The 288358-nt window shown below is 41.7% G+C and overlaps 1 long non-coding RNA gene across 1 annotated transcript; it reads left to right on the top strand.

Moving 5' to 3' along the window:
• Positions 1–67316: 67316 nt before the first annotated feature.
• LOC134343509 (uncharacterized) lies at positions 67317–208685 on the top strand. The gene is made up of 3 exons (XR_010017244.1): positions 67317–67377; positions 68227–68320; positions 208578–208685. It is a non-coding gene; the product is annotated as an uncharacterized LOC134343509 (long non-coding RNA).
• Positions 208686–288358: the final 79673 nt, after the last annotated feature.

Raw genomic sequence — 288358 nt, 5'->3', positions numbered from 1 at the left:
GTTTTTTTAATTTCTAATTATGTACTTTCTTGTAAGGATCACATATAATTTATGTTCTTCTTGTGAATGCTGCTTATTTGATGCTACATGTTTGTGATGCTGCTGCACATAAGTTTTTCATTGCACCTCTGCATACATGTACTTGTGGATATCACAATAAATCAACATCGATTTCACTTTCTTTCAATCACCCTCCACAACTTCTGAGAGCTCCTCACACAATTGTGTGGCCAAACAGTCAGCAATTTCAGATGATGTTTCTGTTGCTCCATTTGCATTTCCAAACCAAATGTTTGTTTTTTCATTATACCCATGGTCTTTTTGCTTCAACCCATCATCCCTCTGTTACTTATAAAATCCTGAATTATGTCTTACAAAAAAGCATTAACTAAGTGACAGAGTCAACTTAACAAAACCGTTGATTAGTATAAGATAGACTCTTGATCTCACAGTTTACCTTGTTATGAACATTTTGTGCCAAAATGTCAACTGTTCTCTTTTCCATAGATACTGCCTGGCCTGCTGAGTTCCTCCAGCAGTTTGTGTGTATGTGTGTTGCTTAGGTTCCCAGCTTCTGCAGATTTTCTCTTGTTTGTGACATGAATATGTTAACTGTATATGGTGCTGATGAATGATCATTGAATTGAGGCAATTACTCTCTGTCTCCCTTTCCATGAAAATTGCCTTAGCTGATCTGAATCTCCAGCTTTTTCTGTTTGTAAATCCAGCTTTGCAGCACCTACATTTTTTTTTGTAATCATCCCAAATAATTAGATGATCAAGTTCTTTCATCAAACAGCCAACTGATATCCTAATGCTCATTAATAGCTCATCAGCCAGCCTATTGCACACTTTTTTCAGGTGCATGTGGCCTGCAAGTCCATAAAGCTTTGCTTCAGAACCTTCTAGCCTTCTAATAGGATTGAAGGCAAATAACTTGCTTTCTTGTGTTGAACATGGATCTTGGCTTCTGTTGCTTTTCAAGATGCGGGCTGTCTGCTGGTATTTGGCAGAGATAATCAAACCTACCTGTGGTGGAGACTATCCTGTGTGCAGATGTATCACTGCCACAATCAGTCCTCTGAGATTTCACTGCTTCTTGAAGAAGCACCTGTTCTTCCTTTGTGCAGGTACAAGATTCTTGCTGGTGTGAGTCCTCACTAGCTGTCATGTGGTATTCTAATTTGCTGGAAGCCATCTCATTATGATAAACTCTGAGTAACTATGAGGTATTAAATGCAATCTATCGTGGCTCCCTGTGATTTTTGCAGTTATTTAAAGTTGGCATATGGCATTATTGTTTTATAGTAGACATAGAAACAATATTAAGAAATGCTTCTAATTTTTTGTTACTAATTGGACTTGTCAATCATTGAAAAGGTTAGAATTTATTCTTCTTAATCGCTTTTCAGGAAGTGGTAATGAGCTGTCTTCTTGAAGTACTGTAGTTCTGTTTGTTATTGAGTGGGGATGTTGTTTCGACACAACACTGAGGGCTGAAGGGGGTGGTTGCTGTTCTATTTTAATTTCTATCTTAAGCTTCCAGATGGCACTACTGAAGATGGGCAACAGCTTACTGGTGGTTCATAAACCAAGAAATATGATGAAGTATTTTATTAATAAACTCCTTTTTTGTGTGGAAAGCTGCCACCACAAACAATGAAGAGTTACTGACTTGAAGTTCAAGGTGTGCAGGTGCGATGCAAGTTCAGAGCGAGGTTAAGCATGTTCAAGACTGAGTTCGGCTGGAGTGAGTGGAGCAGAGGAAATTCAGAAATGATGAGTTTTGGAGCCTGTGAGGTTGGATTGATCTAAGTGCCAGGCCAATTTGGAAGGTTCAGATGCAGGCCAGAACATAGCAGTGAGCTCCTGGCCCAGAGTGTAACGATGTGGCAGGGCCTGGGCCCTAGGCCTAGTGCAAGGGAGGACAATTTAAATTCTGGGCCACATGGACTAAGAAGGCAGGGTGTCAGGCCTGTACTGCTCCACAGTGCAGAAACAATGTCCTGCTCGAGCTGCTCCAGGCTTCGTGTCTGCAAACTTCGCTATGATTTGCCCTGCTGGGTGATAAAGTGAGGCTAAGGATTGGGCCTTCTCCAGGCTTTGGGTCTATGGGCTCACTCCAGTTCTGAATGTTGTTGCTTGTTTTTATTTACATGATTTGCTTTTTTTTCTTTCTGCACATTGGGTGTCGGTCTTTTTTAATTGGGTTCTCTTGGGTTTCTTATTTCATGGCTGCCCGTAAGCAAATCTCAAGGTTATATAATTAATACGTACTTTGATAATAAATGTGCTTTGAATTTAATTATTTTCTAAGTTAAAACGTTACAAGGAAGAATCAAAATGAAGTCACAGAAATCCTGACCTGTACTTGGAGGGAAGTCTAAATTGGTTTATTATTGTCAGATGTGATGAGGTACACTGAAAAATATCTTGTTTTACATTTTGATCATAGATCAATTTACTACAATAGTGCATTATAATTTTTGCGCCAGTCTTCATTGTGGAAGACACTAGCAGTATGCCTGATCTGGTAACGTGTGAAGGTGAGAAGTGGATGCAGTTACTGTTACAAGAGAGAAATTGCTGAAAATGCTGAAAAACCAAAAGGTGCATAAGTCAGCCAGACCAGAGGAACTGCACCCTAACGTTCTGAAGGAGGTAGTGTTGGAGATCGTGGTGGCATTAGAAATGATTATTGGACTCTGGCATGGTGCCAGAGGACTGGAAAATTGCAGATGTCACTCCACTCTTTAAGAAAGGAGGAATGCAGCAGAAAGGAAATTATAGACCAGTTAGCCTGACCTCAGTGGTTGGGAAGATGTTAGAGTCAATTTTTAAGGAAGAGATAATAGATTACTTGGTGACACATGACAAGATAGTACAAAGTCATTCAGGAAAAATCCTGCCTGACAAACCTGATTGAATTCTTTGAGTAAATTACCTATAGGATAGATAAAAGGGATGCAGTGGATGTTGTATATTTGGACTTTCAGACGGCCTTTGACAAGGTGCCACACATGAGGCTACTTACCAAGTTAAGAGCCGATGGAATTACAGGAAAGTTACTAACGTGGTTAGAGCATAAAAGGAATAAAAAGATCCTTTTCAGGTTGGCTGCCAGTGACTAGTGGTTTTCCGTAGGGGTCTGTGTTGGGACCACTTCTTTTTATGCTGTATATAAACAAGTTAGATGATGGAATAGATGGCTTTGTTGCCAAGTTTGCAGATGATGCGAAGATTGGTGGAGGGGCAGGTAGTGTTGAGGAAATCGGTAGGATGCAGAAGGACTTAGACAAATTAGGAGAATGAGCAAGGAAGTGGCAAATGAAATACAATGTTGGAAAATGCATGGCCATGCACTGTGGTAGCAGAAATAAATGTGTGGACTACTTTCTAAACCGGGAGAAAATCCAAAAATCTGAGATGCAAAGGGACTTGGAAGTCCCTGCGCAGAACATCCTAAAGGTTAACTTGTAGGTTCATTCGGTGGTGAGGAAGGCGAATGCCATGTTAGCATTCATTTCAAGAGGTCTAGAATACTCGAGCAAGGATGTAATGCTGAGGCTTTATGAGGCACTGGTGAGGCCTCACCTTGAGTATTGTGAACAGTTTAAGGCCCATCATTCTTAGAAAATATGTGCTGGCATTGGAGAGGGTCCAGAGGAGGTTCACAAGGATGATACCAGGATTGAAAGGGTTATCATGCGAGGAACGTTTGAAGGCTCTGGGACTGTACTTGCTGGAATTCAGAAGTACGTGGGGGGAGCAAAATCTCATTGAAACCTTTTGAATGTTGAAAAGCATAGACAGTAGATGTGGAAAGGATGTCTCCCATGGTGGTCTAAGACAAGAGGGCACAGCCTCAGGATAGAGGGGCGCCCTTTCAAAACAGATGCGGAGAAATTTCTTTAGCCAGATGGTGGTGAATTTGTTGCTATATGCAGCTATGGAGGCCAGATCGTTGGGTGTATTTAAGACAGAGATTGATAGGTTCTTGACTGGATATGGCATCAAAGGTTATGGGGAGAAGGCCAGGACCTGGGGTTGAAAAGGAGAAGAAAAAAGGATCAGCCATGATTGAATGGCAGAGCAGACTTGATGGGCCAGATGGCCTAATTATGCTCCTATGTATTGTGGTCTTACTGAGGTAGTAAAAGGCAAAGTAATAACACTGCAGAGGAAAGTGTTACAGAGAGTGCAGATAATAATATGCAAAAATATATCCAAGTAGATTGTAAGGTCATGAGTCAATCTTGCTGTGCTGGAGAACCATTGAATTGTCTTAAATCAGTGGGATAGAAGTTGAGCCTGGTGGTATGTGCTTTCAGGCTGCTGTATCTCCTACCCGATGGCAGTATTATGTTGCCTGTTTTACCAAGATATCGAGGTGTGAACAGAGTCCACAGAAGGGAAGCTGATTTTCATGATGTGCTGAGCCATGTCCACAACTCCTTGCAGCTTCTATGGTCATGCACAATGCATGAAGCCACGGTGCATGCAGGACGGATGCATTGATAAAAATCTAAGTTAAAACGTTAGAAGGAACAACAAAATTAAGTACAGGTCAGGATTTTTCTGACTTGGAGGGAATCCTAAATTGGTTTATTGCTGTCAGATGTAAAAATGATTTGTCTTGCATTTTGATCACACAGATCAATTTATTACAATAGTGCAATGAGGTAGACAAAAGGGACATACCGAATTTCTTTAATTTCCTCAGGTAGTGTACGCACGGGTGAAAACACACACCTCTCCTCATTAAGGGATCAGCAGTGGAAAGAATGAATGGTTTCAATTCCTGGGTATCAACATCTTGAAGGATTTATCCTGGGCGCTGTATTGATGCAATCATGTAAAAAGGCATTCTAGTGATTTGGTTAGGAGCTTAAAGTGTCACCAGTGATCTCTTTTTCCAGATATCTATAGCTGTACAGTGGCAAGCATTCTGTTTGCGTAACAGCTTGATATGGAGGCGCTAATACACAGGATCACAAGAGGCTGCAGCAGGTTGTAGACCTGGCCAGGTGCATCACAGGCACAACTTTGCTCACCGTCGAGGACATCTTCAAGAGGAGGTGGCTCAAGAAGGCGATCTATCACAAAGGATTTCAGAATATGGGACATCCTCCTGTTCCTACCATCAGGGAGGAGATAGAGCAGCCTGAGTACTCATGGTAGATTTGTGCGATGTTATTACAGCTCGGGGCATTTCAGAGTTTAAAGTTCAATTCCAGCATCATTCTGTAAGGAGTGTCTAAACATCCTTCCCTTAGAATATGTAGGGTGATCCAGTTTCCTCCCCAGAGTCCAGCAATGGCTGTTTTACCAAGGTAACGAGAAGTGTGAACAGAGTCCACAGAAGGGAAGCTGATCACCAATAGTTAATTGGTGATTATAAGTTGTTTTGGGATTGGGTTAGGGTTAATCAGGAAGGTGAGTTGCTTGGGGCAGCGTGGTTCGAAGGGCTGGTCGGTCCTACTCTGTACTGTATCACAGAATAAATAAATAAAACAATGATTTAGGAAGAACTCCTGGGGCATTAGATTTCTGAATGGTCTCTGAACACAACTTGGTTATTTTGCTCTATTTGTTTTGTGATCTATAGCAATATTTCGTAGCATTGCACTGCTGCCACAAAACAACAAATTGCACAACGTATTAGTCGGCGACAATAAATTTGATTCTGATTCTGCTGTTTGCAAGCAGGCTGTTAAAGTGCAGGAAATAGACTGTGTTCCTGCTCCGTTCCTAACCTGCAGCCCTGGCATCAGAACCATGGAATATTTCTCTGAAACTAAGTGCTCATATTCATATTATCAGTTCAGAACTGAAAGTTTCTTTAAAAGCTATAACTGTTTTGCGCGACAACATATCTACCAAAACCTTGTATCTGGAATTCTTAAAGCTGATTTTTTTTCCCTCAATTGCTTATTTTTAGGAGGATTGATGTCATAAAAAACTCTTCTAATTTTAGGCACAGCTGTAATTTGCAAGGCATTTTGGAAAAAATTTCTTTAGTTGAACTTCTAATTTACAAGAGTGATACTTTTCCTATGTTGGTACTACTAATCTGGGTGGAAATTTGTCTTCTGTCTCTTGCTTCAAATGGACAAATGGAGTCTGTTTGTATTCTGCTTCCAAAATTCTGCTTTTCTCCAGTGGAATTGAATTATGGAAGTCGAGCTGAATGTCCAATAACTTTGTACCTAGCGTAGGCAATGTAGAATAATTTCAAATCCTCTGATGTTCAGATAGCCCTAATTTTGGAGACAGAAGAAAGGTGACCATCGGTTTAAGGACAGGAACATCAAATAGTCATAAAGGTTTTTCATGTGGGGATTGAGTAATTTTAAATCTGGCATGAAAATGGTATAGACAAATTTGTAATAGAGACAAGGTACTGAAATACTACTTGGACTTAATTAGACAAGTTATCAGGTCCAAATGATCTATTCTGAGGGTTTTAAAGGAAGCAGCAGGAGAAGTCCTAAAGGCTTTGAGATTTTTCAAAGTGCTTTTGATTTCTGAGGAAGTACTAGCAGACAGAAAGCAACAAATGTGACAAATGTTCAAGAAAGGAGACAAGAAGAGCATTGCTATAGGCCTGTTAATCGAACATCTCTCGTTGGCAAGATGCTGGAGCCTGTAATTGGTCATTGATTTAAGCAAGTCAAGGAAGAAATAACTTGTCATTTAGAGAAGCTTAAAGTAATGGAACTAAGTGAAAACATGGTTTTACGAAAGATACACTGTGTTTGACAAATTTGCTAGAGCTGATCAAGAATGTAACAAGCAAAATCCACTGGGAGGAATGTGTAGATTCATTGCATTTGGATTTTCAAATCGGTTTTCACAAAGTTCTGTACAAGAGTTTGAAGTACAAAATAAGATCGAGAGGCTTTGAGACTTTTACCGTGTTGTGGTCTGTTCTTATCAAATTACGGTATTGCTTTGCACTATTGTAACTATATGTTATAATTATGTGGTCTTTGTTATTTTTTAAGTTGGTTTGTCATGTGTTTCTGTGATATCATTCTGGAAAAACGTTGTATCATTTCTTAATGCATGCAGTACTAAATGACAATAAAAGAGGACTGCTTGTCCTCTAATCTAATCTAAAGATCTCATACTGAAAGAAATGTTAGCCTGGATTGAAGATCAATTATTGCATAGAGATAAAACAATTGGACTTTTTCAGGCTAGCAGAGTGTAAATTATACCTTAATTATTTATTATAGATAAAGCCTGGCCTTGCGTGCAAAGTCAGCTCTGGCAGACTGGATGGTGAGGCCTGCAGAGAGAGCCAACGACCAGGAGGATGGTATGGTAACACTTCGTGGAGAGCAAAGGGCATGACAAGGCACAGAGGCAGTCGTGGTCATCCACTGCAACCAAGGAAGACCCTAGATTTTGACAGTTGTTCATACCACTGGACACGGACTTCTGAGTTGAGAGAGTGGAACTGCTCCAGAGCAATGGCTTTTCCACTTTTTTAAAACTTGCCTGCACAGTTTTCCCGTCATCGTCAGACATGATGGATATCCGCCATAGGTTATTGTACATTACAACAGTGAAGAAGATTATTATAGATTACATGGAGACTTTGATCAATTAAGGAAGTTGGCTGAGGAGTGGCAAATGGATTTTAATCCAGATTAGTATGAAGTAATGCATTTTTTTGAAAGTCAAATCAGTGTAGAACTTGCGAATGATGGGGCCACAAGGGAGTGTAGCAGAACAGGGAGATTTGGTACAGGTGTATAGTTAATTGAAAGTGGAGTCACAGGTAGACAGGGTGGTGAAAAAGGCATTTGGCATGTTGGCTGCCATCAGTCAAACCATTGAGTATGCGAGTTGGAATATTAGTTTACAGTTCTACACGTCACTGGTGAGGCCACACTTGGCATACTGTGTGTCGTTTTGATCACCCAGTTGAAGGAAAGATGTGGTTAAACTGGAAAGAGTGCATAGAAGATTTGAGAATGTTGCCAGGACTAAAGGGTGTGGGTTAGAGAGAAGTTGGCCACACTAGGTCTTTATATTTTGGAGCATACGAAAATAAGCGATTACCTTAGAAATGTTTAAAATTATAGGAGGCATCTACAAGGCAGGTGGTAAGTCGTTTCCTCAAAGTAAAGGATCCAAAATGGGGGGAGAGAGTAGATTTAGGGTAAGAGGGGAAATATTTAAGAAGGACTTGAGGGGTAACATTTTCCTGTAGATGATGGTTAGTAGATGGAATTAGCTGCCAGAGGAAGTAGTTTAGGAAAATGCTTAAGGAACAAGTAGATAAGTTCATACAGAAGTGGAGCTTAGAGGAATATAGGCCAATCGTAGGAAGTTGGTAATGACTGCAAGGACACACGGTTGGCCTCGACTCAGTGGGGCAAAGGGCCTTGTACTGCTCTGACCCTATGAATGATATGGATAAAGGAGAAAAATAAAAGACACTAAGGTTGCCAATGTCCCAAAAGTAGGAGGCTGTGCATGTTGTGATTAGGATATCAGGGCTCTGTATATAGATAGTGCCTAATTACTCCCCATTGCACTGCTGGCATTTAAAGCAACAATGAAGGTCTTCCATCTAGCATTGTGCAGGGCTTCCTTCATCTTGTCACCAGCTTCTTCTGTTTTCATTAGTCAGTCAAGTAGCTCCCAGGAGCACTGCTGTTTACATAACAATTTTGTTTTACTAGTCAGGGTTGTTAGTCCAGAGCTGAATGCACCCCCCACCCCCCACCGGTCCCCAAACCTGCAGGACTGGTGGATCACTCTTAATCTGTCCTCTACTCTTTGACCTGTTTAGCAAGGGTGACCCTACCAAGAGCCAAAGCACGAAGCTGTGACTCTAGCCAACCTGGCTGTCTGTCATTGAGGCACGCAAGTCTCCTAACCCAATGATAAGGTTGTGGTCCTCTTGGAGGAGGTTATAGATAGGTTTGACAATAAACTTGTGGGGCAGGATGATTAAAAACTTTGCAAGTGGGGTGTGATGTGGGATGAAGAGGTTGGGCTCTTTGGTATGAGGGATCTAAAGGGATACCAATATCTAAAAGAAAGATGGTAAAGGAACAAAGTAGAACATAACAGCAGAGTACAGGCTCTTTGGCCCCTCATGTTGTTCGGACCTTTTAACCTACTCAAGATTAAGCTAACCTTTTCCAGGTACAGAGCTCAATTTTAGTTCTAAACCTTTGCATTTAGCTCTATTATCTCAGTCTATCTAATATGTTGCAATTTGTGCACAAATTGCAAAAAGTTAGCAGGCATGAACAACAAGTGGTCAGGAAGGCAAATAGTGCTTTGGTCTGCATTGCAAGATGTCTGGAGCTTAGGAATGAGGAGATAGCGTTACAATTGTACGGGAGTCTGGTAAGGTCACATGTGGAGTAGTGTCCAGTTTTAGTTCCCTTGTTTAAGAAAGAATATGCCTTCCAGGTATTAAAGATAATCACTACACCAATTCTTGAGATGCTTTCTACTATTACGAGTGGTCAAATATTAGATCAATATTACTTGAATTCTAGAGGGGTGTATGAGGTGGTTTGTCCTGACTAAATATCAGAAAATGCCAGTAGTGATTATATAGCTTCTCCCACCAAGACAACACCGCCTTCATGTAGGACTTGGGTCCGGGTGCACCCTGTCTCGCTGAAGGAGCTCTATGGCGAGTGTTTGGCACCAGAAAAATAACCAGACCAATGGTGGTGGTGACACCTAAAATCACTGAAGTCTCCGGCAGCAGGGAGATGGATTCCGAGCTTTGGTGGAGGATTGTCTTTGAACAACAGCAGCAAAGGTTGGGCGATGTCTAGTGTAGGATTCCCAATTGGGAACACTAGTAGATGTCAAATGCTCTAGTTAGATGAGCACTGCGACAACATAAGGCAATGGCAAACCAGTTGAAATTTCTGCCGAGTCAATCATGGAAGTAACAAAAGAAGGAAACCAGACAACAGCGTGAATGGGGTTGATTCTAATCAGCAGAACGACACTTGCTCGGTAGGGGTAGTCATGTGCTGCAGGTGACACCAGACTGTCACCCAGAGACTGTAAGCAATACCGAAAGGCCAAGGGTAGCAGCAAGGAATATCCGTACACTTTACCAGAAAGGAAAGTTGGACAACATATTAAATGAAAAGGTTGGAAGTTCATATCTTAGGCCTGTGAGAAATTAGATGGACTGACAGTAGCAAATTCACTAAGAATAGTTCTCTGATAATGTATTCTGGAGGTCAACAGCATAGGTATGGAGTTGGACTTATTTTAAACAAACAAGTATCAAAATGTCTAATGGGATTTTGGGTGATATCCGACCGGCTGCTTTTAGTTAAATTAAGGGGTAACTCTGTTAACATTAGCGTAATCCAAGCCTATGAGCCAACAAATGATGCAGATGAAGATGATATCAACAAGTTTCATAAAGATCTCGACAGTGCTTATGAGCAATGTAAATCTCAGGATATAAAACTAGTCATAGGAGATTTTAACTCCAAAGTTGGACAGGAAAGAGTTAATAACATCATAGGACCTTTCGGATTAGGGGAGAAGAATGAAAATGGAGAAAGGTTTACTGATTGGTGTGTCAGAAACAACCAAGTGATCACCAATACTTGGTATAAAAACCATCCACGAAGATTGCGTACTTGGATTAGCCCTGGAGATTGAACAAGGAACCAAATAGATTTCATTACTATCAATGAACATTTTAGAAATAATATCACAAATTCTAAAGCCTACCCAGGAGCAGACTGTAGTTCAGATCACCATCCAGTAATTGCTACCATCAAAACAAAATTAAAGAAACAAAACAAAAGACGTGGAAAAAAGAGAAAGGAGTATATGTTGGGAGAAGTTAAAAATGATAGCATACTTAAGTAACAATTCAAAACAGCTGTAGAAGAACACCTCAACTAAATGAAACAACACCTATATGGGACAGATTTAAATATGCTATACAGCAATCAGCAGAGGAGATAATCCCAGTGCAAGAAATCCAACACACCGACAAGGGGTGGATAACCAAAGAAATTCTAGATCTGATGGAACAATGGTGAGTGAAGAATAATGAAGGGCAATACAGAGCTAGACTGACAATTGTGCAATATTGCAAAGGAAGAATAGCTGAATCAAAAATGTAACTAAGTCAAAGGCCATATTAACAACAGCAAAGAAATGCACAAGAAAATTAAGGAAATTACTGGAATTAAAACCTCCTGTACGGGATGCATAAGATCAGCAGATGGATCCATACTAACAGATCCAGATAAAGTATGTGAGAGGTGGATTCAGTATATAGAGCAGCTTTTTGAAGTTAATAGAGGGAACCCCCAAATATTAATCACCCTAATTCTGGCCCACCTATTACCAAAGAAGAAATAACTAAAGCAATGAAAAACATAAAACATGGTAAAGCCACTGGACCTGATGAAATTTCAGTGGAAAAGACACAAGCCCTAGAAGATCTGGGCATAGATATTTTTTTTGAACTGATTAATGGCATATATGAGCCTGGTGTATTGACTGATGATCTGTTGAAATCAGTATTTATAGCTCTGCCAAAAATTCCTAGAACTATTGACTGCGAAAATTATAGAACAATCAGTCTTATGAGTCACATAATAAAGATTTTGTGGAGAATTGTTCTGAGTCAAATTTAAAAACAAGACCAGAAACTTCTAAAATGCAATATGGGTTTATTGAGGATAGAGGAACTAGGAATGCAATTTTCATACTACGAATGCTTTCAGAAAGGGCAATTGAATATCAAAATGATGTCTTTTTATATTTTATTGATTTCACTAAAGCATTTGACAAAGTGTAACATGAAAAATTATTTCAAATTCTTGCTAAACTAAACATTGACAGAAGGGACCAACAACTGCTTCAAAATTTATATTGGAATCAAACTGTGGTGGTAAAAATTGATGATAATATAAGCAGTTGGACTAAAATTCAAAGAGGAGTTAGACAGGGATGTGTCACCTCACCGGAATAATTTAATATCTATAGTGAAATGATTCTCAGAGAAATAGAAGACCTAGATGGGATAAAAATTGGAGTTGTTAATATCAACAATACAAGATATGCAGACGATACCTCCCTAAGAGCAAGTGCTGCAGAGGACCTACAAATCCTCCTAGACAAAGTAGTACAAACAAGTGCAGATTTTGGTCTAAACACCAACTGTATTAAAAAAAAATGTATGGTAATATCAAAACAGCAGGATACTCCCAACTGCCAATTGTATATTAGTAACCAAGAGATTGAGCAAAAGACCAGCTTTAATTACCTTCATAGCTTTATATCACAAGATGCTAGAAGTAAATGGCAAATGACACTTAAAGGATTGACGGTGGATATGCAATGGCAAGCATTTAAAGGTTGCATGGATGAACTACAACAATTGTTCATCCCAGTTTGGCAAAAGAATAAATCAGGGAAGGTAGTGCACCCGTGGCTGACAAGGGAAATTAGGGATAGTATCAATTCCAAAGAAGAAACATACAAATTAGCCAGAAAAAGCAGCTCACCTGAGGACTGGGAGAAATTCAGAGTTCAGCAGAGGAGGACAAAGGGCTTAATTAGGAAGGGGGAGAAAATATTATGAGAGAAAACTGGCAAAGAACATAAAAATGGACTGTAAAAGCTTTTATAGATATGTAAAAAGGAAAAGACTGGTAAAGACAAATGTAGGTCCCTTGCAGACAGAAACAGGTGAATTGATTATGGGGAGCAAGGACATGGCAGACCAATTGAATAATTACTTTGGTTCTGTCTTCACTAAGGAGGACATAAATAATCTTCCAGAAATAGTAGGGGACAGAGGGTCCAGTAAGCTGGAGGAACTGAGTGAAATACATGTTAGTAGGGAAGTGGTGTTAGGTAAATTGAAGGGATTGAAGGCAGATAAATCCCCAGGGCCAGATGGTCTGCATCCTAGAGTGCTTAAGGAAGTAGCCCAAGAAATAGTGGATGCATTAGTGATAATTTTTCAAAACTCGTTAGATTCTGGACTAGTTCCTGAGGATTGGAGGGTGGCTAATGTAACCCCACTTTTTAAAAAAGGAGGGAGAGAGAAACCGGGGAATTATAGACTGGTTAGCCTAACGTCGGTGGTGGGGAAACTGCTGGAGTCAGTTATCAAGGATGTGATAACAGCACATTTGGAAAGCGGTGAAATCATCGGACAAAGTCAGCATGGATTTGTGAAAGGAAAATCATGTCTGACGAATCTCATAGAATTTTTTGAGGATGTAACTAGTAGAGTGGATAGGGGAGAACCAGTGGATGTGGTATATTTGGATTTTCAAAAGGCTTTTGACAAGGTCCCACACAGGAGATTAGGGTGCAAACTTAAAGCACACGGTATTGGGGGTAAGGTATTGGTGTGGGTGGAGAATTGGTTAGCAGACAGGAAGCAAAGAGTGGGAATAAACGGGACCTTTTCAGAATGGCAGGCAGTGACTAGTGGGGTACCGCAAGGCTCAGTGCTGGGACCCCAGTTGTTTACAATATATATTAATGACTTGGATGAGGGAATTAAATGCAGCATCTCCAAGTTTGCGGATGACACGAAGCTGGGTGGCAGTGTTAGCAGTGAGGAGGATGCTAAGAGGATGCAGGGTGACTTGGATAGGTTGGGTGAGTGGGCAAATTCATGGCAGATGCAATTTAATGTGGATAAATGTGAAGTTATCCACTTTGGTGGCAAAAATAGGAAAACAGATTATTATCTGAATGGTGGCCGATTAGGAAAAGGGGAGGTGCAACGAGACCTGGGTGTGATTATACACCAGTCATTGAAAGTGGGTATGCAGGTACAGCAGGCGGTGAAAAAGGCGAATGGTATACTGGCATTTATAGCGAGAGGATTCGAGTACAGGAGCAGGGAGGTACTACTGCAGTTGTACAAGGCCTTGGTGAGACCACACCTGGAGTATTGTGTGCAGTTTTGGTCCCCTAATCTGAGGAAAGACATCTTTGCCATAGAGGGAGTACAAAGAAGGTTTACCAGATTGATTCCTGGGATGGCAGGACTTTCATGTGAAGAAAGACTGGATGAACTGGGCTTGTACTCGTTGGAATTTAGAAGATTGAGGGGGGATCTGATTGAAACATATAAGATCCTAAAGGGATTGGACAGGCTAGATGCAGGAAGATTGTTCCCAATGTTGGGGAAGTCCAGAACGAGCGACCACAGTTTGAGGATAGAGGGGAAGCCTTTTAGGACCGAGATTAGGAAAAACTTCTTCACACAGAGAGTGGTGAATCTGTGGAATTCTCTGCCACAGGAAACAGTTGAGGCCAGTTCATTGGCTATATTTAAGAGGGAGTTAGATATGGCCCTTGTGGCTACGGGGGTCAGGGGGTATGGAGGGAAGGCTGGGGCGGGGTTCTGAGTTGGATGATCAGCCATGATCATAATAAATGGCGGTGCAGGCTCGAAGGGCCGAATGGCCTACTCCTGCACCTATTTTCTATGTTTCTATGTTTCTAAAGTAGAATTAAAAAGAAGTGCCATTGCCAAAATCAACTTCCAAAAAATGAAACCCAGTTTTACCAACAGACACATTTCTATGACAACGAGGCTTAGGCTACTAAAATGTTACATCTGGTCAATCTTGCTGTATGCTTTCGAAAGATGGACTATAACACCAGAACTCCAAAGAAACTTAGAAGCAACAGAAATGTGGTTTCTCAGAATGCTGAAAATACCATATCAAGATAGGGTAACTAATAAGAGAGTACTCCAACGTGTCCATACAAAAAGATCTTTAATGAGAACATTAAATGAGAGGAAACTTAAATTCCTGGGCTATGTCATCAGAAAGGGAGAAATAGAATGCCTTACATTGCAAGGCCGTATGCCTGGGAAACGTGGAAGAGGAAGGCAAAGAAGAAAATATATGGACACTGTGAAAGAATTAACCAATCTAAGTGTGTGAGATGGTGGAGGAGGAGGACCTCATTGACATGTAAAAGATCACTTGGATCATCACAGGGTAGATATCAATATGTTTCCAATAGTGTGTAAACTATTCACAAAAGAACACAGTTACAAGATTAGTGGGTGGCCATTCAAGACTGAATTGCTAATAAACTTGTACTCTCAAAGGAAGTGGATCTACAATATTCTCCACCTCAGAAGATTGCAATTGCTAAGATTATTGGACTATTTAAAAAATGACAGGTAGTTTTGAAAGTTTAGAGAATTGGGGGCTATGTAGAACTGACTGAGGTGAGACAAATCAGTCATGGTCATTGAATGGTGCAGAAGATTTGAGGGGCTGAATGGCCTATTTCTTGGATTTGATGTTCACATGTTTATTTAATATTCCAGTTATATTTGAGTAATCTTGTTTGTATGTATATGTGTGTATATGTAAACATTGATTAAGCATTTTTAAGTAATTCATTATGGGTTATATGTATAAATACATGAATAGCATACCTTATCTCACTATCATGTAATACATGCAGCATGCCTCGCTTAAAGTAAATCTGAAATTAGACCAGCATTTCAGACTCCTGCATCTTCATTTGAATTTAATGTTTTGAAATTACAAAACATAACAGTATGCACTAATGAACATGTTCGTGTCATGGTAGGAACCACCCAGGCAGCTATTTTAAGCACAAACAAGAGAACCTCTGCAGATGCTGGAAATCCAAGCAACGCATACAAAATGCTGGAGGAACTCAGTCTGGGGACATAGGAGGGTGTCTTCAAAAGGCCGTGTTTCAAGAAAGTGCCATTTATTATTACAGACCCTCATCATATGGAACACGCCTGCTTCTTGTAACTACCATCACTGAGTAATGACTGGAGACTGAAGACCCATATTCAATAATTGAGAAACAGCTTCTTCCCCTCTGCCATTCAAATTCTGAACAGTACACAAGCCATGAACCTAATTTCTTTGTTGCGCTAGTTATTTATTTTGTAAATCATAATAATTTTGTTTTTTCACTCTACTGCCACTGCAAAACAGCTAATTTTAAGTCATATCAGTGATGACAAACCTGATTCTGACTTATTTTCAATTTGAAATGGGAGGCTATGGGAAGGAATAGTCTATTAGCTGGAATCTAGTAAATGTCTGCTTTTCTTCCCTCTTCGCTTCCTGAAGTGATTGTTTATATCCAGAAACCCATCAAGAAATGATTTGCAGGTGGCAGCTTCAATCAATTTTTTATCCAGAAGCTGTATATTGAGAGGAGAATTTTAACACTGGTGCATTTCTGGGAGATTTTAACTACTCTAGTGTTGCCAATGTTCTAAAGTAATCCCGGAATATTAAAGTGGGTGCCATTGCATTTAACAGTGTGAAAACTAATTAGAAAATCAATCCATCACACAATAAATAAAACATTTTATACCACCAATGCCTTGTACAGTAATATTTAAAATGTCATGGTAATCAAGATTCTCAACAGTTGGGCCAAGATTCAGGGCTTCTGTACATTTAATAAAAAGCAAAAGTACAATTAATTGCATTCATAAATCATTCATTAAATGAGTTGGAACCATTTTCAAAGAACACTACTTTCTGTTACTTCTCATCAAAGATTGAGAACATATTGAGAATTGTCATGTCGGAAATTTATGTGATATTGTAATTCACTGCCATATGTGATATTTCTGAGTGTACTGTACAGAAGTTTCATAAGAGATGTATTTCTATATATCTCTGGTGCTTCCAGCTCCCTCCCCTCTCCCTTCTCCATTTCCAAATCATGATTCCCCTCTCCCTGCCCCCTTCCCACTCTCCCTCCACAGTACAATCCCATATCAGAATTATCACTCCCATATCCCATGAATTATTCCCCCTTTGCGGCAGCAGTAAAATGCAATACATAAAATTATTACAGTACTATGGAAATATCTTAAGCACCATAGCTATATATAAGCCCTAAGACTTTTGCACACTTTGTTGTTGTTCAGTCATTAAGTAGAGTCTGACTCTTTGTGACCACATGAACTCCTGCACACCAAGCCTTCTTGTCGGAAGCTACCCAACTAAGATCGCCCAAGGTCGTATGCATTGTCTGTGTTATATTGTCTATGATATATATTTGCACACTACTGTGCTACATGATCCTGAAGACACACTCAACGTTTTAGAAACAGATTCTTCCGCTCCATCAGGTTTCTGAATGGACCATTAACTCTGTCACTATTTTTCTTTTTGCACAATTTGATTGTTGCATTATTTTAACATACAATATAGTTTTTTAAAATCTGTTGCACTGTATTGCTGTCACAAAGCAACAAATTTCATGACTTGTCAGTGACAATAAGCCTGATTCTGATATTTTCATTATTGACTCTTTAAAGCACAACTTAAAGATAATTTCAAAATTTGTTTTCCATTTCAGAATTAACATGGGCTACCTTCCAAAAGCCTGTGAAAATCAGTAACCATTTTTTTTTCTCTCACTACAGGATTGAGCAATGCGTTAAACTAGTCATTTGGTGATTCTGGAGTGCTCTGTTTGCTGCATTATAGAGAAGATATTGCGGATTTGTAGAGGGTGCAGAATAGATTTACAAGGATGCTGTCCAGGTTAGAGAACATGGAAGTAGTGTAGGCAAAAAGGATTAGTGTAGATGAAGATTTGATTGCTAATTTAATTAATCTGGCATATAGATCTATGTCTGTGCTGTTCTATGTTCTGCAGTGCTGCGCTACTGTGCAAAAAGACTGATGTGGAATTGGCCCACTTCTCCACACCACTTCCAAATATCAGTGCTGATTTGTTTAGATGCTTACCAAATGGCTCTTGTGATGGTCAAAGATTGAAGGATTCAGAAGATTCAAAGTACATTTATTGTCAAAGTGTGTGTACAGTACTGTGCAGAAGCCTCAGGCTCTGTAAGTCATACTATATATGTAGCTAGTGTCTAAGACTTTTGCACAGTACTGTAGCAATTTTATGTATTGTACCATACTTCTGCTTAAAGAAACCTAATTTCATGACATATATGGGTGATGCTAAAACTGATTCTGATACTGTTACATGTCCACAGTTTTGTTTTCCTGGGAGTCCATAGTTTTGTTTACTGTGGGCGTCACGTGTCCCCAGATTCATTTTACTGGGGGTCCACAGTTTTGTTTCTGTGAGCGTTACCTTATGATGTATGCCATCGGTATAAAATAAGTGTGGGCATAGTGCTGAGGAGGAGTCAAAGGAAAGAGCGAAAGAGAGTGAAGATCGCAGGCTTCAAGCTATCCGGGAACAGCTCATGATCGAGAAGGGTAAAGTCTAATGCTTATCCATACCCAAAGAATAGGGTTAATCAGCGGCACACTGTGCATTGTGGAGACGTCACTGTCCTTCGTATGTTCCACGGGTGTGAATTTCGTGACAGTCACTTTGTGACATCGCTCTTTGTGGACTTTGGAACAGTATTCCTCAGCTGGGATCTTCGGTATCCGTTTCTTCGTTCGCTAGCCGTGGGATCTTTGGAATTCGTCGTGATCGCCTCGTCGCTGCATTGTGAATCCACAAGTCTCTCCTCTCACCTATTTGGTGAATTACTGGAACTCCCTGAACTGCCATTTTAAGACTGTGCTTGAGTAAGATTTGTTAAGAATGGATTCTAAGTTTGACTGTAAGGGAGCTATAGATGCATAACACTGTTAAGTTCTGTTTAAGAAAGGAGTTTATTTAATTTTCTATATTTTTCAGTGGATGTAAATAAGTAGTGGTTTTAATATTAAAACCCAACTCAATTTGTCATCTCTTGCCGCTGGTACGCTACGAAATCATAACAGTACAATTCTCCATTGTGGGCTGAGTGGGAAGGGGGCAGGAAGAGGGGAAAAGTGGGAAGGAGTAGGAAACACCATAGAGACATTCTTTCAAGATCAATTGGAATCAAATGACCATGCCTGGTGTGTCTGCTCCCGTGCCATACTCCACTCCGACACTCCTCCTCTGCTGCCTATTCCATACCCATCCTGCAGTGCTCCATCCTCACCATTCCCTACATCATTTGCTCCCACCAGATTTATGAACTCACTCTCCACTCCATGTTGACAAATACAGTACAGTGCAATAGTCTTGGACATCCTAGTTATATATATATATATATATGTGTGCCTAAGACTGTACAATTCTGAGAATGCAATTCCCTCTGCAGGCAGCCACTGAGCAAAGACACACCATCGAACCCACTCAAAGAAAAGCATCAAACACCAAAGCACGATAAAAAGAACAAATTGCACACCTGGCAAAATGGAGTGAATGGCACACAGAATATTAAACATTAAGAACAGCATCCTTGAAACTGTCCTGGTCTGTTCAGTTTCGTTTATTTCAGAATAGCGCTGTGTTGTTCGTTGACTGCAGAGGGCAGTGCTAGTCCGTGCCAAAGTGCCCTGATCAAATCATGCAAAATAACAAACCAAACAGAATCAAAAAACACATGTCACATGAACTGCAGAGCCTTTCCTCCAAACACAAGTCCACAACCATGAGCTGCACCTGTCACACCTTCCAGCGTGGGTCCTAAGACTCCTGCATCTTCCTCTGGCAGCAGAGAGAGACTGGTCAAATGCAGACACTGAACGCCCATTCACTTTCCACTCTCCTCCTCATCTATTTCAATCTTGCTTGGCGCTTCAGTGGACGAGAGGTATTGGAGCTGATCATAGGCTTGTGATCCACATTTAGTGCTCTACTTCTATGGGGGGAGCTGACATTGCTAGTCTTCAAAACTTGGAGTCAAGCCACAAAGTTTCCGTGAGAAGGCCTCAGGCAGCCCAGTCCTGAAACTCTGTCTTCTGTCGAAGATATAAAATTTAGCATTAAGATCTCCCTGACAATAAGGCACATTTTAACAAAAACTAACTCTGAAAAGAATCTTTGAAGAAAGGTACATTAAATTTGGTTTAAAAAAAAGTTAAGTTAATTTTAATGGTTAAACTACATTTTATTTTCCTTTCATTTTTTTTCTACTCCCTATCTCTTTCATCTTTGAATCTATAGGCTGGGAATCCTATTGAAACCTGTGCCAGAATCTCTGTCTTCAAGATTGACCTCACCATTGTGCACCTCGTTTCTCAAAATTAGTGAGAGTAAATTGTGCTCAGTCCCTAAGAGGAAGAATATAGAACAGAAACTCAAAGTTGGCAGCATGGGTTGCAAAACGAGGACTGGGTTGTGAGAGGAAGGGTTGGGTGAATGTCCAGCAGGTAGACAATGCAGATAGCGCAAGTAATTAGTGTGAGAGGTGTTGTCGTTAGGCACATAGACACAGAATATTAGAAACTGCAATGACAAACTCATGAATTGCACTATATCTATTTAAGTACTGGAGGTTCTGAGGCATCCTGCCCTAGATGTTGAGGCCTGCCTGGGTGTAAGAGAAGATGGTGGGAGGGATGGGGAAGAGGGTTGTTTTGCTCTCATTCCTTGTGTTGTTCGGCTGTACGTTAGGAGCACGTTATTCTAGTGCGAGAATATGCGGCAACACCAACTGGCTGCACATCCGTGGTTGTTAATGCAATTGACAGATTTCACTATGTTTTGAAGTACATGTGATAAATAAGTCTAAATCTGCCTAGTGTCATCTTTTGTTTCTGGAATCAATTGCACAATGAAACAAATGGGGAAAAGACTTCTGGAAAATGAAGGTAATTAACCAAATATCGTTCCCATCTTGAGAATGATAACACAGATATTTTTGACACATTACTGATGGGCCTTATGGTTTTCAAAACATCTCCCCACTAACTTCTTAACTACATTCTACAGAGACGTGGTTGAGAGTGTGCTGACCTTTTGCATCACAACCTGGTACTCCAGCTGCAGTGCTGTTGACAAAAAAGCCTTGCAGAGGGTGGTTAGGGGAGCAGAGAAGGTTATCGGGGTCTCCCTACCTTCTGTCTCAGACCTCTTTCAGAGTTGATGCCTCCAGAAGACATAATACATCATTAAAGACCCCTCACACCCTCTCCATGAACTGTTTGTTCTTCTGCCATCAGGCAAACTTTACAGGAGCATCAAAACTAAAAGCACAAGGCTACTAAACAGCTTCCTCCCACAGGCAGTCAGACTGCTAAATAGCTGCTCTACCTGACTCTGCTTTGGACACTTTTAACTTGCACTGGACACTTATAACTTGATTTTAACTGACATGTGGCTGTTGTGTTTTACTATTTATTGTTATACTTATTATTTAGTGTTGCGTTTGTTATGTTATGATTGCACTGCTCCTGGGAAACACTGTCTCATTCTGCCCTGCAGAGCTGATGTACGGTTAGAATGACAATAAAGTTTTTTGAATCTTGTATCTTGAATCTTGAAGAACATATTTAGACTAATGCCCATATACAGTATTCCGACAACAATGAATTTAGTAGACCCATGCCTCACAGCACCATAGACCTTGGTTCGGTCTAGAGCAGCCTGTGTTCAGTTCATATATTTTCCCTGTGGTGGCATAGGTTTTGCTATAGGTCCTCAGTAAGAAGAGATTAGGAATAATAAATTAAAATTCGGGGGAAGACACTGGGAAGGCATTATCAGTGAAGCCATTTTGAAAGCAAATTGAATTTTTTTATTTTGAGTGACTGCAGAGATGGGAAAATCTTACAAAGAAAATATTCTGTGATCTTTATAAGACATTTCTATCAATTGTCGCAGTTCCCTTGAAAGTTCCCATGATGCAAAGCACTGCAGACGACCAATTGTCCAAGTTCTCAAATCTTTGTTAATTATCACGTGTGGTCTAGAATGTCACTTTATATCTCACAAACAAATTTATGGCAAAGTGTTGGAAAGTTTAGTTTGGTTTGGTTTGATATAGTTTGGCTTTCTTTGCTTCAGTAGGGCCTGGTAGGTATATTTGTAGTTGTGGACAGGTAACTGCATCCTTTGTTAACTAGTTGCCACCCATGACCTGAGTGTTTTTGATTTACTTTTCAGCTGGATTGACACAACATTGTGGGCTGAATGGCCTGTTCCCATTCTATGCTCTTCGTTAAAGTTTAATTGATTTGGTGGTTTTAATATCCTGCAGTTGTTAGAATAATAGCAAATGTAACTTCATTTACATACACTTAACACTAGGTGTAATATTTCTGTTCTATTGAAACTACTGAATTTTACTGAGAGTACTTGGATTGATTGCCGTTAAAAAAAGACGTGTTCATGAAATCAGTGCAGCAAATACTGGACTTATTCAGCATATCAGGTTGCATCTGTGGAGAGAAACAGTTTTAACAGCTGAGGACTTGAGGAAAGCTGAGAGTTCCATATTCCAACCACATTTCCCTGAAGATGGCTCAGCTTGTCTTTGAAGCATCATTTATAATCGATGCCTGTACCCGGCTGGAAGACCGAGAAGAGTTTATTTTTCATATATGCTGGGAAAGCAGCAGATCGTTTGTCACTTTTCCCTGTAGTTTTCAGAAAGTTCCAATATAAACATGAGCGTCTCAGACCACCTGCCACCTGATAGGAATTTCCCAACTGTGCTTCAAGTATGGACTCCTCAGTGCGCCCAGCCATGGAGCGTGACTTCCTGTTGCTGACTAATATCTATGGGGGTGAGGGACAGTTGGTGCAGCACACATAGTGACTTTCCAACCATGCAGAGTATAATGAAGAGTTGGCAATGTGTGTGTTGTAATAGTATTGGCAAGATATTGAAGTCACTTTAACCCCAACTGAGCCTATGGCATCCTAGGCTGCTTCTATGAATTCTGAAGAGGAATACCTGCACTCCTCTTCAGAAATAAATACAAGGTCATTCATTTTAATGAGTTGAGTTAGCTTAAATACATTTGACTCAGTGCTTTCTTATCTTTAATGTTTTACTTTATTTTCAAATGTTTGTATTAATCCTTGAGGTTAGAAAATTCCGATTAATATGTATTACATTTTTAATGTTAGCTTTGACAGCAAGTTGAGCCATGCAGGAATGTGATTTAACCAGCTTTCAAAGTATTTCTGAGACCTGAGCTTACCAATGGTAGCCAAAAGGCCGAGTGCAGAACACAACGTTGTCAGAATCGGGCTTAATTTCACCAGTTTTTGTTGTGAAATTTGTTATGCAGCAACAGTACATTGCAGTACCTAACTCAAACTATGAATTACAGTAAGAAGTAATTATTAAAAGGTTAAATTAAATTAGTGCAAAAAAAAAGTAGTGAGGTCGTGTTGATGGGTTCACTGTCCATTAAGAAATCTGATGGCAGAGGGGAAGAAGCTGTTCCTGAATCACTGAGTGTGTGTCTTCAGGCTCCTGTACCTCTTCCCTGATGGTAGCAATGAGAAGAGGGCATGTTCTGGGGGATGGGAATCCTTAATACTTTTTGAGTCATCACTCCTTGAAGATGTCCTGGATGCTGGGGAGTCTGTTTCTCACGATGGGGGGAGCAGACTGAGTTTACAACTTTCTGCAGCTTATTTCAATCCTGTGCAGTGTCATCTGCCCCCTCCTCACCATACTAGAAAGTGATGCAGCTAGTTAGAATGCTCTCCACTGTACCCAAGTTAGCACTGGTTCCATTCAAACCACAGCCTCCGCGTAGTCAACTCTATGGCCCCAGCAGACAGTGTTATTTCAGCCAGAGCATTACGGACCATTGTTTAAGGTTGATGATCTATCATTGGAACAGTCTGATCAGGAGTTGTTGATCTGACACACTAACCTTTCTGCTTCTAATAGATCCTTGTTCTACTCAGTGTTATGTATTTTTTAGACTTACATGGTCCACAACTTTGACATTGCTAATCTGTCCAGCTAAAGCTACTTCTCTAAAATGAGGCTTTCTTTACAACTTGTTATAGGATTCCTATTCATGGGAGAAATAACACACAAGTTCAGCGTATAATGCACAGTGGATTAAAAGTGCAAGGGCATTTACTAACAACTTGAACAAGTCTGGGTGAACTGGGACTGGACCATCTCTAATCTCACTTTTTCCTTCGATTATATATCAGAATAATGTCTGTCTTCACCTGCTTTTGAAGTGGAATTGATAAAGTTTATCGGGGTTTAAAGACTCCCAGGCCTATTATGTTATTCTCACCCATTGGGAAAACTAATAAATTGAAAGTAATTGCCTTTGTTGCTAATAGTTCAGAATTAGAATCAGATTTAATATAACTACATTGCAATATATAATAAAAACTGAATTACAGTAAATGTATGTATAATATATTAAATGTTAAATTAGTAGTACAAAATAAAATAAAACGGTGAGGTAATGTTCATGGGTTCAATGTCCATTCAATCCGATGGCAGAGGGGAAGAAGCTGTTCCTGAATCATTGTGTGTGTGTGTGTCCCATTAAGCTTCTCTACCACCCTACCATCCTTGATGGTAGCAATAAGAAAAGGGCATGTCCTTGATGGATGTCCTTAATGATAGATGCTGCCTTTTTGTCAATTCATATCCCCAGGTATTTGTAATCCTCCACCATGTCCTGGATTCTAGGCAGGCTAGAAACTGATGAAGTTGACTGATTTTACAACTTTTTTGCAGCTTATTTTGATCCTGTGCATGCCGCCTCCCACCACCCCCCATTCCAGATAGTGATGCAACCACTCAGCCGATTAGAATGCTCTCCATGGTACATCTGCAGAAATTTGTGAGTGTGTTTGGTGACATACCTAATCTCCTCAGACTCCTGATGAAATATAGCCAATGTTGTGCCTTGTTTGTAACTGCATCGATATGTTGGGACCAGGATAGGTCCTCAGATGTTGACATATAGGTGTCTGGAGTGTTGAGGGATGGTGTTTGAAAACTATATGTAATTCAAAGGAAGCATTGTGGATACGTTGTAGCTATAGAATTTCCCTGCTGTTAACTTTGATCTTTAGCATATAAAATGTCATGTAATATTGGGTCAGGTCAGCCTCCTCTTCCTCAAGTGTCTCGAGTATGATGCTTGCTGCTTGTTTTACTGAATAAAAATTTCTATATCTTCTAGTTTCAGTGTCTCTCTGGTGACTTTGCTCACAGTCACAATAGCACAATATTTAAAGAATTAATTTGCACTAGCAGTTTAGTTTAGAAACATACTGCAAACAAATGCCTTTTCAGCTCACTTTGTCTAAGTTGAATGTGATGCCTGTTGATGCTACTCCCACTTGCCTGCCCTTTGCTATTATCCACCTACTACTTCCCTGTCCAAGCACCTGTCCGAATAGCTTCTAAAACATTATAATTGTATCCACCTCCACCACCTCCTCTGCAGTTCATTTCAGGTAATCTCTGCTCTGTAAAAGCGGGCTTCCCAAATCTCCTTTCATTTTCTCTCCTCACACCCCAAACCTCTTTCTCCTACTGCTAGACAACCCTGCCCTGGGGAAAAACACCATTTCATCACACTCTCACAGAAGACTATAATACATAGGAGCAAATTTAGGCCATTCAGTCGATCAAGTCTGCCCTAAGTCTGATTATCCCTCTCAACCTCATTCTCCTGCCTTCTACAAGAAATCTTTGAACCCTTACTAATCAAGAACTTATCAACCTCCACGTTAAATATACCTGATGACTTGGCCTCCACAGATGTATGTGGCAATGAATTCCACAGATCCACACCTTCTGGCTAGGTAAATTTTATATTGTAAAATGACTGACTTTCTATGCTCCTCATACAGTGCTCCAAGTTCACCCTCAGCCTCAAAGTTAAAATTAAAAACATTGAAGACACTAGAAAACTGAAGAACAGAAATTGCTGGAACACTCAACAGATCAGACACCAGGAAAGTTAGTTACAGGAGAAATTTGAATTAGTTGAGCTAATTAAAGGGCATGAATAACCATTACCAGCGTTCTTATTACAGGCAAAAGATATTAAAAGAATAAATAATCATCATTTTAGCTGCTTTGTAATAAAGCTATTTTGTTTCCATTAAAACATAGAAAACCTACAGCACAATACAGGCCCTTCGGCCCACAAAGCTGTGCTGAACATATGCCTACCTTAGAACTACCAAGGCTTTACCGATAGCCCTCTAATTTTCTAAGCTCCAGGTAGCCATTCAGGAGACTCTCAAAAAGACCCTGTCCTTTCCACATCCACCACCATTGCTGGCAGCCCATTTCATGCACTCACCACTCTGCATGAAAAAACTTACCCCTGACATCTCCTCTGTACCAGCTTCCAAGCACCTTAAAGCTATGCCCTCTCGTGCTAGCCATTTCAACCCTGGGAAAAAGCCTCTGACAATGAGAGGCATTGATCGTGTTACACCACGATCAGGTCACCTCTCCTCCTCCGTCTCTCTAAGGAGAAAAGGCCGAGTTCACTTTACCTATTCTCATAAGACATACTCCCCAATCCAGGCAACATCCTTGTAAATCTCCTCTGCACCCTTTCTATGATTTCCACGTCCTTCCTGTAGTGAGGCGACCAGAATTGAGCACAGTACTCCAAGTAGGATCTGACCAGGGTCCTATATAGCTACAACATTAACTCTCAGCTCTTAAACTCAATCCCACAATTGATGAAGGTAAATGCACTCTATGCCTTCTTAACCACAGAGTCAACCTGCACAGCTGCTTTGAGTGTCCTATGGACTCGGACCCCAAGATCTCTCTGATCCTTCACACTGCCAAGGGTCTCACCATTAATGCTATATACTGTCATTATATTTGACCTACCAAAATGAACTACCTCACACTTATCTGGGTTGAACTCCATTTGCCACTTCTCAGCCCAGTTTTGCATCCTATCAATGTCCTGTTGTAACCTCTGACATCCCTCCACACTATCCACAACACCCCCAAACTTTGTATCATCAGAAAATTTACTAACCCATTCCTCCACTTCCTCATCCAGATCATTTATAAAGATCACAAAGAGTAGGGGTCCCAGAACAGATCCTTGAGGCACACCACTGGTCACTGGCCTCCATGCAGAATATGACATGTCTACAACCAGTTTTTGCCTTCTGTGGACAAGCCAGTTCAGGATCCACAAAGCAATGTCCCCTTGGATCCCATGCCTCTTTACTTTCTCAATAAGCCTTGCATGGTGTACCTTGTGAAATTGCTTTGTGAAAAACTCAGTTCTGCCAAATAAATTTGCTGACAACACAACTGTCATTCACAGAATTTCAGATGATGAGGAGAAGGCATATTGGAGCGAGATCACAGCGAGAACTTTGCACTCAACATTAGTAATATAGAGAATAGACTGTGGACTTCAGCAAGGGTAAGACAGGAAGACACTCCAGTGCTCATAGAAGGATCAAAAGTGGAAAGTGGAAAGTCAGCACTTTCATGTTCCTATATGTCAAACTAAAGAAACTAACTAAAGATTAAAAACTATTAAAATTGGAGTCAGTAGTCAGTACCTTTACCCCACTTACTGGAAATCCTCAGGACGAAACCCCTGGAGGAAAGACTATATCAATAAAAGATTTATTGAAGCTACGGGTTTAATGAGCAGCTATACTGAGACGCTATTGGCACAGTGTGGTGACCAAGATCTCTACTGCGTAACTGGGAATTAGCTTTGTTAAATCATATCAAGGGATTTGGTCAGGTTTTTTTGGTATAAGTTTTGTGAATCAACTTTCCATGGATACTCACTATTTCATCCAAGAAACACAATGGTGAGCCACTCGGCGATCGAAGAACCAGCGCAGGAACAGAAATTTATATATTTATATTTATTTGTTTTATAGAATATCTATTTATTTTTCGGGGGTGTTGAATTTGAATTTGTAGACATACTGACGTGAACTGAAACTGAAGTTAACCATATACCTGAAAATAGGAATTCAATTAGTTTTCTAACTAACTAGGGATAACTAGAAAGGCAAATACTAGTCTGTAAACCTTTAAATAGAGTATAAGACTAGATCTAATCAGAGAAATTGGAATAATAAAGGATATTTGAATAAATTTTACTGATTCTAACCAAAAGGGAACTTGGTTTTCATTTGATATCTGAGACTTGAAACCAAAGACAGAATGTTGGAAGTTTGAATTGTTCTTACTCATGTAAATATTTTGTATATATTGCTATTTTTTATAAACAAAACTTGCCTGACAAAGTGTGTTTTCCATTCAATGCCTCCTTCCAATACTTAGAGCTTCTGATGGCCTACTAGCACCTAGTGTAATACTGTTTAAGTAGATTGTGACACACATCAAAGTTGCTGGTGAACGCAGCAGGTCAGGCAGCATCTATAGGAAGAGGTACAGTCGACGTTTCAGGTCGAGACCCTTCGTCAGGACTAACTGAAAGAAGAGCTAGTAAGAGATTTGAAAGTGGGAGGGGGAGGGGGAGATCCAAAATGATAGGAGAAGACAGGAGGGGGAGGGATGGAGCCAAGAGCTGGACAGTTGATTGGCAAAAGGGATATGAGAGGATCATGGGACAGGAGGCCCAGAGAGAAAGAAAAGGGGGAGCGGGGAAGCCCGAGGATGGGCAAGGGGTATAGTGAGAGGGACAGAGGGAGAAACAGGAGAGAGGGAAATTTATTTATATATTTATATACACAAAATAATATTTATTTATTTATTTATTTATACACACACATTCTTTTCCTCTCTCTCTCCTTTTTCACCCTCTGTCCTTCTCACTATACCCCTTGCCCATCTTCTGGACTTCCCCCCTCAAATATGCAGTTGCCTTCCTCAGATCCAAGAACATTTCCAGACAATCAATTATGAAACCAGTCATTACAGCAGTGCCTATGTTTTGGCCTTAAAACATGTTGCATGGGATATGATGTGACAGCGTTTTTGTGCATAATTTATTCTTTTCACAAGCACAAGAAATTCTGCGGAAATTCAGATCAACAGACACAATCTTCTCCCTTCCTTTCCAGAAGACTCTTGGACTAAAACATCAACTGTTTATTCCTTTCCACTGATGCTGCCCACCTGCTGAGTTCTGTGTTGTGCTGATTCCCTTGTTTTGTTTTCCAACAGGATTTGCTGTACGTTTCATCCGGATGCTTAGAAATGCTGACGTATATTTAACACAATTGATAAATCTATTGCCTCAGGCAGCTGTAGAGGCCATGTCATTTCGTATATTTAAGGCAGAGGTTATGGATTCTTGTTTAGTCAGGGCATGAAGGCAGAAGTGGGACTGAGAAGAAAAATGGATCATCCATGTGAAGTGGCCTAATTCTGCTCCTATATCCTATAACACAGGAAACATTGGAAATCTTTTTGTTACCTAGGCCCATTGTCCCCTTTAAGCAAGTATTTTAACAGTTCCAAGATGATAGACAGTATTCCTTTTCGTCTTATGCCAGATCCAATCTGTGCTCTATTGTTTCTCTGTACAACAGACTGCAAATTGAAGGGCTGTAGGACAGACTGAAGATTTCTATTGGTTTCTCTTACAAGAAAATCGAACGACAAGATCATCTACCTTATTTCTTATACTCCATACATTGAGATATAACACTTTGAGTACTGTGTTTGCTACCCTTTATGAATTTGCATCTGCACCAGCTTCTCAGCCACACATTTATCTGCCAAGTCATCCTGTCTTGTCTCCACAGACGTTCATGGCAAAATTTCCACAGATTTATCACCCTCTGACTTACATAATTTCTCTGCATCTCAGTTCTAAAAGGATGTCCTTTAATCCTGAAGTTGTGCCCTCTTTTCCTAGAATCCTCTATCATAGGAAATAACTTTGCCATATATAATCTGTTCAGGCCTTTTAACATTTGGAATGTTTCTATGAGATCCCCCCTCATTCTCCTGAACTCCAGGGAATACAGCCCAAGAGCTAACAGATGTTCCTCATACGGTCACCCTCTCATTCCTGGAAACATTCTCGTGAATCTTCTCTAAACCCTCTCCAATGTCAGTGTATCCTTTCTAAAATAAGGAGCCCAAAACTGCACGCAATACTCCAAGTGTGGTCTCACGAGTCCCTTATAGAACCTCAACATCACATCCTGGCTCTTGTATTCTATACCTCTAGAAATGAATGCCAACATTGCATTCACCTTCTTCACAATTGACTCGACCTGCAGGTTAACCTTTAGGGTATCTTGCACAAAGGCTCCCAAGTCTCTTTCCATCTCTGCATTTCGAATTCTCTCCCCATATAAATAATACTCTGCCCGTTTATTTCTTCCACCAAAGTGTATGACCATACACTTTCCAACCTTGTATTTCATTTGCCACTACTTTGTCCATTCCCCTAAATTGTCTAAGTCTCTCTGCAGGCTTTCTGGTTCCTCAACACTACCAACTCCTCCACCTAATTTACCCACAAATCCATTAATACCATAGTCCAAATCATTGACATACATCGTAAAAAGTAACGGTCCCAACACCAACCCCTGTGGAACTCTACTGGAAACAGACAGCCAACCAGAATAGGATCTCTTTATTCCCACTCTCTGTTTTCTGCCGACCAGCCAATGCTCCCCCCACGCTAGTAATTTCCCTATAATTCCATGGACTCTTATCTTGCTCAGCAGCCTCATGTGTGGCTGCATTTCCTTTGTCTACCCTGCTTGTAACTTCCTCAAAGAATAGCGGTAGGTTTGTCAGGTAGGATCTTCCTTTCAGGAAACCATGCTGGCTTTGGGCTTTAGCCTTTGACCCTGGAGGTCTTGATTTTCAACTTCCTGTCTAGTTCTCTAAATTTTCTTTTCAGGATCTCTTTGCTTTTCCTTCATATGTCATTGGTACCAATATGTACCAAGACATCTGGCTGCTCCCCCTCCCCCTCCAAAACACTGTGGATGCGATCTGAGACATCCCCGACCCTGGCACCTGGGAGGCAACATACCATTCGGGTACCTGCAAGAAAATTCATCACTGTGGCCTGTTCTTGCTAGTGATAAGCCCGCCAGATTGTCGAGTATGATGTGGCAATCACTGAATCGTGGCTGAAGGATGGTTGCCGCATGGAGCTGAATGTCCAAGGTTATATGTTGTATCTGAGTGATAGGAAGGTTGGCAGAGGGGATGGAGTGTCTCTCCTGGTAAAGAATGGCATCAAATCATTAGTAAGATGTGACGTAGGATCAAAAGGTGTTGAATCCTTATGTAACACACATCAAAGTTGCTGGTGAACGCAGCAGGCCAGGCAGCATCTCTAGGAAGAGGTACAGACAACGTTTCAGGCCGAGACCCTTCGTCAGGACTTACTGAAGGAAGAGTTGGTAAGAGATTTGAAAGTGGGAGGGGGAGGGGGAGATCCAAAATGATAGGAGAAGACAGGAGGGGGAGGGATGGAGCCAAGAGCTGGACAGGTGATTGGCAAAGGGGATATGAGAGGATCATGGGACAGGAGGCCTAGGGAGAAAGACAGTGGGGGGGAACCCAGAGGATGGGCAAAGGGTATAGTCAGAGGGTCAGAGGGAGAAAAAGGAGAGAGAGAGAGAGAGAGAGAGAGAATGTGTGTATATAAATAAATAACGGATGGGGTACGAGGGGGAAGCATTAGCGGAAGTTGGAGAAGTCAGTGTTCATGCCATCAGGTTGGAGGCTACCCAGATGGAATATAAGGTGTTGTTCCTCCAACCTGGATGTGGCTTCATCTTTACAGTAGAGGAGGCTGTGGATAGACATATCAGAATGGGAATGGGATGTGGAATTAAAATGTGTGGCCACTGGGAGATCCTGCTTTCTCTGGTGGACAGAGCGTAGGTGTTCAGCAAAGCAGTCTCCCAGTCTGCGTCGGGTCTCGCCAATATATAAAAGGCCACATCGGGAGCACCGGACGCAGTATATCACCCCAGCCGACTCACAGGTAAAGTGTCGCCTCACCTGAAGGACTGTCTGGGGCCCTGAATGGTGGTAAGGGAGGAAGTGTAAGGGCATGTGTAGCACTTGTTCCGCTTACAAGGATAAGTGCCAGGAGGGAGATCAGTGGGGAGGGATGGGGGGACGAATGGACAATGGAGTCACATACGGAGCGATCCCTGCGGAAAGCAGAATCCTTATGTGTTGATTTAAGAAAATGCAAGGGTAAAAGGACCCTGATGGCAGTTATATACAGGCCTCCCAAAAGTAGCTGGGATATGGACCAGAGATTACAATAGGAAATAGAAAAGGCATAGCAAAAGGGCAATGGTATGATAGTCATGGGAGATTTCAACATGCAGCTCAATTGGAAAAATCAGGTGAGTGAGCTTGTTGAATGCCTACGAAATGGATTTTTAGAGCAGTTTGTTGTTGAACCCCCCAGGGATCAGCTATACTGGATTGGAATTTAAGTAATGAACTGGAGGTGATTAGGGAGCTTATTGGTAAAAGAACCCTTTGGAGGCAGTGATCATAATATGACTAAGTTCAACTTGAAATTTGATGGGGAGGAAGTAGTATGATGTAGCAGTATTTCAGAGGAGAAAAGAAAATTACAATGGTTTGAGAAAGGAGTTGACCAAAGTAAGCTGGAAGGAGATGATGGCAGGGATGACAGCAGAGAAGCAATGGCATGAATTTCTGGGAACGATGGGAAAGGTGCAGGGAAGATATTTTCCAAAAATGAAGAATTATTCAAGTGACAAAGTAGTACAACTGTGGCTGACAAGGGAAGTCAAAGCTAATGTAAAAGCAAAAGAGAGGGCATACAACAAAGTGGGAATATAGAGGATTGGGAAGTTGTTTTTTAAAAAAAAACCTGCAGAGAACAACTAAAAGAATCATTAGGATGGAAAAGATGAAATATGAAAGCAAGCTAGCAAACAATATCAAAGTGGATAGTAAAATCTTTTTCAACTAGGCAAAAAATAAAAGAGACGAGAGTGGACGTAGGACTGCTAGAAAATGAGGCCGGAGGAAATAATAATGGGGACAAGGAGATGGCAGATGAACTAAATGAGCATTTTTAATCATTCTTCACTGTGGAAGACACTAGCAGTGTGCTAGATATTGAGGAGTGTGAGGGAAGAGATGTGAGTGCAGTTACTATTACAAGGAAGAAGATGCTAATAGCAGAAAGATCTAAGGGTACATACGTCACCCAGACCAGATCAACTGTATCCTAGGGTTCTGAAAGAGATAGTGGTAGAGATTGTACAGGCATTAGTAATGATCTTCCAAAAACCATTGGACTCTGGCATGTTGCCAGAGAACTGGAAAACTGCACATCTCATTCCACTCTTTAAGAAAGGAAGAAGGCAGCAGAAAGGGTAGATAAAGGGGATGTAGTAGATGCTGTATATTGGAGGTTCAGAAGGCATTTGACAAGGTGCCACATATGAGGCTGCTTACCAAGTTAGGAGCCCATGGTATTATAGGAAAGATGCTGGCATGGTTGGAGCATTGGCTGATTGTAGGAGGCAGTGAGTAGGAATAAAAGATTGCCAGTGTCTGGTTGTGTTCCACAGGGGTCAGTGGTGGGACTACTTTTTATGCTGTATATCAATAATTTTTGATGATGGAATAGATGGCTTTGTTGCCAGGTTTGCTGATGATGCAAGATTGCCGGAGGGTCAGGTAGCATTGTGAAAACAGATAGGCTGCAGAAGGACATCGACAGATTAGGAGAATGCGCAATAAATTAGTAAATGAAATACAATATTGGAAAAAGCATGGTCATGCACCTTGGTGGTAGAAATAAATGTACAGACTATTTTGTAAACAGAGAGAAAATCCAAATACCTGAGATACAAAGGGACTTTGGGAGTCCTTGTGCAGGACACCCTGAAGGTTAACTTGCTATAGAGTCAGTGGTGAGGAAGGCAAATGCAACGTTAGCATTCTTGTCAAGAAGTCTAGAATACAAGAGCAGGGGTGTGATGCTGAGACTTTATAAGGCACTGGTGAGGCCTCACCTTGAGTATTGTGACAGTTTTGGGCTCGTCTTAGAAAAGATTTGCTGGCATTGCAGCAGGTTCAGAGGAGGTTCACAAGGATGATTCCAGGAATGAAAGGGTTAATGCACGAGGAACGTTTGCTAGCCCTGGGTTTGTACTTACTGGAATTTAGAAGGATGGGAGGGGATATCATTGAAACTTTCAAATGTTGAAAGGCCTAGAGAGAGTGGATGTGGAAAGGATGTCTCCCATGGTGGGTGTGTCTAGGGCAAGAGGGCACAGCCTCAGGATAGAGGAAACCATAGAAACTACAGCACAGAAACAGGCCTTTTGGCCCTTCTTGGCTGTGCCGACCCATTTTCTGCCTAGTCCCACTGACCTGCACACGGACCATATCCCTCCATACACCTCCCATCCATGTATCTGTCCAATTTATTCTTAAATGTTAAAAAAGAACCCACATTTACCACTTCGTCTGGCAGCTCATTCCATACTCCCACCACTCTGGTTTTTTTCTCCCCTTGCCTCAGTGGAAAAAGCCTGCTTGCATTCACTCTATCTATACCCATCATAATTTTATATACCTCTGTCTAAGAGTGCAGAGAAATTTCTTCAGCCACCTGGTGGTGAATTTGTGGAATCCGGTACCACAAGCAGCTGTGGAGGCTAGGTCATTGGGTGTACTTAAGGCAGAACCGGACAGGTTCTTGATTGGACACAACATTAAATGTTAAAAGGAGAAGGTTGGGGTGTGGGGCTGAGGAGGAGGAAAGTGGATCAGCCATGATCGAATGGCAGAGCAGACTCGATGAACCAAATGACCTAATTCTGCTCTTATGTCTTCTGGTCTATAGTCTAAGAAAATGAATCTTGAGGTAGAATATGGTAACATACATAGTTTGGTAATAATATTCAAGGTTGAAGTTCACAATAAATATATGATCAAAATATGTACACTAAGTAGGCATTTTATTAGGTACCTTGTGTATCTGATAAACTGGCCACCGAATGCATGCTTTTGGTCTTCTGCTGTGCCCATTCACTTCCAGTTACAACATGTGTTCAGAGGTGCTCCTGCACATCACTGACGTACCCGGAAATGATCACTAACATGCCTTGGGTCCTTTAAGCAGGTTCTTTAACTGTTCTCTGGTGTTTGTCGGCATTTCCATTTGCCCTGTGCCAGATACAGTATGTGCACTATTGTTTCCTCTGTACAACAGACTGCAGTTCGAGGGGCTGTATGACAGACTGCTAATTTCTATTGGTTTCTCTTATTCCAGCACTTTGAATGGGATTTGCTCGCACATGGTACAATAATTAACAAGCAAACAAAAAGCCTGTTAATAGTGGTGTTAAAATATACAGTTTAGGAATATCACTAAATTGTGTTAGCACTGCACATTATAAAATGAGGTTATTTATCAACAGTACAATAGGAATGGCTTTCTGCCCCTTGAGTTTTCCATTACTGAACTTTAAAATGCCATCTCTCTTTGAGTGGTTACTACTAAATGTTACTTTTACTTATTAACTGTGCAAATTGTTCATGTGAAACCTTTGTGTTTATATTTTCTGACAGAACAATGAAATTATTTAGTATTATATGCAATTCAGGCTGCTCTGATTCTGACAATACTGGAAATGTATTTCCTTACAAAATAAAAATGCTGCACAAAACATTTATAAACTTTAAGATTAAATTAATTATATAGCGTTGTAATCACAAATAATGTGTTATGTGATAGTTCTCCCTTATGAAATTTTTGATGAAAACAAAATATACCATGTAATTGCTACAAATTAGTCATCCCTTTCCAAAAGAAGATTTATATTTCAGTGAAATAGTATTTGTAACAGTCATGGTCTTGGGTAAGTTCCACTGGCAATTGTGATAATTTAATTGAAATTCAAAAACTCAGAGGTCACGAATGGTATTACAACAATGACTGAAGACTGCATTTAAGTCACCGAGTACCTAAAAATATTAATAAATACAAGCGGATAATTCCATGTTTGATTATGCATTTTGAATGATAAGGATACAGATTTAACACAAAGAATAGTTGCTACATAGCTCTAATTCTGCAAATACTTGTAGATCTCAGCCCTATCAACTTCAGCACTTGATATAAACAGAAGCATGGGCACTGCCCACTTAACAGAAGTCGATGACCGCCTCTTTGGTTTTGCTGATTTTGATGTAAATTTTGTTGTTATGACACCATGTCACTGGGCTCTCTATCTCCTTGCTGCACTCTGACTAATCGTTACTTAAGATGCAGCTCACTACAGTATTATTATCTACAAACTTGCAGATGGAGTGTACAAGTTTAAAGGAAACCTATGTATATGTCACCATATATTACCCTACAACACATTTTCTTGCAGCAGTCACAGTTGAACAAAGAAATCAATGAAAATACAATTGAATCTAGAGTAAAAGTCTGTGGATGTAACCTTGAGTACCAATGTTGAGAATAATTGTCACAAACGTATTGCTGCACTCAAGAAAATTATTCGGCTCTGAAGTATAAATAATTAAAAACACAGTTTGCCATCATTTTACTCAAATCAGGACCAAAAAAAAACTAAACAACAAAGTAACATTTTTCATCACTAAAAGCTATACCAATAAATTCTGACTTAAGAACTATTTCTTGCTTGTTCTATTCATGCTTCTAGTAAATAAAAATATAAAATCATTTACACTTGGCAGATCTTTCTCCCCTTAATTCTTGAATTTGAATTCTGGTTCTGTTCCTTTGACTTATCCTGATAGATTTTGGCAGCAATTTTTATTAACTCGCTGTGGAACTGTGTGAGGTAGAATGCCACAGTAGGATCCTGAGGATCCTTGTTTCAGAAATAATTCTTCAGATCCCTTTCCTCAGAGTCGAGCCAATGTACTGCAAAGTGGTGGAAACTACAATCCTAGCATCAGACAAATGTAAGTCACCCTAACAAGCTCTTTCTGCCACAATTTCTATTTTAGTCTTAATATACCACATTCAGATTCCTACATTTTTCCTATATCAGGGTCCCATAGATTGTTTCATTAAAACAATAGGTTCTCAGGTCCCAATATTCTCTCCATTACAAAGACCACTCCTGAATTTCAGCAACTCCATCCCTATTTCAGTCCATCTGCAGATGGAACTTTAATGGGAAAGGTGTGCCACCTGCTTAGCCCCATGATCAAGGTCACCTGAAGCCATGGGAGCAGGTGGAGCATATCAAAATCCCTGGCACCAGGAAAACCATTTCTGAAGAGTATTGATAATAGCTGGGGTCACTTGTCTTGTAAAGATGCTGCCTAGTAAAAGGCAATAGCAAACCACTTCTGCAGAAAAAAAATTCTGCACTCTTTCAATCTTTTTGTTCTTTCCTGTAGGTAGGTGACCAAAGCTGAACACACTACTTCAAATTAGGCCTCAACAACATCTTATACAATTTCAGCCTAACATCCCAACTCCTGTAGTTAGTACTTTGATTTATTAAGGCCATGGAGGCTGTAAAAATAGGGGACAAGCTCTCCTCTACAATCACTCTGAGCACCGGTGCCCCACAAGGCTGTGTACTCAGCCCCCTGCTGTACTCACTGTACATCCATGATTGTGTAGCCAAGTTTCCATCGAACTCAATATATAAGTTTGCTGATGACACCACAATTGTAGGCTGTATCTCGGGTAATGATGAGTTTGAGTACAGAGAGGAAATTAAGAACCTGGTGGCATGGTGCGAAGACAATAACCTATCCCTCAACGTCAGCAAGATGAAGGAATTGGTTTTTGACTTCAGAAGGAGTAGTGGACCGCACGATCCCATTTACATCAGTGGTGCGCAAGTGGAACAGGCCAAAAGCTTTAAGTTCCTCGGGGTCAACATCACAAATGACCTGACTTGGTCCAAACAAGCAGAGTCCACTGCCAAGAAGGCCCACCAGCGCCTTTACTTCCTGAGGAAGCTAAGGAAATTTGACCTGTCCCCTAAAATCCTCACTAATTTTTATAGATGCACCGTAGAAAGCATTCTTCTGGGGTGCGTCACATCCTGGTATGGAAGTTGTCCTGTCCAAGACTGGAAGTAGCTGCAGAAGATCGTGAACGCAGCCCAGCACATCACACAAACCAATCTTCCATCCTTGGACTCACTTTACACCACACGCTGTCGGAGCAGCGCTGCCAGGATAATCAAGGACACGACCCACCCAGCCAACACACTTTTCGTCTCTCTTCCCTCTGGGAGAAGGCTCAGGAGCTTGAAGATTTGTACGGCCAGATTTGGGAACAGCTTCTTTCCAACTGTGATAAGACTGCTGAACGGATCCTGACCCGGATCTGGGCCGTATCCTCCAAATATCCGGACCTGCCTCTTGGTTTTTTTGCACTACTTTACTTTCCATTTTTCTATTTTCTATTTATGATTTATAATTTAAATTTTTAATGTTTACTATCGATTTGTACTCCAGGGAGCACGAAGAGCAGGATCAAATGTCGCTGTGATGATTGTACGCTCTAGAATCAATTGTTTGGCGACAATAAAGTATAAGGTATAAAAGTGCCAAAAGCTTTCTATATAATCCTACTTACATGTGACATCACTTACAAGGAATTGTGGATCTGTATTCCCAGATCCCTCTTTTCTACTCAGCTCCTCAGAGTCCTACCATTTACTGTGTAAGACCTACCCTGGTTGGCCCTCCCAAAGGCAATTTCACACTTTTCTGCATTAAATTCCATAATATGCCATTTTTACAGCTGTTCCCAGATCCTGCTGCAAGCTTTGATAGTCAACTACACCCTCAAACTTGGTGTCATCTGCAAATTTGGTGACCCAGTTTACTACATTCTAATGCCTCAGATGACCTCCTCCTTTCTTTGGCCCTCCATAAAGTGAAATTGAACATGTGTGAAAATCTGCATGAGCTTCATTGATAATATGATTTATCATATAATCAGAGACCATCTGCATGACATTTTATCTAAAATGTGCCATTCGTGTTAACAACCACCTCAACCTATGGATGTGCTCTACGTGTTGCCACAATTCCAACGTCAACAGAGCATGCTCACAATGTTCAACAGAATAACAACAACAAAACTTCAAGAGCAAAGGGAGCCCCATTCCCACCTGAAGCATACACACAGACAGTCCCCAGAAGACCGAGAATAGGTAGTCTTCAGCCTCTAGTCTTCAGTGGGCTTATGAATTTGGGCCTCTTCCTTCCAGATTGGACTTGTGGACACATCAATTCAGGTTCTCATCTTGTATATTGTCTGTTTGGTATTATCTTACTCTTAGTTATTAATGGACATTGCTGTCTAAATCACCATTAACAGTCCCAAGTCACCAAACTACTTGCAGATTTGGTATTCCTCCAAATCTGACTTTTGCTCTCCCAACTCTTTTCTACCTCCTCATCAGCCACCAAGCCTAAAGCCAGAATCAGAATCAGGTTTATTATCACCGGCATATGTTGTGAGATTTGTTAATTTTGTGACAGCAGTACAATGCAATACATAATAATAGGGAGAAAACTGTGAATTACAGTATGAATAGATGTATTAAATAGTTAAATTAAATAAGTAGGGCAAAAATGGAAGTTAAGAAGTAGTGAGGTAGTGTTTGTGGGTTCAAGGTCCATTCAGAAATTGGATGGCAGGGGGGAGAAGCTGTTTCTGAACTGTTAAATGTGTGCCTACAGGTTTCTGTACCTCCTTTCTGATGGTAGCAATCAGACGAGGGCGTGTCCTGGGTGGTGGAGGTGCTTGATGATGGTGGCCAGCTTTCTGAGGCATTGCTCCTTGAACTTGACATGGATGCTGTGGAGGATGGTGCCTATGATGGAGATGGCTAATTTTACAACTCTCTGCAGCTTGCTTCTATCCTGTACAGTAGAGCCCACCCACCCCCCATGCCAGATGGTGATGCAGCCAATTAAAATGTTCTCCAAGGTATGTCTGTAGAAATTTGCGAGTGTTTTAGGTGACATACAAAATCTCCTCAAACTCCTGTTGAAATATAGCATATAGAATATAGCTATGAAATATAATTTCAAAAATGATGTATGTCTTTGCCTCCTCCGAGGTTTTCCTCAAAACTTATTTGGTCATGTTTTCCATTTGATAATATTTGGACTGGTGGTAATATTTAACTAATTTTGCTTCTATTATGTACCTTGAGATGTCTGTCTCGGACAAAATTGTTATAGAAACATACTTTAGACCATTGGTTGTTATAGTAACAGTAGCTGTCAGGGTACAGCACTCCTTTGGATATGAGGTTTCTGATTCTCATAGTCCTGAAAAATATGCATCAGTACAAAGCGTGTACAGATTCAACAAAGTAGATGTTCATCCAATTTTCCTTCTCATTTCACCCTGTTTACTTCTATATATTGCATGCAATGAATGATCATTCCCGATGCTTGTTATCATCTTTTGAAATGAGTGGATGGTGATTATAGGCTGAAACTGTTCAATCCCTAATATCTCTGCAGCAAATTATTGTTAAACAACAAGGTTTCACTTTATACAGCCAACAACATGGAAAATTGATGATGTATTTAATTAAAGATCTATGGCAGCTGACAACCTGCTGAAAAAGGCATGATTTAAGCAGGTTTGAAGAAAATAAAGAGCCGAGGTGACAATGGTCTTTATGGAGAAGATCCATTGCATGGACCCTGGTGGTTTAGAACATGAAGCTGGTCGATAAAAGTGAAGGGGAGATTAATGATTATCCAAATTAGATGAATGGAAGAGAAAATGGGATAGGCCATAATGTTGATGGATTTGAATATGAATTGGGTGTGAATGGGAATGGATGAATACTTGAATACTTAAACCATAAAAGAAAACTAAAAATATCACCTTTTGTACATTAGTTGTTTGTCAGTCTTTGTGTGCAGTTTTTTTATTGCTAATGTGTTTCTTTGTTCTACATGAATGCCTGCATGAAAATGAATCTCAGAGTAGGATATGGTGACATATATCTACTTTGATAAAAGTTTACTTCACTTTGAACTTTGAAGTCTGAAGCACAGGAATGATTCAGCAAAATTCCAATATTAATTCTGTTTATTATATTTAATCACTTCCCTTATCTGCAGCAGCATACCCGAATAAATGTAATTATTTAAACAAATATTATTTCTAAACGCTGGGTTTCCTTTCTGCAGACTACCACTCTGTTACAGTCTGTTGGGTAATAAAAATTAGGGATAGTATCAATTCCAAAGAAGAAGCATACAAATTAGCCAGAGAAAGTGGCTCACCTGAGGACTGGGAGAAATTCAGAGTTCAGCAGAGGAGGACAAAGGGCTTAATTAGGAAGGGGAAAAGAGATTATGAGAGAAAACTGGCAGGGAACATAAAAACGGACTGTAAAAGCTTTTATAGATATGTAAAAAGGAAAAGACTGATAAAGACAAATGTAGGTCCCCTATAGACAGAAACAGGTGAATTGGTTATGGGGAGCATGGACAAGGCAGACTGATTGAATAATTACTTTGGTTCTGTCTTCACTAAGGAGGACATAAATAATCTTCCAGAAATAGTAGGGGACAGAGGGTCCAGTGAGATGGAGGAACTGAGCGAAATACTTGTTAGTAGGGAAGTGGTGTTAGGTAAATTGAAGGGATTGAAGGCAGATAAATCCCCAGGGCCAGATGGTCTGCATCCTAGAGTGCTTAAGGAAGTAGCCCAAGAAATAGTGGATGCATTAGTGATAATTTTTCAAAACTCGTTAGATTCTGGACTAGTTCCTGAGGATTGGAGGGTGGCTAATGTAACCCCATTTTTTAAAAAAGGTGGGAGAGAGAAACCAGGGAATTATAGACCGGTTAGCCTAACGTCGGTGGTGGGGATACTGTTGGAGCCAGTTATCAAAGATGTGATAACAGCACATTTGGAAAGCGGTGAAATCATCGGACAAAGTCAGCATGGATTTGTGAAAGGAAAATCATGTCTGACGAATCTCATAGAATTTTTTGAGAATGTAACCAGTAGAGTGGATAGGGGAGAACCAGTGGATGTGGTATATTTGGATTTTCAAAAGGCTTTTGACAAGGTCCCACACAGGAGATTAGTGTGCAAACTTAAAGCACACGGTATTGGGGGTAAGGTATTGATGTGGTTAGCAGACAGGAAGCAAAGAGTGGGAAAAAACGGTACCTTTTCAGAATGGCAGGCGGTGACTAGTGGGGTACCGCAAGGCTCAGTGCTGGGACCCCAGTTGTTTACAATATATATTAATGACTTGGATGAGGGAATTAAATGCAGCATCTCCAAGTTTGCGGATGACACGAAGCTGGGTGGCAGTGTTAGCTGTGAGGAGGATGCTAAGAGGATGCAGAGTGACTTGGATAGGTTGAGTGAGTGGGCAAATTCATGGCAGATGCAATTTAATGTGGATAAATGTGAAGTTATCCACTTTGGTGGCAAAAATAGGAAAACAGATTATTATCTGAATGGTGGCCGATTAGGAAAAGGGGAGGTGCAACGAGACCTGGGTGTCATTATACACCAGTCATTGAAAGTGGGCATGCAGGTACAGCAGGCGGTGAAAAAGGCGAATGGTATGCTGGCATTTATAGCGAGAGGATTCGAGTACAGGAGCAGGGAGGTACTACTGCAGTTGTACAAGGCCTTGGTGGGACCACACCTGGAGTATTGTGTGCAGTTTTGGTCCCCTAATCTGAGGAAAGGCATCCTTGCCATAGAGGGAGTACAAAGAAGGTTCACCAGATTGACTCCTGGGATGGCAGGACTTTCATATGAAGAAAGACTGGATGAACTGGGCTTGTACTCGTTGGAATTTAGAGATTGAGGGGGGATCTGATTGAAACGTATAAAATCCTAAAGGGATTGGACAGGCTAGATGCAGGAAGATTGTTCCCGATGTTGGGGAAGTCCAGAACAAGGGGTCACAGTTTGGGGATAAAGGGGAAGCCTTTTAGGACCGAGATTAGGAAAAACTTCTTCACACAGAGAGTGGTGAATCTGTGGAATTCTCTGCCACAGGAAACAGTTGAGGCCAGTTCATTGGCTATATTTAAGAGGGAGTTAGATATGGCCCTTGTGGTTACGGGGATCAGGGGGTATGGAGGGAAGGCTGGGGCGGGGTTCTGAGTTGGATGATCAGCCATGATCATAATAAATGGCGGTGTAGGCTCGAAGGGCCGAATGGCCTACTCCTGCACCTATTTTCTATGTTTCCTCTATGCCTTGGTCTAAATTTGACTCCGAGAGGGTGTTCTGGGCATGGTGGAGTGTGGGGAGTGAACGGGGAGGGCATGCAAGGGAATGGGTAAAAATAATGTTTCTGCAATCAGAAACATCCCTAACTGTGACAGAGATTTTAAACAAGTATGACCTTATTTGGATTAAATGAATTGACTTTGGATATTTTTAAGTAAAGGGTGCAGAGAATGTGTTTAGTTGGGAATCTCTTGTACAGTTTAATTCTATTATCTTCCTATAATGGAACATAAATGACATCCAGTTGAGTAACGGGATTCTGACTGCTGTTAAGGTGTCATATTTGTCACATTTATGGCCCTTCATTCAGACTCATGACACAAAACCACTGCCGTTCTCATAATTTTTTTTGAAAATAAGTAGGCATGCAACGAGGTGGGAGTGTGTCTTCTAATCTTAGATTCATAGAGATTTAGAAGACTACAGCACAGAACAAGGCCCTACGGCACATCTTATCCATGCCAACCATTAATCTGCCTAGTCCAATTGACCGGAACCTAGATCATAGCCCTCCATCCATGTACCTATTGAAATTTCTCTTAAATGTTGAAATTGACCCTGAATCTACCACTTGCGTTGGCGGCTTATTCCACACTCTCATCACCCTCTGCGTGAAGAAATTCCCCTTCATGTTCCTAATCTTAATGAATGCACTCAGCTCTAAATGATCACTTTGAATTTTACAGTGAGCCATTTCAATTTTGTACAAAGTTCATTAAGGCAAATCAGGATGAAAATCCTAGTTAAAATGAACAGAAATTGGTACAAATATCAGGCTTGAGGAAAGCACACAAAACATGCCATTGTCCTTTTTTGAATCATTCTTTATGCTGGTCATCAAAATTCAATTTGACACAAACTATTTGTTATAATTATTGAGCAAAGTGGGTTTGAAATTGGTGATGTTTCATTTTCATGACCACCCGAGTGCATATCTCACTTGCCTCTGAAACTTGGTTGCATTGAAGTAAGTGAAAAAGAATTTTGGAAGTGGATTTCAATATGCAGATATTAGTAGACTACAGAACCAACAGAGAAAAACTTTTAATATATTTAAGCATCGAGAGATTTTTTCTTTAAAATGGCATATTCTAATGTTATACAAAGCACAGTATCGAAAGTTGCAAAATGTTATTGTCAGAGAAAGTAAAACTATGTAGCAAATTATTGTGTTTACTCCATTTGCAAAACTGGTGTCAGCACAGGAAACTAACATATTCAAACTTCAAAATAAGTTATTATCAAAGTACACATACAGCACTGTGCAAAAGGGGATGAGAGAGAAGAGGTAAGATGTTGTTCGCATGCATGGAACATCCAGACTGAAGAAGACACAAATGTCAGTTCACCAGAGCTTGAAATGGAAGATGTGTAGACCTTGAATCATAAGGCTACTGTAGCAGAGAGGCTTCATTTATTTTCTCTTTTACTTTCTGTTGCACTTCCTGTTCTGACTCGAAGTTAAAAATAAATTTATTGTCGAAGTACAGTACTGTGCAAGTCTTCAGCACATGTAAAAAAAATTCTGTAAAGCGAAAATACTTCCAAAAATGATGAAATGATAAGTTTTAAATATTTAAAAAATACTATAAAGTGCAATAAGCAGTAAAACAACTAAATCAGATCAATAATTAGATGACCAGATTTTGCCTTTAAAACTGCATCAATTCTCTTTGGTACATTCTGATCAAGGCACGACTGTGCAGGCGTGTGGATGTCAGTGATTTAAATCGGCAGAAAGAATTTAGAAGGAGATAATCTTTTCTTCAGCGGTTTGATCGAGGCACGACTGCGCAGGCGAATGGACATCAGTGAGTTAGACCGGCAGAAAGAATTTAACAAGTAGACAGCTTTATGGAGCGGGCACCAGTGTAGAGGGAGTCAGAGTAGGAGGGCTTTGGCTCAATGGGGCTTCGACAATAACACGTCGAGGTGAGCTAAGTTACTTGTGAAAAATAGGAATAGGAAGTATGTCTGCAAGGCCGGTGTTCTGTATTGGCTGTCGGATGTGGGATGTTTCTACATTAGGCTGTCTTAGAAACACACTTAGACAACTGGCTTGTCTTAGGTTGTGCAGTTTAATAAGAAAATTGGCTGGTGAGTTCCAAGCATCTTGGAGAACTTGCCACAGTTCTGCTGCAGACGTTGGCTGTCTCACTTGCTTCCAAACAGCATTGATGATATTGAGATCAGGGCTGTGTGGAGACCATACCATCTTAAACCATATAAAAAATCTATTTTGCCGAAGACTTTTGTAGGTTACATATACCATGTACTACCTTGAGTTGATTCTTGTTTCTTGCAGGCATTCATGGTAGAACAAAGAAATATAGAAACATAGAAAACCTACAGCACAATACAGGCCCTTTGGCCCACATTGCTGTGCTGAACATGTACTTACTTTAGAAATTACCTAGGGTTACCCATAGCACTCAATTTTTCTAAGCTCCATGTACGTATCCATGAGTCTCTTAATAGTCCCTATTGTATCCACTCTACCACCATCGATGGCAACCCGTTCCACACATTCATCACTCTCTGTGTACAAAAGAAAAACTTACTCCTGACATCTCCTCTGTACCTACTTCCAAACACCTTAAGACTGTGCCCTCTCACGTTAGCCATTTCAGCCTTGGAAAAAGCCTATGACTATCCACACAATCAATGCCTCTCATCATCTTATACACCTCTATCAGGTCATCTCTCATCTTCCGTTGCTCATTCTCATAAGGCATCCTCCCCAATTCAGGCAACATCCTTGTAAATCTCCTCTGCATCTTTTCTATATTTCCCACATCCTTCCTGCAGTGAGGTGACCAGAACTGAGCACAGTCCTCCAAGTGCAGTCTGACCAGGATCTTATATAGCTTTAACATTACCTCTTGGCTCTTGAATCCAGCGGATGAAGGACAATACACCGTATGACTTCTTAACATCACAGTCAACCTGCGTAGCAGCTTTGTGTGTCCTATGTACTCAGACCCCAAGATCCCTCTGATCCTCCACACTGCCAAGAGTCTTACCATTAATACTATATTCTGCCATCATATTTGACCTACCAAAATGAACCACTTCACACTTATCTGGGTTGAACTCGATCTGCCACTTCTCAGCCCAGTATTGCATCCTATCGATGTCCCGCTGTAACCTCTGACAGCCCTCCACACTATCTACAACACCCCCAACTTTGTGTCATCAGCATATTTACTAACCCATCCCTCCACTTCCTCATCCAAGTCATTTATAAAAATCATGAAGAGAAGATGTCCCAGAACAGACCTCTGAGTCACACCACTGGTCACTGATCTCCATGCAGAATATGACCTGCCTACAACCACACTTTGCCTTCTGTGAACAAACCAATTCTGTATCCACAACGCAAGGTCTTCTTGGATCCCATGCCTCCTTACTTTCTCAATAAGCCTTGCATGGGGTACCTTATCAAATGCCTTGCTGAAATCCATGTACACTACATCTACTGCTCTTCCTTCATCAATGAGTTTAGTCACATCCTCAAAGAATTCATCAGGCTCGTAAAGCATGACCTGCCTTTGACAAAGCCAATCTGACTATTCCTAATCATATTATGCCTTCCAAATGTTCAACTTACCAACCACTGAAGTAAAACTCATTGGTCTATAATTTCCTGGGCTATCACTACTCTCTTTCTGGAATACGGGAACAACATCTGCAGCCTTCCGATCCTCCAGAACCTCCCTTGTCCCCATTGATCATACAAAGATTACTGCTGGAGGCTCAGCAATCTCCTCCCTCACCTCCCACAGTAGCCTGGGGCATATCTTGTCCGGTCCCGGTCACTTATCCAACTCGATGCTTTCCAAAAGCTCCAGCACATCCTCTTTCTTAATGTCTATATGCTCAAGCTTTTCAATCCGCTTAAGTCAACCTTACAATCGCCAAGGTCCTTTTCCATAGTGAATACTGAAGCAAAATATTCATTAAGTTCCTCCGCTACCTCCTGCGGTTCCATACACACTTTTCCACTGTCACACTTGATTGTTTCTATTCTCTCACATCTTATCACCTTGCTCTTCACATACTTGTAGAATGCCTTGAGGTTTTCCTTAATCCTGTTTGCCAAAGCCTTCTCATGTCCCCTTCTGTCTCTCCTAATTTCATTCTTAAGTTCCTTCCTTCTAGCCTTATCATTTTCTAGATCTCTATCATTACCTAGTTTTTTGAACCTTTAATAAGCTTTTCTTCTTGACTAGATTTTCTACAGCCTTTGTACACCATGGTTCCTGTACCCTACCATCCTTTCCCTGTCTCATTGGAACGTACCTATGCAGAGCACATAGAGAACATCCCCTGAACATTTGCCACATTTCTGCCATACATTTCCCTGAGAACATCTGCTCCCAATTTATGCTTCCAAGTTCCTGTCTGATAGCTTCATATTTCCCCTTACTCCAATTAAACATTTTCCTAACTTGTCTGCTCCTATCCCTCGCCAATGCTATTGAATACTATAAAATATAATAAAATCCATGAAAAACTACGCACAAAAGAAAACTGACAAGCAACCAGTGTGCAAATGACAAATTATGCAAATACAAACAAAAACAAGTGATAATAAAATAATATTTTAATGATAACATATAAATAAATAATACTGAGAACATGAGTCCTTGAAAGTGAGTCCATAGGTTGCATTTAGTGATCAGTTTGCTGTTGAGATGGGGTAAGGTTATTCACGCTGTTTAAGACAAGTCAAGTCAAGTTTATTGTCACTTCAACCATAAGCTGCTGGTACAGGACACAGTAAAAACAAAACAACGTTCCTCCAGGACCATGGTGCTGCATGAAACAACACAAAACTACACTAGACTATGTGAGACAGCACAAGGCTACACTAGACTATGTAAAACAACATAAAAATTGCACTAGACTACAGAGCTGCACAGGACTACATAAAGTGCACAAAACAGTGCAGGGCAGTCCAATAATTAATAAACAAGACAGTAGGCACAGTAGAGGACAAATTACAATATAATAATAAATGATGTAGATGTTAGTCTAGTCTCTGGGTATTAAGGAGTCTGATGGCTTGGGGGAAGAAACTGTTGCACAGTCTGGTCATGAGAGCCCGAATGCTTTAGTACCTTTTGCCAGATGGCAGGAGGGAGAAGAGTTTATGTGAGGGGTGTGTGGGGTACTTCACAATACTGTTAGCTTTGCGGGTGCAGCTTGTGGTGTAAATGTCTGTAATGGCGGGAAGAGAGACCCCGATGATCTTCTCAGCTGACCTCACTATCTGCTGCAGGGTCTTGCGATCCGAGACGGTGCAATTTCTGAACCAGGCCGTGATGCAGTTGCTCAGGATGCTCTCGATACATCCTCTGTAGAATGTGGTGAGGATGGGGGGGTGGGAGATGGACTTTGCTCAGCCTTCGCAGAAAGTAGAGACACTGCTGGGCTTTCTTGGCTATGGAGCTGGTGTTGAGGGACCAGGTGAGATTCTCTGCCAGGTGAACACCAAGAAATGTGGTGCTCTTAATGATCTCAATGGAGGAGCCATCAATGTTCAGTGGAGAGTGGTCGCTCCGTGCTGTCCTGAAGCCAACAATGATCTCTTTTGTTTTGTTCACATTCAGAGACAGGTTGTTGGCTCTGCACCAGTCCGTTAGCAGCTGCACCTCCTCTCTGTATGCTGACTCATCGTTCTTGCTGATGAGATCCACCACGGTCGTGTCATCGGCAACCTTGATGATGTGATTCGAGCTGTGTATTGCTGCACAGTTGTGGGTCAGCAGGGTGAACAGCAGTGGACTGAGCACACAGCCCTGGGGGGCCCCCATGCTCAGTGTGATGGTGTTGGAGATGCTGCTTCCGATCCGGACTGACTGAGGTCTCCCAGTCAGGAAGTCTAGGATCCAGCTGCAGAGGGAGGTGTTCAGACCCAGTAGGGGCTTTCCAATCAGGTGCTGAGGAATGATTGTGTTGAATGCTGAACTGAAATCTATGAACAGCATTCGAACATACGTGTCTTTTTTGATCAGGTGGGCAAGGGCCAGGTGGAGGGTGATGGCAATGGCGCCATCTGTTGAACGGTTGGGACGGTATGCGAACTGCAGGTGCTCCAGTGCGGGGGGCAGCAGGGTCTTGATGTGCCTCTTGACGAGCCTCTCGAAACACTTCATGATGATGGATGTGAGAGCAATGGGACAGTAGTCATTGAGACAGGACACTGAAGACTTCTTCAGCACAGGGACGATGGTGATGGCCTTGAAGCACGCAGGAACAACGGCGCTGCTCAGAGAGATTTTGAAGATGCTAGTGAGAACATCTGCCAGTTCATCTGCACATCCTCTGAGCACTCTGCCAGGAATATTGTCCGGTCCAGCAGCCTTCCGTGGGTTGACCCTGCATAGAGTTTTCCTCACATCGGCCATGGTAAGACACAGCACCTGGTCATTGGGAGGAGGAATCGTCTTCCTCGCCACCACGTCATTTTCCACCTCGCAACAAGCGTCGAAGTTGTTCAACGCATCTGGGAGGGAGGCATCGCCAGCACAGGCAGGTGATGTTGTCCTGTAGTTGGTGATGTCCTGAATGCCCTTCCACATGTGCCGTGTGTCGCCGCTGTCCTGGAAGTGGCTGTGGATTCACGGGCATGTGCACGCTTTGCCTCTCTGATGGCCCGGGACAGTTTGGCCCTCGCTGTTGTTAGGGCTCCCTTGTCGCCTGCTCTGAAGGGAGAGTCACGGGACTTCAGCAGTGCACGCACCTCCGCGGTCATCCATGGCTTCTGGTTAGCGTGTGTGGTGATGGTCTTGGCCACAGTGACATCATCAATGCACTTGCTGATGTAGCTAGTCACTGATGCTGTGTACTCCTCTAAGTTGGTAGAGTCGCCATCGGTTGCAGCCTCCCTGAACTTGTGCCAGTCAGTGTGCTCAAAGAAGTCTTGAAGAGCAGAGATGGCTCCTGCTGGCCAGGTTTTCACCTGCTTCAAACTGGTCTGGAGCACATGACGAGCGGTCTGTATGCTGGGACTCCGCCTGGTATGTGTCGGGGATGTTTGTGTAAACAAGGTCCAACACGTTCGCCCCTCTCATTGCAAGGTCCACATACTGATGGAATTTGGGGAACACTGACTTGAGGTTTGCTTGGTTAAAATCCCCGGCGACAATAAACAGTCCATCAAGGTGAGCATTCTGCAGTTTGCTAATAGCCCCGTACGCAGTCCATTCACAGAGCGCCTCCTTAGCATTAGTGCTGGGGGGAATGTACACACCGACTACAAGGACAGCAGGAGCTTATGGTTGATGGATAATTACTGTATCTTGATCTGGTGGTGTGAGACCTAAGGCTCCTGTATCTCCTTCCTGATGGCAGCAAGGAGAAGAGAGAATGGCCAGGATAGTGAGGGCCCTTGATTAAGGAGGCAGTTTTATTTCTGGAAACAATCCTTGTAGATGTGCTCAAAGATTGGAAGGGCTTTCCCTATGATGGACTAGGTGATATCCACCAAATTATTTGTTGTCTTTTCCATTTTTGGGCATTATTGATTCCATACCAGTCCGTGATTCAACCTGTGAGGATACTCGCCACACAACAGGAATTCTGCAGATGCTGGAAATTCAAGCAACACACATCAAAGTTGCTGGTGAACGCAGCAGGCCAGGCAGCATCTCTAGGAAGAGGTACAGTCGACGTTTCAGGCCGAGACCCTTCGTCAGGAGGTCTCGGCCTGAAACGTCGACTGTACCTCTTCCTGAGGATACTCACCACTGTGCATCTAAAAAATGTTTGCCAAATCTGTGTATGCCAACATCCCAAATCTATACAAACTTTGAAAAGAGCAGAGGCACTTCCGTGTCTTCTTTGTAACGGCCCATACATGTTTGTCCCAGGACAAATCCTCTGATCTGATAATGCTGAGGAATTTAAAGTTACTGAATGTCTCCACCTCTGATCCCCTAATGAACCCCTGATTTCTTCCCCCTGTGGTCAATCATCTTCTGGTTGGTTTTGCTGACATTGAGTGAGAAGTTGTTGCTGTGGCATCATTCAACAAAATTTACAATCTCCACACAACAAAACAATGTTCCAAATGGGTTTGGAATCCCATGACATGTCATGGTTCAAACAGTTGTGGAAAAGTGCAATCCTGAAATAAGACAGTATAAGCCACCCAAAGAAAGTAAAATATTCAGAGGCCCAGTTGTGTAGAAGCTAGCGTTACGATTTACAGAGCCAGCTGTCAGATTGGGTTCAATTCCTGCTGATGTTGGAAAAGGGTTTTAAGTTCTTCCTGGGACTATGTTTAACAAAAAGTGACTGATTTTAGATTAGTTATTAATTTTTTTACATTTTTCTTCAAAGGTGGTATTAACCATATTGCTATTGACATAAACTAATCTATTGGATAAGGAAATAGATAAAACCAGAAAATCTTACAGTTTCAAAATCAAAAGGCAGAATATTTATAGCATATAGACTACTCCGAACATGTTGGAGTAGGCAAATTTGAACAGTTCAGAGCAATAAAATTGATCCATGTTCTTCTTGCGTGCAGGTCACAAACCACTCCACAATATAGCTTTACATTTAGAGTTATTTATGAGCAGATGTGATTACAGCTTGTGTTTTCATGTTGTATATTGATGGCCTGAGTGAAATAAAGATTCACTAAACTGTCTGCAGGAGGAAACTAGGATGACCTGAAGATAAAACCAATCTGTTATTTGACATCGTAAGTCAACTATTGAATCCAGAACAACGTACGAGGTGAAACAAGGTGAAAATCAGTGCTTGAAACTCTTACTTGATAAAGGCAGCTCACTCAAAAGACAAAATAGTATCTAGATTTCGACTGATGTATAAAGGTTGTTAAGGTTAATGGTCAAGTGTAAGGAAATCAGTACTGAGTAGTGACAAACAAGAGCAACAGGTGAGAGAAATCACAGCTACAACTGTGGAACAGACACAGTGACCTTATTTGCTTTCATTTAACATGAGTCACGTTCTTAAATCACATTAATTAGGGTTCATTACAGGCACATTTCTTTGACTCTTAAACAATTACATGTAATTATTGCAATCTCACATTGTTTGCTAGTGGCTCGGCTTCGCTGTCATTAAGTTCAATTTCACCTTTGCATGTGTTTTGATTTTTATTGAAAACCGTTTTAGCACCTACAGAGATAAATATTGGTAAATGTCACATGCATTGTAATGCAAGCATCATTGAGCCTCATTCTCAGAAGCCTGACAGCCACTGAGAACAGGCGTTGGACTATAAATACACGCTGGGTTCCAATATCTGTATAAAGTGTATTCTCTGTGAATTTCTCCAAGGACCCTTATCATGGTGGACAGGCTTATGAGTTATTGGGATTCTGAGAGTGATGCCATCTGGAGTTAGTCATCTTGTACCTAGCTCCTGGTAGGGTCACCCAATGCAGTAAGATCAAGGGGAAAGTTCCAGACAAAGAGTGACCCAACCAAGACTTCACTGGCAGAGCTGATGGAAGACGATGACACATCACATTGGCAGTGAAGGTGGAAGAGGATTGCAGTGGTGAATGTTCCTCTATCATCTTGCATTCCATGCCACTGGACCCTGATCTTGACCTGTGTGATGGCTGCCCATCCATCAGCCACCCTACATTAAACAAAGTCCTGCACAAATGTTCTCCATTAAGGGAACCCAGCCTAACATCCCAGTTAAAGTATGTGGATCCCAGATTGGCCTCTACTTGAGGATCCATCAATAGAAAACCCCCTTGAAGAGCATAATATTCGATTTCAGTGATTGCAGTACTACTTAATCTCTGTGAAAGTGGTTTTTGCAAGTAAGGTAAAAGTTACAGCAGTTGTAGCCTTAACTGTGCAAATAACCAGTGTACTGCCGTAGGGATTGGAGGAGCATAAGTTCCTCTATTATCCCTCCTGTAACTGGTTCTAACCCTGTTTTGAATTGTTGATGGCCTTCAAAGTTCTAAGCAAAGTTATTATCAAAGACCATAAGACCATTACATGGGGGCATAACTAGGCCATCCGAACCTTCGAGTTTGTTCTGCCATTTAATCACAGCTGATTTATTTTCCACCTCAACCCCATTCTACTGCCTTGTCCATGTAACCACCCTGTCCTTATTAACCAAGAAATTATCATCCTCTGCTGTAAATGTATACAATGATTTAGGCTGTCTGTGGCAATGAATTCCACAGATCCAGCACCCACTGGTTAAAGAAATTCCTCCTCATCCCTGTTCTAAAGGGATCTCCTCGTACTCTGAGGCCATCCCCTGTGGTCCTAGACTTCCCACTGAAGGAAACATCCTCTCTACATCCACTCTATCTGAATCTTTCAATATTCAATAGGTTTCAATGAGACCCCTCCCCCTCATTTTTCTGAACTCCAGCGAGTACAGGCTTAGAGCCATCAACATAATCCATTTCATTCCCAGGATTATACTCACACACCTCCTCTGGAGCTTCTCCAATGCTGGCACATCTTTTTCTCAGGTAAGGGGCCCAAAACTGCTCACAATATTCCAAGTGTGATCTAGCCATCTCCTAATAAAGTCACAACATTACATCAAAGTTCATATATGTTACCATAATCTGCCTTGAGATACATTTTCTTGGAGGAAAAAGAAATGCAATAGAATTTTATGTAAAGCTATACATAAACAAAAATTAACGAACAACCACTGTGTAAAATATTGCACATTGATTGCATTATAGATTCCTATGAAGCTCACACATTCTTCAAACTTTCTGAGTTACAATCAACAAAGCCGCATTTCTCCAGTGCTGATAATTAAACTGTGCCGAGAACTCGCTCTACTTCTGTGTTAATGGTTCCTTTCTTATTAGGCTTCAGGCAAATCTTGGCAGTAGGCTGTATTTAGCTGTTTTATTCGCTATGTTTTTATTAGTTTTGTCATGTAAGCTACTGTAGGTATATTTTATGTTCGGTTGCTGTAACTTATGCTTGTAATGTACTGTGCTGCTGCAACAAAATAAGCTAATTTACCTGGCATTTAGATCCTGATTATGTATGCCAACGACAATAAAGTAGAACTGGAACTTGAACTTGATCCTAATCTTACCTGCTCCATGAACTCTTCCCAAAGGAACATTGGACATGTGTATGATGGATCTAGGGGAAATTAGACTTACTGTACACTTGCATAACACAGAACTACAAGGGATATTCAAAAGACCAACCAGCACATGCAGGATTTATGCTCCATATCCCTCCTTCCATCCTATTTCAATTTCTATGATCTACTGCAGTTGTACAAGGCCTTGGTGAGACCACACCTGGAGTATTGTGTGCAGTTTTGGTCCCCTAATCTGAGGAAAGACATCTTTGCCATAGAGGGAGTACAAAGAAGGTTCACCAGATTGATTCCTGGGATGGCAGGACTTTCATATGAAGAAAGATTGGATGAACTGAGCTTGTACTCGTTGGAATTTAGAAGATTGAGGGGGGATCTGATTGAAACGTATAAGATCCTAAAGGGATTGGACAGGCTAGATGCAGGAAGATTTTTCCCGATGTTGGGGAAGTCCAGAACGAGGGGTCACAGTTTGAGGATAGAGGGGAAGCCTTTTAGGACCGAGATTAGGAAAAACTTCTTCACACAGAGAGTGGTGAATCTGTGGAATTCTCTGCCACAGGAAACAGTTGAGGCCAGTTCATTGGCTATGTTTAAGAGGGAGTTAGATATGGCCCTTGTGGCTACGGGGATCAGGGGGTATGGAGGGAAGGCTGGGGCGGGGTTCTGAGTTGGATGATCAGCCATGATCATAATAAATGGCGGTGCAGGCTCGAAGGGCCGAATGGCCTACTCCTGCACCTATTTTCTATGTTTCTATATACTGAGCTTGCTTTTGACTAGCGGACAGATATTGTTGAGTCTTTACTTAAGATGTACAGTGGGGTAAGGCAGGGGGCTGAAGGCCCATGAGCATTTCATCAGTGAGTTATTCTTAAGGGACTCTAGAGACTGAATATATTTGCATTTGGAAAGGCCAGGACTGATTTAAGGATAGTCTGGTTTGGGAAATCACTTCTCATGATTTTGATTGAGTTTTTTGAAGTAGTGATTAAAAACCATAAGAGCATATGACATAGGAGCAGAATTAGGCCTTTCAGCCCATTGAGTCTTCTCCACCATTCCATCATGACTAATTTATTATCCCTCTCAACCCCATTCTTCTGCCTTCTCCCAGTAACATTTGATGGCCTGACTAATCAAGAAGCTATCAGACTCTGATTTCAATATACACAATGAATTAGCCTCCACAGCTGCCTGTGGCAAAGAATTCCACAGATTCACCACCTTCTGGCTAAAGAAATTCCTCATCATCTCCATTCTAAATGGATATCTCTCTACTCCAGGGGTTTCTGACATGGGGTCCATGGACCCCTTGCTTAATGGTATTGATCCATGCATAAAAAAGGTTGGGAACCGCTGTTCAATTCTGAGGCTGTAACCTCCAGTGCTAGATCCATCCACAACAGGAAACACACTTCCCACATCCTCTTTATCCAACCCTGTCAATGTTCAATATGTTTTAATGAGATTCCCCCTCATTCTTCTAAACGCCAGCTGGTACAGGTCCAGAGCCATCAAACACTCCTCCTTATAATCCTAGAATCATTTGCATGAACTTTCTCTAGACCCTCTCCAATGCTAGCATATGTTTCTTAGATAAGGGGCCCAAAACTACTCACAATATCTCAAGTGCATTCTGACCAATGCTTTATAAAGCCTTAGCTTTACATGCTTGCTCGACCTGTTGAAATAACATTGAATATGCCTTCCTTATCACTGACTCAACCTGAAAATTAGCCTTTAGGGAATCCTGCACAAAGACTCCCAACTTCCTCTGCACCTCTGATTTTTAAATTTCCTTCCATTAGACAACAGTCTATGCCTTTAATCCTTCTACCATTGTACAGGACCATACACTTTCCTACTCTACATTCAATCTGCCACATCTTTGCCCATTCTCCAAATCTGTTTTGGTCCTTCTGCAGACTCACTACTTTCTCATGCTATCTGCCTCCCTCCTATCTTTGCATAATCTGCAAACTTGGCCTCAAAGCCATCAATTCTGTCATCCAAATCATTAACATATAATGTGGAAATAAATGCTTCCAACACCAGCTCCCGCGGAACAGCACTAGTCACGGGCAGCCAACCAGAACAGGCCCACTTTATTCCCACTTTTGGCCTCCTAATGGTCAGCCAATCTTCCTTTCATACTTGGATCTTTCCTGTAATAGCATAGGCAGCCTTGATAAGCAGCCTCACATGTGGCACCTTGTCAAAAGCCGTCTGAAATTCCAAATAAACATTATCTACTGATGCACCTTTGCCTATGTTACTTGTTTTTCAAAGAATTCCAACAGACTTTTCAACAAGATTTTTCTTTAAGGAAACCATGCTGAATTTGGCCTATTTTATCATGTGCTTCTAAGTACCCCAAACCCTCATCCTTACCAATGGACTCCAACATCTTATCAACCACTGAAGTCAGGCTACTGACCTACCATTTCCTTTCTTCTGCCTCTCTTCCTTCTAGAAGAATGGAGTGACATATGCAATTTTCCAGTCCTCCAGAACCATTCCAGACAGTGATGCTTGAAAAATCATTACTAGTGCCTTCATAATCTCCTGAGCTACCTCTTTTAGCAACTTGGGATGTAGTCCATCTGGTCCAGGTGAATTTATCTACTTATAGACCTTTCAGCTCTCCAAGCACCTTCTCCTTAGTAATAGCAATTGCATTCACTTCTCCCTCCTGACAAACTCAAACTTCTGGCATTCTGCTACTGTCTTCCATAGTGAAGACTGACACACAAAGCATATTAAGTATAAAAGCAGGGTGGTAGATCAACACACAAAAATGCTGAAGGAACTCAGCAGGTCCGGCAGCATTGATGGAAAGGAATAAATGGTCGATTTTTTTTTTGGCCGAGACCTTTCTTCCACACTTGAAAGGAAGAGGGAGGAAGAGAGAAGAAGAAGGTGGGGATGTGGGAAAGTGTACAAGCTGGCAAAACCATAGAAACCATAGAAAATACAGCATAGAAACAGGCCTTTTGGCCCTTCTTGGCTGTGCCGAACCATTTTCTGCCTAGTCCCACTGACCTGCACACGGACCATATCCCTCCATACACCTCCCATCCATGTATCTGTCTAATTTATTCTTAAATGTTAAAAAAGAACCCGCATTTACCACCTCGTTTGGCAGCTCATTCCATACTCCCACCACTCTCTGTGTGAAGAAGACCCTCTAATGTTCCCTTTAAACTTTTCCCCCCTCACCCTTAACCCATGTCCTCTGTTTTTTTTTCTCCCCTTGCCTCAGTGGAAAAAGCCTGCTTGCATTCACTCTATCTATACCCATCATAATTTTATATACTTCTATCAAATCTCCCCTCATTCTTCTACACTCCAGGGAATAAAGTCCTAACCTATTCAACCTTTCTCTGTAACTGAGTTTCTCAAGTCCTGGCAACATCCTTGTAAACCTTCTTGGCACTCTTTCAACCTTATTTATATCCTTCCTGTAATTTGGTGACCAAAACTGAACACAATACTCCAGATTCGGCCTCACCAATGCCTTATACAACCTCATCATAACATTCCAACTCTTATACTCAATACTTTGATTAATAAAGGCCAATGTACCAAAAGCTCTCTTTACGACCCTATCTACCTGTGACGACACTTTTAGGGAATTTTCTATCTGTATTCCCAGATTCCTCTGATCTACTACACTCCTCAGTGCCTTACCATTAACCCTGTATGTTCTACCTTGGTTTATTCTTCCAAAGTGCAATACCTCACACTTGTCTGTATTAAACTCCATCTGCCATTTTTCAGCCCATTTTTCCAGTTGGTCCAAGTCCCTCTGCAGGCTCTGAAAACCTTCCTCACTGTCTACTACACCTCCAATCTTTGTATCACCAGCAAATTTGCTGATCCAATTTACCACATTATCATCCAGATCATTGATATAGATGACAAATAACAATGGACCCAGCACTGATCCCTGTGGCACACCACTAGTCACAGGCCTCCACTCGGAGAAGCAACTCTCTACTACCATTCTTTGGCTTCTTCTATTGAGCCAATGTCTAATCCAATTTACCACCTCTCCATGTATACCTAGCGACTGAATTTTCCTAACTAACCTCCCATGCGGGACCTTGTCAAAGGCCTTACTGAAGTCCATGTAGACAATATCCACTGCCTTCCCTTCATCCACTTTCCTGGTAACCTCCTCGAAAAACTCCAATAAATTGGTCAAACATGACCTACCACACACAAAGCCATGTTGGCTCTCCCTAATAAGTCCCTGTCTATCCAAATGCTTGTAGATTCTGTCTCTTAGTACTCCCTCCAATAACTTACCTACTACCGACGTTAAACTTACTGGCCTATAATTTCCCGGATTACTTTTCGATCCTTTTTTAAACAACGGAACAACATGAGCCACTCTCCAATCCTCTGGCACCTCACCTGTAGACAGCGACATATTAAATATTTCTGCCAGGGTCCCTGCAATTTCAACACTAGTCTTCTTCAAGGTCTGAGGGAACACCCTGTCAGGTCCCGGGGATTTATCCACTTTAATTTTCCTCAAGACAGCAAGGATCTCCTCCTTTTCGAGCTGTACAGTTTCCATGATCTCACTAATTGTTTCCCTTAATTCCATAGACTTCATGCCAGTTTCCTTAGTAAATACAGACGCAAAAAACCTATTTAAGATCTCCTCCATTTCCTATGGTTCCGCATATAGCCGACCACTCTGATCTTCAAGAGGACCAATTTTATCCCTTACAATCCTTTTGCTCTTAATATACCTGTAAAAGCTCTTTGGATTATCCTTCACTTTGACTGCCAAGGCAACCTCATGTCTTCTTTTAGCCCTCCTGATTTCTTTCTTAAGTATTTTCTTGCACTTCTTATACTCCTCAAGCACCTTATTTACTCCCTGCTTCCTATACATGTCATACAACTCCCTCTTTTTTCTTATCAGAGTTGTAATATCCCTTGAGAACCAAGGTTCCTTATTCCTATTCACTTTGCCTTTAATCCCGACAGGAACATACAAATTCTGCACTCTCAAAATTTCTCCTTTGAAGGCTTCCCACCTACCAATCACATCTTTGTCAGTGAACAACCTGTCCCAATCCACGCTTTTTAGATCCTTTCTCATTTCTTCAAATTTGGCCTTCTTCCAGTTCAGAACCTCAACCCTAGGACCAGATCTATCCTTGTCCATGATCAAGTTGAAACTAAAGGTGTTATGATCACTGGAACCAAAATGCTCCCCTACACACACCTCCGTCACTTGTCCAAACTCGTTTCCTAACAGGAGATCCAATATTGCATCCCCTCTAGTTGGTCCCTCTATATATTGATTTAGAAAACTTTCCTGAACACATTTTACAAACTCTAAACCATCTAGACCCCTAACAGTATGGGAGTCCCAATCAATATATGGAAAATTAAAATCCCCTACCACCACAAGTTTATGTTTCCTGCAGTTGCTTGCTATCTCTCTGCAGATTTGTTCTTCCAATTCTCGTTGACTATTGGGTGGTCTGTAATACAATCCCACTAATGTGGCCATACCTTTCCTGTTTCTCAGCTCCACCCATAAGGACTCAGTAGACAAGCCCTCTGATCTGTCCGGCCTGAGCACTGCTGTAATATTTTCACTAACAAGCAATGCTACTCCCCCACCTTTCATTCCTCTGCCTCGATCACATCTGAAACATCGGAACCCTGGAATAGTAAGCTGCCAGTCCTGCCCCTCCTGTAGCCAAGTTTCACTAATTGCTATAACGGCAAACGATGGGTGATGCCGAGAAAAAATTCTGGATGACTAGTGGAATTCAAAATAAGTGTCCGTAGCTCTGGGAGAAAGTAAAATTGTTTTTAATTGGATTTTCCACCTCTTATCTAGTTGAATGTGGTTTTAGTCAAATTCCTCACCTGTTATCAAAAGCTCATAACCATCTTGAGTTGTGATAGGAGGTGATCTGCAATTATCGTTAGCCAAGCTGCAACCAGATATTCAAAAACTCGCTAGTTTGCATCAGTTGTGAGGATCTCACTAAATACCCAGGGTAACAATATTAAGTGCTTTTTCGTTACTACTTGGAATGATATTATTTATATTATAATTAAATTATCACATTCAGAGCTGTGAAATAGTTTTATTTTTCAAAATATTGTGACGCTTGACAAGCCCGCCCCTGCATTTCTAATGACCAGTACTGTTTATTGTTCTTGTGTTAAAGTGCTTTTGTGGGATTATGGTGGGACGTTCCAGATCATTTATTGTTACATTTTAGCTTGGGTTATACAGTTATTTGCTTGTGTATTTGTGGGTCACCCTGACTGTAACCAGGGTGTGTGATGGTCACCTCCCCTGTCTGCGTGAGACTGGCTGGGTTCACTCTCCGGGTCATGGTGCCTGGTGTGTTTTATGTTTATCACAATAAAACGGTTGTTGAGGTCAATGAGCTTCCTCATCTGTCATTATGGACCAAATGCTTGCCACAATATTACATTACACAGGTACCAAGTGATGCATTTTTGTAAGTTAATTCAGGGCAGGACATGCATTGTGAACAACAGGACCCTGGAGAGTATAGTGGAACTACATAGTTCCCTGAAAATGGTCTCACAGATAGAAAGGATGGTGAGGAAGGCATATAGCACAACATATAAATGCAAGAGATTCTGCAAATGCTGGTAACCCACCATAATAGATACAAGAGACTGGAGGAACTCATCAGGTTAGGCAGCGTCTAAGGAGAGAAATGACCGCTCGACATACCAGGCAGAGACCCTTCATCTGCACTGGAAGAGAAGGGGAAAGAAGACGGAGAGTGGAGGGGAAGGAGTACAAGCTACAGTACTGAGGAGGAGCAGTGAGAGAGGGTGGAGCAGAAAGGGTCTCAGTGAGCTCACACTGAAGAGAAGATTTAAGCATTTTCTTGGTATGCGCACATTGTTAGACTTCACATTGGAGCAGAACTGGGGATTCTGAGGATGCTGGAAATCTTGAGTGTTACATGCCTCAAGGAGATCTGTGATTTTTTTTTGTAAGAATGATGTAATGGTCTTTTGGAGGTCACCTGATGTAATTTCCCCGCCGATGTGAGGTCACGCGATGACATGTGCACCACGGGTATATAAGGGGGAACCCCAGAGGACGCAGTTAGTTTTTAGTTTTTAGATTTCCAGCTAGAACGTACTGTGTCTCCGTTTCTGTTGCGTATTTGTTTTTATGACGCAGTTCCATTTTTTAAACAGTTGTTATATTCTGTTGCAAGGAATAATATTGCTGGTCCGAAATTTTTGCTAGATGTGTTGATGTACCTTATTCTAGCAGTAGTACGGGAGAGTAAAGACGTTATCGAAGTACAAGACTCGAAGGATTGAGAGGAGTCGGTTTCGTTCGGCAGTTTAACAAAGGATGGACCTTATTGAGTCTTCGTTGAAGGAGTAGTGACCTGCATCGAGATAACTCTTGCCAAAAGAAAAAAGAGTTCATGCAAGGTTTGATCTTTAAAAGAAATTAAGGTCAGTTGTTTTAAACTGTTTATTTACTGCATCGTGAATCCTTCGGACAGAACCAGCAGGAAAGTCGCGTCTATGAAGAAAATCCTTCTCCAGAGAAGTCTCACCCAATTGGACATATAAATCTGTTGGACTTTTGAATTTACCATTTTAAGAACTATGTCTGACTTTACTGTTTTAAGAACTGTTTTCTCATTTAACGCTTTCAGAACCAGTGCCGAGTGACGATTTGTTGAACGGCTGCATAGCGGTTAACTTCCGGTTAAGGTTTTCGTTTTTTTAATTGTTTATCCATGTTTACTAAATGTTTGGTTGTTTTTATATAACCTGTCTCGATTGATATTCATGGTTGCAACACATATTGAAGGAATTCAACATGTTAGGTAGCACCTATGGAGCAGAATAAACAGTCAACATTTTGAGCAAGACACAAAAGGCATACAGCATGTAATTTGTCACTGGCCAAGGAATTAATTCCAGGAGATGTGACGTCATGTTACATTTCTACAAGGTGTCGGTTAGGTTACACTCGAAGCTTTATACATATTTCTAGTTGCTGCGCAAGAAATGCAGTACTCTGCAAAAATCTGAGGCACTTATATATGAAATAACTAGGGTGCCTAAGACTTTAGCACAGTGTTGTATTTGTCAATATGGAGCGGAGAAGGAGTTTGTAAATATGGTTGGAGCAAAGGGTGTTGGGAATGTTGAGGGTGGAGCACTGCTGGAGGGGTGTGGGACAGGTGGCAGAAAAGGAGTGCTAGAGGCGGGGGTAGGGTGTGTGTGCAGACGCACCTAGCTCTGAGATGCCAGGAAAGGTCACCCTTTATTGATCATTACCGAATGTCACCCTCATGCTTCCCGCTCCCACCCCTCTTCCTTCCCCTTTTCCTTCCCCTTTTCCCAACCTTGATTCCCCTCTCTCAGTCCACAGCAGCCACCCATATCAGAATCAGGTTTATTGTCACTCACGTAAGTAATGTAATGCTTTTTTTGTGGCAGCAGTACAGTGCAATATGTAAAATTACTGCAATACTGTGCAAAAGTCTTAGGCACCCTAAGATTATGTTAATACACTGGAGAAAGTGCAGAATATATTCACAAGGATGTTACTTAATTTGAAAATCTTGAGCTAGAAGGAGAGATTGGATATGCACTGTCTGCTTTTGCTGGAACAAAGGAACCTGCATCAGAGGCATAGATAGCCAGAGTCTGTTTCTCATGGTCGGAGTAACCTACTGAACAGTGAAAGGCCTTGAGAGAGGTGATGTGGAGAGAATGTTTCCTGTAATGGGAGAGTCTAAGACCAGAGGACACAGCCTCAGAATCAAGGAGAGTCCTTTTAGAACGGAGATGAGGAGGAATTTCTTTAGCCAGAGAGTGGTGAATCCGTGGAATTCCTTTCCACAGGCAGCTGTGGAGGCCAAATCTTTCTTGATTGGTCAGGGCATGAAGGGATACAGGGAGAAGTCAGGAGATTGGCTCTGATTTTTGCTCCTATATTTTATGGTCTTACGGGTTTCTAAAACTAGGAAGTAGTTGGTATGTTGAAGGAGGATTAAGAGTAGTTTGTGTGTGAATGAGCTGTCAAAGGAGATGTTGGAAGTAGGAAAAGGTACTGTATTTAAGAGATTCCAGCTAGCCTCTTTCCCCTACCCCTCACCTTTTAATTCAGGTATCTAGCCTCTTCCCTCTCAGTCCTAAAGAAGGGTCCTAGCCCGAAACGTAGACTGTGTACTATTTTCCATAGACGCTGAGTTCCCACAGCATTTTGTGTGTGTTGATTTGGATTTCCAGCATTTGCAAACATCCCCATGTCTGCATGTAAGAGACATCTGGACAGGTACATGAATGAGAAAGACACAGAGGATATAGAACAAATGCAGGCAGTTGAGATTAATATGTGTACATAGGATAGTTGACCGAGATATTATGGGCCAAAGGGCTTATTTCTATGATGTACTACTCTATAACTCTATGCCATTTACCTCAGCCGCTTCCAGGAGTTTTTTCTTGTTCTTATTGCTAAATTCCCGGCTTTTGTGCCTACTATGTCTTACAAGTGACACTACTAAATGGTACAACCTATCTCAAATTTGGTCAAAATCAGATTCAATGAAGTTATCACGTAGAATACAAAAAAGTTGAAATATGTACCTTCCTTTCTCTTCACAGAAAAAGAGAAATACAGGTGGGCACTGGAAATCTGAAAGAGATGCAGAGTTAAAATTTCACATTGAGGACCCTTCATTGAAATGGTAAAATTTAGAAATAAGCAGGTTTTAAAATGGGAAGTAAACGGGGAAAAGGGAACTAAAAAGCAAGGTTTAAGATGGGCAAAAAGATTAAATGACAGTGCCAGGCAAAAGAATTTCAGAAAAAAAATCAGGGAAAAGAAACTAAAACTTGAAGAAGTGATATAACAGATATAAAAGAGTAAAACAAAGGTTTTCTGAAATTGTTGAACTCACTAATTAATGGGTCATAAAGGCTGAATGCTTATGATTTCCAATTCTATTCTTTGAGAAACACACACAACCATTTGGTTTAAGACACAAAATGCTGGAGGAAATCTGCTGGTCAGGCAGTATCCATGGAAGCTAATATACAGTCAATGTTTCAGGCCAAGGCACTACTTCCATTTCGTTTGCATTTATTAACATCCATTTTGATACAGGACTCCCAAATCTCCCATTCCTCTTCACCTCACCTGCCCATCAACTCGTTCTAATGCCCCTCGTCCTTCCCTTTCTCCCATGGTCCACTCCCCTCTCCTAACAGCTTCCTTCTTCTACTTCTTCCTCCCCCCCCCAACCTGCCCCCTCATCTGGTCACTTGCCAGCTTGTACTCCTTTCCTCCTCCACCTTCCTATTCTGGCTTCTTCCCCCTTCCTTTCCAGTCCTGGTGAAGGATCTCAGCCCAAAACATCAGCTCGTTATTCCTTTCCATAAATGTTGAGTTCATCCAGCATTTTGTTTGAGTCTCACTTTGGATTTCCAGCATCTGCAGAATCCCTTGTGTTTATCCCATTCAGATTCTTATTTTCAAGAAGGATTTGCCTGATTATTGATGGTAACAATATGTATTCATCTGTCTCAGGGGATCCCATGGGCCCCCACTATAAACCAATGAGTCCTTGGACAGCAGACTGGGAACCCCTGATCTGTCAGGATCAGGTTTAACATCACCAGTGTATGCTGTGAAATTTGTTAACTTTGTGGCAGCAGTACAATGAAATACATGATAAATAAATATAGAGAAAAACTGAATTGCAGTAAATATATGTATATAGTTATTACAATAAGTAGTGCAAAGAAACAGAAATAAAAAGTAGTGAGGTAGTGTTCATGGGCTCAATGTCCATTTAGAAATTGGAATGCAGAGGGGAAGAGTCTGTTCCTGAGTCACTGAGTGTGTCTTTTCAAGCTTCTGTACTTTCTTCCTAATGTAACAATGAGAAGAGAGCATGTCCTGGGTGGTGGGGTCTTTAATAATGGACGCCACCTTTCCAAGGCATTGCTTCTTGAAGATGTCTTGGAGGCTAATGCCCATAATGGACCTGACAAATTTTACAAGTTTCTGCAAGTTAGTTCGATCTTATGCAGTAGTTCCCCTGATAGCAGGCAGTGAGGCAGCCAGTCAGATTGCTCTCCACGAAACAATTGTAGAAGTTTTCAAGTGTTTTAGTTGACATGCCAAATTTCTTCAAACTCCAAATGAAATGTATCTGCTATCCTGACTTGTTTATAACTGCATCAATATGTTGCATCCAGATTAGGTCCTCAGAGATACTGATATCCAGGAACTTGAAATGGCGCATTCTCTCCACTTCTTCATATGGATTGGTTGTGTTCCCTCATCTTATCCTTCCTGAAATCCACAATCATCTCTTTGATCTTGCTGATTGTTAAATGCATTAGACATTTAAATGCTCATTTTGCAAATTTATGAATGCCTTCATGTGACATTCCTTCTCAGTTTAGCTATTCCCTCCAATTTGATGTCAGGTTCAGAATTGGAGTCACGAAACACAGCACAGAAAAGGCCCTTTGGCCCAACTTAACTTTAAATCAAGTCAAGTCAGGTTTATTGTCATTTAACTACTGTACATAGAAATAAGACAATGTTCTTTTGAACCCGGATGTAAAGCGCAGTAGTACACATAACATACTATAATTTATGAAGGTAAGGATAAAGAATCTACAGATGAATCACACATAAGTAACAAATTAAAGGCATCAATAATTAATGAGCAGATTAACCAGTGACACTTTGAATATGGTGTGGTAGGGAGTTCAGAAGCCTAATGACCAGGGGAAAGAAACTGTTTCCCGATCTGCCCATTCTTGTTTTTATGCATCGTAGTCTCCTGCCTGTTGTAGAGTCAAAGAGGACACTGGATGGATGTTTGAGATCCTTCATCATATTATGGGCATGGCATATGCAAGTTATTTGTATATTGATTCTAATGTCTAAAACAATGTAATGGGCTGGGTTGATCAGACCCAAAGGACCCAACCCATTTCAAGTGTCCAGGAGATGTGGTGATAAGCATACAAGCACAACAAAGTAACTGAAGCAAATTTATTATCAGAAAACAGAAAACTCAAATAAACCACACTAAATACTACACAGTAAGTTACAAAGTTTTCAGGGTTCACATTTCATAGTCTCCACTTGATTGTTGCTGTCATCGGGGGACTTGATTGTCACTTTTGTTGAGGGTATCTCCAAGTTCCAACTCATGAATTTGTCCTAGGCACTGATCGATCACGATTCCTTCGCCTAGAAGCCCCAAGAACTGAGCATAAAGTGCTTCAATACCTTAAGGGTTCAATCCACAAGCACACAAGCATTGAGAGACACACAGGAATAGATAAGCTCTTTGGTCTTTATATACCTGTAATGTCACAGCTATATAAGACCTTAGTTGGACCCCACTTGGAGTACGGTGTTCAGTTCTGATCACCTCATTACAGGAAGGATGTAGATACCTTAAAGAGAGTGTAGAGGAGATTTACAAGGATGTTGCCCGGATTGGAGAGTATGCCATGAACATAGATTGAGTGAACTTGGTCTTTTCTCCTTGGAGCAATAGAGGATGAGAGGTGACCTGATAGAGGTGTATAAGATGAGAGGCATTAATTGTGTAGATAACCAGAGGCTTTCTCCCAGGGCTGAAATGGTTAACACGAGGGGGCATAGTTTTAAGGTGCTTGGAAGTAGATACAAGGGGGATGTCAGAGGTAAGTTTATCACACAGAGTGGTGGGTGCATGAAGCGCACTACCAGCAAAGGTGGTAGAGGGGTCTTTTAAGAGACTCTTAGATAATGAATGTCACATTAGATAAGTACATTTAGAGAAAGAGATGGCTATGCAGTAGGGAAATTCTAGGCAGTTTCTAGAGTAGGTTACATCGTTGGTACAATATTGTGGGCCAAAGGGCCTATAATGTACTGTAAATATCTATGCTTTTTCTATGTTTCTTTTGTTTTCATGCCACTAGTGCCTGAGGCGATACAGAATTCAGCCACTATTAGCAAACATTTAACAAACCTGCAGTGTTTAACTGTGCTGCCATAAGTCAGTTATTTTATTTGTCATTTAGCACCCTTTGCTAGTAGTTTTGTATAGCAGTCATTTAGGTCATGTGATCTGTGTCTCTAGCTGATGACATCATCAGTTGGCGTCGAGACAGTTCCCCATGTAGAGTTGAGGGAGAGCTTGTGCCTTTTCATTCGACATCATCCGGACGTTCAGGTCTTTGACAGCATCGTCAGTAAGTAAAAGTAATCTTTAGTTTTATTATTTATTGATGTATATGCATATTTCCACAAACCAGAGATGTTTGAATGGTTTGTGTGCAGATAAAATACAGATGGACTATTCATATGGGCCACATGTTCTGGCTAACCCGTAGTGAGAAAACGTGCATAAGATACATTGTATGTAGCAACATCTATATGTATTATGATATATTTGGAACTTATTTGTATGCAGTATCTTGTGTATTATTTTGTACCATTTGTGGTATATTTAATGCTTGCCTTGTACTTAACCATAATGGGAATTTGGACACCTTTTGATTGTATGTTTTTCTTTCTGTCAGTTTTACCTTACCACCAGTTGCTACTTTAAAGAAAGTCAACTTGGAACGTCTTTGTCAGTGTGGTAACTGGGGATGGAGTTTATCTGCCTGTTAATTCATGCAAGGCGTGTGAAGAGGACAGGACATTAACTTCTACAGATAACTAACATGCTGCCTTCACAAAGAGTTAAAGTGTCACTCAGAATTGTTCAGACTTTCAGCTACTGTTTTTATAAAACTTAATACACCACAGCACAAACACTAATATACATAGTAAAAAAAAATGTCCACTCTACTGGAACCAGATTTCCCACCTTATGCAACAGCTAACCTTTGCTCCTACTCACTTCAGACAAGAAGCTGTGTGGTGGGGTCTGGATTCATAGGCTCTATCTTAATTAGTCTATGATGTAGAATCTTAAGAATGACTTTGTTCATCTAGATAAATTAGTTTCATCAACTTTCTAATTTCTTGATTATGTTGAATTCAGTGACGTTGATCAAGAAAGATTCCCTTTTAATACCCCTTCTTTTCTATAGACACTGCCTGACCTGCTGAGTTCCTCCAGCATTTTGTCTGCTGCTTTGCATTTACAGCATCTGCAGATTTTCTTCTGTTTGTCATTATTAATTGGTTGGTATCTATTTTTTCAATCTCTTTTTCAATAAAATTATATGAAATTACATTTTCTGTTGATTTTAATCTTCCTTTCAAATTTCTTCTCATCCTCCCTTTTTGTAGCTCTTGCTGTCTGATTTGTCCCAGTAATCAGAAGCCTGGAGGTTCTTCCTTTATAAAGTTATTTGTTTTAGTTTTATGTTATCCCACATACCTTTGATCATCTTTGACCTTTCTTTGGCAAATATTTTTCTTATATCCTCAAAGATATTAATTTGTACTGTATCATCAAATGACAGAAGATGTAATATTTCACCCAGTGGCCCTTTTCAGCAGTTTACTGCCTTATCACACTGAAGTCCGACTTAACTGAATTTAGAATCTCAGTAGCTATTTTATCTTATTTTTTTGCAAGCTGTATGTTGAACTTCAAAATTCAAGATTCAAGGTTATTGTTATTATTCAGTGCACCAATATAAAGGAGAACAATATTCTCTGATTATTACTCCAGGTGCAATGCAGTGTAAAGAACATAATAAGCATAAAGAACACATTAAGAAGCACAACAAGTATAAATCATAAAAGCAATCCTATAAAACAGAATGTGCACATGGCTGAGTGTGGCCATATATATATATAGGATTAGCTTATGTACGTAGACTGGTTATATGTCAATAAAGTGATGCTATGTGCCTTGGGAGATGAAGGGTGCTGAAAGGCGGTGGAGAGGAGTGGTTGTTGGGTATGAAGTAGTGATGGGGTTATAGTAGGGTGGGTTAATGGGTTGAGGACCTAAAGGCAAGAAGCTGTATCGGAGGGGAAACGAGGGATTGCTGTGTTCTGTGTCTCATGGACACATGGCTCACCTCAGACAGTCTGGATACGTTGGTAAGACCCGACCGCTTCTCTGTTCACCTGATGAACTGGACTGCTGATTCAAGAGGGCAGAAGGTGGGGGTCTGTGTTTCATGATAAACTCTTTGTGGTGCTCGGACATAGCGGTCTATTCGCACTCTTGTTCCGCTGACCTGGAACATCACATGATTAAGTGCCAAACATTCTAATCACTAAGTGAGTTCCTCTCTATTATCATAACTGCTATTTACATACCATAAAAGGACAATGCTAAGCAACATTTGAAGTATTGAGTCAAGCGATTAGCAAACAAGAAACAGCCAGCCCAATGCCTTTTAAATCATTATTGTGGACTAAGTTAGTCTTGTTTAAAGAAATCTTTACCCAATTATCAACATATTACCTGCAGCACAAGGGCACAAGGGATCCCAACACACTTGAACAGCGTTCTAGAAACATATAAACATAGAAAACCTACAGCACAATACAGGCCCTTCGGCCCACAAAGCTGTGCTGAACATGTCCTTACCTTAGAACTACCTAGGCTTATCCACAGTACTCTATTTTTCCAAGCTCCATGTACCTATCCAGGAGTCTCTTAAAAGACCCTATCATTTCCACCTCCACCACCACCGCCGGCAGCCCGTTCCATGCATTCACCAGCCTCTGTGTAAAAAAACTTACCCCTGGCATCTCCTCTGTACCTACTTCCAAGCACGTTAAAACTATGCCCTCTTGTGCTGCCATTTCAATCCTGGGAAAAAGCCTCTTACTATCTACATGATCAATGTCTCTCCATCGCTCCAAGGAAAAAAGGCTGAGTTCACTCAACCTATTCTCATAAGGCACGCTCCCCACTCCAGACAACATCCTTGTAAATCTCCTCTGTACCCTTTTTATGGTTTCCTATGATTAGGAAATACATAGTTAGACTATGATTAGGAATGTTTACCGTTCCATCCCTAGACCACATTTCAGATAATCTGAACATTTGGCTGTACTACAAGTAGAGGCTAAAAAGCAACACTCCAGAGATAAGGGCCACAAAGGAGAAATGTCTCTGGGATTGCTTCGAGTCAGTGGATTGGGGCACGATCAAAGACTCATCAGAGAACCTGAACGAATACGCACAGTTGTCACTGACTTTTCAAAAACAGTCGTAGACGAGTGTGTCGGCACAAAATCATTCAGTCTTTCCCAACTAGAAGCCCTGAATGAATCAAGAGAACTGAATTCTGCTGAGGGCCAGATCAGTGGCATTCAGGTCTGGTGACCAAGTTAAATACAAGAGGTTGAGCTATGACCTCCAAAAAGCCATCTCACGTCAGACCAGACCTGAATCTCTGAAGAATACTCAACAGCTGGGGCAGGGCTTGACTGCCATCAACTCCTACAAAGTGAAAACGAGTGACCTACTGTAGGTGACAACAAAGTTTCCCACTCGGATGAGCTCAATGCCTTTTATACTTGCCCTGACCATCAAAACATGGAGGAACTTTATAAACCCCCACAGCCCCTGGTGACCCTGTGATTTCGGTCTCTGAGGCTGGTGTGAAAGCATTCTCCAGCTCAGTAAATCCATGGAAAGCATCTGGGCTAGATGGGATATCTGACTGAGCATTAAAGACTTGTGCTGATCAACTGGCTGGAGTGTTCACTGATATCTTTAACCTATCGCTTCGGCAGTCTGAAGTACCCAACGGCTTCGAGCAGGCTTCAGTCGAAAACATGGTAAGCTACCTCAATGAGGATCATCCAGTTGCACTTATATCCACAGTGAGAGACTGTTTTGAGAGGTTGGTGATGAAACATATTAACTTCTGCCTGAGGAGCAACTTAAATCCACTCCAGTTTGCCTCCTGTCACAACAGGTCAGTAGTAGATGCCATTTCATCTGTTCTTCACTCAAATTTGTAACACCTGGACAGTGAAAATGCGTACATCAGGATGCTCTACATTGACTACAGCTCTGCATTCAATATGAGGGGTGATTGATAAATTTGTGGCCTAAGGTAGTAGGAGTCAATTTTAGAAAACGTAGCTCATTTATTTTTCAACATGGTCCCCTCCTACATTTACACACTTTTAGTCCAGCGGTCGTGGAGCATACGGATCCCTTCTTTGTAGAAGTCGGTGTCCTGGACCTCCAGAAAGTGGTCCACAGCAGGGGTGATTGATAAGTTTGTGGCCTAAGGTAGAAGGCGATGAGTTACACGGCTCTCGTTACATGCACATGCAGTTCAACTCTTTGAGTGATTATGCAGAAAAGTTGAAATTAATAACTCATCTCCACTACAATAGCTACAGATACGGACACACAGACCCCCGGGTGGCTCCACCAACATCTTCCCCACTCACACAGAGGGGTCACCCTGGAAACATTTCCTACAGCCATAGTCTCTTCACTGATGAAAGGGACGACAGGTTTTTCAAAACCTCCGGTTTCGCCGTACACACTGCAACGCCCAACCGGTGTTTTCAGATTTAAACACTCTGGAGAATGTTTTAGAAAATATCCGTTTTTGGGGGAGGAAAACGCCATTTCAATGTGGACGGAGGGTCAAAACGAAGAGAAAAAGCTTCGGTTATGGATTTATCCGGTCTAGTGTGGATGTTGCCTATGTTTCTACCTTAGGCCACGAACTTATCAATCACCCCTCATACTATCATTCCCTTAACACTAATCAATAACTTCCTAGACCTTGACCTCAATTCCTCCTTGAGCAAGGGTATCCTTAATTTCCTCACGCAGTCTCCAGCCAGTTTAGTTTGACACCAACATATCCTCCAAGATCTCCAGCAGTACATGTGCACCACAAGGCTGTGTGCTTAGCCCCTGCTCTACTTGCTTTATACTTATGACTGTGAGGTTAAGCACTGCTCCAATGCCATATTTATGTTTGCTGATGACATCACCGTCATTGGCCAAATCAAAGGTGGTAACGAATCAGCACATAAAGCGAGATTAAAAATCTGGCCACAACAACAACCACTCACTCAATGTCAGTAAAACCAATTGACTTCAGCAGGAGGAAACCTGAAGTCCATGAGCCAAAGGATTGGAGGTGGAGAAGATCCGCAACTTTAAATTTCATTGTATTATCATTTCAGAGATCATCTATCCTGACATATGTTGCTGTTTGCTGTTGTGTGCTGGGGCAGCAGGCTGAGGGTAGCAGACACCAACAGAATTAACAAGCTCATTTGTAAGGCCAGTGATGTTGTGGGGATGGAACTGGACTCTCTCACGGTGGTGTCTGAAAAGAGGATGCTGTCTAAGTTGCATGCCATCTTGGTCAATGTCTCCCATCCACTACATAATGTACTGGTTGGGCACAGGAGTACATTCAGCCAGAGACTCATTCCACCGAGATGCAGCACTGAGCGTCATAGGAAGTCATTCCTGCCTGTGGCCATCAAACTTTACAACTCCTCCCTTGGAGGGTCAGACACCCTGAGCCAATAGGCTGGTCCTGGACTTATTTCCTGGCATAATTTACATATTACTATTTAACTATTTATGGTTCTATTACTATTTATTATTTATGGTGCAACTGTAATGAAAACCAATTTCCCCCCGGATCAATAAAGTATGACTATGACTATGACTACGACACACAAAAAAAGTGTGGTAGTTGCCTCTACTTTCTGGGAATTTTCTAAAGAAAATTCAACTGAATTGTCAACTTTGACAAACTTCTATTGATGTGTGGTGGACAGTATATTGACTGGTTGCATCTGGGCCTGGTATGAAAACACCATTGCTCTTGAATGGAAAAAAATTACAAAATCTAATGGATACAGCCCAGCCTGACATGGGTAAAGCCCTCTCAGCATTGAGCAGATCTTCATGGTGCACTGCCACAGAACCATCATCCATCATCAAGGACCCACAACATCCAGGCCATGCTCTCTTCTCACTGCTACCATCAGAAAGGACATACAGGAGCCTCAGACCCACATTACCAGGTTCAGGAATAGTTATTTCCCCTCAGTCATCAGGCTCTTCAATCAGTTATGATAATTTCACAACTTTACTTGCCCCAACATTGAACTGTTCTCACAACCCAGGGACTAACTTTCAAAAATTCTTCATCTCATGTTCTCAATAGTTATTGCTTATTTTTTTTTGTATTTGTACAGTTTGTTGTCTTTTGCACATTGGTTATTTGTCCATTTTTTGTGTCCTATCTTTTGCTGATTCTATTGTATTTCTTTGTATTTTCTGTGAATGCCCACAAGAAAATGAATCTTGGGGTTGTATATGGTGACATATGTGTCGTTTGATAATACATTTACTTTAATAGTGATGTAGGAGCTGACCTTGATTCTGGCGGTAGATGTAATCAAACTTTTGTATCTTCTTCCTGATTGGAGATAGAAGAAAGAATGTTTATTGTGGGAGGGGACTTTGATTATACTGGTTACTTTACCAAAGCAATGAGACGTGTAGGCAGAATCCATGGACAGGAGACTGAGCTCTGTCAACAACTCTCTGCAGTCTCTTGCAAGATGAACTGCCTCCTTGTCGGCTATGGCATCTATAACTGGAGTAAGCAATCAGAAAGCATTCACATACTTAATTATTTTTTTTCTGGTCAACTGCTCTGATTGTCAAAATTTTGGTTTTTACTGCCACTAGCAGTTATGCCACTAGCAGTTAGGGCAGCAATGAAGGTCCTCCATCTCCAGCAGTGTTCATGGCCTCCCTCATTGGGTCAGTAGCTTCATCTCAGTTTTCACTACTGTCAGTCATGCAAGTCCCGAGTGAAGACTCAGTAATACCATCGCATTTGGATATACGATTCCTGATTGCCCTTTCGGTAACAACTTTATTTGACCAGTCATGGTTGTTAGCACTAAACTGAACCCTCCAAACTTGGAGGACAGTTGGACCGCTCTCAGTCTAGTCTCTACCCATGTGACCTCACCAAAAGCCAAAGCAAAAAGCCCTGTCTCCAGCGATATAGCTCTCTGAGTTACTGAGGCATGCATGTCTCCAAACTGTAACAAGGTTGTGCTCCTCTTGGAGGATTATCCAAATCTATATGCAAGTCCCCATTAAAAAATATTTCTGTTTTGCAGCATACTTGTTTAATCTGTACAATTACACAATCTATCACATCATAGTTACTTGCCATTGGTCTTTTATGCAACTCCCACAAATGTTGCATTCCTTCTCTATATCTTAATTCATCCCGTACTGGCTCCACTGCATGATCACATCAATATATTCACATATCACCAAATTGACTGAATTCATCATCACCAAGATTAGGTTTTCCCCTGTTATGTTATGATTGCACTGCCCCTGAGAAACGCTGTCTCATTCTGCCCTGCAGAGCTGATGTATGGTTAGAATGACAGTAAAGTTTTTTGAATCTTTGGATCTTTGAATCTTGAATCTTTACCATTTATCCAATCTTGATTAAGAACTACATAAAATGATGTTCGTAACTGCTCCTCCTGATAGCCTTAAGTTTAGATAATGGTTGCCATATTATCGACTCTAAATTAAATTTGCATCTGGAATGCATTCACACTCTTTTCAGTTACATAATGTGGATATTGTCAATCCCAAACTGCTCCTTTTCATTTTCAATATTTTTATTAATTTCTTACATAAAAAAATACAGAGTACAGCAGGATATATAATATATATTGATTACAATATATTGAAATCATAGATAAAGTGTAATTACCCCATATCCATATAAATTAAATTTAAACATAATAATTGAAAAGAGATAATTTTATTATACAAAAAATCTAAATCCTCTACCAGAAAAAAAACAGCTGTTAGGTTAAAAAAAAAGAAAAGGAAAAAATCCTTCTCATGTAGTAAAACATATTATTAGCCAATATCTGGCTTAACAGCAAATCAAATGTTTTGAAAAAAATTCAAAAACGGGCCCCACAATGTTAAAAAAAATCTTGTCCAGGTTCAGAAATTGAACAGCGAATCTTCTCCAAATTTAAGCAAGACATAACATCCTGTAATCAATGAGTATGATTAGGCAGAGTGGCATCCTTCCGCTTAAGCAACAATTCTCTCCTGGCTATAACAGAAATAAAGGCCAAAATATGCAGATCACGTGTCTCCAAAATAATATAATTTCCTCCAACAATACCAAATAAGGCAGTCAAAGGATTAGGTTTAAAATTTACTTTAAAAAGCACCAAAAAAGTTTGAAATACTTCCTTCCAATATTTTTCAAGACTCGGACAAGTCCAAAACATATGGATTAATGAAGCTTCTCCATTATTACATCTATCACAAAAGGGAGATATATCTGAATAAAAATGAGACAGCTTATCTTTAGACATATGGGCTTTATGAACCACTTTAAATTGTAGAAGGGAATGACGGGCACATAACGATGAGATATTAACCAATTTAAAAATTTCATTCCAAGTGTCCTCAGAAATTGAAATCTGTAAATCTTGTTCCCAAAGATTTTTAATTTTATCTAAAGGAATACTTCTCATTCCCAACAACATACCATAAATATTAGATATAGATGCATTATGGAAAGCTTTCAAATTAAAAATGATATCAAGTAACTTTTTATCTGGACTTTTAGGAAATGTATGTACTTGAGAACGCAAAAAGTCTCTAATTTGTAAATATCGAAAAAAGTGAGTTCTAGGTAGGCTATACTTAACTGACAGTTGTTCAAATGAAGAGAGACTATCTCCAACAAACAAATCATTAAAATATTTAATACCCAATCTATTCCACTCTTTAAAAACTACATCAGACATAGAAGGTTTAAAAAATAGTTAGAAAAAAATGGGACTGGAAAGTGAAAAACTCAATAAACCAAAATATTTTCTGAATTGTACCCAAAACCTCAAAGTGTGTTTAACTACAAAAACTATCAGTTAAATTGCTTAAGGATAAAGGAATTGAGGATCTGAGAAGAGAAATGATAGAGAATTTATTAACAGAGTTAGCTTCCAAAGAAACCCAGACTGGACAGTCCTCTCGATTAATATAATATAACCAAAATGTAAGATTCCGTATATTGACTGCCCAGTAATAAAACCTAAAATTGGGTAAGGCTAAACCTCCATTCTTTTTAGCTTCTTGAAGGTGAACTTTATTTGATCGAGAAATTTTATTTTTCCATATATATGAAGATATAATAGAATCCAAAGAATCAAAAAACGATTTAGGAATAAAAACAGGTATGGCCTGAAATAAATATAATAATTTGGTCAAAATATTCATTTTAATGGAATTGGTTCAGCCAAACAACAATAAAGAGAGGGGTAACCAATTTGAAAGTGCCTTCTTAACATAATTCAGAAGTGTAAACAAAACCTTTAAAATGGAATTTATAATTCCTAGTAATTGTTACGCTCAAATAAGTAAACTGATTTCTCACAATTTTAAAAGATAGGTTAGTATTAACTAATACCAAATTATTCAAAGGAAAATATGAAAGAAGATTATATCCAGAAAACTGACTAAAGCAGGAAATTAAAGAAAGCAGAGAAGGTAAAGAAGACTTCACATTAGACTGCTCCTAACTGGTCAAATGGTCAATATTTGGCTAGATTGACCTCCCACTTTCAAATCTCTTACTAGCTCTTCTTTCAGTTAGTCCTGACAGAGGGTCTTGGCCCGAAACGTTGACTGTACCTCTTCCTAGAGATGCTGCCTGGCCTGCTGCGTTCACCAGCAACTTTAATGTATGTTGCTTGAATTTCCAGCATCTGCAGATTTCCTCGTGTTTGCGAAAATAAAATCCAGATTTATTTGATTGCTTGAATTTCAATTTCCAACTGCCATGGTGGGATTCCAACTCCCCGTGACTGCGTGGGTTTCCTCCGAGTACTCCAAATTTACTCCCACATCCCAAAGGCATACACGCTAGGGTGAATACGTTGTGGACATGCCACTATATGTTGGCACTAGAAACATGGTGATACTTGCAGGCTGTCCCTAGCACATCCTGACATTTTGTTAGCTGTTGATGCGAATGATATATTTCACTGTATTTTCAATGTTTCAATGTACGTGTGTGGGTCAGACAATGCTCATCTTGTCTCTAGATCAATGGCTTAGAACTCTGCAGTGTTATCTTCCATTTTGAGTTGGTCCTTCCTCTCGAGGCATTTGTGTAAATTAATTGATTCTCATATTCATTTTCTCTAACATTTTATTCGCACAATTCTTATTTTGGTCTACCAGTTTAATTATTTCATAGTTTTAGATTCCCTGTTGTCTGCAGTACTTAAAGCACATTTTTTTGGATACTTTGCTCTGTTTTTGGAGGAGAATTTGGAGAAAGTTTCCCAGAAATCCATATTTACTTCTCTGTTCTGATGACAGGATTTGATCTGTAACATCAGCTGATTATTCATTTCCGTTGATGCTGCCTCATCTGCTGAGTTCCTCCAGCATTTTGTTTGGGTTACTTTGAAATTCCAGCTTCTGCAGAATCTCTTGCCTCCAAATTTACAAAGAATCTTGAGGAGTCATTTTCATTTCCTTAATTTTAGACCAAAGATTCACTGGAATCATAAAGTTTGGTGCAACTTGATCTGGTGCTGATTCACTCCCAGATGCGTTCAGTGCCTTTGATTCACACTTTGAATGGGATTATAAAGCAACGCCTGTGTGCATCCCTGCAGCATCTGGTGACCCTGTGATCTCTGTCTCAGAGGCCGAGACATCTAACTGGCGAGAGTGTTCAAGGACCTTCACTCTCTCACTGTTCAGTCAGTGGTTCCCACCTCCTTCAAAAGGACAGCCATCATACCAGTGCCCAAGAAGAGCAAGGTGAACTGCTTTAACGACCATCGCCAATGGCACATGCATCTGCTGTGATGAAGTGCTCTCATCTACTCTCATCTGCTGATCTGGAATACCTTAATAAATCAATGCTTCAAAAAGGCCACATCCATCATTAAGGACTCCTATCACCCAGGACGTAGTCACAGTCATACTTCATTGATCCCGGGGGACATATGCTCTTCTGATTGCTACCATCAAGGAAGAGGTTCAGGAGCCTGAATGCACACACTCAGTGTATCTGTCATTAGATTTCTGAATGGACAATGAACCCATGAACACTACCCCAGTGCTTTTTAAAATGCAAACAACAGGAATTCTGCAGATGCTGGAAATTCAAGCAACACACATCAAAGTTGCTGGTGAACGCAGCAGGCCAGGCAACATCTCTAGGAAGAAGTGCAGTCGACGTTTCAGGCCGAGACCCTTCGTCAGGACTTCATCAAGTCAGTCCTGACGAAGGGTCTCGGCCTGAAACGTCGACTGTACCTCTTCCTAGAGATGCTGCCTGGCCTGCTGCGTTCACCAGCAACTTTGATGTGTGTTGTTCCAGTATTTTTTCTCTCGTTTTGCTCAATTTATATAATTTAATTATATAAACAGTGCTGTGCAAAAGTCTTCGGCCCATACAGTATATACAATATAGCTCGAGTGCCTAGGTCTTTTGCACAGTACTGTTTTTGTCAAAGTGGCGTGGAGAGTAAATTTGTAAATCTGGTGGGAGCAAAAGAGTTAGAACATAGAACATTGAAAATCTACAGCACATTACAGGCCCTTCGGCCCACAATGTGTTGACTATGTAACCTACTCTAGAAACTGCCTAGAATTTCCCTATCACGAAGCCCTCTATTTTCTACGCTCCATGTACCTACCTAAGAGTCTCTGAAAAGACCCTATTGTATCTACCTTCACCACCTTTGCTGGCAGTGCATTCCATACACCTATCACTGTGTGAAAAACCTACCTCTGACATCCCCCTTGTATGCACTTCCAAGCACCTTAAAACTATGCCTCCTCATGGTAGCCATTTCAGCCCTTGGAGAAAGTCTCTGGCTATCCATACAATCAATGCCTCTTATCATCTTGTACACCTCTATCAGTTGGGAATGGTGAGAGTGGAGCACAGTGGAAGTGATGTGGGACAGCTGGCAGAGAAGAAGTACCAGGGGCCGGGGTGGCTCTGATGCTTACATCAGGCAAGATCACTTGTTTTCAAACAATGGACTTACTGATCATCACAAAAGCTCAAAGTTCAAAGTGAATTTATCATCAAGTATGTATGATGATGATGATGATGATGATGATGATGATGATGACGTCGACTCAGGCCTGGCAGGCCAGCGTCAGGCATTTTCATGCGTTACAAGGCGCGGAACGAGAAACTGTGTGGTGCGCCACTCCTCACACAGCCATTTCGCAGTACAGTATTTTCTTTATTTTACGAGGTCGAGTTGCGAGCTCAATACTCAACTCGGCACGGATGGAAAGCGTACTCAGGAACGGCCCTACTGGATTTGAACCCGGGAACCTCCGTTTCGGAGTCTGGCGCTGATGTCACTGCGCCAACAGCCAAGTATGTATATAATTATCCAACTTTGAGATTCGTCCCCTTACAGGCAGCTGTAAAATAAAGAAACCCAAAAGAACTCATGAAAAACAGATCATCAAACACATAACGTGCAGCAAAAAAAAAACAAATCACTCAAACAATAAAAGTAAGCAAATAGCGTTCAGAACTGAGGATTTATGAAGCCAGGCATCATTGCAGCAGGAGTAGGACACAACCTCAGTACAGCGCAGAGCTGAGTAAACATCGTGGAGCAGTGAACAGAACTGGCCTGTCCCTCACCTCTGGTCCTGACACCCTGACCTTCTCAATCTGACCCAGCGCTTAAGTTGTCAAAACATTGGGTCATTCCTTTCTCTCAAACTGCTACCACAACTCAGCCCATACCCAATCTGTCCAATTTGGCCCAACACTTAAGTCAATCAAACTTTGGGACTTAGCACACTCTCATGGATAGGCGCAGGCTCTGCTTCGAATCTGCTCCACCTTCACACGCCTTGACTCTGCCCGCCTGTCCATGTTTTGAAGTGATCCATTATCAGAAAAGGTATTATTATTAAAGCAGTTGGTTCATTTTTTGTTTGCCACCAATAAGTAATGGCTGGGCTTCATCAGCGGCATCTTAAACTGGATATTTCTCTGACGCTTCCCAGTCCCTCACTCTCCCTTCTCCTATTGCTATCTATGATTCCTCTCTCCCTGCCCCTTCCTCCCCTCAGTCCACACACACACACATATATGTGCACATATCTATCTATCTATATATAAATATATATATATGTGTGTGTGTGTGTGTGTGTGTGTGTGTGTGTGTATATATGTGTGTGTGTGTGTGTACTTACTACAAGTTATACTTTTTATTATTTTGCATTGCACTGTACTGCTGCCAAAAAGCAACAAATTTCATGACATATGCCAAAGGTATTAAACCTGATTCTGAAGCACTTCTGTCAACTTCCCGTTCTACATAGTCTCTTTTCATTCTTCTGAGTATTCTTAGCTTTCAAAAAAAGTTCCACCAGAATGTTTAAACTTGGATGCAGATTGTTTAAAAATATTCCATGCTCCATAAAGTTACTAAAACAAAAGCCAGATTAGGACTTGTAAAGTACTCAAACTTCAGTAAGGTGCATGAAATCTCCACATACATAGAATTTTAAGAGCAGCCAAAATGAATAATGCAGCAACAAATCTGTAGTATACAGAGATCATTTTAAAGAGTGCTGATGGAAGGAATCCCTTGTTAAATTTACTGCCATGTGCTCCTGTGTAAGATTAATAGGGGGCATTTCCTGGGGCTTGCAGTTTAAAAGTGCTTATTAGGTAGACTTCATTCCTGTTTATCATGGATGACCTGTGTACCGTGCATCAAAAATGTACACATATACCTGAGACAGGATTTAAAATCTTTGTATGGGCATGTAATTCCTGAAGTCTGCACACTGCAAAGGCTAACTTAGCTTCCAATAATGAAACACTCTTTCATTATACCACTCACAAAACGCTGGAGGAGCTCAGCAGGTGAGGCAGCATCTATAGAGAGGAATAAACAGTTGACGTTTTAGTCTGCGATGCCTCATCAGGATGAAGGATCAGTTCTGATGAAGGGTCTCGGCCTAAAATGTCCACTGTTTATTCGTCTGCATAGATGCTGCCTCAGCTGCTGAGTATCTCCAGCATTGTTCATGTCTCGCAGCAGATTTGCAGCATCTGCTGAATCTCTTGTGTTCTGAATACCATAGCACAGAAGTCTTGCAATTGAACCAACAAACTTCCATCCAAGAGTTAAGATGCAATCAACATAACCAAGCTGACAATTTATTTTTTTACATGTACTATATATTATCTGTCAGAACATTGATTTATTTGTCTTTTGATCAAGAGATCTCCTCAAAGGTAATGCAGGAATTTGGAAAAAAAAACACCTACATTAATAATTGTTAATCATTAAACAGATTTCTATTGAAGTTAAGGTCATGGCTGTTTGAACAAGTAAAACCAACATTTGTAAGCTATATTCAATTCAATAAATGGAGAAAGGTTACAAAAAGTATGGTTTCACTACAGCTTCTATGTCTATTATGCCATTTCATATTGACCAGTTTTTAAATGTCTTATCTCAAGTTTTTGAGTTGGTTCCTTTTCTTATGGGATGGGAGCTCAATGTCCAAAGATACACATTGTATTTAAAGGACAGGCAGGTAGGCAGAGGAGGCGGGGTGGCTCTGTTGGTATAAAAATTGAAGTCAAATCATTAGAAAGAGGTGACATGGGATCGGTAGATTTAGAATTTTTGTGGTGGGAACTGAAGACTTGGAAGTGCAGGACAGTTGCAGTGTGATGCGTACAAACTGAACTGAGATGGCGTGATCCAGGCCGGAGAGTGGGGAATGAGCCAATATTTGGCTGCTGTAGGCTTAGAAACCATTTGATTAGGCAGAACTGAGGTGAGGAGAAAGGAGGGGATGTAAAGTCAAGGTGGTGGGGCCCGGACCTGCACCTGAGCGTGAAGATCAAGGAAGGGTTTGATCAATTTAAGTGCTTAGCCAAATTGGAAAAGTTGAGTACAGGCCGAATTGAGGTGGTAGTGGTGACCAGCTTGAGAGTGTATTGAAGCAGCGTGGTTCATGTCCGAGAGCAAGGTCTGGATTTTTTAAGCGCCAGGCCAGATTGAAAAGGATACGGTCGGGGCTGGAGGCAAGGGACAGGCCGGTTCAAATTGCTGCTCCACGAGGTTTACTCATGTCTGCACCAAACTGTGGCTGTGGCCTGTAACTATCACAGTGTGGACACACTTCCGTGAAATTCAGTTCTGAGTGCTATTTGCTTATATTGTTTGCATGTTTTCTTTTTTCTGCACATTGGGTGTTTCATAGTCTTCTATTGTTTTAATGGGTTCTATTGGGTTTCTTTGTTTTGTGGCTGCCCGTAAGAAGATGAATCTCAAGGCTGTATACAGTACAGTTACATTCATAATAAATGTAAATATACTTTGAATCATTGTGGGTGGAGGTAAAAAATTGCAAGGGTAAAAAGACCCAGATGGGGGTTATTTACTGAGCTCTGAACAGTAGCAAAGGTCTATCAATTACAATGGAAGATAGCAAATACATGTCAAAAGGAAAATGTTATGTAGTCATGGGGGACTTCAGTATGCAGTTGGATTGGGAAATTCAGGGGGAATTTGAAGAATGCTTACAAGGTGGCTTTTTAGAGCAGCTCATGGTTGAGTTCACCAGGGGATCAGCTACTCTGCATTGGGTGTTGTGCAAAGAACTGGAATTGATTAGAGAGCTGAAGGTGAAAGAACCTTCACAGGGAGTGATTATCGTATGATAGAATTCACCCTGAACTTGGAGTCAGAGAAGCTACAGTCAGAAGTATCAGTAGAGAAAAGAGAATTACAGAGGCATGAAAGAGGAACTGGCTAAAACTGATTAGAAAGATTAGAAAGGAACAGTAGCAGGGATGACAGCTGAGCAAAAATGGCTAAAGTTTCCGCGAAGGGGGAGGACTTCCGGATCATCAAGGGAATGGCGGCGTAAGGAAAAGGTCTCTCGACAAAAAAGAAGGTAAACTGCCCCAAAATCGAATTTAGACAAATACTTAATATTGCATAACTATATTAATAAAAGGGGCAAGGATGATGTCTAAGAACAAGAATAAAAAGTCCGCTTCGAAGGCTGATAAACGTAAAGAGACGCAGCAAGGCGACGGGCCTAGCTCCCCCACGGCAAGCCAGGACGGAGATAATGAGGGGGAATCGGTGACTCTGTCTTTGATTCTCGGAGAGATTCGCGAGTTCCGACAAGATAACAGCAAACAGCTGGGAGATGTTAAAGGAGAAATAGTAAAAACTAACTCGCGGATAGATGAAGCCGAAGCGAGGATTGTTGGAATTGAAGAGAAGCTACAAAACGTCGAGGAAGTGATAGCAGAAATGCTGAAGCTACAAGACCAGCTCCAGTGGAAGCTAATAGATCAAGAAGGCCGCTCGAGAAGGGAAAATGTGAGGATTTACGGAGTTCCCGAAGGAAGCGAAGGTAAACCCGGATTGATGATTCCCTTCGTGGAGAAGCTGCTTAGAGAGAACCTTGCTATACCGGCCGCAAAAGACCTACAGATAGAAAGGGCTCACCGCGCGTTGGCACCACAGCCTCCGGCAGGTGCCCAGCCCAGATCGATTCTGATCAGATTTCTCAGTTACAGAACGAAGGAAGAGGTGCTTAAAAGAGCATGGCAAAAGAAAGGTTTCATGTGGAACAACTGCAAAATCAGTTTAGACCACGACTACACACCGGGGATTCTTGCCAGATGGAAGGAATATACCGAAACACGGAGGGTCCTGAAGGAAAACAACATCAGATTCCAGACCCTGTATCCAGCTCGGCTGAGAGTCTTTTACGACGAAGGGACAAAAACTTACGCTACGGTGGAGGAGGCAACGTTGGACCTGGCGGACCGGGGACTACCTATTAAAGTTATCACCCAACCGGAGTCGCTACTGGAGAGGATTCGGCAGAAGTTGTGGCAGAAGTCGTGGCAGCCAGTGTGGCGAAGACGCTCCACTCGAACCAGAGTGTCAAACTACAAGGAAAAGCTGCAAATATTCAGACGCGAATGTACAGAGAATACAGATTAATTAAGAGAAATGACTGAAAAGAGTAAATCGGACTTAAAAGTAAAATGAAAACTGGTAACTGAAAATAAACTAGGCGGAATAACTTGAATGATAGCAATATGGTCGAGACATAAATAGGAGAAAATTCTCTATGATTATTCAAACTGCTGAGGGCCCTCTAACACAGGGTGAAGATAGAGGTTATCCCTCTGAACTGAGGCGGGTCGGTGCTCAGGCCTCACTGTGGGAAGTCGGGAAAAATTTTCAAATGTTAAACCTTCAGAAATGTCTAGGGTGTGGTTATATGTCTTGGTTTACTGTTGAGAAGGGATTGCTTACTGTTTGGTTAGAAAAGGAGAGTGCTTTTTTTCTACTAGAGAAAAATGCAAACTGAATTGGTAAAAATAATTTCCTATAATGTTAATGGGGTTTTGAATCCAATTAAAAGAAATAAGATTATGTCTAAATTGAAAAAAGAGGGGGCACAAATAGCTTTCCTCCAAGAAACACATATGAGCCAATCTGAACATGGAAAATTAAAAAGAATGGGCTTTAAGCATGTATTTTATTCATCATATAAATTGAGTCACAAAAGAGGGGTAGCTACTTTAATATCAAGTACACTTAATTATGAACATATTTCAGAGACTAAAGACAAAGACGGACGGTTTGTAAAAATCACAGGATGAATAGAAGGTACAGAAATAACATTGCTGAATGTTTATGCTCCTCCAGGTTGTGAATGGTCATTTTATCGACACATTTTTGACCTAATGGTCAGTTCTCGAGGGGTAGTAATTTGTGGAGGGGATTTTAATATTAGATTAAATCCTATATTAGATTCTTCAAGAATAGTTACTCAGAATAAACCTCTGACTCGGAAAGTGAATTCATTGATGGAGGAGTTGGGAATTATAGATGTCTGGAGGGAATTACACCCTACTAGTAAAGATTATACATATTACTCTTTCCCTCATTCAGCCTATTCAAGGATAGACTATTTCTTTATCTTTAATACAGATAGACTCAGGATAAAAAACTGTAATATTGCAACAATTGATCTGTCGGATCATAGCCCAGTCTCTATGTCTCTAATCCTGGAAAGGAAAATGAGGAAAACACTATGGAGGCTAAACTCACATATACTCAATAACCCGAAAGTAATGGAGAGATTAAGGGGAGAAATCAAAGAATATCTAGACCTTAATGACACGGGAGAAACATCACCAGTGATATTATGGGATACATTGAAAGCTGTACTGAGAGGGAAAATTATTTCCATTACTACTCACATGAAAAAAATCAATGCACAAAAATTAGCAGACCTTCAAGGAAAATTAAAACAACTTCAAGTTGTAGATAGCAACTAAAGTAATTCAAATCGAAAACAGGAAATTAGGAAATTGCAAAGTGAAATTGATGATATTTATACGTTGGAAACTCAAAGAAATTTTCTTTACCTGAGACAAAAGAATTATGAAGTAGGAGGTAAATCAGCTAGATTATTAGCATATAAATTACGAAAACAACAAGCAGACAATACAATTCATAAAATAAAGAATCCAAAGACAAAGCTTGTGGAGAGTACAATAGGGAAAATTCAAGAGAGTTTTGAAACATATTATCGAGAGCTTTACTCCCAACCCCGGGCCCCCAATGAGCCCTATATAGACAGTGTATTGAATTTTTTAGATCTACCTAAACTTACAGATTTACAAAATGAAAGTTTATTAGAACCAGTAACTGTCAAAGAACTGAACGTGGCCATCTCTAGGTTAAAGGCTGGAAAGTCCCCGGGTTCTGATGGGTTTACCTCAGAGTGGTACAAGTCCCTGAAGACACAGTTAGCCCCATTACTACTTAACACCTTTAATTGGATCTTGCAGAGAGGAGAAACTCCACCTTCCTGGAGAGAAGCGATTATTTCAGTTATTCCTAAAGAGGGTAAAGATAAACTAGAATGTGGCAATTATCGGCCAATTAGTGTTCTTAATTTAGATTACAAACTATTTACATCTATATTAGCGCGCAGATTGGAAAAGCTTTTACCTGGCCTAATCCATTTAGACCAGACTGGATTTATTCAACAAAGACAAACACAGGACAACATAAGGAGAACTCTGCACATATTAGAACAGGTTAATAAGAACGAGACAGAGACAATGGTAGTAGGATTGGACGCTGAGGAAGCTTTTGATTCGGTTAGTTGGGCATTCCTATACAGAGTGTTAGGAAGATTCGGCTTTCAGGAAAGGTTTATTAAAGTAATTCAGACTCTATATGACAGCCCTACAGCCCGAATTAAGATAAATGGGGACCTCTCTGACTCCTTCATTTTAGAGAGAGGCACTAGACAGGGATGCCCAATTTCTCCTCTCCTTTTTGCGCTATATATTGAACCACTTGCCCAACTAATAAGACAGAGCGAAATCGTAAAAGGTATCAAGGTGGCAGGGATTGAACAGAAAGTGGCGTTATTCGCAGATGATGTTTTGGTCTATCTGAGTGAACCAGAAAAATCATTTATAGGATTGTTTACACTGTTGGATGACTTTGGAAAAATATCAGGTTATAAAATAAATGTAAAGAAAACGCAGGTTATGTCCCTAAATTATACACCATCCAAAAAATTGCAGGATACATACGATCTTAAGTGGGAAGCTAAATCATTAAAATATTTAGGAATAACCCTGCCGAAGGATCTTTCAACACTGTCACAGGTAAATTATGGGCCATTAATCTCAGAGATAAAAGCAGATACACATAGATGGAATCTTATCCCCTTTTTAAGTTTAAATTCAAGGATAAATACTATAAAAATGAATATTCTTCCTCGGTTATTATATCTTTTCCGTACTTTACCAGTGGAGGTGGATGATAATCAATTCAGGGAATGGGACAAATGGATTTCCCGCTTCATTTGGCAAGGAAGGAAACCTAGAATTCGATATAACACCTTACAGTTAGGGAAGGAAGGAGGAGGTATGGTTCTTCCTTGCCTGAGAAATTATTTTTATGCCTCACAGATAACCCCTCTGCTATATTGGTGTAATAGGGAATATAAGGCTAGATGGAAGGAAATAGAATTTGGATTAGTTGACAGTTTTCCTCTTCAGGCCTCAATAGCTGACAAAGGATTGATGGCCCAGTTGGAAAAATTTAATAATGCTTGGATAAATCTTACATTAAAAGTATGGCAGAAGGTGGTTAATTCATGTGGAATTAATAACATGTTAAAACTCTTTAGATGGTGTGCATATGATACCGAATTCCTTCCCAACAGAGGAGATAAAAGATTTGAGCTATGGATAAAGAAAGGTCTTACAACCTACCTCTCATTTATAGATAAAAGGGTATTATATCCTGCAGGACATACATAGCCTAGAACATAATGACTTTTTTAGGTACCTTCAAATATGAAACTATGTTAACCAGAGTTGTAGGTATACAGACCTATCAAAAGTAGAATTAGAATTTTTCAAGATTCTGAATTCGGCTTGCAGTTCAATACCTAGTAAATCAGTTTCTCGCCTATATAATGCACTCTCCCATGCTAAAAATGTAAATACACTGTATATTAAAGAGAAGTGGGAGAAAGAAGCGGGGTTGGTACTTTCAGAGGAGGCTTGGGGGAAAATCTGCAGCTTTCAATGGTCCTCGACTAATTCTTTGACTTGGAGAGAACATTGTTGGAAAAACATTATAAGATACTTCAAGACCCCATATCAGGAAAAATATAAAGATACAAATGTGATGTGTTGGAGAAGGTGCGGCTCCAAGGAGGCAAATCATTTTCATATTTTCTGGGATTGCCCTAAATTAAGTCTATTTTGGGAAGGTATTCATAGAACATTAGTTAAGGTACTTAGGTCCCAGATACCTCTGAACTTTGAGACGCTCTATTTGGGGCATGTATTGTTCCTTGAACAGAAGGAAGATATAAAGTTGCTGCAGACCCTCTTAGCAGCAAGTAAGAAATCAATCACTAGAAAATGGCTAAATCCAATACCACCTACATTAGAAGATTGGTACGAAATTATCTTGGAAATATTTAAAATGGAAAAGTTGACTTACTCCCTGAGAACTCAAAAAGAAACATTTTATCAAATCTGGAATAAATGGATTGAATATATAACCCCAATGCGAGCAGACTTTAGATGACTCTCCTAATGATTTATATTGCTCTTCTCATCAACACAGTAATATTGCTAACGTAAACACCCCTAGTCTAAATGTTTGTTTTTTTTTTGGAAAATAGAGAATTAACACAAGTAAAGGGAAAGATTTGGGAAAGGGATAAAAAAAATGAAAAAATTAAGTAAGTAAGTACATAGGGATTGGATAATTATGTCTGCGGGCAGGAACAAGCATGAACAAATTGGGATATAAACACCTACAATGGTTGGTATATAGGCTTGTATGCAACATTTTGGACCAGTGGAAATGGTCCAGAAGGGTTGTATGGAAACTACTATTACCATTTTTCTTAACAACTAATTTCATTACTTAGCCTAATAGGTTAGATTTACCACAGTACATAATTATCTATTTAAATGTTTATTTTCCTTTTATATCATCTCAATGTGTACTTAAGAATGTATAAATAATTGTAGTTTTATACATATAAAAAAATGGAAAAGGTTATATGTGTGAAAAAAGTACATGATAATTGTGAATTCCTTATCCAAATAAAAATAAAATTAAAAAAAAAAAGTTTCTGCGAAGACACAGGATAGATACATCCTGTGAATACTTCATCCAAAGAAGAAGTATTCTAAAGGCAGGATGATGAAACAGCGGCTGACAAGAGAAATCAAAACCAACATAAAAGTCAAAGGAGGAGAGCATATAATAGAGCAAAGATTAGTGTGGAGCTAGAGATTGGGAAGCTTTTAAATACCAACAGAATAGAGCTAGAAAGTCATAAAGAAGGGAAAGATGGAATACAAAAGACAAGCTAGCCAATAATATTAAAGAGGATACTAAAAGTTAATTCAGACATATGAAGTGTAAAAGAGAGGAAAGAGTACATATCAGACTGCTGAAAAATGGTGCTGGTGAGGTAGTAGTGAGGGACAAGGAAATGGTGGATGAACTCAACAAGTATTTTGCATCAGTCTTCACTTTGGAAGACACTAGCAGTATGCTGGATGTTCGTGAGTGTCAGGGAGCAGAAGTGAGTGAAGTTGCCATTATTAGGGAGAAGCTGCTTGGGAAACTGAAAGGTTTGAAGGCAGATAAGTCACTTGGATCAGATGCTGTACACCCCAGGGTTCTGAAAGAGGTGGCTGAAGAGATTATGGAGGTATCAGTAATGATCGTTCAAGAATCAATAAATCCTGGCATGGTTCTGAAGGACTGGGAAATTGCAAATGTCGCTCCACTCTTCAAGAAGGGAGACAACCAGAATGAAGAAATTTATAGGTCACCTCAGTGGTTGGAAAATGATTGTTAAGGATGTGGTTTCTGGGTACTTGGAGGCACATGAAAATGTAAGCCAAAGTCCGCATGGTTATTTAAGGGAATGTCTTGCTGACGAATCTGTTGAAATGTTTTGAAGAAATAACAACCAGGATATACAAAGGAGAATCAATGTATATTGTGTATTTGGATTTTCAGAAGGCTTTTAACAAGGTGCCACGTATGAGGCTGCTTAACAGGTTAAGAGGTCATAGTATTACAGGAAAGATACTTGCATAGATAGGGCATAGGGTGACTGGCAGGAGGCAATGAGTGAGAATTAAGGGAGGCTTTTCTGTTTGGCTGCCAATGACTAGTGGTGTTCCACAGGGGTATGCGTTGGGACCACTTCTTAATACGTTATATGTCATTGATTTAGATGATCGAATTGATGACTTTGTGGGCAAGTTTGCAGATGATACAAAGACGGGTGGAGTGGCAGGTCGGGTTGGAGAAGCGAAGAGGCTACCAAAGGACTTATGCAGATTAGGGGAATAGGTAAAGTCATGGCAGATAGAATACAGTATCCGGAAGTGTATGGTCATGCACTTTGGTAGAAGGAATAAAAGGAGAGTAAATTCAAAAATCTGAAGTGCAAAGGGACTTAGTCCTCATGTAGGATTCCCTACAGTTTCTTTACAGGTTAGGATGATGGTGTGAAAGGCAAATGCAATGTTAGCATTCATTTGAAAAGGACAGTAATATTAAAAGAGGCCATGTAATTCTAAGGCTTTATAAGGCACTGATGAGGCTTCATTTTTGAGCAATTTTGGGTCCCTTATCTAAGAAGGGTTGTGTTGACATTAGGAAAATTTCAAAGGAGGTTCACAAAAATGATTCCGGGATTGAAAGGCTTATCATATGAGAAGTGTTTGATGGCTCTTGGCCTGTACTCACCGGAATTCAGAAGAATGAGAGGGTATCTCATGGAATTCTATTGAATGTTGAAAGGATCAATAGAGTGGATGTGGAGAGGATGTTTCCTATGGTGCGAGAGTCTAAGATGAGAGGACACAGCCACATACGGTTGTGCTGGTCAAGTCATTGGGCATATTTAAGGCAGAGGTTGATAGATTCTTGGTTAGTCATGGCATGAAGTGATATGGGTAGAAGGCAGGGGATTGGGGCTGAGAGTGGAACGGATCAGCCATGATGAAATGGTGGAGCAGACTTGATGAGCCAAATGGCCAAATTCTGCTCTGATATCTTATGTTCTTATATAAATGACCTTGATTAGCAAAGTAATTCAAAACCCAGAGAAAAGAATAATTCTGCATCACCAAGTGATAATGGAAAACATAGTTAGAAATTGAGTTACAACGTGCAAATTGTCATTCTACTGTGTGTCTGAGTCATATAGCTCATTAAAATAATTAAACTAATTAGATTTGCCACTGTTTAGCAATATTAATTTGAACTTTTACAAAATGGCCTCAGTTTTAATAATGCATTTTAAATTATTTTACATATAGTCAGCATTCAATTACATACAGTATGGCCATCTTGGAACACAGACAATGTTTGAAATGTATTATGAAAATGGGAAATGCTGGAAATGTGCATTAGATTTATCTCCATGTGAGGAGAATTTATAAATGAACATCTTGTGGAAAATGAGTGTTGAAATTGAGTTTTTGTCATTTTTATGAGGCTTTAGAAACAGGGTTTTTAATGTTTCCTTACTACATCGGACTTAAAATTGTGGTGGCATGGTAGTGTAGCAGTTAGCATAACATTTGGGATCAATGCCTGCTGGAGTCTTTATGTTTTACCATGACTGCATAACCATGAGGTTTTCCTCTGGGTGCTCCAGTTTCCTTCTACATCACAAAGAAGTACGGGTGAGTAGTCAAATTCAGCATAGTTTCTGTGAAGGGAAATCTTGCCTGACAAATCTGTTAGAGTTCTTCGAGGAAGTAACAAGCAGGGTGGACAAAGAAAATACAGTAGATGTTATTTTCTTAGATTTTCAGAAGGCATTTGATAAGCTACCACGCATGAGGCTGCTTAACAAGATAAAATCCGATGGCATTACAGGATAGATACTGGCATGAATAGACAAATGGCTGACAGGCAGGAGGCAGTGGGTGGGAATAAATGGGGCCTTTTCTAGTTGGATACTAGTGACTAGTGTTGTTCCTCAGGGAGTATTGGGACGCTACTATTCACATTGTTTGTCAATTATTTAGATAATGGAATTGATGACTTTGTGGGGAAGTCTTTTTTTAGATTATGAGGACACGCAGTCCTCTTTTGTTGAAATTTAGTAATGCATGCATTAAGAAATGATACAATGTTCCTCCAGAATGGTATCACAGAAACACAAGACAAACCAAGACTAAAAAAACTGACAAAAACCACATAATTATAACATATAGTTACAACAGTGCAAAACAATACCATACTTTGATAAAGAACAGACCATGGGCACAGTAAAAAAAAGTCTCAAAGTCTCTCGAAAGTCCCATCATCTCATGCAGATAGTAGAAGGAAGAGAAACTCTCTTCCAGCCATAAGCTTCCAGCACCACAAACTTGCCAATGCAGCACCTGACCACAGCCGACTCTTGAGTCCGTCTGAAAACTTCAAGCCTCCGACCGGTCCTCCGACACCGAGCACCAAGCACCATCTCTGCGCTTCGACCCCGACCCCAGCAATAGGCAATAGGCAAAGCCGAGGATTTGAGGCCTTCCCCTCTGGAGATTCTTGATCGCACAATAGCAACAGCAGCGAAGCAGGCATTTCAGAAGTTTCTCCAGATCTTCCTCCGTGCTTCTCATGTCTGTCTCCATCAAATCAAGTTTGCAGATGATACGAAAATCGGTGGGTGGGTAGTTGTTGCTGAGGAAGAAGTGCAATTACAGCAGGACTTAGACAAATTGAAAGAATGGACAAAAAGGTGGCAGACAGAATATAGAGTTGGGAAATGTATGATAATGCATTTTGGTGAAAGAAACAATAGTACGGACTATTATCTAAATGGGGAGAAGATTCAAACATCAGTGGTGCAGAGGAACTTAGGAGTCCCCGTGCAAGAATCCCAGAACGTTAACTTACAGGTTGAATCTGTGGTAGAGAAGGCAAGTGCAATGTTGGCATTCATTTCAAAGGGGGTGCAAAAGCAAGAAGATAATGCTGAGGCTTTATAAGATACTAGTCAGACAACACTTGGAGTATTGTCAATAGTTTTTGGTCCAATGTTTCAGAAAGGATGTGTTGTCATTGGAGATAGTCCAGAGGAGGCTCATGAGGATGGTTCTGGGAATGAAGTGGTTAACACATGAGGAGTGTTTGGCAGCTTTGGGCCTGTACTCACTGGAATTTAAAGAATGCAGAGGGATCTCATCGAATTAGAATCAGAATCAGGTTTAATATCACTTGCATATGTTGTGAAATATATAATAATAAGAAAGTGTAAAATACGGTAAGAAGTATATGTATACTGTGTGTGTATGTGTGTGTGTATATATATATAGTTATATTAAATCACTAGTACGAAAAGAGAAAAAAAAAGTAGTAAGATAGTGTTCCAGGGTTCAATGTCCATCCAGAAATCTGATGGCAGAGGAGATGAAGCTGTTCCTGAATTATTGAGTGTGTGCCCTCAGACTCCTGTATTGGAATGAAACATTGGCATTTCCTGAGTGATATGGGTCCTTAATGATAGACGCCGCATTCCTGAGGTATTGAAGATGCATTCAGCGTCCTTCACTAGCACCATAATCAAAACTGAAATGAATGGACAGATTCATTTTTTGGGTTTACATTTAGTTTTTTTGCCTGAACTTCTGGCTAATGTCCTTTTAAATATATTTTCTTGTAGCAAAATGTACATATTTGTGGAATAATTCTGTCAGTACACAATATTATTGCATTATTGCATATTTAGCAGCTTTTTAGACATTTTATGAAATCAAGATTGTTCAAGTATTTGGGGGAAGAAATTCAAAGCATATATTTCATGATAGATGACTGAAATATTTTATTTAACTATTCACTGTGAAAAACTTTCAAATAGCTCAGCAAGACATTGATTAGTAGAAATTCCCATCATTGTTTTGCTATAAATGTGAGTAGTTGTCATATTTGTACCAAATAATTTTAGTTTGTAATATTGGGCACTTGGTCCTTTGCAGAGTAGTGTATTAAATGATCACAAGTGATGAACAAGCAATGTCTTCTATTAAAGTTAGAGCTTTTTGAGAAGGTACAATGCAGCAAGGCTTTACATACCCACATTGTGGATCACCTATGTTACATACCTTGTGGGTATCTTGTGACTGTCTTATGAGGATGATGTAATGGTTTTGTGGATGTCACATGATGTAGTTTTTCCGCCAATGTGAGGTCACATGTGGACATGTTCACGACAGGTATAAAAGGGAGACCCCTGGTGTGACACAGTTAGTTTCAGCTGAGTTGTCGTTTGATACTCTGTTATGCTGCGTATTCGTCTTATGACACAGTTCATTTTTAAACCGGAGTTTTACTTGCTATTTTAAGGAAGAACCTTTGTGCTGGCAGTTTCGACAATATCTGCCAGGTTTTTGTTTTAGTTTTACCTTTGCAGTTCAGTATAGAAGAGTGAAGACTTTTATCAAAGTACGGGACCCAAAGGATTGAGAAAAGTTAGTGTCGTTGGGCAGTTTCATAAAGGATCAACCTTATTGAGTCTTTGGTCAAGAAACAGTGACCTGCATCTGAGATAACTCCTGCCAAAAGAGCAAGAAATTTCATGCAGGGTTCGATTGCCAGGAAAAGGTCAGTTCCTTTTAAGCCGTGTATTTCCTTCGTCGTGAATCCTTTGGACAGAACCAGCAGAAGCGTCGCGTCTATGAAGAAATCCTTCTCCAGAGAAGTCTCTCCTAATTGACTGTGTAAATCACTTGGACTTTTGAATTTACCACTTTAAGAACTGTTTTTGAATTTACCCTTTTAAGAACTGTTCCAGAGTTGCCATATAGCAGTTAACTTCCAGTTAAGTTAGTCGTTTGAATATATTTTTTTGCTATTGTTGAGCAGGGTTTAATAAATGTTTATGTTTGTTTAATATAACCTGTTTCAATTTGATATTTATTGTTGCTGGTCACATGACACATAGGACATGAATTACAGTAAAAGATTCTTCATGCCAGCCTGTAAACTCCACTTAAGCCTTCTTCCATTTTACCTCAGGCAAATTTATCAATGAGACCCTTCCCTTCTCCATCATCTGCTTGTCCAGCTTAACCTCAAATGCATTTGTGCCATTGGCTGGAAACACTTCCAACGGGAGGAGATTCCAGCTTCTTCCCACTCTTTCGATGAAGACAGTTATTCTGAATTGCCTATGTCCATGCTATATTAATTGCCTCAAGTTATGCTCTTATGCACAGCTGGAAATGTTTTTCTTGCATCTAATTAATCAAAATCCTTCATAATTCTAAAGACCTCCATTAGGTCATACTTCAACCTTCTTAGGTCAGAAGAAAGTATTTCTAGTTTGTTTATCCTTTATTGTGCTTTCCACTCCTTCCTCTCTCCCTTCCCATTTCTCCAACCATGATTCCCCTTTCCCTACCCCCTTCCCACTCTCAGTCAATTCAATTCAATTCAGTCCACAATAGAGACCCATATCAAAAGTTTATCATCATTCACATATATCATGAAATTTGTTTTATTTTGTGGCAGCAGTACAATACAATACATAAAATTACAAAGAACTGCAAAAGTCTTAGGCACGCATGCTATATTATATACCTAGGACTTTTGCATAGCATATTATATACTTAGGACTTTTGCATAGTACTGTATTTAATGTATCCCATTTTTAAAATGCTTAGCTACATGCATCATTAATCGCAATTCAATGTCTTGTCCTCTTATTCTGCCTAACGGGGAAATATTCAAGTGAAATAGTGATGAATATTTCTGTCTTCTCCTTATCATTACCCATAGCATTTGTCATGTTTATTCATTGATTCTCTATTTCCATCTCAATCTTTTTTTATATTGATATTTCTGTAAAATTGTTCTTTCTTAATCCCTTTTCCTCCTTAGGCAGTATATGCGACCAAGGGTGAATTTAATCCACTTTGATATCATGAGTTCTCTGTTGCCAATGAGACCTATAGACTCTGCCTCAGATGGGACAGGAGATGACCGATGGGACACCGAGTAATTTATGACTTTATCCACTGCCTTTGCAGGGATCCTGTGTGCTCCAAATAAATGAATTTAAGGTTCTCAACAACCCAAATGCTCCTTTACTTAAGTGGCCAAGGATCACCTGATCATGCAGCTCATTGTCATGCACAGCCAAGTTTCGCTACCATTCAATTATGAATTAAATGCTAGAAATACTCAGTAGGTCAGGTAGCATCTATAGAGAAAGATGTATCAGAATAATTAAAAGTTAGAAACTGAACATATTTAAGATTTAGAGAAAGAGAGAGGGAGAGATGGAACAAAACAGGAGGTCTGTGATAGAGCTAGACATGGAAGGGTTAGGTCATGATGCTGTAAAGAAAAATCATTAAAAGGCCAGTGAACAATGTGTCTGGAGGGACTAAGAATCAGAGCAGATGAATGAAATCTGTTAGACCTAGAAGCAGACAATGGACCAATTGTTGTTACGAGAGAGCTATAGATGGTGATGAACACAAGTGCAGAGTAAGGTCCAGAATGAACTCAGACTCAGAATAAACAAGACAACACAAACCAATTCCAAAGGCAAAAATCACAAACTGTAGTACGAGAAGTGGAACTCCTGTGATTGAGCACAGAGTGCTCAGCACAAGGATTTTAAGTACAGACTTTCCATGAAGGAATGTGGCAGGCAATCAGTCTTAAAAGGACAGCAGCAGCTGGACATACTCTGGGGAGTTGGAGTGCAGAAACTTGGATGCCTGCCTCTGTTTAGTCGGGACCATGACTATTATCTTTTGTACTCATATCTACCATTCATATTCAACGTATCATGACTAAGCTTTTACATCATTACATTAACCCCAATTCATTAAAATCTAAATGCAGTTGTTGATCTCTTTTATGAAAATACTCCATCACTAAATTTCTTCAGCCTTGTTGGGGATTGAGTAAAATCTCCTGGTGAATAAATTCCTTTATGTTTCTGTCCTAAATATCTGCCCCCTTATTGAGGTTGTAACAGTTATTTAAGATTCCTATACCATAAGAAACATTAATTGTGCTGTTCCAAACTTCTTAAGAATTGCATACGTTTCAGCATGATTACTTCTCCTTCTAAATTCAAGAGAGTCAAGCCTTGTCCATTCATCTTTCCTCATACAACAAGCCTGCTATCCAGTGATGTTTTCTACCCATATCCACTGAAACTTCTATACACCCCCTTTGTCATCCTTCTTCATTAAGGCACAGCATCCATGCCCACATGTTGTCTCACCAGAAGTCTGGACAATTGGAGCAAATTATCCCTCCTCTTCGACTAAAATCCTTTTGCAATAATGGCGAGCAAGCCAAGTGTCCTCCTAATTGCTTGCAGAGACAGCCTGTTAATCTTCAGTGATTCCAGCACAAGTCTTCCAACACACTAACATCTTTTACATTCTTAACATTTAACAGACACTATGCCTTTCTTCTTTTCTACCAAATCAGACAACCTCACAATTTTCCACATTATGTTCTACCAGCCATGTTCACTCATACTTTATAGCCCACACAATGGATCTTAGGAAGAAATAGAGATGGTCTGAAAATGATTGTGGTGGAAGGCTATAAAGGGAAAAACGGCCAAGTGTAGTGAGGTCAATGGGATCTTGGGAGACAAAGACACGATATTGGATATGGATATTTTAGAGGGAAGCATAACGAGCTGCTAAAGGATTGGCATACAGGCTCTGCAAGTTTACCAAATACAGAAATTTTAAGATTGTATTTCTCAGCAGATTTATTGACAAAGTTGGACTTCAGTTTTAGTGAGTAGGTAGGCTTCAATTCCACTGTGGTAAAGTCTTTTAAGTAGAGAATGGAAAAAAAAACACATTCATTTGTTGATGATTCTTTTAAGACTATTAATATTTTAACATTTTTAACTCTTAAACAGTGCTGCAATCAATTATCTTTAAAATGAAATAATAATTTCACAGCAAAGTTGATATCACATTGTCCTATTACCTAGCTTATCAAAGAAGGAATCTTGTTCCTATTGTCTTCTCCAATCTGCGAAATATGATATTGGTGCAAAAAGTAAAATAATTTCCCATCCATGACTAATGTAAACTGTGAAATAACTCAAGAATGTTTTGAAGAATTAAAATGATTTATATAGTATTTTTGTTTGGGCCAGGTGCATTATATCAGTATCACAAAAGAGGAACATCTGGCAAGGCGGACAGGAAGGTTCACAGCAGCAAGCAGACAGATGGCAGAGGAGTTAAAATAGGTTATGCCTCAAAATTTGTGAGAACACTTTATTCACTGGCTTCATTTAATCAAATTGGCAACAAGTACTCATCAAATCCCTTGACAATTAAAATGTCATTACAACTGGAGTTGTATGAAAAGAGATATCTCACTGCATTCAAAATCTTTTGACATCTGCCTGAGCAATTAAGTTCACAGATTTATAAGCTGCTAAACCTATCTGTTGGAACAGAAGAGTACAAAATTAGTTTGAATCTAAGTTATTTTCCCTCCAGGCAGAATATTTGTTGGAGCTTAAAGGACATTTTTTAAAAAACACAATTTCTTCCATACAGATATCAACACAGGTAATTAAGGAAAAATTCATTTTGACAATGCAGGTGTTAAATTTTACAGCAGCAGAGAGGGCTGTTAAGACATGTGCAAGTATCTTGGGGAATTTTTGTAGGAGGCTCATTATATTAATGTGCAAAGATAGAGAAATAATATTGCCACTGAAAGAAGCATAATCCAATTAGGATACACTGAGAATCTCTTGAAACTCCAATATTACATTCACTAAGGTCCGAGCCCATTATTATTATAAAGTGTGCTAACTGGAATGCCAGTTCTTACTGGTGTTCTAACCTTTACTCCTCTGTACGCTGAGTGACATCTTCCTTTGACTCGATCTGGACTATTAATCAACTATTAAACATTACACAGAGGACTGAGGAAGGCTCTCGGCCTGAAAAGTCAACAGCTTATTCATTTCAAGAGATGCTGCCTGACCTGCTGAGCTCCCCCAGCATTTTGAGTGTGTTGCTCTGGATTTCCAGCATCTCTTGTATTCAGTTGATTTAAATTCTCTTTTTATAGAAACATTGGCCCAGAAGGAAGTGATCTGATCCCCAGTCCATTCTCCTTTCACTGTTTCATCTGTTCTGATGTGCAGGAACCATATCCAATCTATTTCCTCTTCTCTAAGTGTCCTTCTGGAGCAAGGATAAGGATATTTGCATCAATTAGCCTCCATGTTTAACTGCACAGGTTTGGGAAAAGCTGCAAAGCTTCCTAAACTAATCCAGCTCTATCATGGGCACTAATCTCCCCGCCATTGAGGACATTTTCAAAAGGCAATGCCTCGAAAAGGCAACATCCATCGTTAAGAACCCCCACCACCCAGGACATGCCCTCTTCATGTTACCACCATCGGAGAAGAGGTACAGGAGCCAAAAGATAGGCATTGAACATTTTAGGAACAGCTTCTTCTCTGCTGTTAGATTTCTGATTGGGCAATGAACCCATGAACACAACTCCACTACTTTTGCTTTCTCTTTGGACTATTTTTAATGTATATTTTGTATTGTAATTTATGATATACTTGATGTATTGCATTGTACTGCTGCTGCAAAACAATTAATTTCACAACAAATGCCTGTAATAGTAAACCAGATCCTGATTCTGATCCTGATAACATATCTCCACCAAATACTTCAGATACTTCGCCTGTAGCACCATCACCAAATGTATCTTCCCCTGTCCTCTCCTTTGAACTTTCTCCAGTCACCCTGATCCCTTCTCAGTGATCAACAGATTCCCCCCACTTTAAAAGACAGCTTTAATATGTGAGATGCAATATATTCACCCTGTTACCCTTCCCCCCTTCTACTGGCCAGGGTGTCGAGCATTCTCTTGGGGGCAATAAGCATTCTCTGCATTGAACACCAAACACAAATTTGAACTATCACTCCTTGGATCAATTGCTTCAGTCTGAAATTGCAATAATCAGTAGATCTCAAACTCTTTTGCTCTCCCTCTTTCTCCTCTATATTCGCTGCCTTTAAACCTGATTCTGTGAAGGTCAAAATGGTTGTTGTGTGTAGGTCTAGTGTGGTAGTGTAGTGGATAATGTTAATGCTCTCACTTTCACCTTCCACCACTGGTTAGCAAGCTTGCAAAAAGGAAAGCTAAATGTGTAAGCCTCTCCCTGCCAGTACATTGCCTCTCCAAAAGCAAGCCTCATGTAGTGCCTCCTCACTGGTAACACTCTGAACTCCTTTTGGACTCAGGCTGAACTACAGAGGACGGGGAAGAGGTCTGGCCCCTGCACACGTTAATACGCAGGCCCACTGGAGGCTGTGGAAGTGAGCGAGGTCCTCAGTGAATACACGAGGAATTCTGCAGATGCTGGAAATTCAGGCAACACACATCAAAGTTGCTGGTGAACGCAGCAGGCCAGGCAGCATCTCAAGGAAGAGGTACAGTCGACGTTTCGGGCCGAGACCCTTCGTCAGGACTAACTGAAAGAAGAGCTAGTAAGAGATTTGAAAGTGGGAGGGGGAGGGGGAGGGGGAGATCCGAAATGATAGGAGAAGACAGGAGGAGGAGGGATGGAGCCAAGAGCTGGACAGGTGATTGGCAAAAGGGATACGAGAGGATCATGGGACAGGAGGTCTAGGGAGAAAGAAAAGAGGAGGGCAAGGGGTATAATGAGGGGGACAGAGGAAGGAAAAGGAGAGAGAGAAAAAGAATGTGTATATATAAATAAATAAAGGATGGGGTTCGAGGGAGAGTGGGGCATTAGCGGAAGTTTGAGAAGTCAATGTTCATGCCATCAGGTTGGAGGCTACCCAGACAGAATACAAGGTTTGTTCCTCCAACCTGAGTGTGGCTTCATCTTTACAGCAGAGACCATATAAGAATGGGAATGGGACATGGAATTAAAATGTGTGACCACTGGGAGATCCCACCTATGTTTGTGACACTTCTCACGCTCTGAAACTTTTTGATGATTTTAAGTTCCCTGGCCCCCATCGCTTTATTTTCACCATGGATGTCCAGTCCCTATATATTTCCATCCCCCATCAGGAAGGTCTCAAAGCTCTCTGTTTCTTTTTGGATTCCAGACCTAACCAGTTCCCATCTACCACCACTCTGCTCCGTCTAGCGGAATTAGTCCTTACTCTTAATAATTTCTCCTTTGACTCCTTCCACTTCCTCCAAACTAAAGGTGTAGCCATGGGCACCCATATGGGTCCTACCTATGCCTGCCTTTTTGTTGGCTTTGTGCAACAATCTATGTTCCCAACCTATTCTGGTATCTGTCCCTCACTTTTCCTTCACTACATCGACGACTGCATTAGTGCTGCTTCCTGCACGCATGCTGAGCTCGTTGACTTCATTAACTTTGCCTCCAACTTTCACCCTGCCCTCAAGTTTACCTGGTCCATTTCCAACACCTTCCTCCCCTTTCTAGATCTTTCTGTCTCTATCTTTGGAGACAGCTTATCCACTGATGTCTACTATATGCCTACCGGCTCTCACAGCTATCTGGACTATTCCTCTTCTCACCCTGTCTCTTGCAAAAATGCCATCCCCTTCTCACAATTCCTCCGTTTCCACCGCATCTGCTCTCAGGATGAGGCTTTTCTTTCCAGGACGAAGGGGATGTCCTCTTTTTTTAAAGAAAGGGGCTTCCCTTCCTCCACCATCAACTCTGCTCTCAAATGCATCTCCCCCATTTCATGCACATCTGCTCTCACTCCATCCTCCCACCACCCCACTAGGAATAGGGTTCCCCTTGTCCTCACCTATCACCCCACCAGCCTCTGAGTCCAACATATAATCCTCCGTAACTTCCGCCACCTCCAACGGGATCCCACCACTAAGCACATCTTTCCCTCCCCCACTCTCTCTGGTTTCCGCAGGGATCACTCCCTACGCAACTCCCTTGTCCATTCTTCCCCCCCATCCCTCCCCACCGATCTCCCTCCTGGCACTTATCCTTGTAAGCGGAACAAGTGCTACACATGCCCTTACACTTCCTCCCTCACTACCATTCAGGGCCCCAGACAGTCCTTCCAGGTGAGGCGACACTTCACCCGTGAGTTGGCTGGGGTGATTTACTGCGTCTGGTGCTCCCGATGTGGCCTTCTATATATTGGCGAGACCTGACGCAGACTGGGAGATCATTTCACTGAACACCTACGCTCTGTCCACCAGAGAAAGCAGGATCTCCCAGTGGCCACACATTTTAATTCCACATCCCATTCCCATTCTGATATGTCTATCCATGGCCTCCTCTACTGTAAAGATGAAGCCACACTGAGGTTGGAGAAGCAACACCTTATATTCCGTCTGGGTAGCCTCCAACCTGATGGCATGAACATTGACTTCTCAAACTTCCACTAATGCCCCATTTCCCCCTCATACCCCATTCTTTATTTATTTATATATACACATTCTTTTTCTCTCTATCCTTTTTCTCCCTCTGTCCCCCTCACTATACCCCTTGCCCATCCTCTGGGTTCCCTCCCCCCACACTTTTCTTTCTCCCTAGGCCTTCTGTCCCATGATCCTCTTATATCCCTTTTGCCAATCAACTATCCAGCTCTTGGCTCCATCCCTCCTCCTCCTGTCTTCTCCTATCATTTCAGATCTCCTCCTCCCCCTCCCCTTTCAAATCTCTTACTAGCTCTTCTTTCAGTTAGTCCTGACAAAGGGTCTCGGCCCAAAACATCGACTGTACCTCTTCCTGGAGATGCTGCCTGGCCTGCTGTATTCATCAGCAACTTTTATGTTTGTTGCTTGAAATTCCAGCATCTGCAGATTTCCTCATGACAGCGCAGAAATAGTCTCTCTGGCCCATCTAGTCCATGCCAAACTATTAATCTGCCTAGCTGCATTAACTTGCACCCAGACCATAGGCCTCCATACCACTCCCATCCATGTGCTGTACTTATCCGAATTTCCCTTAAATGTTGAAACTGAACCTGTATCCATCACTTATTTATCATGAGTACATCAAAACGTACAACTGACACGCCCGAGAGAGTGCTGGGGGCAGCCTGCAGTTGGCACCACATATTCTAGCACAAAATGCAAACAATGCTTGTCAGAACGACACAGAACACAGTATTTTTATATCAATACATACAAAATGCTGAAGGACCTCAGCAGGTCAGGCAGCATCTGTGGAAATCAACAAACAGTCGATGTTTCGGGCCGAGACATCTCATAAAAACTGGAAAGGAAGTGGGAAGATGCCAGAATAAGAAATCCAAAATGTTGACTGTTCATTCTTTTAGATAGATTGCTTCCTGACCTGCTAAATTCCTCCAGCATTTTATATATATTGCTCTGGATTTCCAGCATCTGCAGAATCTCCCATGTTTACAATATTTTTATATATCTTTATTTTATATTTCATATAAGTTCATAATAAATGAGTTTGAGATTCCCCAGAGATTCATGGGAGCTTTGCTATGATTTATTGTTGTTGAGGATGTGAGCTCAAACAAATCACTTTGTTCATTTGAGCAATCTGTTTTTCTAACCAGAGTCAAAGGAAAGGCTTTGTGTTTTCAGCAGAGCCTTGGGAAATAGAGGACGTGGCTTCCATTATACAGGATGAAATTACCCAACACTTAGAAAAGCTTGTGGTAATTAGAAGCAGTCAACATTTGGCTTGCAAGGTGTAGGTTGTGCTGGGCCAATTGATTTATTTCAAGAAGTTAAAGAGCATATAAATGAAAAAAAAATACAGTTGATGATGTACTAATGAATATTTACAATGATTTTGACAAGGTACGAGAAAAGGATCGTGTCTTAGGCAGTTGGGAACATGGTATTAAAGACCATGTAGCCACACAGAAGTATGTTTGGGGTCAGAGAATGAATAGTATGATATTTTCTAGGTTGGTAGGGTTCAGTTAGTATGATGTCTAACAGACCTGTGTCAAATCTCATGATTTCTGCCGATATAAATAATTTAGAAATGGATAGTTTGCTGGCAATGTTAAGTTGGAAAATAAAAGAGACCATGATGAAGTAGTACAAAAGTCTATAAAAAGTAATGGATGCAGACTAGTCCATCACAGGTAAAGCCCTGCCCACCATTGAGCACATCTACAAGGAATGCTTTCACAAGAAAGTAGCTTCCATTGTCAAGGACTTCCTCCATCCAGGCCATGCGCTGTTCTCACTGATGCTATTGAAAAGGAGGTACAAAAGCCTTAGTTCTCACACCACCATGATTAGGAAGAGTTATTGCCCTTCAATCATCAGGCTCTTGAACCAGCGTGGATAACTGCACTCACCTCAACACTGAATTGATTTCACAACCTGTGGACTAGTCTCTGTAAGTCCAGATACCTAAGCCTCCTGCAGAGATCTATTGCTTCATATTACTTTCGTTGTGTGTGCTCACCTTGTGTCTACTGTAATCTCAGCATATACTATCCCTGAATTTCTGCAGTTGTATTAGCAATGGTTGAAACCCAAAATGTAATGTTAAGAACTAAGCTAGACTGTTCATTACCTGTTCTGATTTTGCTGATTGTCCCTTCCTTTCCATGATTATACAGAACATTTGCCATTTTAAAAAGGACGTAAAACATTTTAATAAGCACTGCTTTTCTTTCATGGAGTCATAGAGAATGTCAGACCCTTCAGCCCATGTAGTCAGTTCCAAACAATTTAAACTGTCTACTCCCATCTACCTGCACCAGGACCATCGCTCTCCATACCCTTACCATCCATGTACTTATCCAAACTTCTGTCAAATGTTGAAATCAAGCTCATATGCATCACTTGAGCTGACAGCTCATTCTACACTCTCACGGCACTCTGAATGCAGAAGCTTCCCTTCATATTCCTTTTGAACTTTTCACCTTTCACCCTTAATCCATGACCTCTACCCAACCATAGTTGAAAATAGCCTTCTTGCATTTATCCTATCCTCGTAATTTTGTATCCCTCTAACAAATCTCCTCTCAATCTTCAACATTTCAAGGAATAAAGTCCTACCCTATTCAATCTTTCCTTATAACTCAGGTCCTTCAGTCCCAGCAACATCCTTGTAAATTTTCTTTGTACTCCTTCAACCTTATTTATATCTTGCCCGTACGTAGGTGACTAAAACTGTACTAAATTGCTTGCAATGACTAACTTTCACAAGTAGAATTCTGCATTATGGAAAAAAAAGATAGAAGTTCTGACCCCATGTTCAGAATCACAAGATCACAAGACAAAGGAGCAGAAGTAGGCCATTCGGCCCATCGAGTCGGCTCCACAGCTCCCCCATGAGCTAAACTATTCACCCATCTAGTTCCAATTTCATACCACATGTTTACAGAGTTCTGCTTTCCAATCACTCATTTCAAATTTTTTGATAATTGTTTAAGGTAATAACCTTCTGTAAAAATTGGAAGTCTTACATTTCGAGTTGATAGTCTCAAAAGCCATTTAGAAACATAGAAACATAGAAAATAGGTGCAGGAGTAGGCCATTCGGCCCTTCAAGCCTGCACCGCCATTTATTATGATCAAGGCTGATCATCCAACTCAGAACCCAGCCTTCACTGCCATCAATAAAAGTAGTGTGGCTTTCCCTGAACTATTATTCCTGCATACTCACCACACTGTTGCACCTCCGATAACAAGTCTCCAGGTTGGAGTTCATCCAACAAGCCAGATAAATGGTGGCAGCTTCAAATACATCACCAATTCAGCTGCTCTCAGCATGAAACTTGTTGTTGGAGGAACCAGGAACTGGCAAAAATCACATTTCCCAGGTGCTTCTCTTTCATTATGTGCCACACTTAACAACACCTACTCAAACGGATACACAGTGCAAGAGTCTTGGGCACTTGTATGTAGATAGGGTGCCTATGACTTTTGCACAGTAGTATAGTAATTTTATGCATTGCACAGTACTGCTGCTGCAAAAGAAGAACAAATTTCATGACATATGCGAGTGCTGATAACCTGATTTTGATACGGGTTTGTACTGTGAACTGAGAGGGGGAGAAGATTTGGAAGAGGGAAGGGGAGGGGGAGGGAGCAGGAAGCACCTTGTAATGATCAATAAACCAATTGGTTGGAGACAAACAACCTTGCCTGGTGTCTCAGGGCTGGTTCCCATGGCACCCCTGCCCCGGCACTCTTTGTCTGTCTCCTGCCCCACACTCCTTCTGCAGCATTTCACCCCCAACATTCCCGTCAGATTTACAAACTCAGTCTCCAATTCACGTTGACCAATTTAAAAGTATTATGTACCCTAGCCAGAGAGAGAGATATTTATACATATTATACCTAAACTTTGGCACAGCACTGTAATGAAGGTAAGCATAGGGATTAAGAAAGATCAGTTATGAAAACTGTAACATTAGACATGAGAGCATAAGCCATAGGAGCAGAATTAGACCATTTGTCCCATCTGCCATTTCATCATGGCTGATCCATTTTTCCTGTTAGACCCAATCTTCTGCCTTCCCCCCCCCCCATATCCCTTCATGCCCTGACTAATCAAGCATCTATCTACATCTGCCTTAAATATACCAAATGACTTGGCCTCCACAGCTGCCTATGACAACAAATTCCACAGTTCCACCACTCTCTGGCTAAAGAAATTCCTCTTCATCTCCGTTCTAAAAGGATGTCCCTCTATTCTGACGTTGTGTCCTATGGTCTTAGACTCTCCCACCATAAGAAACATCCTCTCCACATCCACTTTAGCCACAGACCAGTTAATTTCCCGTTTTCATTGATACCAATTGAATCAACTGATGGGCGGATGCACTTGTGGATATTGCAACAAAGCAAGGGGTAAAATATGTGCCAACAGAACAGAGATAAGGCCTTCCTATGTGTGAAACTTCATTAAGGCAACAGTCAAGATGACAAGCTGACAGAGACCGTGTGAAGACATAGTGTAGTCACTGAGGTTGAACATGACCCTTAAATGCCGAACTCATGTACAGCCTTACTGTTCAAACCTGGGAACCAAGGTCATCGAGCATATAAGGTAAAGATACAAATAAAGGATTCTAGGCCAATACTTATGGTTGAACAGTTATTTTACTAATTTTCAAGTATTACTGGCTTTTAATGCACAGATTTAATTGGTTATTAATGTTTGTAACTCCAAAAACTTATTGAAGAAAAGATATAGCATCCCAGGGATACTCATGCTCTCTTAATTTTACTTTTAATGAGGTGCTTACATATGACATGGTGACATAATAATGTATGCCATTCACATACTTTTACATAAAACTCATAATAAATTATGTAAATAAACATAGAATGCCTAATTAAACAATATATTTATAATATTACTCAAATATTACTGAAATGTTAAATGCACTACAATTAACACCTGAAGTATATGTTATATAATTGTGCCAGAAAATTATACATATATAATTTTTGTATATATGTATTGCTTTAAAAAACTATCCTGCACACATTGTACAAACTCCAAACCATCCAGCCCTTTTACAGAATGGGCTTCCCAGTCTATGTGTGGAAAATTAAAATCTCCCACGATCACAACCTTGTGCTTACTACAAATATCTGCTATCTCCTTACAAGTTTACTCCTCCAGTTCTCGGTCCCCATTAGGGGTCCTATAATATACCCCTATAAGCATCACAACACCTCTCCTATTCCTCAATTCCACCAAAATAGCCTCCCTAGATGAGTCCACTCTTCTATCCTGCCAGAGCACAGCTGTTATATAATCTCTGACAAGCAATGCAACACCTCTCCCTCTTGCCCCACAGACTAGAAGGGCTGAGATGGCCTGTTTCCGTGCTGTAATTGTTACATAGTTATATGGAGAATTTTCTCTATTTCTGCATAAATATGACCAAAAATGTGATCAGATCTTCATGTAAGTCCTAAAACTAGATGTAGAGAACCCAGTTAAATAAATAACACAGAAAAATTATACTTGTTCATTTATTTATTGTGAACAATGATCCAATATTACATGGAAAAAGTATGTGCGCCTCTGGGGTGATGCCTTCTACAAAAATTATTTGGAGTCAGGTGTTCCAATCAATGAGATGAGATTGGAGGTGTGGGTTGTAGAGCTGACCTGCCCTGTAAAAAAAGACACATAAGGTCAGGTCACTGACAAAGCCTTCTCTTCTCAAGAAAGATTTGTTTATATGCACCATGCTTCAATCAAAGCAATGGTCAGAAGATCTTAGAAGAAAAATTGTAGAGCTGCATGAAGCTGAAAAAGGATACAAAAGTAATTTGAAAGACCTGAGTGTTCATCTATCCACAGTAAGAGAAATCGTCTACAAATGAAGGAAACTCAGTACTGTTGCTACTCTCCCTAGGAGTGGGCATCCTGCAAAGATCACACCAAAAGCACAATGTGGAATGCTGAAGGAGGTGAAAAAGAACCCAAGGGTAGCAGCAAAAGAGACCTAATCACAAACAAAAGGAAATCTGCAGGTGCTGAAAATCCGAGCAACACACCCAAACTGCTGGAGGAACTCTGCAGGCCAGGCAGGATCTAGGAAGAGTACAGTCAACATTTTGGGGTGAAATCCTTTGGCAGGACAGCAAGAGGCCTGCATAAACCTCTTGAACTTTCTAAGTCTCTGTTCATGTGTCCACTATAAGAAGAACAAGAAGGGTGTTCAAAGAAGGACACCACAGAAGATCAGAAGATACCACTGCTCTTCAAATGAAAACATTGCTGCACGTCTCAAGTTTGTAAAAGACCACCTGGATGTCCTATAATGCTTCTGGGACAATGGTTTCTGGACAGATAAGACAAAAGTTGAACTTTTTAGCATAAATGCACATTGCTATGTTTGGAGGAAAAACATTCATAAGTGCACATCTACACCAAAACTTCATCCCAACTGTAAAGCATGGTGGAAGGAACATCATGTTTTGGGACTGCTTTGCTCCCTCAGGGTCTGGACAGCTTGCAGTCATTGAGGACACAATTAATTCAAAATTGTATCAAGATATTTTATAGGAGAACGCCAGGGTAGCAGTCCATCATCTGCAGCTCAATAGAAGTTGGATAATACAACAAGACAATGACCTGCAAGACAAAAGACAATCAACAACAAAATGGTTTAAAAAAAAATTGTGCTTTGGAATAGCCGAGTCAAAGTCCTAACCTTAATGCTATAGAGTTGTTGTGGAAGGACCTGAAGCAGGCAATTTATACAAGGAAGCCCACCAACATCCCAGAGTTGAAATATTTTGTAAGGAGGAATGGCTTAAAATTCCTCCTAGCTGATGTGCAGGACTGATCAACAGTTACTGGAAGCATCTGGTTGAAGTTATTGCTGTACAAGGGGGTCACACCAGTTACTGAAAGCAAAGGTTCATATACTTTTTCCAACAAATGCACGTATAATTGGACAGTTTTTCTCAATAAATGAATGAACAAGTATAATGTTTTTGGGTTATTTATTTAATTGGCTTCTCTTTATCTAGTTTTATGACTTACATGAAGATCTGTTCATATTTTAGGTCACATTTATGCAGAAATAGAGAAAATCCTACAGGGTTCACAAACTTTCTAGGACCACTGTACAACTATACAAAAGATTCAGAAGTGCACAAAATTTCTATTGGATCAATATTTGTATACTACAGGTCAACTTCTGTATAAAAAGTCATTTCTTTGTTCAAACCTCAGAGCCGTGTTTTAACAGGGGCCTTGATGTTCGTGTGCATAAAGTGTGATTGTGGAATGAGTGGAAGTTGTCAGCATCTAGTTAATCGGCAATGACACAGCATGTAAGGATCTTTGCCAAAGTTGAATGCTACCTACAGAGTTAGACAGAGAGATCTACAGATAGAGAGGGTCTAGTCTGGAGGTACATGGGTGTGTTACTGGAAAGCAATTCACTGATGAGACGCAGCATTAATTGAGACCTATCTACCTTAACTTGAAATACTTTATTCATTTCTTATTAATTGATAACACAATTAATAAGAAGGGCCTGAGTTCTTTTTCAAAATCCATAACCAATACATTTGAAGTATTATTTTGTAACATGCTGTTGGAAATCACTGTTTTGTTTTAATAATACCTTTTTTTGTAAGATTTGTACTTTTAACCCACTCACGTATTTTTCACACTCACTGGTAGAAAGCGGTATCAATTTATCACCTTTCTCATTTTTCATCGGCTAAGTATTAGCACATTACCCACGTGATGCCACAAACAAGAGAAAATCTGTAGATGCTGAAAATCCAAGGCAAAACACACAAAATGCTGGAAGAACTCAGCAGTCCAGGCAGCATCTATGGAAATAAATAAAGAGCATTTTGTGTATTTTACCCATGTGATGTAATTGTTTTTACTATGTACCCTATTAACTAATTTATCTCTATCTAAGGAATTTCTCTTCTATAAAAGTGATAGATTTTTCAGAACTGCCATCTTTATTCTTTTGCCTTTATTCCTTAGCATTGGTTCCCCTCTTAGCACCGTTTCTCAGCTGTCTATTTAGTTTGTTCTTTATTTGTATGTTTGTTTGACTCTAAAGTAAATTGAAATCTTGGAATTAAGACTGCTCATCATTCCTAACTCCCAAAAGAACCCAAGGATCAGAAAATAAACAGAGATTCAAAAATGCAAACATACTTTTTTCAGTATTTACCATAATCAGTCCAGACAAATATGATATGAGACAGTTTCCATTTTCTTACCTGAAGCTAAAGCACAGTAAAACAAATCATTTTTATAGTAAATCTTATCTCATAAACTGTAATAACATTTACTTGAATTGAATATTTCATATCATTAATACTATAAACATCAGACTAATCTCTATTCCTTGTCTTAGCATGTAACTTTACACAAAATGAGTTGACACTTTGCCATAGAGTATATATTTTGTACCCTGGATTTTTATGGTCAGCCGTGAATTTTTAAAAATGGGACACAAAATCTTGATGATGATGATTATTATAAAAATGCATAGTATTCTGAAATTATTCTCTTTGGAAATGACAATGCATACAAATTGAACTGATTTTTAGGGCCAGAGAGGTTGTTAAGCAGAATTATGGATTAGAATCTCAGTAAAAATCCAATTATTCTTCATGCATTAGAGCATACCAATTCCTTTATGTCTGGAGTTATTGCCAGCTAGCTGGTTGCTACAAATCATTTTGAAGAAGGTTGCAAATCAAGTGTGTAATGTGTCATGGAGCTATAGACTGATGGAGCACAGAAACAGGTCACTTGGCCAAGCCTGCCCACACTGGCCATCACATGAATTATACTGCTCTCAGTTAACAGCACTTGGTTCATAGCCTTCTATGCCTTGGTAGATCAAAATACAGCAATGGGAGGTGTGAGTATTGTCATCATCAAGAAACTGCTGAGCACGTACTGGTGAGAAGTCTAAGATATAACCAAGAGAAGGGTAGTTGAATAAAGTACAATTTAACATTAACAATATTTTGCAGAAAATTTCACAGGATCATTGCTTTAAATACATAGTTCACACAACCAACAGGAATTCTGCAGATGCTGGAAATTCAAGCAACGTACATCAAAGTTGCTGGTGAATGCAGCAGGCCAGGCAGCATCTCTAGGAAGAGGTACAGTCGACGTTTCAGGCCGAGACACTTCGTTAGGACCTGACAAAGGGTCTCGGCCTGAAACATCTACTGTACCTCTTCCTAGAGATGCTGCCTGGCCGCTGCGTTCACCAGCAACTTTGAAATGCATAGTTCAGTTCAGTTTCTGTTTTATAGAATTTGATACAAATATAGGATTTAGATATCCTGACCCATGCTCCTGTTCAGGAAGTGGCAGTAACACACCCTAAGCTGTTTGCCAACCGCCATAAGAGCTCAGATGAAGTTCTTGTCTAGATGCATTCAGAACATTATGCTGTGAGAATATCTGCTTTCATTAAACTTCAGAGAAAAAGATTTTCTGATGTCTCTATTTGTAGAGAGGTAACAAGCGCGTATGTGTGTTTGCGGATGGAGGTAGATGGTGGGATTATGGGAAGATTAAAACTGGATTAGTGGAATTAATGATTCAAGATTCAAGATTCCGGTTTAATTACCACATACACATTGAGACATGCAGTGAAATGCATCGTTGGCATTGTTGTGTGCTGGGGCAGCAGGCTGAGGGTAGCAGACGCCAACAGAATCAACAAATTCATTTGTATGGCCAGTGATGTTGTGGGGATGGAACTGGACTCTCTGACAGTGGTGTCTGAAAGGAGGATGCTGTCCAAGTTGCATGCCATCTTGGACAATGTCTCCCATCCACTACATAATGTACTGGTTGGTCACAGGAGCACATTCAGCCAGAGACTCACTCCACCGAGATACAACACAGAGCGTCATAGGAAGTCATTCCTGCCTGTGGCCATCAAACTTTACAGCTCCTCCCTTGGAGGGTCAGACACCCTGAGCCAATAGGCTGGTCCTGGACTTATTTCCTGGCATAATTTACATATTACTGTTGAACTATTTATGGTTTTATTACTATTTAATTACTTATGGTGCAACTATAACGGAAACCAATTTCCCCCGGGATCAATAAAGTATGACTATGACTATAATCAACACACCTAAGGGAGTGCTGGGGGTAGCCTACAAGTGTTGCCACACACAGTGTAGGTGGGTGCTTGCTGATTAGCACAGATTCTGAAGCAAAGGGTTTTTCTCTAGATCAGGGGATCCCAATCTGGGGTCCACTGACCCCCGGTTAATGGTCCATGGCATAAAAAAGTTTGGGAACCCCTGCTCTAGATTGTATAACCCTGTGGTGTATCGGCTGGTATCAGTTTCACAGGGTTGAGAGAGAGAGGCAAAAGGGAAATGTCAGAAAAAAAAAGATCAGAGGGGGAAAAGGGTAGGCAAGAAGCATTAGAAGATTCTTGGGTCCCAAACAACTAGTTTAAGGAATGTTGGAGCAATCCGCAGAAATCCTTCGCAAAACTGGTAATCAGTACTCTTAGATTAAATGGAAACAGTCCACAACAGATACATCAATGTGTCAAAACTGCAACAAGCTTCTAATGCCTTGCCAAGGCCTTCGATAGGGAAGGGAGCTATCAGGATCTCAGCGGCCCTGTTTGTATATCATATGTTACAGTGTTGTCTTGGCCACAGCCACAGGGTTAAAGACAGAATTTGTCCAGAGTCATTGAGATCAGGTGTAGCTGATCTTCTTGGAGAAAACTCAGTATTCAGGCAGATAGAGAAATGACTTTACGTACAGATCCCTTTAAGTCTGCAATTTTTGGCGATCACTCAGTCTTTGGCACACAGATAAATGAAAGCCCTTCACGCTCAGAAGCAGCAGCAGGTTTCCATGGTGAGCTTTGAGTGGTACAGGAGTTCAATCGATAGTTTCTGGAACTACTGAGAAGCTGGTCATGTAATGCCTCTTGTCTTCTGTCGGGCATTGGTCATGCTCTCAGCATTTTCCCTTCCTGAACTCCATTCATTTCCCATAGCCCAGAGATCCATAGCAAAACTCTTACCCTTAAGTTCTAAGTACTTAATAGAATAGCTTCCTGGAAATCCATAGGCAATTGGAAAATGCGTTTGCTGTCTAAGAATAATGACTTATTTCAAAGTTCTCAGCTAAAGCATTAAGTGAAACTCACTTGATACCTCATGAGTTGTTAATGTCTTAACAAAACTATAAAACCAATACTGTAGAAAGAATAAGTATTTCAGCATTCACCTTCTCATACCAGTCACATTTACTTTTTGGATAATATGTGGCAGCTGTACAAAACAGTTGGTCCACACTTGGGGTTTTGTGCACAGTTCTGATCACCACACTACAGAAAGGTTGTGGTAGCAACAGACAGAGTGCATAAGATGACAACCGAGCCTTTGTCTGGAATGAAGACCATAAGACCATAAGACAAAGGAGCAGAAGTCGGCCATTCGGCCCATCGCGCCTGCTCCGCCATTTTATCATGAGCTGATCCATTTTCTCTTATTTAGTCCCACTCCCCTGCCTTCTCACCATAACTTTTGATGCCCTGGCTACTCAGATACCTATCAATCTCTGCTTTAAATACACCCAATGACTTGGCCTCCACTGCTGCCCGTGGCAACAAATTCCATAGATTCACCACCCTCTGACTAAAAAAATTTCTTTGCATTTCTGTTCTGAAAGGGCGCCCTTCAATCCTTAAGTCATGCCCTCTCGTACTAGACTCCCCCATCATGTGAAACAACTTTGCCACATCCACTCTGTCCATGCCTTTTAACATTCAAAATGTTTCTATGAGGTCTCCCCTCATTCTTCTCAACTCCAAGGAATACAGTCCAAGAGTGGACAAACGTTCCTCATATGTTAACCCTCTCATTCCCGGAGTCATTCTAGTGAATCTTCTCTGTACCCTCTCCAACGGCAGCACATCCTTTCTTAAATAAGGAGACCAAAACTGCCCACAGTACTCCAAGTGAGGTCTCACCAGCGCCTTATAGAGCCTCAACATCACATCCCTGCTCTTATACTCTATTCCTCTAGAAATGAATGCCAACATTGCATTCGCCTTCTTCACTACTGACTCAACCTGGAGGTTAACTTTAAGGGAATCCTGTACGAGGACTCCCAAGTCCCATTGCAGCTCAGAACTTTGAATTCTTTCCCCATTTAAATAATAGTCTGCCCGTTTATTTTTTCTGCCAAAGTGCATAACCATACACTTTCCAACATTGTATTTCATTTGCCACTTCTTTGCCCATTCTTCCAATCTATCCAAGTCTCTCTGCAGACTCTCCGTTTCCTCAGCACTACCGGCCCCTCCACCTATCTTCATATCGTCAGCAAATTTAGCCACAAAGCCATCTATTCCATAATCTATATCGTTGATGTACAATGTAAAAAGAAGCGGCCCCAACACTGATCCCTGCGGAACACCACTGGTAACTGGCAGCCAACCAGAATAGGATCCCTTTATTCCCACTCTCTGTTTCCTGCCAATCAGCCAACGCTCTATCCAAGTATGTAACTTTCCCGTAATTCCATGGGCTCTTATCTTGTTAAGTAGCCTCATGTGTGGCACCTTGTCAAAGGCCTTCTGAAAATCCAAATATACAACATCCACTGCATCTCCCTTGTCTAGCCTACTGGTAATTTCCTCAAAAAATTGTAATAGGTTTGTCAGGCAGGATTTTCCTTTAAGGAATCCATGCTGAGTTCTGCCTATCTTGTCATATGCCTCCAGGTACTCTGTAAACTCATCCTGATAATCGACTCCAACAACTTCCCAACCACGGATGTCAAGCTAATAGGTCTATAATTTCCTTTTTGCTTCCTTGCCCCCTTCTTAAATAGCGGAGTCACATTTGCAATCTTCCAGTCCTCCGGAACCATGCCAGAATCTATCGACTTTTGAAAGATCATCGATAATGCCTCCGCAATCTCCACTGCTACTTCCTTCAGAACATGAGGGTGCATTCCATCTGGTCCAAGAGATTTATCTACCTTTAGCCTATTCAGCTTCCTGAGTACTTTCTCTGTCGTAATTGTGACTGCGCACACTTCTCTTCCCTGCCACCCTTGAGTGTCCGGTATACTGCTGTCTTCCTCAGTGAAGACTGATGCAAAATACTTGTTCAGTTCCTCTGCCATCTCCTCATCTCCCATTACAATTTCTCCAGCATCATTTTCTATCGGTCCTATATCTACTGTCACCTGTCTTTTACTCTTTATATACTTGAAAAAGCTTTTAGTATCCTCTTCGATATTATTTGCTAGCTTCCTTTCATAGTTAATCTTTTCTCTCTTAATGACCTTCTTGGTTTCCTTTTGTAAGGTTTTAAATACTTCCCAATCCTCTCTCTTCCCACTAATTTTTGCTTCCTTGTATGCCCTCTCTTTTGCTTTAACTTTGGCTTTGACTTCTCTTGTCAACCACGGTTGCATCCTTTATCCACTCGAAAATTTCTTCTTTTTTGGAACATACCTGTCTTGCACATTCCTCATTTCTCGCATAAACTCCAGCCACTGCTGCTCTGCTGTCTTTCCCACCAGTGTCTCTTTCCAGTCAACTTTGGCCAGTTCCTCTCTCATGCCACTGTAATTTCCTTTACTCCACTGAAATACCGACACATCAGATTTCGGCTTCTCGTTTTCTAATTTCACAGTGAACTCAATCATGTTATGATCACTGTCTCCTGAGGGTTCCTTCACCTCAATCTCTCCAATCACCTCCGGTTCATTACACAATACCCAATCCAGTACAGCTGATCCCCTAGTGGGCTCAACAACAAGCTGTTCTAAAAAGCCATCTCACAGACATTCTACAAATTCTCTCTCTTGAGATCCAGTGCTGACCTGATTTTCCCAATCTACTCGCATGTTAAAATCCCCCACAATTAATTCTATTTCCAGTTGTAATTTGTAGTCCACATCCCTGCAGCTGTTTGGAGGCCTATAAATAACTGCCATCAGGGTCCTTTTACCCCTGCTATTTCTTAGCTCAACCCATAAAGATTCTGCACCTTCTGATCCTATATCACCTCTTTCTAATGATTTAATATCATTTCTTACCAATAAAGCCACGCCTCCCCCTCTGCCTACCTTCCTATCCTTCCTATACACCGTGTATCCTTGGACGTTCAGCTCCCAGAGACATGCATCCTTTAGCCAGGTCTCATTATGGGCTATCATTATGAGGAGAGATAAGGGCACAGCTCAATCAGTGGTAAGTCAGAGACTGAGAAGTGCCCTTATTAACTTTTATAAAATTATGAGGGGTATACATAAGATAGGGTGGCAGGGTGGAGATACGTCCCTACCAAAGGAGGTATAAGGTGCATCTTCCCTCCATTAGCCTGCAGGTCACCCTTGGTAAGATCTAGCACCTGCTTAGCTCCCCCCCTCCCCGATCAAGGTCATGGGAAGCCATGGAAACAGGTGGTGGATGGTTGTATGAGCATCTCACAAGTCCTAGTTATGCGAACATTGATGCCAGCAGACAATCTCTGAAGAGTATTGATAATGGCTGTCTCACCCATCTTGTCAAGGCACTGCCCAGAAGAAGGCAATAGCAAACCACTTCTGAAGAAAAATTTGGGAAGAACAGTCATGGTCATGGGCAGATGGAAGACCATGATCGCCAATGTCAAATGACGCAGCACATATGATAACGATGATGACATAGGATAGACAGGCTAGAGCAAAGGAGTTTATTGCACAGATTTAAGGTGATAAGGGGAAAATTTAAAGGAAATTGGAGGGATAAGCTTTTTCACACAGATATGGTGCATATCTGGAATGAGCTACCAGGAGGTGGGGGAAGGCAGGTACAATTACAATAGTTATAAGCCATTTGCACAGACTCTTGGATAGGAAAACCATTGAGGCTATCAGCCTGAATGAAGCAAAAGGGGTGAGCACAGACTGATATCAAAGATTGTGTAGATGGGGTAAGCTGTGCAGTTAAATGAATTTGTGAAGATGTTCATGGTATTTCTGAAGATGACTAGTGAGGTATTGCAGAAAAAGTAATTGTATTTGAACCCCCAAGAAGACATGATTAGGAATCAGGTCGATCAATCCATCGCTGTCACTATTCCTGAAGCTTCCTTTTACAGCTTTAACTTGTGGCCATTCAGTTGTATATTCATTACCTTCTCTCCAAGCTTGGTGCAATCATGGGTCAAGCATCTCATCTTGGCTGCCCACAATATTAGCACAGAGTAATGAGGTAATTATTTATTTAATCACTTTGGTTTTGAAGTTAACACCATCAGTGTTCTGAAGTTCCAAAAACTTGTCAGTAAAATGTTGTTGTCAAGGCTTTTAATGCATCCTATTTGTAATCTTAAAAATTGCTTCCTTTGCAAGAATTTCACACAGACAGCATGTAGATTTTTGCATCTTTTCAATCAAACAGTGCTTTGGTGATATTCCGGCATTGCAGAGAATTCAAAAACAATTCAGAACATGTTTTTGGGAGAAGTGCATTGGAAAGTGATGTACAAGAAAGAGGTGCACTTGAAGGGAATTACATTGTGATGAGATTCATGAAGAACTAGACATCGATCCATAAGAAGGAAGTACAGGGAACCAGTCAGGAGAACAGTGGCAATGAATGGAGAGAAAAGCAGCAGAGAGCCTGAGAGTGCAGGAGGAATTTTCTACATGAGATGGTCTACAAACAGAAAATCGACTTTTTCTACCTATCTGATAAACACTGTTCTGGTGATACCGATTAATTGGTGAAGTCACAATAGACTGCAGATGAGCGAAACAATCAAACTGTAGGAGGAACTCAACAAGTCAAGCAGCACTTGTGAGGCAATTTATTATACAGTACAGTGGAAAAGTCTTAGGCACATTATATATACAGCAGCTAGAGTGCCTAAGACTGTATTTGTCAACGTAGAGCAGAGAGCCAGTTTGTAAATCTGGTGGTAGCAAAGGATATTGGGAGTGCCAAAGAAGGATTGTGGGACAGATGGAAAGGAATGCTAGGGAGCAGGTTGGAGGGGGCAGTGCGCATCTAGACACACCCAGCCTGAGACATGAGGCAAGGTCATTTGATTCCGAACGGTTGGTTTATTCGTCATTACAGAATGACACTCTGGTGCTTCCCACACCCTCCTTTCTCCATTCACCTTTTCCCAACCATGATTGCCCTCTCCCCGTCCCTTTTCCTAAATCATGATTCCCCTCTCCCTGCACCCTCCCTACTCTCAGTCCACAACAGAGACCCATATCAGAATCAGGTTTATCATCACTTGCATATGCCATGACATTTGTTTTTATTGTGGCAGCCATACAGTTCAGTACATAAAATTACTACAGTACTGTGCAGAAGTTTTAGACACCTTAGCTATATATAAACATGAGAGAGTCTGCGGATGCTGGAAATCCAAAGCAGCACACACAGAATGTTGGAGGAACTCGGTAGGTCAGACCGCATCTATGGAAATGAATGAACAATCAACCTTTCGGTCTGAGACCCTTCCTTAGGACTGAAAAGGAAGGGGGAAAACGCCAGAATAAGCAGGTGGGTGGAGGGGAAGGAGGCTAGCTTGAAGGTGATAGGTGAAGCATATGTCTAAGATGTTTGTAGCGTAGTGTACATAATAATAAATCTGTGTTGTTTCCTCCACTAAAACCATTGAATCAAACCTAGTCTTATTCAAAATTGAAAATGGTACCTTGGATAATGTCAGATGTGAGCATAACTTTCTTGATTTGCTACTTCAAATTCTTTTGGGATGAAGGCCAACATTCCATTAGCGATTTTGGTTAATTTTACATCTCGGGACAAACTGATGTTGATACAAGATTCAAAATTATCTGTTGTGATTCTTCAGTACATAAGTGTAAAGGAGAACAAAATGATCATTACTTCAGATCTGATGCAGCATTAAAAAAACCACAACGAATATAAAAACACAAAATGAACACATGTATGGGGGAGATGAGGAGTGGCTGATGCACATGTAGTGGTGGCTGGGTTAACGGGTGGAGCTGTTGATCAGTCTGACAGCCTGGGAGAAGTAACTATTTTTGGGTCGAGTGGACCTAGCATGGATCCTGTGTAATCTCTTCCCTAATGGGAGCAGTTCAAACAGTTAATAAAAAGAGTGATACACAAAGAAATAAGGATATTCATTACTATTCAGCTACTATTCTCTCGCTGTTGAGGAAATATTCCACCTTATCAGATTGTCTTTGCCAGGTCCACACTGGTATCTGAAGCATATTAACCTGGTCTCAAAAAACTCCTCAGGGAGAATGCAGAAGCATTTCAAGAAATGGAAAAGTGCCAAGAGCATTAGGGACAGTAATAACATTACAACTCACTGATTGGACTGTTTGGAGAAGTGCTATCAAGGGGAAGGTGGTGGTATAAATCCTACTGCATTGAGGAAAGAAATGTTAGTAAAAATATTGAAAGTTCAATTCATTTTATTTATGGGTTTTTCATAAAGGATTACATTTCCCTTGCATTTTCTGCAGTATTCCTTTAGTGCCACCCACTGCCTATGGCAAGTTAAGCTCACCTATGTGTTAATCCTCAGAGCCGAAGTTCAATATAGGGTCTCAAAATTGACAAGAATGTCCTCAATTCCATGTGGAATTTTGGGGATTTTCATAGTAGCTGCCACAAAATTCAAGCTCCATCATACATATACATCCCTCTCCCTCTCCCTCTCCTTCCTGTAACACTCCTGACATCTAGGGCAGCAATGAAGATCCTCCATCTCTGGTAGTGCTCCTGGCTTCTTTCACTGCCTCAGTAGCTCAGTTTTCGCTACTGTCAGCCATGCAAGTTCCGGGTGGTGGCTCAGGAATACTGCCACACTCAGATGTAGAAGGATTCTTCATTGCTTGCTCCATAACAATTTTGTTTTATCAGTCAGGGTTGTTAGTCTTGAGTTGAACCCCCAAACCTGGAAGACCAGTGGACCCTTTCTGTCCGGCCTCTGTCCTTTGCCCTGTTTGGCCTGGTGACCTTACCAAAAGCCAAAACATAAAGCCCTAACTCCAGTCAGCATAGCTGTCCAGACCACTGAGGCACACAAGCCTCCAAACCACAACAAGGCTGTGGTCCTCTTGGAGGATGCACGTGCATGCAACTACATTATTATGAGACTTACAGCTGTTCATCACAATTTTTGACCCATAGAGGTATGAGACATGTGAGAAAAAGATGCTTCATCCCTCTACCTCCACGCTGGCCTTTCTGCTACCTACCTTCTGCTCGTTTGCCTGCATTCGGCCCATATGCCTTGCCTATACTAACACCTTCTGAAATATCTCCTAATTATAATGTTTGCACCTCACTCCACCACATAACCTAACAGTGGGTTCCAGATATCATAGAACGTGGAACAGACCAGCACAGGAAGAGGCCATTCAGCCCGCAAAACCTGTGCTAATCATGTAACCAACTTAACCTGCTCATCTACTTGCATGTTATCTATATCCCTCAATTCCTTGCTCACTCATATGTCTCTCAAAACATCTCTTAAACTTTGCTGTCGAACCTGCTTCTCTCACATCTTCTGCTAACGTGTTCATGTGCCTTTCACCTTCTGTCAAAAAATGCACACTCAGATTCTCTTGAAAGGGGATAACTACACTCATCTGAGCCATTATTGAAACGTTACCGCGATCAATAATCTCAGTAAAAGCACTCGATCTCATTATCTCATGTTCTTATTATTTATTTCTATTTATTTATATTTGTATTTGCACAGGTTTGTTGTCTTCTGCACTTTGGTTGGTGTTTCATTGATCCTGCTATACTTAGAATTTTATTGATTTGCCCACTGGAAAGTGAATCTCAGGGTTGTACATGGTGACATATATGAACTTTGATAATAAAATTTACTTAGAACTTTGAACTTTGAATGTAAAACTGCTCCCTCTCACCTTAGAGCATAAGACCGTAAGGTGACCTGATAGAGGTGTATAAGATGATGAGAGGCATTGATCATGTGCGTAGTCAGAGGCTTGTTCCCAGGGCTGAAATGGCTAACACAAGAGGGCACAGTTTTAAGGTGCTTGGAAGTAGGTGCAGAGAAGATGTCAGGGGTAAGTTTTTTTTTACACCGAGTGGTAAGTACGTAGAATGGGCTGTTGGCGATGGTGGTGGAGGCGGATACGATAGGGTCTTTTAAGAGACTCCTGGATAGGTACATGGAGCTTAGAAAAATAGAGGGCTATGGGTAACCCTAAGTAATTTCTAAAGTAAGGACATGTTCAGCACAGCATTGTGAGCCAAAGGGCCTGTATTGTGCTGTAGGTTTTCTATGTTTCTATATAGGAGCAAAATTAGCCCATCAAACCTGCTCAGCCATTTAATTACGGCTAACCCATTTTCCCTCTCAGCCTCAATCCCCTGCCTTCTCCCCATATTGCTTCATACTCTGACCAATCTGTCAACCTCTACCTTAAATATACCTAGAGACTCAGCCTCCACAGGCACCTCTGGCAACAAATTCCACAGATTCACCACTCTCTGGCTAAAGAAATTCCTCCTCATCCGTGTTCTAAAAAGACGTCCCTCTATTCTGAGGCTGTGTCCTCTAGTCCTAGACCCTCCAACCATTGGAAACATCCTCTCCACATCCACTCTATTGAGGCCTTACAACATTTCACAGGATTCAATGAGATCGCCCGTCATTTTTCTGAATTCCAGTGGATACAGGCCCAGCGACATTAAACACTCTTCATGTGACAAAGCATTCAATCCTGGAATCATTTTCGTTACCCTCCTTTGAACCCTTGACAGGTTGAGTATATCCTTTCTAAGATACCTGTTGACAATGCTCCAAATGAGGCCTCACCAGTACATTTTACATCATTGCTATTACAGGTTTCCCCCGCCATCCGAAGGTAGAGCGTTCCCATGAAATGTTTCGTAAGCCGGAATGTTGTAAAGCGAAGAAGCAATTACCATTTATTTATATGGGAAAAATTTGTGAGCGTTTGCAGACCCAAAAATAACCTACCAAATCATGCCAAATAACACATAAACCCTAAAATAACAGTAACATATAGTAAAAGCAGGAATGATATGATAAATACACAGCCTATTTAAGTAGAAATACTTTTCCACAATCATTGCCTGCACTGTCCTCCGTAGTGAAAATCTCACGCAAGCGGTCTCCAGTAACCTTTAAGCTATGAGCTGCCAAATCATACCAAATAACACATAAAAATACACAGCCTATATAAAGTAGAAATAATGTATGTACAGTGTAATATCACTTACTGGAATTGGGACAGCGCCGAGCACACTGATGATGGTATGTTAGGCTGAGTCGTCGGAGGTTGGGGTGGTGCAGTGGCCCCCACCCTCCAGGCCGCGGACCGATACCGATCCGCGAAGAATGCAGTGGTAGCCGGGACGCACCAAGCACACCTTTAAGAAAAAAGCCGAAATAAACAATCTAATTAATTAGGTGCCACCCGGCACGTAAACATCGGTCCAGATCAGAGGCGACGCAATCGGCAATCGCCACTGATCTGGGCTGACAAGATGTGCCTCCCGGCTACCGTTGCATTCTCCGCAAATCGGTATCTGTCCGTGGCCTGGGGGTTGGGGTGGTGGGACATGGGGGTGTCATCTTATCGTCGATCAGGGCAGGCAGCTCATCTTCTCCTCTGACTGCCTGCCTCGATGTCGAAGGTCGAGGTTCGTCGTCTGCTGTGGCTGATGTGGAAGGCTTGAAAAACGACGGTATGCTTGACTGCTGAGCCTCGTGCATTTTTCTATCATACAGTTCTTTGTAAGCACTCAAACCATCCTGCAAATATGCCCTAAACCGACGTACCCTTTCAAAATTAAAGTCGTACCTTATCATTGCAGCGAAAATCTCACGCAGTTGCTTCACGTTCAGTTCCTAGACGACTTCACCTTCAGTCTGTTCGCTACTGCATCTGGTTTTGATTGTTATCCTTTCCTCTTCCAAATGTATCAGCTCTTCATCTATCAGTTCTTGGTCGCGGAATGCCAAAACCTCTTCAACATCATCTTCGTCAACCTGGAGTATTGTGTGCAGTTTTGGTCCCCTAATCTGAGGAAAGACGTCTTTGCCATAGAGGGAGTACAAAGAAGGTTCACCAGATTGATTCCTGGGATGGCAGGTCTTTCATATGAAGAAAGACTGGATGAACTGGGCTTGTACTCATTGGAATTTAGAAGATTGAGGGGGGATCTGATTGAAACGTATAAGATCCTAAAGGGATTGGACAGGCTAGATGCGGGAAGATTGTTCCCGATGTTGGGGAGGTCTAGAACGAGGGGTCACAGTTTGAGGATAGAGGGGAAGCCTTTTAGGACTGAGGTTAGGAAAAACTTCTTCACACAGAGAGTGGTGAATCTGTGGAATTCTCTGCCACAGCAAACTGTTGAGGCCAGTTCATTAGCTATGTTTAAAAGGAAGTTAGATATGGCCCTTGTGGCTACAGGGGTCAGGGGGTATGGAGGGAAGGCTGGGTTCTGAGTTGGATGATCAGCCATGATCATAATAAATGGCGGTGCAGGCTCGAAGGGCAGAATGGCCTACTCCTGCACCTATTTTCTATGTTTCTATGTTTCCACAAGCCAAACTCACTTTGTCCTTACTTCATTCACCATGATCAAAACGCTTAATTTTAGTTTTAGCTTAATCTAGTTTTACGCTAAGTGTAACACCCTTACGAGCTCTTTTAGGCTTTTCCGATACCTTAGAACACATCTTGCAAACGGATGCTCAAAATACATCGACATAAAGCACAGATGCTAGCAGGCACGTGTTTAAGCACTGCCGGCGAGAATGCAGTTTCGAATCCGGGGGAGAGCGGCTGCTTGGGGCGCGCGTTGACTTTTATCGCGCGCTGATTTCTTTTTCGCAGGCTGCTTTTTTTCGCGCGCTGCCTTTTTTCGTAACAGTGAAAACACCTTCTGTTAGCGAAAATAGGTAACTAATGTAGGTCTTTCGTAACAGCGAGGTTTCGTAAAGCGAACGTTCGAAAAGCGGGAGGCACCTGTATATAATAATCCTCTTGAAAAGAATGATAACATTGCATTTGCCTTCTTCACCACAGGCTCAACCTGCAAATCAATTTTTAATGAATCTTGCACAAGCACTCCCAAGTCCATTTGCACCTCAGTTTTTGTATTTTCTCTTCATTTAGAAAATTGTCAGTCCTTTCATTTCTTCTACCAATGTGCATGATCATACAATTACTGACACTGTATTCCATCTGTCGTTTCTATGCCCAGTCTCTAAATCTGTCTGTCCATAAGACCATAAGACATAGGAGCATTATAAGGCCATTTGGTCCATCGAGTCTGCTCCATCAGTCAATCATGGCTGATCCTTTATTCCCCTCCTCAGCCCCACTCCCCAGCCTTCTCCTTTGATGCCATGTCCAATCTAAAATGTATCAAGCTCTGCCTTAAATACACCCAACAACCTGGCCTCCACAGCTGCCTGTGGTAATAAATTCCACAAATTTGCCATGCTTTGGCCAAAGAAATTTCTCAGCAGTTCTGTTTTAAATGGACGCCTCTCTATCCTGAGGCTATGCCCTCTTGCCCAGAATCCCCCACCATGGGAAACATCCTTTCCACATCTACTCTGTCTAGGTCTTTCAATATTCAAAAGGTTTCAAAGAGAACTCCCCTCATCCTCCTAAATTCCAGCGAGTACAGACCCAGAGTTATCAAACATTCTTTGTGTAACAACCCTTTCATTCCTGGAATCATACTTATGAACGTCCTCTGAAGCCTCTCTAATGCCAGCACATCTTTTCTGAGATGAGGAGTCCAAAACTGTTCACAATGCTCAAAGTGAGGCCTCACTAATGCCTTATAAAGCCTCAGCGTCTCAACCCAGCTCTTGTACTCTAGAACTCTTGAAATGAATACTAACATTGCATTTGCCTTCCTCACCACCGACTCAAACTGCAAGTTAACCTTTAGTGTCTTCTGCACAAGGACTCCCAAGTCCCTTTGCATCTCAGGTTTTAGGATTTTCTCCTGAGTTAGAGAATAGTCTATACATTTATTTCTCCCAGCAAAATGCATGTCCATGCATTTTCCAACACTATTTAATTTGCCATTCCTTTGCCCATTCTCTTAAACTGTCTTAAATCCTTCTGCAGACTTCCTGGTTCCTCAACACTACCTGCACCATCCACCACTATTTCTATCATCTTCAAACATTGATATACAACATAAAGAGAAGCAGTCCCAACACCAGCCCGTGTGGAATATCATTAGTCACTGGCAGCCAAGCAGAAAGGGATCCTTTTATTCCCAATTACTGCCTCCGGCCAATCAGCCAACGCTCTAACCAGGCCAGTAACTTTCCTGTAATGCCATGGGCTCTTAATGTGGTAAGCAGCCTCATGTGTGGCACCTTGTCAAAGGTCTTCTGAAAGTCCAAATGTACAATATCCACTGCATTCCCTTTATCTATCCTACTATCCCAATAGTAACAGGGACATTGAGGAGTAGATTGGGAGACAGATCTTGGAAAGGTGTAATAATAACAGAGTTATCATGGTGGGAGATTTTAATTTCCCAAATATTGATTGGCATCTCCCTAGAGCCAGGGGTTTAGATTAGCTGGAGTTTGTTAGGTGTGTTCAGGAAGGTGTCCTGACACAATATGAAGATAAGCTTACAAGAGGAGAGGCTGTACTTGATCTCGTATTGGGAAATGAACCTGGTCAGGTGTCAGTTCTCTCAGCGGGAGAGCATTTTGGAGATAGTGGTCACAATTCTACCTCCTTTACCATAGCATTAGAGAGGAATAGGAACAGTCCAGTTAGGAAAGCGTTTAATTAGAGTAAGGGGAAATATGAAGCTATCAGGTAGGAACTTGGTAGCATCAACTGGGAACAGATGTTCTCAGGGAAATGAACGGCAGAAATGTGGCAAATGTTCAGGGGATATTTGTGTGGTGTTTTGCATAGGTGCTTTCCAACAAGACAGGGAAAGGATGGTAGGGTACAGGAACCATGGTGTACAAAGGCTCAGTTAGTCCTGACGAAGGGACTCGGCCCGAAACATCGACTGTACCTCTTCCTAGAGATGCTGCCTGGCCTGCTATGTTCACCAGTAACTTTGATGTGTGTTGCTTGAATTTCCAGCATCTGCAGAATTCCTCATGTTTACAAGAAGAAAAGAAAAGCTTACAAAAGCTTCATAAAACTAGATAATGATAGAGATCTAGAAGATTATAAGGCTAGCAGAAAGGAGCTTAAGAATGAAATTAGGAGAGCCAGAAGGGGCCATGAGAAGGCCTTCGCAAGCAGGATTAAGAAAACCCCAAGGCATTCTACAAGTATGTGAAGAGCAAGAGGATAAGACATGAGATAATAAGACCAATCAAGTGTGACAGTGGAAAAGTATGTATGGAACAGGAGGAGATAGCAGAGATACTTAATGAAATACCTTGAATCAATATTTGCTGAGGAAAAGGATTTTGGCAATTGTAGGGATGACTTAGAGCAGATTGAAAAGATTGTGCATATAGACATAAAGAAAGAGAATTTTCTGGAGGTTCTGGAAAACGTCAATTTTGATAAGTCTCTGGGACCGGATGAGATGTACCCCAGGCTACAGTGGGAGGCGAGAGAGGAGATTGCTGAGCCTCTAACAATGATCTTTGCATCATCAATGGAAACGGGAGAGGTTCTGGAGGATTGAAGAGTTGGGATGTTGATCCCTTATTCAAGAAAGGGAGTAGAGATAGCCCAGGAAATTATAGACCAGTGAGTCTTACCTCAGTGGTTGGTAAGTTGTTGGAAAAGATCCTGAGAGGCAGGATTTATGCACATTTGGAGAGGAATAATAGGATTAGGAATAGTCAGCATAGCTTTGTGAAAGGCAGGTCATGCCTTACAAGTCTGATTGAATTTTCTGAGGATGTGACTAAACATATTGATGAAGGTAGAGCAGTAGATGTAGTGTATATGGATTTCAGCAAGGCATTTGATAAGGTAAGCAAGGCTTACTGAGAAAGTAAGGAAGTATGGGATCCAAGTGGACCTTGCTTTGTGGATTCAGGATTAACTTGCTCACAGAAGGCAAAGAGTGGTTGTAGACGGGACATATTCCACATAGATGTCAGTGACCAGTGGTGTGCCTCAGGATTTGTTCTGGGACCCCTTCTCTTGGGGATTTTTATAAATGATCTCGATGAGGAAGTGGAGGGATGGGTTAGTAAATTGCTGATGACACAAAGGTTGGGGGTGTTGTGGATAGTGTGGAGGGCCGTCAGAGGTTACAGCAGGACATTGATAGGATACAAAACTGGGCTAAGAAGTGGCAAATGGAATTCAACCCAGATAAGTGTGAAGTGGTTCATTTTTGTAGGTCAAATATGATGGCAGAATATAGTATTAATTGTAAGACTCTTGGCAGTGTGGAGGATCAGAGGGATCTTGGGGTCTGTGGTTAAGAAGGAATACGGTGCAATGGCCTTCATCAACCGTGGGATCGAGTCCAAGAGCCGAGAGGTAATGTTACAGCTGTATAGGACCCTGGTCAAACCCCACTTGGAGTACTGTGCTCAGTTTTGGTCACCTCACTGCAGGAAGGATATGGAAACTATCGAAAGGGTGCAGAGGAGATTTACAAGGATGCTGCCTGGATTGGGGAGCATCCCTTATGAGAGTAGGTTGGGTGAACTTGGCCTTTTCTCCTTGGAGCGACGGAGGATGAGAGGTGACCTGATAGAGGTATATAAGATGATGAGAGGCATTGATCATGTGGATAGTCAGAGGCTTTTTTCCCAGGGCTGAAATGGCTAACATGAGAGGGCACAGTTTTAAGGTGTTTGGCAGTATGTACAGAGGAGATGCCAGGGGTAAGTTTTTTACGCAGAGTGGTGAAGGCGTGGAATGCACTACCGGTGATGTTGGTGGAGGCGGTTACGATAGGATCTTTTAAGAGACTCCTGGATAAGTACATGGAAATTCGAAAAATAGAGGGCAATGAGTAACCTTAGGTAAATTGTAAGTAAGTACACGTTCAGCACAGCATTGTCGGCCGAGGGGCCTGTATCGTGCTATAGGTTTTCTATGTTTTTATGTTTAGAATAATACCTTTACTGTTAAAACAGAAATAGTCCATCAATTTTAGTGGACCTGGTGATAAACAGTGCTTCACCAAAATTTACCAATTTGTTGTTCGCCTCACATAAATGGCACCTCTCCCTTAGCCTCCAGGTTTTTTTGCTAATGGACTGTTGGATTAGGACATTGATTCCTCATTAAATGGCACAGGATTTTCTGCCTCAATAGTCTATTGTAATTGAAACGCTCGCTGACCAAATCTTTACAGGTGATTTTTCAAATAGTAAATTCAGATCTAGTCTGGGCTGAAAAAATAAAAGCAATTTATTGACCCAAAAAACAAGTAAATTGGGTTTATCAATCAATGCACATTTGCTCACAGGATACTTAGAGGAGGAAAGCTCGTTGACTCATTTGAATATACCTATGCAAAATCGAACCCAGAGTTTTACTTGCATTGACTTCCTGTGCTGAACTTTTTGATATCATTCTTTTAAAACTTTGAAGCTGTGTTCTTTTGTCTTAACTTCTGTGCCTTAATGTAGAATAGTTTTTGTAATTAATGTGATGAAAACATTTTCAATATTATATATTGTTTATTGTCATTCTTCAGCACACACGTGTAAAGGAGAACAATATAATTTTTACTCCAGTTCAGATACAGCATTAAAAAATCACAAAAAGCATAAATAACTAAAAAAAAACCCAAAGGTAATAGATATAAATATATGAGCAATCCTGGTGCCCTAAGATTGACATAGTCAGAGGATGTAGTAGGCATAAACTCCCTCTAGGTATTAAATGATTCCAATGGTATGTCTCAAATAGCCTCTGATAACCAAGTCCAACTCTGGCTATTACATGTGGCTTAACTGCTAAGCCTGGCAAAACTATTTTTACAGGCAAGGGAAAAGTATACAGATGGGTTGCTGATACCTTAAAAGCAGTCATTTTGTGCTGATGGGGCTTGTCGGCTGTGGTAGGCAGCACATGCAGGAGAAGTAAAACTCTAATCTCAGGCCTTCTCGGCCTTGCAGCAATACTCCACGCCTCAAGGCTTTGGTGGTAAACCGCGGGGGAAAATGTGGATCTGGAGCCCTTAAGGCAGACCCACACTGAGTTCAATGCTGACTAGCAGCTCTTGTGACACTGCTGGTGCTGAACTGTATCAGCCTTCGCCCTTCCTTTGTATTCATCTGCCGCGTGCACAGGGAGACTCTGCTACATGGGCAGCAGCTTGCTCTCCGTACTGTAGTACCCTGGCTTGCGTACTGGCTCGCATATCATGTAGACAACTAGAACCAATTGGTCAAGTAGACCAATGGAAAGACTCATGATAAGCAATCCTTTGAAACACAATGTGTAAGTTACTGTTACACATAGACTGATTGTGTATGCATAGAGTGATGCCAGGCGATATGCATGTAGTGGTGGTTGGGTGGGCTAATGATCTGTGGTGTTGAGTAGACAGGCAGCTTGGGGGAAGTAACAGTTTCATAGAAACATAGAAAATAGGTGCAGGAGTAGGCCATTCGGCCCTTCGAGCCTGCACCGCCATTTATTATGATCATGGCTGATCATCCAACTCAGAACCCTGCCCCAGCCTTCCCTCCATACCCCCTGACCCCTGTAGCCACAAGGGCCATATCCAACTCCCTCTTAAACATAGCCAATGAACTGGCCTCAACAGTTTCCTGTGGCAGAGAATTCCACAGATTCACCACTCTCTGTGTGAAGAAGTTTTTCCTCATCTCGGTCCTAAAAGGCTTCCCCTTTATCCTCAAACTGTGACCCCTTGTTCTGGACTTCCCCAACATCGGGAACAATCTTCCTGCATCTAACCTGTCCAATCCCTTTAGGATTTTATACGTTTCAATCTTCTAAATTCCAACGAGTACAAGCCCAGTTCATCCAGTCTTTCTTCATATGAAAGTCCTGCCATCCCAGGAATCAATCTGGTGAACCTTCTTTGTACTCCCTCTATGGCAAGGATGTCTTTCCTCAGATTAGGGGACCAAAACTGCACACAATACTCCAGGTGTGGTCTCACCAAGGCCTTGTACAACTGCAGTAGTACCTCCCTGCTCCTGTACTCGAATCCTCTCGCTATAAATGCCAGCATACCATTCGCCTTTTTCACCGCCTGTTGTACCTGCATGCCCACTTTCAATGACTGGTGTATAATGACACCCAGGTCTCGTTGCTCCTCCCCTTTTTCTAATCGGCCACCATTCAGATAATAATCTGTTTTCCTATTTTTGCCACCAAAGTGGATAACTTCACATTTATCCACATTAAATTGCATCTGCCATGAATTTGCCCACTCACCCAACCTATCCAAGTCACTCTGCATCCTCTTAGCATCCTCCTCACAGCTAACACTGCCACCCAGCTTTGTGTCATCCGCAGCCTTGGAGATGCTGCATTTAATTCCCTCATCCAAGTCATTAATATATATTGTAAACAACTGGGGTCCCAGCACTGAGCCTTGCGGTACCCCACTAGTCACTGCCTGCAATTCTGAAAAGGTCCCGTTTATTCCCACTCTTTGCTTCCTGTCTGCTAACCAATTCTCCATCCACATCAATACCTTACCCCCAATACCGTGTGCTTTAAGTTTGCACACTAATTTCCTGTGTGGGACCTGGTCAAAAGCCTTTTGAAAATCCAAATATACCACATCCACTGGTTCTCCCCTATCCACTGTACTAGTTACATCCTCAAAAAATTCTATGAGATTCGTCAGACATGATTTTCCTTTCACAAATCCATGCTAAGTCTATGGTCCTCGCCTGGATGTTGTTTACCTTCCTCCCTGATGGGGATGGGACAAACCATCCATAAGCAGGGTAGATGGGATCATTTCCGATATTTCTGGTCCTTTTCTGGCTTTGTGCCTTATTTATGTCTATCATATCATCTCCCAGTTGCCCCCTGCCTAAACCGGAAATTTCACCTCTCTTATTATACCTTAAATTTTCAGTTTCCCACCACAGGGCTGGAAATCGCGTGATCTTGTTTTGACTTGGAAGCCAGCTGAATTTCTATTGGGTGAGGCCTGAGAATTCTCAGTATCTGGACCCCTCCTAAAGTATTACTCCCTCCGGGTACCTCCGCATTCAGGTCTGGACATTGCACTTAAGCTAAGGCCTGCTGATTTTGATTAAAACCCCTGAAGTGAATTAGTCACAAAAACATAGGTCTAGAAGCACTAACAGATCAAACTGCATGTGTGGAGGAAAATGGATGGTCAACGTTTTGGGTTGAAACCCTTCATCACTCCAGATATAGAACTTTACAGCACAGTTCTAGCCTTTTGGCTGATGGCATCTGTTAGTCTTGTGAGACCATGGATCTGTGCCTGGAAAGTCTTCACTCTCCAGGGCGCAGGCCTGGGCAAGGTTGTATGGAAAACCGGCTGCAAATCTTCCCTCTCCACGACACTGATGTTGTCCAAGGGAAGAGCATTAGGATCCATACAGCTTGGCACCAGTGTCGTCGCAGAGCAATGTGTGATTAAGTGCCTTGCTCAACAACACAACACGCTGCCTCGGCTGGGGCTCGAACTCATGACCTTCAGATCGCTAGTCCAACACCTTAACCACTTGGCCACGTGCCCACGTGCTGATGATGGCTGACTTCTTAACCTGCTCTACTTACTTACTGCCTGTACACCACCAGAAGACCACAAGGACCATGACTGTTTCATAGGGTTTGGAGGACTGTGTGCCTCAATGACTGAGAGAGCTGTTAGCCGGAGTCAGGGACTTCTGCTTTGGTTCTTGCTAGGGTTATCCATGCCAATTAGGTCAAAAGGTAGGGGCCAGACTAAGTGTCGTCCATTGATTCTCTAGTTTTGAAGGTTCTGCTCAGGGCTATCAACCCTGACTGGTTAAAAAAATTGCAATAGAAAGAGCAATGAACAATGAAGAAACCTACTCTAAGACCAATCGAACTCTTCCCTCCCACGTAGCCTTCCACTCTTCTATCTGTTCTTCTGGCAGTTTTATTCTGCTCCAGGTTCAAACATCAGCAATCGCTTGTCTCTCCATTAGAGATAGACCAAAAGACCAGAAGACATAGGAGCAGAATTTGGCCATCCAGCCCATTGAGTCTGCTCCGCCATTCCATCATGGCTGATCCCACATCCCACTCAACCCACACACCTGCTTTCTCGCCATATCCTATGATGCCCTGACTGATCAGGAAACAATCAACATCCGCCTTAAGTATACACACAGATTTGGCATCCTCCGCAGTCTGTAGCAGGGCATTCCACAGATTGACTACTCCCTGGCTAAAAACGTTCCTCTTAACTCTGTTCTAAAAGATCATCCCTCAACTTTGAGGATCTTCCCTCTAGTTCTGGATATCCCCACCATAGGAAAAATCCTCTCCACATCCACTCTATCTTGTCCTTTCAACGTTTGGTTGGTATCAATGAGATCCCATCACAGTCTTCTAAATTCCAGTGAGTACATGCCCAAAGCTGCCAAGCATTCATCGTATGTTAACCCCTTCATTCCCAGTATCAGCCTCATGAACCTCCTCTGGATTCTCTCCAATGACAGCACATCCTTTCTGAGACATGGGGCCCTAAACCGTAGATAATACTCCAAGCACGGCCTTACTAGTGTCTCATAAAACTCAGCATTATCTTATTGCTTTTATATTCTATTCCCCTTGAAATCAATGCCAATGTTGCATTTGCCTTCCTTACCACAGACTCAACTTGTAAATTAACCTTCTGGGAGTCTTGCACGAGTCTAAATCCCTCTGCACATCTGATGTTTGAACATTGTCCCGACTTACTTTACTTCATACTTTATTGTTGCCAAACAATTGGTTCTAGAACGTACAATCATCACAGCAATATTTGATTCTGCACTTCCCACTCCCTGGGTTACAAATATTAAATATTAAAAATATTTAAAATAGTAAACATTAGTAAATATTAAAAATTTAAATTATAAATCATAATTAGAAAATAGGAAAATGGAGAATAAGGTAGTGCAAAAAAAACGAGAAGCAGGTCCGGATATTTGGAGGGTACGGCCCAGATCTGGGTCAGGATCCGTTCAGCAGTCTTGTCACAGTTGGAAAGAAGCTGTTCCCAAATCTGGCCGTACGAGTCTTCAAGCTCCCGAGCCTTCTCCCGGAGGGAAAGGGGACGAAAAGTGAGTTGGCTGGGTGGGTCGTGTCCTTGATTATCCTGGCAGCACTGCTCCGACAGTGTACGGTGTAAAGTGAGTCCAAGGATGGAATATTGATTTGTGTGATGTGCTGTGCCGTGTTCATGATCTTCTGCAGCTTCTTTCAGTCTTGGACAGGACAGCTTCCATACCAGGTTGTGATGTACCCTAGAAGAATGCTTTCTATGGTGCATCTATAAAAATTAGTGAGGGTTTTAGGGGACAGGCCAAATTTCTTTAGTTTTCTCAGGAAGTAAAGACACTGGTGGGCCTTCTTGGCAGTGAACTCTGCTTGGTTGGACCAAGTCAGGTCATTTGTGATATTGACCCCGAGGAACTTAAAGCTTTTGACCTGTTCCACTCGCGCACCACCGATGTAAATGGGGTCGTGCGGTCCGCTACTCCTTCTAAAGCTAACTACCAATTCCTTCGTCTTGCTGACGTTGAGGGATAGATTATTGTCTTCACACCATGCCACCAGGTTCTTAATTTCCTCTCTGTACTCAAACTCATCATTACCCGAGACACGGCCTACAATTGTTGTGTCATCAGCAAACTTATATATTGAGTTTGATGGAAACTTGGCTACACAATCATGAGTGTACAGTGAGTACAGAAGGGGGCTGAGTACACAGCCTTGTGGGGCACCGGTGCTCAGAGTGATTGTAGAGGAGAGCTTGTCCCCTATTTTTACAGCCTGGGTCCTGTCTGTGAGGAAGTTGAAGATCCAGCTGCAGATCTGAGTGCTAAGGCCCAGGTTCTGGAGCTAAGGAATCAGTTTATTCGGAATGAATCAGTTTATTTGGACTATTTATATAATAGTCCACACTATTGTTCCTTTAAAAAATGCATTATCTTACACTTCCCAACACTGTATTGCCCATTATTCCAATTTGTCTAAGTCCTGCTACAATCGCATTGCTTCCTCAGCATCACCTACCCCTATGCCTATACTTGTATTATCCACATACCTTGCCACAAAGCCATCAATTCCATTATCCAAATCATTTGACAAACAATGTGAAAAGTAATGATCCCAATACTGACCCCTAAGGAACACCACTAGTTATCGGCAGCCAACTAGGAAAGAACCCTTTTTTCTCCCACTCGCTGCCTCCGCCTGTCAGCCATTTCTCTATCCATGCCAGTCTCTTTCCTGTATTGCCATGGGATTTTATCTTGTTAAGCAGCCTCATGTGTGGAACCTTATTAAATATCTTCTGAAACTCTGAGTAAATAACATCCATTGCCTCTCCGTAGTCCATGCTGCTTGTTACTTCCTCCAGGATCTCCAATAGATTTGTCAGGCAAGATTTCCCTTCACAGAAACCATGCTGACTTTGACTTAGAACCATAGAAACATAGAAAGCCTACAGCACAATAGAGGCCCTTTGGCCCACAAAGTTGTGCCGAACATGTCCCTACCTTAGAAATTACTAGGTTTACACATAGCCCTCTATTTTTCTAAGCTCCATGTACTTATCCAAAAGTCTCTTAAAAGACCCTATTGTATCCGCCTCTACCACCATTGCCAGCAGCCCATTCCACGCACTCACCACTCTCTGCGTAAAAATACTTACCCTTGACATCTCCTCTGTATCTACTCCCAAGCACCTTAAACCTGTGTCCTTTTGTGGCAACCATTTCAGCCCTGGGGAAAAGCCTCTGACCATCCACATGATTAATGTCTCTCATCATCTTATACACCTCTATCAGGTCTTTTTCTCTTTAGTCTCCAAGTATCCCGAAACCTCATCCTTAATAACAGACTCCAACACTTTCCTAACCACTGAGGTTAGGCTAACCTGCCTATAATTTCCTTTCTTTTACCTTCCTCCCTTCGTAAAGAGTGAAATGACATTTGCAATCTTCCAATCCTTTGGGACCATGCCAGAATCAAGTGAGTTTTGAAAGACCATGACCAATGTATCCGTTATGTCTTCAGCAACAGCTCTCAGAATTCTGGGATGTAGTCCATCCAGTCCAGGTGAATCATCCACCTTAAGACATTTGAGTTTGCCTAGCGTTTTTCCCTTTGTGATAGCAATGGCACTCTCTCCTGCTCCCTGGTACTCACGACCTCTGGCACACTGCTAGTGTCTTCCACAGTGATGACAGATGCAAAGTACCCAATACGTTCATCTGTCATTTCTTTGTCCACCATTACTACCTCAACAGTACCATTTTCCAGTGGTCCAATATCAATTCTTACCTCCCTTTCATTCTTTATATAACTGGAAAAAAAAGCATTTAGTATCTTGCTTTATTTTATTGGCTAGTCCTCATATTTTATCTTTTTAGTTGCTTTTTGTTCAATTTTAAAAGCCTCCTAATCATCTTACTTCTCACTCTCTTTTGCTATCTTCTATCCCTTTTCCTTGGCTTTTCTGCAGTGCTCAACTTCCTTTGTCAGTCACGGTTGCCTACCGCTGCTATTTGAGAACTTCTTCCTCTGTGGGACATATCTATCCTGCACCTTGTGAGCTTTTCCCAGAAACTTCAGCCATCTCTGTTTTGCCATCATCCCTGCCAGTATCCTCCTCTAATCCACCTGGGCAAGCTCCTCTCTCATGCCTCTGTAATTCCCTTTGTTGCATTGCGACACCGATACATGTGAGTTATGCTTCCCCTCTCAAATTCCAGTATGAGTTCAATCATATTATGATTACTGCCTCCTAAGTGTTCCTTTATGTTAAGCTCCTTAATAAGATCTGAGTTCTTACACAACACCCAATCTGGGATAGCCTTTTCCCGAGGAGGCTCAAGAACAGGCTGCTCCAAAAAGCCAACTTGTAGGCATTCAACAAACTCCCTCTCTTGCGATCCAGCACCAACCTGATCTTCCTAACCCCCTTGCATATTGAAGTCCCCAGTACAAACCCTTATTACATGCTTTTTCCAGCTCCTTTAGCAATTTCAGCTTGGCTACTCTTTGGAGGCCTATATATGCTTCCCATAATGTTTTTTTTAACCCTTGCAGTTTTTTTAACTCCACCCACAAAGGGACAACATTCTCTGACCAGATGTCACCTCTTTCTAAAGATGTAATTCCGTCTCTTACCAACAAAGCCACACCACTGCCTGTGTCTTCTGCCTGTCCTTTCCCTAGAAAGTATATCCTTTGATGTTAAATTAGTTTACTGACTTTAGTGACATCTATCCTGAATGTGCTCATGTTTTTGCTTACTAATATTCCTGTATTAACTTCACTGTTAAAGACTGCAGCAGCAATACTCAAGTCTGCATGTTGACCCATTGTCTTTCTATGTGAACACGCTTGTCAGCATTAAGTTTCATCTATCCCATTGACACGCTTTGGTTTACGCATTCTGTCACTTCTGACTTGCTTTCTTTGATTCCACTTCCCGTTTCCTGACATGTTGCCAATTTGCAATGAATTTCAGTCGCACCATTGATGTAAGTTTGAAGTAGCTGTGATCCTTCAGGTGAGCTATTGAGAAAATCAGTCATTATTTTCTCTCACTGGGTGCAGGATTAAAAGTTCTCTATATGTAACTGTGTGCAACTTTGGAATTACTTTGCAGAATTTATTGAATGTGTTACAGAGTTATATAATGTATAAACTGTCTGATCAGCACAACATTTCTAATCCAACCACCAAGTGCTTGTTTAGACTACCCTATTGTATTCTTCCTTCTTGTCCATCAACTCATCAAAACATCCCTAAAATTCTCACTAAGCAGCTTTGCTTTCAATTTATAGTTACTTAACCACTAACACACATCTTTGGGATTTAGTCTGTGACGGCCTGCAGAGAACCCCACACAAACATAGGGGAAAACATGCGGATCCCACACTGATACAACCTGTGCTCAGGATTGAGTCCAGGTTCCAGGAACTGTGAGAAGCATCTGCACAGACTATGCCAGTTCCTGCCCGAATATTGAACTCCTAGAGTCGCAGTAAAGTTAATTGTGGCAACTTGGATAACCGTGCTCTGACAGCATCTCTCTTATGAAGACAACAATGGGATTTGGTTGAATTCACTGCTCCATCTTGGAGCTGGGACAGTGAGATCTTCTTCAATGAACCAATTAAGGCCAGGGAGGGAGGGAACATCGACTCAGACCATGAGAGGCCTGCGTCGGGCATTTTCATGCCTTACAAGGTGCAAGTTAGAAGTCTGTGTGAGGCGCCACTCCTCGCACAGACTAGAGCAATGTGTGGTTAAGTGCCTTGCTCAAGGACATAAACACGCTGCCACAGCTGAGGCTCAAACTAGTGACCTTCAGATCACTAGACAAATGCCTTACCCACTTGGCCACGTGCCCAACACTATATAACTATGCATGAACCTGCTGTAAAACGCAAGGATTTATATTCTACAAGTCTAGTTGTTCAGGATTCCCGTGGAATGCTGAAGTCTGAACTCACTGCCTGGAGTTCCCAGCCTGGAGTCCACAGTCCCCTCAGATACTGGTAGGAGTCCATGACATAAAAAAAGGTTGGGAACCCCTGCTCTAAACAATGATAGAACTATATGGCATGAAATAATGTCTCTGAGTCTGACAGACTCTTCTTCAACAGGCAACCATCCATCTACACACTACATTGTAGACACCACAGTAATCCCATTTTTCAAAAAAAAAATTCCCCTGATCTAGTCAACTTACACGAGATTCGACACACTAGGGGCAATTTATAGTGGTCAATTATACTACTAAACAGCATGCCTTTGGGCTGTGGAAGAAGCTGGAGCACCCAGAAAAAATCCATGCAACCACAGGGGCAATAGACAAATTCCACACTGACTGATGTTTCAGGTTATTTGTAGGTACATGATAAAATAGGCTGAAGTCAGTATGGTTTCCTTCAGGGGATTTCTTGCCTGTCGCATCGTTTGGAATTCTTTGAGAAAATACCAGGCAAGATAGACAAAGGAGAGTCAGTGGATGTTGTTTACTTGGATTTTTCAGAAGACCTTCGAAAAGGTGCTGCAGATGAGGCAGCTAAAAAAGTTTAGAGCCCATGGTATTACAGGAAAGATACTAGCATAGATGGAAGACTGACTGACTGGCAGGAGAGAAAACGTTGGAATAAAGGGGAGCTTTTCTGATTGGCTGCTAGTTACTAGTGGTGTACTGCAGGGGCTGGGGTTGGTGTTGCTTCTTTTTATGTTATATGGCAATGATTTATATGATGGAATTGATGGCTTTGTGGCAAAGTTTACAAATGATACAAAGATAGATATAGGGGCAAATAGTGTTGAGGAAGGGGGAATCTATAGAAGGACTTAAACAGATTAGGAAAATGGTCAGGAGAATAAGTGTATGATCATGCACTTTGGTAGAAGGAATAAAGGTGTAAAGTATTCTCTAAACAGGGAGAAAGTTCAGAAATCAGAGATGCTGTGACAGAACAGGTTGCCAATGCTAATTCTCCTGCTAGCCTTGCCTGTTTGCCCGGTTAGTTTCTCCTCCGCGTTCTGCCCTTGGTCTAGTTTCCCAGTAGTTGACATACTTTGCCCTCCCATTCTGCAGCTCTTGGAAGTTCACCTTTTACACAGCCAACAGTAAAACAATCGTTAGCTTGGCTAATCAAAACAATCCTTCAGTTAATGTGCTGTACTGGTTTATAACTCATAAAAATAAGGATTCTAAACACAGGCATTCCAAACAGTTTCAGTTATTTTCACTCCACAGTTACATCAGTTTGTAGGCAGCAGAATGGCCCCGAAAGACCCGAGGGACACTTCGGGGCATCCTAAAATAATGCCTGATTAGTGGGAGCAGGTGTACTACCCTCTACACAAGCAGGTTTAAGCCCTCAGTTTGACATTGCTGAGAGGGGTGGAAGTTGAATTTAATGGTTGGTGAATAGTTATATTGGAAAGTTAACGACAAAGTGTGGCATGGAGAATGTCTCTGTATATTTACTTGTTTCCATTTGTCTATTTGTAAATACTTTTTCTCTTCACAATTTTCGGGCAGCTTTAGCTCTTTTTTTCCCTCCTGGCACTAAATAAAACCCTTTTGCACTAACATGCTGTTGCAGCATACCATCTGCTTTTTTTCCAACTCATGACCCTCATCAGGCACGCTTACCCACACCAGATAGCGAGGTATGACAGATGCAAAGGGATTTGGGAGTCTTTGTGCAGGATTCCCTAAAGGTTAACTTGCAGGTTGAGTCAGTGGTGAGGAAGGCAAATGTAATATTGGCATTCATTTTGAGAAGACTAGAATATAAAAGCAAGGATGTAATGTTGAGGCTTTGTAAGATATTGCTGTGATTGCACTTGGAGAATTGTGAGCAGTTTTGGGCCAGCTATCTAAGAAAGGACATGTTGGCATTGGAGAGGGCCCAGAGGAGATTCATGAGAGTGATCTTGTAAATAAAAGAGTTAATGGATGAGGAGCATTTGGGCCTGTACTCGTAGCAGTTTAGAAGAATGAGAGGGAATCTCATTGAAACCTATTGAATATTGAAAGGCCTAGATAGAGTGGACTTGGGGAGGATGTTTCCTATAGTGGGGAGTCTAGAACCAAAGAGCACAGCCTCAGAATATAAGGACATCCCTTTCGAACAGAGATGAGGAGGAATTTCTTTAGCCAGAGAGTAGTGAATCTGTGGAATTCATTGACCTATTTGACTGTGGAGGCCAAGTCATTACATATATTTAAAGCAGAGGCTAACAGATTCTTGATTAGTAAGGATGTCAAAGGTTACTGGGAGAAGGCAGAAGAATGGGGTTGAGAAGGACAATAAATCAGCCATGATGGAATGGCGGATCAGACATGTTGGGTCAAATTGCCCAATTCTGCTCAAATGCCTTGTGGTCTTATGGTCTCTTGCATTGTCAGGTAGCAAACAACCAACACAAGAAAATCTGCAGATCCTGGAAATCCAAAGTAGTACACACAAAATGCTGGGGGAGCTCAACAGGCCAGGCAGCATCAATGGAAAAGAGTAAACAGTTGACCTTTCGGGCTGAGACCCTTCTTCAGGATGACTACACAAGTTGTGTCACTGCCCAGCCCAGGTTATGCGCTGAGCACAGAGAGAGAATTTGAACATTTGGGGAATTTGCAGATCATCTAGTAAAGGAATCCATTAGTCTTGCGAGACCATGGATCTGTGCCTAGAAAGTCTTCACTCTCCAGGGCGCACGCCTGGGCAAGGTTGTATGGAAGACCAGCAGTTGCCCATGCTGCAAGTCTCCCCTCTCCACGACACCAATGTTGTCCAAGGGAAGGGCATTAGGACCCATGCAGCTTGGCACCAGTGTTGTCACAGAGCAATGTGTGATTAAGTGCCTTGCTCAAGGATACAACACGTTCCCTCGGCTGGGGCTTGAACTCACGACCTTCAGGTCGCTAGTCCAATGCCTTAACCACTTGGCCACGTGCCCTGATCATCTAAATGCTACTTTATATCCATGTGGTGTGCCCTGGAATGTCTGAGCATTTTATAACTGTCGAAAGATAAGGACTTTTAAAAACTATTCAAATGGATTTTAAAATATTATAATGAAATTTAAAAATTGAGAAGTGAAAATAGACCAGCAAGGAATTAAAATGATTAGGATAAAATAAATTAACTTACTTACCTGTCCTTATCTTTTCCCTGAGGACTAACCGCATACAAATGAATGAAGTTTCAAATTGCATGGTAGATGTGCCTGGAATAAAACTCTGGGACAAATATGAACTGCATCCAATTCATCTCCTTACAAGGCAGTGCTCTTTCTCTGAACTCAGTGGTGAAATCAGATCATTTGACCTTATCCTTAGTTCATCTCAGATTTGTGAATTTAGCTGCTCATCAGTGGAAGCCCTTGGTGAGCTGAGCTGACAGACTGCAATTCCTTATAGAACTGCTTCCTTACTTTTTAAACTTTCTTACTTCATCTCATTTCTTAAGAGTCATAGAGTCATAGAAAGGTAGAGTACAGAAACAGGCTCTTCATTTCGTGTTTACAGTAGCCTGAACATTTAGCTTTTTCAGAAACCCTACTGGCATACATTCCTCCAAGACGACCTCAACCTTGGTGTGGATTGAAGGCTTGTGTCTCTCAATGACCCAGAGAGCTATATTGGCTGGAGTCCGGGCTTTATGCTTTGGCTCTTTGCAGAGTCACCCATGCCAAACAAGTCAAAGCGTAGAGGATAGGCAGACTGAGTGGTCCACTGGTCCTCCAAGTTTGGGGGTTCAGCAGAATTGTTACGGAAGCAGCAATGAAGAATCTTTCTACATCTGAGTGTGTTGGTATTTCTGAGTCTCCACCCAGGGCTTGCATGACTGACAGTAGTGAAAACCAAGGGGAAGATATTGCCATGATGAAGGAAACCCTGAACACCACCAGAGATGGAGGACCTTCATTGCTGCCCTAAACACCAGAAAGGTAACAGGCAGTAATGAATGAATGAAGGGCATACTTTTAAAAATCAGGAACATTTAAAAATTAATTTCAACACAAATATATAATCTTTATTGATTCATACACCACACTTTTCTTGTCAGTGCTTTAAGATAAATTGCAGGAAAAATTCATGTGATTATTAATTATACCCAATATCACACTGAACAAACAGACAACAATAGGCAATACAAGAATCCTTAAATCTCATTCTTACTTTACTCAGGTGAGAAATATAATTTAACGCTCTACTTGATTTATATTCACATCAAAGTCACAATCATGATGGCCCTCTTTGTACGTGAGTACCATGGATCTCTTAATGTTACTCTTCAGTTCATATTCCATTTAAATGATTCTCCATTTCAATAATCACTGGTAATTTTTCTTTTGCAGTTTGTAATCTATACTGTTTTATTAGTGCTACTTGAGTTATTCATTTATTTTGCATTGATCGTAAAACAAGTTGCAAGACATCACCGCTATCTGCCAAAATTAATGTGTACGACATGTGGAGCAGATATATAACTCTTTGTTGACCCTTTCTTCCTTTGATCCTGTTACATTTTGTTAACTTATCATTCCTTATTGTTTGTAAAGTCTCAGTGGATTTCCAGCAAAAACCATTCTTATTAATTCTGATTCTTTTTCAGGACAGCCATTAATCTTGCTTATTTCATTTTGTCAAATATCTTTGCATAATCAATGGTGCAAAGTCACTTTGTTATTTAACTGGAATGTTTAGTTATCATTCTCAAGTCATTCAGCAGTCTGCATGTTGCCTACTCTTGAGAAAAATAAAACATCTGATATTAAGAAATTTCTTTATTTCATGTATCTGAACTTAAAACAAACATTTAATATTTTTGCAGAAGCTTCTGACTTGCACCTTCAAGGACTTTTTCAACTCACATTGTAAAAGAGTATTACTTACTTATTTGCACAGGTTTTGCTTTCCACGTTGATTGGTTGTCACTCTTTGTGTATTTTTTTCATCGTTTCTATTGCAATTCTTTAATTTTCCTGTAAATGTTACATGAAAATATATCTAAGATAATATAGGGTGGCATCAGCACTGGACTTCGAGGCGAGTGGATACAGGTTCAAATCTAACCAGCTCCCTGCATGCTTTCCATCCATGCTGGGTTGAGCAACGAGCTAGAAATTTGGACTGATAAAAAACAGACTAAATGCTAACGAAATGGCAGGGTTTCTGCCTGCTGCACCACAAGGCACAGAAAGGAATAAAAGAAGTTAACATATGCGTACTTTGATAATAAATTTCCTTTGAACATTGATATCAAGGTCCATCTGCTCAGAAAGTATCACTGGTACTCTAGATTAAAGAGCTTCATTCAGTGATATTAACAGCTGCCTATTACTATTCCTAGAATTATTCCTTAAAGCTGCATATGATTTTGCAGACCACTCAGGAGATGTATAATAGTGTTGTTCGTTCAATTAGAATTCCAATCAGCACTTAAATAAACCAAGCATTTGTACAGATACTGCTGTTCAAGGACTAGAATCATTAATTAAAAATACTGGAGTATATTATTCGGCCCCCCTTAAGTTTGTCTTGTCTTTCAATTAACTCATGGTTGATTGTATAGTGTTTTTAATATATTAGTAATATTTAAGTAAAATTGTAAATATATTGTTTGATTAAATTGTTAAAGAAATTCTTTATGCTTATTGCATACGTAGGAAGAATGTGAATGGCATATGTCACTCTGCTGCCACGTCATACGTGCACGCTTTGTTTAAAATAAAATAAACATAGATAGGTAGAGATTGATAGGTATCTGAGCAGCCAGGGCATCAAAGGTTATGGTGAGAAGGCGGGGGAGTGGTACTAAATGGGAGAATGGGTCAGCTCATGATAAAATGGCGGAGCAGACTCGATGGGCCGAATGGCCGACTTCTGCTCTTTTGTCTTATGTCTTATGGTCTTATATGCTCATATTCCCATCTCCCTTGTTTTCCTTTCAAATAGTTTGTTTTTTGTTTTTGGAGTTATAAAACATAACAGTTGTGATGAGTAGGTTTTAAACAAAACCGAGATGATCTGTTGAAGCGCAGCAAGATGTTCGAGTTAAAGGAAACGTGCAGCGAGACTTTTGATTTATAAAAGAAGCAGCACAGCACATGTCCCCTCAGAGAAGAATATGATCAAGTTTAAAATAAAAAGCAGCAGATGGATGAGTTCATGGGTTCATAACTGTGAGATAATAATCATAAATAAAAAAAGAGCAGACTTGGCTGCGTACATCCGAAAGATAGACATGTGTGATTGCACAAAAGATAACTGGAACATGTATATAGAGCAAATTGAGCAGTATTATGAAACAAATTAAATAGCCTATAAAAACCAAGTATGATTTTGTTGAGAGCATTGGATTAAAAGGAATACATTTTACTGTCATGTATTGTTCATCCCAGTTTGGCAAAAGAATAAATCAAGGAAGGTAGTGCACCTGTGGCTAACAAGAGAAATTAGGGATAGTATCAATTCCAAAGAAGAAGCATACAAATTAGTCAGAGAAAGTGGCTCACCTGAGGACTGGGAGAAATTCAGAGTTCAGCAGAGGAGGACAAAGGGCTTAATTAGGAAGAGGAAAAAAGATTATGAGAGAAAACTGGCGGGGAACATAAAAACGGACTGTAAAAGCTTTTATAGATATGTAAAAAGGAAAAGACTGGTAAAGACAAATGTAGGTCCCCTGCAGACAGAAACAGGTGAATTGATTATGGGGAGCAAGGACATGGCAGACCAATTCAATAATTACTTTGGTTCTGTCTTCACGAAGGAGGACATAAATAATCTTCTAGAAATAGTAAGGGACAGAGGGTCCAGTGAGATGGAGGAACTGAGCGAAATACATGTTAGTAGGGAAGTGGTGTTAGGTAAATTGAAGGGATTGAAGGCAGATAAATCCCCAGGGCCAGATGGTCTGCATCCTAGAGTGCTTAAGGAAGTAGCCCAAGAAATAGTGGATGCATTAGTGATAATTTTTCAAAACTCGTTAGATTCTGGACTAGTTCCTGAGGATTGGAGGGTGGCTAATGTAACCCCACTTTTTGAAAAAGGAGGGAGAGAGAAACCGGGGAATTATAGACTGGTTAGCCTAACATCGGTGGTGGGGAAACTGCTGGAGTCAGTTATCATGGATGTGATAACAGCACATTTGGAAAGCGGTGAACTGATCGGACAAAGTCAGCATGGATTTGTGAAAGGAAAATCATGTGTGGCGAATCTCATAGAATTTTTTGAGGATGTAACTAGTAGAGTGGATAGGGGAGAACCAGTGGATGTGGTATATTTGGATTTTCAAAAGGCTTTTGACAAGGTCCCACACAGGAGATTAGTGTGCAAACTTAAAGCACACGGTATTGGGGGTAAGGTATTGGTGTGGGTGGAGAATTGGTTAGCAGACAGGAAGCAAAGAGTGGGAATAAACGGGACCTTTTCAGAATGGCAGGCGGTGACTAGTGGGGTACCGCAAGGCTCAGTGCTGGGACCCCAGTTGTTTACAATATATATTAATGACTTGGATGAGGGAATTAAATGCAGCATCTCCAAGTTTGCGGATGACACGAGGCTGGGTGGCAGTGTTAGCAGTGAGGAGGATGCTAAGAGGATGCAGGGTGACTTGGATAGGTTGGGTGAGTGGGCAAACTCATGGCAGATGCAATTTAATGTGGATAAATGTGAAGTTATCCACTTTGGTGGCAAAAACAGGAAAACAGATTATTATCTGAATGGTGGCCGATATGGAAAAGGGGAGGTGCAACGAGACCTGGGTGTCATTATACACCAGTCATTGAAAGTGGGCATGCAGGTACAGCAGGCGGTGAAAAAGGCGAATGGTATGCTGGCATTTATAGCGAGAGGATTCGAGTACAGGAGCAGGGAGGTACTACTGTAGTTATACAAGGCCTTGGTGAGACCACACCTGGAGTATTGTGTGCAGTTTTGGTCCCCTAATCTGAGGAAAGACATCTCTGCCATAGAGGGAGTACAAAGAAGGTTCACCAGATTGATTCCTGGGATGGCAGGACTTTCATATGAAGAAAGACTGGATGAACTGGGCTTGTACTCGTTGGAATTTAGAAGATTGAGGGGGGATCTGATTGAAACGTATAAGATCCTAAAGGGATTGGACAGGCTAGATGCAGGAAGATTGTTCCCGATGTTGGGGAAGTCCAGAACAAGGGGTCACAGTTTGAGGATAGAGGGGAAGCCTTTTAGGACCGAGATTAGGAAAAACTTCTTCACACAGAGAGTGGTGAATCTGTGGAATTCTCTGCCACAGGAAACAGTTGAGGCCAGTTCATTGGCTATGTTTAAGAGGAAGTTAGATATGGCCCTTGTGGCTACGGGGGTCAGGGGGTATGGAGGGAAGGCTGGGGCGGGGTTCTGAGTTGGATGATCAGCCATGATCATAATAAATGGTGGTGCAGGGTCGAAGGGCCGAATGGCCTACTCCTGCACCTATTTTCTATGTTTCTATGTTTCTATGAAATGCCAGCTCAAATGAAATCCAGGAACATTTAGAACTGAAACCATTATTGATTGCAGAACGCTTTAGATTTCATAAGCAGAAAGAAAAGGAAAGGGAGTCCACCTCAGTGTTACCAGTTGAATTTAAGAGATTGTCTGAGCATTGTCAGTTCAGAGATGGGCTTAATGATGCACTAAGATGGTTTAGTTTGTGGAATCTTACAAGAAAGCATTCAAAAATAACTCCTAACTGAAGCACAACTCAGGAACATGCTGCTCAGAAAATTCGTGAAAGTGATGAAAGCAGTGGTCGGACTACAAATAGTTTTGTAGGCAACATATCAGAGAAACTTTCCAATATGTTAATCAGGAATTACTTGCTTTAACCTAAGACAGTTCAAACAGCTTCAGGTAAGTTGCAAGTATTCGCTTTTTGTGAGTATAAATAACCAGAATCTACTCTGTGTGCACTAAGGTTACTGCATGAACTTCAAGCGGGAGGCAAAAGGTGCTTGTAAAAGTAGATACAAAGACCAAGGGCCACCTGGATGAATGGAAGGCCAAATAGAAAAGAGTCAATGGAGAAAAAAAAGAGGATACAACAGATGATATTGTGGGCGTGGAAAACTAGAAGTGAGATCAGATCATAAAGGAGAAGAAAGGTGTGTAGTGTTGTCAGAGCCACCTTCTGCAGTCTTAGACCACCACAACTACCACGAAAGAGGCACCTGAGAATTTTTTCACAGCCACAAATCCCACCTGTGAAGCAGAGTGACCACCCTTGTCAGGGAAGTTGTTATCCCTCAGCGAGTAAATCTTTAGGCCTGAATGAGAAAATTTAAAACTTATTATGTTGTGGATATATCCTGTATATAAAACATAGAAACATAGAAAATAGGTGCAGGAGTAGGCCATTCGGCCCTTCGAGCCTGCACCGCCATTTATTATGATCATGGCTGATCATCCAACTCAGAACCCTGCACCAGCCTTCCCTCCATACCCCCTGATACCCGTAGCCACAAGGGCCATATCTAACTCCCTCTTAAATATAGCCAATGAACTGGCCTCAACTGTTTCCTGTGGCAGAGAATTCCACAGATTCACCACTCTCTGTGTGAAGAAGTTTTTCCTCATCTCGGTCCTAAAAGGCTTCCCCTTTATCCTCAAACTGTGACCCTTCGTTCTGGACTTCCCCAACGTCGGGAACAATCTTCCTGCATCTAGCCTGTCCAATCCCTTTAGGATTTTATACGTTTCAATCAGATCTCCCCTCAATCTTCGAAATTCCAACGAGTACAAGCCCAGTTCATGCAATCTTTCTTCATATGAAAGTCCTGCCATCCCAGGAATCAATCTGGTGAACCTTCTTTGTACTCCCTCTATGGCAAAGATGTCTTTCCTCAGATTAGGGGACCAAAACTGCACACAATACTCCAGGTGTGGTCTCACCAAGGCCTTGTACAACTGCAGTAGTACCTCCCTGCTCCTGTAGTCGAATCCTCTTGCTATAAATGCCAGCATACCATTTGCCTTTTTCACCGCCTGCTGTATCTGCATGCCCACTTTCAATGACTGGTGTATAATGACACCCAGGTCTCGTTGCACCTCCCCTTTTCCTAATCAGCCACCATTCAGATAATAATCTGTTTTCCTATTTTTGCCACCAAAGTGGATAACTTCACATTTATCCACATTAAATTGCATCTGCCATGAATTTGCCCACTCACCCAACCTAACCAAGTCACTCTGCATCCTCTTAGCATCCTCCTCACAGCTAACACTGCCATCCAGCTTTGTGTCATCCGCAAACTTGGAGATGCTGCATTTAATTCCCTCATCCAAGTCATTAATATATATTGTAAACAACTGGGGTCCCAGCACTGAGCCTTGCGGTACCCCACTAATCACTGCCTGCCATTCTGAAAAGGTCCTGTTTATTCCCACTCTTTGATTCCTGTCTGCTAACCAATTCTCTATCCACACCAATACCTTACCCCCAATACCGTGTGCTTTAAGTTTGCACACTAATCTCCTGTGTGGGACCTTGTCAAAAGCCTTTTGAAAATCCAAATATACCACATCCACTGGTTCTCCCCTATCCACTCTACTAGTTACATCCTCAAAAAATTCTATGAGATTCGTCAGGCATGATTTTCCTTTCAGAAATCCATGCTGACTTTGTCCGATGATTTCACTGCTTTCCAAATGTGCTGTTATCACAGCTTTGATAACTGACTCCAGCAGTTTCCCCACCACCGACGTTAGGCTAACCGGTCTATAATTCCCCGGTTTCTCTCTCCCTCCTTTTTTAAAAAGTGGGGTTGCATTAGCCACCCTCCAATCCTCAGGAACTAGTCCAGAATCTAACGAGTTTTGAAAAATTATCACTAATGCATCCACTATTTCTTGGACTACTTCCTGAAGCACTCTGGGATGCAGACCATCTGGCCCGGGGGATTTATCTGCCTTTAATCCCTTCAATTTACCCAACACCACTTCCCTACTAACATGTATTTCGCTCAGTTCCTCCATCTCACTGGACCCTCTGTCCCCTACTATTTCTGGAAGATTATTTATGTCCTCCTTAGTGAAGACAGAACCAAAGTAATTATTCAATTGGTCTGCCATGTCCTTGCTCCCCATAATCAATTCACCTGTTTCTGTCTGCAGGGGACCTACATTTGTCTTTACCAGTCTTTTCCTTTTTACATATCTATAAAAGCTTTTACAGTCCGTTTTTATGTTCCCCGCCAGTTTTCTCTCATAATCTTTTTTCCCCTTCCTAATTAAGCCCTTTGTCCTCCTCTGCTGAACTCTGAATTTCTCCCAGTCCTCAGGTGAGCCACTTTCTCTGGCTAATTTGTATGCTTCTTCTTTGGAATTGATACTATCCCTAATTTCTCTTGTAGCCACGGGTGCACTACCTTCCTTGATTTATTCTTTTGCCAAACTGGGATGAACAATTGTTGTAGTTCATCCATGCAATCCTTAAATGCTTGCCATTGCATATCCACCGTCAATCCTTTAAGTGTCATTTGCCAGTCTATCCTAGCTAATTCACGTCTCATACCTTCAAAGTTACCCCTCTTTAAGTTCAGAACCTTTGTTTCTGAATTAACTATGTCACTCTCCATCTTAATGAAGAATTCCACCATATTATGGTCACTCTTACCCAAGGGGCCTCTCACGACAAGATTGCTAATTAACCCTTTCTCATTGCTCAAAACCCAGTCCAGAATAGCATGCTCTCTAGTTGGTTCCTCGACATGTTGGTTCAAAAAACCATCCTGCATACATTCCAAGAAATCCTCTTCCTCAGCACCTTTACCAATTTGGTTCACCCAATCTACATTTAGATTGAAGTCACCCATTATAACTGCTGTTCCTTTATTGCACACATTTCTAATTTCCTGTTTAATACCATCTCCGACCTCACTACTACCGTTAGGTGGCCTGTACACAACTCCCACCAGCGTTTTCTGCCCCTTAGTGTTACGCAGCTCTACCCATATCGATTCCACATCTTCCCGGCTTATGTCCTTCCTTTCTATTGCGTTAATCTCATCTTTAACCAGCAACGCCACCCCACCTCCTTTTCTTTCATGTCTATCCTTCCTGAATATTGAATATCCCTGAACGTTGAGCTCCCATCCTTGGTCATCCTGGAGCCATGTCTCTGTGATCCCAACTAGATCATAATGATTAATAACAATCTGCACTTTCAATTCATCCACCTTGTTACAAATGCTCCTTGCATTGACACACAAAGCCTTCAGGCGCTCTTTTACAACTTTCTTAGCCCTTATACAATTATGTTGAAAAGTGGCCCTTTTTGATGCTTGCCCTGGATTTGTCGGCCTGCCACTTTTGCTTTTCTCCTTACTACTTTATGCTTCTACCCTCACTTTACACCCCTCTGTCTCTCTGCACTGATTCCCAATCCCCTGTTGTGAACTAATCTCTTCTCGCCTAGCCTCTTTAATTTGATTCCCACCCCCCAACCATTCTAGTTTAAAGTCACCTCAGTAGCCCTCGCTAATCTCCCTGCCAGGATATTGGTCCCCCTAGGATTCAAGTGTAACCCGTCCTTTTTGTACAGGTCACGCCTGCGCCAAAAGAGGTCCCAATGATCCAAAAACTTGAATCCCTGCCCCCTGCTCCAATCCCTCAGCCACGCATTTATCCTCCACCTCATCACATTCCTACTCTCACTGTCACGTGGCACAGGCAGTAATCCCAAGATTACTACCTTTGCGGTCCTTTTTCTCAACTCCCTTCCCAGTTCCCTATATTCTCCTTTCAGGACCTCTTCCCTTTTCCTACCTATGTCATTGGTACCTATATGTACCACGACCTCACCCTTCCACTTCAGGATATCTTGAACACGATCAGAAATATCCCGGACCCTGGCACCAGGGAGGCAAACTACCATCCGGGTCTCTGGACTGCGTCCACAGAATCGCCTATCTGACCCCCTTACTATCGAGTCCCCTATCACAACTGCCCTCCTCTTCCTTTCCCTACCCTTCTGAGCTACAGGGCCAGACTCTGTGCCGGAGGCACGGCCACTGTCACTTCCCCCGGGTAAGCTGTCCCCCTCAACAGTACTCAAACAGGAGTACCTATTGTTAAGGGGCACAGCCACCGGGGTACTCTCTATTACCTGACTCTTCCCCTTCCCCCTCCTAACTGTGACCCACTTGTCTGCTTCCCGTGGCCCCGGTGTGACCACCTGCCTGTAACTCCTCTCTATCAACTCCTCACTCTCCCTGACCAGACGAAGGTCATCGAGCTGCAGCTCCAGTTCCCTAACACGGTCCCTTAGGAGCTGCATCTCGATGCACTTGGCGCAGATGTAGACGTCCGGGAGGCTTAGAGACTCCAGGGCCTCCCACATCTGACACCGAGAACAACAAACTGCCCTCACACTCATACTGTAATTATATTATATAGCAAAATGTATGTATAGTATAAAATCCTAAAGGGATTGGACAGGCTAGATGCAGGAAGATTGTTCCCGATGTTGGGGAAGTCCAGAACGAGGGGCCACAGTTTGAGGATAGAGGGGAAGCCTTTTAGGACCAAGATTAGGAAAAACTTCTTCACACAGAGAGTGGTGAATCTGTGGAATTCTCTGCCACAGGAAAAAGTTGAGGCCAGTTCATTGGCTATATTTAAGAGGGAATTAGATATGGCCCTTGTGGCTAAAGGGATCAGCGGGTATGGAGGGAAGGCTGGTACAGGGTTCTGAGTTGGATGATCAGCCATGATCATACTGAATGGCGGTGCAGGCTCGAAGGGCCGAGTGGCCTACTCCTGCACCTATTTTCTATGTTTCTGTGTTTCTATGTATATGTATATAAGTTGTGATGCATTCTATATTGAGTTGGAGTTTAAAGCTAAGCAGAAGGGAGTGTTGTGCATTTAATATTTCAGTAATATTTGAATAATATTTAAATATATTCTTTGATTAAGCATTCTCTGTTGTTTACATAATTCATTACCGTTATATATAAAAGTACATGAATGGCATATGTTATTATGCTGCCACAACATATGTGTGTACCTTGCTTAAAGTAAATAACAAAGTTAGACTCACATTTCTGGCTTCCTTGTTTTCCTTTCAATTAGTTTTTTTTCTGTTCTGGAGTTACAAAACAAAACAGACTGGCTTCTTATTTCTTTTTACCTATTATGAATCCATATAGCTTAACACCATCGCTCAAGAATGCAGTAATCTTAGTTTTTGTGAATTATAGAAAAGAGAATCTGAAGAAGCAATGGCCTGGGAAATAAAAAGCCTGTTAATCAAGTTTGTGAAATGATTGCAGATTGAATCAATGCTGTTATGGGATTCTGTGAATAGGAATATAGATTTCCTGCCACACTGTGTTTTTTTTCTTATTGGATTCTTTTGTGATTTTTATTATTTCCACGGAGTTAAGGGCAGCTGCTTCCATAAATTGTACAAAATATCTATTAGATAATATTCTTCATATCTCCGGTTAGGGCATAGCCAAGTTTATTTCGGAAGGCATTGGAGTATGTTGTTTGATTTGATGTCATTCTTGTCTATTGGGCATCCCATTAATAGGTCTTTTAAAGTCTTTGTTAGGAATCAATGGATCGGTCCACAGAGGTGAATTCAAACAAGTTACATAACTGCATCACTCTATATATAATGTAACAGAGAAGGGAAAATATCTGGTGTTCTTTATTTCAGAATAAAGTCAAAGAGTTTGGAAATGTCTTAGACACGTATATAGCAAGGGAACTAAGACTTTTGCAGAGCACTGTATTTGTCAATGTGAAGCAGAGAGCGGGTTTGTAAATCTGGCAGGAGCAAAGATGTTGGGAATGATGAGGGTAGGGTGCCACAGGATGAGTGTGAGCAAACCTTCCAAACTTCTGAAAATCAGCCCAGTAACATAACGCGCAGCTAGCAGAACTCCTCCACCATGGTGCCAGAAAACTGGGTTCGGTCCTGAACTTGGGCCCTGTCTATAAATGTCCTTCCTGTGACCACATAGCTTTCTTTAGGTCCTCTGGAATACCCTTATATATCAAAGACATGTTGATTAGTAAGTTCATTGGCCAAAAGTGGTAGAATCTGGCGGAAGCTGATGATATTGGGCAGCAGGATAGCATAGTAGCAGTTTGCAGCAAAGTAGCGTAGTGGTTAGCACAACATTTTACAGTGCCAGGAACAGTTCCCTTCCCGACGTTGTCTGTAAGGACTTTCTACATTCTCCCCAGGACTGTAAGGGTTTCCTCCGTGTGCTCTGGTTTCCTCCCACAATCCAAAGACGCAGGGTAATTGGTCATTGTAAATTGTCCCCTGGTTAGCCGAGGGGTAAATAGGTGGTTTGCTGGAAGGCACAGCTCGAAGGGCTGGGAGGCCCTTCCACGCTATATCTCAGTAAATTTTTAAGAAGTAAAATAGCAGTATGTACATTCTCCCTGTGACCACAAGGGTTTCCTCCTAGTGCTCTGGTTTCCTTACCTATTCAAGCAAGGATAGAAACATAGAAACATAGAAAATAGGTGCAGGAGTAGGCCATTCGGCCCTTTGAGCCTGCACCGCCATTTATTATGATCATGGCTGATCATCCAACTCAGAACCCTGCCCCAGCCTTCCCTCCATACCCCCTGACCCCCGTAGCCACAAAGGCCATATCTAACTCCCTCTTAAATATAGCCAATGAACTGGCCTCAACTGTTTCCTGTGGCAGAGAATTCCACAGATTCACCACTCTCTGTGTGAAGAAGTTTTTCCTAATCTCGGTCCTAAAAGGCTTCCCCTCTATCCTCAAACTGTGGCCCCTCGTTCTGGCCTTCCCCAACGTCGGGAACAATCTTCCTGCATCTAGCCTGTCCAATCCCTTTAGGATTTTATACGTTTCAATCAGATCCCCCCTCAATCTTCTAAATTCCAACGAGTACAAGCCCAGTTCATCCAGTCTTTCTTCATATGAAAGTCCTGCCATCCCAGGAATCAATCTGGTGAACCTTCTTTGTACTCCCTCTATGGCAAAGATGTCTTTCCTCAGATTAGGGGACCAAAACTGCACACAATACTCCAGGTGTGGTCTCACCAAGGCCTTGTACAACTGCAGTAGTAATATTGAGACTTCATAAAGCACTGGTGAGGCCTCACCTGGAGTATTGTGAACAGTTTTGGGCTTCTTATCTGAGAAAAGATGAGCTGAAACTGGAGAGGGTTCAGTGGAGGTTCACGAAGGTAATTCCAGGATTGAAGGGCTTGTCATACGAAGAGTGTGTGATGGCTCTGGGCCTGTATTCACTAGATTTCAGAAGAATGAGGGGTGACCTCATTGAAACCTATCAAATGGTGAAAGTCCTTGATAGAGTGGATGTGGAGAGGATGTTTCCTATGGTGGAAGAGTCTAAGACCAGAGGACACAGCCTCAGAATAGAGAGTCTTCCTTTCAGAATGGAGATGAGGAGGAATTTCTTTAGCCAGAGTGGTGAATCTGTGCAATTCTTTGCTACAGGCAGCTGTGGAGGACAAATCTTTATGTATATTTAAGGCAGAGGTTGATAGATTTTTGATTGGTTAGGTCATGAAGGGATATGGGGAGAAGGCAGCAAATTGGGGCTGAGAGTAAAATGGATCTGCCGTGATAAAATAGTGGAGCACACTCGATGGGACAAGCAGCCTAGTTCTGCTCCTATATCTTATGGTCTTATGGTCTATATTCCAAAAGATGTGTGGGTTAAAGTTAGGAAAGTTGTGAACATACTACGTTGATGCCGGAAGCGTGACAACATCTTCGGGCTGTGTTGGTTGTTGACACAAATGACACATTTCACTGTATGTTTTGATGTTTCAATGACATGCGAATGATATAACAAATCTAATCTAATGTAAAAAAGGAAATAGAAAGGACTGAATGCAGAATTAATGTAAATAAGTGTCCCTGCTAGCTACCGGGTTCATTTCTGCCACTGCATGTATGGAGTTTGTACATTATTCCCGTGACCATGTGATTTCCTCTGGACGCTTTGGTTTTGTCCCACAATCGAAGGACATGCAGGTTAGGAGGTTAATTGGTCACATTGGGTGGCACGGACCCATTCAATTGGATGGACCTGTTATCATGCTGTATCTCTAAATAAAATAAATAATTAAGTTGAAATTGTGATTTTAAAATTTGCATTCACATTTTGTCATCAAGACTTGAGGAGACTGATCACTGGTATCAAAAAATTGAGTTTCAAGAATGACTGATTAAGTTGATGTTCCGGATGCATCTGATTTGAAATGAAGATGACTAAGAAAAGAGGTTGCACAAGTTATTAAATGTCAAACTGAATTATCTCAGTAGAATTATGTACACATTTACAGAACGTCCATTTGATGCAGTTGTTCTTTAGCGGTGTTATGCTTTTCTCAGTGTATTTCATTTAGCCATTTAGCATCATCTCCCATTCTTTCCTCTCTCATGTATTAACTTCCCCTTACTTGTAGGCATTTACAAGAAAATAAAGGCATACAATGGCTATATCTACAGTATTAAGTAAGTTGTTTCTGCTTATGTATTCTGTAATATTATATCCGGAAGGTTACATTGGATTGTCCCATCTGTAATAATGGATCAGTAATAATATAATTTGTAGGACTTTGATTCTAAAAGTGGATTGGGTTTGCATTTATTGTAAGGTATGGTGTCTTTTAGAGTTTGTATTTTAAAGCAAGATTTTGGTGAATGATGTTTGCCACTTGATTGTAAGTAATCAGATTGAGTTCAACTGTTGCAGGATCTTGTAAAGTGTTGGATTGTTTCAGGTTTCTCTTGGCATTTTCTGCATTTATCATCTTGAATTTGTTGATCTTTTATTCTGTATTTTTAATAAGTTTTTGTGTTAACCACCTGGTCCTGTATTGTCACAAGGAACCCTTCTTTTTCTGCTAAGAGATCTCCAACTCTGAGCCAGGCCTTCGTTGCTTCCTTGTCAACAACTAATCTTGTCACATCACAGGGATTTCTTCCATGGACAAGAGCAGGTTTAAAGCTAGACAAAATGATAGTAGGCTTAGAGTTGCCCTGAAAACTGCATTGCTGCCGGTACCAAATGATAGTAGGCTTAGAGTTGACTGGCAATTCCTGCAATGCTGCTGGTACCAAACTGCAATGGTCTCTGCCATTCCTTTGAGTTTCTCAGATGCATAGAGGAGGGGAGCTTGCTACACGAGGAATAGCTTGCTCTCCATATCATACTGCCAGGCTTGCATATCTGGACAGCTTGGATGCAATATCCATGGTTAATTCTGACTGACAGAGGCCCTCACGTCATATTAACCATAAGTGTTGGACAGAATCAAATGTGTTTTGGTAGTCAAAATCACAACGTTAAAGGTTTCTGCTTTTCCTCTGGGCTTGGTTTAGAATGAAAGAATCTATTGAAACGACCTGGGAAAGGTTTCCTTGCTAATACAATGATTTCTCTGTAGTGCAGTGTTTGGGTTACGACTAGAGATAACGGGGCTTTGGAATGTGCACCAGCCAATGAGGGGAGATGTTTTTCTTTCTTGTGTGCCCAAGAGAAGGTTTTGCGGTCTTTTGTTTGATGGGAGATGGAGAGAGAAGATGCCAGAATGGGGATGTTGTAGACTGCAGGATGGAGTGGACTTGGCATGGGGTTGGGAGCCGACACCCTGGGGGTAGAGGTGGGAATCGATGGAGAACGAACAGACTGGAAAACCATGAGCTCCAACTTTGCGCATTAGACTGTTTCATGAGAATGGGCCCTTTTTCTTTTCAGTTTTCTTCACTATCCCTATAATCAAATTAAGAATTATAAAGCTCAATCGTTTAATTGCATATTGTGGACTGTTTGTTATTCTGTGGTACTGATTTGTAACAGGGAACACATCACTCAGCATCCACACAAACAAGATTTATTAAGTTTGGCCGGGCCGGAGGCTGTCTTCCCCAAGATTAAGCCGCAAGCCGAATCTAGTATTATCTATTATCAGTTATCAGTTAACAACTATTATCAGTTTTTCCTTACATACTTTCATACCCTTTCATATCCTCTCTGTTCTTCAGTAAGTATACTGTTTTTATCTAAGTGCGTGGTGATTAGTTGCAAAACGCACAATGTTATAATTTTATATATAGTCTGTAAACAAGTCAAAGGCCGATGTTTTGATGTGATTTCTCCATTAGGTAAGAGATATGTTTTACCTTCTGTCAAAACTTTGGGTACTTTTTCAGGATTAAAAAAAATAGATCTGTATTTATAGGTACATATGAAGGCAAGTAAATTTTAATACCAATAATTATGAATACTGTCACTGCCAGTATTATTATTATTATTATTATTATTACAAGTTTGGATTCAAAGTTGTAGTAGACTCATATCTGTTATTATTGAGTAAGAGACAACTGCTGCTGTTGGCATTGCAGTGTTTCTGATTTTTAAAGCTTGTATCATTTTATTAATTTTTAGTTTGAGCTAGATGCATTAATGTTACTTTGTTGGCTAGGTTTGCTCCATAGTTTACAGTGCGAGGATAAAAGCCTGAAAGCACGTACAACCAGACTCAAGGACGGCTTCTATCCCAATGACCATTAAATAGTTCCCTAGTACAATAAGATGGACTGTAGATCACACAATCCATCTCGTTATGATCTTGCACATTATCGTTTACCTGCACTGCACTTTCTCTGTAGCTGTTGCATTTTTGTTGCTTTACCTTGTTCTACCTCAATGAACTGATTGTAATGAACAGTATGCAAAGCAAGCTTTTCACTGTAATTCAGTATATGTGACAATAATAAACCAATTCCAGTTTCCATTCCTAAAATGAATGATTTTCAATCCAATAGAAATGATTTAACCTCTACTTAGAGGAAGAATTAATTACAATTTACCATTCCAGATTACTAACTTTTGAATATCTTTAATTCTCCATTTGGTAAAGAAAAAGGGCCCGGATGCATGGGAAAAAGTAGTTTTAACTAAGTGGTGTAAATCTTGGGATTTTTTTCACATGGTTTCAACTAACTGTATCAAAATATTATCTCTTTACATTTTCCATGCAGTATCATGGTACCATAATTTAACTGATAGTATTTTTAAAACACCATGATATTATTATGGATTGAAAAACTATTATCTATAAATTGTATGCAAAATAGTTAGATGTTGGATAGTAAAACTGGAAATTTGTGTTAATTTTTTAGGCTAAACTATCTGATCTAAGAGGCTTTACATATTTTGTTAATTAAATGCTCATCAAAATACGGAAGGAATGTGTTTTTATTGAGATTTTAATTAAACTAAGAAATGAGGAAAAAAATGTCCCAAATATTCTATATAGTTAAAAGTGAAAATCAGGAGATATTAACAATAGCTCTAAAAATTGCAAAGTGATACTGAGCTATATCAACTGCTGCAAACAAAGAAATTTAAATGCAAAGCAGAAAAGCAGATTTGGATAATATGCCAAAGTTTAATGCACCATTAAGCTCATGAAAGGAATGACCTGAGCTTGTCATTAGAAGATCAAAAGAGTAAAAATAGATTGTGGATGTTTTTTTTTAACTTGGATAAAAGTGCCCTTGAAGTAACTTATGACACGTGCTCTTATGGCACCTTTACAGTATTGTATGTAATACTCCTTAAATAGTTAAGTTCCCAAAGATTGTCCAAAGATTTCTTTTGATTTAATCAAGGTTGGCCAGATCAATAAAAGGTAAACAGTCCCTGTAATTTCATGCACTGAATTGGACTTAACATTTTGGGAGGCTGGGAAACTTTTTATTTCACAGTTTCGTCTTCCAAGTAATTCTGAATTACATAAGGAAAGCTATGAGGGAGCTTAAAAAGTGCCTGTGGTACTTTATGATAGCAGCTCTCTGAACTAATCAATAGCCCTTGAAAGCTGTATAACATGTGTTATTCTGTCTAATGATGTTTCAGCTAATTAAAATTGAATGTAACGCATTGTTTCACAGAGCCTAGAAAGTTTCTCGAGAACTATTAAAAAAACATTTTCAATGTCAAACTGCCTGTATACCCAAAGGACAAAATGCAGGTGAAGAAACTGGACAGCACCGAATAATGAATGCTGAAACTTTGATGTATGGCTAACCTACGTTCTCTTGACTCATTTTGGGACATAATTGCACTCTGGCCTCATATTCATACTTTCAATATTCAGTCGATGCTGATCACATTGATTGTCAGTAATGCAATTCCTCAATCACACACCCAGTAACCAGATAGAAGTGATTGAAGGGCACAATGGACAATTCAGTTTTCACTTGTTGCTCTAATGTATCTTAGTCAACCAGTTTGATAAGAAAGGATGTCCTCTCCAAAGGAGACCAAGAGACTTTTCAAGCACAGTAGACAGAGCCGTAAAATTCACATCAACATTAGAAGTGAGGAACACGGTATTGTTATAAAAATTGCTTACTGATGCTATATATGGAGTTATTATCAGGATATACTTCATCAAACCTATTTCCCAACAGCTGGACTACAAACCATAGTTACAGCAAACCAATCAATCAGATTGGGAGTTACCCATTGCACTTGAACACAAATCCACACGCCTCAGTCACTTCTTACAGATTTCACATGCTGCCAGAGATTCAACCTGAGCAGGTACATTAAATGGACATATTTCTAGACACACACTGCATATCCTCTCAGAGAGAAGCACAAAGCAATGCAGTATTAGCAAACAAGTGGGAAATAAATGGGATTCCAATGACTTAAACTCTTGGAGAAGCAGGAATATCCATCACAATCTATTGTAAAAAGAAAAGGGAAATAGAATGATAAATAATGAAAATGCAATTTGATGAATAGGGAACAGCATGGTAGCATGGCGGTTAGTGCAACACTTTCCGTCATCGTGGCTATCCCTCGAGGTCGGGGATGATGGTCTTCGAACACTTTACAGCTCCACTGTAAAATCAGGGTTTGATTTCCTTCTCCGTCTGTAAGGAGTTCGTACATTTTACATGTGACTGTGTAGGTAGGTTATTTCTGGGTGCTCTAGTTTTCTCCCACATTCCAAAGATGTACGGTTAGGGTAAGTGAACTGTGGGCATGCAATGTTAGTGCAGAAGTATGGTGACACTTGCACCGTGCCCAGAACAGTCTTCACTGATGGAATTTGACACATAGGATTCATTTCTCTGTATATTTCAATGTACATGTGACAAATTAAGCTAATCTTTTTCTTTAGTTCTCTTACTGTCTGACCTACTCCTCCTCCGTTGTATCTCCTCCCCCTTATAATAAGACACACTAATGTCTCCGAGCTTCACTTACAAGTAAAACATACGTTTTTGAAACTTAAAATTAAACCTTGTTCAGAAGTGCTCAGTTATACATTTGTTAACTCTCAGCTCTGAGATCAACTTCATAGTTAGACGGATGGTGGTGCAAACTCAATCCCAGAAACTTGAACACGTAGTCCATCAGAATGTATTAACATTTCTGCGGAGGGTCTAGAGCAGGGGTTTCCAGCCTCTTTATGCCATGGGCCAATACCATTAAGCAAGGGGACTGTGGACCCCCGTTTGAGAACCTCTGGTCTAGAGAAAGCTGCACCTTTGGAAGTGTCATCTTTTGAATGAAAAGTTGAACACACACACTTTGTCCTCCCACATACATGTAAAATATCCCTTAGCCATTTGGATAAAAAATTGTATGTTTTTGCTTATATTTATCTGTCCACCAGAATAAGCAGAACAGTAGCCTAGCGGTTAGTGTAATGCTGTACAGAGCCAGTAGTCCTGACGAAGGGTCTCGGCCTGAAACGTCGACTGTACCTCTTCCTAGAGATGCTGCCTGGCCTGCTGTGTTCAACAGCAACTTCGATGTGTGTTGCTTGAATTTCCAGCATCTGCAGAGTTCCTGTTGTTACCAGTGACCTTAGTTCATTTCCCACCTCCGTTGGTAAGGAGTCTGTACGTCCTCTCCCTGACCACGTTGGTTTTCCTCTGGGAACTCTGATTTCCTCCTACTATCCAAAGACGTTCAGGTTAGCAGATTAATTGATCAAGTGGGAGTAACTGGGTGGTGTGGTTTTATTTGGCCCGGTACCGTGCTGTGTCTCAAAATGAAATAGATTATCTGGGCATTGATTTCACTGCTGTTTGTTGGACATCCCAGTGCACATATTGCATGTTGTATTTGTCTTGTTTCCTGCAATTTCAATGCAGGATTACTTTACCATTTAGCACATTGGTGTCCTTGCAGGATGCTAGCTCTTTTTTTTCCTTCTCCCTAATGCAATTTACAGAACAAAGGTAGTTACTTTTCAAAAATGAAAGCAATACATTAATTTTAGTTGAGAGTTCAAAGTACAAAGTTCAAAGTAAACTTATCAAAGTACTTAAGTATATATACATGATCATATACAACCCTGAGATTCATTTTTTTGCGGGCATGCTCAATAAATCCAGTAACCATAGTGGAATCTATAGGTAGGAAAAGGGAGGAGGTCCTGAAAACAGACAACAGGGAGTTAGGAAAGAAGTTGAGAAGTAGGACATCAAAGGTAGTAATCTTGAGATTACTGCCTGTGCCATGTGACAGTGAGTATAAGAATAGAATGAGGTGGAGGATAAATGTGTGGCTGAGGGATTCAGATTTCTGGATCATTGGGACTTCTTTTGGGGCAGGAGTGACCTGTACAAAGAGGATGGGTTGCACTTGAATTCAAGGGTGACCAATATCCTGGTAGGAAGATTTGCTAATAGCCATAGTCATACTTTATTGATCCCGGGGAAAATTGGTTTTCGTTACAGTTGCACCATAAATAATAAATAGTAATAAAACCATAAATAGTTAAATAGTAATATGTAAATTACGCCAGGAAATAAGTCCAGGACCAGCCTATTGGCTCAGGGTGTCTGACTCTCCAAGGGAGGAGCGGTAAAGTTTGATGGCCACAGGCAGGAATGCCTTCCTATGATGCTCTGTGTTGCATCTCGGTGGAATGAGTCTCTGGCTGAATGTACTCCTGTGCCCACCCAGTACATTATGTAGTGGATGGGAGACATTGTCCAAGATGGCGTGCAACTTGGACAGCATCCTCTTTTCAGACACCACCGTCAGATAGCCCAGTTCCATCCCCACAACATCACTGGCCTTACGAATGAGTTTGTTAATTCTGTTTGTGTCTGCTACCTTCATCCTGCTGCCCCAGCACACAACAGCAAACATGATAGCTATGATAAGGCTATTGAGGAGAGTTTAAACTAGAATTGCTGGGGGGTGGGAACCGAACTGACGTGGCGGAGGAAAGGGAGGTTGGCTCACAAATAGAGAAAGCTTGGAGACAGTGTGAAAGAGAGGATAGGCAGGTGATAGAGAAGGGACGCACTCAGACCGATGGTTTGAGATGTGTCTATTTTAATGAGAGGAGTATCATGAATAAAGCGGATGAGCTTAGAGCGTGGATCAGCACTTGGAGCTACGATGTTGTGGCCATTACCCATTAGAGACATGGATGGTGCAGGGGCAGGAATGGCTACTTCAAGTGCCAGGCTTTAGATGTTTCAGAAAGGACAGGGAGGGAGGCAAAAGAGGTGGGGGAGTGGTACTGCTGATCAGAGATAGTGTCATGGCTGCAGAAAAGGAGGAAGTCATGGAAGGGTTGTCTATGAAGTCTCTGTGGGCAGAAGTTAGGAATAGGAAAGGGTCAATAACTCTGCTGGGTGTTTTTTATAGACCACCTAATAGTAACAGGGACATCGAGGAGCAAAAAAGGAGACAGATTCTGGAAAGGAGTAATAATAACAGAGTTGTTGTGGTGGAAGATTTTAATTTCCCAAATATTGATTGGCACCTCCCTAGTGTGAGAGGTTTAGATGGGGTAGAGTTTGTTAGGGGTGTTCAGGAAGGTTTATTGACACTATATGTAGATAAGCCTAAAAGAGGAGAGGCTGTACTTGATCTGGAATTGGGAAATGAACCTGGTCAGATGTCAGGTCTGTCAGTAGGAGAATATTTTGGAGATAGTGATCGCAATTCTATCTCCTTTACCGTAGCATTGGAGAGGGATAGGAACAGACAAGTTAGGGAAACATTTAATTGGAGTAAGGGAAAATATGAGGCAGGAACTTGGAAGCATAAATTGGAAACAGATATTCTCAGGGAAACGTACGGAAGAAATGTGGCAAATGTTCAGGGGATATTTGCATGGGGTTCTGCATAGGTACATTCCAATGAGACATGGAAAGGATGGTATTGTACAGGATCCATGGTGAACAAAGGCTGTTGTAAATCTAGATAAGACAAAAAGTTCAAAAAACTAGGTAATGACAGAGATCTAGAAGATTATAAGGCTAGCAGGAAGGAGCTTAAGAGTGAAATTAGGAGAGCCAGAGGGGCCATGAGAAGGCCTTGGAAGACAGGATTAAGGAAAACCCCAAGGCATTCTACAAGTATGTGAAGAGCAAGAGGATAAGACGTGAGAGAATAGGACCAACCAAGTGGACAGTGGAAAAGTGTGTATGGAACCGGAGGAAATAGGGAGGTACTTAATGTACACTTTGCTTCAGTATTCACTATGGAAAAGGATCTTGGCAATTGTAGGGATGACTTACAGTAAACTGAAAAGCTTGTGCATGTAGATATTAAGGAAGAGGATGTGCTGGAGCTTTTGGAAAGCATCAAGTTGGATAAGTCACCAGGACTGGACAGGATGTACCCCAGGCCACTGTGGGAATGAGGGAGGAGATTGTTGAGACTCTGGCAATGATCTTTGCATCATCAATGAGGATGGGAGAGGTTCTGGAGGATTGGAGGGTTGTGGATGTTGTTCCCTTATTCAAGAAAGGGAGTAGGGATAGCCCAGGAAATTATAGGCCAGTGAGTCTTACTTCAGTGGTTGGTAAGTTGATGGAGAAGAACCTGAGAGGCAGGATTTATGAACATTTGGAGAGGCATAATTTAATTAGGAATAATCAGCATGGCTTTGTCAAAGGCAAGTCGTGCCTGACGAGCCTGATTGAAGTTTTTGAGGATGTGACTAAACACATTGATGAAGGTAGAGCTGTAGATGTTGTGTATATGGATTTTAGCAAGGCATTTGATAAGGTACCCCATGCAAGGCTGATTAAGAAAGTAAGGAGGCATGAGATCCAAGGGGACATTGCTTTGTGAATCCAGAACTGGCTTGCTCACAGAAGGCAAAGAGTGGTTGTAGACAGGTCATATTCTGCAAGGAGGCTGGTGAATAGTGGAGTGCCTCAGGGATCTGTTCTGGGACCCCTACTCTTCATGATTTTTATAAATGACCTGGATGAGGAAGTGGAGGGATGAGTGAGTAAATTTGCTGATAACACAAAGGTTGAGGGTGTTGTGGATAATGTGTAGGGTTGTCAGAGGTTACAACGGGACATTGATAGGACGCAAAACTGGGCTGAGAAGTGGCAGATGGAGTTTAACCCAAATAAGTGTGAGGTGGTTCATTTTGGTAGGTCAAATATGATGGCAGAATGTATCCTTAATGGTAAGACTCTTGGAAGTGTGGAAGTTCAGAGGGATCTTGGGGTCCGAGTCCATAGGACACTCAAAGCTGCTACGCAGGTTGACTCTGTGGTTAAGAAGGCATATGGTACATTAGCCTTCATCAATCTTGGGATTGAGTTTGAGAACTGAGAGGTAATGTTGCAGCCATATAGGACCCTGGTCTGACCCCACTTGGTGTACTGTGCTTAATTCTGTTCGCCTCACTAGAGGAAGGATGTGGAAACCATAGAAAGAGTGCAGAGGAGATTTACAAGGATGTTGCATGGAATGGGGAGCATACCTTATGAGAATAGGTTGAGTGAACTCAACCTTTTCTCCTTGGAGCAACGGAGGTTGAGAGGTGACCTGACAGAGGTGTACAAGATGATGAGAGGCATTGATCGTGTGGATAGTCAGAGGCTTTTCCCCAGGGCTGAAATGACTAGCACAAGAGGGCATGGTTTTAAGGTGCTTGGAAGTAGGTACAGAGGAGATGTCAGGGGTAAGTTTTTTACGCAGAGTGTGGTGAGTGCATGGAATGGGCTGCCGGTGGCGTTGGTGGAGGTGGATACGATAGTGTTTTTTTAAGATACTCCTGGATGGCTACATGGAGCTTAGAAAGATAGAGGGCTATGGGTAAAGCCTGGGTAGTTCTAAGTTCGGGACGTGTTCGGCATAGCTTTGTGGGCCGAAGGGCCTGTATTGTGCTGTAGGTTTTCTATGCTTCTATGTAATCAATGAAAGACACTATCAACAGAGTAGACAAACAGTGCGCAAAGGACTACTAAATGAGCAAATATAAAAAGAAAGAAAAATAAATAATACTAATAAATAGACAATAAATATCGAGAACGTGGGCTGAAGAGTACATGAAGTGTGTCCAATGTTTATGGGAATATTTCAATGATGTGAAGTTGAGTGAAGTTATCCCCTCAGTTCAGGAGCCTGATGGATGAGGGTAATAACTTTCCCTGAGCCTGCTGGTGTGAGTCCTGAGGCTCCTGTACCTTCTTCCTGAAGGCAGCAGTGAGAAGAGAGCAGTTCCTGAGTGGTGGGGGACCCTGATGATGGATGCTGTTTTCCTGCGACAATGCTCCCTGTAGATGAGCTCAACGCTGGGGAGGGCTTAACGCATGATGGACAGGGTTGTATCGACTACTTTTTGTAGGATTTCCCATTCAGGGTTAAGGGTGTTTCCATACTAATGTTGCGGCTATTCAATATACTCTCCACACACATCTATAGAAGTTTGTCAAAGTTTCAGATCTCATGCTGAATCTTCACAAATTTCTTAGGAAGTAGAAGCAAAAGAAGGAAAATAAACCAGGAGAAAGTACCTTCCACCCAAACAATCAGAGGTTGAAATGAAAGAGCAGTAGCTGCAGTCTCACAATGCACATACTAAAATCTGATCACATATAACAAGCATTATTATTGAAAACAACTTGGCTTTTTATAGTGCCTTTCATGTCTTCAGGATATTCTAAAGTACTTTAGAGCTATTGACATAATCACATAGTAACGTAGGAAGTGCGCTGTGATTGGTGATATTGCTGTAGCTGCCTAAAGATCACCTCTTTGTGCTGTCAGTTCCACTGATTTCAAAATCAGCAAAGACGTGTGACGTGCAGTTAGATCAATGTTGTCCATTTGAATCTGTAATGCAGTATCAAAGTGATCACTGTGTTTTCAAATTTACAGAAAATTGAATTCATTTTTACTGATGACCATTAAAGTAAACAACATAACGACCTGTTATAAAACATGTACGGTACATTGATTATTATCTTTTAGTTTATCACAACAACTTACAAAAAGGTCTTCTTAACGGGATGAAAAATCTTTTCTGATTTACCTTCGGCTTCTGAGGCATTTTCCTGATTGTACTAACATTAAATTTAGCTTAATGTGAGAAATAAAGAGTTTACTTTGTTCAGACATGAATAAGGTTGCTCAAGGTTGCTCAAATGTATTAGTTTGTTTTTATTTACCGCGATCCAGCATGGAGTAGGCCCTTCCAGTCCTTTGAGCTGTGCTGCCCAGTTTCACATCAATTTTTAAACAGAGCCTAATCACGGGACAATTTAAAATGACCTAACCTACCAACTGCTACGACTTTGGACTGTGGGAGGAAACTGGAGCACCCGGAAGAAACCCACCTGGTCATGGGGAGAGCATACAAATGTCTTACAGGCAGCGTCGGGAATCGAACTCCACCGCCTGTACTGTAAGGTGTGGTGCTAACCACTACACTATTGTGCTGCTTTATAAAACTGACTTGGCAATTGGGGACTGTACGATTCCTAAGGGTATAAAACACTGACCTGATTCAATTTTGAAAACTTTTGAAGTTTTTATTTTCATTCTTTTATTTGATACCTACAGTGAAGTGGTGGGGTGGAGATACGTCTCTACCAAAGAAGGTGTAAGGTGCTCCTTCTCCCCGCCAGCTGCAGGTCACCCTCGATGTAGCACCTGCTTAGCCCAAAATCAGGGTCTCGCGACGCATGGGAACCAGTGGCGGATGGTCGTATGAGCAGCTGGTGCATAGCTCTGGTTATGCAACCATTAGCAGACAATCTCTGAAAAGTATTGATACTGGCTGTGGATACCCTTTTTGTAAAGTCTCTGTCCAGACGAGGGCAAAGACAAACCACTTCTGAGGAAACATTTTCCAAGAATAATTATGGACACGGAAAGACCACAGTGCCCACATCATGTGACACGGCACATGATGGTGATGATGATAGTGAAAAAGCAAATGATAAATCATTCCCACAACAAAAGAAAGGCATTCTCAAGTATTGCCCACGATGGAGTCTAATGTGAGTGTCGCTATTTCTCTTGAAATCTGCAATTATCTTAAAAATTTTTTGGAGCAAACCAGTGGCAAAAAAATTGTGATTGAAAGATCATAAAATTTTATAAACTGTAAACTCCTGTAAGGAGCATGGATGTTCTCCTCATGACCGCATGGGATTCCTTCGGGGCTTAGTTGGTAACACCCATGGTCACACGGGTGTAATTGGACAGCGTGACTTGGTCCGGCAGGAAGGGCTGATTACTGTGCTGTATCACCAAATAAAATAAACTGGAAAAAAAACTCTGATTAAAGCAAATCTTACCTGCTGTTGACATAGCAAATATAACTGAATTTTGGTGTCAATTTTAAAATAGTTTAGAGTTTGTGCACTTTTCTTTTTAAAATGTGTTTTAATATGACTGTAAGACTATACTGCACTCCAAGAACAACAGGGACAGCAGATTATCTACCGCATCAGTGATCTGTTTGTTGTTCAGAGCTGCCGGATGGGGTGTTGAAAGGGCTGGCAGATAAGTTGGAGAAGGAGAAGCCAGCGGTTGGCTCAGAGAAGGAGAACTGGTGAATGGCTGGGAGAAGGAGAAGTCAGCGCTTGGCTATGAGAATAATAAGTACTTTGGATCTGTCTTCACTGGGGAAGACACAAGCAATCTCCCAGATGTATGGATGGGCCAAGGACATAGGGGAACAGAGGAACTGAAACAGATTGACGTTAGGAAGGAAACGGTGATGAGCAGACTGATGGGACTGAAGGCTAACAAATCCCCAGGTCCAGATGGTCTGTATCCTAGGGTACTAAAGGAGGTGGCTCTGGAAATTGCGGATGCATTGGTGATCATTTTTCAATGTTCCTTAGATTCAGGATCAGTTCCTGAGGATTGGCGAATGGCTAATGTTATCCCACTTTTTAAGAAAGGAGGGAGGGAGAAAACAGAGAATTATTGCCCTATTAGCCTAACATCAGTAGTGGGGAAGATGCTAGAGTCCATTATTAAAGATGAAATAGCGGCATGTCTTGATAGCAGTGATAGGATTGGGCCGAGCCAGCATGGATTTACCGAGGGCAAATCATGCTTGACTAATCTATTGGAGTTTTTCGAGGATGTAACCAGGAAGATAGACGCGGGAGATCCAGTGGATGTGGTGTACTTTGACTTTCAGAAGGCATTTGATAAGGTACCACATAGGAGATTGGTGGGTAAAATCAGAGCTCATGGCATTGGGGGGAAGATATTGACATGGATAGAAAACTGGTTGGCAGATAGAAAGCAAAGGGTAGCAGTAAATGGGTGTTTCTCGGAATGCAGGCGGTGACTAGTGGGGTGCCACAGGGCTCGGTATTGGGACCACAGCTGTTTACGATTTACGTCAGTGATTTAGAGGAAGGCATTGTGAATAACATCAGTAAGTTTGCTGATGATACTAAACTGGGTGGCAGTGTGTCATGTGATGAGGATGTTAGGAGAATTCAAGGTGATTTGGATAGGCTGAATGAGTGGGCAGAAACTTGGCAGATGACGTTTAATGTGAATAAGTGTGAGGTTATTCACTTTGAGAGCAAGAACAGGAAGGCAGATTATTATCTGAACGGTGTGGAGTTAGGTAAGGGAGAAATACAAAGAGATCTAGGAGTACTTGTTCATCAGTCTCTGAAGGTGAATGAGCAAGTGCAGCAGGCAGTGAAGAAGGCTAATGGAATGTTAGCCTTTATTACAAAGGGAATTGAGTACAAGAGCAAGGAAATCCTTTTGCATTTGTACAGGGCCCTGGTGAGACCACACCTGGAGTATTGTGTGCAGTTTTGGTCTCCAGGGTTAAGGAAGGACATCCTGGCTGTGGAGGAGATGCAGCGTAGGTTCACTAGGTTAATTCCTGGGATGTCCGGACTGTCTTACGCAGAGAGGTTAGAGAGACTGGGCTTGTACATGCTGGAATTAAGGAGATTGAGGGGGGATCTGATTGAGACATATAAGATTATTAAGGGATTGGACAAGATAGAGGCAGGAAATATGTTCCATATGCTGGGAGAGTCCAGTACCAGAAGGCATGGTTTAAGAATAAGGGGTAGGTCATTTAGGACAGAGTTGAGGAGGAACTTCTTCTCCCAGAGAGTTGTGGATGTGTGGAACGCGCTGCCTCAGAAGGCAGTGGAGGCTAATTCTCTGGATGCTTTCAAGAAGGAGCTAGATAGGTATCTTATGGATAGGGGAATCAAGGGTTATGGGGACAAGGCAGGAACCGGGTATTGATAGTAGATGATCAGCCATGATCTCAGAATGACGTTGCAGGCTTGAAGGGCTGAATGGTCTACTTTTGCACCTATTGTCTATTGTCTATTGAGTAAGAGAAGCCGTCAGATGGCCGGGAGATGGAGAAGTTGGTGTTCGGCCAGGAGGAGAAGCTGATGTTCAGCCAGGAGAAGGAGAAGCTGGTGGACGGGCCAGCATGGGTGCAGAGGAGCTCATCTGGGTGCAGACTGTGCTGCTGCCTGCTACTCGAAGAAATCAGGGCTGGTGCACAAACCCAGTGTGCAGTGTAACCATGAGTGACTGCTTCAGACGTTTCTCTTGCAAATTGCAAGTCTTTGTTGGACATTGATAATGTGAGATGCTGCAGGCCTTTTCCTTTATTTCAGACAGACGACAAGGCAGCAGCATGGCCTCGGTTGTAATGAAGTCAAGGTCAAGGCCTCAAGCAGGCTTGCCTGCTGATGCAGTCCAGGTGAGACGACGCTGGAGGTGGTGTACTGTGGTATCTGTGCTCGATTGGGAGCTGGCCGCTCCTGTCTGTGCTGCCCCCCCAGAGCTCGACTGGTAGAATGACAAGCTGGGAACTGCACCATCAATTTAAATGTCACTCAGGGACTAGGACTATACATGTGTTTTCTTGTGTAATAATGTGTGTGTGTTTGTTTTTTTTCCCTCCCTCTCACTATTATGAACATATGTTAAACACCTTGGCCCCAGAGGGATGCTGTATCCATTTTCGAATGTATCCATGTGTGGTCTGAATGATTGTTAAACTTGATTTGATTTGATTTGACTTAGAGCCATACTGCTTGAAAACAGCCCCTTCAGCTCAACTCATCTATGCTGACCGAGATGTCTATCTAAGCTAATCCCATTTGCCACATCTGACCTATATCCCTGTAGATCAGGATAACCCAACCTTTTTTATGCCATGGACCAATTACCATTAAGCAAGGGGTTTGTGGACTCCAAGTTGGGAACCTCTGGTCTAAACCTTTTCCATCCATGTATTAAATGTTGTTTAATTGATTATTAACAACAGCATTCAATAGACACTTGAACAGGTACACAAATAATCCTTTCCTATCCCAGTACCTGTGCAAGTGTCTAGTAAAAAGGAGGGATGAGAAGATGGCGGCGCGACGCAGTGCACGCAGCCGTTCCGAATGAATATCGATTATGTGTAACTAGGGGGCCATGCACAATCCTGATTTGATGGAGACAGTCGTGAGAAGTGCAGAGGAACATCTGGAGTAACTTCTTTAATGCCTGCTTCGCTGTCGCTGCTACTGTGCAATCGAGAATGTCCGGAGACGAAGGCCCCAAATCCTCGGCTTTGCGTATTGCCTGTTGCCGGGGCTGGGATCGAAGCGCTCGGCAGAGATGGTGCTCGGTGCTCGGTGTCGGAGAGCTGGTCGGAGACTTGGAGTTTTTCGGACGGACTCGGAGTCGGACTGTGGTCGGATGCTTCCAGGATGCTGGAGGTTTGCGTGAGATGATGGGACTTTCGAGAGACTTTGAGATTTCTACTGTGCCATGGTCTGTTCTTATCAAATTACGGTATTGCTTTGCACTGTTGTAACTGTATGTTATAATTATGTGGTTTTTGTAGTCGGTTTGTCATGTGTTTTCGTGATATCATTCTGGAAATACATTGTATCATTTCTTAATGCCTGCATTACTGAATGACAATACAAGGGGACTGTGTGTCCTCATAATCATAATAATCATAAATGTTGTTATTAATTATTAATTAATACCTAAACATCTTGCTCAGCCATTGAACCCTAGTCACTGGTACTGTGTAGTGTTGTGCTAACTACTATGACACCGTGCTGCCCCACTTTTCCATTTGACTGGAGTATCTTTGCAGAAAGTTAAGTAAAACAAGACAAAATTGTGATCTTAAACACGAGGAATTCTGCAGATGCTGGAAATTCAAGCAACACACATCAAAGTTGCTGGTGAACACAGCAGGCCAGGCAGCATCTCTAGGAAGCGGTACAGTCGATGTTTTGGGCCGAGACCCTTCGTCAGGACTAACTGAAGGAAGAGCTAGTAAGAGATTTGAAAGTGGCAGGGGGAGGGGGAGATCCAAAATGATAGGGGAAGACAGGAGGGGGAGGGACGGAGCCAAGATCAAAATTGTGATCTCACTACACGTGTTCACACTCTTTAATGAGTTCAGCAACTCTTGCCAAGTGAAAATTGAAAACATTTGAATGCATTGAATCTCTGTAGGAACTGGGGCATTCACATTCTATCTAATCTTTAAACTATTCACCAGTGTTCAGTGAAAGGTAACAGCTCACTGGAAGTGTTAGGAGGTGAAGATGCACTTTAATTGTCACACAGTGTGGAAATTGTGTTGATTTAACTGCTGCCCAATCTGAAAGGGAAAGGAATAACTGAGCTATCTCTGTGCGAAAGATTAGGGGATTTGTTACTCATTCAAAAGTAAGATGCTGCGAATGCTGGAAACCAAAATAAGAACAGAAATACTGCAACCATTTAGCATCCTGACTGATTTCTGCAGAAAGGGGTTTGTGGACTCCAGGTTGGGAACCTCTGGTCTAAACCTTTTCCATCCATGTATTAAATGTTGTTTAATTGATTATTAACAACAGCATTCAATAGACACTTGAACAGGTACACAAATAATCCTTTCCTATCCCAGTACCTGTGCAAGTGTCTAGTAAAAAGGAGGGATGAGAAGATGGCGGCACGACGCAGTGCACGCAGCCGTTCCGAATGAATATCGATTATGTGTAACTAGGGGGCCATGCACAATCCTGATTTGATGGAGACAGTCGTGAGAAGTGCAGAGGAACATCTGGAGTAACTTCTTTAATGCCTGCTTCGCTGTCGCTGCTACTGTGCAATCGAGAATGTCCGGAGACGAAGGCCCCAAATCCTCGGTTTTGCGTATTGCCTGTTGCCGGGGCTGGGATCGAAGCGCTCGGCAGAGATGGTGCTCGTTGCTCGGTGTCGGAGAGCTGGTCGGAGACTCGGAGTTTTTCGGACGGACTCGGAGTCGGACTGTGGTCGGATGCTTCCAGGATGCTGGAGGTTTGCGTGAGATGATGGGACTTTCGAGAGACTTTGAGATTTCTACTGTGCCATGGTCTGTTCTTATCAAATTACGGTATTGCTTTGCACTGTTGTAACTGTATGTTATAATTATGTGGTTTTTGTAGTCGGTTTGTCATGTGTTTTCGTGATATCATTCTGGAAATACATTGTATCATTTCTTAATGCCTGCATTACTGAATGACAATACAAGGGGACTGTGTGTCCTCATAATCATAATAATCATAAATGTTGTTATTAATTATTAATTAATACCTAAACATCTTGCTCAGCCATTGAACCGTAGTCACTGGTACTGTGTAGTGTTGTGCTAACTACTATGACACCGTGCTGCCCCACTTTTCCATTTGACTGGAGTATCTTTGCAGAAAGTTAAGTAAAACAAGACAAAATTGTGATCTTAAACACGAGGAATTCTGCAGATGCTGGAAATTCAAGCAACACACATCAAAGTTGCTGGTGAACACAGCAGGCCAGGCAGCATCTGTAGGAAGAGGTGCAGTCGACGTTTCAGGCCGAGACCCTTCGTCAGGACTAACTGAAGGAAGAGCTAGTAAGAGATTTGAAAGTGGCAGGGGGAGGGGGAGATCCAAAATGATAGGGGAAGACAGGAGGGGGAGGGACGGAGCCAAGATCAAAATTGTGATCTCACTACACGTGTTCACACTCTTTAATGAGTTCAGCAACTCTTGCCAAGTGAAAATTGAAAACATTTGAATGCATTGAATCTCTGTAGGAACTGGGGCATTCACATTCTATCTAATCTTTAAACTATTCACCAGTGTTCAGTGAAAGGTAACAGCTCACTGGAAGTGTTAGGAGGTGAAGATGCACTTTAATTGTCACACAGTGTGGAAATTGTGTTGATTTAACTGCTGCCCAATCTGAAAGGGAAAGGAATAACTGAGCTATCTCTGTGCGAAAGATTAGGGGATTTGTTACTCATTCAAAAGTAAGATGCTGCGAATGCTGGAAACCAAAATAAGAACAGAAATACTGCAACCATTTAGCATCCTGACTGATTTCTGCAGAAAGAAAATTCCAAGTTTAGACTTTCATTAAAAATTGCAGTTATTTGTCTGTGTACCTGACTTTTGAAGTGATGACAGCTTGACAATTTCACATGAATGTCACGACACTGACTGTTGTGAACAAAAAAAGAGAAAAACTGGACCTACGATAAATGTCCCAAAACTGCTCACAGTACCCCAAGTGAGGCCTCACTAGTGCTTTATAAAGTCTGAACATTACATCTTTGCTTTTATATTCTAGTCCTCTTGAAATGAATGTTAACATTACATTTGCACATCCTCGCCACAGACTCAACCTACAAATTAACGTTTAGGGAATCTTGTACAAGGAGTCCCAAGTCCCTTTGCACATCGTTTTTTTAAACTTTCTCTCCATTTAAAAAATAGTCAACCCTTTCATTTCTCTACTAAAATGCATGACCATATATTTCCTGACACTGTACTTAATCTGCCACTTCTTTGCCCATTCTCCTAATCTCTCTTAAATCTTCTGTAGTCTCTCTACTTCCTCAAAACTAAATACCCCATCATCTGTGTTTATGTCATCTGCAAACTCTACAATAAAGCCATCAATTTCATTATCCAAATCATTGACATATAACATAAGAAGAATTGATTCCAACACAGAGCTCTGTGGAACACCACTAGTCCCCGGCAGCCAAACAGAAAGGCTTCCATTATTCCCATTCTTTACTTCCTGCCAACCCGCCACTGCTTTATTGATGCTTGAATCTTTCCTGTAATACCATGGGATTGTAGTTTGTTAAGCAGCCTCATCTATGTCACCTTGTCAATTGCTTTCTGAAAATCCAAGTACACAACATCAACCAATTCTGCTCTGTCTATCCTGTTTGTTATTTCTTCAAAGAATTCCAACATATTTGTCAGGCAATATTTTTCCTTGAGGAAACTATGCTGACTATGGCTTATGTGCCTGCAAGTACCCTGAGACCTCAACAATTGACACCAACACCTTCCAAACCACTGATGTAAGATTAACTGGCCTATAATTTATCTTCTTCTGCCTCTCTCCCTTCTTGAAGAGTGGAGTGACATTTGCAATTTTCCAGTCTTGCAGAATCATTCCAAAATTTAGTGATTCTTGAAAGATATTACTAATGTCTCCATGATCTCTTCAGCCACCTCTTTCAGAACTCTGTACACCATCTGGTCAATGTGTCACACTCACATCCCCATCTACATCAACGGAGCTGCAGTGGAACATGTATCAAGCTTCAAATTCCTTGGTGGCCACACTTCCGAGGACCTCACCTGGTCCCTGAACTACTCCATCCTGATCAAAAAGGAGCAACAGTGCCTTTAATTCCTGTGGAGCATCAAGAAAGCTCACCTCTGTCCCAGGATACTGACCGACTTTTACCTCAGTACTATTGAGAGCATACTCACCAACTGCATCTCAGTGTGGTATGTCAATTGTCCCGTATCGGACTGCAAAGTGCTCCAGCGTGTGATGAAAACTGCTCAGCAGATTATCGGCACCCAATTGCCCACCATTGAGAACATCTGTCATAAACGCTGCCTGGGCAGGGCGAAAAACATTATCAAGGTTGCATCTCACCCTAACCATGGACTTTTTACTCTCCTCCCATCTGGTAGGCACCTCAGGAGCCTCCGCTCCCGCACCAGCAGGCACAGGAAGAGCTTCTTCCCTGAGGCTGTGACCCTGCTGAACCTCACATCACAGCACTAAGCAGTATTGCACCCATATTGTACTGTCTCAGCACTTTTATATTTGTGTGCTGTAGCACTCACTTTTTATTCACAGCTATTTTGTAAATAACACTATTCTTTGTATTTCTGGTTAGATGCTAACTGCATTTCATTGGCTTTGCATCTGTACTTGGCACAATGACAATAAAGTTGAATCTAATCTAACCTAATCTAACCTAACTTCAGACCTTTCAGTTTCCCAAGAACCTTCTCTCTAATAATGGTAAATTCACTCACTTCATGACCACTGACACCTGCAAGTTCCACCATACTGCTAGTGTCTTCCACGGTGAAAACTGATGCAAAATACTTCTTAAATTCATCCGCCATTTGCTTGTTCCCACTTTTCTCACTGTTACCATCAGGTAGGAGGTACAGAAGCTTGAAGGCACACACTCAGCGATTCAGGAACAGCTTCTTCCCCTCTGCCATCCAATTCCTAAATAGACATTGAAGCTTTGGACACTACCTCACTTTTTTTTTAATATACAGTATTTCTGTTTCTGCACCTTTTTTAAAAAAATGTGTTCAATATACATAATTGATATACTTGTTTATTTATTATGTTTTATTTTATTTATTTTTTTTCTCTCTGCTAGATTATGTATTGCATATAACTGCTGTTGCTAAGTTAATAAATTTCACGTCACACGCCAGTGATAATAATCCTGATTCTGGTTCTGACATACCTCTCCAGCATCGTTTTCCTGCAGTCTGATATCCATTCGCTTTTACATGTTATGCATCTGAAGGAACATTTGGTAACCTCTTTAATATTATTGGCTAATTTACTTTTGTATTCTATCTTTACCTTCTTAATGACTTTTTTACAGGATTTTGCTTTTATATTTAAATTTCCTCTTCAAGAATTGAAATGGTTTGCTTGATAAATGATGAACGTAAATTATCCAACATTGCTGAAAAGATTTATAGTTCTTTCCCTCTCTTAGTGCTTGAATATAAAAGCCACTGCATGTTTTAGGATGGCTGATCTTCAGCCAGAGAGAGGAATCCAACAGCACTTCCAAAAATTAAATTAGGATTATCAGCACTATACTGCATAGAATAAATCTCAAAGCATAATTGTATTGAGATAGTTAGGGACTCACAAAAGAATATTATATGCTTAACGTTATATGAATGTACAGTATGACAATAAGAAACTTAATCCCAAGTGACAAGGTAATAAAATGTCAGTAATGCAGGTAAAGCAGTTGGAATGATCCAAAGTCTGTTTTTTTTCTGTAATTTTGTTTCAGATGTATAGTAGACCTAAAGAACATAAGATATTGGAGCAAAAATAAGCCATTTAATCCATTGAGTCTGCTCCGCCATTTCATCATGGCTGATCCAATTTTCTAGAATGTGTCAGAGGGCAGAAGTGAGTGTTCTTGCTATTACTAAGGAGAAGGTGTTTGGGAACCTGAGAGATCTGAAGGTAGATAATTCACTTGGGCCAGATGGCCTACACGCTAGGGCTTTGACAGAGGTAGCTGAAGTGATTGAGGAGGCATTAGTAATAATCTTTCACAAATCACTGGATTCTGGAATAGTTTGGGGAGGACTGGAAAGCTGCAAAGGTCACTCCACTCTTCAAGAAGGGAGGGAGCAGAAGAATTTAAAATATTGGCCAGTTAGAGTCAGTGGTTGCGAAGATGTTGGAGCGTATTATTAAGGGTGAAGTTTCAGGGTACCTAGAGACACATAAGTGGCTGAACATTGCAGGCTGGATGGCCTATACTATGTTATGTTATGTGCTGTGCTGTGCGATGTTCTATAATAAAACAGGCCAATGTCAGTATGATTTCCTGAAGGGAAAATCTTGTCTGACAAACCTCTTGGATATTTTTTTGAGAAAATAACAGTCAGGGTAAAAAAAAGAGTCAGTTGATGTTGTGTACTTGGATTTCCAGAAGGCCTCTGACAAGGTGCCATACTTACTAAGTTAAAAGCCCATGGTATTACAGGAAAGATACTAGCATGGATAGAAGATTTGCTGACTGGCAGGAGGCAAAAGAGTGGAACTAAAGGGGGCTTTTTCTGGTTGCCTGCCGGTGTTCTGCAGCCGTCAGTATTGGAATTGCTTCTATGCACATTGAATGTCAACAATTTTGATAACAATATTGATGGCTTTGTGATCATGTTTGCAAAGATAGGTAAGGAGTAGGTAGTGTTGAGGAAGCAGGGAGTTTGCAGAAGTTCTTGGACTGATAGGAATAGACAAATACGGATTTTATTTATTGCACAAGGTTTATTCCAAGTCATATAAAATCTCTGTGAAGAAATAACCCCAATTTGTTTTCATTTTTATCTTGTTGTGCAAGTTTGCTGTAATGTTCCATCTTTCCATTTTATAATATCTTGCTGCTGAAGCATGCATGTCAACATCATTCTAATATTAGGAAAGCAGAACCCCTAAAATTCAATTGGTTTTAATGATTTGCTGTCTTCAAAGATGGCATCAGCTAAGGATAAATAAATGAAATAATTACTTTAAAATGAGAAAGATTTTCAACTCATTTCTAAGTCTGTTTTTTTTTTGATGAAAATATGTATGTTACAATATTCACCATATTTACCTGTCTTTTTGTACAGCCATGGTGGGTGGGGGTGAGGAGGAAGAGATACAGAAAGAATAACTTGCCTAGCCTCTTTAATGATGAAAAGGAGGTAGTTTCCAAATGGATTTCTCATTTTCAATTTTTCTGCAAAGCATTAATTGAGTGTATGGCACAAGTAACTACAGAATTAGTAAAAAAAAATACTATTTCATTCTGAATAAAAATAATATGTAATCCTTTCTGCAAAATAAGCACAATAATAATAAATTTGTTTATGACTGGAAAGAACTAAAGTCATGTATATTTGTGGATTGCAGATACTTTTGAGATCAGTTGTCATAATATTTAAGTACATTTCATTTTCCCTCTCTTCAAGCCATCCTTGCATTTTCATGTCATACAATACATTATGAATAATATTGTAAGTATAAATTGCAACTGGAATTACATTTTGAAGGTATATTCTTTTGGATAATGATTCCAACCTGCAAAGTAATTTCCTTTCGATTGATTATATTTCTTGAGCTGAGAATTACTCCAAGAGGCAAGTGTTTGTCTTGAAGTAACCTACAAATCCTACTGCCTAACTGACAGCAAATCATCTTTGCATTTCAACACAACTCTGTTAAGACTAAATCCATCAAAGACTAGATTTAAGTTTATTTAACATGTGTACATTGAAAGATACGGTGAAATGCATTATTTGTGTTAACAAGCAACATAACTGAGGGTGTACTGGAGACAGCTTGCGAGTGATCTCACACATTACGATACCAACATAGCATGCCCACAATGCTCGGCAGAACAACAGGGAACACAAGAACAATAGCAAAACAAGCTCCATTCCTCGCTGCCACACATGCACATACACAGCTCTCTAACTCAGCTTCCGATTTTACCCTTCGTCGTCGATCCTCGAGCAGTTTCTGTATCCACAGCAAGGATGAGCAATTGAATTGTCATGGCATACGTGGTTTATCCAAAAGCAGTAAAGGAGGTTTTATCTCATTCTCCATTATACTCGTACCTGACCTATCTGCCTGTGATCTCCTGCCTGAACAACAACTGATTCTCTTGACCATGTCTGCATGCTTTTATGCATTGAGTTGCTGCCACATGATTGGTTGATCAAATATTTGCATTAACAAGCAGGTGTACAGACGTACCTAATAAAGTGGCCACTGAGTGTATACTTCAGTGGTTGGTAAGTTGATGGAGCAGATCCTGAGAGGCAGGATTTATGAGCATTTGGTGAGGCATAAAATGATTAGGAATAGCCAGCATGGCTATGTCAAAAGTAAGTCATGCATTACGAGCCTGATTGAATTTTTTGAGGATGTGACTAAACACATTGATGAAGGTAGAGCAGTAGATGTAGTGTATATGGATTTCAGCAAGGTATTTGATAAGGGACCCCATGCAAGGCTTACTGAGAAAGTAAGGAGGCATGGGATCCAAGGGGACATTGCTTTGTGGATCCAGAACTGGCTTGCCCACAGAAGGCAAAGAGTGGTTGGAGACGGGTCATATTCCGCATGGAGATTGGTCACCTGTGGTGTGCCTCAGGGATCTGATCTGGGACCCCTACTCTTTGTGATTTTCTCTTGTTTGTGATTTAAATACAGTAAATAACTTTTGAGCTGGTGTTTAAAAGTGTCACCTGTTAGGTTTTGTAACTGCCAAAATTAATCAAATAAAAACATGGCAGCCTGGCATATTTGATACACTCTAGTTTACTTTAGTGTGGTGGCGTATTAATGTATGTCTGTCACTGACGTCTGTACTGAATTATATGAACAAAGAATGCTTAATCAAAAAATGTATTTACAATATTACTGAAATACTAAATACACTATGCTCCTCCCTGCTTAGCTATAAACTCCAAGTCAATATAGAATGCATCTTCAACTATCTACACAGTGTACTGCATATAAAATGGATCTGAACTCAAAATTTAATCACTGTGGTGGACTTCTTACTCCTGTGAGTAAACGTCTTTCCTGACAAATGGGTAAGATTTGTAAATGGGACACTATCTCAGGTCTGCGGCCTCCTCCGTGTTTGTTGAAAGAATTGACTCTGGGACTACAGGACATAGTTCTGACAGCTCTAAACACCTTTCTTCTTGAACAATTGACTCTGTCCTCCTCAAATAGCCAATGTGTTGTCTCCAGTAGACATCAGACACAATCTCCACTGTATAGGAGTGTGGTCCAGACCTGTCCTTAATCTGTCTAAGTACTCACTTTGATCACCTCTGTAATCTCTCAGCAGGACTGCTTGTCCAGAAGAGAAACATCAAAACTCCTTGTTTGAGGAGCCCTCAAATTGTCCTGCATACTCTTTGGGAGATTGGGTTACAATTTGTCCTGCATACTCCTTTGGAGATTGGGTTCCAATTTATCCTGCATACTCCTTTGGAGATTGGGTTCCAATTTATCCTGCATACTCCTTCGGAGACTGGGTTCTAAGCAGGAGCACAAGGGAAGAGCCAGGAACATCATTTTTGGTGAGTTGAAGAGTGTGCTGCACTGTAGTATGCAAGGAGAAAATTGGAGAGTTTTTGATTCAGTGTTAGGTTAGCATGTTCTGCTGACAATGCCCACAGTGTGTTCTTTAAAATCTGGACAAACCTTTCTGTAATATGTCTTATTCAATTCATTTTCAGAAATAACTGAAACTGTATAGGAACAAATTGTGCTCAGTTGTCAGTGACTAAGTGTCCTGGAACACCAGTTCCTGAGAAAAGACTTCTTAACACATCAACAGATTGCAAGGCTGTTTCGGTTCTTTGCAGAAATGGGACCTGCTCTCGGGGTCTCATGACTGGCCACTTTTCAATATGCCAAGGACGAGACTAACACTCCTTCAGGGTGCTGGAATTTTGTAGAGCTGGAGGCGGACTGACTTAAGGTCGGTGCCGCCAACTGGTGTGTCGTGGGAGACGGAACATCGAAAGCAGCGAGCTGGCTGTGTGCCCAGAGACCCGAGTTCTTTGGGCACGGAGCTCGGAAAAAGAAACACAACAGACTTTTAACACCATAAATTGGTGAGTTTTTTTGTTATGTCTCCCCTCTCGCTGTGAAACAGGGACGCCTCTTTTTTACTTATTAAGGAGAGAGAGCGCCTGCAGTATGTTGAATTGCCTGGTGAACGAGTTGTCTTTGGGGTACTGCAAGTCTGTGAATTTATTGATGCTTTGCTGCACGCTTGAGTGCTCGGTGGGGGGGGGGTGCCAATGCTTTTTTGCTGGTGGGGGAGGGGGTGTTATTGCTGCTTATGCGTGGGAGGGGGGAGATGGGGGTGGCTTCGGGCTTCTGACATTTAACTATCATTCATTCTTTGGGGCATTCTGTTTTCGTGGATGTTTGCAGATAAAAAGATTTTCAGGATATATATTGTATACATTTCTCTGACATTAAATGTACCTATTGAACCTGTTGTTGTGGAGGCTATTGAGAACACTTCCAGCCATTTTGTAGTTGAATCTACCACTAGCCTAGGTAGTTCTAAGGTAGTGACATGTTCGGCACAGCTTTGTGGGCAGAAGGGCCTGTATTGTGCTGTAGGTTTTCTATGTTTCTATGTTTCTACCAAGAAATTTGTATTCATGAATCTCCACATAAGGTGACCTACGTCCAGGGTAAGTGTTTTGCGGCTCTGGTAAAAATGGAGGAACTGGAATTTCTGCCGCACATTACAGCTATTTTAAGTTGATATGTCGACCTGAGAAAGTGTGAGATCTTCTCTAGTTTCCCTTTGGTTCACCTTTGCCATCATACGTTGAATTTTGATTTGCATCCAGAGGATTGTTCTCTTCTGAAAATTTTCAGGTATTTCCTTTCCCAAGAGTAAATGTTGTGTGCTGGGGCAGCAGGCTGAGGGTAGCAGACAGCAACGGAATCAACACACTCATTCGTAAGGCCAGTGATGTTGTGGGGATGGAACTGGGCTCTCTCACGGTGGTGTCTGAAAAGAGGATGCTGTCCAAGTTGCATGCCATCTTGGACAACATCTCCCATCCACTACATAATGTACTGGTTGGGCACAGGAGTACATTCAGCCAGAGACCTATTCCACCGAGATGCAACACAGAGCGTCATAGGAAGTCATTCCTGCCTGTGGCCATCAAACTTTACAACTCCTCCCTTGGAGGGCTAGACACCCTGAACCAATAGGCTGGTCCTGGACTTATTTCCTGGCATAATTTATATATTACTATTTAATTATTTATGGTTTTATTATTATTTAATTATTTATGGTGCAACTGTAATGAAAACCAATTTCCCCCGGGATCAATAAAGCACGACTATGACTATGACTAAATGGGACAATCTATCAACATTTCCATGATCAGTTGTTCTCTTGAATTCGATCTTGTAATTGTATCCTCCAAGAAACAGAGCCCCATTTCTGCATTTGTGCTGCTGCTGTTCGTGGAACAACTTCAGTGCATTGAAAATGGGCTCCAGTCGTTGATGGTCAGTGATAAGGGTAAACTCTCTCCCAGGTTGAAACATTTTACACCCCAAACTAAATTCAAGGCTTCTCTGTCAATCCGAGTGTTATTTTTCTCTGCAGCAGTGATGGAGCATGATGTAAAGCGGATGGGATGTTCACTTCCAGCACTCATAACATGTGACATGACTGCACCTATACCATAAGGCAAGGCATCACACACAAGCTTCACTAGATGATGTTGATCATAATAATGTGTGAGTACAGTGTCTAACATCACCATATCCTCTGCCTTTTGGAAAGCCACCTCACGCTGCTTTGTCCATTGTCATTTCTTTCAAATCTGTTGTAATGAGTGAAACTGATGGAGAACAAGATTGGCCGGAACCTGTTACAGTAATTGTCAATTCCTTAAAAGTGCCACAACTGTGAAATATCATTTGGCTGTGAGGCATCCATCACTGCTTGAATTTTCTCAGTATACTTGTGAAAAACTTGTGTATCAATGGTGTGACTACAGTAAGTGATGCTTGCTTTAAAGAATTCACCCTGGCTGTGTCGTGCTAGTACTGCCTGCACTGTCTTCTTCACACTTTAAATTTAACAATCGCAATTTAGGTTTCAAAGATCTTAGGAAATCTAATGGCTAAGGGGAGGGGGAGAGGGAGACAACTGCCCTCTGAGTGGAGTAAACACTTTTCAAGCAAGATTTGTAGGCAAGAGGTATAGGATTGCCCAGTATTTCCTCAATCTAACAAATTTGCACATGATCAGACCACCCAAAAAGTTGATGGTATGTTTACTTACTTAGTGATACAACACTGAATAGACCCTTCCAGCCCTTTGATTCACAACACGCCAGCAACTCCCAACAAAGCCAGTTCACCCTAACCTAATCATGGGACAACTCGGATGACCAATCAACCTACCGGGTATGTCTTTGGACTATTGGAGAAAACGAGAGGTTATAGAGAGAGCCCACGTATTCCATGATGGTAAAGAGATTCCTTACAGTCGAAGCTGGAAATGAGCTCCAAACTCCAGAATGTTCCGAGCTGTAATAGTCCCCACCCCTTTTCCCCCTCACTTAACTTCCAACAAACTTCCTACACCCCATCCTACCTCAATGCAAGTATTTCCTTGGTAGGATCTTTATTCGTGCCATTATACACCCTCACCACTGAAACAATTGATTATGCTGCAGATAATCAAACCCACATGTGAGGATAATGTGCCTTGAGCTTCCAAAAGAGAAGAGTTGTCCATTGGAGCTATATATGTGGAATTGGAGCCTTGCCGTGGCATAGGAGTCATCATCATAGCTTGTCACACCAGACAGCCAGCCACTCTAGTGTTGTTTGGTTGATGTTGAGCAGGTCAGTGTCAGCTAAATCAGGTGAGAGTGGACAGTTGCGCAGAACGTACTCAATGATCAGATCACCCGAAAAGTTGATGGTATGTTTATTTATTTAGTGATACAATACTGAATAGACCCTCCCAGCCCTTTGATTCACAATACTTCAGCAACTCCCAGCAAAGCCAGTTCACCCTAATCATAGGCGTAGGAGTGACACCGGTTGAACATCAGTGAAGTACGGTGGAGACTCGTTCTCTGGCAGGTCTAATCTAACCGTGAAGGTGATGTTCCATCAGTATACTACTAGACTAGATCTAGTAGTAGGATCGTGGCTAGCTAAGCCAAGGAGGTAAGCATGCCTTTGCTACTTTGTAGGTTATGCCTCTTCAGGCAAAGGCTGCACCCAGCGAGGACGCCAGCAGCAGGGCATCTGTTGGTGTCTGTGACAGATGAATCCAAAAGGGTCAATGGTACAGCCACCTTAGTGGCACGCGGAGGAACCAGAGTGCTGATCAACGAACGGCATCACTAGACTAGTTAATTGTCACTGTGGGGCAGCTTCCTTATCCGCTAAGTCTGTTACACTTCTGTGTACCACTTAGCATCAGATTTAGAAGCCCAGGGAGACTGTATGGTGGGGGCATGACACTGTCTGTCTTATTACTGTGCAAGGCATACAGTCAACATCGAAATCGATGGACAGCCGAAGAAGAAGATATGTGGAATTAGGGCCTCATATCAGTGGATATTGGCCTGAGAGAGGATGCTGATGCTGATTCACCTTTCCTGCCAGTGGATTTTGAGGATTTTGTGGAGACTCTAGCAAATTCCTATAAGTGTACTGTGGAGAGCATGCTGAGTGGTTATATCACCATCTGGTATAGAGGCGCCAATACAATGAATCGGAAGTAACTGCAAAGGTTGTTGACTCATCTAGCTCTTTCATGGGAACTAGTCTCCCCACCATCGAAGACATCTTCAAATGGCGATTAAGAAGGTTGCATCCATCATGAAGGACCCCCACTATTCAGGACTTGCCTTCTCATTACTACCATCAGGGAGGAGGTACAGGTGCCTGAAGATGCACATTCAACATTTATGAACAGCTTCTTCCCTTCCACCATCAATTTCTGAATGTCCATGAACCCATGAGCATTATCCAAATATTTTTTTTCTCTTTTTGCACTATTTATTTATTTTTTTAGAATTTAATATTATATTTTATGGTAATTTTTATGTGTTTTGCTGTACTGCTGCTGCAAAACAACAAATTATATGATATTCAGCAGGCCAAGCAGCATCTATAGGAAGAGGCGCAGTCGACGTTTCAGGCCGAGACCCTTCGTCAGGACTAACTGAAGGAAGAGTGAGTAAGGGATTTGAAAGCTGGAGGGGGAGGGGGAGATGCAAAATGATAGGAGAAGACAGGAGGGGGAGGGATAGAGCCGAGAGCTGGACAGGTGATAGGCAAAAGGGGATACGAGAGGATCATGGGACAGGAGGCCTAGGGAGAAAGACGGGGGGGGGGTGACCCAGAGGATGGGCAAGAGGTATATTCAGAGGGACAGAGGGAGAAAAAGGAGAGTGAGAGAAAGAATGTGTGCATAAAAAGGAGTAACAGCTGGGGTACGAGGGGGAGGTGGGGCCTAGCGGAAGTTAGAGAAGTCAATGTTCATGCCATCAGGTTGGAGGCTACCCAGACGGAATATAAGGTGTTGTTCCTCCAACCTGAGTGTGGCTTCATCTTTACAGTAGAGGAGGCCGTGGATAGACATGTCAGAATGGGAATGGGATGTGGAATTAAAATGTGTGGCCACTGGGAGATCCTGCTTTCTCTGGCGGACAGAGCGTAGATGTTCAGCAAAGCGGTCTCCCAGTCTGCGTCGGGTCTCACCAATATATAAAAGGCCACATCGGGAGCACCGGACGCAGTATATCACCCCAGTCGACTCACAGGTGAAGTGATGCCTCACCTGGAAGGACTGTTTGGGGCCCTGAATGGTGGTAAGGGAGGAAGTGTAAGGGCATGTGTAGCACTTGTTCCGCTTACACGGATAAGTGCCAGGAGGGAGATCAGTGGGGAGGGATGGGGTGGACGAATGGACAAGGGAGTTGTGTAGGGAGCGATCCCTGCGGAATGCAGAGAGAGGGGGGGAGGGAAAGATGTGCTTAGTAGCCACCTCCAACGGGATCCCACCACTAAGCACATCTTTCCCTCCCCCCCTCTCTCTGCATTCCGCAGGGATCGCTCCCTACACAACTCCCTTGTCCATTCGTCCCCCCCATCCCTCCCCACTGATCTCCCTCCTGGCACTTATCCGTGTAAGCGGAACAAGTGCTACACATGCCCTTACACTTCCTCCCTTACCACCATTCAGGGCCCCAAACAGTCCTTCCAGGTGAGGCATCACTTCACCTGTGAGTCGACTGGGGTGATATACTGCGTCCGGTGCTCCCGATGTGGCCTTTTATATATTGGTGAGACCCGACGCAGACTGGGAGACCGCTTTGCTGAACATCTACGCTCTGTCCGCCAGAGAAAGCAGGATCTCCCAGTGGCCACACATTTTAATTCCACATCCCATTCCCATTCTGACGTCTATCCACGGCCTCCTCTACTGTAAAGATGAAGCCACACTCAGGTTGGAGGAACAACACCTTATATTCCGTCTGGGTAGCCTCCAACCTGATGGCATGAACATTGACTTCTCTAACTTCCGCTAGGCCCCACCTCCCCCTCGTACCCCAGCTGTTACTCCTTTTTATGCACACATTCTTTCTCTCACTCTCCTTTTTCTCCCTCTGTCCCTCTGAATATACCTCTTGCCCATCCTCTGGGTCACCCCCCCCGTCTTTCTCCCTGGGCCTCCTGTCCCATGATCCTCTCGTATCCCCTTTTGCCTATCACCTGTCCAGCTCTCGGCTCTATCCCTCCCCCTCCTGTCTTCTCCTATCATTTTGCATCTCCCCCTCCCCCTCCAGCTTTCAAATCCCTTACTCACTCTTCCTTCAGTTAGTCCTGACGAAGGGTCTCGGCCTGAAACGTCGACTGCGCCTCTTCCTATAGATGCTGCTTGGCCTGCTGCGTTCACCAGCAACTTTGATGTATGTTGCTTGAATTTCCAGCATCTGCAGAATTCCTGTTGTTTAAATTATATGATATTTCTTGTTATTTAATGATCGGGTGGCACAAAACTGTACCGTGCCAGTGACCCCGATTCAATCCCTGCTGCTGCCTGTAAGGAGTGTATGCGTTCTTCCCATTTCCTCCAGGTGCTCTGCTCTCCTTCCACATTCCAAAGACATAGTGGTTGGTAGACTGATTAGGCATTGTAAATGTTCCGTAGTTAAAATGAGATTAAATAGGGGGATACACGAGGAAATCTGCAGATGCTGGAAATTCAAGCAACACACATAAAAACTGCTGGTAAACGCAGCAGGCCAGGCAGCATCTAAAGGAAGAGGTACAGTCATCATTTCGGGCCGAGATACTTCGTCAGGACGAGAAGAGATAGTAAGAGATTTGAAAGTGGGAGGGGGAGGGGGAGATCCGAAATGATAGGAGAAGACAGGAGGGGGAGGGATGGAGCCAAGAGCTGGACAGGTGATTGGCAAAGGGGATATGAGAGGATCATGGGACAAGAGGTCCGGGGAGAAAGAAAAGGGGGGGGGACCCAGAGGATGGGCAAGGAGTATAATGAGAGGGACAGAGGGAGAAAATGGAGAGAGAGAGAGAGAGAGAGAAAGAAAAAAAAAAGAATAAAAATAAATAAATAAATAAATAAATAAATGGATAAATAAATAAATAAATAAATAGATAGATAGATAGATAGATAGGTAAATAACGGATGAGGTACGAAGGGGAGGTGGGGCATTAACGGAAGTTTGAGAAGTCACTGCTCATGTCATCAGGTTGGAGGCTACCCAGATGGAATATAAGGTGTTGTTCCTCCAATCTGAGTGTGGCTTCATCTTGACAGTAGAGGAGGCCGTGGATAGACATATCAGAATAGGAATGGGAACAGGGGGATTGTTCGGCGGCATGGCTCGAAGGGCTTATTCTGAGCAGCATTTCAATAAATAAGATAATAACACTGATTCTGGTTCTGAAATAGCATTGGTGGTGACTCTCAGTACTGCTGGAGATAAATGATTGGTGCTGCCTAATAGTCCATGAGCTCTGTGCCATGTGCCATCAAAAGACAAAGGCTCCATTGGCTCACTGAAAATGGGTTTAAAATTCATCATCAGTATCTGCCTTCATTGAGAGGTGGCTCCCTGGATCTAGGAAGGGTTCCATGCATGGAAAGTGTGGGAGGACTGTGTTTTGTAGCATGGGCTGGTTGATAGAGAACCTTTATTTTACAAATGTTATTGTCTTACAGCTTGAATGAATGAGATGACTATGACTTGGAGCTCAGCTCTGAACATGCAGAGTGAAAGAATAGTCTGTATATTAGTGGAGTTGAATAATTTCAATTTGTCCAACCAACTATTTTTTTTCCCCATTGGAAAGCCTTTGAATGTGAGGTGTACCATTGAGCAAGTAAGATTGACCCACCTTGCTTGCACTGGGATAGGGGCACTGTGGACCCTTATATTCCACCGTCTAGCCCCCATAGGATGAACTCCCATCTCACCAATATGAATGACTCATCACTCCTTCTTCAAGAATAGCAATAGGAATAAGTTGTGCTAATAATATCCACGTTCTGTAAATTAATTACTAAAACTGAAGAAAGCAGATTGCTTCTCTTGTTTGTTTTGTAATCCTGTCACAATAAATATCTGGTTGTTAATTCTAGTTTAATGACCTTCTGCTCAGATGCAGAATTATTGGGTTAAGAATGATTGACTGCAACACACTCACAAAATGCAGGAGGAACTGAGCAAGTCAGAGAAAAATCAGTCCTGAAGTGTCTCAGCCTGAAACTTCCAACGATGCTGTCTGACCAGCAGAGTTCCTCCAGCATTTTGTTTGTGCTGCCCAGGACTTCCAGCATCGTAAGAATCTTTTGTGTCAATTCCTGTTGATATTGTTTTGTCTTGTCAGTTTAAATCGATGTTGTACTGATAACTGAACGAGCAGTCAGTTCCAGTAATACACACAGGTGATAATATATGTACTAATAGAATGTATGAAACATTGTGAACTCAAGCTGATAAAATGATATTTTGGCTCCTGATGAAACTGCTTCCCCTTCTCGGTGCTGGTTTCCTAAATTAGACCTATTCCAGTCTCCTGTGCAACTGAAAATCAAAGTTTCAGAGTAAATATACAAGAGCTAAATTTTGATATTGCATTGAGTCCAATGATATTTCAGGAAAACAAAAATAACTGGTCTCTGAGGATTTGAACATCTAGTTACTAGAAATCTGCAGGAAAGTAACAACTCAAGATGTTAGCAACAGAGATATTATGATTTTAATATGCTGTTGATTGTATCAAGCTGATGCAGCCACAGTAGTCGGTTTTCAGTACTGATGTTCTGACAGCTCCAGAAGACTTATAGCACTTGATCTCCCATGTACTAACTTACATTGCTGCCACAGATCCAACGTGAAGCCCTTGTAATTCTATTTGAAGTGAAGACATTGAGACATATCCCTCAGACACCATTTCATTAGAACATAGAACATTTTTTTTTACAGCTGCACAGACCAATCGTTGCTCTGAGTAAAAAAGTTTTACATGGCTTGAAACTGTGCGGCATTTTATATTAATGTATAAAAGCAAATTCCAGCTTCGCAGCAACAAAGAGTATGTGTGCGGGAACATTTCAGTTTCTGTGTGGCTGTGCACCCGCACAGCAGAGAGGGAACAATTGTTACACTCACTGTTTCAAAAGCCTATCTCTGGCATCCCAACTTATATTTTCCTCCAATCATTTTAAAAGTATGTCCTCTTGTAAACGGGAGAAAGTCTACAGATGCTGCAGATCCAAAGTAACACACCGGAGGAACTCAGCAGGTCAAGCAACACCCATGGAAATTAATAGATAGTCAATGTTTCAAGCTCAGATCCTTTCTCGGGACTGAGAAGGAAGTGGGATGATGCCGGGATGAAAAAAGTGGAGGAAATGAAGAGGCTAGCTGGTAGGTGATAGGTGAAGCCGGATGGGTAGGAAAGGTCAAGGGCTGGAAAAGAAAGAATCTGATAGGAAAGGAGAGTGAACCATAGGAGAAAGAGAAGGAGGAGGGGATCTAGGAGGAAGAGGCAGGAGAGGAGAAGTTAAAGTTAAGAGTGGGCAATAGAGGAAGGGGTGGGTGAATTTGTTTTATCACAAGATGTTTGACAAAGCGGTCCCCCAATTTATGATGGTTCTCAGCAACGTAGAGGTGGCTGCATCTGGAGCACTGGACGCAATAGACGACCCCAAAAGATTTGCAGGTAAAGTGTTGGCTCACCTGGAAGGACTGTCTTAGTTCCCGAATGGAGGTGAATAGGCAGGTGTAGAACTTGGGCCGCTAGAAGGGATAAGTGCCTGGAGCAAGATAAATGGGAAGGGATGAATGGACAAGGGCGTTCCGGAGGGAGCGGTCACTGCACAAAGTGGAGGGGAAGGTAGTAAAAATATGTTTAGGATCCCTTTGAAGATGGCATAAGTTGTGGAGGACAATGTGCTGGATGCGGAGGCTGATGGGGTGGTAGGTAAGGACAAGAGGAACTCTCACTATTAATGCATTGAGAAGATGGGGGTGAACGTGGATGTACAGAAAATGGAGAGATGCAGGTGCAGACAGCATCAATAGTGGAGGGAGGAAAACCCAGTTCTTTAAAGATTCTGATGTCCTGGAATGGAAAACCATGTATTGGGAACAGATGTGGTGAAGGGGAGAAACTGAGAAAAGGGAATAGCATTTTTACAAGTGATAGGATGGGTAGAGGTTTAGTCAGTATAACTGTGGGAATCAGTAGGCTTACAAAATAATGCTAGTTGACATATTGTCTGCTGAGATGGAGCCAGAGAGATTGTGGAAGGAGAGGGAGATGTCAGAGATGCACCAAGTGAATTTAAGGGCAGGTTGGAAGGTAGATCCAAAGTTGATAAAATTGATGAATTCAGCATGGGTGTATGAAGCAGCACCAATGCAGTGATCAATATAGTGGAGGAAGAATTGTGGAGTATAACCGGGGAAGGCATCGAAAATGGATTATTCTACACAGCCAATGAAGAGGCAGGCACAGCTGGAGTCCTTGTGAGTACCCATGGCTACCCCTTGAATTTGGAGAAAGAGGAAAAATTGTTCAGGGTGAGAACCGGTTCTGCTAGATGGAGGATGGGTGTAGTGGAGGGGGATTGGGTGGTTCTTTTGTCAGGAAAGAAGCAGGCAGATTTGAGTCCTTCTTGATGGGGGATAGAAGTGTAGAGGGACTGAACATCCATAGTGAAGATGAGGTGGTCAAGGCCAGGGAATTTGAAGTTACTGAGGAGATCGGGGACATGAGAATTGTCATAGAAACATAGAAACATACAAAATAGGTGCAGGAGTAGGCCATTCGGCCCTTCGAGCCTGCACCGCCATTTATTATGATCATGGCTGATCATTCAACTCAGAACCATGCACCAGCCTTCCCTCCATACCCCCTGATCCCCGTAGCCACAAGGGCCATATCTAACTCCCTCTTAAATATAGCCAATGAACTGGCCTCAACTGTTTCCTGTGGCAGAGAATTCCACAGATTCACCACTCTCTGTGTGAAGAAGTTTTTCCTAAACTCGGTCCTAAAAGGCTTCCCCTCTATCCTCAAACTGTGACCCCTCGTTCTGGACTTCCCCAACATCGGGAACAATCTTCCTGCATCTAGCCTGTCCAATCCCTTTAGGATTTTATACGTTTCAATCAGATCCCCCCTCAATCTTCTAAATTCCAACGAGTACAAGCCCAGTTCATCCAGTCTTTCTTCATATGAAAGTCCTGCCAGCCCAGGAATCAATCTGGTGAACCTTCTTTGTACTCCCTCTATGGCAAGGATGTCTTTCCTCAGATTAGGGGTCCAAAACTGCACACAATACTCCAGGTGTGGTCTCACCAAAGCCTTGTACAACTGTAGTAGTACCTCCCTGCTCCTGTACTCGAATCCTCTCGCTATAAATGCCAGCATCGCTTTTTTCACCGCCTGCTGTACCTGCATGCCCACTTTCAATGACTGGTGTATAACGACACCCAGGTCTCGTTGCACCTCCCCTTTTCCTAATCGGCCACCGTTCAGATAATAATCTGTTTTCCTATTTTTGCCACCAAAGTGGATAACTTCACATTTATCCTCATTAAATTGCATCTGCCATGAATTTGCCCACTCACCCAACCTATCCAAGTCACTCTGCATCCTCTTAGCATCCTCCTCACTGCTAACACTGCCACCCAGCTTCGTGTCATCCGCAAACTTGGAGATGCTGCATTTAATTCCGTCATCCAAGTCATTAATATATATTGTAAACAACTGGGGTCCCAGCACTGAGCCTTGCGGTACCCCACTAGACACTGCCTGCCATTCTGAAAAGGTCCTGTTTATTCCCACTCCTTGCTTCCTGTCTGCTAACCAATTCTCCACCCACACCAATACCTTACCCCCAATACCGTGTGCTTTAAGTTTGCACACTAATCTCCTGTGTGGGACCTTGTCAAAAACCTTTTGAAAATCCAAATATACTACATCTACTGGTTCTCCCCTATCCACTCTACTAGTTACATCCTCAAAAAATTCTATGAGATTCGTCAGACATGATTTTCCTTTCACAAATCCATGCTGACTTTGTCCGATGATTTTGCCGCTTTCCAAATGTGCTGTTATCACATCTTTGATAACTGACTCCAGCAGTCTCCCCACCACCGACGTTAGGCTAACCGGTCTATAATTCCCCAGTTTCTCTCTCCCTCCTTTTTTAAAAAGTGGGGTTACATTAGCCACCCTCCAATCCTCAGGAACTAGTCCAGAATCTAACAAGTTTTGAAAAATTATCACTAATGCATCCACTATTTCTTGGGCTACTTCCTTAAGCACTCTGGGATGCAGACCATCTGGCCCTGGGAATTTATCAGCCTTTAATCCCTTCAATTTACCCAACACCACTTCCCTACTAACATGTATTTTGCTCAGTTCCTCCATCTCACTGGACCCTCTGTCCCCTACTATTTCTGGAAGATTATTTATGTCCTCCTTAGTGAAGACAGAACCAAAGTAATTATTCAATTGGTCTGCCATGTCCTTGCTCCCCATAATCAATTCACCTGTTTCTGTCTGTAGGGGACCTACATTTGTCTTTACCAGTCTTTTCCTTTTTACATATCTATAAAAGCTTTTACAGTCAGTTTTTATGTTCCCTGCCAGTTTTCTCTCATAATCTTTTTTCCCCTTCCTAATTAAGCCCTTTGTCCTCCTCTGCTGAACTCTGAACTTCTCCCATTCCTCAGGTGAGCCACTTTTTTCTGGCTAATTTGTCATGGATGTAAATGGTCAGGGACTGAATCAAGGGAAATAGAATGGATATGAGGACATGAGTTCAGTAGTGCAGGAACGGGCAGAGACTATAGGTCTGCCCGTACAGCCCAGTTTGTGGATCTTAGGTCGGAGGTAGAAGTGAGAAGTGTGCGGTCGGAAAACTATGATTTTGGTGACAGTGGAAGGGAGTCCTCAAGAGTGGATGAGGTCAGTGATAGTGTCAGAGCTCTTTCTCAGACCTTGATTTCATCAGACATCCCCAGATTACAGTCTTATGGAATGATGGTCTTGAAACTTTATAAAGCATTTTTATGTGCTGATGTGCTGAAACTAGAGAGGGTTCAAAGGAGGTTTATGAAAATGATTCTAGGATTGAATGGCTTATCATATGAAAGTGTTTGATGGCTGTGGTCCCATATTCACTAGAATTCAGAAGAATGAGTGATGACCTATCAAGTGGTGAAAGGGCTTGATTGAGTGGATGTTTCCTATGGTGGGAGAGTCTAAGACCAGAGGACACTGCCTCAGAATAGAGGGATGTCCTTTGAGAATGGAGATGAGGAGGAATTTCTTTAGCCAGATAGTGGTGAATCTGTGGAATTCTTAACCACAGGCAGCTGTGGTGGCCAAGTCTTTATACATATTTAAGGCAGAGGTTGATAGATTCTTAATTGGTCAGGAAATGAAGGGATACGGGGAGAAGGCAGGAGACTGGGGCTGAGAGGAAAACTGGACCAGACATGATGAGATGATGGAGCAGACTCGATGGGCCAAATGGTCTAATTCTGCTCCTATATCTTATGGCCTTATTATGATCTCTCCAGCTCCATCCCCAGTCCTGATGGCTCTGGGCACTGCTGGACTGGTGACATTATTATTGTCAACCTCAGTTCCAATGACCCCCGAGCGGATCCAGAACTTGTATTCCACCACAGTCAATGCCTGTTCCTATAACCCTCGACGTCTTCAGACTGCATATTGTGTGGTTTTCTGATAGTGTGGAGTGGGGTCCTCCTCGAGGGGTAGGCATGAGGAGGTGTCTGAGAGATTCTCCCTGACCTTAGCAAGGTAGAGGTCAGTGTGCCACACTACGACAGCATCCATTTTGTCTGTGGGTTGAACGGTAAGGTCGGGATTGCGACAGACAGAGTGGATGGCAGAGTCTTTATAGGGGCAAGGTTGGAGGAGGAGAGAGGAATGCTGAAGTCCAGATGGTCGATATCTTGTAGGCAGTTCGAGATTAAAAGATTCAGATCAGGCAGGGAACCAGAGCGGCATGCCCAAGAATAGGAGGAGGGTTGGAGACAGGAGAAGGGGTCATCAGCGAGGGGTGTGGAATCCTTGCCAAAGAAGTGGGCTCAGAGACGGAGGCGATGTAAGAAGAGCATGATGTCATAGCGGGCACGGAACTCATAAAGGTGCAGGCAATGGGGGACAACTGTGAGGCCCTTACTGAGGATAGAACATTCTGCCCAGAGAGGAGAAGGTCGGAGGGAAATGTGTAGACTCGACAATGATTAGAAATGGGATCAGAGGGTGGTGGGGTGGAAGGAGAGCCAGTGGTACCAGAGTGCAGAGGAGGGTTGGGGTGTTCTGGGAAGGTGAAGTGGGAGGAGAAGGAGACTCCAAGGATCTAAGAGCTGATAGTTGGTCCAGAGAGACATGGGATTGGAGACTGGTGGTGGGAGAAAGGGAGGTTGGGGGACCAGCAATAGAGTGTAATGTGTCGGCTTGGAGGTGCTGGCGGTCAAGGTCCAGGCTGGAGTCGAGCTGGAGGACATGCAATTTGCAGTTTGAAGACGTCTCGGGTGATAGGAACCAGCGTTGATGGCAGTGGAATATGGCTTCTGGATAAGCTTGGGGTTGTTGTCACTGATCCAGAGGTGTCCAGAGCCATTGAGGTTGGGGATGGAGTTGGAGAGATTGGTAATCCTGGGAGGTCTGATAGAATCGATATCCAAGCAGGAGGCATTCAGTGATCACTGTCTGGGGGCATCCAGGTCCATAGGAGTTGGAGACAACGGGATCTGCATCCTGGAGATGGGTGATCTTCTGCTCCTTGCTGAATATGAGAAAGGCAAAGAACCGGCGATTCAAGGCATGGATCCAGTGAGGGATGAAATGTCAGAGAAGTCCATGACAGGCAGGGTTGAGCGAGGCCTGGAGCTGTGGCAGCCACTGAGGCAAGGCCACCAGGTATCTCTGCATGGCAGAAAGGGTGGCACATAGAATGTGAGGAGAGGAGCAGCGGGAGAAGCATGGGACCTGGGATCCTTGGTGGGTCCAAACCAAGAGACCTGAAAATGGAGGTGGAAGCCATGTGGCACAAGATGGCAATGAAGACGAGCTCCCAGGAAGGATATGTGGCTGAGGTAGTGGGTTTGGGTGAGCACATGCTTGAAGAGTCGGAGAGCAACAGAGATTACAGAGGGAAAGCAGTGAGAAATGGTTCCAATAACCTTCTGTCGAAGGGAAGGTTTAAACTTCTTCAGGGTTAGCATCCCTCAACTTCGCAATGGAGCAGCAAATCATAAACACGGGGAAGTCTGCAGGTGCTGGAAATCCAGAGCAACACACACAAAATGCTGGAGGAACTCAGCATTTCCTTTTGAACGAGCCAGTTCTATCCTGGGAAAATGGTGTTGACTGGCCACTTTATCTATGCCTCTATCATGTCACTTCCTTCGCTCCAAAGAGAAAAGCCCTAGCTCAATGAGCTTCTTTTCATAAGACATGCTCTCTAATTCAGGCAGCATTCTAGTATGTCTGTGTGCTGTGTTTTGTGTGTGTTCTAACATCTGTGTGTTGGTCATTAGATTTTACCATTCAGCTACTTGAAGTGCTAAGGGAGTCTCATCACAGCTCCAGTGAGATCTTAAAGAGGAGCTATCCCAACAGCAACTGTTCATGGGGACATCATATTTAAACCATCAGAATCAAATGTCCCACCTTCCTGTAACAGGGTGTCTTGTTGGTGAAGCATTGATGTACTAGATGAAGGCTGAAAGCTCGGCGCCAATGAATAGAATTCAAGTTGCCACAGCAGATCTGCAGTTACTAAGTTCATGTTTGGGCAGGACATTCAACTTCCCTTTGTATTTCACTTGCAAAAACTCCCACTTTCTAAGGAATTCTGGAGCATAGGAAAACAAAAGTAATTTGTTTTCCTCTGAATGCTGAGGAAAGTGGGTGATGGGGTGAAGATATGTCTCTACAAAATGATGCGTAAGGCACTCCTTCCTTCCACTAACCTGCAGGTCACCCTTGGGCAAAGTATAGCACCTGCTTAGCCCACAGTCAGGGTCAGGTGAAGTGATGGGAGCAGATGGTGGATGGTTGTATGAGCAGCTGGTGCATATCACACCCTGGTATGCAACCACTGACGCCAGGCAGACAATCTCTGAAGAGTATTGACAATGGCTGGGGTCACCCATCTTATAAAGACACCACCCAGAAGAAGGCAATGGCAACACGCACTGATTGCTAGAGAAACTCAGCAGGCCATGCAGCATCTATGAAAAAGAGTAATCAGTTGATGGTTTGGGCTGTAACTCTTCATCAGGACTGGAGAAAAAATGTATGAAGCCGGGGGAAGAGAAGGAAGAAATACTAGGTGATGGGTGAAACCGATAAAGGGATAGACAAAGGAAAATTGGTGGATGCTGTGTACTTGGATTTTTATAGGGCCTTTGACAAGGTACCACACATGAGGCTACTTAGCAAGGTTAGAGCCAATGGTATGTCAAGTCAAGTCACTTTTTAATTGCTATTTCGACCATAACTGCTGGTACAGTACATTATAAAAATGAGACAACGTTTTCCAGGACCATGGTGCTATGTGAGACAATATAAAAACTACACTGAACTATGTAAAACAACACAAAAACCACACTATCCAGGACTGCATGAAGTGCACAAAACAGTGAAGGCATTACCATAAATAATAAACAAGACAATAGGCACAGTAGAGGGCAGTAGGTTGGTGTCAGTCCAGGCTCTGGGTATTGAGGAGTCTGATGACTTGGGGGAAGAAAGTGTTGCACAGTCTAGTTGTGAGAGCCCAAATACTTCGGTGCCTTTTGCCAGATGGCAGGAGGGAGAAGAGTTTGTATGAGGGGTGCGTGGGGTCCTTCATAATGTTGTTTGCTTGGCGGATGCAAGGTGTGGTGTAATTGTCTGTAATGGCGGGAAGAGAGACCCGATGATCTTCTCAGCTGACCTCACTATCCGCTGTAGGGTCTTGCAATCTGAGATGGTGCGATTTCCGAACCAGGCAGTGATGCAGCTGCTCAGGATGCTCTCAATACAACCTCCGTGGAATGTGGTGAGGATGGGGGGTGGGAGATGGACTTTTCTTAGCCTTCACAGAAAGTAGAGATGCTGCTGGGCTTCCTTTGCTATGGAGCTGGCGTGGAGGGACCAGGAGAGATTCTCCGCCAGGTGAACACCAAGAAACTTGATGCTCCTAATGATCTCTACGGAGGAGTCGTCGATGTTCAGTGGAGAGTGGTTGCTCTGTGTCCTCCTGAAGTCAACAACCATCTCTTTTGTTTTGTTCACATTCAGAGACAGGTTGTTGGCTCTGCACCAATCCGTTAGCAGCTGCATCTCCTCTCTGTATATTGACTCATCATTCTTGCTGATGAGACCCACCATGGTCGTGTCATCAGCCAACCTGATGATGTGGCTTGAGCTATGTGTTGCAGCACAGTCGTGGGTCAGCAGAGTGAACAGCAGTGGACTGAGCACACAGCCCTGGGGGGCCCCCATGCTCAGTGTGATGGTGTTGGAGATGCTGCTTCCGATCCGGACTGACTGAGGTCTCCCAGTCAGGAAGTCTAGGATCCAGTTGCAGAGGGAGGTGTTCAGGCCCAGTCAGCTCAGCTTTCCAATCAGTTTCTGAGGAATGATTGTGTTGAATGCTGAACTGAAGTCTATGAACATCATTCAAACATACGTGTCTAGGTGGGTTAGGGCCAGGTGGAGGGTGATGGCAACAGCATCGTCTGTGAACGGTTGGGATGATACGTGAACTGCAGGGAGTCCAGTAAAGGGGGCAGCAGGGTCTTGATGTGCCTCATGACGAGCCTCTCAAAACACTTCATGATGATGGATATGAGTGCAACGGGACGGTAGTCGTTGAGGCAGGACGCTGAAGACTTCTTCAGCACAGGGACAATGGTGATGATGACAGGAAAGATATTAGCATGGATAGGGAATTGGCTGATTGGCAGGAGGCAAAGAGTGGAAATAAAGGGAGCCTCTTATTGTCTACTGGTGACTAGTGGTGTTCTGTAGTGGAATTGGGACCCCTTATTTTTACGTTGTATGTCAGTGATTTGGATGATGGGATTGATGGCTTTGTGGACAAGTTTGCAGATGATATGAAGATAGGTAGAGAAGCAGGGAATGTTGAGGAAGCAGCAAGGCTAGAGAAGGACTTAGACAGATTAGGAGAATAGGCAAAGAAGTGGCAGATGGATACAGTGTAGGGAAGTGTGTTGTCATACACTTTGGTAGAAGGAGTAAAGGTATGGACTACTTTCTAAACCAGGAGCAAATTCAGAAATCAGAAGTATAAAGGGAGTTGAGAGTCCTCTTGCAGGATACCATATAGTTAGCTTGCGCATTGTGTCAGTGGTAAGGAAGGCACTCAAATGTAGTTAATTGCCTTTAAAGTATTTCAGAGCATTATTAAAAAGATGTGAAAAACATTCAGATAAATGCTTTTAATACAAATCCTGCTACATGAATAGAAGTAGTTGTCCTTGTTTACTTGTGCTACATGGTCAAGTTAATTCATTGTATCAACAGGCAAATCCCTTGTGATATTAGTTTTTCATTTATGAGAAACTTATGCCATTTAATTAGTGGGCTGTCTATGTAACCACTGGGAACAACACTCTGTATTTCATTAATAACAACAAATTTCAGGTTGCTTGCTTCTATCTTCCTCTTTTAAAGTGAACTAATTGCTTTCAATTTCTGCCTTGAGGTGGTCAGCCATTCACACAACTGCGTGCTTTGGCACGTTATTAGATAGCAGTATCTTACAATTTCTGGTAAAGTGGCATTCATTTCACTTTCATTACTTTTATTACAACATTTGATGATTAACTTCATTACCCAGCTATAAATTAGATCATCGAACATAATGAGCTTTTTATTCAATGAAGATATTTCTTTAGTGATACACTGACACTATTTCCCAACTGCGTTTGTGGCAGAGTCTCAACCCTTCCCACCTTACTCTTCCCCTGCAGTTTTCATCCTCCCAAGTTTCGGAAAGAACATACGATGCAGTTGATTAGTGAGAAGGAGCCCATCAACCCTTCTCGTGGGCTGTTTATCCCACTCCCATCAGGGACATGGCTACGCAGCAAAACACCAGGACCACTGGACTGAGAAGCTTACTTCTCGCAAGCCGTCAGGCTGAGCAATACCTCCACACACTAACCCACTACACGACGCCTCTCACCACCACTACTTTATCATTTCCTTGATGTACAGATACGCCTGTACCTAGAGTCACTTTACGCACATACAGTGGTGCTTGGTCATTGTGTCCAACGATGACAGGAGATCTGTGTGGGAGAGATTTTAAAGTGGAAAAGCCACTGCACTGTGACGGTTCCACCCTCTCAACCTCAGGAGTCTGGGATCAGCGGTACAAACAAGCATCACAAACTGGGGTCTTCCTTGATTGCATCAGATGACCATGACATCTTCCGGGCCTTGTGATGCCCTTGGTTTCCCATGGAGCGATGCAGAACTGCTTTCCTGGTCGTTGGATCTCACTATAAATCTCGTCCGCCTCCTCCGCCGAAGCTGACTTCACGTGCCGCGAGAGGCATGTCCCTATCTCACCCAGAGTATCAGACCCACTGGCTACCCTCACCTGGTTTTGCCCGCCTGTCAAAGTCGTGCACCAGGGTGTGGCTGCTGTCGCATGCAAACTGCTACTTGGAGCACCAATGCAAGCTGAGTGTCTAGTGAGGACCAAAGGTGAGTGAGGTGTCCCAGAATGGATATGATGAGCCCCTTCACCAGACGTGCTACCCAACCCTGGACTCTCCATGCAATACATACAAAATAAACATACGATAAAATATAAAAGCATAAATACATGTACATACAGTCTATGTATTTACGTAGTTATGTTTATTGTATGTACCTTAAGCATTTATATTTGTTGTTTTATGCATTATTTGTGCTTATGATGTTTTATTTATCTTGTATTAGGCCTAGAGTTACAACACACAAAAAATGCTGGAGGAACTCAGCAGACCAGAGAGCATCTGTGGAAAAAACTACAGTCGAAGTTTCAGGCCAAGACCCCTTACCACAAATGGAGAAACAAAATGTGGAACAAGTGCTACACCTGGACCTACACCTCCTCCCTCACTACCATTCAGAGCCCCAAACAGTCCTTCCGAGTGAGGTGACACTTCACCTGTGAATCTGTTGGGGTCATATACTGTGGCCAGTGCTCCTGGTGTGGCCTCCTGTATATCGATAGATTGGGAGACTGCTTCGCCAAGCACCTACGCTTCATATTAGCGATGGACCAATCGATTCGCAGAGAGAGAGCTTTGCACTGGTCGAGGAGAAGAGTTTAGAAAAGGAGTGTTTCATGGGGCTCGGTGCATTGGCAGTGGACCAATTGATTCATGACACATTAGCAGGAGCAAATAAAAGTAAAGCAGAGTCAAGGCATAGCGGTCATTGTGTATGTCGACCAGCGTAGAAGTGGGAACTTGAAGCCTTGGCTCAAGAGACTTCAGTGATGAGGCACAGGTAAGTAGCAGGTAAGGCTTTTGGAGTGGTTGAATAAAAAGTCACTAAATTACAGCTAATTAAATAAAGTAAGGATGATGCAGGATCAGGTGATGTGCTGGTCTGGGAGCTGGTGGACCTCATGGAGGTTCCTGGTGACCACATCTGCAGCAAGTGTTGGCTGCTTGAGGAACTCAGGCTTAAAGTTGATGGCCTGGAATCTGAGCTTCAAACACTCACTGGCACATCAGGGAGGGGGAGAGTTACCTGGATCCTCTGCTTCAGGACGTAGTCACACCCATTAGATTAGCTGCACCAAATTCCATCTGTGGTCAGGGACAAGAGGGTGTGACTGCAAGTAAGGTGGTTAGTGGGATCCAAAAGACAATGCTGGAGAAGCCTCAGCCCTTGAGCTTGTCCAACAGGTCTGTGATTCTTGCTCCCTGTGTAGATGAGAGTGGGGGCTGTAGGAAGGGTGAGCAACCTAACTGTGGCACCCTAGCTCAGGGATCCATTCAAGAGGGGGGAAAGAAGAGAAATGTAGTGGTAACTGGGGATAGTATAGTCAGGGGAATAGAGAGAGCTCTCTGTCGCGAGGATAGGGCATCCTGAAGGCTGTGTTGATTGCCCGGTGCAAGGGTTCGGGACATGTTATCTGACCTGCAGAGGAATTTGCAGTGGGAGGGGAAAAATTCAGTTGCTGTGGTCACTGAGGGTACCAACAACATAGGTAGAACAAGGAAAGAAGTTCTGCTGAGGGAATTTGAGCAGCTAGGGACTAATTTAAAAAGGAGAACCAAAAGGATGGTAATCTCTGGATTACTACCTGAGCCACATGCAAATTGGAATAGGGTCAAGAAGGTTAGAGAGTTAAATGCATGGCTCAAGGAATGGTGTGGGAGAAGTGGGTTTGAATTCATGGGAAATTGGCACCAATGTTGAGGAAGATTAGATTACTTTATTATGTTATATTATTTTATGAGGACACGCAGTCCTCTTTTATTGTCATTTAGTAATGCATGCATTAAGAAATGATACAATGTTCCTCCAGAATGATATCACAGAAACACAAGACAAAGCAAGACTAAAAAAACTGACAAAAACCACATAATTATAACATATAGTTACAACAGTGCAAAGCAATACAGTAATTTGATAAAGAACAGACCATGGACACGGTAAAAAAAAAAGTCTCAAAGTCTCTCGAAAGTCCCATCATCTCACGCAGACAGTAGAAGGAAGAAACTCTCCCTGCCATGAGCTTCCAGCGCCACAAACTTGCCGATGCAGCATCCTGGAAGTACCCAACCACAGCCGACTCTGAGTCCGTCCGAAAACTTCGAGCCTCCGACACCGAGCACCGAGCACCATCTCTGCCAAGTGCTTCGACCCTGGCCCCGGAAACGGGCAATAGGCAAAGCCAAGGATTTGGGGCCTTCCCCTCCGGAGATTCTCAATCGCATAGTAGCAGTCGCAGAGAAGTGGGCATTTCAGAAGTTTCACCAGATGTTCCTCCGTGCTTCTCACGTTTGCCTCCATCAAATCAGGATTGTGCAGAAGGGAGCTGTTCCAATAGGATGGGTTCCGCCTGGATCCTTGTGAATCGTATAACTAGGGTTGTGGATAGGGCTTTAAACTAAGTAGTTGGGAGGGGGGGTCAACAAATTGGAGAAGTAAGGAGAAAGTAAGAAAGAAAATTGTGGATAAGGATAAATCCTTATAAGAATAAAGATAAAGATTACAAGATTTTACAAGCGCAATCAGTATAAGGCCACTTTATTTGAAAACCCACAGTGTTCGAAACAAGGTCACAGTGAACTTGTGGCACAAATCAGTACAAAGGGGTATGATTTAGTTGCCATTACAGAGATGTGTTTGCAGGGTGAAGAGGATTGCGAATTAAAGGAATAAAATGATCCTTTTCTGCTTGGCTGCCAGTGACTAGTGGTGTTCCTCAGGGATCCGTGCTGGGACCACTTCTTTTTATGCTATATGTAAATGATTTAGATGATGGATTAGATGGATTTGTTACCAGATTTGCAGATGATACAAAGATTGGTGGAGGAGTAGGTAGTGTGAGGAAACAGGTAGGATGCAGAAGGACTTAGACAAATTAGGAGAATGGGCAAGAAAGTGGCAAATGAAATGCAATGTTTGGAAAATGCACGGTCATGCACTTTGGTAGTAGAAATAAATGTATGCACAATCTCCTAAACGGGGAGAAAATCCAGGAATCTGAGATTCAGAGGGACTTGGGAGTCCTTGTGCAGAACACCCTGAAGGTTAACTTGCAGGTTGAGTCGGTGTTGAGGAAGGCAAATACCATGTTAGCATTCATTTCAAGAGGTCCAGAATACAAGAGCAAGGATATGATGCTGAGACTTTATAAGGCGTTGGTGAGGCCTCACCTTAAGTATTGTTAACAGTTTTGGGCCCCTCATCTTAGAAAAGATGTGCTGGCATTGGAGTTGGGTCCAGAGGAGGTTCACAAGGATGATTCCAGGAATGAAAGGGCTATCAAGCAAGAAACGTTTGTTGGCTCTGGGTTTGTACTTGCTAGAATTCAGAAGGATGAGGAGGTATCTCATTGAAACTTTTCGAATGTTGAAAAGCCGAGACAGAGTAGATGTGGAAAGGGTGTTTCCAATGGTGGGAGAGTCTAGGACAAGAGGGCACAGCCTCAGGATAGAAGGCCACCCTTTCAAAATAGAGATGTGGAGAAATTTCTTTAGCCAAAGTGTGGTGAATTTGTGGAATTTGATGCCACAGGCCAGGTCGTTGGGTGTATTTAAGGCAGAGATTGATAGGTTCTTGATTGGATGTAGTATCAAAGTTTACAGGGAGAATGCCAGGAACTGGGGTTGAGGAGGAGATAGATAAAAGGATCAGACATGATTGAATGGCCGAGCAGAATCAATGGGTCGGATGGCCTAATTCTACTCCTATGTCTTTTGGTCTTAGTGTCTTAAATATCCAAGAATATCTGGTAATGCGGAAGGATAGATAGGAAGGTAAGGGAGGTGGGATAGCACTCTTAATTAAAAATGCGATCAGGGCAATAGTGAGGGATAATATAAGATCTAGGGAACAGAAGGTTGAATCCATCTGAATAGAGATTAGGAATAGTAAAGGGAAAAAAGTCACTGATGGGAGTTGTATATCAGCAAACAAATAATAACATTACAGTGGCACAGGCAATAAACAGATATATCTGAGGCATGTAAGAATGGAACAACGGTTATCATGGGATACTTTAACTTGCACATAGATTGGGTGAATCAAGTTGGTTGAAGCAGTCTTGAGGAGGACTTCATAGAATGCATCCATGATGGCTTTCTTGAACAGCATGTTACTGTACCTGCAAGGAACATGCTATCTTAGATCTGGTCTGGTGCAATGAGACAGGTAAAGTTAGTGATCTTGTAGTTAGGGATCCTCTTGGAAAGAGCGATCACAGTATAATTGAGTTTCTGATACAAATGGAGGGTGCAATATTTCGATCTAAAACCAGTGTATTATGCTTAAATGAAGGAGACTACAATGGGATGAGGGAGGATTTGACTAGTGTAGATCGGGAACACAGGCTGTATGGTGGGATGGTTGAAGAACAGTGGAAGACTTTCAAAGAGATTTTTCACGGTGCTCAAGAAAAGTATATTCCAGTTAAAAGCAAGAACAGTAAAGGTAGGGAGAGCCAGCCTTGGATAACTAAGGAAATAAAAGAAGGCATCAAACTCAAAGCTCATTCATCCAAAGTTGCCAAGAATAGTGGAAATGGAAGACTGGGAAAACTTTAAAAAGCAACGAAGAACCACTAAGTGAGCAATAAAGAAAGGGAATCTAGATTATGAAAATAAACTAGCACAAAATGTAAAAATGGATAGTACACTTATTATACTTACATAAAGTGGAAAAGGGTGGCTGAAATGAATGTTGGTCCCTTGGAGGACAAGAAGGGGGAATTGATATTGGGTAATGACAAAGTGGCAGAGGCTTTGAATGACTATTTAGTATCAGTCTTCATGGTGGAGAACACATCTAACATACAAAAGAGAGATGTTATGGATGTGATGCCAGGGGAGGACCTCGATACAATGGCTATCATTAAAGATGTAGTGCTAAGAAAACTTGTGGGCCTGAAGATAGATAACTCCCCTGGTTCTGGTGGAATGCATCCCAAAGTATTGAAAGAAATGGCAGAAGTTATAGAAGGCTTTGATGATAATTTACCAAAATTCTCTGGACTCTGGCCAGGTCCCGGTGCATTGGAAGACTGTGAATGTCACACCACTGTTCAAAAAAGGACGTAGACAAAAGGCATGTAACTATAGGCCAGTTAGTTTCACATCTGTTGTTGGGAAAATGTTTGAAGCTATCATAAAAGAAGAAATAATGAGGTATCTCGAAAGAAATGGATTCATCAGGCAGATTCAGCAAAGGCAGGTCCTGTTTGAAAAATTATTGGAGTTCTTTGAGGATATAATGTATGCAGTGGATAGAGGGGAAGAAATGAACATTATTTACTTGGGTTTCCAGAAACATTCAATAAGGATCTGCATAAAAGACATATCCTTAAGATGAGGATGCACAGAGTTGGGGGTTATATATCAGCATGGATAGAAGATTGGTTAACTTATATAAAGCAGAGAGTTGTGATATATAATCCCTTATATTCCGTCAAGGTAGCCTCCAACCTGATGGCAGGAACATCGATTTCTCAAACTTCTAGTAATCCCCCTCCCTCTCCTTCACCATTCCTCATCCCCTTTTCCCTCTCTCGCTTTATCTCCTTGCCTGCCTATTGCCTCCCTTTGGTGTTCCTCCCCTCTTTGTCTTTCTTCCATGGCCTTCTGTCCTCTTCTATTGGCCTTATATCTCTTTCAACAATCAACTTCCCAGCTCTTTACTTCATCCCTCTCCCTCCCTGTTTCAACTGTCTCCTTGTATTTTTCTCCCCCCCCACCAGCTTTTGAAACTACTTCTCTTTTTTTCTCCAGTCCTGCCAAAGGGTCTCGGCCCGAAACATTGACTGTACTCATTTCCATAGATGCTGCCTGGCCTGCTGAGTTCCTCCAGTGTTTTGTGTGTGTTGTTCGGATTTCCAGCATCTGCTGATTTTCTCTTGTTTGAGACCTAGATTTATAATCGTTTTGTTCTCCTTTACAATGGTATACTAAAAATGACAATAAACAATCTTGACCTTGATCTTGATTGAAAAAATACTCTGAAGGAAGAAATACAACCCTAACATAAAAACTTTAAGAGAGAAAGTTTTAAAGTTAATACAGATTGCATAAGAAGAATAAATCATTCACTGAGCTAAACTTTTGGAATTTTTTCCTCAACTTCTCTATACACAGAGTAGTAGAGAAGTACAGGTCAAAAAACAGGCCCTTTGGTCCATCTAATCCATCCTGAAATCATTTAATTTTTTTTTATTATGTTCTCACCCATTCTTTCTTGTTGCAGATTGGTCGGTTGGGGGTTTGGGTAATCTGTTAGTTTTTGTGTGAGGGAGGGGTGGGGTTGTTCGGGGTTTGTGAATTTTGCGGGGGGGGGATTGATGACTTTCTTTCAATGCTCATATGCTTTTCTGCATTTTATGGCTATCTAGAGAAGACAAATTTCAACATTGTATTCCGCATACATACTTTGGTAATAAAATGAACTTTTGACTTTTGAACTTTTGAACTGCCTACACTCATCAACCTGCACCGGGACCTTGGCCTCCATATCCCTGATATCCAAAAGTCTCTTAAATGTTGAAAACAAGCTCACATGCACCACTTGCGCTGGCAGCTCGTTCCACACTCTCACGACTCTGAGAGAAGAAGATTCCCCCCATGTTCCACTTAAACTTCTCACCCTTCACCCTAATTGACGATCTCTGGTTGTAGTCCCACCTCAGTAGAAAAAGGCTGCTGGCATTTACCCTATCTAGCACCCCTCATAATTTTGTTTACCTCTATCAAATCTCTCAATCTATGTTCCAAAAAAACACAGTCCTAACCTACTTAATCTTTCCTTAAAATTCAGGTCCTGCAGACCCGGCAACATTCTTGTAAATTTTCTCTGTACTCTTTCAACCTTGTTTACACCTTTCCTGTAGGGAGGTGACCAAAACTGCACACAATACTCCAAATTAGGCCTTGCCAGCGTCTTATACAACTTCAGCATTTCATCCCATCTTCTGTGCTAAATAGATTGATTTATGAAGGCCAATGTGCCAAAGCTTTTTTTATGAACCTTATCTAACTGTGACACCACTTCAACGACCTGTATTCCCAGGCTCTCTTTATTCTACCACACACTCAAGTGTCCTACCATTCACTCTGTAAGACCTACTCTGGTTGGTCCTATTGAAGTGCAAAATCTTGCACTTGTCTGCACTGAATTCCATCTGACTGACACACATACACACAAGTTGGACCTGGTGAAGGGTCTTGGCCCGAAACGGCAAATGTTTTTTCCTTTTTCATATTTGCTGCCTGGCCTGGTGAGTTACTCCAGCATTTGTGTGTTGCTTGGATTTCCAGCGTCTGCAGATTTTCTCTTGTTTTTAAATTCCATCTGCTATTTTACACCCTATTTTTCCAGCTGATGCAGATTCCTCTGCAGGCCATGATAGCCTCCTCACCGTCCACTACACCCCCTATCTTGGTGTAATCCGCAAATTTGCTGATCCAGTTAATCACAATATCATACAGATCATTGATACAGATGATAAACAACAGAGATTAGTGGGTGATGGTCAGGGAAGCGAGGGGAAGAGCCCAGATAGTAAAGAGCACCCCCTGTGGTCATCCCCCTCAGTAATCGTTATCTAGTTTTTGGATGCTGTTGAGTGGGGTGACCTGACAGAGGACGACCACGGCGATCGGATCTCTGGCACTGAGCCTGGTTCTGTGGTGGAGAAGGGAAAGAGGAAGATGAGGAATGGGGTAGTCATAGGGAATTCCATAGTGAGGGGAACAGACTGGAAGTTCTGTCAGTCTGATAGAGATAACTGCATGGTGTGTTGCCTCCCAGGTGCCAGGGTACGGGATGTCTCGGATCGAGTGCAGAGTATTCTGAAGGGAGAGGGTGAATAGCCAGAAGTCTTGGTACACGTTAGTATCAATGACATAGGTAGAAAAAGGGAGGAGGTCCTGAAGAGAGAATTTAGGGAGTTAGGTAGGAAGCTCAAAGGCAGGACCTCCAGGATAGTAATCTCATGATTGCTGCCTGTGCCATGTGTTAGCAAGTGCAAGAATGGCATGATCACGCGTATGAGAGACTGGTATAGGGGGCAGGGCTTCAGATTCCTGGATCACTGGAGCCTCTTCTGAGGGAGGTACGACCTGTACAATAAGGACGGGTTACACCTGAACCCAAAGGGGTCCAATACCCTAGCGGGCACATTTAATAGAGCTGTTAGGGAGGGTTTATTTCGCAGGGGAATGGGAACCGGAGTGATAGGGCTGAGGAAGGGAAAACAGAAATAAATCAAAGATAGCATGCAACAGAGATTATAGAAAGAGCAGGCAGGAGTTGAGGCATAATCACAGCCAGTGGGATGAGTAACAGGACAATAGAGGCATGGTGCAGCTAAAACAGAAAGCAACAAATACTGGACTGAAACTGTTATATTTGAATGCACACAGCATAAGAAATAAAATGAACTATCTTGAAATTCAGTTACAGATTGGCAGATATGACATTGTGGCCATCTTTGAAACTTGTCTAAAGTATGGCGGCCATTGGGAGCTGAATGTCCAAGGATATATGGTATATCGGAAAGATGGGTTAGTAGGCAGAGGGAGTGGTGTGGCTCTGTTTATAAGAAATAATATTAAATTAGTGGAAAGAGATGACATGGGATTGGAAGGTGTAAAGTCTCTATGGGTTGGGTTAAGGCAAGGGTAAAAGGACCCTAGTGACAGTTGTATACAGGCCTCCAAACAGCAGCCGGGATGTGGATTACAAATTAGAGCAGGAGATAGAAAAGGCATGTCAGGAAGGCAATATCATGATAATTGTTGGGGATTTTGACATGAAAGTGGATTGGGAAAACCAGGTCAGCACTGGACCTCAAGAGAGAAAATTTGTAGAATGTCTAAGGGATGGCTTTTTACAACAGCTTGTTGTTGAGCCCACTAGGGGATTGCTGGGCTGGATTGGGTGTTGTGCAATGATCCAGAAGTGATAAGTGAGCTTAAAGTTAAGGAACCCTTAGGGAACAGTGATCACAGTATGATTGAGTTCACATTGAAATTTGAGATAATATCCAATGTGTCGGTATTTCAGTGGAATAAAGAAAATCAAAATGGCATGAGAGGGGAACTGGCCAAAGTTGACTGGAAAGGGACATTTGCAGGAAGGACAGCAGGGCAGCAATGGCTGGAGTTTCTGCGAAAAATGAGGGAAGTGTAAGACAGATATATTCTAAATAAGAAGACATTTTCAAAGGGAAGAAGGACACTACCGTGGCTGATAAGTGAAGTCAGAGCCAAAGTAAAAGCAAAAGAGAGGGCATGCAAGGAAGCCAGAGCTAGTGGGAAGATAGAGGATTGGGGAGCTTTTAAAAACATGCAGAAGGAAACTAAGAAGGTCATTCAGAAGGAAAAGATGAATTATGAAAAGAAGCTGGCGACTAATGTCAAAGAGGATACTAAAAGCTTTTTTAACTATATAAAGGGTAAAAAAAGAGTGGAGGGTAGATATAGGACCAATAGAAAATGATGCTGGAGATATTGTAATGAGAGATGCAGAGATGGCAGAGGAACTGAATGTATATTTTGATCTGTCTTCACAGTGGAAGACATCTGCAGTATACTTTACATTCAGGAGTGTCAGGGTAGTGAAGTTTGTGCAATGAAAATAGGCCAAAGCCAGCATGGTTTCCTGAAAGGAAAATCTTGCCTGACAGACCTACTGCAATTCTTTGAGGAAATTACAAGCTGGGTAAACAAAGGAGATGTAGTAGACGTGGTGTACTTGGATTTTCAGAAAGCCATTGACAAGGTGCCACAGATGAGACTTCTTAGCAAGATAAGAGCCCATGGAATTGCAAGGAAGCTACTAGCGTGAGTGGAGCATTGGCTGGTCGGCATAAAACGGAGAGTGGGAATAAAGGGATCCTATTGTGACTGGCTGCCGGTTACCAGTAGAGTTCCACAGGGGTCAGTGTTGGGGCGGCTTCTTTTTACAAAGTATGTCAATGATTTGGACTATGGTGTTAATGGATTTGTGGCTAAATTTGTCGATGATATAAAGATAGGTGGACGAACGGGTAGTGTTGAGGAAACAGAGAGCCTATAGAAAGACGTAGATAATTTAGAGGAATAGGCAAAGAATTGGTAAATGAAATACAATGTTGGAAAGTGTATGGACATGCACTTTGGTGGAATAAATAAACGGGCAGACTATTATTTAGATGGGGAGAGAGTTCAAAATGCAGAGATGCAAAGGGACTGGGAGTCCATGAGCAAGATACCCTAAAGGTTAACCTCCAGAGTGAGTCTGCTGTGAAGAAGGTGAATGCAATGCTGGTATTCATTTCTAGAGGTATAGAATATAAGAGCAAGGTTGTGATGTTGAGGCTCTGTAAGGCACTCGTGAGACCACATTTGGAGTATTGTGTGCAGATTTGGGCTCCTTATTTCATAAAGGATATACAGACATTGGAGAGATTTCAGAGAAGATTCATGAGAATAATTCCAGGAATGAAAGGGTTACTGTATGAGGAACATCTGGCAGCTCTTGGACTGTATTCACTGGAGTTCAGGAGAATGCGGGGGTGGGGGGGGGGGAATCTCAGAAAAACATTCCGAATGTTAAAAGGCCTGAACAGATTAGATATGGCAAAGTTATTTCACATGGTAGAAGATTCTAGGATAGGAGGCCACGACTTCAGGATTGAAGGATGTCCTTTTAGAACTGAGGTGCAGAGAAATTACTTTAGTCGGAGGGTACTAAATCTGTGGAATTTGTTGCCATGAGCAGCTGTGGAGGCCAAGTCATTGGACGTATTTAAGGCAGAGATAGACAGGTTCTTGATTAGCCAGGGCGTTAAAGGGTATGGGGTGAAAGCAGGGGAGTGGGGATGACTGGAAGATTTGGATCAGGCCATGATTGAATGGTGGAGCAGATTTGATGGACCGAATGGCCTACTTCTGCTCCTATGTCTTATGGTCTTATGGTTTTGTAGTCTAAGTACACAGCACTGATCCTTACAGCACACCACTTTGCAGGCCTCCAGTCACAGAGACAACCATCTAATACCACGCTCTGTCTTCTCCTACAAATCCAGTGTCTAATCCAAGTTACTACCTCATCCTGAATGCCGAGTGAATGAACCTCTTCACCAGCCTCTCATGCGGGATTTTGTCAAATGCCTCACTAAAGCCCAAGTAGACAACATCCACCGTCTTGCCTTCACCCACTTTGCTGGCAACTTCGTCAAAAACTTCTATAAGATTAGTTAGACGTGACCTAGCACGCACGAAGCCATGCTGTCTGTCCTTAATCAGACCATGTCTAACCAAATATTTATATATCCCATTGCTTAGAATACCTTCTAATAACTTTCACACAACTGATGTCAGGCTCACCGACCTGTAATTTCTTGGATTCTGTTTAAAGCTTTCTTTAAACAATGGAACAACGTTGACTATCCTCCAATCCTCTGATACCTTTCCTGTTGCTAGAGATGTTTTAAATATCTCTGCTAGAGCCCCACAGTTTCTGCACTTGCCTCCCATAGGGTCTGAGGGATCGCCTTTTCAGAGCATGGAGATTTATCCAGCCTGATTTGCATCAGGGCAACAAACACCTCCTCCTCTTTAATCTGTGCCATGTCCATGAAGATGATGCACTTTTCCTTACTCTATAGACTCTGTATCCATCACCTGAATAAATGCAGATGCAAAGAATTAGTTTAAAATCTCCCCCATCTGTTTTTGCTCGACCCATGGATGTCCAACCTGGTCTTCCAGAGCACCAATTTTGTTCCTTGCAATCTTTTTGCTCTTAACATATCTGTAGAATCCTTTAGGATTCTCCTTCACCTTTCCTGATAGAGCAACTTCATGCCTTTTTTTGCTTTCCTGATTTCTTTCTCAAATGTTCTCTTGCCTTTCTCGTACTCCATAAGCACCTCATTTGTTCCTACTTTCCTATAACTGCTATGCATCCTCCTTTATACTCTTAATCAGGCCCTCAATACCCCTGCAAAAAGAGGGTTCCCTATACTTGTTATCTTTTCCTTTTATGTTGACAGGCATGTGCAAGATTTGTACTCTCAAAGTTTCATTTTTGAATCCTCCCTCTTTCCATATGACAATGAAACATAAAAGCGGTATTAGGCTCATCAAGTCTGCTCTGCTATTTCATCATGGCTAATCCATTTTTTCCTAAGGTAAGGTGAGTTATACAGCTCTCGTTACATGCACGTGCAGTTCAACTCTTTAAGTGATTATGCAGAAAGTTTGAAGTTAATAACTCATCTCCTTCAATCTTAGGCCACGAACTTATCAATCACCCCTGCTGTGCACCACTTCTGGAGGTCCAAGTCGCCGACTTCTACAAAGAAGGGATCCATATGTTCAAAGGCCGCTGGACTAAGTGTGTAAACGTAGGAAAAATAAATGTGCTAGGTTTTCTAAAATTGATTCCTTCTAACTTAGGCCACGAACTTATCAATCACCCCTCGTATTGTGTGTCTTTGGTCTACAAATGCTTGCAAGAAAATGAATCTTAGGGTAGTATGTGGTGATGTATACATAATTTGATAATAAACTTTGAATTTTGAACTGTTTTCGCAAACTGTGATCTTCTTTAGAGGGGGCAACCATATACAGTTGGGATGTAATTGGTCAGTTGGGCAAGAGATTGGCAGCAGCAGGTCCATGAGGTTCTCATCTGTGAATCATGCTGCTTCTTAAAACTCAGTCTTACACATGCATTTACAGAGCCCCACATTTATTAAATATGATTTCACACTTGCTTCGAAGGTTTTGCCTGGAGCTATTTCTATCATAGTGCAGAGGTTAAATTAGTAATCTATCATCAAAGCACTAATCTGCTGACGCAAAGATATAGGCTCAACTCCACCCATGACAGTCGATAATGAATATATCTAGAATTCATATTAAAATAGTCTTGGCAAAAACAACCTTGAAACTTCAAACTGTTTTAAAATCACAGCTGGTCACAAACGTCCTTCGAGTTAGTCCTTCTTAAGTCATAATAACTGCTGGCAATTATAAGAGCTGTACTTTGAATGACAATAAAGATCATTCAGTTGAATTCAATTCAAAGACCAATCAGCACTTGAGGTAGATCAGAACAAGAGAGAACCGTGTACCACCAATCACTGCTGGCAGCTAAAACATCACCATGTCAGTAACTTACTGAGGTTGCAGCACCAGTTGTGGATGTACGAATGCCCAGAGGAACAGATGGTACCAGAAGATGAGAGGGAAAACAACATTGTTGCCATCGGTGACAACAATGACCACCCTTCCAACATCAACATCCTGAACCATCATGAGTAACTTCAGTCACCTCAACTCTGAATGGAGAGGAAACCTATAGACTCAACCTATAGACTCATTTTTAAGGACCCTACAACTCTTGTTTTCAGTAAATATGTATTTTGTTTTCATTTGTAAAATTTGTCTTCTTTTGCAGGTTGGTCGTTTGTCAGTCTTTGTTTATGCAAGAAAGCGACACCTATCATCAAGCACCCCCACCATCCTGGCCATGCTCTCGTCTCGCTGCTGCCATTAGGAAGGAATTACAGGAGCCTTAGGTCACACCACCCAGATTCTAGAACAATTATTACTCTTCAACCACCAGGCTCCTGAACCAACATGGATAACTTCACTCAACTCTAAACAGATTCCACAACCTATAGACTCACACTTAAGCACTCAACAACTCATGATCTCAGTATTATTTTCTTGTTCATTTTTCAATTGCACATGTTTTAAACTGTTCATTTGTCATTTTATGTTTGTGTGTGGTTTCTTATTGATTCTGTTGAGTTTCTATGTTCTACTGTGAATGCCTACAAGAAAATGAATCTCAGAGTAGAATATGGTGACTTATACTATATGTACTTCGATGATAAATTTAATTTGAAATTTGAACTTGTATTTTGAGAAATACACCTATTCCTATAGATGCTGCCTGGCCTGCTGCGTTCCACCAGCATTTTGTGTGTTGCTTGAATTTCCAGCATTTGTAGATTTCCTCGTGTTTGTGTTGAGAAATACAATCTTGTAGTGAAATGGACAGCATTAATGTAAGTTCCCCACGCACAGAAATTGGATTAAACCTCTTTTTGAAGCACTGAAATATTTAGTGCTAAATGCACATTTGGATCTCCTGCTAAAAATCTATGATGAAACAATTGTGAGGTGGTTTTACACCTAGAAACAAGCATTAAACTGCTATTTGCTTGATTCTCTACAACGCCTGACCCAGTCTCTGCTTCTCCCAACATACTTCTATGTAACAATTGGAAATGGGAGTCAGCCCACTAATGCCTACTCCCACCGACAACTAAGCAGCTCGGGCAATGCAGTTGCCATGGATACGGCAGAGGCTGCAAAGGCGAGGAAAAGGGCTCACAGAGTCACTCAAGAAGCGCAAAAGTCCTGTTCTGGATATAGTCCAGAAGGGAGTTCAGGTGATCAGGCAAACCCTTCAAGAAAAAAAGACTGGCAGGAGGACTCTCACTCATCAAGCAAGGTAGAAATTTCTCGCCACCGTCTGTAAAGAATTTGAACGTTTTCCACATGACCTCAAGTGTTTCCTCTCCATTCCTTTCCACATTCCAGAGATGTTCAGTTTAGTCAGTTAATAAGTCACGTGGGTGTAACTGTCCAGTGTGGGCTTGTTGGGCCCAAGGAGCCTGTTACTGAGCTCATTGGGCCAGAATGGCCCTGTTACCATGCTGTATCTCTAAATTTTTTTAAAGAAAAAAATTATGAGCTCTCAAGATTTGTTAAGGAGTTGTGCTCACCAGTTTTTACATCATACACTTTATTCAGACATCTATGTTTTTAAAATGAGGTGCACTCATTAGGAAATAAAAAGATGTTGCAGCAAGCTACTTAAGAAATTGGACAAAAGGTTTATTTATTCACATGTATAATCAAAATAGACAGAACTACAAAGCCGAAAATGAGAGATTTTGTGTGCTGGCTCATCTACCTTATTATAGTGTACAATGCTGTACATGAGATTGAAGTGACAAGAAGTTCACTTGCCTTCCATTGAGGGCTATGACTTTGTAGACATGTTATTGCTGACAATGTCCCCCATAGAGTTATAGCGCCATAGAACACAATGGCACAGAAACTGGCCTTTTGGCCAGTCAAATACGCACCAAACTGTTATTCTGCCTAGTCCCATTGTCCGCACCATCCAGCTTGGAGATGAGGCTCTCAATGCTGATCAGGGACAATATCTGGCACCTTCCTTCCTGCCTCAGGTCCCCTTGCTTCTGATGATCTTTAAGTTCTATCTCTTGATCCCCACACTCTGGATCTCCTTACTGTTCTTCCTCTACCAAAAATAAAGAGCTGCTAGATGAATTCAGTAGGTCAGGCAACATCCTGATGAAGGGTCTCAGCCTGAAATACTGACTCTTTACTCCTCTCCAATGCTGCCTGATCTGCTGAGTTCCTCCAGCATTTTCTGTGTGTAAAATCTGTTCAAGGAAATGGACAATCAATGTTTTGGACCGAGGCACTTTATATGTATTGAATGAGCAGAGAGGTGATAGCCAGTTTAATGAAGGGTGGGGCAAAAGCTGGCAACTGACAAATCCCCATTTGAGGAGAATTTGATTGGCAGTTGAGCCAGGTGAGGGAGGGAAAAGTAGAGATGGCAGAGAGGCTGGGAGTTGACATCTTGAGGCAACAAAGAGCTGCAAATTATGATAAGAAATGAAGGGAAAATGGGAAAGGAGCAAAATAAGGGTGATGAGAAGTGGACCCAGTTGCAGGTGAAGGGGGGGGAAAGGAAAAAAAAAAACTGGATGACGGGGTTGGTGCTTGATAATGTGTTTGAATGAAATGATTACATAGAGCGCCAAGCTGTATTCAAGAAACAGCAGTCTTGATGTATAAGCCCCTATGGTCCTCATGGTCCAGAGCAGAGTAAAGTGGCAGAGAAAGTACATCATAAACAGAAGAGATTCTTCAGATGCTGGAAATCCAGAGTAACACCCACAAAATGCTAGAGGAAAGTACACCTGCTGTTGACCTGTGGTAAATTGAAACAAGTCCTGGACGGCTCTAAGGTAGGAGTTGATTTGCATCGTAACCAAACTCTCGAAGCACTTCATTATAGTTGATGTAAGTACTGCTCGATGCTAATCATTGAGGCATCTCACTGAGCTCTTCTTGGCAACAGGATAATAGATACGTTTACAAACAACTTTTGACTACAGAAGCATGAGGTCGAATTTGTTCATAAATACTCCAGCCAGTTGATCTTTAGTACTCGGCCCGATATACCATCTGGCGCAAACATCATCCATAGATTCATCCACTTAAAGGTTAGAAAACCATAGAAAACCATAGAAAAACTACAGCACAGAAACAGGCCTTTTGGCCCTTCTTGGCTGTGCCGAACCATTTTCTGTCTAGTCCCACTGACCTGCACACAGACCATATCCCTCCATACACCTCCCATCCATGTATCTATCCAATTTATTCTTAAATGTTAAAAAAGAACCCGCATTTACCACCTCATCTGGCATGTCCTCTGGTTTCTTTCCCCCCTTGCCTCAGTGGAAAAAGCCTGCTTGCATTCACTATATCTATACCCATTATAATTTTATATACCTCTATCAAATCTCTCCTCATTCTTCTACGCTCCAGGGAATAAAGTCCTAACCTATTCAACCTTTCTCTGTAACTGAGTTTCTCAAGTCCCAGCAACATCCTTGTAAACCTTCTCTGCACTCTTTCAACCTTATTTATATCCTTCCTGTAATTTGGTGACCAAAACTGAACATAATACTCCAGATTCGGCCTCACCAATGCCTTATACAACCTCATCATAACATTCCAGCTCTTATACTCAATACTTCGATTAATAAAGGCCAATGTACCAAAAGCTCTCTTTATGACCCTATCTACCTGTGACACCACTTTTAGGGAATTTTGTATCTGTATTCCCAGATCCTTCTGTTCTACTGCACTCCTCAGTGCCTTACCATTAACCCTGTATGTTCTACCTTGGTTTGTCCTTCCAACGTGCAATACCTCACACTTGTCTGTATTAAACTCCATCTGCCATTTTTTAGCCCATTTTTCCAGCTGGTCTAAGTCCCTCTGTAGGCTCTGAAAACCTTCCTCACTGCCTACTACACCTCTGATCTTTGTATCATCAGCAAATTTGCTGATCCAATTTACCACATTATCATCCAGATCATTGATATAGATGACAAATAACAATGGACCCAGCACTGATCCCTGTGGCACACCACTAGTCACAGGCCTCCACTTGGGGAAGCAATTCTCTACTACCACTCTTTGGCTTCTTCCATTGAGCCAATGTCTAATCCAATTTACCACCTCTCCATGTATACCTAGCGACTGAATTTTCCTAACTAACCTCCCATGCGGGACCTTGTCAAAGGCCTTACTGAAGTCCATGTAGACAATATCCACTGCCTTCCCTTCATCCACTTTCCTGGTAACCTCCTCGAAAAACTCCAATAGATTGGTCAAACATGACCTACCACACACAAAGCCATGTTGACTCTCCCTAATAAGTCCCTGTCTATCCAAATGCTTGTAGATTCTGTCTCTTAGTACTCCCTCCAATAACTTACCTACTACCGACGTTAAACTTACCGGCCTATAATTTCCCGGATTTCTTTTTGATCCTTTTTTAAACAACAGAACAACATGAGCCACTCTCCAATCCTCCGGCACCTCACCTGTAGACAGCGACATTTTAAATATTTCTGCCAGGGCCTGGACGTTGGCTTCAGATACTGAGATTACACCATCACCTAGAGAGGTGGGGACTTGAGTGAGTGTGTCATAGTTCTCCCTGTCAAAGCATGTCTTTGAGAATCCATGCAATGTGATCTCATCAGTAACTTTATCTTGATTTGATGACCATTATGGTACATAGAGAGATGAGTTCTAGTTATTTGATTTTTCCTGAAGAGGGGGATGAATTTTGGAGTAGCGCACATACACACACACACACACACACACACACACACACACAGAATACTGGAGGAACTCAGCAAATGAGGCAGCATCTTTGGAGGGGGAAATAAATAGTGACTGCTTCTGGCTGAGGCTCTTTGTCAGGACCTGATGAGGAATCATGACCGAAAACAATGACTGTTTATTCCCCTCCACCTGACCTGCACTTTGCCTATGTTTCTCAAAATTTCCAGCATCTGCAGAATCTTTTCTATTGATTTTGAAATGGCATATTTATTGAGCAGTCTCTTTATTCCTAGTTCCCTTGGGATGTTACCAGGTTCGGATATGGCCCAAGTGCGGAGTGAGAGACACTGAAGCAGGTCGATAGTTCACAGACTTTAATGCGAACACTGTTAAAGGGAAAATAAAACAATAAATGCCAGGCCAAACGGGGCTGTTAACTAAAACTCTCAAATGAAAAACAAAGCCTACACTGCTGCTGAAAAGAACATCTAAACATTAAATGAATACCGCTAGTTTTCAGAGCCAGTTGACTCGAAAGTCCAATTTCTCAGGGAAGACCGAATGCAAACAGGCAGCAAAGCGTTGCTATGCTCTGCCCAAGTCTCGACAACCACTACGACGGCAGGTATGGAGGTAAATACTATCACGATTAAATAATAATTAGCCGACATGTGTAAATTAACAAGCGCAACTACCGTATCTACGGCACTGCCAAATCCGTGGTTGTGACATGGGGTTCCCAACCTTTTCTGTGCCATGGACCTCTTCCATTAACCGAGGGATCCATGGATCTCAGGTTGGGAACCCCTGCATTAGAACATAGAGCGTACAGATAAAGATTAGCTTTATTTGTCACAGGTACATAGCAAACATACAGTGAAATTCATTGTTTGTGTCAATGACCAACACAGTCCGAAGAGATGCCTGGGGCAGCCATCAAATGTTGGCATGCTTCTGGCGCCAACATAGTATGGCCACAGCTTATGAACCCTGACCCATATGTCTTTGGAATGTGGGAGGAAACCATAGCACCTGGAGGAAAGCACACAGTCTCGGAGAGAATGTACAAACACCTTACAGAGAGGGATGGGAATTGAACCCTGACCGCTGGCGCTATAAAGCATTACACTGGCGGCTATACTACCATATTACCTACAGAACAGTGCCACACAGAGTGGGCCCCCTTGGCCAACGATGTTACAATGACCAATTCTGGGGGCTGCAAAAGGATAAAGATCTCAATAGTCACAAAATGCTGGTGGAACGCAGCAGGCCAGACAGCATCCACAACGTTTTGGGCCGAGACCCTTCGTCAGGACTAACTGAAAGAAGAGTTAGTAAGAGATTTGAAAGTGGGAGGGGAGAGGGAGATGCAAAATGATAGGAGAAGACAGGAGGGGGAGGGATGGAGCCAAGAGCTGGAGAGTTGATTGGCAAAAGGGATACAAGGCTGGAGAAGGGAGAGGATCATGGGACAGGAGGCCGAGGGAGAAAGAAAGGAGGAGGGGAGCTCCAGAGGAAGATGGAGAGCAGGCAAGGAGTTATCGTGAGAGGGACAGATAGAGAATAAAGAGAGAGAGGGAAAAAGGGGGTGGGGGAAGGAGTAATAAATAAATAAATAAACAAACAAACAACCAAATAAATAAATAAGGGATGGGGTAAGAACGGGAGGAGGGGCGTTAACGGAAGTTAGAGAAGTCAATATTCATGCTACCTGGTTGGAGGCCACCCAGACGGAATGTAAGGTGTTGTTTCTCCAACCTCAGTGTGGCTTCATCTTGACAGTAGAGGAGGTCATGGATAGACATATCAGAATGGGAATGGGACGTGGAATTAAAATGCGTGGCTACATCTCTGCCATTTCACGCACATCTGCTCTCACCCCATCCTCCCGCCACCCCACTAGGAATAGGGTTCACCTTGTCCTCACCGACCACACCACCAGCCTCTGTGTCCAACATATAATTCTCAATAACTTCCACCACCTCCAACGGAATCCCACCACCAAGCACATTTATCCCTCCCCCCCCCCCCCCCACTTTCTGCTTACTGCAGGAATCGCTCCCTATGCGACTCCCTTGTCCATTCGTGGCCCCCATCCCTTCCCACCGATCTCCCTCCCGGCACTTATCCTTGTAAGTGGAACAAGTGCTACACATGCCCTTACACTTCCTCCCTCACCACCATTCAGGGCCCCAGACAGTCCTTCCAGATGAGGCGACACTTCACCTGTGAGTCGGCTGGTGTGATTGGGGTGAGAGAAGCTCAAAAGCAGTCATTTTGGCTCTGGTTATTAACACAATACAAATGTAGTTGTGCTTTAAACAGAGTAAGCAAGGCTAACCCTATACCAGTTAGCACAAGACTGAACAATCAAGGACATTTTCTTTAAAAGTAAAAGGGCAGAGAGGTTGTAAAGCTGTTGAAATCAATGCCAGTCTTGCCAGCTGTCATGGGCTGTCCTGAGTGTTATCGGGACAGGACCTCTGTACAATGACACCTGTGTCCCATTTGCAAACAGGACTATGCAATTGGACTTCAGGGATCAAGGACCAGTGTGATAAACACTCTGCATCTGACCGAGAATGGATGGGTATGGGGAGGCACTGGGCATTAACTCTGGGTACTGGGATCTGGTCAGCAATTTGACTGCTATTTCAGACTTTATAAAACACTTTAAAACTGCTCCTGTTTTGCTGGCATCTGGAACAAAAAGAAGGCGCAATTCTTCAAGAAGGATGAGAATATATCAGAAAGCGTCAGAAAAAAATTCACTAGATTTTCTATGTTTCTATGTTTTCTATATTACCGCCAGGTATGAGGGATTTCAAATGGACTCTATTTTCCACATGGAGAAGTCTATGAGTTTAAGAAGAATTTGAAACCATCCAAGTTCTAGATTTTAGGAATGAAGAGCAACTGTTTTAATTGGCAAGATATTCCAGAATCAAAGGACACAGATTAACGATGTCTATTTGTGGATTGGACTCTATAGTTCACATTATTAGTGTGTTTCTGACTTATGGTCACTTCCTCTCTTTTTGCTCTTCTGTGCAATTTTTATCGGGTTGGACAAGTGCTGCAGCCTACAGATAGCAAGGGATGTGTCGGTGAATTGAACCGAACTGAGCTGAACTGATTATGCCCGGACTCTTTTAATGTTTTGTATTCTGTGTTTTTTACTCATTTTTTGCTGTTTTTATGATTTGTTCTTTCTCTGCGCATGGGGAGGGAGGGTTAATGTTTTATGTTTCTATGTTCCGTGGTCTTCTCTGTTTATTGACTGTCTGTGGGAAAGAGGAATCTCAGGGTTGTAAACTGCATACATAGTTTGATAATAAATGTACTTTGAATCTTTGAACAGGGGAAGAAAAATCCCAAATGTTCATAGAAACATAGAAACATAGAAAATAGGTGCAGGAGTAGGCCATTCGGCCCTTCGAGCCTGAACCGCCATTCAGTATGATCATGGCTGATCATCCAACTCAGAACCCTGTACCCGCCTTCTCTCCATACCCTCTGATCCCTTTAGCCACAAGGGCCATATCTAACTCCCTCTTAAATATAGCCAATGAACTGGCCTCAACTGTTTCCTGTGGCAGAGAATTCCACAGATTCACCACTCTCTGTGTGAAGAAGTTTTTCCTCATCGTGGTCCTAAAAGGCTTCCCCTTTGTCGTCAAACTGTGACCCCTCGTTCTGGACTTCCCCAACATCGGGAACAATCTTCCTGCATCTAGCCTGTTCAATCCCTTTAGGATCTTATACGTTTCAATAAGATCCCCTCTCAATCTTCTAAATTCCAGCGAGTATAAACCTAGTCGATCCAGTCTTTCATCATATGGAAGTCCTGCCATCCCAGGAGTTGGAGTTCTGAATTATGGGAAAGGAAATCCAAATTGTGAAAAGGAAATCAATATGTGAGGGGAAAATATTTGCAGTGTTGCAGAGGAAGGAGCTGTTGAAGGACTACTAAATTCTCCGAACAACCTAAAGCCAGCGTGACCTCAGTTGGCTGATAGGCCTCATCCTGTGCTTTAACTGTTCAATAATTCCAGAGGTATTTAAGATTATGAAAGATTTTTTTATTTGTATAGCATTGAAGAGATATTGTCACTTGCAGGGAAGGCCAAAAGTAGAAGTGATAATAAACATTAACACTAATTAAACCAACTGGGAATTCAACAGAAAATCTCTCCACAGGGAATGGTTAAATGTGAAATTTGATTTCACAAGGAATATTTGAAACAAATTATAGTGGTGAAAGGGAAATACGAACTGCAGCGAAAAAAAAATTGGAGGAAATGCTTAACGCTTTGGTGTAAAATGTAGCTTGGCAAGAGTGTAAATTCGGCCATGAAACATTGGGCAGAAGAGCTTGTTACAGTGCCTTTGTAATTCTTTGTACCCATTAGAAATTGGGAGAGATGTATAGAACATAGAAGATAGCACAGAAGCAGACCCTTCGGCCCACAATGTTGTGCCGAACCAACTAAATTAGTGATCAAATTGCTCACTAAACTAATATCTTCCACTTATATCAGAAGTTGCTTCAGGATCAACTGTTAAATAATATAATGCAGAGTCCAGGTGATCCTCACTGGCTGAATACCAAGTGTACCCCAAGTAAATACACATAATAATTGGTGGACCGCTTCATCGAGCACCTTGGCACCAACTGCTACAAGCGGGACTTCCTGTTGGCCAAACATTTCAATTCCCATTCCCATTCGCGTTCTAGTGTGTCAGTCCATAGCCTCCTCTTCTGACAAAACATGAGGGCACCCTCAGGATGCAGGAGCAACACCTTACATTCCATCTGGGTAGCCTCCTACCTGATGATATGAATATCAATTTCTCCTTCTGGTGATCAACCTCCACCCCCGCCCTTTCTCTATTACCTGCTCTGACCTTCAAATCTCTTCTCACCTTCCTGTTACTTCCCCCTGGTTCCCATCCTCCTTCCCTTTCTCCTATGGTACACTCTGCTCTCCTATCAGATTCCTTCTTCTCCAGCTTGTTACTTTTTCCACCCACCTAGTTTCACCTATCACCTTCCAACCAGCCTCCTTCCCCTTCCCCCTACTTTTGTATACTGGCATCTTCCCCGTTCCTTCTTAGCCCTGATGAAGTGTCTTGGCTGTTTATTCATTTCTATAGATGCTGTTGAGTTTCCTCCAGCATTTTGTGTGTAACATATTACACATTGTTAATATACATAACTAAGAAATGATCATAAAACCTAGGAAAAACCCCTCCAGAAGAACCACAACCTTGTTATGGTTTGGAGGATTGCGTGCCTCAATGACCTGGAGAGCTTTATTGTTTATTGACATATAGGGTGAAGTAGGCTCTTACACTTCCTTTGAGCCACACCACCCAGCATTCCCCCAATTTATTCCTCGCCTAATCTCGGGCACGTGGCCAAGTGGTTAAGGCGTTCGTCTAGTGATCTGAAGGTCGCTAGTTCGAGCCTCAGCTGTGGCAGCGTGTTTATGTCCTTGAGCAAGGCACTTAACCACACATTGCTCTAGTCTGTGCGAGGAGTGGCGCCCCACACAGACTTCCAATCTGCGCTTTGTAAGGCATGAAAGTGCCTGACGCAGGCCTCTCATGGTCTGAGTCGATGTTCCCTCCCTCCTCCTAATCTCGGGACAATTTACAATGACCAATTAACCTAGCCTTTCATCTTTGTACCGCGGGAGGAAACCGGAGAACCTGGAGGAAACCCACGTTGCCACGGGGGGTGGGGGGTGCGGGCAGTGGGAAATGGACAAACTCCTTACAGACAGAAGTGAGAATGACTGTACTCAGGACTTTATGCTTTGGCTCTTAGTAGGGTCACCTATGCCAAACAGGTCAAAGAGCAGAGGCCAGACTAGGAGTGGTCCACTGGTCCTCCAGGTTTAGGGGTTCAGGTCAGGGCTAACAACCCTGACTGGTAAAACAAAATTGTTACAGAAGCAGCAATAAAGAATCGTTTTACATCTTAGTGCAACAGTATTCCTAAGTCTCCATCCGGGACCTGCATGACTGACATCAGTGAAAACTGAGAGGTAGCTACTGGCATGATGAAGGAAGCTCTGAACACCACCTGCGATGCCAGCAGCATAAAGGGCAGTAAGTATGGGGAAAATCCAAGACTCTATTAAACAGACCTGTCAATAGCGTAATTTCAAACCACTTGTGAAGAAAACAATGCAATCCTTTAGGAAAATCAAAATTATTTCACTTGGGAGGAATTAATACAAGCTTTCAAAAGAATTAGTGTGATAGTCACACATACTGAACTAGAAAACACATTAGCAAATTCCTTTGGAAACTGAAAAATCAATAGATATAACTTTCTGTAACAAAAAAGCCTGAGGTTTACTGCTGCAGTCTGTTAGGAGTTGATTTTTTGTATTGTTCCATGCATTATCAATAAGAATAGTCCTTTATGTATCTGTGGGGATCTGCTGAAGTCTCCATGTCTCAAGAAAAGGACCTCTTCCAACAGACCCGATGAAAGGTCTCAGCCCAAAATGTCGACGATTTATTCCTCTCCCTAGATGCTGCCTGACCTGCTGAGCTTCTACAGCATTTTGTGTGTATTGCTCTGGATTTCCAGCATCTGTGCGATCTCTTGTGTTTAGGATCTCTCTTCCCCTCCCACAGCACTGCTGAGGAACTTGGCAACTTTCCCAGCCTCACAATCCTTGCAACATGCCTAATGTTGATAGATAGGCTCCAAGGTGTCTGACTTTTCCAATACTAGTAGCTGAATAGCTGCTGTTTTCTACATGTTGGGCCAGAATTTTATGTAGACAAGTTGAAGGACTTGCACACTAAGTGCTGAAGCTTAGCTTATAGATGCAAAATGCAATTCGAATTGCAAGCATTATGATGGACTTTGTGTGAAGATATTTATGTACAGGAATAAAGGGTGAAAATATAAATAGAAAATTTATACACAATATACTCTCCTAACCTAAGAAAAAGGATATACATGCTATACATTTGTCTGACTGATTTCAGGGATGTTCAATCTGCCTCATGGGTCGGGGGATGAGTGGGGACATCACTGAGGTGTAAAAATAAACTGCAAAAACTCGACTGTGCAGAGACAGAAAGGACATTTCCCCCTGGCTGAAGAAGCTACAATTAGGGTCATAGTGACAGTCTTAAAGTGAGAGTTATGGCATTTGGAATGAAATGAGAAGTTTCTTCCCTCAGTAGGTGGTGAATCTTTGTAATTCTCTAACCTAGGGAGCAGTGGATTTTCAGTTGTTAGCTTCATTCAAAAGAGAGATCTATAGAACTGAAGGTAAGATAAGCTTTATTTGTCATGTATATATCAAAACATACAGTGAAATGCATCATTTGCTCCAAATCAAATCAGTGAAGATTTTGCTGGGCAGCTTGCAAGTTTTGCCAACATAGCATGCCCACAACTGTCTAGCCTTAACCATATGTCTTTGGAATGTGGGATGAAACTGGAACACCTAGAAGAAACTCATGTAATCACAGGGAGAGCGTACAGTACAAAGTACCAGGAATCAAACAGCTGGCTTTGTAAGGCATTATGCTAACCAGTATGCTACCATACTGCCTTATTATTAAGGGAATCAAGGAGATTGGAGGAGGACGAGAAGGTGGCGACGCGACACAGCACGCTCAGCCTCTCTGGTGATGAATATCTGTTATCTGTCAAGTAGGATGCCGTGCACAATTCTGATTTGATGGAGGCAGACGTGAGAGCATGGAGGAACATCTGGTGAAACATCTGAAATGCCTGTCTTGCTGCTGTGTGATCTGAAATCTCTAGAAGGGAAGGCCCTGATTCTCCGCTTTGCTTGTTGCTCGGCGGCCGGGGCAGGGTTGAAGCGCTCGGCAGAGATGGTGCTCGGTGCTCGGTGTCGGAGGCTCGAAGTTCTTGGACGGAATCAGAGTTGGACTGTGGTCGGGTGCTTCCAGGATGCTGCATCAGCAAGTTTGCGGCGCTGGAAGCTCATGGCAGGGAGAGTTTCTCCCTTCTACTGTCTGCGTGAGATGTTGGGGCAATCGGGACTTTGAGACTTTTTTTTTACCGTGCCCATGGTCTGCTCTTATCAAATTACGGTATTGTAACTATATGTTATAATTATGTGGTTTTTGTCATTTTTAGTCTTGGTCTGTCTTGTGTTTCTGTGATATACTGGAGGAACATTGTATCATTTCTTAATGCATGCATTTCTAAATGACAATAAACGAGGGCTGAGTGTCCTCATAATCTAATATGGGAAGAGGGCAGGAAAATTGTGTTTCAGGTGTTTCAGCCATGATTTTGTTGAATGACAGAACAGGTTTAAGGGGCCAAATGGCCTGAGCTTGATTCTGTCTCTTATCTTCTTATGGCCTTGTGATAGTGGGACCAGATGGTCGTGGCAGAATGTTCATTCACCTCCTCCTGCCTGCACCAAACCCTTCCACTGTCTCTTTGAATAATTGCCTTGGTCACATTTTGAGGCAACAGCATTGCAAATATCACCTGACAATAATGAGATGTGATGTGAATCTATTGTTATGTAGTGTGAAGGGGGGAAAAAAACAGCTATAAATTTCCTCAGATAACTTCTAGGCAACACTTCATTGCACTGAAGAATGAGAGACAGCAGGTTGATTTTTCAATAACTTTATTTTCCATTTGACAGCTAACACTTGTTTCTTTTAATTACTTAACTAATGAACAATTTATTATGAAACTAAACCGAGAGAAAACTGCAAGTAACTAAAAGGCTCCAGTCTGCAAGTGTACACGACATAATTGTGCTATTAGGCTAGTAAGCAACAGGTCTGGTTTTGCATCCAAGTCAATCCATGTCATCAGGGAATTCATTTTCAGTAATAGAACATAAAGCACTAAACACAGAACGTAGAACTTAGAATATTCAATTCAAAGTACATTTATTATCAAAGTGTGTATGCATTATACAATTCTGATATCCTTCTTCCCCACTGACAGCCACAAAACAAAGAAAACCATGGAACCCATTCAAAAATAAAACATCAGTTTTCCAACTGACCCCACGTGCAGAAAAAAACAAATAGTGCAAATGGTAACAAAAAAGAACAAGCGAAAGCACAGAATATAAAACACAAAATCAAAAGGTATATTTCAGTTCAGCTCAGTGTTCCCTGGCTGCAGGCCCCCCTGATTCAAAAATCGTTCAAACTAACAACAAAAGCAACTGGCAACCAGAAAATTAGAACACAGATTAAAACGTGAATTGGAGTCCTCAACCCACAAACTGCATCAATTAAAGCTTGCTCCAGCACCATCTTCTGACAGCATGAAGGGAGAGGAAGAGAGATAACTTGAATGCGACCCTCTTCCCTTGAGAGCAGCGAGTGAGAGGGGAGAGCGAGACCATCACACTCAGAACCTTCCTCTGGCAACAGTGAGCGAGAGGCTGGTAGGCAGTGGTGAACAATCGCTCTCCCTCTGCACCTGGCTCAATGGTTTCAATTTTCTTTGGTGCTTTAATCAGCAAGAGATGGAGTTGATCAAGGGTTCGAGCCCTAAATTAAGGCTTCCTGGTCTCCATGCCACATGCTTTGAAACACAGAACAGTCAAACAGAGGAATGGTATCTTTACAAACAAGAGGAAACCTGCTGAGGCTGTAAATCTGAGCAACAAACACAAAATGCTGGAAATTGATTTGAATTGACTTTATTACTTACATCCTTCACATGTATGAGGAGTAAAAATCATTATGTTACATATACATATGTATATATACATATACATATACTGTATGTGTCTAAATGTGCAATGTACAATTTATAGTAATTTGTAATAAATAGTATGTACAACAGGACAGTCAATATAATGTAGAAATACAATTGTATTAGCGTGAATTAATCAGTCTGATGGCCTGGTGGAAGAAGCTGTCCTGGAGCCTGTTGGTCCTGGCTTTTATGCTGTAGTACTGTTTCCTGGATGGGAGCAGCTGGAATAGTTTGTGGTTGAGGTGACTCAGGTCCCCAATTATCCTTCAGGCCCCTTTTACACCTGTCATTGTAAATGTCCTGAATTGTGGGAAGTTCACATCTACAGATGCGCTGGGCTGTCCGCACCACTCTCTGCAGAGTCCTGCGATTGAAGGATGTACAGTTCCCATTCCAGGCAATGATGCAGCCAGTCAGGATGCTTTCAATTGTACCCCTGTAGAAAGTTCTTAGGATTTGGGGGCCCATACCAAACTTCTTCAACTGTCCGAGGTGAAAAACACTGTTGTGTTTTTCTCACCACACATCCAGTATGTACAGACCACGTGAGATCCCAGGTGATGTGTATGCTGAGCAATTTAAAGCTGTTCACCCTCTCAACCCCAGATCCATTGATGTCAATAGGGGTTAACCTGTCTCCATTCCTCCTGTAATCCGCAACCAGCTCCTTTTTTTTGTGACATTGAGGGAGATGTTGTTTTCTTGACACCACTGTGTCAGGGTGGTGACTTCTCTGTAGGCTGCCTCGTTATTATTTGAGATTAGGCCAATCAATGTGGTATCATCAGCAAATTTAATTAGCGGATTGGAGCTGTGGGTGACGACACTGTCATGGATATACAGAGGGTAAAGGAGGGCAAAGTCAGCAGGCCAGGCAGCATCTGTGGAAAAAAGTACAGTCAACATTTTCTGCCGAAATATCAACTGTACTGAAATGGGACTTTCAGCCCACTACTGTGCTGACCATAATGTCCAATCTAAACTAACCCCATCTTCTTGTACATGGCCTGTTCCTTCTATATTCTGTTGTGAAGGCATCAGGCTCCCTGTTTGCAAAGCCCTAAATCCAAAAGCAGATTTAAGTCTTATCCGATGTCGATTTCTACAGGTACCCTAGCTATAGGGAGATTATACCTAATCCCTCTAGAGCACTGTGCAAAACTATTAGGCACATATAAATAGTTAGGTTGCCTAAAACATTTGCCCACCATTGCAGTATTTTATGTATTGCTCTGTACTGCTGCTGCAAACAAAAACTAATTTCAGGACATATATGACCCTGGCTATACATATACTGTATGCGCCTGAGCCTTTTGCAGTCTTTCTGATATATATGCCATTTTCTGCAGGGTGACATCATCTGCATGTGATATTTTGCAGGTACATTTGCTGGGACAAAGTAATTCACACAGATGTTCTTAACAGCTTCTGGTGACAGATATCCCAAACATCCACAGTTAATGATATGGGGGCTGACCCTCTGAGTACACACACATCCCAACATGCAACCATGTTTGATGTGTTAAGTGACATAACTCCTTTGTCTGGCATTTGACTAATGGGGGCAAGTCTCCATTACTTTAGTTTGCAAATCCGTGCCTCCAATATCAAACTTATGTCTGCTTGCAATTTACATTAAGAACTGGGGACTGCTTTTGTGTTCACAACAAAAAGCTGAGCAAAGAATATTTGTTAAAATGTTTAACTTTATCGCCAACAACCCTGACCCTTTGCGAAGGTTATGCAGTTGCGCTCGAAAGCTGGGTTTATCAACGAACCTCTCAGGCACTGGGAAGTGAATATCCATCACACTGACTATTTATGTGCTACCAAAAAGCCCCATATGATATTATCATATCTTCTTCTACCATCTCCACTGACAGCATATTTCAGACACCAACTACTCTCTGTGTGTGAAAAAAAGAAATTTGCATAGTAAATCGTTATTGACTTCCCCCTCTCCTTAAACCTATGGTCTCCAGTATATGATGCTTCTATCCTGAGGAAGTACACTGACTATCTAACCTAACTACATCTTTTATAATTGTATATTGTCCTTTCAGGTCACCCTCAGCCTCCACTATTCTAGGGGATGAAATGTGTCCTACTTCTCATAAACCCACTCTTCCCTATCTCCAAAGGGTCAGAGGCTTCCTATAATGTGGGAACCATAATTGTACACAATACTTCAAATGTGACCGAACAAAAGTTTTATACAGTTACAACGTGTTGTTTCAAATTTTATATTCAACTGATGAAGGCAAGGATGTGGCACACCTTTTTCACCACGCCATCTACCCATGTTGCCACTTTTAGGGACGTATGGATCTGCACTCCAGGTTCCCTCTGTACATCAATATTTCCAATGTTGTTGCCATTTACTGTATACTTTCCACTTGCATCTGACCTCCCAAAAAACATCATCTCACATTTTTCTAGACTGAACAATCTGCTACTTCCACCCACATATCCATTTGATCTATATCCTGCTGCCACCTTTACAACCTTCCTTACTATCTCAACTCTACACATTTCTATGTCATTTGCAGGCTTACTAATCAGAACCTACACTTTCATCCAAATCATTCATGATATCAAATGTTTAATATTAAAAATGACAGATGTCCCAGCATTGATCTTCAATTAGAAAAACAACCTTCTATCATTACCCTCTGTTTTGTCTGACAAAGCAAAATTTGTATTCATGTTACCAACCCAGTGTGGATCTTACAGGACTTTATCTTCAGGACCAATCTACCATGAGGAACCATGTGAAATATTTTATCAAAATCCATGTGGGCAACATCCACTACCACACTATCGTCAATCTGCTTAGTCACCTTCTCAAAGACCTCAATCAAGTTTTATTTCTGGAGGCTGAGCAGAGTATTGATAACGGTAAACGGCAACTCCTTCGCTTGCATCTTCAGAAACAGCTCTATTTCCATCTTTTAATATCTTTATTTTTCCTTTTCAGGGTTCTTTTGAAGACCCTGACCTGGAATTACACACTGACTTTGGTTCTTTGCAGGAATGGGACCCGCTCTCAGGGTTTCATAACTGGCCATTGTTTGACACGCCAAAGGCTCGGCATAAGAGTCCGGCTCGGATTTGGAAGCCTAGGATCTCGGGGCTCTGGAGATGAGTGGATTACGGGCCGATGTCACGGCAGGAGACCCGTGTGTCATCAGGGGAGTCGAAATACATATGGTTGTGTGCTTGGAGACCTGAGATCTTTGAGATCTTTGGGCACAGAGCACAAATAAAGTGATGTAAGGGACTTTTAACATCATAAACCAATGAGTTGTTTGTTATCTCTCCCTGCTTGCTAGGAAAATGGAGACGCTTCTTTCTCCCTTATTAAGGAGAGAGAGAGCCTGTGGTATGTTATATACCGGGTGAAAGACAAAGTATTTGGGGTAACTGCAAGTCTGCGTCTTTGCTATTGCTTTGCTCATGTGTGAGTGCTCAGTGGCGGGTGCCGATGATTTTTATTACCAGTGAGGGGATTGTTGCTCGCTGCCGCTTACACGCGGGAGGGAGGGGAGCTTGGGCGGGACTTTGGGGTTCTAATATTTAACTGTTGTTCATTCTTTGGGGCACTCCTCTGTTTTCGTAGATGGTTGTGAAGGAAAAGCATTTCAGAATGTATATTATATACATTTTTCTGACATTAAAATGGACCTTTGAAGTTTGTGAGACAATATTTCCCCCACACACTAAGCAATGCTATCAATCTTTGTGTCCCCATTTTTCCAAGTGACTTCCGGAGCAACAGACTGCATTTAATAAGGATATGCGGCAACACTCGCGTCACAATTACCCTTGACACTGGTGCTCCACAAGGCTGCGTCCTCCCCGCCCTGCTCTATTCCTTATACACTCACAATTGCATGGACAGATTTATTCCTATCTCCATCTGCATGTTTGCAAGTGACACCACTGTGGTGGGCCATACCTCAAATAATGGTGAATCAGTGTACAGGAAAGAGATAGAGCGCCTAGTCACAAGGCATCATGACACAATCTTTACCTCAATATCAACAAAAGTAAACAGCTGATCATTAACTTCAGGAAGAGAAGCAAGTGCTCTTGCCTCTGTTTACATCAATGATGCTGAGGTCAAGAGGGCTGAATGCTTTGCCTTCCTGGGAATGTACATGACCTATAGCCTGCCCTGGTCCTACATACACTCCATAACCAAGACAGCTCACCAATATCACTACCTCAGAGGACCTGTCCTGGGCCCACCGTGTTGGAGCAATTGTGAAGAAAGCGTGACAGCACCTCTACTTCCTTAGGAGTTGGTAGAAAATTGGCATGATATCTAAAACTTTGACACACTTCTATAGATGTGCAATGGAGAGTGTATTTGACTGGCTGCATCACAGCTTGGTATGGAAACACAGATGCCCTTGAACAGAAAATCCTATAAAAAGTAGTGGATTCAGCCCAGTACATCACAGGTGAAGTCCTCCTAACTATTGAACACATCTACATGAAACGCTGAAAGTAGTATCCATCATCAGAAATTTCCAACGCACAGGCCAAGCTCTCTCCTTGTTGCTGCCATCAATTGGAAGTTACAAGAGCCTCAGGACCCACACTACCAGGTTCAAGAACAGTTACGACCCCTCAACCATCAGGCTCTTGAACAAAAGGGGATAACTATCCTCAACTTCACACTTTCAGGGACTCATTTTCTCATTATCTTATTTTCTCATTATTTAATGCAATTTATTTATATTTGCATTTGCACAATTTATTGTCTTCTGTTTATCTGCACTAAAGTACGTAAGTATTTTATCAGGAGGTATCACGGCTTGATGTAGTAACTCCTCAGCCTGAGACTTCAAGAAACTGCAGAGAGTCACGGACATGACTCAGCACATCACAGAAACCAGCCTCCCTTCTTTGAACTCTGTCAGTACTTCCACTGCCTCAGTAAAGCATAATCGAAGATCGTCCCCACAAGAAACACTTTCTCTTCTCCCCTCTCCCAATGGGCTTATGATACAAAAGCCTGAAAACATGTACCACTGGAGTCAAGATCAACCTCTATCCCATGATTGTACGGATGCCTAGAATTATAAGGTGACCTTACAAGTTCTGATGTCATCCTTTTAACAGAAAATACATAAGTTCTGAATACAATTCAATAATAATAAAAGAATGAAAATGATATTTGTAATACTTACTTGTTCAAACCAGTCAATGATATATTTAATAGGTTGTTTAAGGCTTAGATATTTGGATAATGACACATATTTTTGCTATCTTCATCAGGGATGATGTCTGGGCATGTCTCATCTGATGGTATTTATAACCCCATTATCCATCCCTCCTGATTGGTTAGTCCTCATCCTATCAGGTTTCCACTGAGCCACCTTGTTTACAATTGAATTCCAGCTCTTCGATACAGCTTGATCCTTTTTCACAAACTTTTGTTTCAGTTTATTTACATGATCGCCCTTACAGCAATGCATTGTGGGAAAATAACCTGCCTCATTATGACCTTGCACTTTATTGTCTGTCTGCACCCCTCTTTGTCTGTAACTATAACACTTTATCCTTCAAACTGTTATTGTTAAGTATTAGAAACATCATTTTTATTCTTTTATTATTATGGAATTTTTTTCATATCTGATGTGTTACTTAATAAAAGGATAATGTCAGAACTAGAATTATTAAGTCACAAGATCACATTAAATAATTGATGTAACTTTGAAAGTTATTCCATTTGCCACAAAAATTTAATAAGAACCTATCTGTATTAAATCAAAAAATTTGTTTTGTGAGCGCCTGATGTCGCCAGTGAACAACGCTACCAAAGGCAATATTCTCAACACAGTTCATGAAGCAACTCTTTTCCCTTATTTTTCTTTGTTTACATCTTCTTTTTATTTCAAATGTGGTTCTGCTGCTACTGGAGTCTGTTACTTACACTTGTTTTCAGGCTAATTGGGTTCCACGAGGCCAGAAAGCCAGGAGATGGGGCGTGAGCCCATGATTGACTCCGTCTCTTGGCAATCTCACCAATTAAAGTGCAGAGGAAGATTGAAATCATCGAGGAAGATGCAGAGGGCGAGCCAGTGTTCAGCACTGTCTACCAGCCTTTTGCTCGCTGCTGCTAAAGCAAGGTAGGTGCGTGTGTGTGTATCTCTCTTCCCCTCGAGCTTGCTGCACTCAAGGGAAGGTTCTAGCATTCAGGTGATCTCTTGAAGAATGGTGCTGGAACAAGGATTAATTGATGCAGTTTGTAGATTTGGACTCTAGTGTGTACCAGTTCTAATTGCTCCTTTTTTGCTTTCTACTCTTGGGTGATTTTTGAGTTGGGAACACCTACAGATAATGAACATTGAACTGAGTGCTATGCCTTATAATTTTGAGTTTTATATTCTGTGCTTTTGCTCTTTATTTGTTGCCCCTTGCAGAGTTTTTTTTTCTGCATGGGTAAAGGAGAAGTTTGACGCTTTTCTTTGAATGGTTTGGTTCCATGGTTATTTGTTTTGTGGCTGTCAGTTTGGAAGTTGAATTTCAGGGTTGTTTGCTGCATATGTACTTTGATAGTAAATGTATTTTGAATCTTTGAATCTTTGAATATTTGAATAAACTTGGTTTCAGTTGCTTCAGTTCTGAGTCTACACAACAATGTGGAATAAAATTATACCTACGCACATTTTAACCTTCAGTTTTTAAAAAAAAGCTTCACCCTGTTGATTTTTGATTTAAGAATCCAAAACTATCCTGACTAATATTACATAATTAAAATTTATCTTATGTAAATAAAATGGATATTGAAATGTTCAGTTTATGATGATTTACTATTGCACTCTTAATTATAAAGAAATCTTTTATTTCTTTTATATCGTCAACGGTTTTGATTGGATGGTTATCCGACCTGAGATCTCAGAGCAGATTAAACCAGTCATGAAAAGAAATCATATAAAGGAAAGCTATCAAAGAGTTCAGATGTCCTCATTAAATCTCCTATTACACTTGATTCAAATCAGTGGTAAATTACCAATCTCACTCACAAGGAGGAGTTGACATATGAAAAGGAATTATCACAGTGATAGAGAAAATGTTGAAGGTTCGTGTACCATTGTTTTGGGGCAAAACACAGGTAGACAGCATCCAACTAAACTAATTCTATCCTGGGAGAACTCAAAATCACTTGAATTCTCCCAGCACTTGTTATCACCTGATATAGCTGCTGTTCAATAGATTTGCTGAGTATGCCTACAAGAAAATGATTGTCAGGTTTGTTAATGGTGGCATATATGAACTTTGATAATAAAACGTACTTCGAACTTTGAATCAGCTCATGAAATCACACAAGTAAAGGAGAGGAGGATAGTTGACATTTTGGGTTGACTCGTCAAAACCTAATGAAGGGTCTTGGCCTGAAACGTCGACTGTTTATTCTATTCCATAGATGTTGCCTGGCCTGCTGAATTCCTCCAGAATTTTGTGTGTATTACTTTGATTTCCAGCATCTGCAGATTTTCTCTTGTAAAAGAAAAGGGAATTGTTTCAAAATGTTTAACAAAATGACATGTTGGTTAGGATTACATTATTTGGGGTAAAATTCTGAGAAGGAAGGATTACTTTTCTCCCGTCCTTAATTCTTCCCTAGTCCTGCCACATTTCCCTCTTATTGATAAATTAGATTATTTTTACCAAGGTACAGAGAAAAACATACATTTACAAGACAATATGTGTTCATTATGAGTTATTATGCTGTTCACGAATGCAGCAAAGCTATTCAAAGATTCATGCTAATTTTGTGTAATGCATCATAAATAGTACTTAATGTGGATTCTGTACTTACAAATATTGAACGTTAGATCACAGATCAGGCTTTTTTTTGGCATGTGCCTGCGTGCGTGCGAGTCTGTGATTGTGCGTCTGCATGTCTGTGCGTGCGTCCGTGCGTACGTCTGTGATGATGTCTTTTTCACGGCTTTTTTCAAGGTGTGGAGCGAGAGAGAGACTGTGTGGCGCGCCACTCCTCCTTTTAGCAGTATTTTTCTTCTATTTTACGAGGTCGAGTTGCAATCTCGACACTCAGCCCGGCATGGATGGAAAGCGTACTTGGGAGCGGACCCGACTAGTTTCGAACCCGGGAACCTCCGCTCCTGGGTCCGGCGCCGATGTCGTTGCGCCACCAGCCGGCCCCATAGATCATGCTTTTAGAGATAGGGTCGGCCCATTATTTTCGATATCTCATTTTCAAATCTGATGCCCTTTAACTGATTGCACTAATTCTCCTTCAATTACCCAGACTGTGCTTTGACACTGTCTGGAATCAGTAAAATCCTTTTACTTGGGGAGTAACTGATTATGACACACTGAAAATATGATGGGAAGTAACACTCTCTGCCAACGTGGTGGTTGATAACCAGCACATGATAAAGTATATTTGTACACAGATATCATACATTGCTTGGCTTCCAATTACTTGGAGAGATTTGTCAAAAATTACAAATAAATTATCACAAGGCAAGAAACAATTTCTTTTAAATAAACCATCATTACACATGCCCTTATAAACATGTCATAACTCAATAGGCATAGAATATAAATATATTAACTATATGCAGTCATCAGTGTATGAAGTCACAGTAACATTGCAGTTAGTGCAACGCTATTACAACTTGGCTTGTTGGAGTTCAGAGTTCAATTCCCACCGCTGTCTGCACGGAGTTTGTACATTCTGTCCGTGACCATGCGGGTTTAGTTCCACAGTCCAAAGATGTACCGGTTAGTAGGTTAATTGGTCATTGTAAATTGTCCTGTGATTAGGCAAGGGTAAATAGATGGGTTGCTGGGTGGCTTGTCTCATTGGGCCGGAAGGTCTGTCCCATGCCGTATCCCTAAATAAATAAATAAAGCATACAATTTCTTCACTTTCCTCCTCTGTGCCTGATACCTGAAGGAATGTGAAGTTGTTATTTGACCTATCCGAGCCTTATTGCAAGGAGGCTTTTTTTTTGTGGGACATTGTAATCACATATTTCATCCAAAGCTGACAGCAACCCATGCTCACTTGGAGTCCAGAGTGTGGACAGCATGGACTGACTATCAAGAGGAATATTCATTGATAATACCACTTCTATCCCATAGAATTGAAGCAAGTAATTTTCTGTTGACTGTAATACAATCATCAAATTATATTTCATGGAAATTAAGTTTTTATTAATTACTAAAAGTTCTAGAACATTACGCACAAAATGCTATAAGAACTCAGCAGGTTAGGCAGCATCTATGGAGGGGAATAAACATTATTCAACTAATATTTCTACTCAGTTATATTCATAATTAAACTTTTGTTATACCACACATGCCATTGAAATATTTAATTATTTTGAACTTATTAGACTCGATAAACATTCTTTATTTTAATTATTTCCTTCAGAATTAATAAACAAAGTGAGAAAAAATCTGTCATTAACTCTGACATGAAACTGAAAATCATATTGTTTGCATTCAAAGTTTAAAATAAATTTATCATCAAAATATGTATATGGATGACCATATACAACTTTGAGATCCATTTTCTTGCAGGCATTTACAGGTAAATAATAAAACACACACACAATGGGGTTGATGAAAAACTATGCATAAAGACTGAGAAATGTCAAATGTGAGAAAGAGAAAAGAGAATTTGACAGAAAGATTTTGGCAGAATTTCAACATATTGACAGGGGTTTCATTGCCACTCAAGGCACAGATAACAGGTTACTATGGCAGCATTGGACACATACAGTATAGAAATTTTAGAGTAAAGTTTTAGTAATAGTAACATAAAATAGCTACTAAAACAACAGGAATTCTGCAGATGCTGGAAATTCAAGCAACATACATCAAAGTTGCTGGTGAACGCAGCAGGCCAGGCAGCATCTATAGGAAGAGGCGCAGTCGACGTTTCAGGCCGAGACCCTTCGTCAGGACGTCCTGACGAAGGGTCTCGGCCTGAAACGTCGACTGCGCCTCTTCCTATAGATGCTGCCTGGCCTGCTGCGTTCACCAGCAACTTTGATGTATGTTGCATAAAATAGCTACTGTCCACAATAAAAGAACGTCAGCAGTTTACTTAATCCACAGTTTTCAAGGGAGTAATTTATCTTCAGTTGAAAGCATTAATGTGCAGAAGTGTCTGCATGTTATACTTCATTTTGGAAATGTGGTTCCATTGAAGTGAAAGGATGAGATTCATGCTTACTTCCAAAGAAAAATCTATATGGAACAAAAATCTAATTAACATAATTTTCTCTGGAGTAACTCAAAAATCCTTTTAAAAAAAAAACAAGATTTTCACCATCCCTTTATTTTGTTAAAGCAAATTTGAAACAGAGCATGGCACCTTTGAAATTGAAATTAAATAGATTTCTGTTACTGTAAGAAGGCACTCTATTGCCCTCTGCAGATTCCTGGTATAACCTCCCTTCGAAGTATCAGCGGATTACTTATTCTGCTTATAAAGTTGTTTAACCCCACCCTGGCTACAAAAGGGGGAGGGTTGAGCATGCAGCTAGCAACCCCATCCCATAAAAACTCAGTGCTACAGAGATGCCAGAAGAAGCTCCAAAAACCTCATTTCTGGGAGAGGAAGGATCTTTGAAGGTGGGTTACACCCAGGGACAATTTGACAGAAAGAGCCAGGACTGAGGACTCTGGCAAGGTGCTGTAGCAGGCCTATGTCCCATAGGGGTATGGGCTAAGACGATAAAGAAAACTATGTTTAATTGTGTGGAGATCAATCCGGTGACCTGATCTGTTCAATTTTCAGTTAGTCTTGATAGATTCAAAGTTTCAGAGATAAAAGAATATCAACTTACTCATAACAGATTTATTTATTGAGATACAGCACGGAATAGGCCCTTCCAGCCTTCTGAGTCGTACTACCCAGCATCCCCCTATTTAATCCTAGCCTTATCACAGGACAATTTACAATGCCCATTTAACCTATCAACTGGGAAGTCTTTGGATGGTGAGAGGAAACCAGAGCACTGGGAGAAAACTCACACAGTCATGGAAAGAACATACAAACTCCTTCAGGCAGTGGCGGCAATTGAACCTGGGTTGTTGGTGCTGTAAACCGTTCTGCTAACCACTACACTACTGTGCGGCCCCAGTTTACCTACACCCAGGATAAACTTGTATAAGCTGAAATAAAATTAAAACAGCCACTTCCACATCATTTGGTGTTGGGTATGCTTCGTAGGCACGGTGTCCATCTCAAGGACGGTAGCTGCCAGTCACATTTTTGTGGTCCAGGGCAGCTGATGAGGCTACTGTGGGACCATTGAACTCTGCCTCTGCTGGAACATAAGGTGCTTGACAAGGTGTGTAATCTGAGAGGTGGTTGGAGCTTTCCACTGCTTTCAGAGGAACAAGGTAGAACATCTGGTAGATTGGTGCTGTAACAACAACTTTCCACTCAATGTCAGTAAATTTAAAGAACCGATTGTTAACATCAGGAAGAGGAAATCAGAGGCGGAAAGATGTCATCTTCAATTTCCCGGCTGCTAACATATCAGATGACCTCTTCAAGCCCCAGCACATAGATGCATCGTCAGGAAGCTATGCCAGCACCTTTACTTTCTTAGAAGGTTAAGGAGATTTGAGATTCTAGCAAACTTCTATTGATGTACTATTGAAAGTATTCTGACTAAGTTCCATCATGGTCTAGTACAACAATGTGAATATGCACTGTAAGGGGCTGCTGAGAGTAGTGGATTTCACCCAGTACATCACAGACACATCCCTCCCCATCATTAGTGGTATCTATAGAAGGCACTGCCTCAGGGAGGCAAAGTCTGTCATCACAGGTCCCCTCCATCTGATCTTCTCACAGCTAACATTGAGTAGGAAGTACAAAAGCCTGAAGTCCCACACAAGCAGCTACTTCCCTACAACTAATTGCTTCTTGAACTGACTGTCGCAACTGTTACAATTTCATAACATACCAGCAGCAAGAGATGACAAATTGAGTCGGGTTTTAATATTAAAACCCCTATATTTATTTACATCTACTCAAAAATATAGAAAATTAAATAAACTACTTTCTTAAACAGAAGTTAACAGTGTTATGCGTCTATAGCTCCCTTACAGTCAAACTTTGAACCCGTTCTTAACAAATCTTACTCAAGCACAGTCTTAAAGTGGCAGATCAGAGAGTCCCAGTAATTCATGAAATAGGTGAGGGGAGAGACTTGTGGATTCACAGTGAAGCGACGAGGCGATCACGACGAATTCCAAAGATTCCACGGCTAGCGAACGAAGAAACGGTTACGGAAGATCCCAGTTGAGGAATACTGATCCGAAATCCACAAAGAGTGATTTCACAAAGTGACTGTCATGACATCCACACCCATGGATCATACAAAGGACAGACAATATGGGTAAACATTAGACTTTTCCCTTCTCGATTGTGAACTGTTCCATGATAGCTCAACGTCTGCAGTCTTTATTCTCTCTCTCTTTCCTTCGACTCCTGCTCAGCACTATGCCCACATTTCTTTTATACTGTTGGCATACGTCATAAGGTAACGCTCACGGTAAACAAAACTATGGACTCCCAGGAAAACGAAACTGCGGACATGTAACAAAAACCTAATCTCTCCCTCAGTATAGCAATGTTATGATCACTTTGACCACGTTGCACAATAATGAATAATTTTGATCTAGTTGTGTTTTTTTCTCTTGTATAATTTCGTTTACTTTATGTTTCTTTGTGTTCTGTTATATCTTTGGCGATATGCGCCAGTGATGCTGCTGCAAGTAATTTTTTATTATGCATTGCTTACATGTCAGAATCAGAATCAAAATTAGAATCAGGTTTATTGTCACAGACACAACAGACAGAAATGTGTTGTTTTGTGGCAGCAGTACTGTGCAGGCATAACAAATTACTACAAGTGGTAATAAAAAATAAATGTAGTGCAAAAATGGAAATTGAGGTAATGTTTATGAATTCACGGACTTTTCTAAAATCTGATGTCAGAGGGGACAGAACACTGAGTGTGATTCATTCAGGCTTCTGTACCTCATCCCTCATGATAGTAATGAGAGGACAGCACATCCTTCATGATGGATACCATTTCTTGAGGCGCCTAAAGTAAACTGAGTAAAAATCTAGATCCATCCTTGGCGAAAGCCTGGACTCTTTTGAGCTAGCAGTGGAGATGAGGTCACTAAACAAACTGTTATCTGTTATGAACAATCTGGTATATCCTCTCCATGACTACTGAATAAGCAATGGAGCACCCTTTCGCACAGCTCTGCTGTCACAAGGATCGTTACAGAAGATCTTTCCTTCCAAATGCAATAAGCATATGCAACAGTTCATCTCTGTGTGACAGGAGAACACATATCATAGTACAATAGTCCCTTTTTTAGTATTTTATACGTTATTATTGCACATTATTCCAAATTATTCCACATTGGTAAATTATTATTGTGCATATTATTATTCTGTACTTTATTATTAGTTAAGTCTGCACACTTCCAAGTGCATTTTTAAATGTTGCGGCTGAAACAGAAGAATTTCCCACTCGGGATCAATCAGTAATTATTGTTATTATTTGAAGATCTTCTTAATGGTGGAGAGGCCTATGGCCATGATGAATCATGGCTGAAAGATTATAGCTGGGAGCTTAATGTCCAAGGATACACGTTGTATCAAAAGGACAGGCAGGAAGGTGGTGTTGCTCTGTTGATAAAATGTGAAATCAAATCATTAGGAGACGACAAATGATTGGAAAGAGTTGAATCATTCTGGATAGAGCTAAATAACTGCCAGGGCAAAAAGAACCTGATGGGAATTGTATACAGACCCCCAAACAGTAGTAAGGATGTGGCCTACAAATTACAATGGGTGATAGAACATGAATGCCAAAAGGGCAATGTTATAATAGTCATGGGGGACTTCAATATGCGGGTAGATTGGGAAAATCAGGTGGATTCCAGGAGGGTGGATTTCTAGAATGCCTATGAGATGGCTTTTTAGAGCAGCTTGTGATTGCTCCCACAAGGGGATCAGCTATTTTGGATTGGGCGTTGCACAATGAACCAGAATTGATTAGAGAATTTAAGGTGTAAGAACCCAAGGGTAAGTGATCATAAATGATGAAGTTCACCCTGATACTTAAGAAGGAGAATCTAAAGACAGATGTATCAGTATTACAGTGGAGTAAAGACAATTATTGAGGTATGAGAGAGGAGTCTGCCAGAATTGATTGGAAAAAAACACTGTCAGGGATGATGGCAGAGCGGCAATGGCTGGAATTTCTAAAAACAATTCAGAAGGCTCAGGATATAAACATCCCAAAGAGGGAAAAAATATCGTAAAGGAAAAATGACACAACCGTGGCTAACAGGAGAAGTCAAAGCCAACATGAAAGCTAAAGAGACAGCGAAAAATAAAGCAAAGATTAGTGGGAAGTTAGAGGATTGGGAAGCTTTTAAAAGCCACCAGAGGGCAACTAAGAAAGTCATTAAGAAGATAAAGGTAGAATACGAAAGTAAGCTAGCCAATAATATTAAAGAAGATAACAAAAGTTTCTTCAGATACGTAAAGGCTAAAAGAGAGGTGGGACTGGATATTGAACTGCTGGAAAATGATGTCGGAGAAGACAATAAAATGGTGGACAAAACTAAATAACTGTCTTGCATCAGTCTTCACTGTGGAAGACACTAGTAGTATGGTGCAAATTCCAGCTGTCAGATGGCATGAATTCTGAAAGAGGTGTCTAAAGTGATCATGGGAGCATTAGTAATGACCTTTCAAGAATTACTAGATTCTGCAATGATTCCAGAAGACTGGAAAATTGCAAATTTCTTCATTCATCAAGATGGGGGAAGGATAGAAGAAAGGAAACCATAGTCTGGCCTTAGTGGTTGGAAAGATGCTTAGTCAATTATTAAGGATGAGGTCTCAGGGTAATTGGAGACACATGATAAAACAGGCCTTAGTCAGCATGGTTTCCTCAAGGGAAAATCTCACCTGACACATCTGTTGGAATTCTTTGAACAGGCAGGATAGACAAAAGAGAATCATTTGATGTTGTGTACTTGGATTTTCAGAAGGCCTTTGACAAGGTGCCGCAGGTGAGTCCGATTAACAAGTTACGAGCCCGTGGTATTACGGGAAAGATTCTAGCATGGATAAAGCAGTGGCTGGGCAGCAGGAGGTACAGAGTGGGGATAAAGGAAGCCTACTCTGGCTGGCTGCTGGTGACTAGTGGTGTTTATCAGGGATCTGTGTTGGGACTGATTTTTTTTTACAATATATGTCAATGATTTGGATGATGGAATTGATGGCTTTGTTGCAAAGTCTGCAGATGATATGAAGATAGTTGGAGGAGCAGATAATTTTGAGGAAGTAGAGAGGCTACAGAAGGACTTAGACAGATTAGAAGAGCAGGCAAAGAAATGGCAGATGGAATATACTGTCTCTGAAATTGTATCGCCATGCTCTTTGGTAGAAAAAATGAAAGGGTTGACTATTTTCTAATTAGAGAGAAAATACATAAAAACTGAGGTGTAAAGGGACTTGGGAGTCCTTGTGTAGGATTCCCTAAAGGTTTATTTGCAGGTTGAGACTGTGGCGAGGAAGGCAAATGCAAATTAAGCATTCATTTCCAAAGGAATAGAATATAAAAACAAAAATGTAATGGTGAAACTTTATAAAGCACAGGTGAGGCTTCACTTGGAGTATTGTGACCAGTTTTGAACCCCTTATCTGAGAAAGTATGTCCTGAAACTGGAGACGGTTCAAAGGGGAATCATAAAAATGATTCCAGGGATGAATGGCCTGTCCTATGAAGCGCGTTTGATGGCTCTAGGCCAGTATTTACTGGAATTGAGAAGAATGAGAGGTGATCGCATCGAAACCTATCAAATGGTAAAAGGCCTGGATAGAATGGATGAGGAGAGGATGTTTCCTATGGTGGGAAGTTCTAAGACCAGAAGACACAGCCTCAGAATAGAGGGGCAGCCTTTTACACTGGAGATGAAATGGAAATTCTTTAGCCAGAGAGTGGTGAATTTGTAGAATTCTTTGCCACTGTCAGCTGTGGAAGCCAAGTTTTTATGTATATTTAAGGCAGAGGTTGATAGATTCTTGATTGCTCAGGGCATGAAGGGATAAGGGGAGAAGGAAGGAGATTGGGGCTGAGCGGAGAGTTCTATCAATCATGCTGAAATGGTGAGCAGACTTGATAGGCCAAATGGCCTAATTCCTCTCCTATATGATGTTATGCCATGGATGATGCCAACAGGCTCAATAAACTGATTAGACAGGCTGGCTCTGTTATAGGAGTCAAACTGGACACACTGGAGGCTGTGGTGGAACAAAAGACCTTACGAAAAATCCTGGCAATTCTGGACAATGTTTCTTACCCTGTGCATGCCACCTTGGCTGAACAGAGGAGCACTTTTAATAATAGACTAAGATAACTGCACTGCTCCAAAGAACACTTTATGAGTTCATCCTTATCTTCGGCCATTAGGCTCTGTAATGAGCAATCTATAGACAGGGAAATGATGACCCCCTCCTGTTAGACTGTTTGAAGTAACTTATTTTTGTATTTTTTTCTTACTTCTCTTCTAATATTTGTATATTTGTATATCTGTGCACTTGTAGTGCTACTGTGACACTGTAATTTCCTTTGGGATCCATCTATCTATATTTATGGTCTTATATCCATGCATAGGTATGATAATAAACTCAACTTTGATTTTGAGTTTGTCTTTTCCAGACGCTCCCAACACACAGTCTCCCAGTCCTTAACATTAGTCCAGCTATTCCTGCTTTATTCTGAGCAGGCAGAGAATTGCCACATATTGGTGAGGATGTTATTCTTTCTCAAGAGACTTGGAGAAAATCCTCAAAACATTTCTCCTATGCTTCTGGTAATCTTTCACCATAACAGAAGTCTGAATATTGTCTGCTCTGGTAAAAATAATAGAATATGATGGAGATACTAAGTAGATTGGGCAGCATCTATGGAGAATTAACATTTCAGTTCAAAGATGGACAGCCAAAAAAAAACCTGAAATCAGAATCAGAACCAGGTTTAATAGAGAAACGTAGAAAATAGGTGCAGGAGTAGGCCATTCGGCCCTTCGAGCCTACACCGCCATTTATTATGATCATGGCTAATCCTCCAACTCAGAACCCCGCCACAGCCTTCCCTCCATACCCCCTGACCCCCGTAGCCACAAGGGCCATATCTAACTCCCTCTTAAATATAGCCAATGAACTGGCCTCAACTGTTACCTGTGGCAGAGAATTCCACAGATTCACCACTCTCTGTGTGAAGAAGTTTTTCCTAATCTCGGTCCTAAAAGGCTTCCCCTCTATCCTCAAACTGTGGCCCCTCGTTCTGGACTTTCCCAACATCGGAAACAATCTTCCTGCATCTAGCCTGTCCAATCCCTTTAGGATCTTATACGTTTCAATCAGATCCCCCCTCAATCTAAATTCCAACGAGTACAAGCCCAGTTCATCCAGTCTTTCTTCATATGAAAGTCCTGCCATCCCAGGAATCAATCTGGTGAACCTTCTTTGTACTCCCTCTATGGCAAGGATGTCTTTCCTCAGATTAGGGGACCAAAACTGCACACAATACTCCAGGTGTGGTCTCACCAAGGCCTTGTACAACTGCAGTAGTACCTCCCTGCTCCTGTACTCGAATCCTCTCGCTATAAATGCCAGCATACCGTTCGCCTTTTTCACCGCCTGCTGTACCTGCATGCCCACTTTCAATGACTGGTGTATAATGACACCCAGGTCTCGTTGCACCTCCCCTTTTCCTAATCGGCCACCATTCAGATAATAATCTGTTTTCCTATTTTTGCCACCAAAGTGGATAACTTCACATTTATCCACATTAAATTGCATCTGCCATGAATTTGCCCACTCACCCAACCTATCCAAGTCACCCTGCATCCTCTTAGCATCCTCCTCACAACTAACACTGCCACCCAGCTTCGTGTCATCCGCAAACTTGGAGATGCTGCATTTAATTCCCTCATCCAAGTCATTAATATATATTGTAAACAACTGGGGTCCCAGCACTGAGCCTTGCGGTACCCCACTAGTCACCGCCTGCCATTTTGAAAAGGTCCCGTTTATTCCCACTCTTTGCTTCCTGTCTGCTAACCAATTCTCCACCCACACCAATACCTTACCCCCAATACCGTGTGCTTTAAGTTTGCACACTAATCTCCTGTGTGGGACCTTGTCAAAAGCCTTTTGAAAATCCAAATATACCACATCCACAGGTTCTCCCCTATCCACCCTACTAGTTACATCCTCAAAAAATTCTATGAGATTCGTCAGACATGATTTTCCTTTCACAAATCCATGCTGACTTTGTCCGATCATTTCACCGCTTTCCAAATGTGCTGTTATCACATCCTTGATAACTGACTCCAGCAGCTTCCCCACCACCGACGTTAGGCTAACCGGTCTATAATTCCCCGGTTTCTCTCTCCCTCCTTTTTTAAAAAGTGGAGTTACATTAGCCACCCTCCAATCCTCAGGAACTAGTCCAGAATCTAACGAGTTTTGAAAAATTATCACTAATGCATCCACTATTTCTTGGGCTACTTCCTTAAGCACTCTAGGATGCAGACCATCTGGCCCTGGGGATTTATCTGCCTTCAATCCTTTCAATTTACCTAACACCATTTCCCTACTAACATGTATTTCACTCAGTTCCTCCATCTCACTGGACCCTCTGTCCCCTACTATTTCTGGAAGATTATTTATGTCCTCCTTAGTGAAGACAGAACCAAAGTAATTATTCAATTGATCTGCCATGTCCTTGCTCCCTATAATCAATTCACCTGTTTCTGTCTGCAGGGGACCTACATTTGTCTTTACCAGTCTTTTCCTTTTTACATAACTATAAAAGCTTTTACAGTCCGTTTTTATGTTCCCTTCCAGTTTTCTCTCATAATCTTTTTTCCTCTTCCTAATTAAGCCCTTTGTCCTCCTCTGCTGATCGCTGAATTTCTCCCAGTCCTCAGGTGAGCCACCTTCTCTGGCTAATTTGTATGCTTCTTCTTTGGAATTGATACTATCCCTAATTTCTCGTCAGCCAAGGGTGCATTACCTTCCTTGATTTATTCTTTTGCCAAACTGGGATGAACAATTGTTGTAGTTCATCCATGTAACCTTTAAATGCTTGCCATTGCATATCCACCGTCAATCCTTTAAGTGTCATTTACCAGTCTATCTTAGCTAATTCACATCTCATACCTTCAAAGTTACCCCTCTTTAAGTTCAGAACCTTTGTTTCTGAATTAACTATGTCACTCTCCATCTTAATGAAGAATTCCACCATATTATGGTCACTCTTACCCAAGGGGCCTCTCACGACAAGATTGCTAATTAACCCTTCCTCATTGCTCAAAACCCAGTCCAGAATAGCCTGCTCTCTAGTTGGTTCCTCCACATGTTGGTTCAAAAAACCATCCCGCATACATTCCAAGAAATCCTCTTCCTCAGCACCTTTACCAATTTGGTTCACCCAATCTACATGTGGATTGAAGTCACCCATTATAACTGCTGTTCCTTTATTGCACACATTTCTAATTTCCTGTTTAATACCATCTCCGACCTCACTACTACTGTTAGGTGGCCTGTACAGAACTCCCACCAGCGTCTTCTGCACCTTAGTGTTACGCAGCTCTACCCATATCGATTCCACATCTTCCCGGCTTATGTCCTTCCTTTCTATTGCGTTAATCTCTTCTTTAACCAGCAATGCCACCCCACCTCCCCTTCCTTCATGTCTATCCCTCCTGAATATTGAATATCCCTGAACGTTGAGCTCCCATCCCTGGTCACCCTGGAGCCATGTCTCTGTGATCCCAACTATATCATAATGATTAATAACAATCTGCACTTTCAATTCATCCACCTTATTACGAATGCTCCTTGCATTGACACATAAAGCCTTCAGGCGCTCTTTTACAACTCTCTTAGCCCTTATACATTTATGTTGAAAAGTGGCCCTTTTTAATGCTTGCCCTGGATTTGTCGGCCTGCCACTTTTACTTTTCTCCTTAGTACTTTTTGTTGCTACCCTCACTTTACACCCCTCTGTCTCTCTGCACTGGTTCCCATCCCTCTGTTGTGAACTAACCTCCTCACGCCTAGCCTCTTTAATTTGATTCCCACCCCCAACCATTCGAGTTTAAAGTCCCCTCAGTAGCCCCCGCTAATCTCCCTGCCAGGATATTGGTCCCCCTAGGATTCAAGTGTAACCCGTCCTTTTTGTACAGGTCACGCCTGCGCCAAAAGAGGTCCCAATGATCCAAAAACTTGAATCCCTGCCCCCTGCTCCAATCCCTCAGCCACGCATTTATCCTCCACCTCATCACATTCCTACTCTCACTGTCGCGTGGCACAGGCAGTAATCCCGAGATTACTACCTTTGCAGTCCTTTTTCTCAACTCCCTTCCTAGCTCCCTATATTCTCCTTTCTGGACCTTATCCCTTTTCCTACCTATGTCATTGGTACCTATATGTACCACGACCTCTGGCTCCTCACCCTCCCACTTCAGGATATCTTGGACACGATCAGAAATATCCCGGACCCTGGCACCAGGGAGGCAAACTACCATCCGGGTCTCTGGACTGCGTCCACAGAATCACCTATCTGACCCCCTTACTATTGAGTCCCCTATCACAACTGCCCTCCTCTTTCTTGCCCTACCCTTCTGAGCTACAGGGCCAGACTCTGTGCCGGAGGCACGGCCACTGTCGCTTCCCCTGGGTAAGCTGTCCCCCCCAACAGTACTCAAACAGGAGTACCTGTTGTTAAGGGGCACAGCCACCGGGGTACTCCCTATTACCTGACTTTTCCCCTTCCCCCTCCTAACCGTGACCCACTTGTCTGCTTCCCGTGGCCCCGGCGTGACCACCTGCCTGTAACTCCTCTCTATCAACTCCTCACTCTCCCTGACCAGACGAAGGTCATCGAGCTGCAGCTCCAGTTCCGTAACGCGGTCCCTTAGGAGCTGCATCTCGATGCACTTGGCGCAGATGTGGACGTCCGGGAGGCTTGGAGACTCCAGGGCCTCCCACATCCGACACCGAGAACAACAAACTGCCCTCACAGTCATAATGCCCCTCTCCTCAAATATCATGGGCATATGTCATGAAATGTGCTTTTTGTAGCAGTTGTACAATACAAAACATAATAATAGATACAAACATGTGAATTACAGTAAAGATATATAGATTAAATAGTTAAATTTAATAAGTAGTGCAAAAATAGAAATTTAAAGAAGTAGTGAGGTAGTGTTGATGGGTTCAATGTCCATTCAGAAATCAGATGGCAGAGGGGACGAAGCAGTTCCTGAATCACATAGTGTGTGTCTTCAGGCTTCTGTACCTCTTTCCTCACAGTAACGATGAGAACAATGCATGATCTGGATGATAGTGGACCTTAATGATTGATGCCACCCTCCTGAGGCATCACTCCTTGAAGATGTCCGAGATAATATTAACACTCATTGCTCTCACCATACATGCTTCTAGGCCTGTGGAGCATGTTCAGTATTTTCAGTTTTTAATTTGCCTTTTTATCTGTAGTTATTGCTTTCAGGTGTCTGTTTTTGATGTTTGGTGTTGTACACACAATCAACATCGTCTGCCTATCAGAACAGACTGAGTGTGTCAGAAAATATTAGAGAATTTTGGCCTGGAAGGAGATGCTGATACTGGTTTGCATATCCTGTCAGTAGATTTGGAGGATGATGCAAAGTCAACATTTATGACATCTCTCCTGTGCTTTGATATGGCTACTGTTGGCTGTCCAAGCCTCAGAATCTTACAGGAGGATGAGTTACCAATCAGACCAAAACTTTTCTGCAAGGCTGAGTTTCCAAGCACAATATCTTTTTCCACATTGCCAAATGTTTTGCTGGCTCATGAAGGCACCAATAAACCTCATCACTGACCTACAAGAGGCAGCTACCAAAATAGTCCACATTTTCCACAGTCCCAACTGAGACCATCATTGTCAATGATTAGTTTTGTAATGTAGGATTGGGGGTTGGGATAGGTTGATAGATGCCCTTTGTCGCTTGGCTGTTGAATGTAAGTCCCAGGCATATAAATACTTCATTGAAGTGGTTAATAATAATTTAGAGTTTGGTCTCCAAGTGTGCGTATAAGCAAGCATCATCTGCTTTCTGTAGCTTGATGATTGAAGTTGATGTGACCTTGTTAGTGGAATGGAGCTTGTTAGTGGAATGGAGTCCACATTGGTTGAACAGTTCATTGACTTGTTGAGTTCTTCCAGTATTTTGTGTGTGTTGCTTCTGAGACCTATGAAAAGCTCAAGTAACACTGACTGTCTTTTAACCACTTACCGTAGATTAAATGACTGCAAAATTAACAGCTTGAGTTGGCTGGGGTGATGTACTGTGTTCAGTGCTCCTGATGCGGCCTTCTATATATTGGCGAGACCCGACGCAGAACTGGGAGATCATTTTGCTGAACACCTATGCTCTGTCCGCCAGAGAAAGCAGGATCTCCCAGTGGCCACACATTTTAATTCTACATCCCATTCCCATTCTGACATGTCTATCTACGGCCTCTTCTACTGTAAAGAAGAAGCCACACTCAGGTTGGAGGAACAACATCTTATATTCCGTCTGGGTAGCCTCCAACCTGATGGCATGAACACTGACTTCTCAAACTTCCGCTAATGCCCCACCTGCCCCTCGTACCCCATCCGTTATTTATTTATATACATACATTCTTTTTCTCTCTCTCCTTTTTCTCCCTCTGTCCCTCTGACTATACCCCTTGCCCATCCTCTGGGTTTTCCCCTCTCCCCCTTTTCCTTCTCCCTGGGCCTCCTGTCTCATGATCCTCTCGTATCCCTTTTGCCAATCACCTGTCCAGCTCTTGGCTCCATCCCTCCCCCTCCTGTCTTCTCCTATCATTTCGGATCTCCCCCTCCCCCTCCCACTTTAATATCTCTTACTAGCTCTTCTTTCAGTTAGTCCTGACGAAGGGTCTCGGCCCGAAACGTCAACAGTACCTCTTCCTAGAGATGCTGCCTGGCCTGCTGCGTTTGTCAGCAACTTTTATGTGTGTTGCTTGAAATTCCAGCATCTGCAGAATTCCTCGTGTTTGTGAAATTAACAGCTTGGTGGCTAAGGAAAAACTATAATTCAGAGAGGATGAATTCACTCCGTGGAATTCAGTGGAAAGTGGAAATAGAGAGGAAATAGTTTGCAATAAGTGAGAAAGAAATGTGAAAGAAAAATATCTTCTTGTTTAAAAATGTAAGGCTAATTTCCATGTCAAAAGAAGTAAGATGAATGCACTACTTGCTATTGAACTGTGAGAGGCTGAGTGATTTCATGTTGTTGAAATTGCTGAAGAGTTTTCAAGAGTTTTTAATGGCTCGTATTCCCTCTGAAATGCATGGACCGTACTACCTACTGAGTGGGCGCCACAGTAGCGTAGCTGTTAGCATGACACTATTACAGCTCAGGAGTTGGAAGTCAGAGTTCAATTCTGGCATCTTCTGTAAGAAAGCTAGCACTTTCTTCCCGCATGACTTTCCTTGCACAGTCCTAAGATGTACTGGTTAGAAGGTTAATTGGTCATGTAAATTGTCTTGTGACTGGGCTGGAGATAAATCGGTGGGTTACTGGGCTGCACGGCTCACTGGGCCAGAAAGGCCTGTTCCGGGTTGCGTCTCTAAATAAATAAATGAATAAACTATAAGACCATGAGATATAGGAGCAGAATTAGGCCATTTGGCTCATCAAGTCTGCTCCGCCATTTCATCATGGTTGATCCATTTTTCCTCTCAGCCTCAATCTCCTGCCTTCTCCCTGTATTCCTTCATGTCCTAAACAAACAAGAATCTCTGAACTTCTGCCTTAAGTAGAGCACTGGATATTGACCAATCAATTCAAATAATATTCACTGTCAAAAAATCATGACTAGTCAATTACATTTTCAATACTCTGTTCAATAATTGTCAGTTACTGCCAACTAATAATATTACCTGTGCCTCATTACCTCAGGTCTTAATTACTGTTAGGGATTTTAAAGATATATTGCCCAGAAATTCTAGGGTGTGTCACTATAGAGAGGTAAACAGAATGGTTCTTGGCCATCACATTTTGCAAGAATGAATATTCTCTCCAGTTCCCCACCCACAACAACCATAACCAGGAGGAAGTTTTCAGAGCTCTCAGGCCTGACAGTTGGGGGAGTTGGCCTCAAGTGCCCAGCACTAAGAGTTAAGAGTCAGTTTGGATCAAAGTGGGGATTAGCAATTTGGAAACAGAAGAGGACAGAGACTGAAAGACCATAAGATCATAAGGTATAGGAGCAGAATTAGGGCATTCAGCCCATCAAGTCCACTCTACCATTTCATCATATCTGATCCACTTCCCTCTCAGCCCCAGTCTCCTGTCTTCTCCTCATATCCCTTCGTGGCCTGACTAATCAAGAATCTATTAACCTCAGCCCTAAATACAGCCAATGATAGGGTCGGCTGAGTGGTGATTATGGGCTGGTGGAGGGGAATTGTGTTCAGACAATTTTATACTGGAGTGTCTGAAGGTTAAGGGACATAAATAACATAGTTACTTAACCAAAATCTACTCACTACTGAAAGGCCCAGATAGAGTGGACATGCAAAGGATGTTTCCAACAGAGAGAAAATCAAAGACCAGAGGGCACAGCTTCAGAATGGAGGGACATCATTTTAGAACAGAAAAGAGAAGGAATTTATTTAGCCAGAGGATAGTGAACCTATGGAATTTATTGCAGAGCTTGATAAGTATTTAATTAGTAAGGGTGTCAGTTTATGGGGAGAAGGCAGGAGAATGGGTTGAGAGGGAAAATCAGCCAAGAATGAATGGCCTAATTCTGTACCTATGTCTCATAGTCATATGATCTACATTGTGGGTGTTAGGGATTATTTGAGACATGTTTGGCAGTTAGGGAATTATGTGGAAAGCAGCCTTAATACAAACAAGAACCAGACTTTAAATAAACGGACAGACTATTATTTAAATGGGGAAAGGATTCAAAGTTCTGAGATGCAACGGGACTTGGGAGTCCTCGTGCAGGATTCCCTTAAAGTTAACCTCCAGGTTGAGTCGGTAGTGAAGAAGGCGAATGCAATGTTGGCATTCATTTCTAGAGGAATAGAGTATAGGAGCAGGGATGTGATGTTGAGGCTCTATAAGGCACTGGTGAGACCTCACTTGGAGTACTGTGGGCAGTTTTGGTCTCCTTATTTAAGAAAGGATGTGCTGCCGTTGGAGAGGGTACAGAGAAGATTCACGAGAATGATTCCGGGAATGAGAGGGTTAACATATGAGGAACGTTTATCCACTCTTGGACTGTATTCCTTGGAGTTTAGAAGAATGAGGGAGACCTCATAGAAACATTTCGAATGTTAAAATGCATGGACAGAGTGGTTGTGGCAAAGTTGTTTCCCATGATGGGGGAGTCTAGTACGAGAGGGTATGACTTCAGGATTGAAGGGCACCCTTTCAGAACAGAAATGCGAAGAAATTTTTTTAGTCAGAGGGTAGTGAATCTATGGAACTTGTTACCACGGGCAGCAGTGGAGGCCAAGTCATTGGGCGTATTTAAGGCAGAGATTGATAGGTATCTGAGTAGCCAGGGCATCAAAGGTTCTGGTGAGAAGGCGGGGGAGTGGGACTAAATGGGAGAATGGATCAGCTCATAATAAAATGGCGGAGCAGACTCGATGTGCCGAATGACCTACTTCTGCTCCTTTGTCTTATGGTCTTATGGTCTTATGGTCTTATGGTCTTATGGTCTTATGGTCTTATGGTCTTAATATAAAACAGCTTAAGTGTAAACTACAAGGAATATCAATTTTGTAATTAAAATCAGATCTTTTTAAACATTGTCTATTTGTTTTGTCTATAAGTATTGTCTATAGAGCACAGGCTACTTGACCATAGCAGCAGGGTGTTCAAGAGATTTTGTTTGCAAACTGATATGAGCATGATGTTCTCCTATGCAACAGCTAAATATAAGACATCACACTGAATATCAGCAAGAACAAGGAGTTGCCTGTGGACTTCAGGAAGGAGAAGTCAACAGAGCACACACTGGTCCTCATTGAGGCGTCAGTGGTGAAAAGGACAAGCAGCTTCAAGTTTCTGGCCGCCAACATCTCAGTGGATCTATTCTGGGCCTGATACAGTCACAAAGAAGACAATCCAGCAGCTTTAAATCATTAAATGTTAGCATAGATTTGCTATGTCACTGAAGATTCATACTAATTTTTGTGGATGTACAGAGGAGAACATTCTGACTGGTTGCATCACAGCCTGGTACAGGGTCTTCAAAGCACAGGATTGTAAGAGGCTGTAGACTCAGGCAGGTTCATCAAATGCACAACTCTCCCCACCATCAAGGACATTTTTAAGGGGTAGTGCCTCATAAAGATAACATCCAACTCAAGTCAAGTCGTCAAGTCAAGTCAAATCACTTTTTGTTGTCATTTCGACTATAACTGCTGGTACAGTACACAATAAAAATGAGACAATGTTTTTCAGGACCATGGTGCTACATGCACAATACAAAAACTACACTGAACTACATAAAAAACAACACAAAACTACACTAGACAACAGATCTACCCAGAACTGCATAAAACAGTGCAGGCATTACAATAAACAATAAACAAGACAATATGCACAGTAGAGGACAGTGGGTTTATAATTATAAATAAATAGAGGTGTCAGTCCAGGCTTTGGGTATTGAGGAGTCTGATGGCTTTGGGGAAGAAACTGTTACATAGTCTGGTCATGAGAGCCCGAATACTTCTTTTGCCAGATGGCAGGAGGGAGAGGAGTTTGTATGAGGGGTGCGTGGGGTCCTTCATAATTCTGTTTGCTTTACGGATGCAGCGTATGGTGTAAATGTCTCTAAAGGCGGGAAGAGAGAGCCCGATGATCTTCTCAGCTGACCTCACTATCAGCTGCAAGGACCTGTCACAAAACAACAAATTTCTCATCGGTAATAATAAACCTGATTTGGATTCTGTTAATCGGCTTACCTCAAACCAAGCATCAATCATCCTCTGTCAATCAATAATTTGAATATTTGTGTATCCAAGTCCCTGTGGTAGTCCTACATTGAATTCAACACTGACTGGCCGTTCCCACCATGCCACTGGTGCCAAATTGTATCATTCTCTGCTGTTCCTTTAGATTCATCAGCTGTATGGAGCGGGAATCCTGCTGCATTGGCAACAGCTTGCTCTACATAATCTCCTGCCTTGCCTTGTATACTGACTTTTTTTTATTAAGTGCAATCATGAACAGAAACGCTGAACAAGTCAATTAGTTCTCAAAGAGAACTCTGATAGGCCAATCAGATGGTTCACTGTACAATTAAGAAATATTAAAGAATAGTAGAAATACTGGAGTCATGATGATCAGGATGAAATCTGCTGGAGAGAGGCACATGCTGTCCTCCATAATTCAAAGAGTTTGAAGGATAAGGTGGCAGGGTGACAAAACATGGCAGGAGCACTTGGGACTAAGAACTAATCCCTACCGGGAGAAAACAGCACCTGTTCTTTCCGCACTGTTCTCCAGCAGTTTAAGGACTAAATCCAGCTGGCACATAACTCACAAGTGCTCTTGAAAGTCAGGTATTAACCCTACCTACCAACAACCAGCATTTCCATCCTGGTCCCCTTCATGAGAGCTTATGAAGAAGCATGTGACTTCCCTCCCAGAGATGATGGGTGTTTGAGCACTCGACTGTTGAAGGCTTACATATAGATGTCGCAAATTCTATGGTTGACCCCGATCAACAACAGGCTTCTCTCTTTATACCCTGAGAGTGAGAGCCAGTTAATTTTGGGTGGGTGGGTTCTCAGCCTTCAGAAATTTTTAGACTATATCCGTTCATTACTTTGTATCAACAAGGGTATTTGAACATTCACAAGAGTCCTATTGGCTATGATGTGCTCCCTCTGCAAATACAACCGTATGTAATTTAATGGAAACATTTATTGGACTCAAAACATTGAAATAGAAATGTTTTGTATCTAACTTTTTTTTGTAGGTGACTGTGTTTTACTGCTGTCTTATTTGTGTTATGTGTGCCTTGTTCTGTGTATGGCTGTTGGTATTGTGTTATGCACTTTGGTCCCAGAGTCACGCTGTTTCATTTGGCTATATTCATGTATATTCATAGTTGGATGACAATTAAACTTCAACTTGGATTTAGAGTCAAATGGGGTGGCCATTTTGGAGTGGCTATTGTGAGAGTGGGTCAGTGTAAGAGTGGGGAACTGAGGCTTTGGCATGAAGAACCTGAATAAGTGACCTAGATGGCAGGAGTGAGATTTGATCTTTAAAAATTTAAAGATAAATAAAACCGTAACTACTCTTTGAATTCAGAAATATTCTACAGAGAGGGTCTCCAAGAGAATGACTGCTAATCATGAGGAATAATGATCTCTCACATTTAGAACATAGAACATTACAACACAGTATAGGCCCTTTGACCCACAATGTTGCGCCAACTTTTAAACCTATTCTGAGATTAATCTAACCCATCCACCCTATATTACCCTCCATTTTTTCTATTATCTATCTGCTTATCTAAAAGTTTTTTTTAATGTCACCATTGTATTTGCTTCTAGCACCTACCCTGGCAGCATATTCCATGTACCCACCAGTTACTGTGTAAAAAACTTATTTCTGATATTCCCCCTATTCTTTCTTCCAATTGCCCACTTTAAATTAGAAACATGAGTCTCTAGTGATACATTTACAATTACCATAGCAGAACTCCCAGTTCTGCATTGTTTCAGGAAAGAGTGTTCTGGGTATCCAAAACAATTCTCCTTTCCTTTCAATTGTCCAAAAATAACATTGCTTAGGAATGATTTCATCCCTTGCACCTCTGAAGTACAAATCATATCAAGGCTGAAAGACAGACTAACTCCAGAAAATCTGCAGTGAAACTTGGGACAACAATACCGTGACCACTCTGATCAATTTGTACTATTTTTCTCTCTAACCAAGTTCTCTCTTGTAACATTGCGAATGCTTTATTTATGGTTTTTCTGGTGAACTCTGTTTGCATGTTGCTATGTACCTGTGATACTGCTGCAGGTAAGTTATTTTTCCCTGCACTGTGCTTATATGCACTTGTGTTTATGACAGTAAACTTGACTTTGATATCATGTTATGCTGATGATATGGAAGAAATGCCCACATAGCAATAATAATTACATGCCGACATTTACTGTGGGACTTCACTTAGTAACAGATTGCAGAAACAGGTACAGGTAGCAGTAATATCACTTTGTAGAAATATTAGAGATGAGAAATTGTAAATCTAGGTCAAATTATCTGAGGTAAATTGTCCGACAGGAATTAAAAGTATACCTTTTGAGAGGTTTTTGCTCCAAGCACAGAGTATTCCCTAAGTAGAATGTAGATTAGGCCATGGAGTTCAAGGTATTCAATTTATAACCCTCCCAAATTCCCAGAGATGAAAATCAAAATGAACCTGAAGCAGAATGAATAAAGTGCGTTAAAATTCTAGTCTTTTTTCTTCAATCCAAGCTGATAGCACAGCCTTACAGCTTTTTTTTCTCCAAATTATCAACATGCTTAAAGTTATTGCTGTTTAAATTTTAATTGGATGACTCAAAATCAATTTTGCTGATTTTGTGTAATCTGCTGATGTGATACCATAATAGTCATATTGGATGATTTTCTCAGCAGAGGCTTTTGAACACTTGGTTAAACTACCATGTTAAAAGAAATCACTGGAAGATGGAATCAATGGCATTAGAATTGCTTTCAGTTCACATATTCCTACAGAAGTAATGACTGGCAGAGTCTCTACCATTTGTCTCCAATGGCCTTGCTACATATAACATATAACCATATAACAATTACAGCACGGAAACAGGTCATCTCAGCCCTTCTAGTCCGTGCCGAACTCTTATGCTCACCTAGTCCCACCGACCTACACTCAGCCCAAAACCCTCCATTCCCTTCCTGTCCATATAGTTATCCAATTTAACTTTAAATGACAACATCAAACCTGCTTCAACCACTTCTGCTGGAAGCTCGTTCCACACAGCTACCATTCTCTGAGTAAAGAAATTCCCCCTCATGTTACCCCTAAACTTTTGCCCTTTAACACTCAACTCATGTCCTCTTGTTTGAATCTCCCCCACTCTCAATGGAAAAAGCCTATCCATGTCAACTCTATCTATCCCCCTCATAATTTTAAACACATCTATCAAGTCCCCCCTCAACCTTCTACGTTCCAAAGAATAAAGACCCAACCTGTTCAACCTTTCTCTGTAACTTAGGAGATGAAACCCAAGTAAAATTCTAGTAAATCTTCTCTGTACTCTCTCAATTTTGTTGACATCTTTCCTATAAATCGGTGACCAGAACTGTACACAATACTCCAAATTTGGACTTACCAATGCCTTGTACAATTTCAACATTACATCCCAACTCCTATACTCAATGCTCTGATTTATAAAGGCCAGCATAACAAAAGCTTTCTTCCCCACCCTATCCACATGAGATTCCACCTTCAGGGAACTATGCACCATTATTCCTAGATCCCTCTGTTCTACTGCATTCTTCAATGCCCTACCATTTACCATGTATGTCCTATTTTGATTAGTCCTACCAAAATGTAGCACCTCACATTTTTCAGCATTAAACTCCATCTGCCATCTTTCAGCCCACTCTTCTAACTGGCCTAAATCTCCCTGCCAGCTTTGAAAACCTACTTCATTATCTACAACTCCACCTATCTTAGTATCATCTGCATACTTACTAATCCAATTTACCACCCCATCATCCGGATCATTAATATGTATGACAAACAACATTGGACCCAGTACTGATCCCTGAGGCACACCGCTACACACCGTCCTCCAATCTGACAAACAGTTATCCACCACTACACTCTGTCATCTCCCATCCAGTCACTGCTGAATCCATTTTACTACTTCAATATTAATGCTTAACGATTGAACCTTCCAAACTAACCTTCCATGTGGAACCTTGTCAAAGGCCTTACTGAAGTCCATATAGATAACTGATAATCCAACTACTTAACAATAAAATACTGACAAGACAATATGGACAGAGAAATCTATCATGCAATGGAAGGTTTGAAACAATAGTAAACACAATTACTTAAAGAAAATAATCAGAGCAGGCCATGTAGTTTAGGAACACTGAGGAAACAGAAGCTATTGTAAAATTCCTGAGCTTTGAAATCTTGGCTGTATACATCTTTTTAAATGCTTTTTATTGGCCCTCCGTATCTGCGGGTTCCGCATCCACGGATTCAACCAACCGCGGATCGAAAATATTCTAAAAAAATTTCCAGGAAGTTTGAAAAAGCAAAATTTGAATTATCCGCGTGCCGAGCACTATGCTGAATCCACCTGAATGAAGTGATGTGTAGGCATACCCTGCTGTAGCCTCCCACCATTTCACAGATCCCCAGTCTCTCTCCAGCACTCGTTTGAGCATTGTTCACCTTGCATCTCGTTCATTTGCTACTTGGGTTGTGAGCAACAAGAAAGAATTTAAGGCTAGTAAGGGATGGCTGGATAGCTATGTAAAGCGCTACAGCCTCAAGAACGGAAAGATCATGGGAGAATTGGCATCAGCTGATGCCGAGGCAGCATCAGTGTTCCCAGAAGATCTCCGATGGTTGCATCCATACTGAACATGCACGGACTTTTTTTCTTGTCATTATTTCCTAAACAATGCAGTATAACAACTATTTACACAGCATTTACATTGTATTAGGTATTATAAGTAATCTAGAGATAATTTAAAGTATACGGGAGGATGTGCGTAGGTTATATGCAAATACTACGCCATTTTATATAAGGGACTTGAGCATCCGTGGATTTTGGATTTTGGTGGGGGGGTTTGGTCCTGGAACCAATCCCCTACAGATACTGAGGGACAACTGTATTGTTCCTAACAGTTATCCGTGACCACCATTTGATAGCAAATTGCATGGCAGAAGTGAAGTTGCATCCCTTCGAGGGGGTGCCAACAAAGAATAGAACTGAAACTTTGCTCTTTATCATTGGAGCTACCAAATTCTCATTCAGCTAGTCATATAATAATAAGAATATGTGCACACAGTCCTGAAAAAGCCTGAAAATTCATCCTACAGTCAATTTACTGCAAAGTATTGCCCCATCCCAACAACATGATTTAGTTTCATTGGCTAATCCCAGCCATAAATTCATGCTGGGAGAACTGCACAGTGTAAGTCTGAACTTGTTCACTATAGACTGCAAACTTTGGGTTCATAATATTCATTTTAGCATTCTTGAAAACGATTTTATTATTATTATTATTATTATTATTATTATTATTATTATTATTCAGATAATGCATGGAATAGACTCTTCCGGCCCTTCAAACCGCACAATCCAGCAACCCCCAGTTTAATCCTAGCCTATTCACAGGACAATTTACAATGACCACTTAACCTACCAACCAGTACGCCTTTGGACTGTGGGACAAAACCGGAGCACTCGGAGAAAGCCCATGCATTCTACAGGGAGGATTTACAGACTCCTTACAGATGATGTTGGAATTGAACTCTGAACTCCAAAACACCCCAAGGTGAAATAGTGTCACACGAACCGCTATGCTTCGGTGGCACGATGGTAATTTTGAAGAATTATAGTCTCTACCAAAGACAAAGCAAATCATCCAATCAACTATCATAACCTTCATTGTTTTTATGAAGCAGGAGAGGGACAGAGTTTTGTAAGATAAGTCTCACGTAAAATTAGAACACCACAGAATAGGAATTCTGATCTCTTGTTAATCATTAATACCCTCGTTCACAACCAGGACTTGTTTGATGCACAGCTGGTTGTAAATGTAGATAGGCAGAGGGAGATATCAAACCTACAGATTATAATAACAGCTAAAAATATTTAAACCCCTCGTCTTCACCTACATTTTTAGGTCAGTGATCTCATTCAAGTAAATATATCTGCATTTGAATTCTGGTGTGTTCTACTGCACTTCAAAGGAACGTCAAGAAATGTGCCGGTATGCTCAATTGTGCTAGAAGATGCTTCTGTACAATATCATCAACATATCCATGTTTGTTAATGATATCAATACTGAACAATAAAGAGAAAATGCAATGGGGTGGTAAAAGAATTTAATCAGTAAGTGGGTAAGTGGTTATGGATGTATAGAAATGAAGTCAATCACCTTTGTGAAAAATATAGAACATGCAACATGGAATATGGAACTTGGAACAGCAAAGGAACAGACTCATCGACCTACGATATTGTAGCGAACCTATTAAATTGGTAATCTAATGTCCAACTAAACTAATATCTTCCTCCTACACAATGTTCAATAGAACATGGAATAGATGGTAGAGTATTTCTTTACTGATGAGAGATTGGGAAAAAAAAATGTACACAAATGCCTGGAAGTCATTCTGCAGGTGCTCAAGCGATTACTAAAACAAGTATTTTTTTTACATTCACGTAAATGGAACAGAATGTAAGAGTAGAAGATGTTAGAGGGTTTCTTTAAAATAATATGCAGTACTGTATTAAGTTCTGGTCGCCTTACCTTAGAAAGGATAAGCTTATTACATGCTTCAGAGCGAGATTAATGAAGCTCTGCTAGATTGGTTTCCCAGATGGGGGATTTTCCTTGGTAGGGAGATTGAATAGTTTAGGCTATAATCCCCAGAGTTTTTAAGAATGAAAGGAGACTGCACTGAAACATGAACAAATCTTGATGCATTTTAAAAGTTTATGCTGAGCAGAATCACAATGCCTGGAAAATTAAGAACATGGGATCACTATCTCATCAGGGGGAGAGTAATTTAGGTTAAAATGAGGGACATTTACCTCACTGAATGGCTTATGGATGAGTATATTTAAAGCAGCAATGGTATAATATTGGGATCTAAAGGAATTAAAGGATAAAGCATAAAGGATAGTATAAAAAGGAGTTCACAAAAGCAGCTGGAATCTTTTCTAAAAGGTGAGCAGATTTGAATAGCCAAATGGCATGTCAATATGTTGTGTTCTATGATTTTCCTGTTCCATCTAATTTGATATTCTTTGTTTCGTAAGTGGATTCCTGCCTCCATTCAGCACTGTTTTAGTCAAGCAGCAGGCAGACTGCCAGGGGAATTCAATGGGTTGAGCAGTATCTGGGGGAAGAAATGAATTGTCAACATTTTGGGTTGAAATCCTGCAGCATGTCTCCAGGGTTTCAACATGAAATGCCCACAGTTTCTCTCCTCCCAGAGATACTGCTCAAGACACTGCGCTCTTCCAGACCATTGCTACTTATTCCAGGATCTTCAGAGTCTTGTGTTCCCACTGTTCTAGTTTGAGGATAGAGGGGAAGCCTTTTAGGACCGAGATTAGGAAAAACTTCTTCACACAGAGAGTGGTGAATATGTGGAATTCTCTGCCACAGGAAACAGTTGAGGCCAGTTCATTGGCTATATTTAAGAGGGAGTTAGATATGGCCCTTGTGGCTACGGGGGTCAGGGGGTATGGAGGGAAGGTTGGGGCGGGGTTCTGAGTTGGATGATCAGCCATGATCATAATAAATGGCGGTGCAGGCTCTAAGGGCCGAATGGCCTACTCCTGCACCTATTTTCTATGTTTCTATGTTTCTATGACCAGCTGCTGGCTGACAAGGTCAACATAAACTTATCAAGCAACTGTGTTGATCTTGTGGAGTAAACCTAGTTAGAGGAAAATATTAACATTTATTTCACTGCTGTTATAATTCTTATGGACATAAGAAGACAAGAAGAAGGGCAGCACAGGAGCATAGTGGTTAGCACAACACTTTACAGTACAGGTGAACTGGCTTCAGTTCCTGCCGCTGTCTGTAACGAGGTTGTATGGTCCCCCTGCGACAGCATGGGTTTCCTCCAGGTGCTCCCCTTTCCTCCCACAGTCCAAAGACATATCGGTTGCTTGGTCAATTGGTCATAGTAAATTGTCCCGTGATTAGGCTAGGGGTTGCTAGGTGGTGTGGGTTGAAAAACTAGAAGGGCCTATTCCACACTATATCTCAATAAATAAATAAAATATGCAAAAGAAAAATAATAATTATATCAGGATTTTCCAGAATTTTACAGCTCCTGACCTCAGCCTTTTCATTCACATTTAAATTCTCTGGTACTTGACAAAGAAAGGAAGGACATTAGCCGGGAGGATGTGGAATCGATATAGGTAGAGCTAAGGGGCAGACAACGTTGGTGGGAGTTGTGTACAGGCCACCTAACAGTAGTAGTGAGGTTGGGGATGGCATTAAACAGGAAATTAGAAATGCGTGCAATAAAGGAACAGCAGTTATAATGGGTGACTTAAATCTACATGTAGACTGAGTGAACCAAATTGGTACGGGCGCTGAGAAAGAAGATTTCTTGGAATGTATGCGGGGTGGTTTTTTGAACCAACATGTCGAGGAACCAACTAGAGAGCAGGCCATTCTAGATTGGGTATTGAGCAATGAGGAAGGGTTAATTAACCATCTTATTGTGAGAGGTCCCTTGGGTAAGAGTGACCATAATATGGTGGAATTCTTCATTAAGATGGAGAGTGACATAGTTAATTCAGAAACAAAGGTTCTGAACTTAAAGAAAGGTAACTTTGAAGGTATGAGATGTGAATTAGCTGAGATAGGCTGGCAAATGATACTTAAAGGGTTGACGGTGGATATGCAATGGCAAGTATTTAAAGGTTGCATGGATGAACTACAACAATTGTTCATCCCAGCTTGGCAAAAGAATAAATCAAGGAAGGTAGTGCACCCGTGGCTGACAAGGGAAATTAGGGATAGTATCAATTCCAAAGAAGAAACATACAAATTAGCCAGAAAAAGCAGCTCACCTGAGGACTGGGAGAAATTCAAAGTCCAGCAGAGGAGGACAAAGGGCTTAATTAGGAAAGGGAAAAGAGATTATGAGAGAAAACTGGCAGGGAACATAAAAACTGACTGTAAAAGCTTTTATAGATATGTAAAAAGAAAAAAGATTGGTTAAGACAAATGTAGGTCCCTTACAGAGAGAAACAGGTGAATTGATAATGGAGAACATGGACATGGCAGACCAATTGAATAACTACATTGGTTCTGTCTTCACTAAGGAGGACATAAATAATCTTTTGGAAATAGTAGGGGACAGAGGGTCTCGTGAGATGGAGGAACTGAGGGAAATACATGTTAGTAGGGAAGTGGTGTTAGGTAAATTGAAGGGATTAAAGGCAGATAAATCCCCCAGGCCAGATGGTCTGCATCCCAGAGTGCTTAAGGAAGTAGCCCAAGAAATAATGGATGCATTAGTGATAATTTTTCAAAACACTTTAGATTAAGGACTAGTTCCTGAGGATTGGAGGGTGGCTAATGTAACCCCGCTTTTTAAAAAAGAAGTGAGAGAGAAACCGGGGAATTATAGACCGGATAGCCTGACATCGGTGGTGAGGAAAATGCTAGAGTCAGTTATCAAAGATGTGATAACAGCACATTTGGAAAGCGGTGAAATCATCGGACAAAGTCAGCATGGAATTGTGAAAGGAAAATCATGTCTGACGAATCTCATAGAGTTTTTGAGGATGTAACTAGTAGAGTGGATAGGGGAGAACCAGTGGATGTGGTATATTTGGATTTTCAAAAGGCTTTTGACAAGGTCCCACACTGGAGATTAGTGTGCAAACTTAAAGCACACGGTATTGGGGGTATGGTATTGATGTGGATAGAGAACTGGTTGGCAGACAGGAAGCAAAGAGTGGGAATAAACGGAACCTTTTCAGAATGGGGGGCAGTGACTAGCGGGGTACCGCAAGGCTCAGTGCGGGGACCCCAGTTGTTTACAATATATATTAATGACTTGGATGAGGGAATTAAATGCAGCATCTCCAAGTTTGCGGATGACACGAAGCTGGGCAGCAGTGTTAGCTGTGAGGAGGATGCTAAGAGGGTGCAGAGTGACTTGGATAGGTTAGGTGAGTGGGCAAATTCATGGCAGATGCAATTTAATCTGGATAAATGTGAGTTTATCCACTTTGGTGGCAAAAACAGGAAAACAGATTATTATCTGAAGGGTGGCCAATTAGGAAAAGGGAAGGTGCAACGAGACCTGGGTGTCATTACACACCAGTCATTGAAAGTGGGCATGCAGGTACGGCAGGCGGGGAAAAAGGCGAATGGTATGCTGGCATTCATAGCTAGAGGATTCGAGTACAGGAGCAGGGGTGTACTACTGCAGTTGTACAAGGCCTTGGTGAGACCGCACCTGGAGTATTGTGTGCAGTTTTGGTCCCCTAATTTTTATTTGGGGAAAGGCAAATTATGAGGCTATAAGGCTAGAACTTGCGGGTGTGAATTGGGATTATGTTTTTACAGGGAAATGTACTATGGACATGTGGTCAATGTTTAGAGATCTCTTGCGGGATGTTAGGGATAAATTTGTCCCGGTGAGCAAGATAAAGAATGGTAGGGTGAAGGAACCATGGGTGACAAGTGAGGTGGAAAATCTAGTCAAGTAGAAGAAGGCAACATACATGAGGGTTTGGGAAGCAAGGATCAGATAGGTCTATTGAGGAATATAGGGAAGCAAGAAAGGAGCTTAAGAAGGGGCTGAGAAGAGCTAGAAGGGGGCATGAGAAGGCCTTGGCGAGTAGGGTAAAGGAAAACCCCAAGGCATTCTTCAATTATGTGAAGAAAAAAAGGATGACAGGAGTGAAGGTAGGACCGATTAGAGATAAAGGTGGGAAGATGTGCCTGGAGGCTGTGGAAATGAGCGAGGTCCTCAATGAATACTTCTCTTTGGTATTCACCAATGCGAGGGAACTGAATGATGGTGAGGACAATATGAGTGAGGTTGATGTTCTGGAGCATGTTGATATTAAGGGAGAGGAGGTGTTGGAGTTGTTAAAATACATTTGGACAGATAAGTCCCCGCGGCCTGATGGAATATTCCCCAGGCTGCTCCAGGAGGCGAGAGAAGAGATTGCTGAACCTCTGGCTAGGATCTTTATGTCCTCGCTGTCCACGGGAATGGTACCGGAGTATTGGAGGGAGGCGAATGTTGTCTGTTGAATGTTGAATGTTCAAAAAATGTAGTAGGGATAGTCCGGCTAATTATAGACCAGTGAGCCTTACGTCTGTGGTGGGAAAGCTGTTGGAAAAGATTCTTAGAGATAGGATCTATAGGCATTTAGAGAATCATGACCTGATCAGGGACAGTCAGCATGACTTTGTGAAGGCCAGATCATGTCTAACAAGCCTGATAGAGTTCTTTGAGGAGGTGACCAGGCATATAGATGAGGGTAGTGCAGTGGATGTGATCTATATGGATTTTAATAAGGCATTTGACAAGGTTCCACACAGTAGGCTTATTCAGAAAGTCAGAAGGCATGGGATCCAGGGAAGTTTGGCAATGTGGATTCAGAATTGGCTTGCCTGCAGAAGGCAGAGGGTGGTGGTGGAGGGAGTACATTCAGATTGGAGGGTTGTGACTAGTGGTGTCCCACAAGGATCTGTTCTGGGACCTCTACTTTTCGTGATTTTTATTAACGACCTGGATGTGGGGGTAGAAGGGTGGGTTGGCAAGTTTGCAGACGACACAAAAGTTGCTGGTGTTGTAGATAGTGTAGAGGATTGTCAAAGATTGCAGAGAGACATTGATAGGATGCAGAACTGGACAGAGAAGTGGCAGATGGAGTTCAACCCGGGGAAGTGTGAGGTGGTACACTTTGGAAGGAGAAACTCCAAGGCAGAGTACAAAGTAAATGGCAGGATACTTGGTAGTGTGGAGGAGCAGAGGGATCTCGAGGTACATGTCCACAGATCCCTGAATGTTGCCTAATAGGTGGATACGGTAGTTAAGAAAGCTTATGGGGTGTTAGCTTTCATAAGTCAAGGGATAGAGTTTAAGAGTCGTGATGTAATGATGCAGCTCTATAAAACTCTGGTTAGGTCACACTCGGAGTACTGTGTCCAGTTCTGGTCACCTCACTATAGGAAGGATGTGGAAGCCTTAGAAAGGGTACAGAGTAGATTTACCAGGATGCTGCCTGGTTTAGAAAGTATGCATTATGATCAGAGATTAAGGGAGCTAGGGCTTTACTCTTTGGAGAGAAGGAGGATGAGAGGAGACATGATAGAGGTGTACAAGATAATAAGAGGAATAGATAGAGTGGATAGCCAGCGCCTCTTCCCCAGGGCACCACTGCTCAATACAAGGGGACATGGCTTTAAGGTAAGGGGTGGGAAGTTCAAGGGGGATATTAGAGGAAGGTTTTTTACTCAGGGAGTGGTTGGTGCGTGGAATGCACTGCCTGAGTCAGTGGTGGAGGCAGATGCACTAGTGAAGTTTAAGAGACTACTAGACAGGTATATGGAGGAATTTAAGGTGGGGGCTTATATGGGAGGCAGGGTTTGAAGATTGGCACAACATTGTGGGCCGAAGGGCCTGTACTGTGCTGTACTATTTTATGTTCTATGTTTTATGTTCTAATCTGAGGAAAGACATTCTTGCCATAGAAGGAGTACAAAGAAGGTTCACCAGATTGATTCCTGGGATGGCAGGACTTTCATATGATGAAAGACTGGATCGACTATGCTTATACTTGCTGGAATTTAGAAGATTGAGGGGGGATCTGATTGAAACATATAAAATCCTAAAGGGATTGGACAGTTTAGATGCAGGAAGATTGTTCCCAATGTTGGGGAAGTCCAGAACGAGGGGTCACAGTTTGAGGATAAAGGCGAAGCCTTTTAGGACCAAGATGAGGAAAAACTTCTTCACACAGAGAGTGGTGAATCTGTGGAATTCTCTGCCACGGTAAACAGTTGAGGCCAGTTCATTGGCTATACTTAAGAGGGAGTTAGATATGGCCCTTGTGGCTAAAGGGATCAGGGGGTATGGAGAGAAGGCAGGGACAGGGTTCTGAGTTGGATGATCAGCCATGATCATACTGAATGGCGGTGCAGGCTCAAAGAGCCGAATGGCCTACTCCTGCACCTATTTTCTATGTTTCTATGTTTAAAAGAAGAGATGTCTTTCTGTATCTTATGTTTAAACTGCTATGATGAAAACTACAAATGCTTAACAGAAACACAAAAAGCTGGCAAAGCTCAGCAGGCCAGACAGCATCTGTGAAAAGAAAAATAGTCAGTTCTTCAGGTATGGAGCCCTTTATTGGAATGGAGACAGAGAGAAACAAGTTTGTTGAGAATGCCTTTGGAGGTGGGGAAAGCAATGGGTGCAACAAAGGGAATTTATTTTACAGAGTGAAATAATGGGAGATACTATTAAAGCTTGTGCAATGTGTACTAACATTATATTGTCTGACTACTCAAAAGAGATGGAAAAGTGGGATGGCAGACTAACATGTCTTTTTCTCATACAAACAGAAAGAAGAAGTGAGCTGTTGAAGTTTTGAGAACTCAATAGGTTAAAGTGTGCTCAGGTAATCAATGGTGTCTTGCTCCTCAAATTTGCATTGGGCTACATTGATCAGGGCAGTACCATGATGTAACACTTTAGCGTAAAGCTATTACAGCATCAAATGTAAGATCGAGCTTTATTTCCTGCCATTGTCTATAAGGTATTTGTACGTTTTTCCCAGGACCATATGCTCCACCTTCCTCCCACACTATTTAAGCTCAGTGAGTTCTGGGCTGCTCATGTTGACACCAGAAGCATAGCACTGCTTGTGGGCTGCCCAGCAGAATCCTCACTAATTTGACTTGACACAAATGACACATTTCACTGTATATTTTGATGTTACACATGACAAATAAAACTAATCTTTCTTTATCCTTAACCATTGCTCAAACAGAGTTCAGAGTGTTGGATGAGACAGTGAATTAAAGTGGAAAGCATCTAGGGAATCAGGATTATTCTGGGTTCTAACATTTAACTGTCATTCATTCTTTGGGGCACTCTTCTGTTTTCATAGATGTTTGCAAAGAAAAAGAATTTCAGGATGTATATTGTGTACATTTCTCTGATAGTAAATTGAACCAAATGAACCTATTGAGATACTCCCATGCAGGTGTTCCACAAATCAGTCTCCCAACCTACTAATCCTTTATAAGTTACTAAATAGGAAGAAAACTTCTTCCTGTTTAAACCTACCCCTCTAGTCGAGATCGCCTCAGGGTACAACACTCCTTCAGTCAACCTCTCCTGCATAGATCATGAAACCATATACCGAACTCCTTTTATGTGTTTTACAATTATGTTTTGACGAGTGTGATTCTGCAACTATTAGAGCCTGTGATTTGAAGATCGCAGTTTGTGGATGATTACTTCTGTGGCACCAGGATGCAACTGAAGTAGCAGCAGTACTCTCAATGGATACAATTAAGTATTCCCGTTTCAGCCTGATACAACTAAAAAGCACAACTGCTTCCAAGGTCAGTACAGTCAAGATGACTTAATGCGTTTAAATGAACTATCTCTGCTTATAACTGACAGAAGCAACACTGATTATGGCCAGAAATGCCCACCGAGGGCACCTCGGAGGAAGCGCAGGTGTAGACCAGGGTTATAACTGCGTTTAAGGAAATGGGGTTTTAAACTCCCCATACCGACTATCTTGCTGGCGAACATGCAGTCTTTGGTGAATAAAATTGATGATCTCAGAGCCAGGGTGCTGAATCAGAGGGACATTAGGACCACGCGCGCCCTTTGTTGAACAGAATCCTGGTTAACCCCTTCCATACTGGATGCAGCGATTTAGATTGAGGGGTTTACTATACACCGTCAGGATAGATCTGTAGAGTCTCTCAAAAGCAGAGGTGAAAGAGTATGTCTCATGATCAACTCTTGGTGCACAAATATATCAGTGCTGTCCCAATTCTGTTCACCGGACCTGGAATATCTAGCAGTAAAGTGCCGTCCTTTTTACCTGCCGTGGGAATTCTCTGGGATCATTTTGGTTGCAGTTTACATTCTACCTCAGGCCAATGTTAAGCAGGCTTTGGATGATCTGAGTAATGGGATCAATATGCACGAAACAGCGCACCATAATGCCTTCACCATCGTCTTGGGAGATTTTAACCAGGCCAGTCTGAAAAAATCTCTAAGCAACTACCAGCACTTGCAATACCAGGGGAAACAACGCACTGGACCATTGCTACACCACCATCAAGACTGCCTACTGTGCTATTCCATGCCCTCATTTCAGGAAGTCTGATCACCTGGCTGTACTTCTACTCCCTGAGTATAAGCAGAGACTGAAGACTGCAGCACCAGCAGTGTGCTGTCCAGACCAAGAAGGTATGGACAAGAGAAGCACAAAAGAACCGACAGGACTGCTTTGAATTGGTGGACTGGACTGTATTCAGGGATTCATCTTCAAATCTCGATGAGTAGACTGCATTTGTTACTGACTTCATTAAAACCTGTGCGGACGAGTGTGTGCCTATAAAGACTTACTGTACGATCCCAAACCAAAAGCCACGGATGAACCAGGAGGTACGTCGTCTGCTGAAGACTGGATCTGTGGCATTCAAGTCTGGTGACCCTGGCCTGTACCGGAAAACCAGGTATGATTTGTGGAGGGCTATTTCAAGGGTGAAGAGACAATTTTGAACAAAGTTGGAGGTGACATCAGATGCACGACAACTCTGGCAGGGTCTGCAAGACATTACTTCTTACAAAGCAAAACCCAATAGCATGAATGGCAGCGGTGCTTCACTACCAGATGAACTCAATGCCTTCTATGCACGCTTTGAAAGGGAGAACACAACTACAGTTGTGAAGATCCCTGCTGCACCTGATGTCCCTGTGATCTCCGTCTCAGAGGCCGATATTAGACTGTCTTTAAAGAGAGTGAACCCTCGCAAGGCGGAAGGTCTTGATGGAGTACCTGGTAAGGCTCTGAAAACCTGTGCCAACCAAATAATGGGAATATTCAAGGACATTTTCAACCTCTCACTGCTATGGGTGGAAGTTCAACTTGCTTCAAAACGGCAACAATTATACCAGTGCCTAAGAAGAATAATGTGGGCTGCCTTAATGACTATCGCCTGGTAGCACCCATATCGACAGTGATGATATGCTTTGAGAGGTTGGTTATGACTAGACTGAACTCCTGCCTCAACAAGGACCTGGACCCATTGCAATTTGCCTATCGCCACAATAGGTCAATGGCAGACACAATCTCAATGGCTCTCCACATGGCTTTAGACACCTGGACAACACAAACACCTACGTCAGGATGCTGTTCATTGACTATAGCTCAGCATTTAATACCATCATTCCCACAAACCTGATTGAGAAGTTGCAGAACCTGGGCCTCTGTACCTCCCTCTGCAATTGGATCCTCGACTTCCTAACCAGAAGACACAATCTATGCGGATTGGTGATACCATATCTTCCTTGCTGACAATCAACACTGGCGCACCTCAGGGGTGTGTGCTTAGCCCACTGCTCTACACTCTATATACACATGACTGTGCGGCTAGCCATAGCTCAAATACCATCTATAAATTTGCTGACAATACAAGCATTGTTGGTAGAATCTCAGATGGTGATGAGAGGGCGTACAGGAGTGAGATATGCCAACTAGTGGAGTGATGTCACAGAAACAACCTGGCACTCAACGTCAGTAAGATGAAAGAGCTGATTGTGGACTTCAGGAAGGGTAAGATGAAGGAACACATACCAATCCTCATAGAGGGATCAGAAGTGGAGAGAGTGAGCAGCTTCAAGTTCCTGGGTGTCAAGATCTCTGGGGATCTAACTTGGTCCCAACATATCGATGTAGTTATAAAGAAGGCAAGGCAGCGGCTATACTTTATTAGGAGTTTGAGGACATTTGACAGATCAACTGTTTACACACAAAAACTTCTGTAGTTGTACTGTGGAGAGCATTCTGACAGGCTGCATCACTGTCTGGTATGGAGGAGCTACTGCACAGGACCAAAAGAAGCTGCAGAAGGTTGTAAATCTAGTCAGCTCCATCTTGAGCACTAGCCTACAAAGTACTCAGGACATCTTCCGGAAGCAGTGTCTCAGAAAGGCAGCGTCCATTATTAAGGACCTCCAGCACCCAGGGCATGCCCTTTTCTCACTGTTACCATCAGGTAGGAGGTACTGAAGCCTGAAGGCACACACTCAGCGATTCAAGAACAATTTCTTCCCCTCTGCCATTTGATTCCTAGATGGACATTGAATCTTTGGACACTACCTCACTTTTTTTTAATATACAGTATTCTGTTTTCGCGCATTTTTAAAAAATCCATTCAATATACATAATTGATTTACTTGTTTATTTATTATAGATATAGATAGATAGATTATTATTATTATTATTATTATTATTATTATTTTCTCTGCTAGATTATGTATTGTATTGAACTGCTGCTGTCAAGTTAACAAATTTCACGTCACATGCCGGTGATAATGAACCTGATTCTGATTCTGATAGGTGGAGGGGTAGGTAGGGGTGAGGAAGCAATGCGATTGCAGCAGAACTTTGACAAATTGGAAGAATGGATGAAAAGTGGCAAATGGAATACAGTGTTGGGAAATGTATGATAATACATTTTGGTAAAGGGAACAACAGTGCGGACTATTATCAAAATGGGGAGAAGGTTCAAACATCAGAGGTGCAGAGTGACTTAGGAGTCCTCGTGCAAGACTCCCAGAAGATTAATTTACAGGTTGAGTCTGTTGTAAAGAAGGCAAATGCAATGTTGGCATTTATTTCAAGGAGAATAAAATATAAAAGTAAGGAGATAATGCTGAGCCTTATTATGGCACTATTATTATTTTGAAACTAGTCAGGCCGCACTTGGAGTATTGTCAACACTTTTGGGCCCCAAATCTCAGAAAGAACGTGTTGTCGTTGGAGAGAGTCCAGAGGAGGTAAACGAGGATAATTCTGGGAATGAAAGAGGAGCATTTGGCAGCTTTGGGTCCTGTACTCACTGGAATTTTGAAGAATGCTGGGGGGGTGGGGGGTGTGTGGATTCCATTAGAACCTACCGAATGTTGAAAGGATAGGTAGGGTGGACATGAAGAGGATGTTTCCTATGGTGGGGACATCCAGAACTGGAGGGTAGAGGGCACAGCCTCATAACTGAAGAGTGACCTTTTAGAACCGAGGTGAGGAGGATTTTTTTTAAGACAGAGAGTAGTGAATCTGTGGAATGCTCTGCCGCAGACTGTGCTGGAGGCCAAGTCCATGGGTATATTTAAGGTGGAAGTTGATCATTTCCATATCAGTCAGGGCTTCAAAGGATATGGCGAGAAAGCAGGTGTATGGAGTTGGGTGGGATCCGGTATAAGCCATGATGGAATGATGGAGCAGACTCGATGGGCTGAATGGCCTAATTCTGTTCTTATGTCTTATGGTCTTACGGATGATCTGTCCAGATCCATGCTGAATCACCCAGCCTGCTAATGCAAGAAAGAGTAAAGTCTTAAAGACTTCAAAGTCTTTACAGTATTTCTTTGCACTGATGAAATACACTCTGTGGCCATTTATTTGGATATGGGAGTGGAACCCAGTGCAGTGTTTGGCTGCTGTAGCTCATCCACGTCAAGGTTCGATGTGTAAGTGTGGTTAGCAGAGTTACTGTCACCTTTCTCTCAGCTTGTACCAGTCTGGTCATTTTCCTCTGACATCTCTCATGAACAAGGCAATTTTTGCCTGCAGAACTGCTACTCACTGGATGTTTTTGTTTTGATTTTTGTACTATTCTTTGTAAACTCCCGATACTGTTATGCATGAAAATCTCAGGAGGTGTCCTATGTTCTATGAAATCAGCAGATTCTAAGATACTTAAACTATCCTGCCTGGCACCGGTGATCACTCCAGGCACAAAGTCAGCTAAATCAAATTTCTTCTGCATTCTGATATTTGGTCTGGAAAACTGAACCTTTTGGCCATATCTGCATGCTTTTATGTATTGAGTTGCTGCCACATGAGTAGCTGATTAGATTAGTGAGTGTTGTTGTATGAATGAAGTCACCAGAGAGAAGTACTGGTAAGTATGAAGCAGCCTCTTTAAACAAGATACAGCAGGCATCATATGGAGATCCTTTTTGGGGGTGGGAGGGGCAGCAGTCTGCCTGGCCCAGTGCTACCCAGCATTTTATGTGCTAAAGATCAAAGAAAACTCAGGATCATTCAAACAAATCCATATTTTCAATGTTCTCTTGAGCTAGTTGTATACAATGATGAGGGCCATTGATCGTGTGGATAGCCAGAGGCTTTTTCCCAGGGTTGAAATGGCTATAATGAGGGGGCATAGTCTTAAGGTGCTTGGAAATAGGTATAGAGAGGATGTCAGGGGTAAGTTTTTCACACGGAGAGTGGTGGGTGTGTGGAATACACTGCCGGCAACGGTGGTGGAAGCGGATGAAACAGGGTCTTTTAAAAGCATCTTAAATAGCTACATGGAGCGGACAAAATAGAGGGCTATGCACCAGGGAAATTCTAGGCAGCATAGGTTACATGGTCAGCCCAACATTGTGGGCCGGAGGGCCTGTAATGTATGTGGATTTCTATGTTCTATGTTCTACACATTAACAGTTTAAAATTCCCGGCTCTTCCCACCATTACACCCATAATAGGTGTTCATTGTTGTTGCAGCCATGCAATGGGATGTTGATCAGATTCATGCACGTGTAAACATCAGTTAAGTGTCTGTTTCCTAGTCTTTCTGGCCTGTATTTTAAATTTAATCTACAATGCATATTCGAATAGGAAGGCTAGTGGCCGAAGTCAGTTAAGTTAATTGCTACATGCTAACGCTAAAAACTGCTCCAACAGTTCCACCCCCCAACCCCCTTGGCACTCCTGGACAAAAATAAATTTGTACCAGGAAAGGCCAAACGTAAGGAGGATCTACTCAAATAGGGCAGCAAAAATGCCCTACCTCTGAATTTTCCCCAGCTATTTTATGTGCATCTACAATTTACCCTAGCATCCCTAATAGCTGCCTACAAAATGCTAAGCAGGGGGATTGTTCCAGAAATTTGAACAACAGTCTTTAGAAATGCGGCTTTGTTTATACGTTCACTGGCTCTTCCCATGCTGGCCAATTGCGGCTTCGACACATTCCTTGTCTTCACCCCTTCATTCTCTGGTAGCTAAAACTCTCTCTTTTGAGGGCACCAGCAAGGTAAATGTATCAGGTTCACAGGCCCTCTCATCAATGTACAGGAAGGGTTGGGGTAGTCTTTATTTGAATGTCTGCACGGACCTCTCCCTTCTAAACTGTCCAGTCCATCACTGGCACAACTGTTGGACAGGGCTCAGTTCTTTTGCATCCCCTCCCCATTCCGGCTGGAGGTGACTGCCTTCAGATGTAATTTTGATGTATACCAAAGATGCGTACCAATGAGCAAGTGTACAGATGTACCTAATAAAGTGGCCACCGAGAGCACATCTCCCTTTTCGTTGCAAGAAGCTTTGGAAGGAAACAAGAACTAGAAGTCCCTGAAGTCATTTGTGCCCATAATTTCACATTGATTTCAGATAACGATTGGTGACAATTCCTCCCTGGAGTCAATGCAGTTGGAAGTCACTACCACACATCTCAGGAAACAGAACACTGAATAAACCCGACTTCTGTGTGAAAGATGATTGATTGAAACTTAAAATATTAATACGTTCCCTCATTAATTTGTCAACAGTGATGCATTTAGTGTCCCACAATGCACGCAGAGCTCAAGTTGCTTCTTATCATCATTATGCAATTACTTAGCCTGTTCCAAATTAAGGAAAAATGGGCTACAAATATGAGAATGATCTTTGATTGTTAGGAATATCAATATTTTGTTATAAAGTGGTTCGTGTCATAAAGTTAAAAATAAATACGGAGCTTAAATAAAAAATAAATTATTAAGTAAAATGAATCAGTCTATAGAATAAATTACAAGCATTACTGCAATGTAATATTTCAGTAGTATTTGAGAAATATTGTAAATAGATTGTTTGATTAAGTGTTCTTTGTTTCGTTACATAATTCATTATGAATTATATGTAAGGAGTACGTGAATAGCATATATTTTTACATCCTATATGAGCACCTTACTAAAGGAAAAAAAAATCAAAGTAGTCACGCTTTCCCAGCTCCCCTGTTTTTCTTTCAATTAGTTTTTGGAGCTACAACAGTATAACGATTACAAAAGATTTTTCTCTTGTAAAACTTATGTTGATTAAGTTCATATGTAGATTGGAATTTACTTCAGTATAATTAGCAGCTTTTAATCATTCTCTTAATCCCATAACAAACTGCAGATAGTAATACCATTCAGGAGAGGACTGGGGAAAATAATTGATCCATACTAATACATTTATAGAGTTAGCTTGCTGTGAACTCAGTGTGGAGAACATGTTTTCACTTTCACTAATAATAAAGTGAAATTATGTTATTTTCATTTAAAAGCATTATACATTTTTTAAAAAATATTCATTTGATAGGTATAAACATAACATTTTGACACTACTCTATAACATTTGATAGTTGTCTATATTTAAACAACTTATTTCAGTTAATATTGACCATACTTAGAACTAGCTTTGGATTAATTTCCTCCTGCAATTAAAACCAAAAGCTGGAGCACCAAGGTTCCAGTTGGACATGTTGTACAGACCACATCAGTGACACCTAACTTCCTGAACTGCCATTTGTTTGGGAAGAGGTTAACAGGTGGTCAGAGAAAACACTTCACGTAGGCGCCGATGTTCTCGATGAAGTTATATCCTCACTGACACGTGTACTCTGGCTTATGGTCATTCATAGAGTCATAGAAAAGTACAGCACAGAAATGGGTTGTTCGGCCCATCTAGTCTGTTCCAAGTCACTTAAACTGCCTACTCCTATCGGCCTGCACAGGGACCATTGCTCTCTATACCCCTTCCCCCATGCACCTATCCAACTTCTCCTAAATGTTTTAATCGAACCCGCTGGCAGCTCGTTCCACACTCTCGCGACCAAAGTGGAGAAAGAGCATTCAGGTGTCACTGAGAATCTTGTCCATTGCATTAGAAGCACACAAAACCCCATCTCACACAGAGAACACAAAACATTTTACAAACCATTTGCTTCACCGGGCACTTCTTTCGCTTTCTGCAGAAGAATTGGTATCCTCAGCCATGACAGAACCAGGAAATGAAATAGAAGCATTTCATACTTCATCCTGAAGAAGCTTGCAATGGAATTTCTATGTTCTATGAAGTTGGAAGCATTGCACCATATCAAGGAGTGTGTTCTTGACAATGTACTGAAATATCAGTTAGACTGTTGTAAATGATGGAATTTCTACAGTAAAAGCTTGGAAGTAACAATTGATTGATCTAATACAAAACGTCACCAGTAATTCAAACTAGTGAAAAATGATCACTTGTTTAAATTCAGATTTAGATTTAGATTTAGAGATATAGCATGGTAATAGGCTCTTTTAGCCAAACACATCTGCAACACCAAATTACACCCATGAGACAAATTAACCCAGTAACTCGTACATCTTCAGTTATTCCAAAGTACTGGGAATATTTCAATTACTTCAGCTTGGTGCATCAAAACAATCAGGGCAGAGATCTGAGGAATTTGAATCTCCTGGTACAAATCTGGCAGAACAATGGTTAGGTCAGAATCAGCTTTAATAAAAACTAAATATAACCCAGTTACGCTTGGCATTTCTGGGAGTTTCTGAAGAGAAGGCACACTTACAAGGAAATGACCGTCAGGACACATTCAAACTGCTACTGCGGTTGGCAAATATAGAAGCTTTTGGTTTATAATTTAACTTGGAACTAAATTGATAATGAAAAGTCTGAATAGCTACACATTTAAACTTTTATGTTGTCACCTGTAACTTTATTAATTAGCATTTCTTTCACTCCAAAGTCATTGTTGTAACAAGCCTATCCTACTATGCGTTCATACATAGATTAAACTAATCCATTAATCACAACTCCAAAGGTCATTCTTGGCCTGTCACTAGCCATCCCACTTCTCATGGCACTTTTCCATGCTACTGCAGGAGATGCAATACCTGCTCTTTTACCTAATAACTTCACAACATGCAGAGACCCGAACAGTCCTTCCAAGAGATGCAGTGATTTCCTTGAACTTCACCCAATCAAGTCTGTTACTTTGAGTTCCAATAATATGGTCACCTGTTATATCACAGAAACCAAATGTAGATTGGTCCATTAATTATTATTGTTACATATACTGAGGTACGATTAAAAACTTGTCTTGCAGAATGTCCATTAATTCATTACAAGAATACGAGGGGTGATTGATAAGTTTGTGGCCTAAGGTAGAAGGAGCCAATTTTAGAAAACCTAGCACATTTATTTTTCAACATAGTCCCCTCCTACATGTACACACTTAGTCCAGTGGTTGTGGAGCGTACAGATCCCTTCTTTGTGGAAGTCGACGTCTTGGACCACCAGTGAGTGGTCCACAGGAGGGTGATTGATAAGTTTGTGGCCTAAAGTAGAAGGAGATGAGTTATACAGCTCTTGCAGTTCAATTCTTTGAGTGATTATGCAGAAAATTTGAAGTTCATAACTCATCTCCTTCTAAGTGTGTAAATGTAGGAGGGGACTATGTTGAAAAATAAATGTGCCAGGCTTTCTAAGATTGACTCCTTCTACCCTAGGTCACAAACTTATCAATCATCCCTCGTACATTGAGGTAGCACAACAATAACAGACTACAGGATAACGTGTTACAGTTACAGAGAAAGTGAAGCCATAGTGTCATAGAAAAGTACAGCATAGAAGCAGCCCCTTTGGCCCATCTAGTTCATTCTGAAACATTTAGACTGCCTACTACTATCAACCTGCACAAGAACCATTGCTCCTGTCATCCAGGCAGGTAGACCACAAGGTGTAAGGTCATAACAAGGTAGACAGTCAGGTCAAGGGTCCATCTTAATGCACTGTAGTTTTATAATAGTGAATTATAGAAATGTAGAAACCCTATAGCACAGTACAGGCCCTTCAGCCCACAAAGCTGTGCCAAACATGTCCATACCTTAGAATATACCTAGGGTTACCTGTAGCCCTCTATTTTTCTAAGCTCCATGTGCCCATCCAGGAGTCTCCAAAAAAACCCTATCATACCCGCCTCCACCAGCATTGCCGGCAGCCCATTCCACACACTCACTACTCTCTGCATAAAAAAACTTACCCCTGACATCTGCTCTGTACCTACTTCCAAGCACCTTAAAGCTGTGCCCTCTCGTGCTAGCCATCTCAGCCCTGGGAAAAAGCTTCTGACTATCCACACGAAAAATGCCTCTCATCATCTTATACACCTCTATCAGGTCGCCTTTCATCCTCTGTCGCTCCAAGGAGAAAATGCCGAGCTCACTCAACCTATTCTCATAAGGCATGCTCTCCAACCCAGGCAACATCCTTGTAAATCTCCTCTGCAGCTTTTCTATGGTTTCCACACCCTTCCTGTGGTGAGGCGACCAGAACCGAGCACAATGCTCCACGTGGGGGTGATTAGAAGCTGCCCTTGAGTCTGGTGGTACATGCTTTCACAGTTTGGTATCGTCTACTTGATGGGGAGGGGGGAGGAGAGAGAATGTGCAGGGTGGGTGGGGTCTCTGACCTGCTGGCTGCTGTACTGAAGCAGTGACAGTTGTAGCTGGAGTCTGTGGAGGGGTTGGTTTCTGTGTTGTGCTGAGCTGTGCCTCTGCTCTTTCTTGTGGTTATATGCAGAGCAGGTTGCCATATCAGGCCATTGACATCCATAAAGGATGCTTTCTATGGTGCATTGATAAAAATTGGTAAGAGTGGATGGGACATGTCAAATTTCTTTAGTCTTCTGAAGAAGTAGAGGTGCTGGTAGGCTTCCTTGGTCATAGTGTCAACAGAGTTAGACTAGTACAGGCTACTGGAGATCTTCACTCCTAGGAACTTGAAACTCTCAACTTTCTCAACCACATTGGGAGTGTTGGGTGTGACCACGTTGCTGAATACTTCCCTTCAGTCTAAATTCTAACTTCAATTCCCCATCTCACACTGATCTATTTCTCTCTCTCTCTCTCTCTCTCTCTCTCTCTCTCTCTCTCTCTCTCTCTCTCTCTCTCCCTCTCTTCTCTCTCTGACTCTGTCTTTGTCTCTCCTTGTCTCTCTCTCTCTCTCTCATGGCCATAGGGTGCCAAATTATTTCCAAATCCATCTGTTTTTCAGTTGGCATGGGAATTTGAAATAGCTCTAATGTTTGTCTTCCACCTAATTAGTAATTTGTCTCTACATGTATGAAAAGGAAAATCATGTATTCAAAACACTGCATGCTTGTTTACCTTATTACTACATTCAGCTTCATTTTGTCAAATTAAGTTGCACCAAAATCTTACAGAAATGCACCACACTGCCCCCAAAACTCTTCCCTTGAAGAACTGATGGAAACAGTCTGCTTGAAGGGCATGGACAAAAAGGGTCAAGGTTCAAACACTGCAAGTGTGAGATAATTGGAGGAATGTATTAAATATGGAGTAGTGTGTTTTTCTCCTTACGAGGACCATTGGGAAAGACGGTGACTTGCCCTTGTTCCATGGATGAAGAGGTACAGTAGTTGATGAGGCCAGTGTTGGAACTATAGATCCTTCCATTGAAGGGTCAGGAGATGCCTTGGACAAGTGCTGGGGTCATTTGTGAAGTCATCCTTCTGTGTGCTCCTTATGCATGGACTCAAGTTTACAGTGACGTCTTGAATGCTCCTTCTCGCTTTGAGCTACACCTATACACGTTAATGCAAATATCTAATCGGTCAATCATGTGGTAGCAACTCAATGCATCAAAGCATGTAGACGTGGTCAAGAGGTTCAGTTGTTGTTCAGACTAAGTATTAAAATGGGGAAGAAATGTGATCTAGGTGACTTTAACCATGGAATGATTTTTAGTGCCAGACAGGGTGGTTTGAGTATCTTTATGAATCAGCTGGAATTTTCACCCACAAATGTGTTTAGAGTTTACAAAGAGTAGTATGAAAAACAAAAAAAAAAATCCAGTGAGCAGCAGTTCTGTGGGCAAAAATGCCTTGTGAATGAGAGAGGTCAGACCGTTACAATCTGACAGGAAGGCAACAGGAGCTCAAATAACCACAGCTTCCAACAGTGGTGCACAGAAGAGCATCTCTAAATGCACAACCCATCAAACCTTGAATTGGATGGGTTATAGTAGCAGAATGCCATGAACATACATCCAGCAGCCACTTTATTAGAGGCAGGAGATTTCTGACAAATTGGCCACTGAGTGTAAGATGCAGGTAAAATATAAGGCAGTTGCAAAAGACAGAGATTTTGCAACTACAAGATCATTATTTTCAGTTTTGTTTTGGTGGCAGACTAAAATGATGGTCACAAGCCAGATCCTATCAAAGATTTGTATTTATTAAAGCACAATTTAAACTGTCAAATAGAGGTCACACAGTGTTTATATTTCAATTTGAACTTCTTGTCAATGTTTTGTCAGTCTATTGATTTTTAACTTTTCTTGACAATTGCTGTAAATTGCTGATTTGTACATTTGGACACTTTTAACTTAAAGGCAATCTGATGACATATCTTATTTTATCTGTTTGCAACTAGGCCAAGACAAAAAAAATGCCTCCCACTCCCCTCTTCTATTCCCCACTCAGGCCTCTCCTTACCTGCTTTCCACCTCCCCCTGGTGACCCCCCCCTTCCTTTTCTCCTTTGGTACACTCTCCTCTCCTATCAGATTCCTTCCTCTCCTGCCCTTTACCTTTCCTACCCACCTGGCCTCATCTATCACCTTCTAGCCATCGTTATTCCTCCCCACCCCACTTTTTTATTCTGGTGACTTCCCCCTTCTTTTCCAGTCCTGAAAGAAGAGTCTCAGTCTGAATCATCGACTGTTCATTCATTTCTATGGGTGCTGTCTCATCTGCTGAATTTGTCTAGCATTATGTGTGTGTGTGTGTGTGTGTGTGTGTCTGTGTGTCTGTGTGTGTGTGTGTGTGTGTGTGTGTGTCTGTGTGTCTGTGTGTGTGTGTGTGTGTGTGTGTCTGTGTCTGTGTGTGTGTGTATGTGTGTGTCTGTGTGTGTGTGTGTGTCTGTGTGTCTGTGTCTGTGTGTGTGTGTGTGTGTCTGTGTGTCTGTGTCTGTGTGTGTGTGTGTGTGTGTGCCTGTGTGTGTGTGTCTGTGTGTGTGTGTGTGTGTGTGTGTGTGTGTGTCTGTGTCTGTGTGTGTGTGTCTGTGTGTGTGTGTGTGTGTGTGTGTGTGTGTGTCTGTGTGTGTGTGTGTGTGTGCCTGTGTGTGTGTGTGTCTGTGTGTGTGTGTGTCTGTGTCTGTGTGTGTGTGTGTGTGTGTGTCTGTGTGTGTCTGTGTGTGTCTGTGTGTGTGTGTGTGTGTGTCTGTGTGTCTGTGTGTGTGTGTGTTGCTTTGGATTTCCATCATTTGCAGAATTTCTCGTGTTTATAGGTATGTAATTAGTGGGGAGGCTGAAGGTAGGTTAAAAAGAAATAATTTCTGACTGGCAGGTTGTTATAAGTGGCATGTTTTAGGGTTTTCTTTTACAGTGCCACAACCTTTCACCATATGAGTTGCATGAAAGGATACTTCACTGCTTATGAAGTATTGAGTTGATATTGATGATGCCAATTTTCTAATGATGGCAATTTCAGGTTCCATAAATGTCTATTTCAAAGCTGAAACTGAGAAAGTATATCTCAGTGTAGTATACGATAAAATAAATGTACTTTGATAACAAATTTATTTTGAATATTCTATTTTGAACTTTGAATGTAACTTGGCAGGTTGTGTACCGTCATTGCAATCAACAGACAATCCTACATTGGGTCAGATGAGGTATAATGAGTAATTTCCCATGTTATTAGAAGAGTTTAAAGGAAGAGGAAGGGTATAAAAGATCCAAGCAGTAAAGTTTAAAACACTATGTTAATTTAAAAGATCTATAAAATCATTCCAATATCAATTTAAGACATCATCAAAAACTTTGAAAGTTTTTCTCAACTGGTGGATTATTGTTAAATTTGATGAATTGAAAGAATTTTAAAAGCTTTAAAATGATTCCAATAGATTTTGTTTAACTTGGAAATGCTTTAAAGTTACTAAAATGTTTTCTCATGTTAGTTACTGAAGTGTTGATAGCTTAAATTCTAAGCAGTTCAGAATAGATCTGGAGGTTTTTCTAAACTCACTGTCATTTTTTTTTCTGATATTATGGGCAGAGTTTGTGCCCATGACATATGATGTAATTCTTGTCACCATATGGTCAATGGATGTGACACAGGAAAATCTCTTGATATTTTCTCCAGGTTTATTCTGTAAGTCTTCATATTTTATAAAGGATATGGATCATGCTGATTGACAAAGTCATGGTTTGGAAATACAATACATTAAGTAGATGGGAGCAGGAAGCTCAATACAAGGATAGACAGACTAAATGTGCATGCACAATACTGACATACAGATTTTAGTGTCGGGGAATTCTGAAGTATAGAACTTCTCACAAGAGGTACAGAAGTTTCTACACTCCAAGGATTTTGGCCAGGAGAATTCATTCTTTTTTCTTCTTCAGCAGTCACTCAGGATCAAGGATGATTTACGTCCATTCTGGTTTTGTGGGACCTGAGGTGAATAATGAAGCCAAAGTAGGAACCACAGCCTCTTCCACAAATGGGGCAGGAGATACCTGATGGGGTGGGTTGGTGTATAGTTTATGATGGTGCAAGCTCCATTTTCTCTTCACACTGTAAATATCTTCAGTATACTCCTGGTGCACGGACTCAAGCTTCTCTGTAACATCCTGAATTCTCCTTTTCTGCTTTGAGAGCTACGGACCAAGGCAAGTTAGAAGTGTTTAAGAAAACCATAAGAACATAAGCATAATGCTTAACAGTACCATTTGAAGTTCAATTCTCGCCACTACCTGTAAGAAATTTGTATGTTCTCCCTGTTACTGTGCAGGTTTCCTCTGGGTGCTTGGTTTCCTCAGTCCTAAGATGTTTGGTTAAGGTTAGGGTTAATGAGTTAATGTCAGCAAAAGAATACAGAAGTCAAACTCCCAGAGAATGCTCACTGTGAACTAGTGAATATTTGCATGCTGCTTGTCATATTTCATTTGAACCCTTCGTTTGGAATGTTTACTTAGTATTGGGACTTGCCCGTGACAATTCTTGCTGAAAAATTACTGTTGTAACATGAACAAAGTTATCAGAGAGAAACTGAAGCTTCTGGATATAGACAAGAAAAAAAATCTGCAGATGCTGGAAGTCAGAGCAACACACATAAAATGTTGGAGGAAATCAACATTTTGTGTGTGCTACTGGATATAGAAGTGTTTTATTCAGCAAAAATGAGCAGCAGGCCTCATATTGAGACACTTTTGGAGGAGTGGCCCCCTGATTCAATATTGCATGACATTTTAATATGCTAAAGGTCAAAAGTAACATCAAGACAATTCTATAGTTACAATACATCTACAATGCTTCCTTTGAATTACATATAGTTTTCACCTGCTTCTTTGCTCCCACACTCCCGACACCCAAAATGAATGTTAATTAACATTGTCTGGTTTGCAATCAACTCCAGTCTACAGCTCCAGGAAAAGCTATTGTTCAGGGCTGCATTTTAAATTCAATCTACAATCCATGTTTATGTTTGAAGACAGGTTGCTGGTGAAATTAATATTTGCTATATACCCTAACTCCAGAGTACGCCTGAACAATTACCTAAAGATTTTTCTGACCTAGATCACTTGCAGGCAATCATCAAGTTGATCATGCCAAAATCTCCGACTAAAAATATATCATGGTGATCAATTTCTTCCAGGACATGTGTAAAATCACAGGTCCTATCCTCTGGCAGTTATGCTTTGTTCAAAGTATCTCCCAAAACCATCTCGTCCCTACCTCTTTGCACCACTCCAAAACTTTTGTAATCTCATTAGAAACTCAGCAGATCAGGCAACATCCATGGAAAAGAATAAATAGTTGATGTTTTGGGCCAAGACTCTTCATCAGGATTGGAAGGGAAGGGGTAAGGAACCAGAATACAAAGGTTGGAGAGGAGAAGGAGGACAAGTTGGAAGACAATAGGTGAAGCTAGGTGCGGGGGGCCGGGGAAGGTGGATGGGTAGTAGAGAGAGATAAAATGAGAAAATGGATGGTGATATGTGGAAAAGCTAAAGGGCTGAAGACAAGGAATCTGAAGGGGTAGGAGTGTGGACCATGTGAAAAAGGGGAAGAGGAGGGCCACCAGGGAGAGGAGATGGGCAGGTGAGGAGAAGAGAAGGGGTAAAAGGGAGTCAGAATGGGAATAGAAAAAGAGAGAATTGGGAGATGAGAGAAATTACGGCAAGTTAGAAAAATCAATGTTCATGCATCAATTTTCAGTGGATGCCTAAAAAAGGTAGCATCCATCATTGAGGATGCTCGCCACCCAGAACATGTCCTCTTCTCACTGTTATCATCAGGGATAAGGTACAGGAGCCCAAAGAGACACATTTAATGTTTTAGGAACAGCATCTTCCTCTCTGTCATCAGATTTCCCAACAGTCCATGAAACCACGAACACTACTTTACTATTTTTTGAACTACTTAATTATTTTAATATTTCTGCAGAATCTTTAATATATTGCACTGTACTGTTGTTGCAAAACCACAAACATCATGACTCCTGTCAGTTATAATAGACCTGATCTTGATTCTGATTCTGATTTCTACACCAGTTTAATGACCTCAATGCATGTGTGACTCGTTGTCTATTTTGCACCTTTTTTTATTTTTCACTATTCTTCCAATTATAAATCTAAAAATTCGACTGGGAGTAGCTACTACTTTTATTTCTTTCAGTTCCAGATCATAGGATTTTTTTTCTTCCCAGAACCACTCTGAAGTTTACTTTTTATTTATTTATTGACATATAGCATGAAACAGGCCCTTCTCGAGCACCCGGAGGAAACTCACATGGTCACGGGGGAGAACATATGTACAAATTCCTTACAGACATCAGTGAGAGTTGAACCTGGGTCGCCTGTATTGTAAAGCATTCTGCTAACCACTACAATACCAGGTCACCCATATTGCATGTAAAATTATTGAACAGGCCTGATAGATGAGGGAACAAGCTGCCCGGACAATAAACAACTTCTTGTGAACTTTGGATTCCTGCTGCATATTCAGTTGTAGGCATCTCCCAAACCGCTTAACTTTGGTTAGTTCTACACAGCGTTCTTCTCATAGCAGAGAACTCCAAAAAATAAGCTATTTTCCTTGAAGTTTAATCTTATATTGGACCGGTCTCCTTCTCCCTCTCGCTTTTGCTGCTGGAGGAAGGTGCATTTGACTGCTCTCTCTCTCTCACTTGAGGCTGCTAGAGAATGCTGCTGGACTCTTGGATTTTGGGCAAGGTTCAATCAACACAGTTTCTGGATTGAATGGCTGCAGTTCATGTCATGATGTGTTTCTGTTTTCTCGTTGTTGCTTTTTTTATTGCTATTTTTTGCGATTTTGTTTGGGGTGGACTGCCTCAGCGGCCCGCAGGCAAAGAACAAAACAGTACTAAATTGAACTGAGCTGAACATCCTTAGAGTGTTTAAGTGACTTCGTGGCTTGATGTTATATATTCTGTGTTTTTCGCTCATTTTTTTGCCATTTGTGTGATTTGTTCTTTTTTTGGCATGTTGGGGGTTTGATGTTTATATCTGAAGAGGTTTCATGGTCTTCTTTGTTTTGTGGTTCTCTGTGCGAAGTCGAATCTCAGGGCTGTATACTGCATATGTACTTTGATAATGAATGTACTTTGAATCTTTGAATCTTATATTTACCTTGCTACATTCCATACTCCACACGACTTTGAAGAAATACATTTAAATGATTATTAATATCTTGAATTTCTTGTTCCATCTTGTGTCCAGAACAGCCACAAAATCATCAGCAAAGACTTCTGCCAATGGATGCATTTTTCTTTGGAAAACTTGTGGTTCAAATTTTATTCCAATTTGCATCTGGGTCCAGAAATATGCAGTAAAGAAATCAAATATGGCAACTGTTCACTTAATCTTATATGTCAAAACCCATTTCAAAATTTAGATCTGTAAAAGATTAAGTACATTCCTATATAGGTGTCAAATTGCATATACTGTCATTGGCAGTGATAGAGTCATCTTTGAATATCTTTTGTTTTATTCAGAGAAATGGCAGGGAATAAAAAAAAAACCCTATTGCTTCAACAATTTGGTGGTGCCTAATTATACCTATGTGACCAATTAACCTACTGATTCACAAGTCTTTTTGGAATGTGGGAGCAAGCTGGAGTCCACATGGTAATGGGGAGACAGCAGTGGAATTTAACCCAGTTTATTGACTTTGTAATAGAACATAGAACATAGAATAGTACAGCACAGTACAGGCCCGTCAGCCCACAATGTTATGCCCATTAAACCCTGCCTCTCATATAACCCCCCACATTAAATTCCTCCAGATAATTGTCTAGTAGCCTCATAAAGTTCACTAGTGTATCTGCCTCCACCACTGACCCAGGCAGTGCATTCCACGCACCAACCACTCTCTGATTAAAAACCTTCCTCTAATATCCCCCTTGAACTTCCCACTCCTTATCGTAAAGCCATGTCCTCTTGTATTGAGTAGTGGTGCCCTGGGGAAGAGGCGCTGGCTGTCCACTCTATCTATTCCTCTTAATATCTTGTATACTTCTATCCATAAGACCATAAGACCATAAGACAAAGGAGCAGAAGTAGGCCATTCGGCCCATCGAGTCTGCTCTGCCATTTTATCATGAGCTGATCCATTTTATCCTATTTAGTCCCACTGCTCCGCCTTCTCACCATAACCTTTGATGCCCTGGCTACTCAGTAACCTATCAATCTCTGCCTTAAATACACCCAATGACTTGGTCTCCATTGCTGCCGGTGGCAACAAATTCCATAGATTCACCATCCTCTGACTAAAAAAATTTCTTCGCATTTCTGTTCTGAAAGGGCGCCCTTCAATCCTGAAGTCATGCCTTCTCGTACTAGACTCCCCCATCATGGGAAACAACTTTGCCACATCCATTCTGTCCATGCCTTTTAACATTCGAAATGTTTCTATGAGGTCTCCCCTCATTCTTCTAAACTCCAAGGAATACAGTCCAAGAGCAGACAAACGTTCCTCATATGTTAACCCTCTCATTCCCGGAATCATTCTAGTGAATCATCTCTGTACCCTCTCCAACGTCAGCACATCCTTTCTTAAATAAGGAGACCAAAACTGCCCACAGTACTCCAAGTGAGGTCTCACCAGCACTTTATAGAGCCTCAACATCACATCCCTGCTCCTATACTCTATTCCTCTAGAAATGAATGTCAACATTGCATTCACCATTCAAAAGGGGATACGAGAGGATCACGGGACAGGAGGTCCGGGAAAAAAGAC

Source organism: Mobula hypostoma, chromosome 1 (assembly GCF_963921235.1).
Source record: "Mobula hypostoma chromosome 1, sMobHyp1.1, whole genome shotgun sequence".
NCBI lineage: Eukaryota > Metazoa > Chordata > Chondrichthyes > Myliobatiformes > Myliobatidae > Mobula > Mobula hypostoma.
Note: the sequence above shows the minus strand (reverse complement) of the source record. Positions and strands in the feature narration are given on the sequence as shown.